This window comes from Cryptomeria japonica, chromosome 9 (assembly GCF_030272615.1).
Source record: "Cryptomeria japonica chromosome 9, Sugi_1.0, whole genome shotgun sequence".
Classification (NCBI taxonomy): Eukaryota; Viridiplantae; Streptophyta; class Pinopsida; order Cupressales; family Cupressaceae; genus Cryptomeria; species Cryptomeria japonica.
Genome location: NC_081413.1, coordinates 1031458 through 1319815, shown reverse-complemented (window position 1 = coordinate 1319815; position 288358 = coordinate 1031458). Strand labels below are relative to the sequence as shown.

The 288358-nt window shown below is 37.3% G+C and overlaps 1 protein-coding gene and 2 long non-coding RNA genes across 4 annotated transcripts; 1 reads left to right on the top strand and 2 right to left on the bottom strand.

Annotated features, from left to right (window-relative positions):
* Positions 1 to 13143: 13143 nt before the first annotated feature.
* LOC131059753 (uncharacterized) lies at positions 13144 to 13708 on the bottom strand. The gene is made up of 3 exons (XR_009110240.2): positions 13636 to 13708; positions 13431 to 13544; positions 13144 to 13316 (listed from the first exon to the last, which is right to left on the bottom strand). It is a non-coding gene; the product is annotated as an uncharacterized LOC131059753 (long non-coding RNA).
* A 59359-nt stretch (positions 13709 to 73067) lies between these two features.
* Positions 73068 to 213689, top strand: LOC131059705 (probable LRR receptor-like serine/threonine-protein kinase At1g56140). Of its 2 annotated transcripts, XM_057992725.2 has the most exons (24): positions 73068 to 73267; positions 73367 to 73541; positions 73627 to 73698; positions 73808 to 73879; positions 73986 to 74057; positions 74150 to 74221; positions 97498 to 97569; positions 97683 to 97754; positions 97858 to 97929; positions 98151 to 98222; positions 98365 to 98436; positions 130804 to 130875; positions 130999 to 131064; positions 191469 to 191534; positions 191819 to 191863; positions 192010 to 192062; positions 195249 to 195634; positions 210761 to 210956; positions 211112 to 211279; positions 211441 to 211559; positions 211677 to 211887; positions 212009 to 212246; positions 212617 to 212767; positions 212940 to 213689. In XM_057992725.2, the coding sequence occupies exons 1-24, from the start codon at positions 73144 to 73146 to the stop codon at positions 213261 to 213263; spliced, it is 3042 nt and encodes a 1013-aa protein (XP_057848708.1). In that variant the 5' UTR covers positions 73068 to 73143; the 3' UTR covers positions 213264 to 213689. The 2 variants fall into 2 exon arrangements, with proteins under 2 accessions (XP_057848708.1, XP_057848714.1); XM_057992731.2 differs by lacking the exons at positions 73068 to 73267; positions 73367 to 73541; positions 73627 to 73698; ... (1 more) ...; positions 73986 to 74057; positions 74150 to 74221 and adding an exon at positions 78463 to 78656.
* LOC131059718 (uncharacterized) lies at positions 117110 to 198582 on the bottom strand. Its single transcript, XR_009110226.2, has 4 exons — positions 198457 to 198582; positions 177347 to 177468; positions 177033 to 177118; positions 117110 to 117668 (listed from the first exon to the last, which is right to left on the bottom strand). It is a non-coding gene; the product is annotated as an uncharacterized LOC131059718 (long non-coding RNA).
* Positions 213690 to 288358: the final 74669 nt, after the last annotated feature.

The window sequence follows — 288358 nt, the reverse complement described above, 5'->3', positions numbered from 1 at the left end:
CATATCATTTAGTTGCATTTGCTTGCATTAATATCATCATATCTTTATTGCATTAATCTTTACCCATTCCTTAGTGTGCATTTTATATCATTTAGTTTCATTTACTTGCATTAGTATCATTATATCATTTCATTATTCCACTCATGACATTTAAAAAGATTAATTGTCCTTATTTTGCATTTACTACCATGATTAGCCATTACTAAGCATTCATTTATCTTTCCATTAGTTAAAAAGTGCATTCATTCATCCATTTTAAATGTTTTATTATACTCATTTTATTTCACTTAGAATTCATTTAGATTGCATTCATTATCCCTTTTTAATTGCATTAGGGTGCAGTTATTTATTTATCATAAGTTGCATTATCATCACGTTATCATTTTACTTCATCATATTTAGGCATTTAGAATCATCAAAACCATTTGTTTCAAACATTGGTTCATACATTATAAACACATACATTCATTTAGAAATCATCATTTAAACATTTGTACTTTACATTTGTTCATCCATGTTACATTCATTTTAAACCATCTAGATGCATATCCATAAATAAATCATTCATTCAAAGCATTACATTCACCTCATTGCATATCATTATCTCATCCTTGTATTAATATAAAGTACAAGATACTATCTATCCCATCTATATCATTATATCATTATGCATACATCATCATCATGGCATTACACACATAAAACAATACATCAAACAAATCATGCACATATAAGCCTGGATGCACATATTAGTATCCACCATCATAAATCATCATAAAGCATGCATGTAAACAACATATAGGAATCATCTCATTAATGCATACATATACACGTATCCATCTAAGCATAAACTCATAAATCATCATCCTGCATAAACATCCATACATATCAAAAAAACATAACCAAAAATGGGATCTCCTCATATATATATCATCTCATGTATCAGAGTACAATGAAGTCCAAAACATTGGCTACCAAGAGCCATCCAAGGGACAGTCCAAACATAACAATATCAAAATATGCAAAAATGCTCTCTCAAATGCCACTCTGACCAGATGCTGCACCACTATCACCACCTACCCCCCCACTAGTCCCTGCACCACCCGATCTGTCTCTCCATGGAGGATCCATCAAACCCCCACTAGCTCCCGCATTCCCTGATCTGCCTCTCCGTAGAGGACCCATCACTCCCCCATTGTTCTGCATCCTCTGAGATCGCTCTGAACTGGTCTACCGCATCTGGGAATAGCTTAGTGCTTGCTGACTAGCTGGCACCACCTGCTCATATAATCCCCGCCAATACTCTATCTTAGCCTGCACCCATCCAAACTATCTCATCACCTCCCCCGTAGGACCCTGTGCTCCTACTCCAACCCAGACTCTCTCTTGCAGCTCCGTTAATCTCTCCACCACACTATCCCTCTCCTACAGTACTATAGTTAGCTCTGACTCCCATGCAAATAGCTACACATCTCTAGCTACAACCTCCGCCTCCAAATCCTCCACTCGTGTCTCAGCTAGTGTAAGATGAGACTGCAAATGTACTATCAGCCCCTCCCACATATCTCCATTGAATCCTTCCCCTATATCCATAGGTGCCTCACCTGTATCTCCCTCTCCAGTGGATCTCTCCCCTCTATCCATCGGTATCTCCCTCTCCATACCTTAGCCACCTAATCTGACTCCCCCTAGCATCAATGGTCCGTATGATATCCATAGTGGCAATCCGCCTCTCCCTCTCCACTGGACCCGAAAGCCTAAACCACCTCCTCCTCCACCTCCACCATCCCCCCTCCTCCTCCATCACCTCCTCCCCTATCTCCACCATCCCCTCTCCCTCATCTAGCAACTATCGGTCCTCGACCTCCTCTCCTCCTCCGTCTCCATCCCCTATCATCCTCAAAATCAGGAATTAGCTCTGTCGGATTTGATATTCGAGGAATCAGATGAGCTGCCATATACTACATATACTCTTCTGACACCCTTGCATCCACCACCCTCGACCGTATATCCCATGGTCTCACCTGCAGCATCCAAAACTCTACCAGTGCCTAATCATATGGAAGTATTGGCCCCATGCATATCTCTCTCAGACCACCCTGGCATACTCTCCTGATCCCCTAGGTAATCCATGTTGTCATCCAAACTGTCTCATCACTCTGCCCGACACCTGTCTCTACATCATAGGATGTCCTCCCAATGAGGAATTGGGTCATGAATACATACGACAAGGCCTCCGCATCATCCTCCTAGCGCTCACACTCCAGATAGGGTCTCCAAATCACTACATCAAGATCATCCAATGCCCACCGCCACCACTCTAACTTTCCCAAGTGGGGCTGACTCATCAAACCACTATACATAAAAACATAGGGCTGGTCGACTGCTCAAAATCTTAGACTCACTAGTCGGGTCACCGGTAAGTGCTCCCATGCCCAAATATGTAGCAGTGTCACTCCACTACTAATGAGCCCCTCTCGCGGTACACTACCTCATGTAGCTCCTAACATAGGTGCGCCAGCATGCACAGTCCCCAGGCAAATCGGGTCCCCTCGGTAATCATAAGCTCAATCACCTGCCCCCAACCAATGGCCAACCCATGTGATCATCTATCTGGACATAGTAGCCCCCCCACAATACCTAACAAAACTACTGGTAATGGCTCATAAAAGGCCATGATATCCTCCTAGGCTATCGAACCGTCATCAATGAACACATCCTCATTGAAGAATCTCTGACACGCTAGAGTCCCCCATGATCTATCATATATGACCAGCTCCCTCCGAATATGAATATGTAAGATGCACCACACATCCTCTAGTGTCACAGTCATCTCCCCTTGTGCTAAGTGAAACGTGCATGTCTCACTGTGCCAACGCTCTGCCAATGCTGTAATCAAACTGTGATTCATCCGAATCACGGGCATGTGCATCACATCATACATCCTAGTCGCTGCAATGCAATCAATCTCGGCCTCTGTCAGCTGATCATGTAGCCCTTGTGTAGTGGGATGTTTCTTGTGCAACTTTAAGATGCATAGATCCTCCTGCACACGTGCATCAACCATCATCATCAGTTGTTTTGTTTCAAACTTTCTTAAAGTTTAAACCTAAACTATCAATAGATACTTTGATCAAGTATCTTCGGGTCTCAATAGGTAAGCAATCATGGCACACCTAGACTTCAAATAGGCATTTATTCTAATGACCTAAGTCTCATCAGGGCTGCTATGGTTCAAAACAACTCCCACCTCACATCGCCATCCATCCATCATTGGCATCCGACGATTTTTGTTCACACAAACTGGGGCATCTATTATCTTATCACAAAAGTGCTATCTTTCAAACAATAGCGCTAATACCCTAACAATAGTGCTAAATCTCCAACAAAAGTGCTTAATCAACCATGCAAAAGCGCTCAACCTACAAAAGCACTACAACACCTATGCAATAGCGCTGCTTAAAAACAAAAGCACTCAATTGACCCCTTAATAGCGCTGAACAAACAATAGCGCTCAAACCTGCCTACAATAGCGCTAATTTTTTTCAAAAGCGCTCAAACAATAGCACAATAGCGCCATTGCAGCACAAAAGCACTAATTAATTGGACAACAGCGTCAAAACATAGTTTCAGCGCTATTGTCCTGACTCAACTTGGACTCAGCAAAAAACATATAAAAAATGCATAAAATTCAAAAATTCAAATTTGCATACCGCTGGTCCGTAGTCGTCTGGCTGCTGGAATCGACGGACTCACTCAAATCGGTGCTCTGCAATTGGTACCGGCATCCTGACTACTGCGTGCTCCTCCAAAGTGTCACTATCAGAGCTATAGTTTCACTATGGTCGCGGAAATAAATGACCTTGTTTTCACCCCTTTCTCCCCGTATAAACCCTTTGTTGTAACCTAAATTCTCCCCCGCTCAACGTCGTGGTCCCCGTGAACTTGTCGAGCCTCCCATTTCTTTATTTTATCTCCGATTTCTTCTATTTTTCACCAACGTTGCAAACTTCTTCTCTTCTATCACCCTACCAAAAAAAAAATTTCACGAGATATCACCCGTTTTTTCAAAATTTTAAGTCCATCTCTCGAGGGGACATACCACCCATTAAATTAATATTTTATGGGGCATTTTCTTCACACCTATTTTTTTCTTTTATTTTATGGGGCATTTTCTTCACACCTATTTTTTTCTTTCTTTGAAACTACACGATAAACCGCATCGTCTCAAAAAGGGGCAAATGTAGTCACATAAATTTGTCCAGTTTAATTAAATGAATATTTGTTATTTATTTAATTAAAAATCCACTAGCCATCAGTTAATTAAATTAATATTTAATTAATTCATCTTCAAACGTTCTTCTATTAATTAAATAAATTATTCAATTTATTTTAATTAATTCACTATACCAAACTCACAATCAATTAAATAAATAAAATCTATTTATTTAATTAAAATCCCCCTTTTCTTTTTTTAGATAAATTAACATTTATTTAAGTCATTAAAGCCCCCCTCCCACACTTGCATTTTCCTACAAATGCAACTTGCACACACAAAATTGAAATAAATTAATTTTATTTTAATTAAAATCCTATTTTCCCTCACCCACCAAATCCACTTGCACTCCTAAACCCCCTTCTAGATTCTTCTAAACCCTTTCTAATTAACCTAATCCATCCCCTAATTATTGTCACATTCCTAAGCAACTTTAAGTCACTTCTCAAATACTCCAAAGTCTTTGAAAAGCATTTAATGCTTTGTGTGTTCAACAAATTAACTTCCAAAGTCTTCCAAGCCATTAATGGCTCTTACATGACCATTAATGGCTCTTACATAACCATTTATGGTTAATTCAACTATGACTCATGTGTCTCCTCAAGCATTTATTGCTCTGACCATGGTTATCTCTTTTGTCTTTGCATAAGAGTTTATCCATTGGATAAAAGCTTTATTCTTTGAATAAATAATTTATTCACTCAACCCAACCTTGACCTTAACCCCCAAGTTGACTCCCAAGTCATGTCAAGCATTTAATGTTTATTCCCTCTCCTCTCAACCTATCTCATATTGACACTTGTCATCCTAGGATTGGATTGAAAGCCATCACATGGATTGAATATTATTCAATCTTGACCCTTGTTGAGATTATTCAATCTCAACCATCCATTGCTCCATTTTTCCTATGAATAGAGCTCATTTCTTCATAATCCAGAAAACTTGTATGCATTTAATCTATAGGCATTTCTAGATAGCATTTAGCATAAATCACTAATATCTTATCATTTTGGTTTAAAATAAATCATTTTAATATCAATAGCATCTAGTATTAGTTTTTTATTCACATTTAAAGCAAATACTTCAATCTCAAACGTCCATAAACATCTATAGTGCAAAAAGTTGTTGAGAGCTACATTAGTTTGGAACTTGGAGAGGAGAGGAACAAAGGAGAACGAGCTAAGAGCATGTTAGGAGGCATTTGGATATGCCTTGTTATATTTGTTTCATTTGTTAAATATGTTAGCATGATCTTACTATCTCTTTTGATATGCCTGCTTAGGTTAATCTTTGGTTGAATAACACTAACATTAATCATGTTTCTTGTTGTCTGTATCTATTATACTACCACAGGTTTTAATCTAACCTTCCCTTTTTTGCAGAGCATCAATAGGAAAAATGGAGCAATGGATGGTTCAGATTGAGTAATCTCAACAAGGGTCAAGATTGAATGATATTCAATCCATGTGATGACTTTCAATCCAATCCCAAGATGACAAGTGTCAGTATGAGATAGGTTGAGAGGAGAGGGAATAAGCATTAAATGTTTGTCATGACCTGGGAGTCAACTTGGGGGTTAAGGTCAAGGTTGGGTTGAGTGAATAAATTCTTTATTCAAAGAATAAAGATTTTATCCAATGGACAAACTCTTGTGCAAAGGCAAAAGGGATAACCATGGTCAAAGCAATAAATGCTTGAGGAGACCCATGAGTGCAAGTTGAATTAACCATAAATGGTTATGTAAGAGCCATTAATGGTCATGTAAGAGCCATAAGTGGTTTGGAAGACTTTGGAAGTTAATTTGTTGAACACTCAAAGCATTAAATGCTTTTCAAAGACTTTGAAGTCTTTGAGAAGTGACTCCAAGTTGCTTAGGAATGTGACAATAATTAGGGGATGGATTAGGCTAATTAGGAAGGGTTTAGAAGAATCTAGAAGGGGGTTTAGGAGTGCAAGTAGATTTGGTGGGTGAGGAAAAATAGGATTTTAATTAAAATAAAAATTCATTTATTTTAATTTGTGTGTGCAAGTTGCATTTGTAGGAAAATGCAAGTGGGGGGGGGGGGTTTAATGATTTAAATAAATGTTAATTTATTTAAAAGAGGTAAATGGGATTTTATTAAATAAATAGATTTTATTCATTTAATTGATTGTGAATTTGGTATAATGAATTAATTAAAATAAATTGAATAATTTATTCAATTAATAGGAGAATGTTTGAAGATGAATTAATTAAATATTAATTTAATTAACTGATGGCTAGTGGATTTTTAATCAAATAAATAGCAAATATTCATTTAATTAAACTGGACAAATTTATGTGACTACAATCTCAAATAAATATTCTCACATTTTTGCAGTCACGTCAAATAAATATTCTCACATTTTGCAGTCATATCAAATAAATAAGAGTTCTTTAAAAGATGTGTGTATAGATATTTTATTAATGATAATTAAACTTTAATCTCTTTCTCTCTCCCTCTTTCCCCCCTTTTCCATCCTCTCTCTCTCCCTCTCTCCCTTTTTCATCCTCTCTCTCGCTCTCCCTCTCTCCCTTTTCCATCATCTCTCTCTCTCAGTTTGCTAGTCTGCTAAACATTTTTAAGGCCTAGCAGTGCATACAGGATCTTTATACGTTTAAAGCGCATATGGGGTACCGAAAATATTAACATTGGTCTGCAAACATTTTTTAGGGCCTAGTAGTGCGTACGGGGTTACTAAAAAGACCGCGTACGTGATACTAGGACATATACTTTTAGTTGCCAAACTGCCTCAACGACCTCAAAAGAAGTTTTTGAGGTCGTTGAAGGCCCCACTGCAACTATGTCTATGCTTCTATGACTGTTTATACATAGAAGTAAGTGAATTTTTTTGTTTTTGCATGATTTCAAATGATTGAATTGTTATTCTTATTAGTTTTGTCAATGCTATTATGATTGTTTAATAGTTTTGATTCAAAAAAACAATGATAATTCTCAAATTTATGGTTATTTGATTGTTTATGAACTTTTGTTTGCATATATATGTAATATGATTCTATTTAGGACAACCGATATCAATCATGGGAAAGAACAAGCGAGGAACAATGGAACAATGAGAGGCTGAAAAGGAAAGACAAAGGCAACATATCAAGAAATTACGCGACATAAGAACAATGGGACAAGAAGGTATGTCATCCTCAATGTCTCAATTGGATTTACCAAACAAACATAATGCACCTAATGCAATTGAAGAAGAGACATTTGATTTACCGTATGAACCTAATGCAATTGAAGAAGAGATCACATTGAATAATCAATTAAATGATGAACATACACCTGCTCTATTTGATGAATTGAATGTACCCAATGCATGCAATGCACCGATGTTAACACCTCCTAGCATCACTCGTAAGAAACCAAAGTATCTAATTGACATTAATGAGAATATATTGAAGCCAATACCCGATAAAATGAATGAATGAACTTGTAGGAGAATGGTTAAAAGAATATGGCAAAACTATTTTAAAAACTTAAATCAAACTGCAAGATGTCAATTAATTGTTCAAATGATTAAAAATTTGAATTTTAGAGAGACAATGAAAATTCTAGGCCTAATATCATCTGAAAGCAACAACAAAAGAACTATTGTGAGAAATCTAGTGCATATCAAGCTATTGGTTCAAAATCACATACTAAATATTCTAATGTTACTCGACATGTCATTACATCAACCATAATGAGAAAGAAAATAAAAAAGATTGTTTGATAAGCAAAACAAGTAAGTCATTAAACTTTAGTAGAACAACATTATGTAAAGCATTACAAAGATGGAAAAAATAGAAGAACTAACAATAATTCTCTTTGGGCATTCTCAAGTAGACTACCATGCAAAGACAAGGTTGTTGTTGATGCACTAAGAACATTAATTGAAATTTTTTGGCATGACAACACAAGATTTTCACCCAACCAAAGAGATGTTGTTAGAAGGCGAATCGGGTCTACAAATCGTGAGCCACATGCCAAACACTATTTGGATATGACTCAAAGAAAATTTTATGAAAGATTCCTTGAAAAGTTTCCTCAAATAAGAATTTGTCAAATATTTTTTGAAATGGGAAAACCTTTTTATATTAAGATTAATCATGTACGCACCATGTGTTGTTGTAGGATGCATATTGAATTTTCCATGCATGATGATATTTTTTGTCATATCTGTTCTACTTTACACATAATGATGTTTTGTAGGAATAAAATATACAAGCACCTCCTAAGTCGGCAAGAGAATTTATTTCAAGTGTGCTATGTAATAGACATGATGGTTGCATTTATTATAATATGCCTTGTTTGGAAGGTTCTTGTGCTACATGTGGTTGTTTGCAACATTTACCAAGATGTGTACATTTGGAGAGCACACATGAAATTGATAGGAAACTAGTTTCTTTTGTAAAATACAAGACACTCACATATGGAGTTAAAAATGGAAAAGATTAGAAGAGATTTGAGTTAGTGAAAAATGATATATGTGTAGTTGAATTTATGAAAATGTTTCAAGAGAAACTAGTTTATGAGTACATAATGCATACACATAGAGCTCGATGGTTAGATAAAAAATTCAAGTTATATAAGGACACATTTCCTCTTGGCACCATTATCTCTATCATTGATTTTGCTAAAAATTATACACTACAACCTCAAAATGAAGTGCAATCTATGTATTATCATTCTACACAAGTTTCTTTTTTTGTACACATAACATTCATGCATGCAGATGATAGCATAGAGGAAGATAGAAAGGTTGTAACAGAGTATCACTTCTACATAAGTGATGATCTTACTCATTCATCGGAGTTTGTACAAGGATGCTTTAAATTTTTCTATGATAATTTAAAGGAAAGAAACATACAATACAACTGACACTTAATATGGTCATATAATTGCACCGCAAAATTCAAGAATGTAAGGATGTTTTATTGGTTGACAAGGATGCATATGACAAGTGGTGTGCAACATTTTTGGAATTTCACTGAGGCTGGACATGGTAAGGGAGAGCACGATGGTGCAGGAGCATGTGTAAAAAGAGCCCTAGCTAGAGAAGAATTGAAGTACAAAGGTGGTGCTGAGTTGATTGATGCAGAAATAATTGTGCGATGGTGTAACTCTATGATGGGTCCAAGTAATCTATGTACATCAATGGTTCGTATATATTATTGGTTGATCACTGAATCTAACATTGAAAACTATCTAGATTGTTCTACAGTTGCGGGATCAAGTGACATGCACTCATATATGAGTTCAAATGCAAGTTCACTAGTAATTTATATGAGACAAATGATATGCTTTTGCTCTTCGTGCATGTATTTTTTGTGGGAAGAATGTGAATCACAAGAGTGGGTTGACAAATGGTCTTGTAGACTGTTGGTTCCCATTGATACATATCAAATTCCCAAAGCACTACAATTGATCCAAGTGGAAACATCAGTGGATTTTGACCATGTATCCGACCTGGTGGATTCAGATGATTTTTTGAGTTAATTTTTTTGCAAGTATTTTTTTTGGTTCATTTTGTTGTACATCACACTTTATTTTTGGTATTAATTATCACTTTATAAAATGCAGGTCATGTGTATGCAATTATTGCAGAAGAGAACAATGAAGAAGGAACAAATTACTCTTTATGTCATTGTGTTGAGCCTAAAAGAAAATTGACAACCACAATCATTGACGGAGAGGGTATTGAGTACCCAATAGGGTTTGTTTTCATGACAGGAACATGGCTTAGGAGATACCCTATCAAAAAATTTGATGTTTGGTTGTTTGAGGACTTTGAAACACATAGACATATTCTTCATTTCTCTAACCTTGTTGCTGCAACAAATATTCATTTGATGAAGTATCGTGGTAGACCTCATAACAATATTTTATGGAAAGTTCATGAATCTGACCATGAGGCAATACTTGACACAATACGAGTTAGAGCTAATCCTGAAGGCTCACTTGATTGATTATACGGTTCAGAGTAGAATGATTTTGAGAATTTTGTATATATCATCGATGAATTTTCTATATTCATTTTTTGTATATATAAATTCCCATTAGCTGATTTGTACATGTTTAGGGCATAATTTTGTATATTAAAATGGCCCTGAGCTGATTTGTACATATTTAGATGCCAAATTTTGTATATTAAAATGGCAATGAGCTGAATCGCACATATTTAAATGCCAAATTTTATATAAAAGCCCATGAGATGATTTGTAACACATTTTTTTGTATATTTAAATAGCCAAGAGTTGATTTGTCCATAGTTAGAGGTAATTTTTTGAATAATATTTGACAATGTTTTGTGACTATGTTTTGAGTTTATGTGATGTGATAAGGTCAATCATGACCATTCTTGATGAGGTCAATCATGAGCATTCTTGACTCTTGTATAATCATGGAGAATTATTTAAGTCATTATTTGGTCATGGGAGTCATAGATTGAGTCTAGATACAATTTGAGCAAAAATTGTCATTATTGTCAAAAACGTTGTCAAGCAACTTCTACATCGCATCGGTAGGGTATGGCTCTCGACGTTCCGATGCATTGGGAGGCACAATGGGAGAATTCCTAGCGTAAAACTACCCACCCAGACGTTCTTATGATGTTGTTTTGTGCCCATGATGAATGGGATCAAATATAGCCTATCTTGCAACTTAGCATTGCATGCCACTGACGGTTTTTGTAGCAAGTGAAAAAATGCTACCATTTGAAAATGGCTTCGAGTCATCAGAAACTAAGATAGGTAATTATAGAGAAGTCTCACATGAACCTATAGGTTCAAACAAATTGATCATATGCATCCTGGATTGCAAGAAATAGTCCATCAAAGTTTGACAATTTTTTGGACTCAGGGCACTTGAGAGATCGCATCAGTAGGGTATGGCTCTCGACGTTCCGACGCTTTGGGAGGAACAACAGGAGCATGCCTAGCATAAAATTTCCCACCCGAACATGCTCGTGATGTTGGTTTGTTCCCATGATGAATGGGATCAAATCTAGCCTATCTTGCAACTTTGCATTGCATGCCACTGATGGTTTTTATAGCAGGTTAAAAAATGCTACCATTTGAAAATAGCTCTGAGTTGTCAGAAACCAAGATAGGTCATTGTAGAGGAGCCTCACATGACCCTATAGGTTCAAATAGATCGATCATATGCATCTTGTATTGCGAGAAATATTCTGTCAAATTTTGACAATTTTTTGGACTCAAGGCACTTGGGAGATCGCATCGGTAGGGTATGGCTCTCGACGTTCCAACGCTTTGGGAGGAACAACAGGAGCATGCCTAGCATAAACCTACCCACTTGGACATGCTCGTGATGTTGGTTTGTGCCCACAATGAACGAGATCAAATCTAGCCTATCGTGCAACTTTGCATTGCATGCCTCTGACGGTTTTTGCAGTAGGTGAAAAAATGCTACCATTTGAAAATGGCTCTGAGTCATTAGAAACCGAGATAGATCATTGTAGAAGAGCCTCATGTGACCCTATAGGTTCAAACAAATCGATCATATGCATCCTGTATTGTAAGAAATAGTCCGTTAGAGTTTGACATTTTTTTGGACTCAGGGCACTTGAGAGATCGCGCTAGTAGGGTATGGCTCTCGATGTTCCAGCACATTAGGAGGCACAATAGGAGAATGCCTAGTGTAAACCTACCCACCCAGACACTCTCATGATGTTGGTTTGTTCTCATGATGAACGAGATCAAATCTAGCCTATCTTGCAACTTTGCATTGCATGCCACTAACGGTTTTTGTAGCAGGTGAAAAAATGCTACCATTTGAAAATGGCTTTGATTCATCAGAAACCGAGATAGGTCATTGTAGAGGAGCCTCACATGACCCTATAGGTTCAAATAGATCGATCATATGCATCCTAGATTACGAGAAAAAATCCATCAAAGTTTGACAATTTTTTGGACTCGGGGCACTTGAGAGATCACGCCGACAGGGTATGTCTCTCGATGTTCCAGTGCTTTGGGAGGTACGATAGGAGCATTCCTAGTATAAACCTAACCACCTGGACGCACTCATGATGTTGGTTTATGCACACGGAAAATAGAATCAATTCTAGCCTATCTTGCAACTTTGACAACTCTAACAACTTTGACAACAAGTGAACAACTTTGACAACAACTGAGCAACTTTTACATCTTTTATCCAAATGACCCCAAACTTTCACAAATGGCTTCAAATGATCATTAATGGTTCCAAATTACCTTATTTAGATAAAACAATGGTAAAACAAGACGAGAAACAAAATTTGACCATTGCGAGCATGAGGGTGCTCTCTCACCACACACATTGGCAAATATAAATGAAAGGAATCAAAAGCATCCACTAATCATTACCATGTATCAAATATGACCATTACCATTGAATTTCATTTTCATTGAAACAAAGAGTTTTGTAGGGTTAATTCAACATTTTAGAAAGTTAATCAAATCATAGTCCACAATTTTAATGTTTTATATCATAGATTTTTGTTGTTTATATTCATATTGTTGATTACATAGGCAAATATTCATTTACCTTTATAAAAGAGCGGCCACCAAATACAACGAATACACAATAATGAACTCAATCCAAGGAGTTTTGTAGGGTTAATTCAACATTTTAGAAAATTTATCAAATCATATTCCACGATTGCAATATTTTATATCATATATTTTTGTTGTTTATATGCATATTGTTGATTGCATAGGCAAATAATCATTTAACTTGATAAAAGGGTAGCCGCCAAATACAACGAATACATAATAATAAACTCAATACATATTTATTGAATCAAATATCAACATTTATATATATCAAAAATGGCATGTATGCCAAGTCAATACAAGTATTACAAAAATATGGCATATGCCATGTCCAAATCGATATACAATAAAAATTTAGAATATACCTACATGTATTGGTCATTCAGTGACCACAACTAACACTATATGATCCTATATTTGTGGTGGATCATCAAAATTGAGCCTCTACGATGCAATACGTGGCTTTGTTGATGGCTGCAAAACCACAATTCAAAAGCCAAATTAAATTCTTTTGTAGAAAATAGTTCACAATTATCAACATAACTATGCATTTAACTATAATTTCTTTGCAATAGAAATGTGGATTACCTCATCTACTAATCTAGGATCTACTATCTTCTATGTCGTCTCCTTGTCAGCCTTAGGAGTTCTCTTGAATACCTTCTTCAAAGGCTCCAAGCTATGGTCGAACCGCGAAGGGGGCTATTGTCGATTAAGTATAATTAATACAATGTACTAACATATATACATCAAAACCACTAAAACATCTATAATATAGAGAACAAAAGTGTACCAGAGCCTGAGATGCTTCTCCAATAGACTGAGAAGGGCTCACCATTGATGGATCAGTTGTCACTATTACCTATACAAAAAATGATCAAATATTAAATACAATTAATATAATGATAAGTATTGTAGGTTAAAAATAATTAATGTAATTTATCAAACAAAAGTGTATCGGAGCTTGAGATGCTTCTCCAGTACACAGAGGAGGGCAAGCCATTGATGAAGCAGCTATGGATATTTCATGTATGAAAAAATGTCAAGATTATAATTTATCACAAGTTCACATGTACACGTGCGTATAATCATCAAATCAAGAAAATAAAGTAGAGATACATACCTCTGCCCTCTCTCGGTCCTCGGGCATATTAGGTGCATTCAACATATCTACATAGCTCAATGGTCGTTGTACATATAAAATAGACAAAAAGCACTAATCAATCTACAAATCCCAACTAAGAGGATTTCAACCTTTTCAAATAACTGTACAACTAAAAATGTGTTCAATTACCTTCTTCCCACATTTTGGCATCCTTGAGTATATCTTTTGCTGAGGATGAGGCCTCAACACAGAGGGGGTACCCTTAAAAAAAAATTAACATGAGATATTAGTATAGATAATATTAAACATAATTTAACAAATCTAAAATGAAATGACTTGCATATTCCATCAAAAGAATACGTAAAATAAGGTGTACAGAATATGATACCATATAGCCTTGTAGGCCAAAATCGATGGCTGAGAGCATGACATCATCAATCTGGGACATTTGGTCCCCTGATAACGCCTACAATAAAAAAATTGTCAAGCATTAAAGAGAGTTAGTATATCTTGTAATTTTTTTGAATTCAAAGTGTACTATTTTACTTTAACATGTTACAAAATTTATACCTTAGACGTCGAAGTTGCTGCTGTAGTAACTACAAGAGGAATATCAGATACCGCTATTGCATCCTAAAATGCATATTATTTGTATCAATTTAAATTGATCTATAAATAAAAATTCATTTATAATTACAAATTTTAAGTGACTGATAAATAAAATGCTATGAATTCAAATCAACACACCTGTGTTTGCAGATGACTGCCAAACAACATGTCGATCAACTCATCCGTCAGTGCCACATCCTCAGTCGTGTGGGTCTGACATCTACTCCTGAAAATCATGCACGAATGGGATGTGGATCCATCTGCAGTCGCCTTGTCATCCATCCCTGTGCATAGCCATGAGAAAGTGGCACACACATGTTGAATGGGCTCACTAGCGCCAACTACAACAACTAATGGCTCATCATCCGGTACAAGAGGGTGTGCTAACTGTGTCCCATACTGGATGATCGCATCAATCAATGTTGTGGCTTCCTGAAGAGTGTGTAGCTCCATTGACTCTTTCAAGTCTACTAGGACAATCAAATGCACCTTGGGTTTGGGTGCTAGGGGGTGACGAATCTCTTGGGCTAATCGCCTACGGGCTCCAGGTCTATCTTGGGCAGAGCCGCCACCTCTACCATGGAACTCTCTCATGTCAAAATAATTAGGTAGCACTTTGAGGACAAACTCACAGTATACTTTCCTCAAAAAATACAATGGCACCTCAAAATTATTACAAGGTGGTTCGTCAAAGACCATCCACCACCTCTGCCAAAAAAGATTCTTCATCTGCACATTGGTACACCAATGTATGGGAAACATCTTTGTATTAAGAGGTAACGACTGACCAGTTCTAGGATCAATAAAAAGGGCACATATTTATTGTTTACTAATGTTTTGGTTTTTCACTCCCTCATATGATAACCCACTAGCATAAAATTGATGACACCTATCCCCATAGTTTTCCCATTTTGTAATTTGAGTGGAAACTACAGTGGAACCACTAGCTAATGTTTCTAGGCTAGTGGCGAGGGGTTTATGATGCTCCAACTCAGATGTTTTCAATTTATTAATCAGTCTATTTATTATAGTTGTGTTTTTTCCTAACTAATTAAGAAATTACTCTTGTGTATCAGGTGTATGCTCAAAAGGAGGAGCTGGAGGTGTATTTTGTGAGTTTTGTTCGGGGTTTTGAGGAGGTGCATCTTGTTGTTGTTGTTGTTGAGTTTTAGAATCTGGTTTGTGTAACAAAAAACTAAAAAAATCTAATCAAAATAAACTAATTTAAATTCAAAACGTAAAAAAAATTGAACAAATGCGAAAGAAAAACAAAAATCAAGTAAAACCAAGCTACAAGAAGGTTGAAAGAAACATTCATTACAAAACCAAAGCCACTAGAAGGCTCAAAAGGACATTCATTACATAAAATGAAGAACTTTATTTTTACTGTAAACATAAGTATCTCATTGAAATTGTAACACTTTCTATTTTATTTGTTAAAGTTGAACCATGACCTTCATATTCTGCTTGCTTAAGACCTAGTATTGTGAAAACAAAAAAGCCACCTAAAGAAAGATGCCAAAGTAAAGCCTTATGGTGTCAATTGTTTGATGATAGTTTTTAGAAAACACTTCAATACATCTAGATGCATTAAAATTATTTGTCTAATAGAATTAGCAATAACATTGTTTTACATTCCAAAACCAAAACCTATTTCTTTCCTCTTAAGCTCATGATAGAAAATAGAAGAAAAATTTATAAACACAGTTGTCCATTGCTTCTTATTAAGTGTGCAGTCCCAAAAGATATGTTTCATGTTCTCAACACAAGAAATAAGGCACTTAGCTAGTTGTACTATCATACATTTCAATCTAGCCTCGATAGGTAGCTTGCAATGTAAAAATTTTGAAGCCAACACTTGATTATCAAAATCAACTTTTGACTTCCATAGTTTTGCACACATTTTGATAAAAAAATTGGAGCTAAATTTGCATTCCCATTTATGGTTAAGAGGAGGAGTGAGTGAAAACCAAGGAAGCAATTGTAAATAAACCTTCTTTAGAGGAAAATAATTGAAGGGGCTCAATGACAACCATCTCCAATCCTTTAAAAAATTATATTCTCTAGAAGTGCAAAATTTCATAGAAATATCAAGTGGAACTAAAGACTACACTTTAAAAAAAATAAAAAAAAAAAAATTGTTTATATTTATCTTTTAACCCATAGTGATCTTTGATATATTGCCAAGAAGCCCAATCAAACAAATCAAAATTTCAGACATCTTTGAATTGATGAATTCCTTTTTTAAATAGATAATGTAGTCACACAAATCTGTCCATTTTAATTAAATGAATATTTCGTATTTATTTAATTAAAAATCCACTAGCCATCAATTAATTAAATTAATATTTAATTAATTCATCCCCAAACATTCTTCTATTAATTAAATAAATTATTCAATTTATTTTAATTAATTCATTAAATCCAATTCCAATCAATTAAATAAATAAAATCTATTTATTTAAATAAAATCCCCCTTTTCCTCTTTTAAATAAATTAAATAAAACATTTATTTAAATCATTATCCCCACCCCACTTGCATTTTCCTACAAATGCAACTTGCACACATTTATTGAAATAAATGAATTTTTATTTTAAATAAAATCCTATTTTCCCTCACCCACCAAATCCACTTGCAAAATCTAATCCCCTTCTAGATTCTTCTAACCCCTTCCTAATTAGCCTAATCCATTCTCTAATTATTGTCACATTCCTAAGCAAAATGGAGTCACTTCTCAAAGCCTAAAAGTCTTTGATAACCATTAAAGGCTTTCAACCTTCAACCACTTAATTCCTCAAAGTCTTTGATAGCCATTAAAGGCTTCCAACTTTCAACCACTTAATCCCCAAAGTCTCCAATAACCATTAATGGTTAACCCAAACCCTTCCACATGGTTAAAACATTTGTTTTGACTCAACCTCTACCCAACCCAAGGGTCTCATCAAGCCTTTAATGCTTTGACCATGATTGTCTCTTAATCATTTGCACAAAGGTTTATCCTTGGATTAACTCCTAATCCAGTGGGTAGTCTTAATTTAGGCTTGACCCTTAGCCTTTAGATAACCATGAAGTCTTCTCAGGCCTTTAATGCCTCCAACCCCTTTTCTCAACTCAACCCTATGTTGACACTTGTCACCATTTCATTGGTGCAAATTGTGCACATGGATTCCCAACTTCCAAGCTTGACCCTTGATTAAACCTTTCAATTCTGGCCATCCATTGCTCCATTTTTCCTATAAATAGAGCCCATTCCTTCATAATCCAAATCCTGAAAACTTGTATGCATCCAAGCTATAGACATTTTAGAGAGCATTTTAGCATAAGCAATCTAACATCTTGTCTTTTTGGTTAAAATATATCATTTTAGCATTAGTATTAGCTTTTTATTTCACATTTAGAGCTATACTACAATCTCAATCCTCCATAAGCATCCATAGTGCAAAAAGCTGCTGAGAGCTACACTATTTTGGAACTTGGAGAGGAGAGGAACAAGGGAGAAGAAGCTAAGGCCATGCTAAGAGGCAGTTGGAGATGCCTCATAATCTTTGTTTTGTTCATTAGATAAATTAGCATGCTTTTTAGTGTCTATTTTGGTATGCCTTCATTAGATTAGTTTTTGATTGACTAACACTAATGGTTTTTGTGTCTTTGGTGTTGTTTATCATTTGCTAACCTTGTGCCATTTAGGAGGGCATCAGATAATAAGCATGCTTTGGGAAGAAAATAGTTAGAGGTTGATGATAATAATTAATAAGTTTAAATTCCACCAAATTGAAGTTGAGGTAAAATCGAAACCATGTTGCAAAGTAGCATTGCTCCATTTTAAAAATTAACATACTTGTTGCCAAGCATTCCAATTGGATTGAAGAGGAAATGAAGTTTTCATTTTAAAGAATGGGGACATTAATATTTTATCCATCTGCTTAACAACTTTCTAGTTCTTCTTGATAGAAGCTTCCATGATTCAATGGCAAACTAAAATTTTCCATGGTTCATCTCCATTAGTAGCCCTTATAATCCATTTTGCAATAATGCAAAGCTCTTGAGTTTTGGTGTCTATGAGTCCAAGGCCTCCTTTAGCTCTTGACTTTAGAATGCAATGGGACTAAGAAGAGGCAAGGAAACCAACATTACCATCTGATGAGTCACCTTTTTGGTCATTATATATGAACATTATATTAAGTTAGATTTGTCATTTCATGACTTAGACATTACGGTTGTGATAGATATAAGCCTTTTTATGTTCAATCTATGAACTTTTTTATCTATTGAACAACCTTATAAATGATATATTATTTCATATTAATGATAAGGGATGCTTGATTAAATAATGATTAAAGGTGATATTATTGTTATATTGCTATGATTTGATACTAAATGTTAAGTATAGATGTCAAGCTAATAAGATGAGAGGGGGGGGGGGGGGGGTAAATCATACAAACTTAATCTTCCATAAAATCAACAGATTCAATCTCAGTAGCTTTAACAAATATAAGTAACCAAAACTATAAAACATGCAAACTCATAAACAGATAACATCACAACACATTTAACACCAGATTTAACGTGGAAACCCAAATAGGGAAAAACCACTGTGGGATTTCGGACCCACTAAGAAATATACTCTTCTAGAGTATGCTCGGTTAAAAGCAAATCCTGTTAAAGATTACAAAACACATTGCTAGATGTGACCTGGTTAAGGGATTTCCCTCAGATCTGTTAGGATCTTCACCTTGTTAGAAGTGACCATGTTAAAGGATTTCAAACACTCAATCTGAATGTCACCTTGCTAGAGGGTTTTACAAATAAGACTGTTAAGTCCACTCAGTTAAGAGATTTTCTGTCACTTTACAAAATAACAGTAATAAAAATATATCTGCAACTTCACATCTAAAATGCTAAAGCAGATTCTTATTTGCTCAATACAATCTAGTCATAGGACTTATCTTGTCCCTCTGCTGGGCTCTATACTCTGTTAATCAAACAAGTCTTCAAGCTTTTGTGCTCGGTAATCACTATGTAGCATCCTTGTGCTTACACTTGCCCGCATACATTGTTTATCAACAATTCCTTATTTATAAACAATTTTGCTAACCGCTGCATCTCCTTGATCACATTTCCCATGATCAATCATAGCCATCAGATCTTCAAAACTTGACCAGGTTCAATGTATCAATCGATCTAAAAATGTTTTACCTCACCTTGGAACTTGCATACATTTCTTGGAACTTGTGCTAGGGTATTGCGGTTCAATCTGAGCTGTAGATCTTCCTGCCAATCTTCCATTGCCATAGATTCTTAACAAACTTCATGCATGGCTTACCAATCATTTAATCAACTCCAACTCATCAGCTTCTTTCATTAAATAATGCTTTTAATCAATCAACACATTCTGTTACAGCTCGGTTGCAACTCGATAAATACTAAAGTTTACTCAGTAGACATTTCGCCTTCATTAACCGATAGCGATAACCTTAGGGATTACCGACTAGGTTCCTTAGGGTTTACCGACTAGGTTCTTTGCTCAGTAACATAGTATAGTATTAACCTTACAATCAATAACATATGTAGGATATCAAAACAATCTAAACATCATGATCTCATCATTGTCTAACTCGATAATAGTTGCCCATTGAATAACTTATTTCTCCCCTTATTCATCACATTCTTTCTGTGTCTTTTACTGACATTTTTATACTCATCAAATCATACTTCTTAAGATATGACAACATCATACTGAATTGGAAAATCAATTTCTTGACATCAATGACAAAATAATAATATTAATATAGTGAACATCCTTAATCAGTTATATCCATAATCATCAACAACCTTCTTAATATCCTTATTGAAATGCCAACAATCTCTTATTGTAATTGGAATGCCAACAATCTCCCCCTTTGTCTGTTATAATGCCAACAATTATGCAAAGGTATGTTGTGTGTGTTAACCTCTGTGTATACAGTTGGAGAAGGGACTAAGTCAATAAAGGACATATGTTGTTGTTTCGAATAATTGCAGTCATAATCAAATAGGATTGTTGAACCAGTCAAGCCAATAGCTGATGACTGTAAAAAAACTCCTAGTTGTGGTTGATGCAGCTATTTGTTTTTGAACATGTGCTAGATTGTCAAGGAAATCTAGAGGGAACCTTGGCCTATATTTGTGCATGAGTCTACATCCTAGAATAATTCATCTTTCTATCATTTTATTTCTAATAAAAGTTGTCCTCCTAGTTTATTGGGTGTGGATTCACTATGTAGTAAGTTAGTTGTAGAATATCTTATAAATCCATCGGTTAAGGATGGAGTATGTGATGTAATTTTGTCTCTCTTAAGCGTTAAGTGTACTTTATTTCAAATTCAAAAGAATAAAGAAATTTTAGTTTTGCCATTTTGTTGTCAAGAGTATCAATGTGTTTATGATGTTGCTATAACTTTTAGATCTGGTTAAGATTTTGGAAGCTCATCCAAGGGGGCTCACTTGGAGAGCATCCACATCCATTTAATTTCATGATCTACTGAGTGAGTTCATTAGAAAGCTTATATTTGTTGATTAAAATCTTTCAGTTGATTGTCATGTAGCCACAAAAACTCCATTCTATGTCTGTTCCTATAGCCAAAGGAAAGTGGAGTTTAAGATCACCAATTGGTTAGTTTATTTTCTGTATGAACTTATAAGTTTCATATGTGGTAGGTTAGATTGATTTTAGTAGAAGTAACACTAGAATTCAATGTGTTTAGTTAATTCCTTATTCAATTGTTTCAAGCTAAAGTTAGTGTCCCTTATGAGTTTCTTAGTGCACATATAGTGCAGACCTATTTCAAGTATATGTTCTTGGGTTGACAAGTGAATGAGCTTCCATTTATGAATTGGTAACCAAGAGATGCAGAGAGTTGAACCATTAGGTCAAGGAAATGTGTCTTAATTACTAGGACATTATTAGGAATCAACATTTTTGGTGCCTTTCCTGAGGATGGTGTCAAACTAAGAACTTATTAGGAATATAGGATTTAGAATTTCTAGACTTCTAGTTAGAAAGTTCAGTCACTTTTTGGAATCATTTAGGAAAAAGTATGCACGTCTATGACCCATTAATTTGTGTAGGAATATTGGTAATTGAGATAAAACTGCATGCATAGGGAATGAAGGAGGTATGTGATGCAGAGGGTTCAGGGGTCAAGATAATTTAGGCAAATATGCTTGCTAAAATTTTCAATCTTCTTGATTCTACCAAGTGTTCCAAAGGCACCTTAATGGTTCTAAAGGGCAAATTCAAACTAACACTTATCAAAGACTCCCAAAGCTTCCAAACACCTAATCTAACCTATTATGATGAGATTCAACTGATTCCAAAGTCTCAACCATCCACTAGGCACTCAAACCGTCCTAGGCCTCTACTAGACCTACCAGCCCCAATTAGGCCTCCTAAGATTGTTTTAATTAGTTTTCTCCAAAAATTTTCAAACCACCCTCCAAACAAATTACCTTTTCAGACACCCATTTTAGTGTAATACAACATATCAGAGGCTTAGGTATTGTTGTTTTGGACCCAACCTATTGTCTTGAGACTATGGACTGATTTTAGGTAAAAATTACCCCACTTTTACAAAGGAAGTATGAAAAATACTTATCCCCCAACCTTAAAACTCTCACAAATAGTGTAATATAACTCAAACCAAAGGAAAATTAGGTTTATTTGGTTCTATGAACTTGTTTGATATGAAAACCCCAAAACCCTCACCAACTTGCTCCAAAACCAAGGGTTTACTGGTTAATGACTCTCCCAATGCTCCTAAAACTTGTTCAAGGTTCCTGCACCTTCTCCTAGGTCATATGAGACAACTCAAATCATTAAAGTACCCCCTTATTAAGGTAGAACTCCTACTGCTATAGGCTTGGCATGAAAATTAATCACTCTTCTTCATACAACTTGCGATGATCACTTGCAAATCCACTCTTCCTGCAAGTCAATTTATTAGGATAATATTGTACATATTATATAGAGCCCATTCTATGAGAATAAAGGTCTTACATTCATAGAATGGCCCTAGAATGCATTTTAGGCCTTGAAACCAAAGACAAAACTCAAAGATGAAAGGTACAGTCCACAATAAATGGCAAAGTTTGATCAAATCTTATACCAAAGCATTCAAAAAACCTCTACCATAGATCAATAAACACCTATTGCTTCCACCATACAAATCAAACACTTCCAATCAATGAATCATCAACAAATCAAAGGAAATGCAAGAAAATAACTGTTTTGATTCACTTTGTTGTTTTGTTTGTACAGTAGTCATACTGTTCATCAACCCCAATACAAAATAACTTCAAAGGATTTATAGAAACTTCTCCTAACCACCCCAACTAGTCTCCATTCAGTTTGGAATGATTAAAATGCTAAACAACTCCTAAACCACCTTTCCCACCTAAAGACCTATTTGACCGTTGTGATTCAAAATTTGAATTCTCAACCTTTGATTTTATTGATTCCTACTAACCTAAAACTCTCCCAACAATTATATTTAATCTAGATAGGATAAATATATCATTATTGACTCTTTATACCTATTAGAACTCATTGTGGTACTATTGACCGATGTTACAAAGATTTGGTCCTAGGATCCTTATCAGGACCCTTAGGACATTTAACCATTACATCATTCATATTGCCTCCAAATGCCATGATTGGCTTCAACACATGCCAATTGACTTTTTGTGCTTCATAACTCCTTACTTGCATCTCCAATGGCTTCATGGTCTTGATTGCTTGCTTGGGTGCCCCTGCACCATACTCCCCACGAAACAAAAAAACTCTTGTCCCAAGAGTGACCAGTCCTATTCCAACCATCAAAAAATATTGTCTTCTGATTTTTGACAGGGTAAATGTATTCTCCAAGTGTTATATTCCTCCTACTACAACCTGCATTCATCTTATCAAAAACATTAGTATCAAAAAACATATTCTTGGGTCCTTGTCTAGAATCTTGTTCCTGCAACTCTCCTTGCCTCCCCATGTCATAGTTCTGATTTGTTTTCATCTGCAAACTCAGAGGTTTAACTACATTTCTCTGCTCTACCATAGGGCAATCAATGTCCCCAAACTTTATACTCTTGAAGTCCCAACCTTGCTACTCCTTAGGACTGTTGTTTTGCTGCAACTTTGTTTGATCCATCCAACCAGTATCCTTTTTCTCATTACCCTGCATGCACATCCTGATTTTGTCCCCAAAACAAATAACATTGTGTTGATTCTTCTCCTTACAAGGAAAGGGTATTAAACTATATCTCTTGTTATCCTTATGCACCAAGTATACATTTGTATATCCATCATGGATAGTTCTCCTTAAATGTTGCCATGGTCTACCCAATATTATATGCCCACAAGTCATTGGTATAACATCACACAAAACATGATCATGATATAGACCAATTGAGAAATCTGCCCTTTGACTAATCATTACATGCTGCTCTTGATTAACCCAAGTGGCATTATAAGGATTAGGATGATCAAATGTCTTCAATCCCAATTTGTGCACCATATCATAAGAAACAAGATTATCATGTGAACCTGAATCAATAATCATCTTACATATCTTACCTTTGCTCAAACATTGTGTTTTAAAAATCGATACCAGATTTGATGCTTGATTCTGCAACTTGCCTTTGCTAGCCATGAGGAAATCTCCATCCAGCACTAGACCTACTTGCAATGGTCGCTTGTCTTCTTTATTTTCTTTTCATATGTCAAATGTACTCTTTTATCCTTTCCTCTATCAGCTTCATCCCATTTAGGACATTTGAAAGAGGGATTCCCAACATCATTACAATGGTAACACCTGCCTGTGAATACATGCAATCCTCTTCCACTACCAAATCTGCCTCCTCCTCTATAGATGTAACTACCTATTTGCTCTGATGTAGAATCTTTATCCTTGCTATCTTGTCCTTGTGAATCATTTGCAAACCTACCCCCTCTTCCTCTCATGGATCCTCTACCTCTATTGCTACCTCCTTGTCTTTCTTTTTTTCTCTTCAACTTCTCTGCAACCCTTATTGCAAGTTGAAAACAATCTCCCAACGTTTGTGGAATACTCAATCCAATCTCATCCTACAAATTGTACCTTAACCCATTCAAATACTTAACTACCTTTTCCTCTTCATCCTCTACTCCTCCCCTAATGCTCAATTTGTGAAATTGCTCTGTGTATGTCATCACATCCATGTCTCTTTGTTTTAAGTTTTGTCTCATCCTCTTTGTTGGTATAGCAAAATCAGATGGTAGAAATTGTACTTTCATCATTGCTTTCATTCTCTCCCAACTTGTAATCTTGTTCAATCCTCTTGTTGTCCTCTCAGCCTGCATACCACTCCACCATGTCAATGTGGTTCCTCTCAATTTTGCCTTTGCAAATCTCACCTTCTTATCATCATTAGTATCTTCCAACTCAAAGTAGTTTTCTAGGGCCTCTATCCACCCTAGCACTTCCTCACTGTCCATCCTTCCTTGGTATACAGGTAAATCAACATGATCTTTTATTCCACCACATTGGACTACCTTCAGGAACCTTACCAACCTCCTCTCTTCAGGGTCTACCACCTCTTCCCTATGCTCTTCATGTTCACCACCTTCATTGTGTGCTTCAAGATTCTCATTGTTTTCCTCCATCCTAGGTTGTTCCCTTTCCTTCTCTAGAGCTTCAATCCTTTCTAATAGTTGCACTCTCTCCCTTATTTATTGTCTATCCTCTCTTTCCCTTGTTACTTTGAACTCCCTCTTTTCCCTCTTCTCTCTTTCAAAGACTTCTCTCAACTCCTCTATCTCCCTAGCCATTTGATTCTTAGGTGCCATCTTATCAAAACCTTACCTCAAAGATCTACTCATTGCTCTGATACCACTATGGTGTAGAGGGTTAAGGGGTCAAGATGATTTAGGCAAATATGCTTGCTAAAAGTTTCAATCTTCTTGATTCTACTAAGTGTTCCAAAGGCACCTTAATGGTTCTAAAGGGCAAATTTCAAACTAACACTTATCAAAGACTCCCAAGCCTTCCAAAAACCTACTCCAACCTATTATGATGAGATTCAACTGATTCCAAAGTCTCAACCATCCACTAGGCACTCAAACCCTCCTAGGCCTCTACTAGACCTACTAGCCCCAATTAGGCCTCCCGAGACTATTTTAATTAGTTTTCTCCAAAATTTTCCAAATCACCCTAAAAAAAATTACCTTTTCAGACACCCATTTCAGTTTACTACAACATATCAGAGGCTCAGGTATTGTTGTTTTGGACCCAACCTGTTGTCTTGAGACTGTGGACTGATTTTAGGTGCAAATTACCCCACTTTTACAAAGGAAGTATGAAAAATACTTATCCCCCAACCTTAAAACTCTCAAAAGTAGTATAATATGACTCAAATCAAAGGAAAATCAGGTTTATTTGTTTCTATGAAGTTTTTTACTATGAAAACCCCAAAACCCTCACCAACTTGCTCCAAAACCAAGGGTTTACTAGTTAATGACTCTCCCAATGCTCCTGAAATGTGTTCAAGGTTCCTACACATTCTCCTAGGTCATATGAGAAACCTAAAATCATTAAAATTTCCCCTTATTAAGGTAGAACTCCTGCTGCTATAGGCTTGGCATGAAAATTAATCACTCTTCTTCATACAACTCGCGGTGATCACTTGCAAATCCACTCTTCCTGCAAGTCAATTGATTAGGATCATATTGTACATATTAGATAGAGACCATTCTATGAGAATCAGGGTTTTACATTCATAGAATGGCCCTAGAATGCATTTTAGGCCTTCAAACCAAAGACAAAACTCAGAGATGAAAGGTATGGTCCACAATAAATGGAAAAGTTTGATCAAATCTTATACCAAAGCATTCAAAAAAACTCTACCACAGATCAATAAACACCTATTTATTCCACCATGCAAATCAAACACTTCCAATCAATGAATCATCGACAAATCAAAGGAAATGCAAGAAAATAACTATTTTTATTCACTTTGTTGTTTTGTCTGTACAGTAGTCGTACTATTCATCAACCCCAATACAAAATAACTTCAAAGGCTTTATAGAAACTTCTCCTAACGAACCCAACCGGTCTCCATTCAATTTGGAATGATTAAAATGCTAAACAACTCCTAAACCACCTTTCCCGCCTAAAGACCTATTTGACCGTTGTGATTCAAAATTTGAATTCTCAACCTTTGATTTTATTGATTCCTACTAATCTAAAACTCTCCCAACAATTATATTTGATCGAGTTAGAATAAATATATCATTATTGACTCTCTATACCTATTATAACTCATTTGGGTACTATTGATCCATGTTACAAAGATTTGGTCCTAGGAGCCTTATCAGGACCCTTAGGACATTTAACCATTACATCATTCATATTGCCTCCAAATGCCATGATTGGATTCAACACATGCCAATTGACTTTTTGTGGTTCATAAATCCTTCCCTACATCTCCAAAGGCTTCATGGTCCTGATTGCTTATGAGTTTCTTAGTGCACATATAGTGCAAACCCGTTTCAAGTATATGTTCTTGGGTTGACAAGTGAATGAGCTTCCATTAATGAATTAGTAACCAAGAGATGCAGAGAGTTGAACCATTAGGTTAAGGAAATGTGTCTTAATTACAAGGACATTATTAGGAACCAACATTTTTGGCGTTGTTGCCGAGGATGGTGTCAAACTAAAAACTTATTAGGAATATAGGATTTAGAATTTCTAGACTTCTAGTTAGAAAGTTTAGTCACTTTTTGGAATCATTTAGGAAAATGTATACACATCTATGACCCATCAATTTGTGTAGGAATATTGGTAATTGAGATAACATTGCATACACAGGGAATGAAGAAGGGATGCTAGAGGAAGATTCCTTCCTTCTCGGTCTAATCTTGAAGGTGAACTAGATGTATCAAGGCTTAATCCTTATGAAGCCTCAGAAATAAACACTTTTGCTGAAATCTTTGTGAATCATAATCTTTCCTCATTTGAACTTGTGGAAGGCGACCTTAATTTCTTACTTGAACCCCCTAAGGAAAAAATTCAATCTCTAGGTGTTTGTCAAGGTTCAATAGAAACTTCTGGTGGAGGTGGTAATGCACCACCCCCTCATCCTACTTTTGAATTCCCTATCTCTGATCAACATGACAATGTGAACCTTAAAAATGTTCCATCCTCCTCTGTTCCCAAATTCTATGGCCTGGTCCAAGAAGACCCATACACCTTCCTATTTGAATTTTATATCCTTTGCAAAAGTTATGATTATAGCACTGATGCCCAAAAATGCAAGTTGTTCCCTACTACATTGAAAGAAGCTTCTCTTAGGTGGTTTATGAGCTTAGGTAGGGATACAATAATTACTTGGGATGAAATGAAGACAAAATTCCTAGAGAAATATAAGGACTATTATAGAGGAATTGATCAACATGGTGATGACATCTTGAGGATGGCACAAAAGGAGGATGAAAGTCTGGAGGATTATCTTGAAAGGTTCATGTTAAGTGTCAAAAAGTCCAAGCACAACACTTTGAGTGATGAATCACTAAAATTGATTTTTCTGAGAGGAATCAATGAGGACTACTTAGAAGCTCTTGATCTTATGTGAAGAGATATCACTCAAGCTGAATGGGATAAAATTAGGACTATTTATCAGAGGTACTCTAGAGCTTCCATTAAGAAGGGTAAACATTATAGAACCAGAGCTTCGTCAACAAAAGTAGCTTCAACAGTTTTTAGGATGGAAATAACTCATTTGCTGAAAGATTTCAAAGAAGATATTATCAATAATTTGGAAACATAGTTGGATACATATAATACTAGCCTCATTGCAAGTAGAAGAAGAAGGATTGCAAATGTAAACAAATTTCAACCTTTGAGAGCAAGCTTGAGTATCCAGAATTTCAACTAATAGAGGATGAGGAAGGACAAGTCTTCTTTGTGGCACAAAGGAGACCATAGGAACCTAGGCAAGGTATGCCTCAAGATCCTCTTTCTTTCAAGCTTCCTTATGTAAATCCTAATGTCAATAATTGGCAATTTCAAAATCCTCCCAATTGGTTAAATTATGGGCAAAATTATTGGGGAAACTAACAACCTTCATGGCCAAGTTACCAAAATATAAACACACAACCTCCTGAAGGGAACTGGTAGTCATTACCTCAATGGAGAGGAGGGAAGCAATGACCAAACCAATCCATTGGCTAGATGCAGCCACCTGTCCCTCCACCTCAGCAAGCTCTATTGCCACAAGATAGCCCAAATGCAAGTACTCCTAGACCCACTCAATTACCAACACAACTTGCACCAAATCATAATACTAAATCGCAACAACATGCATTTTCTATTGATCCTATCCAATACCCTACCTATGTTGTGAATATTAGTAATATGCAATTACGCTTTGGAAAGAATTGACCCCCCATTCTCCTATTATCATTGAACTTTCCTCAGAATAGGAGGATCAAATAGAAATTTTTTACCCTCAAGCCATCAAGTCAAATCCAGTAAGCCAACTTGAGCCAACACAAACAATTAAGCAAGAGCCTAAAGAAGTACCAAACTTTGATTTTCTAGATCAACTCAAACATGTTTGTGTCAAAATACCCTTATTTTAGGCCATCAACGATGTACCTATTTACAATAAATTCATAAGGGAAATGTGGCTAAAGAAACCAGGTAGTAAAAGAAAAGACCCCAAGGCTTTTCATGTAATGGTCCAATTAGTAGATATTATGTCGGGAAAAGTGGTAATTCCTAAGTATTTTGACCTAGGTAGTCCAGTAGTACAAGTAACCATTAATGGGGTTTTGGTTATAAATGTTTTTATAGACTTGGGGAATGCGTCACAAACTTAAGGCATACACCTACTGTATTGCAATTGGCTGATAATTCAACAGTTACCCCAGATGGAGTTGTTGAAGACCTTGTTGTCACCTTGGATTCTTGGGAGTATCCAACAAATTTCATGACTCTATCACCTAAAGCTACTTTAGGGGTATATCCGGTTATATTGGTGAGACCATGGTTGGCTACTGCAGATGCCCATATAGGTTGTAGGTCTGGGGATATTACCATTTCAAATGGTGATACCACTAAGAGACTAATCCTTTTTCCACCAGCTAAGCTTAATGAAGAAAACGATACTCCAATTTGGCCTGATTTGGATGATGATGTTGAGGAGGTTAATCATATTCAGCCATTAAAGATGATTGATACAAGTTCTATCTTTCAATTGCAAGATGAGGATGAAATTTTATCCCAAATTATTCAGAATAATCAGGAGTTGGGAGCTGAAACAGACTTGCAAATGCTATTACCATCATCCTCTACTCATGAATTTCAGAGCCAGTCATAACTATTACATACCTTGCTACCATCTAAAGTCAAGATCCCAACTATTAGTCCAACATCTATGATAGAACTAATTGAGAAATTAGAGGTTTCTCTAGGAAGATTCCTAAATATCAACAATAAATTGACAGGGTCACAACATGAATCTTTGACAACCCTTCTAAAAGCCCACCAACATGTATTTGCTTGGGATTATCATGACATGAAGGGATTGAATCCTATGCTCTGTACACATAGATTTACATCAATAAGGATAGCATACTAATTCAACAACCTCAGAGGAGAGTGAACCCTACAATAAGAGAAATTGTTAAACAAGAATTGCAGAAATTGTTGGATGCGGGATTCATCTATTCTATCTCTGATAGCCAGTGGGTATCTCCTTTGGTCATTGTACCAAAGAAAGGAGGAAAGTGGAGAGTGTGCATTGATTATAGAGAACTAAATGTAGCCACTAAGAATGATCACTTCCCTTTACCTTTTGTTGACTAGGTATTAGATAATCTAGCAGGGAAGCAATATTTCTCCTTTCTGGATGGGTTTAGTGGATATAACTAGGTTAGAATTGCTCCTAAAGATCAAGAGAAAACTACCTTCACCTGCCCTTGGGGTACGTATGCTTATTCAATTCTTCCTTTTGGACTATGCAATGCACCTACAACATTTCAAAGAGCAGTTATTAACATTTTCTTTGATATTTGTCATAACTATATGGAAATCTATATGAATGATTTCACAACCTATGGAAATGCATTTGATGAAGCCATATCCAATTTGGAAAAAGTCTTACAAAGGTGTGAAGACCATCATTTATCCTTAAACAATGAGAAGTGTTTCATAATGATGACAAAAGGTATAGTTTTAGGTCATCACATATCTCAATCAGGCATCAAAGTGGACCCTACTAAAATAAAAGTCATAAAAAATCTAGCACTACCTACAAAGAAAAAAGATGTAAGGAGCTTCTTGGGGCATACAGGCTATTACAGGAGATTTATCCAAGACTTTAGCAAAATAGTTGGCCCAGTTTATGGCTTATTAACTAAAGATGTTGAATTCAACTAAACGGATTCTTGTGATCAAGCATTCTCTGCACTCAAAGATGCTTTAACTAAAATAATTGTTTTGCAAGGACCTAACTAGGTGTTGGCATATGATGAAGCAGTGATAATGTATGTTATCATTGATGTCAATAAGTGCTCAAGCAGGTGTACCGATATGCACCGATATGAAGATTAGAAGCAGTTATGGTCAACTAGGATGAAGTGGACTGGTGTCGGGGTTCACTAAGTATGACTACCCGTTGGTAGTCTCTGTTCAACTCTAGGGTTTCCGATTTGGCTTGTGCGGTGCAACCGATGGTGTTTTATGAATGATAAGGATAAGGATTAGGATGCCACATCAACTGTGTGCACGTGAAGGATTTTCTTGAGGATCTTACGTGTGAAGAAGATCGAATGCATTGAATGCCTACCTCGAGAATACACGATTTTTTGAGCGGTGTGTGAAGATCGCGTGATGGGTTACTGTTTTCCAGATGCAGTGAAGATTGGACGATGCCGAATGACTTGAGATCTGTTTCAAACCATTTCATTCTATGCAATGGATTTAATGGTCAGGATTGGATTGCTTGAAATTGTAAACCTAAAATATTTAGGGTTTAGGGTTTATGCTACTGACCTAATTATTGTCTATAAGGTCGATGAGTTTTCTTATTTTTTGGGTTGGCAAAAGTTGTGTTTGTGTCCGCATGTTTTGATACTTGCCATACCAGAGTGAGGAATCTGCAGAGTGTGATTGCAGAAGAAAGGAACTGAAAAAGATTTGCCTTAGCAAGGAGTGTTGTTATCAGATCGGAGTTTTACCCGTTGTCTTCTAACCATTTCAATAGAAGGTAAATCCCTTGACCGGGTAGCTTTAACAGGCTTTGTTGTAAATCCTCTAACCAAGTGCCTCAAGTTAATTGAGTTATTTAAATCCTCCAACGAGGTAACTCTTAACAAGGTTTCAACCTTTAACAAGGTATATAGCCATCCCTTAACCGAGTGATCCCTAACAGGATCGGTTCCTAACAAAACCTTTATTGTAAAAGTCTTTAACCAGAATAGGCTTCTAACAGAGCAAACTTCAAAAGAGTTCACAAAAAAGCTTGTGGGTATTTATCCCCACTATGGTTTTTCCCGCTTGGGTTTCCATGTGAAAAAACTATGTGTTATGGGTTGTGAGTTTTTCATGTGATGATTGTGTGTTTCTGATTAAGTTAGATACGCATGCAGTGTTAAATGGTTGTGGTATTGTTGATAAAACTCATGCATGATTATATCGGTGAAGTAGTCATCAAGATTTAAGATCTGTTAAATGTTGTTTGAAGTACTTTTGTTTAACCGATTTAGCCATCTGAAGTATCTATGTTTAACCAGTATAGCCATGGTTAAGTTCAGTGGTGAAGACAACTAGACAACTGTTTTAATATGATCAAGTGTTGAGAAGTTTTTGTGTGTACTGATTCACCCCCCCCCCCCTCTCAGTACCAGTTAGGACCCTAGTAGCTCATCATTATTCATCACTAGGAACTTCCATTTCATGTCCACACAGATGCTTCTAACTATGAAGTTGGGTAAGTCTTAGGTCAAAAAGAAGGATTCATTGAGCATGCCATATGCTTTATTAGTAAAAACATGTAGGGAGCCGAATTGAACTACATAGTGACAGAAAAAGAAATGTTAGCAATGGTCTATGTCCTAAATAAATTCAAGCATTATATCACTAGCTATCTAATGTTAGTTCATACTGACCATGCAGCCATCAAATATCTCATGGACAAACCTCTAGTTGCAGGCAGGTTAACCACGTGGTTGTTACTTCTACAAGATTTTGATATCACCATAGTAGGCAAACCAGGAAAGACCAACGCAGTAGTAGATTTTTTTTCAAGGCTTACCACATTTAGAAATGAACTTGTCATTGATGACTCATTTCCTGATGAGCACCTGTTTGCCATCAGTACTTATACCCCATGGTATGCAGACATAGCCAACTATTTGGTTTTAGGAAAAATTCCTTCACACTTCTCCCCCAAGGAGAAAAGCATACTGGTTAAAAGAGTTTTCCATATTCTTGGATTGCAAGATGTCTATACTACATTGGACTAGATCATGTGATATGTAGGTGTGTTAGAAAAGATGAAGCATATGATATTTTGCATGCCTGTCATGATAAACCATGTGGTGGACATTTTGCTGCAAAAAGGACATCCATGAAGATACTAAATATTGGGTATTATTGGCCAATGCTTCACAAGAATTCCATCAAGTATACAAGTGTGACAGGTGTGAACGAATGGAGAGGCCAACTAACTCTGATGAGATGCCTCTGTAGTCACAAGTAGTTGTCACTCCATTTGATAAATCGAGAATGGACTTTATTGGTCCTATTGATCCGCCTTCCAATGGTACATATTACATCCTTGTTTGTACTAATTATGCTACCAAATGGGTAGAGGTTAAAGCTATGAACATGATAGGGATAATAAGGTAGCAGGGTTCCTTTATGAAGAAATTTTTACTAGATATGGTGTTCCTAGGGAATTGGTCACTTATCAGGGACCACAATTCACTTCCACTTTAATAAAAAACCTAATGAATGAACATAAAATCCACCATAAGAAATCCATTCCATACCATCCCTAAGACAATGGCTAGGCAAAGGTCACAAACAGGGAAATTGAGACCATTCTTACAAAAATTGTAGCTCTTCATAAGAAGGATTGGACATCTAGGTTACCTGAGGCAGTCTGGGCTTACAAAATCACATGGAAGACAACCACTAGCTTTACACCCTTTGAAATTCTTTATGGTAAAACCACAGTTCTTCCAATTGAATTTGAATACAAGACTCTACGGATAACTCTTGATCTAGATATAGACATTTCTAAGGCTCAACAGGAGCGTATCATGCAACTTAATACCCTTGATGAATACAAACAACAAGCTCTTCATCACAAAGAGCTCATTCAGCAACAACGTGTTAAATGGCATGACATGCATATCAGGAACAAGAAATTTGCCCCTAGAGATTAGGCATTGTTATATGACTCTAAATATCAAGATAACCAGGGAAAGTTGTAGACATGGTGGATGAGACCATATGAGATAGTTGAAGTCTTTGACAATGGTATTGTGCGACTCACTACAATAGATCCAGTCCATTTTTAATTGTTGGTAAATGGCCATTGGATTTTCCTTTATCATTAGCAAAGTTCTAAACAAGAGTTTCTACATCAATTCATAGCTAATTCAAATTTCAAATGTGCTTTAGCGACATTTGGTGGGCTTCCTAGTTTGCCACGTGCTGAATAAAGTTTTACCTTTTTCTCTTCCTAATTAAGTTTTCATGAACACATGAAAACACTTTCTTTCATCTTTTGTCGTCATTCCACCTCATCTTCATCTTTCGATTTTCATCCGTACCCATATTTCTTCATTTCTTTAAGTCAGTTACTACATTGCACACTTTTGGTTACTCACATCAACACTGATAATTATTGCTTCTTAAGCTTCAATACTACATGTACGTATGCATATCTTTGTAATTATTACTTTTAATCGCATTCAGTTTTAGCTATTCCCTGTTATCATTTACTCCCAGCCTATTTATTTATGCATATCCCTTCCCATGTGTGGACCCATGTGACATTTTTGGTTGGGGAGAGGGGTTATTATATTACAAATAGAAAAAAAAGCTTTATGAAGGTATACATATGACAATTCACATATTCAATTTGCATATTGCATGCAAGAGTTTTTGATAAATTATCCTAAGCCTAGAGTCATGTTTTCCTTTCAAAATATCCTTCTTGCCACCCAGTTGTCTTTAGTTCATGCGCATGATGAATAAAATGTTATAATTAATTCCAAAAAATGTGAAAGTTGTGAGTAACAAGTTAGGAAGTTGATAAGCTTCAGAAGGAAGTTGCTATGTGTTGAGAAAGTATCCGAGTTTGTAGAGATGGGTGGACCACCTATTAGGCATGAGCCTATGGACCATGATCTTCTTCTTACAGATACAAAATGTGAACCTATTTTTTGAGCAAGCGAATGGTTATATTATTTTCTAAAGCTTAACAGTCTTGACAATGCCATTGCCTATGAATTCGCCTCTACATTCCAGCAAGGGGAAGCCATGGTACGAGGAATCGAGGTGGTAGCTACTAAGGAATGGATAGCAGTGGTAACTAGGTTACTTGCACTGTTGGAGAAAAGTGTTTAGACACTTTTGATGCAAGGTGTAGACACTTAAAAATAATTATTTTAATTATTCCTCACATAATTAATTAATTAATTATGTTAATTCAAATTCCTCTCAATATTAATTAAATATAATTAATATTGTCACTATAGCATATGATTGGTTTATTTATAAATCAATCCCTTTCTTTATTCTTCTAAAAAAATCAAATCCTCATAAATCTTCCTCTTAGCTAATTAATTTTAATTAATTAGTTAACCTACATGATTCCTACAAATCATCTTCTTAATTCATTCTTCTAGAAACTCTCTAAACTCACTTAACATTATTCTTCTAATTTTTTATTCCCTCCACTTATTCTCTCTCCTGGTCAAATTCTCCTACAAATATTAATCCCACCTAACATTTCCTCTAATCCCCCTCCTAATGAGTCATTAATGGCTAATCATCGTGTTTAGCCACAAAGTCAACTCTTTGTCCTTTTCATCCAACCACTACCTTTAAATGTTTTTTTCCTAGGTGAATGTAAGATTTTCAAAATCACACATTCCTCTAGGCATCCCCTCTCCCAAGGAATTTTTAATTCCTTTTTATTCCTCCAATCCCCATGATATCCTTTTTTGGAGAATTTTTAATTCCTCCAATGCATCTTGTGGAGTGTGGAGATACGAAATGCCTTTAAGGCATATTTCTTGGTCTCCACACCCTCTCTTGGACCTTGTGTGAGCTTACAAGTAAATCCTAGCCTTTTATCTCGAATTCATCCTAGTCATCTGTTTTCCTCTCCTCTTCCTATAAAATAGGGCTCCATCCCTTCATTCAAAACATCTTGAAATCCAGTAAGTTTATGCTACCCTTTTGAGTCCAGGAAATCATCTTGGCAACTTGATCATCTCATCGTTATCATTTTTCAAATCCATTCCATTTGTGCACAACATTGGAGAGCCATCCACATCCAACAATCAAAGGAGCACATCAAGTGGAGCATTATCAAGGGGCGTCTTCACTTCATCAATCACAATCCGAAGGAGAAGGTAAAATAGCAAGGTGAAATAGTCTTTTAATGATATTTTAGCATTCTGCATGTTTATTTCGTTATGTTTTGATCATTTGACTTTCAAATCTATTTTTCCCTTTTCATTTTGCCATGCCCGGTGGGACCCACGTCCCTAAGAACTAATGTTTTTTTTTAGGTTTTTGTGAGTTGTGAGACGTAAGTTCCAGAATAGAGCGACTGTAGAAAAAAAATTCTTTTTTGCGGGTTCCAGAATAGTGGCTCTATATTTCTGCGCAATAGCTTCTTTTCTGTTTCTGTTTCGTTTTTTTTTCTGTTCTTTTTCTGTTTCAGTTTCAGCATGATAGCTCTACGATTAGCACGAGCATTTTTGTGGAAATTTGAATTCCTGTTATCCGATCTATTATTTGCTCTATTATCTACTCTGTTTAATTATAGTCTATGTGAAAGTAGGAGAGTATGCTCTTGTCTATATAGACAATAAGAAATCTAGACCTTTCACTTTTCTATTCTGTTTAGCGCGACTGTATGCTTTGACTGCGAGAAAGTGTGAAAATGGGAGAGTATGCTCTTGTCTATCTAGACAATCAGAAATCCGGACTTTTGACACTTTTCTATCTGTTTAGTGCTATTGTCTGCTCTGTTAATCTGTCTTAAATTTTTAGGCGCTAACTGTAGTCTACATTTCTTTTTTTTTTCATTTCCTATTATCTGCTCTGTTTAAAGATAATATGTCTGACCGTAGGAAAGTGTGAAAGTAGGAGATTATGCTCTTGTCTATCTAGACAATCAGAAATCCGGACCTTTGACATTTTTTTTATTCTGTTAAATTTAGGGTTTCGGCTCTGTTAAATCTAGGGTTTCTGTCTGCTCTGTTAAATCTAAGGTTTTAAAGAGTAAATTTTTTTTGTTTTTTTGCCATATCTTCTTTATCTCGACTCTATTTTCCTCCAAACTTCACCAGATTCTCCGCATTGCCATTTTCCACATTTCCTTCCTTGGAGGCTTTATCCCAAAAATCCACTTTTTGAAGCCTAAATCCCATATTTCTCTATTTTTAGAGTTTGCCATAACTTCTTCCCCTTTTATCCAATCACCTCCAAATTTTTCCCATTTTATCCATCTCCAACTTTTGCTTCTTTGCCCCTCTTTGACAAATTTTCCCATTCCTTCATCTCTCCTCTAAAATCCCCATTTTTTGCTTGCCTATCCCTTGGAAAGTGGCAAAAACCTAGTCAAACCCTATTTACCCATCAAAGCTTTCTTCAAATCCACATTTGTCATTAGTAAAAAAGTTTTTATTCATGTTTTTCTGTTCATTCCCAAAAAATTTAAAAAAAATTAATATTTTTGTCATTTTGTTGTTTTTTGCAGGACGCTTGTTGAAGACTCTATTTTTCCAAATTACTAATCAAGTTGTTTTGCAGGACGTTTGTTGAAGACTCTATTATTCCAAACTACTAATCAAGTGGTTTTGCAGGTTGCCTAGCTGATTCAACCAAATATTGTGCATTTATTTAAATTAGGCACCTAGGTATTAATTAAAATGGAATGAACCATTGTCTTATGTGTCTTTAAGAAAAGCATAAAGGTAGGAAAGTATGCTCTCGTCTTACTAGACGATCAGAAATCTAGACCCTCCAACCTTTTCTTGTTTGATTGTGTGTTTACCTCTAGCGGGCCTGCCCTCCCAACTTGCTCTTTGAGAAGGTAAGAGGGGAACGACCCAAGTGAGTACACCCGGACCTGAGGTTCCCAACTCACTATAATAAATAGGCCATTGACTACAAAAAGGTTAATGGTTGGGGCTATATGAGAGTTCACTCTCACATTGGGTGCTTAGTAGGATCCTAGAGATCTCAATCACGCTTGCGTAACTACTAAGTTCTTAGTGCTTCATTGGGCTATAGGCCTCAATTGCGCTTGCGCAACTTTGAAGGGTAGCTCCTAATGGGAAGACTTACTAAACACCTTGTTCATAGTGGCCAAAAACCTTCTAGTCATTGGTGCAAGAGGTCGGACCTCTGAAGCGGCCCATATTCTTACGACCCTTAGTAGAGACGCAAAGTTCGCCATGAGGAGTTTTCATGGGAATTGATGTTTGGCTGCCCTGAGAAGTGAGTGTCATGGAGGAGAGCCAGTGGGGTCAAGCATCTAAGTGTCCGCTTTGGGTAAGCATAGATGGGAAACCAATTGGGATTCAATGACTATTGTCCTTGTCAGCCTTAAGAATGTTGTATATGAGCATGAGTGTCTTTGAGATAATATGCATTTGATCATTGTGTTTGCTTTGTTTGATACATACTTGCCAAGAGAAGACTAAAAACACATCACTATCCCCAAACACTTTGCAAAAACATTTGTCAAGACAAACAATTGTCCAAGTCATTACCCACACAAAGTCCAAAATTGCGTCAAAACTCTATTCGTCCCATTTTTCATAAGCCCAAGAGAGAAGCTAAGAGTTTATCCTCTACATAAACATTCAAGTTTGTTCTTTGAAACACCTATTATCATCCAAATCAGGGTGGTCATATCCCTTCATACAACTTGCCATTCAAATTGATCCTCCATTAAGTCGTATTCATGTCAAAGACAACCTAGTTATCAAGTTTCTTCTAAACCATCACTACCATACCTTCTTCATCAATCATCCTCAAATTTCTTAAATCCTTTCATCCTCAATTTTCTTAAATCCTTTCATCACAAATTTCTCAAGTCCTTTCATCACAAATTTCTTAAATCCTTTCATCACAAATTTCTCAAGTCTTTTCATCTTGAAATTTCTCAAATCCTTTCATCACAAATTTCTCAAGTCCTTTCATCACAAATTTCTTAAATCCTTTCATCACAAATTTCTCAAGTCTTTTCATCCTGAAATTTCTCAAATCCTTTCATCACAAATTTCTCAAGTCTTTTCATCCTCAAATTTCTTAAATCCTTTCATCACAAATTTCTTAAGTCCTTTCATCCTCAAATTTCTTAAATCCTTTCATCACAAATTTCTTAAATCCTTTCATCACAAATTTCCTAAGTCCTTTAATCACATTTTTTATAAGTCTTTTCATCACAAATATCATATTTGGTCGCAACTCGATCCCAAAAGAAAAAGATGGTTGAACAACAATATGGCATGCTAGACATTGGTGTCCTATATGAAGATCCCACACAAGATCATACACAAAGTGGGCAACCTAGCAATCAAGATCAAAGTCAAAATCTTGACATGGTTAACCAAGATGAACTTTGTCCGGAAGTGCAAACTTTCCTGGCGGATTTTTATAACCAAGAGATGATGGAAAAGTTTATTAAACACAATTCTATTGCACTTCTGAAAACTCTCCTTGAACATGGAGCTCAACTTCTGCCTAAATTTAATAGATCCACTCTCACCCAACAACCACAAGGAGACCTCGCTCCCACACAAAGTGATGTACCTACTATTCAAACTCAATCAATTGCAGCCCCATCAATCATCCAGGCTCAATCAATGCCACCCACGGTACCTCTCACCGTGGTCTCCACCCCACCTTCTTCCTCCTTACCATCCATACCACTATCAAATCCGATCTCATCCATTCTCCAACAAACTTCTCTACCACCTCCTTCTATTCAACCACAAATTTCTATTCCACAAACTTCCCTTCCTCCCAACAATGTCGCAAATTTTATCTGGGCCGTATTCAATCCCGTCACAACAGTTGGCGGACCGCAACCAACTGTCCCTCAAACCCCAATGACATCGGTCATCACATCCCACATTCCCACCTCCTCACCATATCAATATATTGGTGGTGGTGCACCTTCTTTGGTTCATCCAATTCTTGGGGTAAATACAATTCATTAATATCAAAGTCCACAACAAGACCTCATCAAGGAAATTCAAGACATGAAGAATATCATCAAGGACATGAAACAAAGGACTAATAAAAGAAAAACTTACTCATTCGAAGAGTTTTGCCCTTGTCCTTACGACCCGTCTACATCAGTTGCACTATATCCCCCGGGATTTGAGATCCTTAAATTCACTAAGTATGAAGGCAAAGGAGATCCTCGCGACCATGTCCGAGAGTTCCACATCTTATGCCAAGAAGTCTCCTATAGTGACCTTTATCTTCGTAGACTCTTTCCCAAGAGTCTCACGGAAGATGCCTTGGCATGGTTCTCATCTTTACCACGAGGTTCCATTGTCTCTTTTCTAGACTTGGTAGAAAAATTTCTGGCCCACTATGCATACAATATGGGTAATGATGTATCTATGATGGACTTATGTAATACAAAACAAAGGCTCGGAGAAACCTTCGCCAATTTCCTACAAAGATGACGACATCTTATCAAAAAATTCCAGTGGGACATGTCAGAACAACATTGAATTGAGCTATTCCAAAATAACTTGGTGCCTAATCTTTCAAGACCTTTAATATCTCAATGTATCAAATCCTTCCAAAAATTGACAGATAAGGGCCTCGCCCTCGAACGTGTCTTGTTGGAGGAAGGAACCTTGAAACATTACCAGAAATCAACACAAAGTTCTTCCTCTTATTATAACGACAAGCCAAAATTCTGGTCCAAAAATAAAAATGGGGTCAATGATGGTATAACTGATGCAAAGCGGGTCCAAACCGTGGTCGCTCCTCCAAAATCCACCACCAACAATCATCAATTTGACAACCAAAATCAATCCCAGAAACCTCACAACAATGTCTCAATCTAGGGATGACCACCCCGATCGAATAACAGGACTCCAAGAGATTTCACTCCTCTGGCTGAGCCTATTGAAGTGGTGTTTCAAAAACTTGTCCAAGCAGGTATAGTGGTTTTTCCAATTACTCGCCCATTTGACCCCAATCAACCTAAATTGAGATGGTCTAATGAAAATGAGTATTGTGAATACCATCGTATCAAGGGACATGATACACGAAAGTGTATGAAACTGAAGATCTACATACAAGATCTCATTAATAGAGGTGAGATTGAAGTAGCAAATGCAAAACCTGGTAATAACAATGACAAACTCAAAATGTACTAGGAACCCTTCCCGAAGCATGATAAAGGAAAAGGCTCATCATCTAACGCAATGGGTTATGACTACGCTAATAACGTAACCGGTTTTGATTTTTTGGTAGGTCGCATTGAACCTGCAGACAATAATGTCAATGTCATAACCATCTAAGGAGTCAATTTTCCTTCTTCCCAAAGCAGACCAAATCTTGCTAAGATAGTCATTCAAGGTGCCACGCCTTCCACCTCCCATTTCCAGAATGACTGCAATGCAACTACATGCTGAGGAAGAGTCACCATCTAAGGAGTTCCTCCCCCACCAAACCCCCCACCCATGTCTTCCACCCGTCGATATGACCTTCTTGATCAACTTGGGAAGACACTCGTGCAGATCTCCATTTTGAAACTTCTCAAGACCTCCTCGGTCCATAAAGAAATTTTGGAACAAGCCCTTCTCCAATCATGTGTTCCAGATAACATCAACGTCACCCAATTCCAAGCCCTCATTAGAAACCTTGCTGCCCAGCAGCACATTGTATTTAACTCCAAAGATGCTCCCGTAGATGAAGACCATAACAAACCTTTGCACATCGAAGCTCTTATCCACAAGCACAAGGTCAAACATATCCTAATAGATGGTGGATCCAGGCTTAATCTATGTACATACAAATTAATAAAACAATTGGGACTTTATGAGGATCTGATAGACACATCAGGAAGGATCACAATAAAGGCATATGATGATGCAGAAAGAATTTCAAAGGGCGTGGTCACCTTACCTCTTCATGTGGGCCCCATTACAATTGAAACCCCTTGCCAAGTACTAGATCTTGACCTCCCCTACAACATTCTCCTTGGGAGGCCATGGATTCATTCCTTGCAAGCCGTACCCTCCACCTATCACCAATGCATCAAATTCCCCTATAACGGAAGAGAGATCACTATCAAAGGTGATCCCCAACCTTTTCAATATTGCAAACTATTAGAGGGGAAGCATCCGTATCATTGCCCACTAAATAGAACCTCGCCAACACCTCCATCTAACACATCAAATGTTGCCTCCACATCATCCCAACCAGATAATCAAATCAAGATCTTGGACAGTGGCTGTGGAGAATACAAATTGGAGGATGTCTTATTAATAGGCAACCTCCCACTCTCTCCTAAGTCATTTGGCAAACCAAAAGAGATAAAAAAGGACCCAAAACCAATCATGCAATGCCAAAACACCACCTTCCAGCAATGGGGCCCACTTGATAACGAGAGCCTCAAAGCGGATATCTCTTCATAGCTGTACCGGGAAGAAGATGAAGATCCAACAAGAATATCCAAAGAAGTGTACCCAAAAGCATCTGTCGTAGTTTTAAAAATGGGTTACAAAGGACACGGCCTGGGACCAGAAGAGAAAGGAAGAAAAACACCCATAAATCCTATCTCCTACAGATACAATAGAGGCTTGGGTTACACCTCGGTGCCTAAGATTACTATCGTTGGTGCCCCTTCTAGTCCTTCTTCGGATATCAAAAGCACTGACGAAGAGGAATTCCACGAAATGCCTTATGAATATGAGAAAGACATCTTCTTGGACGCTTACATCAATACCATCACCCCCGTAACCCCTCCCACTTCACATGAGCTACATCTTGTCGATCCTGAACTCATTGATTGGGGCCAATGAGACAAACCCACTTTAGATATCTGTGCCAACGATAATGCTCTCATTACTCTCCTAACAACGCAAAATATGGAAGATTGTAGTAGAATCAAGGGTATTCAACTACACAAAAACGGATACTTTGGTAGTCAAGTCAATGCCCTTAGCCACAAAAAAGATAATAAAAGAAAATGATATGATTCCCTAGGTGAAAACCTTCCTAAGGCGCCTTTGGATGAACAAGAAATAAAAACAAAGGGCGTATCTGAAAGTGAAAACCTGGAAAAGGCACTTGACGATGAGGGATTTGACCTCCCTACCATTAGTTACCTTCCACAGGACAAATCAAATTTGTTGATAGAAGAAACAGATAGCATCAACATGGGCACCAAGGTCATTCTGAAAAATGTGCTCATTGCCAAATCCCTCACAAAAATCAAGAAACAAGACTTCATCAACTTCCTTACAGAGGTAAAAATCAATTTTGCATGGTCCTATTCCGATATGCCAGGGTTGGACCCTGCCTTGGTGGTTCACAATCTCGCCGTTCGCCCAGACGCAAAACCTGTAAAACAAAAATTGCGCAAAATGCACCCACATATTGCACTCTTGGTCAAGGCGAAACTCCAAAAGTTGTTAGATGCAGAATTTATCAAACCAATAGATTATGCTGAATGGGTCTCCAACATTGTACCTGTCGAAAAACCTGCTAGGGGCATCCGCATCTGCACAGATTTCTGAGATCTAAATATAGCTTGTCCTAAAGATGATTTCCTGCACCCCAATATAGACATGATTGTGGACCTTACAGCAGGACATGAAATGTTATCGCTAATGGATGGGTTTTCTGGATACAACCAAATCAGGATAGCATATGAGGATCAACAAAAAACTACATTCACAATACCATGGGGGACTTTCTGTTATCAGGTCATGCCTTTTGGTCTCAAAAATTCCGGAGCTACATACCAATGTGCAATGACAACAATTTTTCATGACCTCTTACACAAAATTATGAAGGACTATGTGGATGATCTGGTAGGCAAATCTAAGATAAGACAAGAACACATCTCCATTCTAAAATAGATCTTCGAAAGATTGAAAAAATACAAGCTACACCTAAATCCCAAAAAGTGTGTGTTTGGCGTCACATTGGAAAAACTACTGGGATTCATTGTTTCCCGCAGACACATCGAGGTTGATCCCACAAAGGTAAACGCTATTATGGAAATGCCTCCACCAAAAACTCTCAAACAACTGTGCAGTCTCCAGGGAAAACTCTAGTCTGTCAGGCATTTCATTTCACAGCTAGCAGACAAGTGCCATCCACTTGCACACCTGTTGCGTAAAGACACAAAATTTAAATGGGATTGCCTATGTCAAAAGGCCTTTGAGAAATGAAAAGAATATCTAGCATCACCTCCCGTATTGATTCCTCCTACACCTGGAAAACCCCTTATTTTGTATATATGTGCTACTGCAGTGGCATTGGGGGCATTATTGGCACAAAAAGATGATCAAGGGAAGGAACATGCCATTTACTACCTCAGTCGGACATTGGTAGGATATGAACTCAATTACACCCCCATTGAAAGAGCATGTTTGGCATTAGCGTTCAGCACAGAGAAACTACGACACTATATGCTAAATAATAAGACAAAATTAATTGCTAAAATTGATCCACTTAAATATCTCTTGTCCAAAGCTACTCTCACTGGCAGAACCGTCAATGGGTCATGCTCTTAAGCGAGTTTGACATTGAATATGTGGATAGAAAGGCAATCAAGGGACAAGTCATTGCAAATCAGTTGGCTGAAGCTCCACTTCCAGGCAACCATCCTCTTCTCACAGAATTACCAGATGAGTTCATTATGACTATTACCACATCCTCCACATGGAAATTGTAATTTGATGGCTCCTACACTCAAAATGGATCGGGGGCAGGAATATTATTGGTCACACCTCAAAGAGATGGCATCCCCAAATCATACAAGATAGCCTTTGCATGTACCAATAACATAGCAGAATACGAGGCCCTCATCACAGGTTTACACTTGGCTATCCATTGGAAAATAAAGGAATTACAAGTCTATGGAGATTCCCCACTCATCATAAAACAAGTCAATGATGAATACTAGAAAAAAGATGATAAACTCCTTCCCTACCATACCATGGTTGAAGATCTTAAGCAGAATTACAAACAACAGGGCTGCAAATGCAATGGCCACCATTGGCTTCCTCCTTCAAATGATATTTTAGCATTCTGCATGTTTATTTCATTATGTTTTGATCATTTTACCTTCAAATCTGTTTTCCCCTCTTCACAAGGTCAATAAGGGTTGAATTCACACTCCCTGGAGATCCTCCATTGATGGTTAGCAGGCAGGGCACAAGTAGAATTTATTTGCCAGAAGAATGGGCCCCTAGAGCAGTATACATTATCAAGTATCTTACTTGTGAGGGTCAGAAATCTCTGTTGCATGTTGTACATTTTAAACTCCTCTCTCATCTTTGCCATGACAGACACATGAATATCCCAAGTGTTTTGTACCACATGATGAAGAAGATGGTTGTAGAAACACAAAAAGGTAGTGAAAATTCAATGTCCCGCCATTGTTTGATTAATTTATTAGCAGAGAGGAAGTGTCCAAGAAATGAATCTTGCATTATCATGGGGTAGTTTTCTCAGGGGTAAAAGAATTCATAATGTAGGGCTTGAGTCTCGACCCACTGCTCCTAGAAGGAAATAGTCAAAAAAATCAGTCGTAGGAGCCTCCTCTTCAAGAAACCATGATGAACAATCTTTTCCTGAAGAAGGAAGTATAAACCTTGAAAATGCAAAAGAAACACAAACCCTAGCTCTTTCACCCCCTTCTAAAAAACAGAAAAAGGAGTCTATAAAAGACAAAGAACCATTAAAGAAAATAGTTAGTCCTCAGGAGGAAACTTCTAGGAGAAGGGTGATGTTGAAAAGAATAGTCCACGGGAGCTTAAAGTAAAGAAAACAAAACCCTCGCCAACAGTTCCTCTTATAGCCACAACAAAAATAATGTTACCCAAAACCTATGATTTTCCTTTGAGACATAGTAACCAGAATTTAGTCAAAGGAAAAGGAAAAGAAAAGTTAATTCCATAGCAGGTGGTCATAGAAAGTGAAACTGAGTCAGATAATAACTCTATAGGAGAATTGGTAGATGATGTATAATAAATCATCATCTAGAGTTAAAACTCCTTCTCCTTTTCTAGATAATTCCCCACCAGAAAATATAGGCAAGGAGGAGGAAGAGGGGATAAATCTATCTATTCACCTAAATGCGCCAGTACAAGGTATTAGTCAATCAAGAGCCAAAGGGATGGTTGGTTTAGATAAGATTCCAAAAGCTACAGAGAAAATAATTTTTGCAACTCAAGCAGGAATAAGGATGCACTTGCCAATCCCTCCATCATTCATGTGGCTAGAATTGTTGTTTGAAATGCACCAAACCATTCAAGAGGAATGAGAAGTTTGGAGAAGAGAAAAGGAAAAATTTTACAAAATGAAATCAGTTAAAAGGATATGTTGGCTTGATGATGATTTTAATATATTCATCACTTGTTGTCATTGATGAAACACTCTCACACACATATATGATTACATTGACTATCAGTGTAACTTCAATTGGTTTACACTACCAACCACTATGTTTAAAGTTCATCTCTAACCGGTACTTTGTATCAACCGGTATGCGCATAAGAGATAATCTGTGACTACACTAAGCCGGCATCCAAATGAAAATGAAGATGAAGATGGAGATCAAGTAGAAGATTCCAGGACAATGGTTCACTAGTTTTATTCCAACCGGTATTGACTATTCTAACCGGTATCTAATTTTGTGATGAGTTACCTACACCGTTTTCTTAGCAGTCATTTTTGTGATGAGTTACCTGCACCATTTTCTTAGTGGTCATTTTTGTGATGAGTTATGTTTACTTGTCTAGATACATTGCACCTAGAAAATTGTGTTGTGATTTCCTTACGCCAACGTAAGATTTGTATGTCTATTTAAAGACATCTTAGTGAATCATTTGTAACTGATAATAGATAGAGAGTTGTTATGTGAAAACTAAGAAAAAGCTTTTGTTGAAGAGCGATAAGTGTTAATATGAAGAGCAGTGTTGAATGTACTTAGAAGGATCTGATCAAGCAAGTTTTGTGCTACTCAAAATAGATCAAACCATTCTTGTTGTTCTCTAACCATTACAACAGAATCAAATCCCTTAACCGGGTAAGCTCTAACAAGCTTCATTGTATAAATCCTCTAACAAGGTGATCCATTAGTTTGGATTCTCAAATCCTACAGCGAGGTTACTCCTAACAGGGTAGTACTCTTAACATGGTATAAGCTTCTAATTAAGCTTGGGATCTCTAACAAGATTCGCTCCTAACAGAGCTCTTTGTAAGACCTTAACATGTCAGTTATCTATTACTGCAGATAGTTGACTTGTGAGTTCCATCTCACCGTGGTTTTTACCTATTTGGGTTTTCCATGTATAAACACTTGTGTTATGGTGGATGCTTTACTTTTTGTGGACATTGTTATATCATTTTGGATAGCATGTATTTTGTCTAAATGTCTGGTTAAGTTCATCTACCGATTAGTGTTTAAAGTTGTGTTTGTTTTGGTGTCACTGAATCACCCCCCCCCACCCCCCTTCTTAGTGCTTTTCAAGTCCATCAATTGGTATTAGAGCCTAACTTATTTGAAGCCTAACCGCTTAGAAGGGAATCTTGAAACTACCATGGGGGATAGAAGCTACTTCGAGATAGCTAGAGAGATAGAAGCTAGTAGAAATGAAGTTGAATCCCTTAGGGGCAAGTGGAAAGCTTCTCAAGTCAAGAGGAGAGAGCTATCTGAAAAACTATTAGAAATATCTGACAATAGTTCTTCAGATGAACCTAATATTGATGCTTTAGCAGAAGAAGTTGAGAAGTTGCAGGGTGAGAAACTGAATCTAAGGAGAGAGCTAGAAGGTCTCACTATCTGCATGAGTCAGGAACTGGAAGCCAAAAGCACTGCTGAAGATCTTATCAAGGAAAGAGATCAAGAGATTTTAAAGATCAAATGGGAAAGAGACACTATACATGAGGACTTGATTGTTGAAACAGAAGAAAAGGAAAACCTAAAGCTAGATCTTGAGTTGGCACCATCTCTAAAAGAGAACCTGTCTAAGCATAATGAAGATCTTGTCAAAAAGCTTACTGAAGCCAATGAGAAATTGGAGAAGTTCACCAAAAGTTCTACCATGCTGGAAGAACAAATTCAATCACAGAGAATGAAGGGTGATATCTTTGGACTTGGTTTTTATACAACCGAAAAAGGTGAATCCTCTAGTACAAAGAGAAACTATTCAAAGAACAAAACTGCTTCTAAAGTCAATAAGACTACTGGTAAGAAGGGTTTTAAACTTGTCTGCTTTGTTTTCCATAAGCTTGGTCATATTGCAAATGTCTGTAGAAACAAACCTAATAGAAATGCAAGTTACAATACTAATGTTAGGTATGTGTCTAGAAAGTTTGAAGGTCATTGCTACACTTGTGGAATGTATGGGCATAGACACATTGAGTGCAGATATGGTGCAAACAATCTTGTACCACACATGCATCCTAGACCAAATGGTGACCGGATAAGGAATTTTGATAATCAGGTGAACAGGAACTGGCGAAGATCCTATGACAACCGGTTTAATCCATTCAAAATGAAAAAGGTAACAAATGTTGTTTGTACCTTTTGCAATAACTTTGGTCATGTGGCAATGAACTACAGAAGAAGAATAGGAAGAGGAAATGCAGGACCTTGGAGATCATCTGGTATGGTCTATTATCATTGCAACAAACCGGGGCACTTGGCAAAGTTCTGCAAAGCAAGAAACAGCAAACCGATCAACTCTTTCAAGGATCAGAAAGGCAAGCAGAAAGTTGATGTCAAAGAAACAAGAGAAGATATGAACCAAACTTGGAAGAAGAAAAGCAAAGAATTCCCTGTAGAGGAAACCATTCCTTCACCCAGTGAGGAGAATCCAACACCGGTGACTTAAGCCTGTCTTACACGGCTAAGGTGAGTGTAACGGTAAAACCCTTTTGTAAAATGAGTGGGAAAGAATTTTAAATTTTAGTGACTTTTTGTTGACGTATTATCAACCGGTATTTCACTTGAGCGACAAAATTAGGGTTTGTAACCTAAAAGTGTGAGCATTTATTATGGTTGGTAAAAAGGATAAAAATAAGTTTTACCTTATCATTTTTACCCTAACTCTTTCGAAAAAGGAAAATTGAAGCAATTGCAGAGCAGAACAAGATTGTCTTGGTGTAAATTGGCGAATTGCTTTGTGATTAGAGAAATCAAGTTGCAGAGAAGCGAACGGGTGTGCATTTGAACAGTTCAACCGGGAAACGGAGTGACGGGCAAGATACAAGGTATTTCTTTGTATACTGCTTCGAAACTTGTTTATCTAGAATGACATCTACTTCTAAGTCTATAGAGAAGTTGATGATCACTGCTGAGCTTGAGGAAGCTCTAAAGGCAGATCAAATTATGTCTTATAATGCAATGTCGCAAGTCCCAAGCGGTGTCGTGGTCAAAGGTGACTTTTCCAGCTATATAGATTGCAAAATAGAAGATTTAGGAACTCTACACGTCTATACTTAGCTGAAATCACTCTGTGATAAGGACGAAAAGATTGAAACTAAATATGCTAGGGTTTTTGAAAAAGGGTTTCATAATGCTGCCTACTTTCTTGAAGATTTTGAGGATGATCACATAAGAATAATTTTGAGTCGAGTCCATGGAAAGAATATGTATCTGGAGAGGACTCACACAATAACCAAGGAAGCTATTAGGGTTGTAACAGGTTATTTCTCAACTGGTGAAATTCCTGTGTTGAGGAGAATTTCAAAAGATACTGTCAACAAGTTAACCAATTCTACATCTAATGGCCATGCTTTTTCTATCAACAATATTAGAGACTCTGCGGTGAAACTTGCTGCAATGGTGACAGGCTACCGGGTATTTTACTCCAGTAGACTTAACAGTGTCCATCTGCAGCAATTCATACAACACATAGAATGATTGTTGATAATGCAGACTATGATATTTGTGAAGCCATCAGAAACCAATTATTTCAAAATTTGAAATCCATTAAGAAGGACAACACTCAGAAGTTCAAATATGGTTAGCCATTAGCTGGTTATTTTTCTATTTTCAGAACTTCCTACTGGGTATAGGTGACATTGAATGGTCCAAAGAACAACCAGTCAATGCATAGATCAAGAACAACATTAAGGTTGTGAAGAATACTTTTTCAGCTGTCGTGAACAAGTACTTTAATGAAGTCCAGAAGAAGATGAGATTGAGAATGAGGTTACCTAAAGATGTGATAAAACACTTTGAAAAAGACATAATCTTCATGGTTACCACTGACTTTTGCTTGATGCAAGCAATTGAACCTAGAGAGAAAGAGATGGAAGATATGAGCTACGAGGTTACTCATGACTTACTAGTTGGCTATGCTAATACTCTGTTAGCATCGCCTAAAGATAAAAAGAAGGCAAGATTGGACATTGTGGCAGTTCAAGTTGCACCAACGAAAACCGGTACTCCACCTGTAGCTAAAGTGAAAGGAAAGCAAAAGAAGTATGATGAAAAATCTCCTGTGAAAAAGACCACAAAGGTGACTTGGAATGTCCTAACCAAGAAGGAACCAACACCTAAAGTATGTGTAAATAAGGAGAGTGCACCAAAGAAGAGAAATTGGAAATTGATTTTGCAACCAGAATCTGAGGGTACAGATTTTGAAGAAGAACCAAAGAAAGAAAAAGCAACTGACAGAACTCCTAAAAATGTAAAGGTAGTGCCAAAGGCAACTACACCCATTGATATTGCTACCTACAAACCTGACATTGTTTTTGAAAGAACAATGAAGTCATTAGGGAGAAATAGGTTTGATAATGTCAAAGAACATTTTGATTCTTTTACTGAAGATGAGAAGAAGAAAGTAATCCAACAGGTAATAACTTTGTTGAGTCACTACAATAGATTTCCGCATGACCTGGAAAAAGATATTTCAATCTCTTTGTATAATACTCTGTTAGATAAATGGGAGGAAGCAATTCAATTAGAAAAGAAGATTATGGATGAAATATTTGTGCAATATTTTCCCACATTATCATCAAATGGAATTAGTGCTTTAGTGGAGCAATACAAAGTATATTTTGATTTTAAAGTGAGAAGATTGAAGCTTCTTAATGCAAAAAGGTCAGTTGTTGAGTCTAAGACACATCAGCTAGCATGTTTAATCAAAAAGAGGGAAGAAGCCATCCACTCTAGCAGTAAGGATGATACTACAGAAGATGTTCCTCAACCAGAAATGGATGAAGAGGAAATTGTTCAAGCTGATGTAGTCTATTCAACCAAGAAGAAGGATGATTCCATTATTCTTGTTGATGAAGATATTCAAGACATAGTAGACCTATTTGGAGACATCACTGCACCAGATATGGATCCTCCTACAATCATAGAAGTACAAGTTACATCAGGTGATCAACCGAGTAATCAACTAAAAGTGGTCATTGAACTGGCAACTGAACAACTGGAGAAACCCCAATCTCCACCGGTCATTGAGATTACTCAAAAGTAGTCTACTAAGGAAGCTATTACTCAACAAACAAAAGATACAATAGAGAAAAACATAGAAAGAGCTATCATTAAGAGTATACCCCCTGAACCAGCAAAGCAAGAACTACTTGATGATGATGATGAAGACTCTTTAAGTATTTCAGGACCTATTGACATGAATACCTTGAGTGCATCAGAAATGATGAATATTGCTCATGTTATGCAATCTCATGCACACAAGAAGAGATTGAAAGAGCAAAGAATTGAGGCAGAGACAATCCAGAATGTTGTAGAAATTTTGTCTGGTTTACTACCGGAAACCTCTATCGTACATCTTCCCACTCCTATCAGCAAACTTGGTTAGCTAGTTGCAGATGCATATGATAAAATCAAATCGCTTGAAGATGTTGCTCAAATATCTTCTGAGAAGAGCCACAAGAAGGCATATGGAGATAAACTGGCTAAGCACATTGAAAATAGCAAAATGGCTTTATCTCATAATGGCAGTTTGTTAAAGAAAGCTATTGAATCTAGAGGAAAGTATCTTGCCTCTACCTCCAATATTACTTTCTTTTATTCTAATATTTCTAAGAATCAAGTTGAAACTGAGCAGGAAATAGAAAGGTTATGCAAGGCATACGTCCCACTCTAGGACTCCATTCATGCCTTTAACCGGTCTATAGATGAACTGCATGACAGACTGAACAAGAATGATAATGAGAGAGCTAAGAGATTCCAATCTCTAAGAGAGCTCAAGAGTTAGCTCACCTCATAGGTTGACATTCTTTAGAAAGCCTACTCCAGTGTAGAAGCTATTCTTGCTACTCCTAAAACCTACATGCTAGACTCAGTGGAAGAATTCTATTCCCAATTGTTGTCTACCTATGAGTATATGGATAACATACTGGAATCATGGAAAAATTCTCTATTCCAAATGAAGCAGAACTTCAATTATATTTTCATGAGAATAGCCAATGCAAGAACTTAGTAACTAAAACCTCTGATTTTCCTTTCAGGCATAGTAACCAAAATTTAGTCAAAGCTAAAGGAAAAGTAAAGTTAATTCCATAGCAGGTGGTCATAGAAAGTGAAACTGGGTCAGATAATAACTCTATAGGATAATTGGTAAAGATGTTGTACAATAAATCATCATCTAGAGTTCAAACTCCTTCGCCTTTTTTAGATAATTCCCCAACAGAAAATATAGGCAAGGAAGAGGAAGAGGGGATAAATCTGTCAGTTGACCTAAATGCGCCAGTATAAGGTATTAGTCAATCATGAGCTGAAGGGATGGTTAGTTTAGATAAGCTTGCAGAAGCTACAAAGCAAATAACTTCTGCAAGTCAAGTGGGAATAAGGATGCACTTGCCAATCCCTCCATCATTCATGTGGCTAGAATTGTTGTTTCAAATACACCAAACCATTCGAGAGGAATGAGAAGTTTGGAGAAGAGAAAAGGAAAAATTATACAGAATGAAATCATTAAAAATGATATGTTGGCTTGATGATGATTGTAATGTATTCATCACTTGTTGTCATTGATGAAACACTCCCACACACATATATGATTACATTGACTATTGGTGTAACTTCAATTGGTTTACACTACCAACTGATATGTTTAAAGTTCATCTCTAACCGGTACTTTGTGTCAATTGGTATGCGCATAAGAGATAACCTGTGACTACACTAAGTCGACATCAAAATGAAAATGAAGATGAAGATGGAGATCAAGCAGAAGATTCCAGGACAACGATTCACTAGTTTTATTCCAATCGGTATTGACTGTTCTAACCGGTATCTGATTTTGTGATGAGTTACCTACACCACTTTCTTAGCGGTCATTTTTGTGATGAGTTACCTGCACCATTTTCTTAGCGGTCATTTTTGTGATGAGTTATGTTTACTTGTCTAGATACACTACACCTAGGAAATTGTGTTGTGATTTCCTTAGGCCGACATAAGATTTGTATGTCTATTTAAAGACATCTTAGTGAATCATTTGTAACTGATAATAGATAGAGAGTTGTTATGTGAAAACTGAGAAAAAACTTTTGTTGAAGAGCAATAAGTGTTAATATGAAGAGCAGTGTTGAATGTACTTAGAAGGATCTGATCAAGCAAGTTTTGTGCTACTCAGAACAGATCAAACCATTCTTGTTGTTCTTTAACCATTACAACAGAATCAAATCCCTTAACTGGGTAAGCTCTAACAAGCTTCATTGTACAAATCCTCTAACAAGGTGATCCATTAGTTTGGATTCTCAAATCCTCCAGCGAGGTTACTCCTAACAGGGTAGTACTCTTAACAGGGTATAAGCTTCTAATCAAGCTTGGGATCTCTAACAAGATTCACTCCTAACAGAGCTCTTTGTAAGACCTTAACCGATCAGTTATCTATTACTGTAGATAGTTAACTTGTGAGTTCCATCTCACTGTGGTTTTTACCTATTTGGGTTTTCCATGTATAAACACTTGTGTTATGGTGGATGCTTTACTTTTTGTGGACATTGTTATATCATTTTGGAGAGCATGTATTTTGTCTAAATGCTTGGTTAAGTTCATCTACCGGTTAGTGTTTAAAGTAGTGTTTGTTTTGGTGTCACTGATTCATCCCCCCCTCTCAGTGCTTTTCAAGTCCATCAGGATAAAGAAATTCTGAAACTAAAAACCAGTATGGGAGTGGTCATGGAATTAGTTCCCCAAATTGTGCAATGCTGACCTCTACCCAGAGTGTATTCTCTACATCTAAAAGAATTATATCTTTCATATTAGTTATCAAGAGAATTTTTTGGTTTATGTCCCTTTCAGTTAACTCCAATAGAATTTTTATGTGCATATGAGACTTTAGGTTCTGTTGACAAAAAAATGCTTTGTGAATTATATTTGCATTATGTTGTTCCAGTTGCAATCATTGGAACCCTTTGTTATATATTGGTGATGTTCAGTTCAAGGCATTTATGTCTTATATACAAAATCAAAATAATTAGTGACAACAATTTAGGAAATATAGAGATCTAGAGTTAACTACCCCATTGGAATTGAGAGTTGAGACATCTGACTCATATAATGTATTGTGCCAGTGGAATCAGATTTTAAGTGACAACAAAAACAGGGACATTGTTTTGGCAAAAGGGGAATAGGTGTACCAAGAATATGAAGCAATGGCTACTACTTTCGCACGCATTTTGGATATCTTGCTCAACGATGGAATGGGTTGCCAAATGATTTAAAGCAATGAGAACCACACTCTTTGCAAAAATACTATGCAATGTTGAAAACAGAAGTAAGGTATATTCAGTTGGGTAGGTCATTATAGGAGAGGTGGATTCCTCTTACATTTCACACTCCACTTTTACTGTACCTTGATCTAGATTGGAAGAATCTCTAGTCATCTGACAAAGAAGCTGAGGATTCTCGATGGAAAAAAATAGAAAAGAACTAGGGTTTTTATTGGGATCCGTTTGTTCAAGCTACAAGGGAGACAAAAGTAACAGATTTTAGAGCCGAGACATTCAAGGAGTATGCCAATGCTTGAGGACAAGCATTAGTTAGGTTGGGGGGAATGATGAGTCACCTTTTTGGTCATTATATATGAACTTTATATTAAGTTCTAGATTTGTCATTTTATGACTCAGACATTACAATTGTGATAGATATAAGCCATTTTATGTTCAATCTATGAACTTTGTTATCTATTGAGCAACCTTATAAATGATATACTAAATCCATATTAATGATAATGGAATGCTTAATTGAATGATGATTAAAGGTGATATTATGCAAAGGTGTGTTGTGCATGTTAACCTCCATGTATGCAGCTGGAGGAGGGACTAAGTCAATAAGGACATCTCTTGTTGTTTTGAACAATTGTAGTCATAATCAAATAGGACTGCTGAACCGGTGAAGCCAATAGCTGATGACTATGAAAAAACTCCTAGTTGCGATTGATGTAGTTATTTGTTTTTGAACATGTGTTGGATTGTCGAGGAAATCTTGAGGGAACCTTGGCCTATGTTTGTGCATGAGACTAAGTCCTAGAATGATTCATCTTTCTATGCTTTTATTTCTAATAAAAGTTGTCATCCTAGTTTATATGGAGTGGATCGGCTATGTAGTAAGTTAGTTGTAGAATCTCTTATAAATCCATCGGTTAAGGATGGAGTATGTAATGTAATTTTGTCTCTCTTAAGCATTAAGTGTCCTTTGTTTCATAGTCAGAAGAATAAAGAAATTTCAGTTCTGCCATTTTGTTGTCAAGAGTATCAATGTGTTTATGATGTTGTTGTAACTTTTAGATCTGGTTAAGATTTTGGAAGCTCATCCAAGGGGGCCCACTTGGAGAGCATCCACGTCCATTTACTTTCATGCTTTATTGAGTGAGTTCATTAGCAAGCTTATATTTGTTGATAAAAATCTTTCAGTTGATTGTCCTGTAGCCACATAAACTCCATTATGTGTCTATTCTTGTAGTCAAAGGAAAGAAGAGTTTAAGATCACCAGCTGGTTAGTTTATTTTCTACATGAAGTTATAAGTTTCATATGTGGCAAGTTAGATTGATATCAGTAGAAATAACACTAGAATTCAATGTGTTATGTTAATTCCTTATTCAATTGTTTCAAGATAAAGTTACTGTTCCTTATGAGTTTCTTCTAGTGCTAAGGTCTTATAATGCTAAGGTCTTAGAATAAGATCAATGCTACTGATATTCTAAAATGTCATTTTTGCAAAATCGTGAACCCTTATTACAATGTGCCCATAGGCTTTTATAGAGAAAATCTCTTTGATTTGAAAAGGTAATTGCAACAAATAGGCTTCTGCATACCTGTCACGTGTCCATCGCCATCATGGAGGTTCTTGTAACCATCGTGAGCTTGATGATCTCTACATCATTATTTTCGTTCCATGCACGTGGCATGGACGCCACCTGAATCATCTATTACTTTCGTTGCAACTGCTTTGGCATGGGCTTTTCATTTTGTTTGCATTCGTGCTCTCTAGTTTTGCCACATGATGCCTCATGCGGCCTTTCACCTTCAAAAGAAACAATGACACACTTTTGAAATCTACCTAGGCTTAAAACATACCTAGGCTCGCACCTTGTCAACACGTCGCATGTTAGTGAAACTTTTAGAGCCTTCTTTTTCTTTTTCTTTTGAAAATCGCATGGTGCTAACACATTACACGCTCATGCGTTTTTGTGAGAATAAGGGGCTATGGTTTAACTTGAAGCTACCTCGCTATGACATGCGATGATCCCAACTTGGCGGGGTCATAAATCCCTGCTCAATGCTTGAAATTCGAAACTGCTTGCATTGTTGGAAAGGTCTTCAAAGGATGTAATTACAATCCCTTAATACTATGCCTTTGACTATCGAGTTAAGTGATTGACAACAGTCTCTACCCTGGATTTTTCTCCAAAAGCCTACAAAAATGCAAATTACTAAAACATAGAAAAATATCGAAAAAAATGGATTTTTGATTTTTCTCATCTTTGATTGCTCCATCACCTCTACATTGTTGTAGATCTACTTCGAACTAATTTTGACATGTTTCCATCAATGCTTGAGTATAAACCTACAAAACACATAGATTTTATCTACAATAACTATTCACCTTCAATAATAAACCAAAACTCATTGACTATATATATAAAGGGTTTTATGTCAAACCTAGATTCATTTAGCTTCTTGATAAGAGAGCACGATTCATATGATGAACCTATTTAGCTAAGAGACAATAGACACTTGATTTGTTGGTGAAGTTAAATGAATACAAAAAATCAAATCTTGTTGAATATAAGACCCTAACATTATGACTTCAATATTAGACTTTAGAAATAATCAAACAAACATTTCTAATTTTATAAATTTATTGTACTGATGTGTCATACCTATCACTATGACGCCTCCATTACAAGAGCATCTTTGAATTTTGTGATGCTTCATTTTGTAAACTACCGCTGCCTACCATACAGCTACGTTTCATTCTTGGCTTTAGTCAATACCACCAAAAAGTCAACTGACAAAGCTTACACCGCCCGTTACTAAATTTGGTCAGATTAGTTATTCAGCATTAAAAATCACAGTCGTATGGCGCCGAAATGAAAATTTCATACGCCATTGACTGCAACATTTCAATATGTCTCTATAAAGGAAACTAATGTTTGATGGTCAGTCCAAAACCGTCGATTCATTAGTTTTTGTCGTCTTCTGACTTTTTCCCGTCTGAAAGATCTGTGTGGTGCTGGAATTCGTATTCTCAACAATGTTCTGGTTCACTTGATGTGTTTTATGGGCCGCAGAGGTTTGCCTGTGCGAAGAATCAGAATCGAGGGTTCTATAGCTTGGTAATAATTATTACTATAGCCTCCTCATTTTCGCTTCCTGACGATTTTGTTTAGTCCACAGCATATTAATCTCCCTTACTGCACAGCGTAAAGGAACACAACGAAAACGGGTGGGCAGGCTAATAGCATCTTGGGAGATATTTTCATGACGTATACAGCATTATGACCACCTTCGCATCATCTGGGTCATATATCTATAAGTGAATGGTCGTTAAAAGGGTTTTGCTATTCTCGGATTGAATTTCAAGATTTTTCACCCGTTGAAAGCCACTATTAACAAATTTCATTTCAATCTAAATGTCGCTATGATTAAGGATATTTTGGTAAACGATGGTGGGCATTTTGATGTAGGTAGGTGGAATGTGAACTGATTTCCAAATGGAAGGACGCCATCGTTGGACAGTACTGAGCGAAAGGCAGTGAAGATTTTTCCTGCCTCGCTTTTTGATTTTTTTTCTACCGAATCCAATTCAAATACGGCAGTTCATCGTAAGATTCTTAGGGACTTGGTCACGATTTCAGGATCATTGAATGAGATTTTACTAACGTTTTAATTATGAATGAAAGAGGCGTTTGCGCATACATCATCTTGTATATGGAAAGGGAATGGGATCTTTCCAAGGCCTTAAATTAAGTATTTTCATCTTCTCTAATGAGCTAGGAAAGCCAATTTGAAGCCGTCATAGCCCACTCCAAACACAGCGTTTTCCCATGCGTTCATTGCCCACACCATGAATGCTATATTTTCTCTAATGATCCCACTATCATAGTGCACGCAAATATGATGAGATAAGTCCCTTTTGAATCGGGAAATAAGATTTTCTTTTGGTTCTAATAAATTTCTGAAGTCGAGTGTGTAAGAATTTTTTATTAAGAAATCATTATCTAGAAATTTTTTAAAACTATTATTCTATAAAAAATAACAATTAAGAGAAAAATCTTGATATAATTTAAAAAGTATAACTCCAAATATTAATACAAAAATTCTTAATTTAGAAATCTATTAGAATCAATAGTAGGATGCAATAGGTAAGAGATGCTCTCCTAGATGGAAACCTCCTTCGCAAGGGCACTTTAAACTGAATTTTGATGGAGCCTCTTGTGGTAACCCTGGACCTACTTGGGTAGGCATGGTAATTTATGGTCACAATGCAAATTTTATTCGAGCTAAGTGTCATGCTATTGGTTTTAAAACTAACAATTGTGCAGAATTTCATGCTTTGTCTTTTGGATTGGATATGGCAATCTCTTTGGAAATTAAAGACTTAATAATTGAAGGTGAATCTATGGTGATTATTCAATGTGTTATGAAAAAGAAATCAAATTATTGGAATTTGCAGTATATACGTGATCCCATTTTACAAAAATTAGAATTGTTTGAATCTTTCTTGATATTCCATTATTATAGAGAAGTTAATAAGATTGTGGATTATTTGGCAAATTTAGCCATTGATAGCAATGCTAATTAGTGAGAGGTGGGTTTTGAGGAAATTCCTTCTAGGGTATGGGAAAGTTTGCAGCAATAGTTATGTGATTTTCTTGAGTAATGTTGATGTAAAATTTTATGATGATAATTATTCCCACTTTCCCCTTTCATTTCAAGTATTCATGCTAGGATGCTCTTTGAATCCTGTGTAAAAAGTAAAAAATATTAATAAAAAAGTTTAGTGGAATAATCCACTTTTATTGAAAAAAAAATAAAAATAGTCTGAACTGTTGAAATCTCATAAATTTAAAGATATCTGTATTTAAAGAGTCACGTTTACAAAAGCATTGGAATTTAAAATATTTTGTTTGAACTTTGAAGAGTTCATAGTATAAAAAACTCCTTTCATTGACTCCACCTACAAGTTTCTTTTACTTAGTTCGGGACCCCACCCCCACCAAAATATTAAAAAGCAAAAAGAATTTATAAACATGGCGAAAGCATTGCCACAGACTGTGGTACTCTGTAACCATTGCAGTCGCGTAATTATTCATTTCAGTTAGAATTTTGAAGCTTCTGTCATGGGCAGCCACACGAAATACAATTCACAGGTCCCTCCTGCAATTTTTTTCTGCCTTGTTGTCTACTGCTGATGCTCTTTTCTACAACTCAGTGATGTTGTTGCAACCAATGATCCGAAAGAGGGTGAAGCCTCCCTTTAAATTGGTTTCTCAAACTAAATTGACAGGGATTCATTACAGAATAAATAATGTGTTTTAGCTTGTTTGTTCATGGTGTTTATAGTTGAGGTACTCAAAGTAATTGCCAGCAAAATGAAGATTTTAAAATGGGACTTTAGTTTGGATCTGTGCAACAATGACGATCCAAACTGGTACACTCTTGACGACGCACTCGGGCTGCGTGGGGTCATGTGCAACTGTGATTTTGAGAAAAATACCACGGGCCATGCCGTTAAGCTGTAAGAACCTCTCTCGCCTTTAAAATCTGTGATTTGGCTCCTGTAAACCAACCATCGGCTGGGCAGTTTGAAGGTGGCACTAAGATGAGACAAGGCAGATAGAGATCCTCTCAAGGTGCAGATTGGAGGATAGAAAGCTTATTAGACATTTCTTGGAGTGATAAAAAATGCAAATGTAGACATATAAATCTGATCACTTTCTTAAATGAATATTTAATATTTATTTTAATCCCATTTTTCTTATTAATTAAATTTTATTTAATTAATTTCTTCACATCCATTTATTTGATTAAATGAATTACTCAATTTATTTAATTAAGTTCACCTAAACCTTTTCTAGCTTTTAATTAAATAAATCACTTGATTTAATTTAATCCCTCTTTCTCCCTTTTACATTTAATTAAATCAATTCTTGCAATTTATTTATTTAAATCCCCCACTTGTATTTATGCAAGTTGCATCTATTTTGTTGAAATAAAGTAATTTTATTTTAAAATCCTCCTCCATCCACTTGCATTTTCCTACATGTCCCACTTGCCTCCTAAACCCCTTCTAAATTCTTCTAAAAACCTTCCAATTTAGCCTAATTCATCTCCTAATTATTGTCACATTCCTAAGCAAAAAGAAGTCACTTCTCAAAGCCTCCAAATTCTTTGAAATGCATTAAAGGCTTTATGTCTTCAACAGGTTAACCCTCAAAGTCCTCCTAACCATTAATGGTTAACTCAGCCTTCGTGCATGGTTAGGGACTTTCCTCTAACTTAACCCTCATCTAACACAAGGGTCTCATCAAGCATTCATGGCTTTAACCTTGGTTATCCTATTAACCCTTGCACAAGAGTTTACCCCTTGGGTAAAAGCTTTATCCAATGGATAACCCTAACCTAACGTTAATCCTCACCTCCTAGGGTAACCTTCATGTCTTCTCAAGCATTTAATGCTTCTTACATCTCCTCTCAAGCAACCTTTTGTTGACAATTGTCACCATTTCATTGGTGAGAATTGTAAACATGGATTGATTAACTTTCAAACCCGACCCTTGTTAAGATAATCCAATCTTGACCATCCATTGCCCTATTTTCCCTATAAATAGAGCTCTCATTCCTCATTTTCATAATCTCCAAGTTTTCATGCATCTACATTATAGCCTAAATTATTAAACATTTAGTCTCTCTTTGCTAAATCATCATAATAGCATTTAGAAGCATTTTAAATACATCATAGAATATTCATGCTATGATAGTATATCATTTGCTAGGATAATTTGCTAATCTTTTATCATATCATCATCTTTATGCTAGCTTAATCATCATAGTTTCAATATTATACATCTTAGAATGCATTCAGGCATATAAATCAAACATCATTCATTCTTGGAGTTGTCATTCCTAAGTCACTATGCTCAATGATCTGAGAGCAAAACATTGACTTTAGGGATTCTGTAAGATAGAAAACAATGGGACACCCCTTGGGAAGTTGAATTGATTGAATCAGTTCATATACTTGCACCAAGAGTCTTATTGGTGTGTGGGTAGTCTGGATTTGAGTTATTCGTTTTCGTCACCACATTTCCCCACATACAACTACTTATCAAATGGTTTTCAAGATTCATTTGAAGTAAAAACATGTGTTCTTATCAGATGGTAGATATGGATGAGCTTTCACTTTGACAAATTTTTCCAAAATGTATGATTCAAAAGTATCTTAAATAATAACTAGGAATAGTGGAGTCCATTTTTGTGTTAGAGGTTTTGTTCAGTTTATATTGAACCCATTAAGCAGATTATAAACATTTGTAGTCATAAGGAAAAAGCAAAAGTTACAAAAAATTTGAAATCTGCACTATCAGCAAAAGTCAACTCGATGGTAACACTTAAGACAAGTAGAAGCATGTGATCGGGATAGAATAAACTGATAAAGTCCATCAGTAGAACACACATAAGCGACAATGGTGAAATCGTGTCTTATCGATAGCTGATGAGGCTATCGGTAAGACTATTCCCGATGAGAATGTTGGCAAACCTTATGCTGAGGAGACATAACGTTTCGAGAGGAGCTACGCCGAGGGAAAAGACAATGGGAAAATTATGTCCATCGCCTTAACACATTTTAAGCTATCCCGATGTCCGATGAGACTAGTAGGATAACTCGCCCGATCAGCAGGAGGAGAGGCCATCGACTTATGTTATCCTGATGAGTAAGAAGAAATCAGGAGGCTGTGAAAATCATCGGATCGACATATGCCGATCAACAAGTAATCTCAATGTATTGAAGAAAGGGATAGAGTTATGCTGATGGCACCAAAATAAAATTACATCGGGAGACCTATGCCTATGAGTCGCTGTCAAATCAAATTTCAAAACTGAAGCATAGGACTCTTATTAAATGCTTGCATCGAGTTCACAATCAACCAATTTATGGGATGCTAATCATTGTGAGTTTGGCATTGAATACATTTGTTATATAATTGAAGTTGCCTCACATAAATATCACACAGTGAAGGGAATTGGCAGAATAGAGACTTCTAATTCATAAAGGGTAGAGTGAGAAATTACAGTTGCAGAAGTGGAGGTGTCTAGTTCTACAGGCAAAAAGAGATCAGCCAAGAGTTCGAAGTCAGGAGCCAAGAAATACAAAATAGGAGAAGATGCCCCTGTTAGAAAATTGAACCAGGATATGATTGATCAAATACAAGCGCCTGACCCTAAGTCTAGAAGATCGAAACAACATCTACCTGGCCGAGATCAATTGGAAGATAGATACAAGGATGTCGGGGATGTTTGGACTAGGGTAAGGGGGTATGAATTTTTTTTATTCCATTAATTGAGGAAAAATAGGGAGGTGACGCTCTGTAACCCTTGGGTTACAAATCTGGGTAAGCTAATTGTTCCTAATGTTTTTGTAAATTTGAAATTTTGAGAGATTCTAGTGAGAAATTATAATTCTATAGGTAGATACATTCAAACTCCAAATTGAGAAGCCTTCATAAGGTTTTCAGTAAAAACTATAAATGAAGTGCTCAACCTAGATTCTAGTTTTGATAAACCTCTATCTTTTGGGGAATTGGAAGAGGAACATCAAAGAATGGACACTACATACCTTGGGTGGAAACTAGCTATCCATAAAGAAGAAGTGGGAGAACTTACAAAACAGGATGGGCCACCATTTAACATTGATTTGTTCAGACATGACCTTTAGTACACCTATATGTCTTATGGGCAGTTAGGAGGTGTTGAGGTTCCATACGTCACAATTATTGGGCCATTAGTTTTAGCTTCAGACATTCAAATGTATGAACCCATGCTATTTGATTATGCGTCATATTTGGTGGAGAGATTGCATGAAGGTTTTTTGAACCTCAGGGATAATAATTGCCCTAATTTTAAGTTTTACTCATTATTGATGCATTTAATCTTATTCTATGGACGTTTTAGGGGTATGTGGCCTGAGGAATTGAGGCTTAATGTTAGAAACATGCAAGGGGAGGAGAAACCTATTCAATTATGGACTTCTATTTGGGATGCTTGTTACACAACATCAAATTATATCAAATTTGAGGAATGTATGGATTTCCTTGTGATGGATCAATCTCAGATGATATTAAAAGATTTTTAAGACCTAAAGATTTTGATGACAGAAAGATAGTGAATCATAACTGGAGAGATTGGTATGTCCATAAGGGCTTCACATGTTTTAGGATATATGGGTTTGAAGGAACTCCCTATATGTTGCCAAAATGTGTTCCCGACCGAATAGCATACTTGGAGATTATCAGACAATTGAGTGTCTCAAATGCTAAAAACTTTGGGGATCTGCGTAAATAGACTTTCTTGCCAGGTACTCTCAGCTTTGGAGATTTCACAATTGTTTCAACAAAAGCCTATGATGTAATTGACAAAAAATTAATGGAAGAATTTAATTTATTCAAGCAATTTGCAAGAAAAAATTAATATATCCACTATTGCAAGAAAAGACAAAATCTAGGCAATTATTTGCATGTGAGTCTAGAAGCGGGAGATATATTTAGGAACATGGAAGGTGTAGAGGCTCAAGAAGTGATTGATAACCTAAGCAAACAATTAGAAAAGACAGAGGTTAATGGAGATGGAGTTAGAAGAAGAAATGTCAGAAAATGAACCAGAAGACACCGGAGCCATTTCTAGGTCATAGTCAAAAGATGTGGAAGAAGAGTTCAATGAAGATGATCAAATTTTAACTAAAATGGAAATTTATAAAGATGCAAGATTGGATGCTTTTGTGGCAGATGATGTATTTGTTAAATCCAAGTCTTTTCTTTATAATTTCAAAGGCAAAAGGTTGAGGGAGTCTATCCCAAATGTGGCACCTAAAAATGAGGCAAAATTATTGAAGAAACTAAAACAAAATATAGAAGTAGAATTGGTGACAATGACTCCACAACGAGGGAGACAATTACTGATAGAGGCCAGAGTAATTATTTTTCCAAGATGGGACCTGAGTGTCTCTTTTATTTTTAATATTTTATTGCACTCTGATAATAAGGAATTCAAACTGGATATTCAGGGAGTTAATGAAATTTTTATTGGGTCAAGGTTTGATCTAAATGAGGAAGAACTAATGCTATGGGCACTATATCGACCAAACAAGAGACCAACAATCATTAACGTGGATAGGGATTTTGGACATATGATGAAATTAAAGGTGGGAAAAATTGATCCTATTGTCTCAGCAAATAGAGGAGTAGATATTTCCAAATTCAATAGGGCACAAACGGTTAGAGTGGTAAGGGAAAGGAATCAATATAAAGCTATGTATGAGGAGGCCATCAGAAGAAGTGGACAGTTTGAACCCATGTTGCTTTCTCCTGAAAATTCAAAATGGAAGAAGAAATGTGAGGAATTGCAACAGGAAAATCAAAGAATTCTCAAACATATGCAAAGTGTAAGAATTGATACTACTTCTTTCTTATTGAATAGAAGATTTGAAAAGCTGCAGGGTCACTTGGAAGACTTTTGGGTTGTGTTTTAGAAAAAACGTGGACAATGTAGTATCACATAAGAGGATAAAAAACAAATTGGGGGTCAAGCTGCATGAGAAGAATTTGGAGGGAGCAGATGCCAAAGAGATTGAGAAAATTGAAAGGCTACTTGCAAAGCATGATAAATTCGATACAAAATTACAAAAAAAATATGATGAGTGTAAAGATGTAATCCAACATGGTGTTCGTATGTTAGTTGAACAAAAAGGTGAAATTAAGGATAAGGATAAATGGATTGCTGAATGGTAGAGTCTCCTCATTGTTTCCCTTGATGTTGCTCGGACAGATGGAATAGAGTTAAAGGAAACCACTGCACAGATGGAGCAGTTTGTCACATTGGAGATTATGGTTAGGGATGTGATTTATGATGCGGATACCTATAAGTCGGAAAAGTATTTGGAGCATATTAAGAACTGTGGAGGAGTGCTTGGCAATTAGCTTTTGTTCCGAATGTTTCAAATTGTTGTCTTTTAAAGTCTTATGTAATATGTTTGTTATGTTACTAGTTGTGTTAGGGCCAGTTAGTTGGTTTTTTTAGATAAGATATTAGTTAGTGTAATTTTGAATGAAGGGGTATGCCCTTTCATTTTGAAACTGAATCCTCATCTGTATGTATAGAGGATCTTTTGATGAAATGAGAGATAGATTCGGAGATGCAATTATATACAATACTCTCAGGGTTTATTTTTTGGAAATGCCAAGCTAGTGAAAATACATTGTGCTATATGTAATCAATTGCTTATCTTATGTTTATTTCAATACAAAGATCATGTGTTTTTCATCTCTAATGGTATTTATCTTTTCGATTGTTTGATTAGTTCCCTGTGATAAATCTATTCATTTAGATTGTTTCAATGTGCTATCCTATCTTATTATAGTTTGAGTTAAGTTTCAGTTTGATTATCAGTTTGAAGGATTGGATGTCAAGCTTCATTCTGTCTTATTGGTATTTTAGAGCAAAGTTAAATTCAGTAAGACTAACTGCAACATTATGTCAGGGGTGAATGCACTGGTCTACTATTGTGTGAAGATAATTTAATCAGGTGTTTTTAGAGTAATCTCAATTAAAAAATCATACTTATGATAAAGTAACCTTTTATTTAAAGCATTCATTTACAAGCAAGCAATTCAAAGTTTTCAGTAATTATTTAATTGAAGTGACAATCTCAAGAATCATTTGCCTTCTAATAAACATAAACCTTGGAAACATTCAATTCCAATCAGGCATACTTGACAACAATGGGATTAATACCCATCAAAAGTCTCTTCTCAATCTTCAAAACACCCTTACAAGACAACAACTTAATAGACACCAACCATACTTTGAGGAAGACAAACATGAAAAAAGGTTGCCCTTACCTTGTAATGAAGCCAATCACTCCGGTCAGTCTCTTGATATCATTGTTATAGACATCCTCCGATTTATAGAAAGATCCAACGATTCAAATGAAAATTATGATAATTTTTCCAAAATTGCTACATGATACAAGAAAGACAATATTAAGATAAACTATACATGATACACATTATGAAGAAAAATAGTCAAAATTCTTGATAGCATCAAATGAAATATAGTGTTTGATTAGATTCTACTTTCTTTAAAGTTCTATACAATACCCATATTTCTATTAACCCATAACAAAATATGCAACTAACAAATAAAATGAGATAAATTATTCATATTTCAAGCCTCCAACTCAAAACAATTCTGCATGATAGAACCAATATCCATTAGGACTCATTTCACCTTTTGTTTTATGATGATGAATTCAATGTGTAGGGAAAAATTTATGGGATTGTGAGGCGTGTTGTGGCTCTTGGTCGGTATCTTCTGAATCCATAGGCCATGGCTGCAACATTATGTGGTCCTTCCTGGCAAAGAGATATTATCATTGAAACTTCATTCACTGGAACATTTCCTTAGTCCAGATGACAAGCATGAAGTTGTCGAACATGTAATGGTTACAACAACCAACCAAGTTGGTGTTGACATAAACCTAGCAGCATCACATGAATGGATGTTTTCTCCTCTGCAATTTGTAGCTGGCCTTAGACCTAGAAAAGTTGCTTCTATACAAAGGGCTATTATGAGGGTTGGAAGGGTTTACAGTAGCAAAGAATTGTTGACCCCTCTAGAAGCTACGAAGTGACTTGTCTTTATAAATGTTGTTGGTTTTTTAAGTGTTAGAGGGACCAAACAAGCAACTTCTGGGAACCATGTTATGGATCCATTGGATGATACTAGAATTCATCTAGAGTCATATGAACTAGCCAAGAAAATGGCTGAGGACGTATACTGTGAAGATGTAGGACAACATATAGATGAGATGGATGAGGAAACACAAGAAATGGCAGTTGAACATGTCAAAAAATATCCCATGTGTTAAAGGCCCTTGATATTGATGAATATGTTAGAAGTGTGGAACAACGAACATCCAATAAAAAGCAGGAAACTCTTGCTGACATAAAGATTGAATTGGTACATGGACTTAAGGATTGGTGAACACCATATAAAGAGCCATCCCAGGATGAGGAATTTTATCTACTAAATGGAGAAAATGAAGAGACCCTTTCAGTGGGGAAAATTGTACAAGCAACTGCCCTTAGAGTCTTAAATAATCGTATAAAAGTTGCTTCCATATAAAGGGCTATTTTGAGGGTTGGAAGGGTTTACAATCACAAAGAATTGTTGACCCCTCTAGAAGCTATGAAGCGACTTGTCTTTATAATTGGCAACCGCAAAATGGAGAGGTTAAGGAGGTTGAGGATCCATATTTTGCCAAAGCAGATACCATTAAACAAAGTGAACAAGAGAATGCACAAAAAGCAAAGAAACTTGCCAAAAAATCTTGATGACAAGAACAAAAGGACCAACCTCTTGTGCAGTTGTTTTCGAGCATCTATTTGCAACAATTATGCCCTAATAATTGCTCTAATTTTAAGTTTTACTCATTATTGATGCATTTAATCTTATCCTATGGATGTTTTAGGGGTATGTGGCCCGAGGAATTGAGGCTTAATGTTAGAAACAACCAAGGGGAGGAGCAACCTATTCAATTATGGACATCTGTTTGGGATTCTCCTTACACAAGATCAAATTATATCAAATTTGAGGAATGGATAGTAAAGCCAATTTATCGGATGTGTGGATTTCCTTGTGATGGATCAATCTTAGATGATATTAAAGATTTTTAAGACCTAAAGATTTTGATGACTGAAAGATAGTGAATTAACTGGGGAGATTGGTATGTTGAGCGACTTGTCTTTATAACTGGCATCCGCAGAATGGAGAGGTTAAGGAGGTTGAGGATCCATATTTTGCCAAAGTCGATACCATTATACAAAGTAAACAAGAGAATGCAAGGAAAGTAAAGGAACTTGCAAAAAAATCTTGATGACAAGAACGAAAGGACCAACCTCTTGTACAGTTGCTGTCAAGCATCTATGTGCAGCAATTGTGCCCGCTTCCTCCCAATTTTCACATCTTGAGCCCACGTATAATGATGGCGCATGATTATGTTTTTTTTTAGAAATACCATGTGTTCGTCGGAATTTCAATGTGAAATATGAAATCTGCACTATCGGCAAAAAGTCAACTCGATGGTAACACACAAGTAGAAGCATGTGATCAGGATAGAATACATCGATGAAGTCCATCGACAAAACGCACACTAGCGACAATGGAAAAATCTTGTATTGCCAATAATCGATGATGCTATCGGTAAGACTTATCCTGCTGGACATTGGCAAAATCAAAATGCATCAACAAATGTTACGGCGATAAAGGGTCAAAGCTTATGTTGAGGAGACATAACGTATCGGGAGGAGCTACTCCAAGGGAAAAGACATCGGGGAAATTATGCCCATCGCTTGAACACATTTTAAGCTATCCCGATGCCCGATGAGACTAGCATGATAACTCTCACCAATCAGTAGGAAGAGAGGTCAACGTCTTATGTTATCCCGATGAGTAAGAAGAAATCAAGAGGCTGTGAAAATCATCGGACCAACATATGTCGATCAACAGGTAAAATCCGTGTTCGTCAAGATGCCGACGTGAAATTTCAAAAAGTCCGAATTCTGATGAACATGGGGTATACTTAATAGAAAACAAAATTAATCCGACAAAGTAAAAGAAATCCCATAGCCTATTGAAAATGTTCATCGGTTTTTCGTTTGAATTCCAACATGAAATTTTAAGACGTCGGAATTTCGACTTACACGAGGTAATTTTTGAAAAAAAAAAATTCGACAAAACAAAAGAAATCCCATAGCTCTTCGGAAAACCACTCCAAATGTACTAGTGAACTCAGTTCAGCCGAACTCTTGGCGCCATCTAAGCACCACGACCGCACCATTGGGGGCCCCGCGACGAGAAAATGATCTGGTTGAACTTAGTTCGGTCGAACTCAGTTGGGCTAAACTAAGTTCGGCCAAGTTGTGCTAGTTAGCCCAAAGGGTGACACAACATTATGCTTTTTCCCTAGCCCCCTACTATCTAGCTAGACAAAGAATGTTAGACCAGAGCGCTAGAACAAGAAAGAAAGGAAGTTCTTGCATCCCCAAGCTAAACAACAACCAAACTAGACAGAATTGCTCACATGGGCATAGGTGGAACAAAGCTCTCTTTCGAAGAATCGAGAACTATGCCCCCCCTCTATTTGAAGGGATAGCCCCCAATTCAATGCGCCCCAATAATATTCATTCATCATTTTGAAAGGCTACACAAACTACTGAGAAGTTCATCCTGTTGCACTGCCATTTGAACAACCAACGCAACAGCTGGATAATAACTAATTATCCTCTCAATTTTAATTCTCTTCTCAAGAATCCCTCGAGCACTCCGTAAAGTAGAACCATATGTAGAGTAGAACAAGCATACCTCAATGATGACAAGAAGAGCCTTGAATTATGGTGCAATGTTGAACATAAAGTTGGTGTTTTGAGTAAACCATTCAATATATCCTTCATTTCCTATATAAACGAAGATTAAGGAATTGGATGAAGCACCAACCCAGTGATTTAAGTTGATGAGATACTTTTGTTGAAATGTGACATAGCTTTGAGGTGTGAAATTGAAATGGTCCAAAGTTTGTGTGAAGTATTTGATATCATATTGTGCAAATGAGGAAGAATTAGAGTGGCATGCATGAGTGTTCTGTCCTATGAGTATGTGAGTATAAGGAAGCAACACGCACAAAATGAAGTCCAACCAATACAAGAAACGTACAAAATAGTCGACACCCTTCATGTTCACAGGCACAGTCATAAAAAGCATGACCTTTTGTTTATTTTTTGGAAATTCATGCAAGATGGTGGAAGCATAGTTTACACACGTGGAAATATTTTTATGAATGCATGCAAAATATGAAGGAAGAGACTAGGTACGTGCCTTACATTGCATAAAGACACATTATTGAAAACAGAGAATATTATTTTTTATTTTCAATTCACGATGAAAAAAAAAATGTCAATATTATTTGAATATATAATGAGTTTAATCTTTAATAAATATTTCGATGAATATAACAATATGATTAAATCTATAAGTAACATAGAAATAAATCAAAATGATTTTTTCACGAAATAAGGCAACTAAAGAAGCAAATTGAATTTGATAAGAACTATTTGTGTCTATGTCTACTATACATTGTAACTTGCAACTACGCTGCAACATCACATACAAACATCAATGATAAAATGTGTAACTTCCAAATTTAAACCTCATGCATATAGTTTAGAGATTGTGTTGTTTATAACATCGCATACTGCTAGCCATTGCCTTAATACTTTTGAAAATTAGATCTGAATACTAATCACATTGCTTTTTAGCAAAATCCTATTGACTCGCCTTTGTTTAGAAAAACCGTGCAACTGCTAGTATAAATTTATTGTACTGATGTGTCATACCTATCACTATGACGCCTCCACTACGAGAGCATATTTGAATTTTGTGATGCTTCATTTTTGTATTTGAAAATTACCAGTCTACCGTACAGCCATGTTTCACGATCTTGGCTTGAGTCAATAACATCAAAAAGTCAACTGACAAAACTTACACCGCCAGTTGCTAACTTTGGCCAAATTAGTTATTCAGCATTAAAAATCACAGTCGTATGGCACCGAAAGGAAACTTGCATACGCCATTGACTGCAACATTTCAATATCTCTGCAAAGGAAACTAATGTTTGATGGTCAGTCCAAAACCGTCGATTCATTATTTTTTTGTCCTCTTCGGACTTTTCCCGTCTGAAAGATCTTTGTAATGCTGGAATTCGTATTCTCTACAATTTTTTGGTTCGCTTGATTTGTTTTATGGGCCGCAGAGGTTTGCCTATGCGAAGAATCAGAATCGAGGGTTCTAACGCTTGGTAATAATTACTGCTGTAAATGTTTCTGGATTAATTATACTGTGTATAAAAGTTCACTCAGTGTAATCCAGAAACATTTACAATATTCATCATTGCTCTTAATAATTACTGTATACTCCTCATTTTCGCTTCCTGACCATTTGTTTAGTCCACAGCCATTAGCGTAGTAATCTCCCTTACTGCACAACTTAAAGGAACACACCGAAAACGGCTGGGCAGGCTTGTAGCACCTTGGGAGAGATTGTCATGAAGTATACTGCGTTTTGATCACGTTCGGATCATCTGGGTCATGTATCTATAGAGTGAATTGTAGTTAAGAGTCTTGCTATTTTTGGATTGAATTTCAAGTTTTTTCACCCGATGAAAGCCATGATTATCAAATTTCATTTCAATCTAAATGTCGCTGTTATTAAGGATATTTGGTAAACACTGGTGGGCATTTTGAATTAGGTATGTGGATTGAGAACTGTTCCAAATGGAATGACGTTGTCGTTGGACAGTACTGAGCGGAAGGCAGTGAAGATTCTTCCTGCCTTGCTTTTTGAAAATTTCTCTACCAAATCCAATTCAAATACGGCAGTTCATGGTAGGATCATTGAATGAGATTTGACTTTTCATTATAACTCGTTTCTATTTTATACGGATTTCACATGGTAAATTCAGAATAAAAGTGATTTGAAACAAAGTCGTGCCCAAAAAATTGACTAATTTGATCCGCGTGCACCGCCCTGTGGGAGCGTTTTATTTGACTTTAGTGATAACGTTTTAATTATGAAAGAGGTGTTTGGGCGTACATATTCATCTTGTGCAAGGCCATAACTATGAAAAATCTTAAGTAAATTTAAGTATTCAATTTGAAGCCGTCATAGTCCACTCCAAACATAACGTTTTCCCACGCGTTGATTTAGGATAGGGATTTCCTAAGTGGCCGTGGTCACACTATTATAGTACACGCAAATATGATAGTTAAGTACACTCTCAATCAGAAAATAAGATTTTTCTAGATTATAATAGATTTTTGAATTCAATTGTCTAATATAAAAAAAAAACCGTTGAAAGAGAAAAAACTTGATGATAGTTTACGAATTACCCGAAATACTAGTACAATTTTTTTTTACAGAATTGAATCTAAAAATCTATTAGAATCCACAACATGTGCAAATCTCATAAATTTAAAAATTTCTGTTTGTACGGTGGCTGAGCGAGTACGTATGACCGGAGGTTAAAGTTCTTTCAAACATCACGTTTACAATAGCAACGGAATTTAAAATATTTTGTTTGAAATTTGAAGAGTTCATAGTATAAACACTACTTTCATTGAGTCCACCTAAAGATTTCTTTTACTTTTAGTTGGGGACCCCATCCCCGCCAAAATATTAAAAAACAAAAAGAATTTATAAACATGGCAAAAGCATTGCCACAGACTGTGGTACTTTGTAACCATTGCAGTCGCGTAATTATTCATTTCAGTTAGAATTTTGAAGCTTCTGTCATGGGCAACCACACGAAATACAATTTACAGGTCCCTTCTGCATTTTTTTTCTGCCTTGTTGTCTACTGCTGCTGCTCTTTTCCACAACTCAGTGATGCTGCTGCAACCACTGATCCGAAAGAAGGTGAAGCCTCCCTTTAAATTGTTTTGTCAAACTAAATTGACAGGGATTCATTACAGAATAAATAATGTGTTTTAACTTGTTTGTTCATGGTGTTTATAGTTGAGGCACTCAAAGTAATTGCCAGCAAAATGAAGATTTCGAAATGGGACTTTAGTTTGGATCCGTGCAAAAATGACGATTCAAACTGGTATACTCTTGACGACGCACTCGGGCCGCGTGGGGTCATGTGCAACTGTGAATTTGAGAAAAATACCACTTGCCATGCCGTTAAGCTGTAGGCACCTCTCGCCTTTAAAATCATGTTAGTTTATTCATTAGAGTTATGTAACGAGATACACATTTTTCTTGATATATTGCAGAATAGTGGTGTATGAAGAACTGCAAGGGATTATTCCCCCTGAATTGGCTAATCTTACCTACTTGCAAAGCATGTAAGTACTACTTAAAGATTTTCAAACGTTTGTCCTTCCTGTCAAGTTAAATCAACTGGATTTTGTAAAACAAGGTGTAATTTACTGAATTTTAGTAACTTTTAAATAGCGACCTGAGATTCAATTATCTGAGTGGATCTATTCCTGCAACTATAGGCTCATTATCGCGCCTTGAATATATGTAAGCGAGCAAGAGCCTTTTCCCATATAAATTGTGCATTATTATTTTTTTGTTCAAGATGTTTTAGGTGTCAATAATTTAAGTTGTGATTTGCATGTTATAACAGGTCGCTTGGGCAAAATCGTTTAACTGGTCAAATTCCGAAGGAATTGGGGAACCTTACTAAGCTGATATCTCTGTAATCTTACCATCTATCGCTTAGATTGAATTTAGTCGCATATTAATATTGATTTCGATGAAATAAATGTGTTTTGTGTGTATCCGGTGCAGGAGTTTTGAGATGAATAGCTTATCTGGAACGCTGCCGCCAGAGCTTGGGAATTTGACAAATCTGGAACGATTGTAAGTTCATGTTTGTGCTATCCTTGATGGACTCCGAACTTTTTAGTTTTTTTTGTATTTGGACTCTGCTATCCATCCCGGCCTCTAATTTTTGTTTATTTTCACTATTAATTTTGAACTGTATGCATTTTTAACTCAAAGTCTAAATTTTGTTTATTAGATCTATGAGCAGGCTTAAGGGAGCCAGACTCTATTAAAAATTAAAAATGGCTGCTCTTCTAGAGGGTCAGGTCTGTAATAAATTTATATTAACTACGATGAGTCTGATTACATCTTTTAGTCTATATGTAGTCTATATTAACAGAACTGTAAACTATTATTTTCTTTTATTGAATGATGAAATCAAAATACACAAGGGTGAAAGAGCACCAGGCTAAAGCAAAGAAATCAAAATACATACAATTGAAAGAGCAAAATGCTAAAACGTTGCTGCTGAAGAAATAGCTACAGCAGGTATCAGACTAAAACAGTAATAACTAAAACAATAATGACTGCTGTAGAAACAGCTTCAGTAGGCAAATACATAGCTCAAATACATAGGAAATCCTTGAAAGCCAACTCCACTAAAATGCCAAGCATAACAGTTACGTGAGGTCTCATGAAAGTAAGAGTATAACCACACAAAATAACCTTTTTGATACCAAAAAATTTGGAGTCTATAGCAGCAGCAATTGTAAAGAAATCACAGAAATCAGCAAAGAAGACTCTTAGCTGTCTTTATAAATTTCCTCCCAGCTGGGGCAGGCACCACAAACCAATATTCGTCAATAACAATGAACAACTGAAGGAAAAAACCGCTGTCATTATTGTCCTCCATTGTCATTAGATCAAGATTGTCTGCCAAAAGTTGCTGAGTGGAGCTTAAGAGCCTGTAGAGTGCACTTTGAGATACAAAGTTCTGAGACGAAACAGAATTTGAAAGCATGTCATTAGCCTCTGCATGAGATTTCTACCACAAAAACCCAGCGTCGTCAAATGAGAGCAATCCTCGTCCGTAGGCAGAAGGAAGTACATAATGGTGCATATCTTTCCATGCCCAAGAAGAAATTCCATTAGGTTTCTGCAGATTGTTTTCAAACTTTTTAATTTGCTATTGAATCTCATTCAGACTTTTAAAAAGATCTGGGCTCAAACTAGGCGTAGTCCGTAAAACCCAGATGTGGATGGAAAGGTCCAAACACACCATGTGAATTTAAATGTGCAAGGGGAGAAAGGAATGAGAGAAAACATCCAGGCAACGAAACCTCCAGTCTTACCGTAGACATAGTATTACTTCGACTTCCTCCTCATTAGTCTTCGAACTCGGTTGGAGTGCAAAAGACTAGTCAACAGTATCTTCATTGGAGACCCCTGTAATGGATTTAAGGAATTCCACAACGCGCGCGATGGTGCTGCTCAGCCACAGTTTCCCCCATAGCTTCAATCATGAATGGCACAAGGGGCATTGTAGTTGGGGTTCACAACAGGCCAAACCCCAGGTCCACTTAGAAAACCAAGCCCCACAACAGCCTGCTCTACAACAGATTTCAGACCCACATGCCATTTAGGTTTAATGAGAACCTCGACAATCTTCTTCACAGCGTCTTTAGCTTCTCCTAGATCTTAGCATGATTACCACAAACTGACAGGCAACAATAGAATTGACTCTATACCTGTTTCAACCTTCATGAAAGCTTTTCCTAATGCCATCTTTATCAATTCGAGAACCATGGAGAAATTTAATGAGAAACTCGACCATCTTCTTCACAGCGTCTTTAGTTTCTCCTAGGTGTTGCATGATTACCACAAACTGACAGGCAACAATAGAATCGACTCTATACCTGTTTCAACCTTCATGAAAGCTTTTCCTAATGCCATCTTTATCAATTGAAGAACTATGGAGAAATCAGTTTTAAATATCTTTTTCATTTGTAATTGCTATTGAGTTGGTCTAGTGGTGAAACACTTATTTGCCTCAAGACATATATGACTTACTTTCAAGTTAGCTAACTACTTCTTCACAAAATACTATTAAATTTCCATTTATTAAATTTCTTCCACCCTAAATACATCTATCAACTATTATTTTCTTAATCCTAAGCTTTAAACTTTCTTGAATCTTTCCTTCATTATTTGTTTGAATAGGGAGAGGGATGCACACCTTGCCTATTTTATCACATTTGTGATTTTTAAATATATATCTACTCTCGGATTGTCCCAAAATATCTTTGAAAGCCCTACTAAAATTCATCTTTATCAATCTTTCCTCTAAAAGAGTCCAAATAGCTCCCAACCTCTCAATAGAGCTAGGATTAACCCTAAAAGCTCATGTACTTATTTTTAAGGTGGGACTATGAACTTTGTTTATGTTGCTATTTAATATGTAGTAAAAGAGTTTTATGTTTTCATTTATAAATTCTTTTAATTAAATTTGAAAGGTTGTCATTGGATTTTGGATTAAATTTTCGCTAATATTAATATATTTAAATTTAAATTTTTAAATTTAATTAAAAAAATTATTGATAGTTATTGGTATTAGTATATTTTAAGTTGGATTTTGGTTTTTAATAAGTAGATTTTAGATTAAGTTTTGTCTTTTAATGTTGGATTTTAGATTGGATTTTAAGTTTTTATTAATTTTAAATTTATTTTTGAACTCAAAGAGCTATTTTTTGAAGGAGGTTATAGATTATATAATTTGGTGCACCCCTTGTTACCATGAAGATGAGTAGAATTAGGTATGGGTTCCAACTTACCATTATATTCATTTTTAGTTTCTTCAATCTCCTTTTTGGTTTGTCTTCTCTTTAGTGGGATGGTAAGAGTAAGTCAAGATATTTTTTTCATCCTAGTTCTATAGTTGGATCTCTTGTTGAATTTTCTCAACCAATCAAAATCAGTTAGTTGGCTCTGGTTCAAAGCTCATACCATCCTACTGACCCATGTTATAATTTTTGAGCTATTCACACCTCTTGCTACTCTAACTTGCTTTGTTATGACTGCTACTTGTGCCTCTCCTCTCTCCTCCTTTGTATGTTGATGGAATTGTTGGATGGACTATGATCCTATCCATGGTTTCAATTGATTAATATAATAGACCTCAACCTTGATATGGATATGGTTCAAACTTGGAGGCTTTGAATAAATTATGGATGTTAGGGAATAAAGGCCATTGCATGTCCTAAAGGTCCATACTTAGCCTAATGAATAAGACAACTTCCATGTCCACTAAAAGGCGAAAGTTAGAGGTAGTGTGGAAAAAATAGATCAACTATGTGACTTTTGTCTTCTCCTTCCTCTTTCCCAAATGTTCTCTGCCTCTTGTTAGGGAATGGTGTTTGGATGTATTTAAAGGCTCATGACTAATAATGCAAAGAACATTACAAACAGTAATGTTGGCCTAATTCATTATTAAAATGATTTGAAAGTGGACAATATTTTTGTTTTACTTGAAAATTGAGATTTTTTTTTCATTATCCGCTAATCTTATTATGTAAGCTTGGGAAAAAAGTCATGGTCATGCCAAAAAATGACTAATTTAATCTGTGAGTATTGTTGAGTGGGAGCATTTTAGTAGATTTTAGTGATAATATAATCATTTTGTCGAAGTATTGCTTAATTATGAAAGAGACATTTGGGTGCACATATACATCTTGTATATGGATAGAGAATGAGATCTCACCAAATCCATAATTATGAAAATTCTTAATTAAATTTAAGTATTTTAGTCTCCTCTAGGGAAGTGTTCTTGTAGCCGTTATAACTAACTCTGTATACCCACATATTCTAAATGATACATTGGAGTTTGACTATTTTTTTGGTTGTCTTTGCATGCGACTTAACTGCTTATAGCTATTTTTTTAGCTTCTCGATAGTAACAATGCATCTTATGGGATCCATTATGCACACAAGGGTCAAAAAGTACACATTTCAAAGTGTTCCCTGGTATTTACTTAAAGATGCCCTAATAACTGTACATTAGAAATTGACGATACTTATGCATAAAAGCTCTACTATGAATAACATAAAAGTGCATAAATGAGCTCATTATGATCCAAAAATGCTAAAATAAAAGATGACTATTAATACATGTGAAATATATTGATGAGTTTTTAATTAACGTTTGTTTACATTAGCAACGGAATTTAATATATTGTTTAACTTTGAAGAGTTTATATTATAAAAAACTGCTTTTTTTTGAACTTTTAGTTCCGGACACCAGCTCACCCCACCGAAACATAAAGAATTTATACATTTCCACAGAGTATGGCATTCTGTAACCGTTGTAGTCGCGTAATTATTCATTTCAGCTTGAATTTTGAAGCTTCTGTCATGAGCAGCCACACGAAATGTAATTCTCAGGTCCCCTCTGCAATTTTCTTCTGCCTTATTGTCTACCGCTGCCGCTCTTTACCCCAAATCAGTGAAGCTGCTGCAACCGCTGATCCGAAAGAAGGTGAAACCTTATTTTAAATTGGTTACTCAATCTAATGTAGTAGGGACTCATTACAGGATAAATAATTTATTTTAGCTTGTTTGTTTGTGGTGTTTATAGTTGAGACATCATTTGCCTTTAAAATTACAGGTGTATTTTTAACAAAATCAGAAGATACCTTTTCGATTTGTTCTAGTTTTCTTTTATTCGTGGTGTTTGGTTTTACATCTTGCTGTTTGGGAGACTCCACATTCTTTCCCGATCATGTCATTAACCTAGCTTTGACAAAGTGTTTTGCTGTTTATGAATATTTTCCTTGTTCTGCTCTAGTTGCATAGGATTATTTTCATCTTTTCTTGGCCTTTTGTTTGCTAGATGACCCTTATTCAAGGGTTGCATTGGCAGTCTTGGCAAGTTGGCATTGGAATCTTCAAGGATGGCCAAAGTATTCCTGGTTGTGTCTGTAATACGAGGGTTCAACGTTACAATAGAGGAATAGAAAAAGGGTGAGATATTGTTGGGAAATGCAGAGGCAAGAAGGAATATTAGAGTATTTGCGTACGAAACATTAGATTGCTGAATAGAGTATAGCTGGAAACATGGTAAGTGTACTCACAGGGAGAAAGAAAAAAAAATATAATTCATCAGGTTAATGGGTGAAAGTTTTGTTTGATAGAGTTGAATCATGTGAGGAAGCTGCCAGCCATAGAAAGTGTCTTGTAGTCATTGAAGCATTTGTATTTTGAAAGTATGTTGTAATGATAAAAAAGGTTAATAATAGCTTTCATTCAATCTTGTCGACTCCATATTGCAAAAGTTTCTGTTAATATGAATTTGTCTGCTAATTTAGGTAGTTTTAAAATAAACCACCTAGGCTAGACTGCATTACTTTTTAATTTCTTGCAATAGCCAGTAGGGGTTCTCATCCCCAACCAAAGCTAGTGTTGGCTTTTGAAAATTTGTTCGTCTTCATGCCCTTCTTACGCTATGTTTATGCCCTTGATCAATTTGTAATGCATTCTCCTTTGTGGTGGCGAAACTCCTAGCAATCACCTTTAGTTTGGTTGTTGGCCCCGATTTAGTTGTTATCCCCCCAATCATAGCTCTTTGTGGCAGCCTACTCTCATGCTTACTAGTAGCATTCTCTAGAATGCATGCTTTGCTAGCCCTCAATTCCCACACATAGTCATATGCGTACCATTGCCATGCATTGCTCTGTCCTAGTGGTCAATTCTTTTCTGCCCTAGCATGGGTTTAGCCATTGTGTGCTCTATTGTTGCATGGATTCCTTGATGGGCTTGGCTCTTTTGTGGCATGTGTTCATTGGTTGATGTAGAGTCTTGTATGACAACTTGGCTCTATGATGATGCCATATATCTATCTCATGTGGCATCAATAATGGTAGGATCTATCTTTTGTATCCATGGGTATATTGTTCTAGGGTGAATTGCATGGATTTCTCTATGAACGTTGACTCATGATGTGTCACCTTGATGGTGGTGGTAGACCAAATATTATCATGGTGGCTATTCATGGTATGGTGGCAATATACCATTGATTCTTGTGGTGCTTACATGTAATTATGGTGGCCTCATGACATGTGGTCATGGCAACAAGACCTTTTAATGACACCTTTGCTCCAATGAATTGTGGTTGCATGGTGTATTTTACTTGGTAGTGGCCAAACGACCCTTGATAAGCAATTCATAAAGTGTACTGCTTTGTTTATGGGCCGAGAGCTAGTCTTTTGGGGCATTGGCCCACCATGCGGATAGTGGAGATCATCTTGATGTCTGAATGTGCTAATACCCACGCCAATGTGCTATTTAAGTCAATTGTGCTTGTCATATCTATGGATTCTAAATAATTTCATTTATTTGATCCTTGGTTGTGTGATCAAGCTTGTTAGTGAGTTGTGAGGGTGTTGCAAGTGGATGAAGAGACTTGCTAAACACTTGAAGGTCATTTACTATATGAAATAGGGTATCTCTTTCGTTTTGGCAAGTGGTTTCATTGTTGCTGCTTGTTGGCATTTATTTCTTCACATGGACTAGGTAAGTGTGAGGTGTAGTGTGAGACCAAGATGAAATTTAGAAGTACCTAACAATGTTGCAAGTGTTCCCTCTAGATGTTTTCCTTACTCTTTTATCTCTTATTCAGGTTCACATTCTTCAATTTCTAGCTTTGGTTCTTCCTCCTTTGATTCTTCATCAAGAATTACATTCTATATAATGTATTCAACCTTTTCCCAAGCATCAATGCCCAGATTCCCATTGTTTTTCTACATGAAAAACATAATTTGTTTTGATGGGGCCCAGTTTTGGTCACCTCAACAAACTGCTCTTTTGTGGTAATGTTTTTTGGTGAGGAAACCCTTTTTGAAAAGGTTTCTTTTATTGCCCTTTGATTCTAATTTCAAAGTTCTTTTAATAGCCTCGTGAAGGGTCAATGGGTCAATTGCCTTAAGCAAACCCCTAAGATATCCAATTAACCTTACAATGAAAAGGAAAATTAATCTTCTTTTAAAACATCAGGCACCATATTGATAATATTTGGAATTCTTCCACGTATTTCTCCGTTGATTTCTCTTGCTTTAACTGGCCAACTCTCGAAAATGAACTTTAGGATCCTTTCCATAAAACAGAAACCTTTCAATCAACTTTTTGCAAAATTCATCATATGTGCCAATCAAACTATTACTTTGGTTAACCAATCCATGGTACCGCCATTCGTGCAAGTGTCAAGCCCCTGCCACACTAGGCTTAGCAGCCTTAATAAAAACAAGTTGCAGCTTTTATTAATAGTAAACCTGGGTGACAATATATTAGCCATTCAAGGGACAACCTTAAAAATAATTCTAGGCAAACAATGCAAGGGGCTGACTTTATAAATAAGTCTAGGCAAAACAATAAAAAATAATAATAGTTGCTCAATGTGAGGAGCTGACTTAGTTACAAAGGAAAGGGGTAATTACCATTTCTGTTTAGCAAATTCCTTTGAGTAAAATTAATTATCAGTTATCCCTAGCAGCGACCTTTATTATCCTTAACAATTGGCAGTGATTGCAAGGTGAAAGGGCAATGGTTGCACAAGTTGTATTTTTTCACAACTAAGAGTTGTGACCCTTCCTACATTGGAGGATATAAAAGGAGGAAGCCTCATTTGGGGAAGGCATCGAATGATCAAAGAACAAGTATAAAAGGAATTAAGGAATCAAAACTGAACTGAGAGCAGAAATAAATATTTAATAGCAGCAAATAGATTAAAGGATAAATTTTGTGAATAGAGTAAATTATATGCTTCTCTTTATTATAGATATGTGATAATTGATTCATATAATAATCCATTTTAAATTAAGAGAAACGGATTGCAAATAGGAAGGATGGCCAGCCTTTCAAGTTCACAAGAGGTGAAGGAAGACTGACCTTCATGCTCTTATCAAGTACACCACCTCGAGATTGGATGGTGACAACCTTCCATGCTTGTGGGCTAGGAGGTAGAATGGAAGACCGGCCTTCCATGCTCTTGGGCTTGATCAAGGAGGATGACCAGCCTCCAAGGTGAATTGAGCAGATGGAAGGGTGATCCACCTTCCATTCTTTCGCACTACAAGGGCAACCATGAAATAGCCCCCTTAGTTTTTTCTGTTTTTGAACACAACACTAGCACCCATTAGCGTTAGCAATAAGCAAAGTAAACCATCTCGACCACCTGAGCAATTGGAGGATAAGTTATAACAGGGAAAGAGCACTACATTTGGCAGTATGACCAGCCACTTCCACTTGTTCAGTGGGTAACAAGATTAGCTTCAAAATCTGAAAATTAAAGAATGCTGTTTAGTACTACTAAATTAGTGAATTACAATAAGGTTAACATAGAAGCATCATGAGAAAACACTGCTGCTATGATTCAAGAAGTTAGAAAAACAAATCCAAACTCATTGCTGATAAATTATGATGATAATCAGGAGTTTAGAACAGCGATACCCAATATGATATGCAACAGCTGCAAACTGATTTTTTTCAACCAGCAATCCAAGAAAGCTTCAAATGATCATATCTCCCTTGATTCTTCTTTGAAATAGCTCAAATGGAAAGCAAAGACACCATAAAGGCTAGGTGCCCAACCTCCATCCAATCTCAAGTTCCAACCAGCAACTATGGAGATGGCACAAATCCCAATGCAGACCAAGCAAGATGGCACGACCAGCTAAAAGGTATGACCAGCAGAAAAAATCAATGTCCTCATCAAAATCATGAAACCTTGGTCATAGGAGCACCTAAATCTTTGGAAAAGAATGAGCCAGTACTCACAAAAATCAAACCAAACCTCCAAACAGTATGAATACAAACTTGAATCAGCAACTAGGGTTTTTACACTCCAAAAGCAAACACCACTCGCACACCAACTAGAAAACATCAAATCCACTCAAAATTGAATTCTCCATTGGAATACCCTGGCAACCTCTAGATGAAGCTGCACCACAATCAGCTAGGAGTTATTTTTTCAAACTTGAAACTGGAAGAAGCTAGGAGGCACACAACCCCGAAGCAAGAGTCTCTGAAAATATTTCAGCAGCACTTCGTTATCAAAATATTAGCATACTGTTGTGACCATTTCACACATCACCCCATAAGAATGGGGACCCCCTCTTTTTCGCTTTTGTTTTGCCTATTCTTCTCTCTGCTTTTAGGGTTTTGAGTGAGTGAGTCGTCTGTCTGAGCTAAGGCTAAACCCTAGCGGTTCCTTTTGAACGTTATTCAAGCTAAGCCCAGTCAAAATTTGAAAGTTATTAAGCATCCTCCCGAGGATTGAGATTGTTGAAGTAAGGTGAGCCTGTCAGGAAAGTCAAATAGGTCTCAGGTTAGGTCTTATCAGGGTTTTTTTTTTTTAAGGAAAAATTCAAATTTTGTCGAAGTGTTAGCATTTTTGAAGAAGAAATTGTGTTTTTGCCTAGGTAAATTTTGATCAAATTTTGGAGGCAAGATGATGCCTGAAACTAACTGGTTCCTGGCCTTGAAGATGATCTAACTCTGCCTTGTGAAATGATTGGAGACTTAAATTTTGAATATTTTAGCCAGAAAGGATAAAATTGCTCTTGTCCCTCACCCAAGGAATAGGGCGAAAATGTTATTTGTTGCATATTTGTCACTGACTTTTCTATTTTGTTTTGTGCAGGGTCTCTAGGAGAGATAATTGGACGTATTTTGATGCTTTTGAAGGTTTGGAGGCATGGAAATGAAGAATTTTGAAGGATAAAGAGAAAAATCGCTCCTGTCCCTCTCCAAGGGACCAGGGCGAAATTTTGAATTCCCTCATCTTGCAGTGAAAATAGGCCAAGTATGAATGGAAAGCAAGTGATTTTCTCCACCCGCCTGAAGGAGTTTTAGCCTGGAAAGGTGAAGGATTAGGTTTGAATCTTCAAAAGCGCTCCTGTCCCTCTCTGAAGGACCAGGGCGAAAAGGCTTAACACAGTTACTCCTGACCTTGTTTGATCAAATTGAAACATCAAAGGCATGGTGAAGGACAAAATGAACGTGATAGAGCATCCAGACTTGATTAAAGACAATGAAATGATGGAGTTTTTGCCTAGAGGGGTAAAAGTGCTCCTGTCCCTCACTGGAGGACCGGAACTCGAATTTCAAATTTGCACTATTTTTGCAAAGATCAAAATGATTTTATGATTTGAAGAGATCAAGGGAAGCATGTTTTGTCCATTGAATATAATTTGAATGGTCAATAAACGAGGAAATCAACCCAAATGACAAAAAGTGCTCCTATCCCTCACTGAAGGACCATGGTGTTTTTTCAAAATTCTCCTTTTTGTTTAAGATTTTGAGATAAAACTTGACTTGGATAGGAGGGAGCAATGATGTCTTATGCCTTAGATACGATTGAGGGTTTAAAAGAACAAAGAAATCAACTCAAATGACAAAAGGCGCTCCTGTCCCTCACCAAGGAACCAGAGCGATTTTCTAAAAAGTGCAAATTTCTTGCAAAAACAAGGCAAGTGTCATGATTGAAATGAATGGAAGAAGGCATGATTGGCCCATTGAAGAAAATTTAAAAGGCTAGCAAAGGAAAGACAAGCTTGAATTTACAAAAGCGCTCCTGTCCCTATCCAAGGGACCAGGGCAAAAAACCTAAAATCTAGCCTTTCTCGCCAATTTTGGACAAATCTAGGCCAAGGCGCAAGTTTGCAAGGATGTTTAAAATGCTTCAAGGTGGAACTGAGATGCAAGAGTTACAAATTTTGATGACAATTGGTAAAAGCGCTCCTGTCCCTCTCCAAGGGACCAGGGCGAAATTTCCAAATGTGCCCGTTTGCCTTACACTTTGAGATGCTATTTTTGTTTCCGAGACTCAAGAAGGAGTGGGGAATGCTGTTCTACGCCTTGACGGTAATTTGAAGTTGATGTGATCAAGAATTTGTGCAATGGACTCAAAAGCGCTACTGTCCCTCACTGAAGGACCAGGGCAATTTTTAGGAAATCAACAATTTCCCTTCGAGATTATGCTAAGACAAGGTTGTGCAAGATGGGAAGGATCTTCTAAAGCATGGCAAACAAAGATTTGACTTCAAAATTTAAGAATCCTAGCCTAAAATACAAAAAGCGCTCCTGTCCTTCACTAGAGGACCAGGGCGAAAATCTTTAGAACATCAATTTTGCCTTGCAAAGAACGAGTTAAGCATGCATAGAATGAACGAAGGAGATCATTGCTTACCCTACAACGAGAATTGGCAATTAAAAGATGAAGATTGAGGACAAAGGGAAAAGGCGCTTCTGTCCCTCTCCAAGGGACTAGGGCGAAAATGTCCTAAGGCACGTTCCTTCTAGAGATCAAGTAAATTAAACTCAAGACTCCTATTGAAAATGCCATTTCAAAATGCCTAGATGAAGTTTTGAACGTGAAAACGAGGAATGCAAGGCTTAAAATACAAGGCGCTCCTGTCCCTCTCCAAGGGACCAGAGCGAAGTTATTAGCATTCATTATTTTTTACCATACTTGGGCGTTAATATCTTCCAAATCGTATTAAATGCTAGAATTGCCAAACTTCGAAATATTTGAAAAAGAAAAAAATTAATTAAATTGGCATTTAATAAAAGACGCATTGGTTTTTAATAATTAATTTTGAGCCTTAGAAAATCGTTTTTTTATTATTGAGGCATTTAAAATTAATTTTTATTAAATTAAAATTAAAAGATGGAGCGCTTGGAGGTTTATTTTCATTCATTTTATCAAGTTGGCCCCTCCTTTTGCAATTTTATTTATTTTTTTTGGCCTATTTTGCCAAGTCGGCCTATGGAGAAGTGAAATGGTGAGCGCTCTATATATTTGGGGTGTGTTTTTCATTATTCAAATCATTCACCCATTACTTCAAGTGCGATTTGGAAAGCAAGGGGAAGTGCGAAAGCTGGTCCATTTGGAGCGAATTTATCCTAGGCATTGAAGACTAGAGGTGGTGGAGTTGATGCTTGTGAAGACTAAAGGAGGCGCATTTTGCTAAAGGGAGGACTTCGATCTACATTTTGCCTAGCAAATTCTCATATTTTTGCATCATTTCTTAGAATTAATTCTCAAGTGGAGGTATGGCATAATCACCTTGACACCATTATTGAAGATTTGAATTTTGCACTTTGTTTTGAAAATCCTAAGGTTAATGTAGTTGATTAGGAAATGATAACTCAAGATTTATCATGAAGTTTCCTAATTAAAATCTTGAATCTTCCTTTCTACTCTATATTTCTACGCTTCAAAATACGTTACTCATTATGAAATGTTGTGTAGGTGTCAAGATGGCGACTCCAAAGGCAGGAGCATCCACTAGTCGTCCAGCTCTCATGAAGGAAGATCAGAGGAATGAAGAATTGGAGACCAAGATCGTGTCCAAGTGGAGCAACATCGGAGATACCAACTTGGGGAACTTCAGTATCAAGAAGTTTGGAGAGGTCCCTTACATTGGAAAGCCATCACCTGTCGCAAAGAGAATAATTGAAAGTGGCATCATCAAGGCGGCCGGTTTCCCTCCAGCAGTCCAGTGCCATGAGCTGATGATCGAGTGTGCCCGCCATTATGACTCGCAATCAAGATCGATCGTGTCCAAGGAAGGAAACACTTTGGCTTACCTATCAGAGGAGGCTATAAGTGAAGCTTTTCATCTTCCAGAGCATAAAGATATGATTTACAAAAGCCTAGAAGGAGCCAGATCAATGTATGAAGATGATCCAGACACTTGCTTGAATATCATCAATAAGAACTGGTTACTCAAAAGTCGTCCTCGCCTGAGCAAGATTCCCAACACACCACATAGGATCGACTTCCAGGAGGAGTACAGAGATTTGATAACTTTGCTCAATCGAGTTACAGGGGCTCGTCAAGCCTTCTACTTTGAGAAATGGATGTTCTACTTCATTCAGGTGATAGTTCAAGGAAAAGGAACGATTCATTGGGCTAGAATTATTAGCCATTGCTTGGATGTGCAGTTAAGAAGACTAAAGCCTACCAAGTCATTCCACATGAGCTCATACGTCATATATGCCTTGATCAGGAGTTTCGAATATGCAGGACTACCTCACAGAGGAGTGATCAGAAGAGGACCCGGAGAAGTGAGAGTTTGTGACTCTTATGTTCATTTGCATCATCCACCTGGAAGTGACTACAAGTTAGTCAATGACACCTTCACGATGAACATCACTAGGATCTTGCAAGGCGGGATTCACAATCGACTATCTCTGGATGCACAAGAGCTTGTAAAGAGGTATGGTGCTTGGTTCATCTAGTTTCAAAAGTTTACATATATCAGAGTTCATGGGTGTCCTTCACCTCCCTACATGTTGCCGAGGTATCCGACAGACAGGATAGTGCTACTCGAGGTGACTAGGCAGTTGGCAGACTATACGAAGGCATTCAGACACATGCATAGAAATGGAATTCCCGTGCCCATCATATTGGGGAACTCAGTTGAGGTATGTCGCAATGCTTTAGCTTTAGATGGTGCGGAGAAGGAATTGGCCTCATATTCATTCACGTTCTTTGCCTTAAGGGAGAATTTTGATCCTTATGGGTATATAGAAGAGACATATGGTAGGAAGTATAGACACGAATTTCAGGTAGAGGACTTTTGGATGAATCTCTCAAGTGACTTGGAAGTGAAAAGAAAGATGCATTCTAGATTACCTTTAGATTTCATTAGGAAATGCAAAGTCTACAGAGTGGCCGATCAAGCTCAGGATAGTGGCAGACATCTTCAGTCATCCTATGACAAAGAAGACAAAACAGTGAAGATAGATTGGAACGAGCCTGAGATTTCAGACTTGAGAGCTTTGATGGCCCCAGTTTTGTCATGTACTCGCAAATGGGTGGATGTACAACATCAAAAGTTAAGAGAGCAGAACGTACCAATGACTTTTACTTTGGAGGAAAGACCAGAAGAGGGAGGAACAAGCGCAAGTGAAGGCAATTCTCATCCTAGAGGCCCGAAGAGGAAAGAAAGATTCGAGAAAAGGGAACCCTCCAAGAAGAAACAAGAGGCCAATCGAGATCGCTCATCAGGTACATCATCCCGACATGAAAAATGGACAAGTCAAGTTGAAGGACAAGAGAAGATGGTGCCTGAGGTTGATGAATCTATGGAGTCATCTCCCCAAGTCAATGAGCTACATGAAGAAAAGAATGATGATGAAGTGACATCTCCTCTCCGAGAAGATGAACCATTGCTTAAGGAAATACAAGTTAGAGAAACAAAATCGGCCATTCCAGACTGGTTGAAAGAGAGACTGACAAGGGTGATTATGGTTGAGGATGAAGAGGATGTGATTGACTTAGAGAGCCTTATAGGAAATTCTCAAGAAGCAACGGAGAAGAAGAAGGCCACCAAGATGCCCAAAATGATCAGAGATGAGACAGGGTCCAGGAAGTTGCAGATAGCTACACCAGTGATGGACAAGTATGAAGGTGAAATCCTTGCAGAAGAGTATGATGTAGAAATGTTTGAGCTTGGTCCACTCACTGCTGAACAAGCACTGGATGAGGCAACCGATTCGTTTGAAGTACTTAAAGACAAGCTTAAGGAAGAAATGGAAAAGAATAGGAAGCTTGAGAGAGAGGTCGGTGCTTGGAGAGGTTACTTTAACCATCTCAATCAGCCTTTGGGACGTCAGGATCCAGCAGTGTCTCCTGTGCAGGCACTTCCCCTTGAATCAGTTGGCGAGGCAGAAAGAGTCAAGAGCTTGGTTCAGCTTATGAGCTCTTGGATTGACAAATCCCACATAGTAGCCGTTGAATTTGCAACAAGAATGATGCAGACAATCCACCGAGCTATCCAGGTCCTTGAGATCATCCACAACCTAATGATAACAGTAGCCGCTTTCGCTCACACTAGAGATGTTATCATTCCTGTTCTGCAAGTGATTAGGCAAACACCAAGGAAGATCCTAGCACAAGAAAGGATAATGGATGGAGGAGCTCATAATTTACTTCAGTGGTCAACTCTACTCCAGATGAAAGAGGTTCTTTTCGAGCACATCAGCACCAAATGCAATCAAGTTGAGGGCGTCATCCATCCAATTTAGGACAAGGTGTTTGAGGTGTTGTGTACCATTCTTGGCAGGAGGATCGAAGTTGAGACAGATGTGGACCTTCAAGAGTTGGAAGAAAGAGTTAAGGTCATCTTTTGCAAAGATGAGAATGTCATCACAGATGAGCAGCGAGATGTAATGTTTACTACTATGCTCCTGATTGAGAAGATCAAAGAACTCGAACCTGAATGGGATACGGCTCTTCTCAAGGCCTTTGATCAGGTTATCCATTTGGAGGAACGAATGAGGAATCTTCTCGAGATTCCTATTGCTGAGATTGAAGGAATTGTGTCCAGATTCGTTGCATATGCTAAGAAAGAGCATTGGAAAGGGAATAAGGTTCTAGAAGAGAGGTTGTTATGAATGATGTGGCATCTTAATTATCATTGGTCTATGTTCCCTCGATTTTTGTGCCAATTAAATATTTGGCTATGCATTTAATAATGTTCAACTAAAAAGGGGACTTTTTGTAACAAACCCTAATTAGGGTTTAGGTGTCAAAATCTCAGCCGTTGATCTTCTTTTGATCTGGGCCGTTTATTGTAATTGAGGATGCTATATATACCCTCACTCATTTTCATTTTGTCATTAGATATTAGAAATTAGCAGTTAGAAATTAGAAGATTAGAGCTTTTGGAGAGAAGAAAGTTATTTTGTAGCAAGATTGAGCATTGAAGAGAGAATTTCAAGCAATTGTTGTCTATTTTGGCTTTGAGATCAATAAAATATTGAAGTTATGGTGTTTTATTGCAATTCTTGTGGCTATTTTTATGGTTGTTTACTTTCTTGAATCATTCTCAGTCAAAGTAGTATTTAAGTTTGAGGGACTAAGTGTTGGGCTTGATCTTTGGTGGTATTTGTAATTCTTGATGATTTGAAAATCATTAAACACCTTTGAAGATCGCATCAATTTCAGTAGAGTTGTAATTGCTTGGCAATACTGAGATTGGTAGAATCTTACCAAGTCTAGCCTACATTGAGTCATTCTTAGGATTATGTTAGAATTCATCTCTTGCAAACCCTATCTTTTGATCTTTTTTGAGAACCCGTTAGTTTTAGGAAAATTCTGTTCCTGCAGTTCGAAAACGTAAGGCCCCTTGAAGAAACAGCATTCACAACGACCACTGGTGCTTATCCACACATAGAGATCCTACAACGAAGAACATTGAAGTCACCCTGATTGATCCTTTTTCGCGATATCTTCAGCATTCAGAGGCTTTACTCAAGAGAGGATAAGGTACCCTTGGGTATTTTATTCTGTGTTTGATTGTGTACAAAATACACGTCAACACATACCCAAATGGGCCTCTCATACTTGCTTTTATAGCTTTTTCTCAAGAATCAACCCTCTTCTCCAAGTCATGTGGGATTAAAAATTTTACTTTATTTTATTTCCCTTTTCATGTGCACTAATAACTTCATAAAAATATTAATATTTCCCAACTTGGGCACCCTCATGAGAACATCTTTTAAAAACAACTTAAAGTCATTGAGCCTAGGCGTGGGGATCAAAAAGCAACTTGGAATTATAAAATTATTTTAGATATTACCTTCCAAAAATGGACTCCAAGAGAACCGAATGAGCCACCCCTCAAACCGGACTGCTAGAAATAGAAACCGAGTGTTATATTGTACTACTAAACATAGTACTTACTAAAAATCTACGTTACTTGAGGATGCGTCCCCGGTATTTTTTTCAGTCATCCTTGTCCTGGGGATAGGGGACTCAAAGGGACGTCCCCATAAATTCTGCATATAGAGAATGAATTTTGACAATGAATTCTATAAGCAATTTGACTTTGACTCTCAATTTAACACAAATTTGCCATAAGAACTCTGCTGGTTCTTATATGTTAAGGTTCTATAATGTATATGTAAATTTTTTATCTATGTTTTCATATGAATATTTTAAATTTTCCTATATATTTTAATTTTCCCTTTTTTTATATAGCCATCCCCTTTGCCGTCCTCTAGCCGTCCCCAAAATTGACAAAATAAATCATCATCCTAGAAATGTGTACCCCTGTCCCTTGCCATCCTTGTCTCAAAAACTCAGGGTAACGTAGCTAAAAATAGGAATTGATTCCAAACACCTATTAAGCACAATCCGGGTAGTTGTCAAAATTTACTAAAAATAATAAATTCATAAATCTCCTTTGATGGAAATTCATGTCATACCACTTTGATTCTCTTGAGAAACCCAGAAAAACCCAGAAGGCAAACTTCCAAACTCTTGCAAACACCCCTCTAAAATCCACTCGGAAAGAAATCCCTTCTGATGGAAATGCATGTCATACCACTCTGAAACTCTCGAGAAACCCAAAAAAACTGAGGCAAACTTCCAAACTCTTGCAAACACCTTTCTGAAATCCACTGAGAAGATGGATACCCTAATTTAGTCTCTGATTAGCCTATGGGTTTCCAGAATAGGCTAAAGATCCAACGGTTTAGAGCTGAGAAGGGGACATTACTAACCGACCTTGAGATTGCAGTTTTCAAATGTTTCAAGTTTCAATGAATTCCGAATGAGATTATCATAGAAATCCACATTGGAATGGCTATTGCCTTAATTAGATTTTAATACAAATAATGTTTATATGATATCATGATGCATACTAATGCTTAGTGAAAATAGATGTTATCTTGCTTATGGTTTAATGTCAATTTCTAGTGACTAATATTGTGTCTAGGACCTAAACCAAGAATTATCTTAAAGGGCATTTCAATTGGTAAATTTATTTTCTAAAATGTATTACATTTCTTATTTTTAATTGAAATTGTAGTTTTAGGGTAAAATATAGGAATATCCTAAAGGGGACATTATTGCGAGCCATCCAAGTGTAAGGTGACATTTTTGATAGCATCATTGTCCTTCATAGGTTCAACAATAGGTATGTGTAACTTTTGCACCCATGCACAAGTAGTACACATATTTGAACCATCAAATGTAGAGTGTCAACTTCCCTAAAATTTGTTGGTCATATTCCAACTTTTGGTAGAATATTGTTTCTTTTCATAGTTATGCAATTAGTAAGAGTCATTAGTTCTTAATTTTTTAGAAGGAGCTCTTGATATTTTGCATACATGGTGTAGATATCATTTTACATTGGGCTTTGTGGTTCCCTCACAAGAACTTATTTTCTTTGAATGAAAGGAGGACAAAGAGGTCTATCCATAGACCCACCCATGGTTCTCTCTGTGTAACTTTTCTGCTTATTAATATTTCTCTTATTGGCTTCAAAAGGATATTCTTTAGTATTTAGCATGTTGGAATTTTTTGGTTTTTTTTGGTTGTCATGCATCATATGTAACATTTATCCCCATCATATCCATCATAAGATCAAACATTCTTTCAAACTTTCTTTAATATCTTTTGAAGTTTTATTCTCTTTCTATATTTGCTTCTTCTGCCTCAAGTTCCAAAAGAGTTTCTATTTCTTTGTTCATGGGCAATTGAGGTTGATTTTTTCTAAGTTCTCTTGGCTGATACATGCTGGTTTTGTCACTCAACATGGATAGGAAGAATTTCTCACAATTTGGCAAGATCCTGCTTTGATACCATTGTAATATTGTGTTTAATTTTTATTTTTTTTAATAACTCAGAGGGAATATTTCATAATATCTAATCAAGTTTAATTTTTTAATTTCTATAGAATGATATATTTGCAGAAAGTGACCCTAAGTTGCTGGTTCAGATGTGGTTTTAGGTTTGGGGGTTCGAGAACCCGGTTTGCCGGTACGGCAAAATTTTGAAAAGAGGTTTGGGTTTGTTGGTAGAAAAACAATGTAAAGTACGGCAAAATTTATTTATTTATGCAACCTAGAAGCATGAATTAAGATTAGAATGTCACATAGCATCATATAAACAACAAAACTACCTTAAACTTATAATCATAGCATCATATACATCAAGTTCAATATCAAAATAATGATATCGAGTTCAAGTATAGGATTGACTTGTGTTGACGATTCCTAAGCCTCGTGTTACAGCCTTTTCTATGGTTATTTGGCACTACCATTCTGATTTGAATGTTCTTCACCCTAGTGTTGTTCTTTGATCATTGTACCAGCAGATCTGATGCCCATTCATATTGATTAATAATGCTCCAGTTTGGGATCTTGAGGATATGTTGAAGCCCTTGATGGTACTCTTTTTGGTATATGGTAAGGCAAAAACAAAAACATGTTATTTGCTTTTGGAGGAATGAGGGTATACGAGATTAACTTGTAAACCCTGTGGTAAGGAGCAATAAGGTTGTTTTTATATAAAGGTGCATGTTTATGGTACCCAACACCTTGATTGAACTAGGTGGTGTTTTCTAACTTGAAAATGGGTACTTTGCACTTGAACATGATTATAAATGTATCCTTCATGATCCAATCCTCACCACAAATTTAATGTTATCAGTCAAGTTAGAGACATATTTGTAAGATTTTGTGGTACCGGTAGATTTCAAGTGGTAGTTTGCAAAATAAAAAAAAGTTTTTGGGCACCTAGGCATCCTAGTTTGCCCTGTAGTTTGCCCTGCATTCACCCCAAATGAACTGGCTCGCCCGAGCATGAACCTTGGCTGGACCCATAGGCAAACCAGACTAGGATCCATACCCGAACCGAACTGGACCAGTACCGGGCCCTCAAACCAGTGAACCCTGCAACTTAGGCAGGAACCTATACAATTCCAATTGATATTTTTGATAATTAAATGAATTTGCACAACCGTGATCTCCATGTGAAATCACTCTTAAGGAATTGTGGGTTTTCATTCTCCAATGGCAGACCTAGAGGGGTTTCATCCTCAAGTTAATTGAATTGTAGTTCCATATTCCTAGAAGAGTAGAAATCAGATAATAAAATGTTTCTAAATGATGCTACTTTTCTTTCCTTGGTCTCTCTTAAATACCTTTCTTCTCTGACTGCCACAACTTTTCTCATACCCTTTTGTTCTTGTTGATTTTCCAAGGTTTTATTGGATGTATATATCTGATTCAATCTGATACTTGCATTCTTGGAATTCTATGTGTTCTCAAATTGAATAACATTATACTATATATATTCCTTTGGAGAGGCATGTCCTTGAACGGACATGTCTCTCCTTTAACTATAATAATTTAATCAATATTATAATGTTTCATCAATCAATTATTAATTTAGAATAATATAATAGATTAATATTGAATATTAAATTTTATATGATTAATAATAATATAATAATATAACATAATAATATATTATTATTAATCAACATATATTATATGTATTCTAAATGATCATTCGACTGAAGCTACAAACATTAACACTCCCTCTTAGCTAGGGAGGATGATCAGACAGAATGTGTAGTGATCTCCCATGTCAACACTTATGGCCCTCACCATAGCTACACAAAACATAATTAACACTCCCTCTTAGCTAGGGAAGATAAAATCAATGCAAATGCATTAAGTCTAGATTAATTATGGAAAAGAGAAAATATTATCTCACTATGATATCAGGAAGTATGGTATAAACAAGAATATCAAGGCACATGATATTCGCCATAACTCAAAAATATCATCTCATGATATTGGGAGTATTTGCATCAACCATATGATGCTCATCACAGGGGAGTATTTGCATCAACCATAGTCTCAAGGTGTGAATTTGCCTCCGTCGGCGATTCTATTCACAAGCTCTTACGTGGATTGCCTCTGTCGGCGATTCTATCCATAAGCTCTTGTGTGGATTACCTCAGTCGGTGATTCTATCCATGAGCTCTCATGTGGATTGCCTCAGTCGACGATTCTATCCATGAGCTCTCACGTGGATTGCCTCAGTCGGCGATTCTATCCACAAGCTCTTATGTGGATTGCCTCAATCGGCGATTCTATCCATGAGCTCTCACGTGGATTGCCTCAGTCGGCGATTCTATCCACAAGCTCCTAAGTGGATTGCCTCAGTCAGCGATTCTATCCATGAGCTCTCACGTGGATTGCCTCAGTTGACGATTCTATCCACAAGCTCTTAAGTGGATTGCCTCAATCGACGATTCTATCCACAAGCTCTTACGTGGATTGCCTCAGTCGGTGATTCTATCCATGAGCTCTCACGTGGATTGCCTCAGTCGACAATTCTATCCATGAGCTCTTAAATGGATTGCCTCAATCGGCGATTCTATCCATGAGCTCTCACATGGATTGCCTCAGTCGGCGATTCTATCCATGAGCTCTCACGTGGATTGCCTCAGTCGGCGATTCTATCCACAAACTCTTACGTGGATTGCTTCAGTCGGCGATTCTATCCACAAGCTCAAGTTATTGTAAGATCGTCACCTTCCAATAACCTCAAAAATACAAGTGGAAATCATTTGGAAGTCGTCACTTCCTTATGATTTACATAGGGCCCATAAGGCATTAAATGATTTCATTAGTATAATAATCAATTGAATCAAGTTTTACCTCATAAGTGTTTCATCTTCAATAGTGAAAATCCCTCTCAATCACTATGATCGAAATTGTCACAAGTTGACTGAACCATCTGCTCCCTCTGAAGCACAAGTTCTTGTATCAAACTCTTGTCCTCTTTTGAAATATCAGACTCCCTCTGCATCTGGTCTCAATCATCAATTCATTTATAAGCATCAATTTATTTCTCCCTTTAACTCAATTTTATTGTGCTTTCGTCCTGAAGGTATGTCAGAGAGAGAATGCAAATAGCTCATAAACTAAATTATCTCGAATAGAAATACCAATGATAGAAGCATAAAAGATTTTACTAGCCAATATTATAGCATTAACTACAAACTCAATAATTCATGCGCCTTAATAAAACATGGAATACTTGTCTTAAGTTTAAAACATTTCCTTTCATAAGGTGAGCCCATATAAGAAATATCACCATGAATCATCTCTCATCATAATTCCCTTTGAATGATGTAGAACATTTTCATAATTTTGATCAACACTTTCATTATGATCTGCCACACACAGTCGTTAATAACTTTTGCAATTTACCAAATTTATCCAATCTCTTCGGTGAGATGTTAGAAAATCTAATTACAAACATTTCCTCCAAGTTATAGCCAAATCCAACGGTTAAAACAAAAGTTATGACATTTTTCCCAAAACTGCTAACCCTAGGTAGGGTTTCAAGTGACCTGCACCAAAGTCGTCATATTTTGCACAAAACTGAATCAAATTTGATGAGATAAACATATTTGAAAACTAGGAACACAGATCTTTCCATCCATATATTATAGTCTTCATTTTGAGGCCAACCAAGGGCCGTACAATGGCATATTTCAGACTGAAAATTCTAGAAAAAACTGAATTCTCCAACCCTCTCCAACCTCCAAATTAAACTTCACAGGCCTGAGCTTTGATACTATGTTGATTTTCCCAGGTTTTATTGGATGTATTTTAATGTATATATCTAATTCAATTTGATACTTGCATTCTTGGAATTCTATGTGTTCTCAAATTGAATAACATTATACTATATATATTCCTTTGGAGAGGCATGTCCTTGAACGGACATGTCTCTCCTTTAACTATAATAATTTAATCAATATTATAATGTTTCATCAATCAATTATTAATTTAGAATAATATAATAGATTAATATTGAATATTAAATTTTATATGATTAATAATAATATAATAATATAACATAATAATATATTATTATTAATCAACATATATTATATGTATTCTAAATGATCATTTGACTGAAGCTACAAACATTAACAGTTCTTTATTTATTGTTTCATTTATAATATTAATTAATTCTTTTATTGGAGCCAGCTGCTTTGGATTTTCTGCAATTCCTTCTACCTTGTAATTACGTTTTGCTTTCTTATGATAGGATAAATGCTGCGATTAACATTTTGTTTTTGTCTTTCTAGTTGATTTGTTTTTGCCTTATTCAACACTCCTCATCCCCTTTCAGAGCTACCAAAATCAGTAGTGGTTAAAAAGTAAATTTTCCTTGTCCTGTAGAAGTCGCTCACAGCTGCATCCCTTTCAAACTGCCTTAATAAATTTAATATTTCTGAATATTCTAATCTGTGTATACTTTTGAAGCGGGGACATTACAATTAGTCCTGTGGACATTGTGGCCTTGTTTCTAATGGTTGGTAGCAGAGCCTTAGCAGACATATGGGTGGATCAGATGCCATCTAAATTAATGTGAATTGTTGATGATTGTATCCTTGGTATCTATTTCATAGAATTTTCATCACTTCAGAATCAATATTGATACAGTGCCGCCATATATACAATAAAATGATAGAATTATATTTTCATGGCAGTTATATGCGAAGCAATCAAATCAGTGGAACAATACCTACAACGTTTTCCAAGTTAAAGAAGCTGCAAGTATTGTAAGTAGCTTAACATTATATGTTCTGCATATTCTTCTGTATTCAAGTTCTGAAGTTGTCAAATCTGGTAGCAACATCATTCATGTCTCCGGAAACAATGTTTTTGTATGCAGTTGGGCATCTAGCAACAACTTCACCGGAAAACTTCCAGATCTCATTGGAAACTGGACCCAACTTGAGGACTTGTGAGATTACTGATTCTTGAACTATTGCTTGTATTTGTTTTTAATTGTATAAACACATGTTTCTTTTTCCTTTTTCCATGTGTGTAATGTGTTTCTTTTTCAGGAAACTGGAAGGCACTTCTTTTGAAGGGCCAATTCCTTCAACCCTATCAAATTTGACTAAATTGACTAGCCTGTAAGCTGAAGGACCTTTCGTCTCGCCTACTCAATTCTGAATACATAAATTGCTTTTTGGACGTGACTAACTAAAAATCACAAGTGAAAACAGTTTTTTCCTGTCATCCTAATTTTGCTAGTTGCTTTTTCATAGGTTTTTAATTTTTTGGAGAAAATTTTCATTTTTACCGGATGTGCATTTAATATCTTGGATGGCATGTTTTCATTCTGATTAAACAGCATCATATGTGATCTGCCTAATGGTGGCACATCCCTTCCAGTCTTACCAAACCTGAAGAATCTCAAAACATTGTGAGTGAAAAGATAAAAGTGTTTTTTATGTGTATGGGAATATGGTCCCGAAGCTTAATGCTTGATGTGAATTTGTTTCTAAATTTGATTTTGATTTAACTTATTTCACTTATTCTACAATGCTCTTCACTAATCTTGGCAGATTTTTAAGAAACAATAATATCTCTGGTCAAATTCCCGAATACATTGGAAAATTGGACGAACTACAGATGCTGTAAGTTATTCTTGAAAGCTTATGGGTGTTATAATTAGGAAATTAAAGCTTATGGGTGTTACATAACTAAGAATTTGTGTTAAGGGAGAAATCCTTTTGTGGAAGCTCTCTGATTTTAGTTCAACACTTGTCAGAAGAGGTCTCTGTCCACTTTGCTACTGTAAAAAAACCACCTAGGGTCTGATCCAACTTCACTGACCTTCCCAGATTGTTTTGATAGAATTCAGATCACAGATTCTATGAATGATACACTTTGCATGATTTATAATTAAGAGACATTCATGAAATGCTTATAAACAAACTTGGCCTTTTAGACTATTTGCCAGCATCCAAAACTGTTTTATTCTAACCTATTCCCTCTGAGAATTATGTCAAACAGTTAGCTCGCAGGTTTGTATGTAGAGTCTGATGAACAGTTTCAGTTTGAAGTGAGAGCGGATGTTAATGTCAATGTGAATCTTGATTCGGAATTACAGAAATAAATATGTAAAGTTAATAATTTTAAGTGGCCATTAATACAAACAACGTTCTAGCAATAAGGGTGGAAATATCAGAAATATATATATCATGCACCTTGTATTTGCCGAGGTTCCATTAAGGTTCTAGATATCTGAAAGTCTCCAACATAACAGTCTAAAACCCTTAGAAGCTGGTAAGCCAATAATTGTAAAGGTTCGATCCCTTCCTCCTGGGTACTAAAGCTGCAACATTCCCTTACTGTAGAAGACCATACCCAACTCCATTACCATCGGCAATAAAGTTGAATGTAATGGAGTTTGAGCCATAATACAAGCCGCAACTTCCCACTGAACATACGCCAAAAGTATAGATGCCACACTCAGCAACAATTCCTCATGCCAATGGAGGATAGCTCACATACCACCCATGCGATCAAGGGGAAGGGGATGCATGGGAAAGAGAGAATATGTGGAAGCCAAGATTAGCTTATAATAATCACCAAATCAAGAGAGTCAATTTTATTATGTAACAAATGTTATGCAAGTCGCTTCTCAAGCCAAACCTTAGTCTCTATATTCACGGGCAGACATTAATATCTTCCATACACAAGAAACAGCATCCAGCTAAACATTTCATTCTCAGCAGTAACTATCCTCCTCAAATCCCCATTTATCCCACGTAAGTACTGAAGTGTAATTTTAAATGGTGACGATTTTCAATGCGTATCCTGGGAAGATTACTAGACAAATCGTTCCATGCAGTATTCTTGACTTCTAGAATAAAGTGACATATGATTCCCACGATTACTTGGAATTTTTGTTCAGCTGCTCATTCTATTTAATCTTCCACTAACCCTCATACAATCGCCACAACAAGTGGTTATGTTCGCTCAACAATATCCATGTAATCACAATTGCCCCTTATAGTAAATAATCGATATTCATGTAATGACAATCGCCACTTGTAGTAAAAGAATCGAGAACCTTATGCAAATATACCATCTGCTGACCATATTTGAACGGTTTATTAAAGTCACCAATAACACTTTAATTCAACAATATAGTATATCTTGTTCACCCAACTTTAATAATTTAATTCTCTTACAGTAAAATATACATTCACCTGCGATGATGTTTCATTTTGAAAGTCACCTGTCAAATAACCCTTATTCCCAAAATAATAAAATACCTCTGTAAAAATCTTTAACCTACTTATTTGTCTCCCATGAAGATTGTTCTATAATCACACAACTTACTAGAATTTTTTAATAATAAATATTAAAATTAAATAATTTAATTTTTAAGTCATAAAGTGATTTTACTAATATTTTACTTTTTTAACTCTACAAATCACTTTATATAAAATAATAATTAAGTTGCCGAAATGGTTACGGGAACGGGTATGTGGGTACAAAATGTGCGTATGGCAGAATTCTTTTTGGGGGCTGGGAACGTACAATCGTACAATTTAAAATAAATAAATGTATGTATGTATAGCTAAAAAATAGAATTAAGTTTAGAATGTCATATACGGATACATATGCTAAACAAAACCATTATAAATTTCAAATTTTGAAACATAAAATACTAATTTAAATTCAGTTTTGAATATGAAAAAGATCAAACTAGAATCACTAAACATTTCAGAAACATTTCAACATCTAAAAACACAAACCCTGGATGCACCCACAGGAAATTCGTTCCAGAATCCAATGTTGGTACGTTTTGTACCCAGAATCGCCCAAAAAATCCCATGATTCAGCAACTTATATAATTAATTAAATATTAACTGCCTTTAAATAACTTAAGACAAAATAATAATTTAATTAATTAATTATTTATTTTCTTCCAGCAAAAATGGGACATTACAGCTACGCAAAAAAAAAGGATAGATAAGATAACTTAAGCATACATACGAAAGAGATGTATCAGCGTTAGAACTAAGCATTTAAGAAGTTTTGGTGGCATCCCACAGGTTCACAAATTGGGGCTGACTTCTCATGTGCCCTGCAGTATAATTTTAAATAGTGTATACCATAGTTTTAAAACTCTCGGACTCGCCTCGGACTCGCCACGGACTCGCGAGTCCTTTGGCGCCGTGAGTCGACTCGCCTAGGACTCGCGGGGCGAGTCCAAGCGAGTCCCTGCGAAAGACTCGCGAGTCTTTCGCTCGGACTCGCGAGTCTTTCACAGGGACTTGCGGGCCCAGAAAAACGTGCCCGTGAGGGTTAAAAACGAGTTTTTTTTTTAATTTTTTGACTTCATTTTGGTTTTTTTTTCGCTGGAGCAGGTTAGAAGGGTTTGGAGGAGTAGAGGGAAGAAGGAAAAATCAGCAAGAGAGATCTAGGTAAGGATTTTTCTCTTTCTTTTTTTTTTTTCATTTGAATCATTTCATTGTTTTGAAACTGAAAAAAATCTTGAAAAACAAGGGGATATGCTGCCAAATTTTTTTCTATTTTCTTTCCTAAGTTATTTCCTCTTTTTTTTTTCTTGTTTTTGAATGCTATTTTTCCCAAATGATTCATTGTCATTTTTTTTGTTGATTTTCCATAAAACTCTGCTGTTTTTTTTTTTTCATGTTAAATCAGCAATGGCAAGTTCAACTCCAAGGGCAACCCCAAGGTCAGGAAGACAAAGAGATAAAGCTTGGAAATATGGGATTGCAGGAAGCAAAAAGGGGGAGGTCACTTGCACCGAATGCACAAGATGGATGACTGGTGGAATCAATAGATTAAAATACCACCTTGCACAAATACCTGGATATGGTGTGGAGGCATGCCCCAAATCAACTCCTGAAATTATTAGAGAGATGAAGGCCATTCTTGCTGAGAATGATATGCATAAGGAAGAAAGGCAAAAAACAAGAGAAGCCATGGCAGCTGCAATGAATCCCACATTGTCCACTTCGGGTCCCATTGGTCACAGTCGGGGTCGTCAGTCACTTTCATCTTTTGGTGACAATGAGGGTGAGGCTAGTGGCACTCCTGTTAGATCAGACCCTAATTTTTTTGTACCACGCAATGTTCCAGGTGCACAACCTTCACTTGAAGGTACAGGATGGAATAGAGAGAAGCATGAACAAGCACGGATAGCAGCTTCAAACTTTTGGTTTTACAATAATCTATCTTTCAATGCAGCAAACAATGTGTGTTGGGAAAGTTTTGTTAATGCATGTACAGTGGCGGGTAAGGGGTTTAAGGCCCCAACAGGTCATGACTTCAATGGGCCATTGCTAGAGAAAGCTGTGAAAAATACAGAAGGTGTGGTTGATGATCAGAAAAGGTATTGGAAGAGAAAAGGATGCAGCATTTTATCTGATGGATGGACAGATGGACGGAATAGGACTCTTCTCAACTTCTTGGTGGCTTCAAATGGTGCAATGGTATTCATAAAATCTGTTGATGCCTCAAATGAAATAAAAAATGTAGAGACTTTGTGTAATTTGTTGGATGGTGTGGTTCGGGAAGTTGGAGTTGAGAATGTTGTCCAAATTATTACGGACAACGCAGCTGCATATGTATCTGCAGGTAGAATGCTTATGCAGAGGCATCCTTCGATTACATGGAGTCCTTGTGCTCCACATTGCTTGGACTTGGTGCTAGAGGACATTGGGAAGATTGGATGGGTGAAGAAGGTGGTTGAAGATGCAAAAAGTGTCACCAAATTCATCTACAACCATACTTGGGTGCTTGCTTTGATGAGAAAACACACAAATGGCAAGGACCTTGTGCGACCTGGAGTGACACGATTTGCTAGCCACTTCATCACTTTGTAGAGCATTCTTAGTGCCATTCCTCATCTTAAGTAGATGTTTGTGTCAGATGCTTGGTTGGGGTCTGCATACTCCAAAAGACCTAAAGCAGAGAAGATTGTGACCATTGTTTTTGATGAAGGGTTCAATAAAAGTGGAGAGGAGTTGACTGCGGTAAGTAACAAACACAAAAGTAAAGTTTATACAATCTTGTCTATTTGCTGATTTTATTTTTTAGGGGTTGATTTTGTACTAATTTAAAATTTGTTTTAATTTTTTTAGGTGACAGAACCTTTGGTGAGGGTTCTTTGTATGGTGGATGGAGAGGGCATGCCAATGGGTTTCATTTATGAGGCCATGGATAGGGCCAAAGAGGCCATTTCACATTACTATTGTGGAAATGCAAGAAAATGTGAAATCTTTTGGCGCATCATTGATCGTAGGTGGACAAACCAACTCCACCAACCGATACATGCCTTCGCCTACTTTTTGAACCCAAAATTCTACTTCTCTGATTCATTTAGGGCTGATGAGGAGGTCATGGCAGGTGTTATTACATGCATTGATAAGATGACACCTGATCCTGAGTTGAGAGACAAGGTTCTTGATGAGTTGGAGGTGAGATTTGACATTTGCAATTGCTCTATCTTTATTTATGAATTCGGAAATGTTCATTATTGAATTTGAGTTTGACACTTTGACTATCTAGTATCTATTTCTGAATTTGGAAATGTTCATTCCATTGTTCAAGATCTACAAAAGTGCAGAGGGGAGACTCTTCTCATCACAACTAGCAATTGATAGGAGAGGAAAACAACAACCAGGTAAAACATTTAGTAACTTAGTTCAATAGTGCAAGAAAAAACCTACAAACTTGATTGTTACATTTTTTTCTCAATTCTAATATTTCTAAATGTTTTTTGTAGATTTATGGTGGGAGAATTATGGTGCCGGCACGCCTAATCTTCAAAAGATAGCTATCCGTGTTTTGTCTCAGCCATGCAGTGCTTCTGGGTGTGAACGAAATTGGAGTGTCTTTGAAAGCATTCACACAAAGAAGAGAAATAGATTGTCACAAAAGTGGCTCAATGATCTAGTATTTGTTCGGTACAACCTTCGCCTTCGAGTTAGACAGGTGGAGGGTGTTTCACATGAGGCCATTGACTTGGATGAAATTGATCCATATGGTGATTGGACCATGAATGAACAAAATGATGGTGATGATGTCCTCCTTACCGAAGAAGAAATTGCAGAAATAGAGAGAGGAGCAGCACAAGATGCAGAAGGAGCAAGATTGGATGAAGATGAGGACGAAGATGAGGATGATGATGAGGACTATGACTTTGAAGAAGAATCATCTCACCATTTAGATACCACAACACCCACTGCTACTACTTCTAGCTCAAGGCCTGAAAAATTGAGCTATATTAGGAAAAATACAAAGAGGAAGATGTAGTCTTCTCTTTGGTTTGTTCATTCACATTGTTGTATTTCACATTTGCAGTTGGACTTGGACATATCATTATATGTAATTTTGTGAACATTTATATACTTATGCTGCCATTATAGTATTATACATTTTAGAGTTGAAAGTTGAAACTTGAATATGCTGCCATGAATGATGAAATTTCAAATATTGCGTGTTTGTACTTTGTAGATCATATGGCATGTGTAATGTTTCAATTATGGCACTTATGTTCTCTAAATGCATTAATTTCTTTATGTTTTTTTGTAAAACTACGGTTTTTTATTTTGCCGAGTCTTTGCCGAGTCTTTCGCGAGTCTTTCATGAGTCCGAGTCCGAGTCCAAAATTTTGGTTTGCCGAGTCCGAGGCGAGTCCGAGATTTTCAACTATGGTGTATACTATCTGATACATGTCATATGTACTTGTATCAAAAGTGTTATATTTATTAGATTATAATTTCAAACAGTTACATAACTCATCATTAACATCTTACATTACTTTACTGACCTGCCAATATCAATATATATGTCTTGAGTCTTGCTAATATTAAATTTAACCCTCTTGCCAAATGCACTGAAAATTTTATCATTACCAATCTTAACATGTGCATGAAGGAGAAAGGTAATATTTTGAAATGTTTCTAGATTGTCCAACTGAAATTTGTTCACATATACTGTAATGTCCTCTTTTGTAGAGTAGCCTTAAATGACCTTTTAGCCTATTTAATTCCCGTAGAGGGGCTTTCTTAGGGAATATTTTAATTAATTATTTAAATTTGTCTAATAAAGTAATTTTCCATATGATTTTATCTTAATTAATCAAAAAATAGGTGACTAAATGATTTAAAAGGACAAATACTATGCGGTCACTTTATAAAGTGCTTTATGGATTTATTTTAAGTTGGGAAATTAAAAAGGTACTTTCGGGAAGGTTCTACGGGAATTTTTAAAATGTCTATTGGAAGCTCATTTACATATGTTGGATTTTATTTTCTTTGTGGAGACTTGGAGTTTTCAATGAGAGCAAAGCCCTAGGATGAAAACCCTAAGGGATTGGTTTTGGTGGAGAGACATCTACCCTAGCCAATTTGTAGGTGGAATCACACAGGTTTCATGTGGGTGTGAAAATAGTGAATGGGTAATTTTTCGGAGGTTTGTAGGTAAACAAAAAATTAGTATTCTTCAATTATTGGACAAAAGTTTATTTCATCGGTTAGATTTTAGGAGCCATTTATAGAGGATATCAAAGGATGCTATGTTGAGACATGGACCAGCTAGGACTCGAACCTACGACCTTCCATATGCTGTTGGAGTGCTCTACCACTGAGCTACTGGCCCCTCTTGGACCATTCCATTGTTGGTCTGGGTGTGGCTTATTTCCAACACCAACACCCCCCCTTAAGCCACAACTCTCATGTGCTTGGGGCTCCTAGCCTGGACCTGGACCTGGCTTTGATACCATGTTGAGACATGGACCAACTAGGACTCGAACCTAGGACCTTCCATATGCTGCTGGAGTGCTCTACCACCGAGCTACTGGCCCCTCTTGGACCAGTCCATCGTCGGTCCGGGTGTGGCTTATTTCCAACACCAACAGCTACCTTTGAATGTATTAGGGAAAGAACAAAAAAAAAATGTTATTTCTTTGTTGGGTGATAGTATTAAACGTTGTTTAGGCAACTGGAGATTGTCATTGCTGGATGTGGGGGAGGGCATTTTCACAAGATTGAGGCGTAGAATATTTACGTTGCTGGGTGCTTAGATATATATTGCTTGGCCTGATAGTTTTGAGCAGTACAAGGGTGACTGGAAAGAGATTATGCTGGTTGATGCTCCTAGTTTGAGTGTGGTGTGAAGTTTGAAGTCATCAACAGATTTGGGGCAGGCATAGCAATCTCGAAGCATACCTACAGCTAGCGTGAACTTATGAAGAGATTCCAAATGAATTAGCGAGCTTGGTGTGGAGTTTGAAGGACCCACACATGATGTGCAGGGATGTCTAAGTAGAAGCAATTCGATGATCACTTTTTGATGAAATGTTCCTATCATTAATGAATGTTGAATGAGAATGGATGGTGAAAACTTGTTCCAAATATTCCAATAAAACTTAGCTAGCATTAGAAAACATAAAACTCCACATATTTCAATGCATACAAGATGTTTGACAAAATACCTATGTTAATAATTTCAAAAAATTGAGAATTTTTTGGCCAGGGAAACAGGTTTAGATCATTGCAGTGGTATCAGAGTTGTGTATCTTGCTAGCTAGTAGGGATTTGTGCAAATTTTTGATAGCAGAAATTTCTTTCGCAGGTGGGAGGGTCTCACAAGTATTATTTTAGATAGAGGCCAGATGATCTGCTAGAACAGCCAGAGACTGAAGATTTATTTGCTAATAGAACTGTGTGTTAGATGGGTGACAGGGATGATCAACAAAATCCTAGTTTAATGCAAATTTTAAAATGCTTGGCTAGAGGACAACAACAATTGGTTCAATTGATGACTCATACAATGCAAAATAATAATGTCAATCAAAACAATGCAGGTAATAATGGCAACGTCGGAAACAATTGTGACCATGGAGAACATAATACTAACATTCCAGCCAATAACAAATCCAACGTAACTAGTAGAACAACACAAAGATCTCTAATGCTTGATTTCTTAGAAGCTCTGCCAAGAGGACAACCAATATAGCAGGAAGGTGGTGAATGTTGGGTAAATTATTTGAGGGAGTACTAATCATTAAGTGACAAATTTCATGCAGCCATGTTCTTATGTAATGGGCCCCCTTGTTTGGCACTAAATTTATGTCCTTTTTACTTAGTGTAATTTTGTCAAACAGTTGGCTTGCAAGCTGACTACTGGATTTTTTTGGTTCTTGATTTGCAATAGGATAAATTGGATAAATTGATATTTATTGTAAAGCTTTCAAAGTTTATTCAATATAAAAAAACAACCAGACATATCAAATACCAAAAACAAGAAGATTAATGCTGATGGTATTTATTTAATTCCAACCCCAAGCATACAAATCAGATTTGAAGAATATTACAGACCATATGATAATAAAAAAATTCAAACCTGAACTCCACAAGTATAGAACCTGCTGAAAACACTGTTCACACACTGTAGCTGCACTATTCATGGCACTATTCACATTACCATTCACGTTACTATTCACGGCACTGTTCACGCACTGCTCACAGCAACTCATATATCTTCACTATCACCTTCAAACTGCTCCAAAATCTTCTTAAATCTGCCTTGTGAAAATCTAATGAACCCAATGTGTTTCCTAAATGAAAACACCATAAATTCTCCTGACTGTATCTCACAACAGTGAGAAGAATGTTGACCAAGAGGGATTTCGTCCTCCAAGCCCAACGAATCAGATTTCTCAAGAAATCCAACAACAAGATATTAAATCTTCTCCAAGCATACCCCAAAAGAGAGCTCTCAACCTCAATTTATATCTTCTTCCTGGATGCAAACACTTCATTTCCTCAATGTGGGATAATACATTTTAGAATAAAATATTATTTCCCACAATGTACACATTAAAGGGAACTTTTAATATTTTAAACATTACTTTATATTCCCAACCTTATAATATAATGATAAAGTTAAATATTTAATTTAACTTTACACTTTATCGTTAAATATTAAAACATTGTTGATAATCCCTTTAAATCATTGTCGCCTTCAAATATTTTTTACTGATAATTATGCCAACCAGGGAAACACTAAAAATTTCAAGTCACTGCTTGGAGACTAACTTACTATAAATAGTAAGTGTCTACAAACCCTGTCAAAGCAGCATTGATTGGTCTGAAATTGAAAATACCTAGGCCAAAACACCTCAGGATCCCACCAATGTCCTTGTTAGCCTTCGGGACCATGTCAGAATAGGCTAACGACACCCCATATCATGTTACGCTAAAAAGGGGACATTACAGTTTGCCCCCCTTGAAATTGCTTGTCCTCAAGCAAATTCGGTCCTGAATGTTGCAATACCTGCTCATTCTCCCATGTAGCATCCTCATCTGGCAGGTCTCTCCATTTCACCAAGTATTCCTTAACGATTCTGTTCCTGAGTGTCCTTTCCCTGACATCTAGAATAGCTGCAGGGATCAACACTAGTCTCCCTTCCTCATCTAACGGAGGTAAATCTGCTGAAGGCACCACACCCTGACCAATGGCTTTCTTAAGCCTCGATACATGGAACACATTATGCACACGGCTACCCTCTGGAAGCTCTATCTTGTAGGCAACCTCACCTACCCTGCGAATGACTCTATAGGGGCCATAAAACCGGGGTCTCAACTTCTCTGCTCCGCTCTTCTTGAGCAATGACTGTCTATATGGTTGTAACCTCAAATACACCATGTCACCAACCTCAAAACTGCGCTCCACCCTGTGTTGATCAGCATACAACTTTTGCTGATTCTGTGCCTGCTGTATATTCTCCTTGAGCGCCCTTAGGATGTCCTGACTATCCTGCAATGAGTCTCGGGCTTTGGGTACTCTGCTATCCCCCAAGACTATGTCAACAAAGCTCGGCGCCTCGTAGCCATAAAGTGCCATGAAGGGTGTCATCCTGATAGACATATGATATGTTGTGTTGTAACAATATTCTCCCATGTGTAACCATCTCACTCAGGCCCTCTGTTGTGCAGTCACATAATTTCGCAGATAACCCTCAACCCACTTATTCACAATCTCTGTCTGACCATCCATCTGTGGATGATAACTAGTGCTAGGTGTGAGCTCCGTACCATACAACCGAAAGAGCTCCTGCCAAAAAGCACTCAAAAATCTGCTATTCCGATCACTCACAATAAACCTGGGCAACCCATGCAATCTGAATATCTCCTTGTAAAAGAGGTCTGCCACCTGCGCTGCTGTGTAAGTAGATGGTACAGCGAAGAAATGGGCAAACTTTGTCAAGTGGTCTACCACAACATATATACAATCTCGCCCTTGCACTCTAGGTAGTCCAGTGATGAAGTCCATGGATATGCTTTCCCACTTCCTATCTGGAATGGGCAAAGGCTGAAGCAACCCTGCAGGGAAAGTGTGCTCTCCCTTATTTTGCTGACATACTGCACACTCCTTCACATATCTCTGCACATCATCCTTAAGTCCCCTGCAAGTAAACCTTTCACGGATCTGCTTGTAAGTTTTGAAGATCCCAGGATGTCCAGCTGTAGGCGCATCATGGAACGCCCTTAAAATTTCCCCCTTGAACAGTGATGTAGGAATCAAATAAATCCTATCCTGAAATTTGATCAACCCATCCAACACCATATACCTATCATCCTGTATGGTACCTGCAACTATCCCAGAAGCCCAAGTATCCCCTGCATACTCTGCTATAATCCGATCTCTCCAATCCCCTGAAATCTCAACTAGAGTGCAAACATGCGGTCTCCTGCATAAAGCATCGGCCACCACATTCTTCTTCCCTTTGACAAACTCTATGTCAAAATCATAAGCCTGCAATTTAGTGATCCATTTTTGCTGCCTATCATTAAGATCACGCTGGCTCATGAAATATTTTATGCTATTGTGATCAGTTTTGATCACAAACCGTCCACCTACTAAGTATGATTGGAATTTGGCCAATGCATGCATTATGGCCAACATCTCCCTGTCATAGATAGAATAGCTCCTCTCAACACCTCGGAGCTTCCTACTCTCGAATGCAATGGGATGTTTCTCCTGCATCAATACTGCCCCTATCCCATCACCCGAAGCATCACACTGAAGTTCAAATGGCTTCGTGAAATCTGGTAGAGCTAAAACCGGACAAGATGACATCACTTGTTTGAAGTGGTCAAAACATCGCTGCGCTGCTTCTGTCCATACGAAGGCTCCCTTTTTAGTGAGGTCTGTCAAAGGTGTTGCAGTCTGTGAAAACCCCTTAACAAACCTCCTGTAAAACCTGCATAAACCAAAGAACCCCTTAAGCTGTGTGAGGTTCGTGGGAGTAGGCCAATCTACTATAGCTCTAATCTTTTCGGGATCAACCCGAACACCATCTGTACTAATGATATGCCCAAGGTAGAGAAGCTCGGTCATGCCAAACTCGCATTTCGATTCCTTGGCATACAATGACTCCCTCTCTAGAATGAACAACACCTCCTCAAGATGCTGCAGATGCTCTTCCCAAGTCCTACTGAAGATCAAGATGTCATCAAAGAAAATCAAGACGAATCTTCTCAGCTGTCCCCGGAATGCCTGATTCATACAACTCTGAAAAGTAGCAGGTGCATTGGTTAGCCCAAATGGCATAACCAGAAACTCAAAGTGACCATAATGACACCGGAAAGCAGTTTTCTCAATGTCGTCTACCCTCAGCCTGATCTAATGGTATCCAGACCGTAAGTCTATTTTGGTGAAAAAGCATGCTCCATGCAATTCATCAATCAACTCATCAATCCGAGGAATGGGATATCTGTTTTTTATTGTTTTCTTATTCAATGCCCTATAATCGATGCACATGCGCATTGTCCCATCCTTCTTCTTTACCAGAACTACAACTGAAGCAAAGGGGCTTTTGCTAGGCCTGATGTGCCCCATTTCCAACAACTCCTTAATTGCCTTCTCTATCTCATCTTTATGTTTCTTAGGATGACGATAGGGAGTGATCATCACTGGTTTGGCTCCCTCCTCGAGCTCAATAACATGCTTTGCACCCCTGTCAGGAGGAACCCCATGAGGAATATCACTGAATACCTTGGCATGTCTGTCAAGAATCTCCTGTATATCTGGTGGATGACTCTTCACCCGAGGCTCCGGTGAAGATGGCATAACTAAGCACTCTGTTGCCCATTCTATGTCATTATGTCAAAAAAGTCTCTCCATTCTCCTCAAAGAGACTACCTTGCCACTCCCATCTGAAAGTCCCCTGAGTACAACAGTCCTACCCTCATGTTGAAACCTCATTTCCAACTTTGCTAGGTTGAAAGTGAACTCAACCAGCGATGCCATCCATGTCACACCGAGGATGACGTCGTAATCTCCCATGTTCACAACATAGAAATCATCCTCCAACTCATAGCCATCTCCAAATCTAATGTGAAGATTTGAAACCTTTTGAGTACATAATAGCTTTTGGCCATTAGCCACCATGACTCTAAAACCATCATGCTCCTTTGTCTGTAAGCCTCTCCTGGCTACCAACTGTGTATCTTTAAAGTTATGTGTAGCCCCAGTGTCGATAAGAGAGATCACCTTCTGTCCTTGGATGGTACCTCTCACCTTAAAGGTGATTGCCTTCTGAGCCCTTGTTAACTGTGCCAATGATCTATCATCCCTAGTAGTGCTGCTCCTCTCTGTAGTACTACTCATTTGAATCAGTGTTGATCCTCCCCTTCTGTTGGTGACTCCTCGGCTGAGAAGTACGCCATCTGTTTGGCCTTGGCCTTGAGAGGACATTTGTGAGATAAATCCCACGGCTCTCTACACTGGAAGCACAACTTCTTCTTTCGAAGGTCATTAAGTGTCTCATTGTCTAATCTCTTAGACTCTTCTTTGGGCTGGGGATTCTTCTTATCTTTATCCTTCTTGAAGTGGGAATCTTTGGACTGAAATCTACTTCTTTGTGAAGATGGTGCCAAGTCCCTAGCTTTCTTAATGGCCTCCAAGAGAGAGGGTGGATCATGTCCCTTAACCCAACCACAAAGTGGCTCAGCTAATCCGTCAACAAAGAGTACCACCAATCTCCTAGCTGATATGTTAGTAACAAGGACTGATAAACGCTGGAACTCAGCTATATATGTCTCCATTGGACCCCATTGTTTGAGTTGAGCTAATTCCTTGAAGTGTAATTCAGGATCCTTAGTGTCAAACCTCTCAATCAGCCTCTCAGTAAACTCCACATATGATGTAATCTGGTTGTGTCCCAAAGTCACCATGCCGTTATGCCACCACTTGTGTGCAATACCATCCAAGTGTATAGCAGCATACTTAATGGCCTCCTCCTCAGGCATAGGATTCATCTGCAAATAAGTATCCACTTTTTGCACCCAAGCACGTGCTGTAGTTTTCCCTGTAGCATCAAAATATGTTAGGGAGAGTTTCCCTACTTTCTTCCTCAACTCAAAATTTTGATTTCTATCACCAACTCTAGGCATGTGTCTCATTCTCACGTCCATATAATCCCTGAGTGTTATGGCTGCTTGGAGGTCTGGAACTCGCTGTTCGAGCTGGGCGTGCAACATGTTTGAAGTTATCAGCTTCATTACCATTCTGTCCCCCATTATTTCCATTATGATTGCCATTATTATTGTTGCCTTGAGCTGCGTTATTGTCATTATTACCATTGTTGTTGCCATTATTAGCACCTCTCTGATTCACATTGAGGCCCATTTGTCTAGCCATCATTTGCAACATCATGTCCATTCTCTGAGTTGTCTGCTGCTGAACCTGCATGAATTGGTTCATCACATTGAAGAACCTCTCTTCATTTGGGTCCCCTCTTTCACCCATGTTTTGTTCGAAGAAAATCTCTTCCGATTCCGTGTGACTATCCTCAATGTCAATTTGAATGGAAGAACTGGATTGTTCACTCTGACTATTCGGATTTCTATTTCGTCTGTCCCTGGTATTGCGAAAATTATAATGCCCCTGTCGCATGCTCAATCATACATTCTGGACCTGTTTTATTTCTGCAATATGTTTTGAAAGGTTCCCACAAGATGGCAGAATCTTCTGCTTTGATACCACTGTAATGGGCACCCCCTGTTCGGCACTAAATTTATGCCCTTTTTACTTAGTGTAATTTTGTCAAACAGTTGGCTTGCAAGCTGACTACTGGATTTTTTTGGTTCTTGATTTGCAATAGGATAAATTGGATAAATTGATATTTATTGTAAAGCTTTCAAAGTTTATTCAATATAAAAAAACAACCAGACATATCAAATACCAAAAACAAGAAGATTAATGCTGATGGTATTTATTTAATTCGAATCCCAAGCATACAAATCAGATCTGAAGAATATTATAGACCATATGATAATAAACAAATTCAAACCTGAACTCCACAAGTATAGAACTTGCTGAAAACACTGTTCACACACTGTAGCTGCACCATTCATGGCATTGTTCACATTACCGTTCACGACACTGTTCACATTACTGTTCACGGCACTGTTCCAGCACTGTTCACGCACTGTTCACGTTACTGTTCATGGCACTATTCACGGCACTGCTCACAGCAACTCATATATCTTCACTATCACCTTCAAACTGCTCCAAAATCTTCTTAAATCTGCCCTGTGAAAATCTAATGAACCCAGTGTGTTTCCTAAATGAAAACACCATAAATTCTCCTGACTGTATCTCACAACAGCGAGAAGAATGTTGACCAAGAGGGATTTCGTCCTCCAAGCCCAACGAATCAGATTTCTCAAGAAATCCAACAACAAGATATTAAATCTTCTCCAAGCATACCCCAAAAGAGAGCTCTCAACCTCAATTTATATCTTCTTCCTGGATGCAAACACTTCATTTCCTCAATGTGGGATAATACATTTTAGAATAAAATATTATTTCCCACAATGTACACATTAAAGGGAACTTTTAATATTTTAAACATTACTTTATATTCCCAACCTTATAATATAACAATAAAGTTAAATATTTAATTTAACTTTACACTTTATCATTAAATATTAAAACATTGTTGATAATCCCTTTAAATCATTGTCGCCTTCAAATATTTTTTACTGATAATTATGCCAACCAGGGAAACACTAAAAATTTCAAGTCACTGCTTGGAGACTAACTTACTATAAATAGTAAGTGTCTAGAAACCCTGTCAGAGCAGGACCGATTGGCCTGAAACTGAAAACACCTAGGCCAAAACACCTCAGGATCCCACCAATGCCCTTGTTAGCCTTCGGGACCGTGTCAGAATAGGCTAACGACACCCCATATCATGTTGTGCTAAAAAGGGGACATTACATCTTAGCAGATTTTTTCCAGGTGAAGTAGAAGAATAGACCCAGAGGAGATAAAGGACAAGGACCTAACAAGGATTCGTAGAGTATAGTTGGAAATTTGCCCATTCCTAGTTATGATGGTTCAAACAATTGCATTGCAAGTTTGTGGGTGTAGAAATTAGACATATTTCTAGCTTAAGCACATGTTAGAGACAAAAGCCATTGACTATGCCACACTTCATTTGGATGGGGAACCTCATGAGTGGTAGTACGATGGTTTCGTGACCTTGGGACATGACACTATCACCTCTTATGCAGATTTCATGTAGAGATTGATTGATAGGTTTGATAAAAAGGATCTAGAGCTGCACTTAAAAGACTTGGCACAATTAATATAGGTGGGTTCAATTGACTCCTATGTATCTGAATTCCAGAAACTCTCAATTATGGTTACTGATATTTCTGAACATAAGTTGATTGTTCTATTTGTGGAAGGTTGATGAAGCCACTTTGGGGATGGGTCAAAGAATTTGATCCAAGTACCTTGCAAGATGCTATCAAGAGGGCTGGAAACATGGAAAGTTTGATGCCTAGAAACAAATTCCAGCCCAAAAATTTCCACCCAAAAAAGATAAAAAGCCTTTTCAGAAAGAGTGGTGAAAAAAGAACAATGTGGATGATGAAGTCAAATATGAACTTCACAAGAAAGAGCTTTGCTTCTCTTGCAAAGAATCATCGGAATTTGGTCATAGGTTTTTGGGAAAAGGGAAAGTAAACACATAGAGATGGTCTCAGATGGTGAAGAGGAGGTAGAGGGAACCACAAGTAGTGAGTTGGGGGATTCATCTGTCTTCACAAGTGGATGTGGATGAGCATTCATTAGAGGGGGTGAAAGGAGGAACCATTACTACTATCTCTAGTACTCCTAGGTACAATTCGTTTAGGGTAAGAGGAGCCTTACAAGGGCAACGAGTAGCAATTTAGTAGCAATTTTGGTTGATAGTGGGGCAACCCAAACAATTTCATAGATGAGGCCTTGGTGGCCAAGAGGGATCTACAAGTAAAGGACTTTGAGGGTTTCAATGTGATGGTAGCAAATGGCTTTACCATGGCTTGTACCAAATGGATTTTGCAATTGAGCATAACCTTGGCTAACTACATAGTGATAGATGATTTCTATGTAGTGGGCATTGGGGAGACCAATGTGGTCTTAAGCATCTAGTGGTTACATTCATTAGAAAAGTACTTGAATTTTTAGACCATGAAGTTGAAGTTCAAATTGGATGGAAAGTAAGTGGTTTTAAGAGGTATGTCAAATGGTGTACCCAAAATTGTGACAACTAAGAGAATGTAGAGCATCTTTAGACATGGTGATGTACCTTAGGTAGTTCAATGTTTCGTTTTTTCCAAGGATACCTCAAAGAGAGAGAATACATTTCATATAGACATCCAATCTATTTTAGACAAGCACACCATGGTCTTTGGTGATATTCCTGTAGACAAACCTCCAAAGAGAGGATTTGAGCATGTGATTGAGTTGGAGGGAGTGAAACTAGTGATTACCACTCCCTACCAACATTCCAGGAGGCATAAGGAGGAGATAAAGAAGGCTATCAAAGAACTTTTGGATATAGAACATATCAAACCTAGTTCAAGTCCCTTTGTTTCATTAGTGGTGTTGGTGAAGAAGGATGGGATAATGAGGATGTGCATAGACTATTGGGATCTCAATGAGAAAACTATCAAGAAATGGTATCTTATTCCTAGAATTGGTAAGCTCATAGATGAACTTCATGGGGCAATCTACTTCTTGAAAATTGATCTTCATTCTGGTTATCATCAGATCAGAGTGAGGGAAGAAGACATACGTAAGATAGCCTTTAGGTGACATTATTGACATTATGAGATTTTGGTCATGCCTTTTGGTTGACCAAGCTCTTGCCATGTTACAGTCATGTATGAATCACATATTTAACAGGCAGTTGCAAAAATTTGTATTGCTATTCTTCAATAGTATCTTAATCTATAGTAAAACATGGGAGGACCACCTTCGGCAACTTGATGAGGTATTAGGTATCATGGACTCACAATCTCTATTTGCCAAGATATCCAAATGTGAATTTGGAATGACAAAAGTTATCATATTTGGGACATGAGATTGGAGCTGAAGTGGGGTTAAGGTGGACCAAGAAAAGATTCAGGTTATCATTCATTGGCCTCCACCAAAAACTATTATGCATTTGAGGGAATTCCTTGGGTTGTGCAGCTAGTATAGAATATGTGTGAAGGGATTCTCACAATGTACAACAATTCTTACAAATTTGACAAAGAAGGGGGCTTTTACTTAGTTAATACCAGCAAAGTAATGAACACTTGTTTAGTTTTGACACTTCCAGACTTCTTCCACCCTTTTGTGCTTGAATGTGATGCCTTAGGAGAGAGATTGGAGCAATGCTTATGACAGTAGTAACTTAGGGAGGTTGAGAGACATTATTCCACTTATGATAAAGAGAAGTGCGCGATAATGCTCGACCTGGCCAAATTTAGACAATATCTTGTGGGAGGAAAATCTGTGGTGAGGACAAACCATAACAACCTAAAGTACTTTGTTGAGTAGAAGGATCTCAATGAGAGACAATAGAAGTGGGTGAGCAAGCTACAGGCATATGATTTTGGTATCGAAATGTTAAGGGAAAGTAAAATGCAGTAGCAGATGCTTTGTCCAAGAGGCCACCTTTATGTGCTTTGCATGTGTAAGAATCCCTTACGGATTTATACCCAACTGTTTTTGCAATCTAACTCTTTTGAGTAATTTTGACAAACAATTTGCTTGAATGCACAGTTCTAGATTTGGATTAGTAATGGAATCTGCTTAATATGTATACGAAAAAGTCTTTTGCTCAGAAGTTAAGATAATATGCATCGAATGGTCAATAAAGTTTACATTTCTTTCCAAAATATTTATTGACTAAAATCAAAGAGTTTACATTCAAATTTGCAATGACTAGAATCAACTTTCTAGAACAGAGATATACTTTCTGACCTTGCATATATTTATCAGATGAGATTGACAACGCAACACATAAAATTTACCCTGTAGTCTTTGAAATGTAAAGTAAATTGAAGATGTATTGATGTAGTATCATGAGAAGAGATATATCTGACCTTCAGTAAACACCTTGTTTAGAAATAGAATGGATTTCTTTGACAACAGAAATTGATTTGAAGTTCCAATTAACCCCATGGCTTTGATGAAGAGCCACACATAGCTTAATGAAAGTTCAGTATGAAGCAAATAGATGTGGTGGCTATAGGAAGAAGTCTTTCCTTCTGTTTGGCCAGGTGGTATGTCTGAGAATACAATGGTAGGTGACCAAGAAAATGCGCAATCTGCAACCCAACCCCTATTCCTTTACCACTGTGTTCCAAAAGAGAGTGTGTTTTTCATCACAGTGACTTCAACATTGCCCATGATTTGACCCAGCAACCCTTCATCTGAAGAATAGAGGGAAATGTGATGTCCAAGGGCATCATATAATCTGATCTGAGCTTGATATAACCCCACGAACTGGCTCCTTTCCTTAACATTCTTCACTAAAAATGGTGCCCTGCAAATATTCACAGCAAAGGGAAAAGCCCATGACTTTTCCAAGTATCATTTACACGCCCATTGAAATTATTCATGACTTCCTTATTTCCAAATGCCTAAAATAATAATCCTTTCATGTCTCATAAGAATATAGATCAATGAACTTTAAAGGGGTGTCCAAGTTATGAAAATATTAAGTCGACTCCTTTACTAATTAAATCGATCCAAACAGCTAATCTTCATATTAAAGCCCACACCAAAAATAATTGAAATAATAACTGAAAATTTGCTTAGCAAAGGATATAGAAATAACTTCCTTTGTTAATTTCATCAATGATAAACACTAAAATTTGTCACTAGAAGTGACCTCACAAATTCGATACTTATCTATAAAACCTTTGTGAATTCCTTTCTGAAACCTCCAACAATCTAATTAATGTAGTACAATTGTGAATCCGGGAATGAATCCACCTCAGAAATGGAATTGGATTTTTTTTGTCCAATCCTCCATAACCCAGTAGTCTCCATGCTAGGGCTACTGAACTGAAAGCCACTGAACTGAAAGCCAGAAGCTTTCAGATCTATACGAGAGAAATAATAAACCAAGAATGATGCAGATGAGCCCCAAACTGCCTTATTAGAACCCTCTGAGGAAGCTTCCAAAAGACCTTTCAAATTCCCCTCTCTTTTTAATATTGAACTTTAGCAAAAGGAAGTAATAAAGTGCCCTCTTAGAATTTACCATTGACATAAAATATGTCACTTTATGACCTTAATAAATAATTAAAACAATTCATCATTATTACCTGACAACATAATTTTAATCATTCCTTTATATTCGAAGGCCAAATAAAAGGGGACATTATAGCATGAGATTTCTGCAGGTTGGAAGTCTCATCTTCTAGTTGAGTACTCCAAAAACATTTAGGCCTGTGAGATCATAGATAGGAAGGTACAAGACTATCGATATATGGTCATTGATGACATCATCTACTATAAGGATTGAATTTATTTGGTGCCAAAATCAAGATTGAAGGATAAGATCCTTAAAGCCATTCATGATACTCCCCTTGTATGACATCCAAGATACTTCAAGACCTACAAGTAGTTCAAAGAGAGATTTTCTTGGAAGGGTCTAAAGGATGATGTTTTGTGATATGTGAGGGAGTGTATTACTTGTCCATAGAACAAGTTAGAACATTCTTTGTCAGCGAGGTTGTTGCAGACATTGCCTATTGCCAATAGAAGTGGGGCAGTTTATGTATGGACTTCATCACTGATTTTCCTAGGGTTCAGGTCAAAGACTATATCTTTGTAGTGGTTGACAGATCAACAAAGTATGCCCATTTCTTTGCCATCTCTACTGAGTATTTAGCTGTACAGGTTGCATAATTGTTCTTTAGAGAAATCTTTAGGCTGCATTGGTTACCAAGGAACATAGTTAGTGATCGAGATAGGAGATTTATTAGCATGTTTTGGAAGGAAGTCTTTAGATTGAAAGGTACAAAGTTAACTCCCAGCACTAGTTGCCACCCTCAAACGGATGGTCACAAAGATTTTTAATAAATGGGTGGAAGGATACTTGCGCAATTATGTTTTGGACAACAAAGAGCTTGGGTTAAGTGGTTGCATTTAGGGGAATATTGTTACAATAAATATTGTTACAATACTTCTTACCACATGTCCATTAGCATGTCATCTTTTAGAGCATTGTACGGTTATGACACTGACATTTGTGGATTTGGTTATTACTGACAGTAGGGTGCCGAAGGCTCATGATTGGGTGAAGGAGAGTCAAGATATCCTTATTTGACTTAAGGATAATATTCAACAAGCACAAAATTAATAGAAAATCTATGTAGATAGGCAAAGGACAGAAAGAACATATAGGATAGGCGACTTGGTGTTCCTAAGGCTGAAACCGTATAGACTGTATTCTTTGAAGAAGAGTGGTGCAAAAACGCTGAAATCTAGGTATTATGGTCATTACAGAGTTAGGACAGTAGAAGTTGCTTATGAGTTGGGGAGTTGCCTGAGGATTGTAGAATTCATGTGTTCCACGTATCGTGCCTCAAGAAGGCGTTGAAACACATCACATCGTCTTTCGAGATACCACCTTTGGATGAGGGGAAATTGATTTTAGAGCTCAAGACCATATTGGAGGTTAAGGAGAAGTGGTGTCAAAATAGGGTTATTAGAGAATATTTGGTTCAATGAAGCACTTAACGCCAAATGAATGCCACTTGGGAGGTTTACCAAACTCTGTAGCATTTGAATCTTAAATTGCTTAAGGAAAATCAATCTGAAGAAGGTAGGGTTGTAATTCCCCTTCCATGGAGTAGCCAAAAATGACTCTTGTAGATTTTTGAATTCTCATAGGCTAATATTGGGCTTTGTTAGGGAATGATTTAATTAATTAATTATTAAATTAAATATTTTAATTAATGTAAAAAAATGTGACAAGTGATTTAAAAGGACAAACATTAAAGTCACTTTATAAAGTTTTTTATTTTAAGGTGAGAAATCAAAAGGTACCTTTGGGAAATTATAAAGGGTGTATTGGAAACTTATTTGCATATGTTAGATTCTATTTTCTTTGTGAAGACTTGGAGCTTTCAATGAGAGCAAAAACCTAGAATGAAAACTCTAAGGAATTGGTTTCAATGGTGAGGCATCTATCCTAACCTATTTGTAGGTGAGATCACATAGGTTGCACATAGGTGCAAAGTGATGGAAGATTGGATAATTTTTTAGAGGTTTGCAAGCAAATGAAAAGTTATTATTCTTTGATTATCGGAAGAAATTTTATTTTATTAGTTGGATTTCAAGAGCCATTTATTGAGGATATCAAGGGATGCCACATTTTGAATGCATCATTGAAAGAATCAAAAGAATATTATCTCTGCTGAGCAATAGTATTAACCCTTGTTTAGGCAACCTGAGATTATCATTGTTGGACGTGGCTGGTATTTTCACAAGATTGAGGTATGGAATATTTACTTTGCTGGGCGCTTAGATATATATTTCTGTGCACAATAGTTTTGAGTAGTACAAAGGCAATTTGAAAGGGATTATGTTGGTCAATGCTTCTAGTTTGAGTGTGTTTGAAGTCTTTACGAGCAGATTTTGAGTAGGTGTAGCAATATAGAGGCATACCTACAGTTGGTGCGAACTTATGAAGGGATTCTAATTGCCTTAGATAGCTTGGTGTTGGATTTGAAGGCCCCTTACATGGTGTGCAAGGACATCTAAGTAGAAGGAGTTTGATGTCATGATCACTTACATTTTGCAAGAGGATAACTACTTGATGCGAACTGTAAAATTCCCTAGCTAGGATTTGATTGCAGTCAGTTGTATAACCAGGATATAACAGAAGATTGTTTGTACAACACAGCCAATGGTGGAAATAAACATCTTATACAGTATTTTCTTTATTTGGAGTCTTCCTTATTTGTTCAACGCACAGTGGCTCTAATTCTATTTTAGTAATCATTGATAAATATAGCAAACTAGAACAATCATTATTCACAGACATTGATATCAATTTATTCCATCAGAGAACAGGGAAGAGAATTCTTTTCATGATGCACCTGGTTGGGCAGTTGTGACTGCCGGTTTAGACTTCACGTTGATGCCAGAATTGTTGTTGAATGTTTACCCAAGGTTCTTCATAACTCTTCAATGGTAAGCCAGAAGGAAACACTTCCGGTTGCAGCCAATTTACCTGAGCGTGTACTGCCTGAACAAGCATATGCGTCAAGTCTGAGACTCTGCATTTTCACGGTATGCAAACACTATGAGATCCTCCACGCGATGTCAATATCCGTCACACCGCGGCAATAACAAACTCTTCTCTCCACGATAACTGCCGACACCACACCATTTGCAGTAAGGGCAATCTTGATGTCACAACCCGATATCAGGTTACAAAGGCACGCATAGATGATGTACGTTGATGCCATGTTTCGGGTTGCAGAGGCACTGAATGATAGTGTGTGTGACGCTGTGAATGATTCTCCATGCTTCCCCTGTTCGTATTTGCAGTAATACGCATACCCGTGTCATACACCAAGGATCTCCGTTGAACTTCACTCCGCTTCAATCAATAATGATTCTTGTCTAGAATCGTGTGACCAATAGGCCAGTCGATGACTGACGAAAGGCAATTTAACTTTGAGATGTGTATTAACAAACACAAGATTCAAATCTTTCCTTCCAGGCATCCTCGTTCCATCCAACGCTATCGTTTTATTTACCAAATAAGTTGGTTTTATTTCCCGTAGGAAACTAAATAATAGTTAAGAACTATTAAGTAAATAATTACGGTGTTTATTATAATGCTTTAATAATAAGAACATGCTTTAATAATATTAATTATTTATATTAATGAATGGAATATTAATATAAAATAATTAATATTGTTTCAAATTTAATGTCTGGCAACTTATTTATTAGGGGACATTACACGAACTTATGAAGGGATTCCAATTGAGTTAGATATCTTGGTATTGGATTTGAAGGCCCCTTATGTGGTGTGCAAGGACCTCTAAGTAGAAGGAGTTTGATGGCATGATCACTTACATTTTGCAAGAGGATAACTATTTGATGAAATGTTCTTGTCATTAATGAGAATGGATGGTGAAAACTTGTTCCAAATCTTTCAATAAAACTTACCCAACAATAGCAAACAGAAAAATCCCCATATTTCAATACATACAAAATGTTCAACAAAATGGCTATGTAATAATTTAAATAAATAAGGAAGTTTTTGGCAAGGGAAATTGGGTCAAATCATTACACATATCTCGACTTTTTATTAAGGCACACAATTCTTTGATTTTTGTACCTTTCATCTCACTTTCTGGGGCTCCTTATGAGTACTTCTGTTTAATCCCCAGGAAGACACCTCTCAACTATAGGATCACTATTATAGTTCATTTGTTTTCTTTAAATGTGAGGAAATGGACCATGTCTTTCACACAAGTCTGCATAGTTTACGGTGTGCACTATCACTGACATGTATAGGCAACCAACTTCAAAAATAAATGCAAGAAAAATAAAGTTCAATGTTTGATATGACATTTTTCCTTTCCGCAATCCAATCATCACACGTAAGAGGAGGCATAAATAGAAATAGAGCTAGTCACTTCCCAAGAGGAGGAAGATTTACAAATCACTATGATGGAGGAATGAGCAAAGAACTTGACATTTCATGACAAAGCACATAGACATCTAATACCATTTTATCAATCACATGGTAGAGGATGGGAGGGTGATATTGGAGAAAGATAACACACCAAAATTTGTAGATTCATTGATAAAGCCAATCAAGACAAAGAAGTTTAGGTGGCGCAATATGTTTATAGACCTCTCATTCCTTCGTTGGCAATGTCGGTATCTTCTTTTCTTTTACAAGGTGTTTGACAGGTGGGAGAATGTTAGGAAAGGATTTTCAAACTTGCATTCTAATACTAGGAACAAAAAAATATAATTTTCGGCTAAAGAGGTTGATTTTGGCTTTGAAAAATGTTGAAATAAGATTTTAATGGAGCAAGATAGTTATGAAAAGTGGATCTTTTCATGATTGTCAATTTGAAAAAAAAGAGTTGTCAATCAGCTTCTCAGATAAAAAATTATAGCCTCCAAAAGTTGGATCTCCCTTATTGAGAATGTAAAAGCACTTATGCTGCATAAGTGAATACTGAATAATAATAGGGAGTTATGTTGAGGAATAGCGTCAGTCAGTAATCTGATCTGACTGAGTCATCTAAACAAATTAGTTTAATAATTAATATACATTGTATCTGAATCGACTATTACATGATTCGATTCTTTTAGATAATTAACATCTATCGATTTATATATTAATCGATTATATGTAATGCCCAAGTGTGAATCAATTCCTTGATAATTTGTGTTAACTAATTAATCTTTGACTTGTTAACTCATGAACTGATTCAATGACTAAAACGTTTTGTTTTTAACTTGCTGTTAAACGTGTTTTGTTTAATCGACTTTGGAAGAGTCGTGATGACGAGGGCGAGTTGTGTTGGTTGGATTAGCTTCTATGCTACGTATATATGTTCAACCTCTCCCTCAACCTTGTTATCGATACAGCAGCAGATATAAGTATTACAATTTGGTCTTACATTCTATATATTTGAACTATTCAAAATCAATAGCAGTCCATGATCCTGCCTTCATAGTTATTAATCAAATTGGATTCTCTCTTTTGTGTCGTGATTCATCTGCCTACTGTAGATCATCATTGAGGAAGATTAAACTTATATATATTTGAACTGTATAGGTTCTATCCTGAGAGTAAAACCTGTTTAATAGGCAATTAAAATTGAAATTATAATCTGATCACCAAAACTTAACAATTTATACTTGTTGACCAACTTATGATGCATATTATGACACCTCATAAGGCATTTTAAATGGAGCCAAATAGAGAGCCCAAGTTTGTGACTGAATTGTGATGATAGATGAAAGGATTCTGCTATTTTCAATTCTTAGACTCAACTTGGGTTTGGGGTGTTTTGACTAGGGATTGGGCATCACATTGTGGATAACTTTAGCTTATGGGTTTCTAATTATCATTTTATGGTTTCATATATATCTTCTCCTATTTATTGGGTGCATGAGATGGAGGTTTCATGTTGAGTTTTATAGGTATCATTATGTTAGTAGAATCGCTGTAGAACTCTTGTTTATAATACTCCTATAGAGGCTTATACTCTTTAAGTATTCATTGCGGAATAAGACATTGAGTTGCTTTGGAGAGGGATTTTTCCTCCTAAAAGGGTTTTCCCCATGCAAACGACAATCTTATGGTATATTACTTTTGTGTTTATTTTCTTGTAACTGTATGATCAATTTAATTGTTGTACGTATAAATTCTCATAGATTAGTCTAGGAAGCGTATTCTGCACCTTTACTTTCACTTCATTCAAACCCACAAAAGGGTATCTTTGAATTTAAAAAAAATGTTATTTACAAGAGTAAAAGTGATAGTAACACTAATCTTGCAAATGATTTATTCTTTTGTAAATTGATGCTAAAGTGATGCTACGTATGGATCTAGTGTACAGTTCCCACTAGAAATGTTGTGGTGTAGAATGGAATGAATCTAGCTAGAACACAATTTCAATCCAAACTGACTTTAAATATTGTCAATATACATGTTTAAATCAGTCATTAAAAAGGAATTTATGGCAATTGATTTGGGACTCACAAGATATTTTATTGGTATCAAGGTTAATAAGATAATGGTAGTTTTATGTGTCAAGCTAAATATAGAAGATATTTCAAAAAGGTTGGAATGCTGAATTGTAAACCGACACCAACACTTCTGGATTTAGGTTTGTAATTAGCAAGGAAGGCAGCAGCAGTTGTGTAGAGCCAACTTTCCACAAAAGGTTGGTTGGGAGCTTAATGTATTTCACAGCTAGAAGGTCTGATACTCTGATCTAATGTTTGATGTAAGTCTAATTTTTAGATTTATGAAGATGCCGAAAGACACACACATGCAGTCAGTAAGAGGATTCTGTGATATGTGGCTGGCACAAAAAATCGTAGGATTTTATATTTACTAACTAATTATCTCAAGTTGATATGATACATGGATAGTGATTGGTCTGGAAATATGAATCACAAGAAGAGCACATTCAGATATATGTTTCATTTTGAATCTAGTGCAGTGTCATTGGCTTTGAAGAAACGATTTATTGCCACTCATTGTATAGCTGAAATAGATTATGTGGCAGCCACATCAGCACCATTTTAGGTAGTATGGATGAGCAGAGTTTTATGTGAGTTAAATTGGGAGATCCACAGATATATTTTGTGACAATGATTCAGTCATTGTTTGAAAATGATGTTTTCCATGGCAAGAGCAAACACATTTATTTCATTTGCTGTGTGTAAGAATATTAACACAAGAATAATAATGCTAAAGGATAGCACAATGACACAAAAGTCAATATCATAGAATAAACTTTATTCTAATCAAGGAAATAAAGGAAGCACCAAAATACCTAATAGGCTTATGCTTATAATATCATAGAATAAACTTTATTCTAATCAAGGAAATAAAGGAAGCACCAAAATACCTAATAGGCTTATGCTTATATAGAGCAATGGAGTGCCTAAAAGGTGGTAACTGATTAAGGCTCAGCACCTATAATAGATGGAGCTAACTGAAGCTAGCATGCCTAATAGGTGAAGCTAGATAGTGATAGGAGTGTAACTCCACTAGGACTAGATAAGTGACAATCAGGTGCACAAGTAATGGGCACGTAACTGATTGTTTCATTAACTAGATAAGTGGAAATCGAGAGCAAAAGACATTTGTTTCATTAACTAGATAAGTGGAAATCAAGAGCAAAAGACATGGGTAGTGTTGATGTGTTTTTTATGACAACGCCTAACACAGAATAAAGTTTTGCAACAGTCACTTTACTCTCTCTTGATCAAAGTACGATTGTATGCTAAGACTGCAGGAAGTTTAGACAATCGACTCCAAGGTTCCTATATGCAACGGATGTGACTCAATTGGCTGATGTGATTACTAGGAATGCAAGGGGCCTTACATTTGAATCATCCTTTCACTTCTTTGCTGTGGCTGGAACTTCATCATTGGATATAGCAATTTTGCGATGCTTCTGCTTCAAGTGAACTGGAATGAACTGAAATTAAAGGGGAAAGGGCTAGAGGATCTAAATCTACTCCTAAGGGAAGTGATATCAACAGTTGATGCTTTGGTGGACAAATTCCAAATAAACCAAGCTCTTCTTTGCCAAGCTTAACTACAACTCTGCAAGAATCGGTCCAATCTTCTGAGGATGTTGGAGGATTTTCACATTGAGAAAGTGCATTTGAATACCCAACATGGTGCAATCCAAACGACTATTCACAATCAAACTTAGCACAAATTGGGGTTCAAACTAACTTTACACTACAACTTACAATCAGCAAGATGCAAAAAGTATGAATCATGGAAATTCATCGAACACCATTACATTCTCCATTGAAATCGAAGCACTACTACTTCTACTCTAAGTGAGGTAGGTGAAACCATGCAAGCTTTGAAAAATAACTTAAGTGGACACCATCAGAGAACATCGTTTCACTATTATTATTATTATCTCAAAACTTATCGCAACAATTTTATACAAGTCTCCCTCTTTTATAAATGAGGGGGGTCACCCCTTTATATAGGCTTCATGCCTTGAGGACACATGCAAACCCTAATTAGGGTTTTCCCAAAAAATTCCCCACACATGATGCAACAAGGTGGGAATCAGCAATTAATGACCCATCATGCCCATATACAATTAATTTACGTGCCCAAAATGGCATCCATTGTGCATTAAATGCACCACTTCTTTCAAATTCACCCAATATGTAATAAATGCTCCATCTCCTGAATACGATAGTTACATGCGAAAGATGCTCCACCACTGCATGGTCAAATATTCCAGCAATTAATTCGCCACTATGCCATCGCGCGATGACTGCATGCAAAAAAGATGCTCCATTGACTCAACATGGAGAGAGAAAACTTCAAGAGAAAAAAATGATTCATGAAGATTTTTCTTGAAGTTTTTCGAACTTTCCTTGCTTTGGAGGAGACTTTTAATGATTTTCCACCATCTCCTATTTTTTAGGAACTTTCCAAAAATAGGGTTCAAGGTTCCAGGAGAGAAAATTTTGTCACGAATCCAAATCTGAAAGAATTATGAAATTTGGATGTAATTTGATGCCCAAAAACGGATTTTTCAAATTTTTTCCTGGGGGGAAATTTCTTGTTTAGTTCATCCTTGGTTCCTTCCTTGCCTTAGAAAATTTATTTTTAATTCATCCTTGGGTGTGATTTCTTCCTTGCTTGGAATTTCGTCCCGAAGGAAGGAATTTCCAACACTTAGTCAATTTTTCACCTTTCTTGGAATTTTGTCCCGAAGGATGGAATTTCCAACACTTAGCCAAATTTTCACCTTTTCCAAGAATTTTGTCATGAAAGAAGGAATTTCCATCAGTTAGTCAAATTTTCACCTTTTCTAGAATTCTATCTTGAAGGAAGGAATTTCCAACACTTAGCCAATTTTTTCACTTTCTTGGAATTCTTCACCTTGGGCGCATTTCTTCCTCGAGGAAGGAATATTTTGAATTCTTGAAGTTTTCTTTCTGAACCTTGATTTTCACATTCTGCTTCCAACCTCAGACATGTTTCGGAACTAGAGAAGAAATTTTGGAAATTTGGTCCTTGAGGAAGGAATGTTTTTGTGCTTTTTGAGTTCATCTTGTCCACATGGAGCTTTTTGACCAATTTTTCATGTCTCCTATTTTTTAAGAACTTTCCTAAAATTTAGGTCTTGGGTCTAGGAGAGTAAATTCTCGTACGAATCCAATTGCAAAAATTTTGAATTTCGGATGAGATTTGGTGTCGAAAAATGGATTTTTGAAAAACAATTCCAGGGGGATTTCTTGCTTCATTCCATTCCTGATCTTCAAATTCCCCTTTGCCTTGGAAATTTTTTAACCTTAGGCATGGAATCCACTAAGTGGAGAAATCTCATCATTTCCATGCCTCTTTCATTTTAACATTTTCTCGTTGACTTGGGCACTATTTTCCTCTTGTGGTGGAATTTTTTATTCTTCTTGGTTTTCCACGTCCCCTCTCCTTTAGCGCCCTAACTCAAAATTTTCCATTGGGCAAGGAATTTCACTTTTTTCACATTTTCCATGCCATGGGAATTTTGGCGCCCTACTCCATCCTTGGGCGGAATTTTGCACGTGTCAAGGAATTCACAAATTTTTTGACTTTCTATGAGCACTCCATTTTTGCACCCTACTCTTTGCCTGGGTGATGTTTTGCTTTGGGGAGGGATTTCTTCATTTTTCACGAATTCCATGATGACCCCATTTTAGTGCCCACCAGATTGACTTGGGCATAGAATTCACTAAGTGATGGATTTTTACAATTTCAACTCCGACGAAGGAATTTCCAGACTTTATCAATTTCAATCATTTCCAGATTTGGATGACGTGCGGATTTTGAAGAGGTTTTCTAGACTTTAGTGATTTTCAAGCTTTCCATTCCTGGAATGAATGTCCATACTTAGCTATTTTTGGGTCAATTTAGCCTACTTTTCCAGTTCTCCGAATATAGAAATGATCGTGCATGTTTGGTCTTCAGTGTCTGCTTGCAAGGACCTACCACAAATAATCTTTCCAAAAATAGAAACTTTTTCAAAATGTCAGCTTTAGAGCAAAATAAGAAGGGACACTTTCTAAAAATATAAACTTACTAAAAATAGTAAGCTTGATTTTTGGTGAAATGAAGACATTTGGGAGGCAGTGAAATCCCTAAAAAATAAGAACTTTCTAAAAATAGAAAGTTGCTCATAATTCGCTCAAATTTCATGTGCCAGATCCTTAGAGGGTCTTGACTCCATTGCAACTTTCAGTTTTCAAAAACCCTAAGAGGAATCCCCCAAAATCTAAGATTGAAGGAAAAAACCCTAAAACTGATAAAACAAGCCCTAGACTTAGCCAAAATTGCTCAAACGAAAAGAAGGCTTGATCAAATTGACCCCACTCACTTGCAAACTCAGAGAGACTGACAAGATTGCCACAAGAAGACCCAAAAACGAAAACCCAAAAGACCGATAGGGCCTAAAAAGTAGGGGGGTCCCCTTTTGCAATGGGGCGATGTGTGAAAACATCACAATAGGTAGTAATCGATTGACACAACTATTTTAGTGAACTTATTCTAACTAGATGTATATAAATCAATATACTAATAAACTAAATGCAAAAATAAATTATGTTTCAACAGTAAGCAATAGGGAAATCAATCTTAAGTTTTGCTGATTAGAGGAGCAATTCATAATATTTTCACAAAGGCATTGCCAAAAAAAATTGTGTGAAATATTGAGGCTTTCTTTTGGTGTATGTCACAAGGCTTCGTAATTGGCTGTGGGCCATGTGCCATGGGGGGTTTGATGGATCAACTAGTAAGGAAGCTTTCATCAATCCAAAATATGAGGGAAGATTCACATATATCACAACTCTCTAAGTATAGCCTTGGTTTTATATCCTATATAAATGATACACTTACATAGAAACAACAACGTGGCATTCCATGTCATCAGTTACAAGTACATATTTAGTAGTAGTCATATAAGTCTTTGGTTGTGTATTTTAATACTTAAATTCTTTGCATTAGCTATGATGCTTGAACTTTGTAGGAAAGAATTTGTTATTTAAGACAAACATGAGAGACTTAAGCAAGAGCTTGTATATATTTTATTTTTCAAGAGAGAGCATAAAGTTCCTAGTTTCCTTATTGGATCAATTATATGTTTGTTAGGTTAATAGATGTCTTGTTGTTTTTGTGAATGTTTGTATTGCATGTTATAATAGTGCATGGATTCAAAGAGGGGAGTAAAAGATCAACGTGTTGAGTACAATGGAAGTATTATGAGTGTGAAACAGTTTAGTATTGTTTGACAAATAATTAATTTGAAATCATTGGACTCCCTCTCACCTCTCAAGGATAATGTTCCTTATTTTGAAAAATAGTCAATTTGACAAAATTGAATCCTACTGATTTCTTATGGATTTGGCATAAGAGGATCCGTAAATAAGAGAGGACTGCAATTAAAAAGGTTATTTTTTGTGACACGTGATAACAATTTTGACTAAGTGGTCACAATGCTTCTCAGTATTTATATTTTGTAAAGACAAAAATGTTCTGTGATTGTGCATGGAATTTATATCGGTAAGAGTAACCAAGATCTTGTGCTACTAATGAACATATGAACTTAATGATTGAGAATTTTTCAAGGATTCTTGGTACATTGATCATATTACATTTCACATTAAATAGAAACACTTATTGTGTAGTTGGTATCTAAATGTTTAGAATAGTTTTATATTACTTAATCAAAATGGGTTTGAAATGGAACCAAAGAAATTTAAAAAATAAAGACAGGAAAATGCAAATGCTTGTGTATATGCTTTCTCTAAAATGTGTGCAATGGATTTGTTGAGATACAATATATCTTTTGCCAAAACACTTGGATAATTTCAAGTCTTGAAATTGTCTAGAAATTAAAATGCTTTTGAATGGCAAATATATTTAACAGGGATTTGAGCTTTAACAATTTGAGAGGACAAATACCAGATTCCTTGAGAAATTTGAGCTCTTTGAAGTACTTGTAAGTATCACGTGCATGACAGTTATTTCAAAATAAGGTCTTTGTAAAGTTTACGATTTATTACATTGTTTCAGTTATATACAAACATTATAATGATTCTCTTTTTGTGAACAATGCATTCAGGTTTCTTGGTAGCAATAATTTAACGGGACCACTCCCTTCATGGTTGAATGTAGCTGGTAGGAAAATGTAAGTAATATTTTTTATAGACCTGCAAGTGTTGGTGCGTGTTTAAGAAATTCCTTACATGAATTAGTAACAAAGCACAACCTTGTAAACATGATGTTGTTATGATAAGAGGCAACTATAAAATGAATGAATTATGTATTACTTTCTTTTCTCAAGGATATGGATAAGCTCATTGTCTCTTTGATTCATTCCGTGGTAACAAGATTATACATATGGCTTTGTTGTTCAATTAGTCGTGTACCCAAAACTAAATTTACCAATAAAAACTTTTTATACCAAAATTAAGAAATTTAGGATCAAATTATATTAGATGCAGGGGAAAATTTACACATCTATTGTATACTTTTACATAACTTAGGCTTGAAGTGAAGACACTCCCTATGTAAATTGAGGTGCCTCCATATGAAGTTTCTTACAATGATAAACCCTTGGAGAACCAAAGTCCATATTATATCAAGGAAAAACATGTAAGCATTACTATATTTGTGCATTCACATTATTTCAATGATGGAGGTGTATACATGAAAATATAATCTTGAAATTTACTTTTATGACAAATTGTGAAATATATTTAATTGAACTTATGATTCCTCTCATCAACAAGAATTTTGGGATCCAAAATAAAGTTTATCTTATTGATCAACCAATTTACTTATGTCTGTTAGGGGAAGACTGTTGAGACATGGACCAGCTAGGACTCGAACCTAGGACCTTCCATACGCTATTGGATTGCTCTACCATTGAGCTACTGGCCCCTCTTGGACCAATCCATCGTCTGTCCGGGTGTGGCTTATTTCCAACACCAACACCCCCCCTTAAGCCACACCTCTCGTGTGCTTGGGGCTCCTAGCCTGGACTTAGCTTTGATACCATGTTGAGACATGGACCAGCTAGGACTCGAACCTAGGACCTTCCTTACACTGCTGGAGTGCTCTACCACTGAGCTACTGGCCCCTCTTGGACCAGTCCATCGTCGGTCCGGGTGTGGCTTATTTCCAACACCAACAAAGAGCACCAATAGATAACACAGTTCCAATAACCGTCACCTTATTGTCATGTTGACCCCCCAATAGCCGTCACAGTGAAAACACCATTAATAAATTTGTTTTGTACCAATAGCCAATCATTTTTTGTAATTTTTTGTTCATAATTGGCCCATTTGTGCACCACTATTTGGACATTTGTCAACAAGTACTAGCAATTTTGAGTTGACCATTATTGGAACATCTTTAGTTAGGGTTCAGGCGACACTTTGAAATGTGTACTTTTTGACCTTTGTGTGCATAACTGATTCCACAACGTGCATCGTTACTACCCAGAAGCCAGATCAATAGCTATAAGTAGTTAAGTCGCAAACAAAGACAACTAAAAAAAAAATCAAAATCCGATGTGCCGTTTAAGATCTGTGGGTGTGCGAAGTTAGCTATGACGGCTATTGGTGCTCTTCCCCTAGTGATGAGATCAATAATATTGAAACTCACCAAGTTTTAGAGGAATAAGAAAAGATGTACCTATGGTATTGAAAATTAAGGCAATCTTATCACTATTTTTGAGAGGTTGTGTTCTTTTCCAATTAGGACATTATAGATTAAACACTATATGTTGGTGCAACTATAACTAGAGTTTGACAAGGGTTGCAGCGCCTTAATACATGGCTATTTGTTGTTTGTAATGGTTTGTTTCTTGTTATAGGCAAAGTTGCATGGACACGGATACAGATATGGTATTGGATATGGATACGGCCATTTTTTAAGACCCCCAATATGGATACGGCTGGATATGACATTCATATAAAGCACATAAACATATATTTAACACAATTTTCTAAGTTATTAGAGGAGATTTTCATTACTTCAAAAGCAATACAGACATATAATTGCTACATAAATAATTATAAGTTGATTTATCAATTTACAATATGCAAAAATAGTAGAGTTGCATTGGAAGATAACCCAAAAAATGGGTCACTGAAATAGAAAAACATTTCATTTGTCTTTCTCATTTGGTGTAGTTTTTGTTTATACCATTTTTTTAAAAATGCATGAATAAGGTTTTTAAAAATTAAATTTAGGAAGATTTATGTCAAATTTTAAAAAAGATCAAATCACAATGTTAGGCATGGTTGGAAAATCAAGGTTTTTTGGGCACGCATGGGTATAGTCACAAATGCATATTTGGGATGTATCAAATATGTATCCATTTTGGATATGGGGGTATGCGCGCCGAGGGAGGGACAAAGGAGTTTTCGGCTACTCTGGTTATAGGTGAATATTTGGAAGTTTGAAGAGGGATTGTTAAGTAGATGTAGTTCTTGCCTATCACGCCTTTGCTGTCACTTTTTGTTAGCTGGTTTTAATTTTGATTTTGTATTCAATAGAACACCAGTCACTACTTTGACCTCCCATTAGTAATAGGAAGTAAAGTAGGACTATTGTATTGACAAAGTCAGAAAGCACAAAAAAATTTAGATGGTGCTATGAGTCTATGGGCCTAGCAATAAGTTGATAATTTTTGTACTCTTTGCTCTTACAAGGTGTTCGACGAGTGGGAGAATATTAGGAAAGGTTTCTCAACCTTGCTACCAATGTTTAGAATGTAAAAGGTGCATAGTTCTAGATTGTTTGATAGAATTCCCAAAGACGCCCAACATGTAGATCTTTGCAAGCTACACAGTTTGAAGAAGGAACCCAAATGGCTTCTCAAATCAAAAGTAATGGCCTTCAGACATTGGGCCTTCCACATTGGGAATGTGAAAATATTTATGAAATATAAAAGAGCTGTAGGAGGGTGTTACACTTGTTGACCAACTTATGATGTGTTTTATGACATGTCATAAGACATCTTTGTATGGATAAATGGATTCAAAATGGAGGGCCTAAGTTGGTGAGTGGATTAAGATGAGCTTATGGTAGGTGGAAGGAATATGTTATTTTTAGCCCATGGATTCATGTTGGGATTTGGGTGTTGGATTTCTAACTAGGGATTCATGCATCACATTTTGGGTGGTTTTGCTTATTGTTTCTTAATGATCATTTGATGGTTTTATGTATTGATTGTTTTATTTATTGGGTGCTTGGGATGGAGGTTTTGGTTGTGAGTATTGTAGGTATTGTGATGTTTCCAAAACTACTCCAAATCTTCGGCTCAAATACCTTTGTAAAGGTTAACACTCCACAAGTCTCTTGTGGCCTTTTATTATTGAGTAATATGTTGAGTTGCTATGGAGTGTGGGGTTTTCCTCCTAAAATGGTTTCCACACGTAAGTCACTCTATTATGGTATATTGGTTTTGTGTTTATTATTTTAATGCTTGCACATAGCTCCTCTCATGAACTACCTTATGAATTGTATTTGTAATGCCCCCTTATGTATATTCTTAGGAAATTAGAGAACAATTGTCTTGCAAATCAATTGCAAGAGACTTCTTTCTATAAATTCTCCAATAACACTTAAAATGATAATGACTGAAGGAAGAATAATAGTCTATGATACCACTTCTAAAAGATATGTCCTTAAGTCATACAACTGATATCATTTATAATATGATGATATAGGATATATGAGAACAATACCATTGCTATTTCTGATGTCAACACTTGATATATGAAAGATGACTTTGATATATATATCTGCACTTAGTGCAATGTAAATCAATGTTAAGATTATCTCTGCAGTCTCTGATATAATTGATGACAATTGGGCAAGGACGATCTTAATATCCAATCTATGCTTCTACTAAACATTATGTATGCCAATGGCACTTGCTCATGGAAATCCAATAAGGATATAAATAAAATAATAAGTAATCCAATGATTCTTGGAAAGGATATTGGAGTCCCTTAAATACCTTATGAGGTCTAATGGATGCATCCTTCCATTTTATCCTTTGGTCACATCGTTTGTTAAGGATTAATTAATCTTTCTCAAGATTGCACCTTTCCATTTTTATGAGCTTTTGTTACTTATCTGTTTAGTCCTTAATGTGAGGTTGGTAAACTCACGGATAAAACAAGGATATCCCACATGTACCAACTATTCATGTAACATAACATTCAAATATCAAAGCATGAGTAACAATAACATAATAGCTATACCAGAAGAATGATATCTTTATTGAATTCTCAAGAATATGTCAGTACAATACTCCCCTTGGTGGTGTTGACGTGTATTTTGTACACCATCATACACAGAATAAAATACCAATAGGCATCTTATCCTCTCTTGAGAAAATAGTCTCTAACTGCTGAAGATTCGCGTAAAGGATCAGTTAGGTAGACTCCAAGGTTCTTTTAGTGGGGTCTCCACGTGTGGACAAGCTTTTTTAGTGGTATGATGTGATTTGCTGTTTCCTCCAAGGGGTCTTACGCTTTCGAAACTCGAAGATTTTACTAAACTAAAGGAACTTTCAAAAAAAAAGCAAAAGGATAGGGTTTAAGAGGTCTAATCTAGCCTAACCCTATGAATGACTTAGCATGGACGAGATTTGGCAAGACTCAACCAACTTCAATTTTGCCATAAGATAACAACTCAATTGAAATTAGTGCGATCTTCTAAGGTAATATAATGGTATTCAATGCATCAAAGACCAAGGACACTACTACGAAGGTACATATCCAAGACACAATGATAATTGAAGATTAAGGACTCAAAGTGTTCTCCAGTCGACCACGCAAGGCGTTCCTACAATCAGCAAGAAGCTAGTGGTTTGGATTGCGAATCCTACCAAATATCAAATCTCACACTTACTCTTTCAAATTAACAATCTACTTCGATTGAGCATGATTCAAGTATGCCAAACAACCATGAAGATAACTCAAGAAATTTGCAACAAAACACCATAACTTCAATATTTTATTGATTTCCAAGTCATCATGTACAACAATTGCTTGGAGTTCTCTCTTCAAGACTCAATCTTGCTACAAAATAAAATTGCTTCTAGCTTTAATCTCTCTTCTCTATTACATCAACTATCACTCTCTTTAATGAAATGAAAAATGGGGGTATATATAGCATCCCCAGTTACAATGAAAGGTCCAGATTGAAAGTAAATCAACGGACAAGATCATGACACCTAAACCCTAATTAGGGTTTGTTACAAATGACCTCCTTTTTACTAAACAATATTAAATGCATAACCAAATATTAAATTCGGCACAAAAACCTAGGAGGTATCAACCAATGAGAAATAAGATGTCATGTCATCTGTAACAACCTTTCATCTAGAATCTTATTCCCTTTCCAATTCTCTTTCTTAGCATATGCAATGAATTTTGTCACGATTCCTTCGATTTCTGTGATTGGAATCTCGGGAAGATTCTTGATACTCTCTTCTAAGTGGATAACCTGATCGAATGCATCTAGAAGAGCTGCGTCCCAAGTAGATTCAAGTTCCTTCGTTCTATCAATCAGGAGCATGGTGGCATACATCTGATCATACTGCTCATCTGTAACATCTGCGTCCTTGCAAAAGATGATCTTGATTCTATCCTCAAATTCCTGCATATCCACATCTGTCTCGACCTCGATCCTTCTGCCAAGAATGGTACGAAGTACCTCAAATACTCTGTCCTGGATCGGATTGATCACATCCTCAACTTGACCACATCTAACATTGATGTCCTCGAAGAGAACACTCTTTATATGGAGTAAGGTTGACCACTGAAACAAACTGTGAGAATCACCTTCCAAGATCCTCTCTTGCGCTAAAATTCTTCTGGATGTATGTCTTATTACTTTCAAGACAGGGATGACAACGTCCTTGGTATGGGCAAATGCAGCTACTGTTGCCATCAATCTGTGTATAATCTCAAGAACTTGGATAGCCTGATGAATGATCTTCGTCATCCTTGTAACAAACTCTATGGCCACTGTATGAGATCTATCCATCCAACTACGTGTACGCTGGAACAGGTTCCTGAATCTTTCTGCTTCATTGATCGATTGAAGGGGCAATTCCTGCACTGGTGATCTAACTGGATCCTGACGTCCCAAAGGCTCGTTGATGTGACTGAAATATGTCCGCCATGCACCTCTCTCTCTCTCAAGCTTTCTATTCTTTTCCACTTCTTCTCTAAGCTTGTCTTTCAATGCTTCAAATGTGTCGGTAGCATCATCCATTGTCTGCTCTGCTGTGGACGGTCCTAACTCAATAGTCTGTATATGATAGTCCTCTGCTAGGATCTCACCCTCATATTTATCTGCTGCCGGTGTAGCTATCTGCAGTTTTCTGAATCCAGTCTCATCTCGAATCATCTTGGACATCTTCGTAGCCTTCTTCTTCTCTGTTATCACATGTGAACGTCCAACAAGGCTCTCTAAATCAATTGCACTGTCTTCGTCCTCAACTACGATCACCTTAGTCAATCTTTCTTTCAACCAATCTGGGATATTCGATCTTGTCTCTTGAACTTGAATTTCTTTATGTACTATTTCTTCTTGTCTGGGAGGAGATGTCATTTCATTATCTTCTTCTAAATCATAGTCTTGGAGAGATCCATCTGATGAAACATGCTGTGCCTGTCCTTCCTCCTGCCCGTCATTCTGTACCATCGACTCCATGGACTCTTCCACTCGAATTGTTCTATCCTCTAGTTTGGAAGAAGTACCTGGTGTTTGATCTTTGTTGGCACCTTGCTTTTTCTTGGAAGGCTCTTTCTTTTCTGATCTTTCCTTTCTCTTCGAACCTCTCGGATGGAGATTGCCCTCACTGGCACATCGAAGGTTACCTTCACCTGAATTCCTAGGATTAGGATTGCCTTCACTTACGCTAGCTCCACCTTCGGCTGGTTTCTCTTCCAAAGTAAAAGACATAGCTATGCCTTGTTCTCTCAACTTCTGATGCTGAACGTCTACCCATCTGCGAGTACAAGACAAAACTGGTGCCATCAAATCATCTAAATCCACGGCCTCAGGCTCATTCCAATCCAACCTTATTCTTTTGCTTTCTCTATCATAGGAAGACTGGATGTGCCTGCCATTGTCCTGAGCTTGGTCAGCCACTCTGTAAATCCTGCATTTCCTGATGAAATCTAAAGGCAATCTAGAATGTAACTTTCGTTTCACTTCAAGATCATCTAGGAGGTTCATCATAAAATCTTCAATCTGGTGCTCATGCTTAAATCTTCTACCGACCGTCTCCTCTAAATGTCCATGTGGATCAAAACTCTCTCTCCAAGCAAAAGATGAAAAAGAATGCAAGGCTAACTCCTTCTCTGCGTCATCCATGGCTAAGACATTAGGACATACCTCAACTGAATTACCCAAAATAATAGGTACCTGGACTCCATTCTGATGTTTGTGTCTGAATGCCTTCACATACGCTGCCAACTGCCTTGTTACTTCAAGTAACACAATTCTGTCTGTCGGATATCTCGGCAACATGTATGGAGGTAAAGGACATCCATGCACTCTAATGTAAGTGAACTTGGGAAACTGAATGAACCAAGCACCGTACCTCTTGATGAACTCCTGGGCATCCTGAGATAATCTGTTGTGAATTCCACCTTGCAACGTCCTTGTGATGTTCATCGTGAAAGTATCATTGACTAACTCGTAGTTCTTCCCTGGCGGATGATGCAAGTAAGTATAGGATTCACAAGCTCTGACCTCGCCGGGTCCTCTTCCAATCACTCCTCTGTGAGGTAGTCCTGCGTACTCAACACTCCTGATCAAAGCATAGATGACGTATGAACTCATGTGGAAGGACTTAGTAGCCCTGAGTCTCCTCAACTGTACGTCTAAGCAATGGCTAATTATCCTAGCCCAATGTATTGTACCCTTTCCTTGAACAATCACCTGGATGAAGTAAAACATCCACTTCTCAAAATAGAAGGCATGAGGTGCTCCTGTAACTCTGTTGAGCATGGTAATCAAATCTCTGTACTCCTCCTGGAAATCAATCCGATGCGGTGTGTTCGGTACCTTGCTTAGACGGGGACGACTCTTAAGTAGCCAGTTCTTATTGATTATGCTTAGGCAAGCATCTGGATCATCATCGTACACTGATCTGGCTCCTTCAATGCTCTTGTATATCATGTCCCTGTGCTCTGGAAGATGGAAGGCTTCACTTATGGCTTCCTCTGAAAGGTACGCCAAAGTGTTTCCCTCATTGGACACAATTGTCCTGGACTGTGGATTGTAGTGACGGGCACACTCGATCATCAACTCGTGGCACTGAATAGCTGGAGGAAAACCGGCCGCCTTAATGATGCCACTCTCTATTATTCTCCGGGCGACAGGTGATGGCTTGCCGATGTAAGGGACCTCTCGGAACTTCTTCGTGCTAAAGTTCCCCAAGTTGGTATCTCCAATGTTGCTCCACTTTGACATGATCTTGGTCTCCACTTCTTCGGTCTTCTGATCTTCTTTCATGAGAGCTGAGCGGCTGGTGGATGCTCCCGCCTTTGGGGTCGCCATACCTACACAACATTTCATTATAAGAACTTGATTTTGCAATGAATAACATAAATAAGAGAGAGAAGTTTTTAGGAAACGCCATGATAAGTCTCTAGAGTTATCATTTCCTAAAAAAAAACGATTGAGCTAAGAGATTCAAAATTCAAAACTTCAAAAATTAAAATATGACGACGAAAGAATAAAGCAATAATAATTAAATCGCCATACCTCAACAGAGAGCTAACTCTAGAATGCGAAAAAGGAAAAGATCGCCTAGGCAAAATTGAGGTAAAAATAGATCTTCAATGTGGTCTCCTCAAAAAATCAACTTCGCCACCTTTTGGATTTCAACATGATCTTCAATTATCGCCTTTGTCAATTCGCTCAAATGGATCTTCAAGTTCGCACAAACAAATCTCCAAGTCTCGCACCTTCGACGTGGTCTTCAATCCTTAGCAAATTCGCTCCAATGAAGTCTTCAAGATATCGCACCACCCTTTGATGTTAGCGGCACCTTTGGTTTTCAACGTAATTCGCACTCTACACTTCAAGCACCCTTCGCACCTTCTTTGCTAATAAACTCCAAATCGCACTTCCCCTTGTCTTCCTTAATTCGCATGTAGAAAGATAAAATGATGATGTGAAAATGATAATTTCACTCCCCTTATATAGCGCTCACATCTCCATTCACCCCCTAGGCCGACTTGAGGATATAAAACAATTTCAAACGATTTTTAAATGATTTTTAATAAAATAAGAAGGCCGACCTCCTTAAATGAGCGCTTGAAATCGATTTTTATATTAATTAATTAATTAATTATTAATGCCTTACGTTTTTTATTTGCAAATTTCGATTTTAATAAAGGCAAAATAATTAATAAAAGATCAACGCCATATTAAATGCTAATTAAATTAGGATTTTCAATTTTTTATCGAACTTAGCATTTAAGGAAATTTGAATTTGTTTATTTGGCGCCAAAATTGGAAAACAAAGGGACGTACCTCATCACTCTGGTCCCTTGGAGAGGGACAGGAGCGATCCATGATTTTGTCTTGATTTTTGCATTTTTTTACGTCCAACTCCTTCATGTCCACGTTCAACATTGATCATTTTGATGGTCCTTCGAATTTGATTGCCTTGCATGCGTTCATGGGTCCCTTTTGGATGTTCATCGCCCTGGTCCTTGTCCAAAGGACAGGAGCGATCTTCTAACTTCCACGTTCAATATGCATCTTCTATCTTCGATCTTCATTGTAGGGCGAATAACACCTATGCTTGTTCCTTTTGCGTTTGTTTCATTTGTTTGCACGAAGTGTTTGGACGCTTTGAGGGATCATCGCCCTTGTCCCTTGGAGAGGGACAGGAGCGATCCATGTTTTTCTCCTTAACCTTTGCAAGTTTGCACTTCGATCTTCATTGTAGTGTCTTCTAAATGTCGTCCCTTACCTCGCTTAACCTCGTCTTGCTTCGTTTTTGAAAGAATATGAGCGCTTTTGGTGATATCGCCTTGGTCCTTGTCCAAAGGACAGGAGCGATGTGAGCTTTTACCTTGATTGGCAATGTTTGGACGTTCAACACTCTTGCGAATTATCTTCAAACGATGCCTTGGACCATATGCTATCTTATGACGTCCTGACTTAGCTTGAACTTGAAGCAAAACGAGGAATCCAAAGCAAATCGCCCTGGTCCCTTGGAGAGGGACAGGAGCGATATAGTCTCCATGCTCAAAATAATGATCATTTTACGTTCAAAACCCTTGTATATCATCTTTTTATCATACCATGGACCCTCTAAAACATTGCAACATCTTGCCCTTACGTAAAAACTTGCATGAAATGGCCAATGCATCTAACATCGCCCTGGTCCCTTGGAGAGGGACAGGAGCGAACTAGGTCCTAGGGTGCAAATCTCTTCATTATAACGACCTTTGAAAGTTTGTGCTTGCTAAAACGCCTTGAAATGTCCCTCGCCACCTTGTCTTGACTTGGATCGACCTTGAACTTGCATAGGAAGTAACATCACCATTGTATCGCCCTGGTCCCTTGGAGAAGGACAGGAGCGATCCTCCTTTTGTAGCCTTTACCTCACTTGGCCAGGTTCCAAGTTTATATTCAACGGACTCGTCCTTCTTCACTCCATTCGTCCATGCCTTGACATCATCTGTAACTTTGCAAGAAAAGCAATTATGGCAAAAATCGCTCTGGTCCCTTCCTGAGGGACAGGAGCGAGCTAGGCAGTTAGGACCCTAGTGGACGTCCAAAAAATCTTCAATTTATATTCAACGCGTCCATCTCATGTTTTCTTTTGCCTTTGTACGTAAACTTGCCTTGATTTTAGCTCGGATCTTGCCTAATGAAGGAAATCGCTCTGGTCCCTGGGAGAGGGACGAGAGCTACAAGGTACCTCGCCCTGGTCCCTTGGAGAGGGACAGGAGCGATATTAGCATTCTAGGTCATTCTCCTTCATTTTTGTATCTCAAATTATATTCATTTGGCAAAGCATCTTCCTTTGGACCTTTTCAAATTGTTAAGTCATCGAAATCTTGCGAGGACAAGGCGAAATTTGATTTGTAGCTCCGGTCCTTCACTGAGGGATAGGAGCGATTTTTCTCCTGGAGGCATTTCTGTGCTCATGAAAATCTTCAATTTATATTCAATGGAAAGATCTCGCCTCTCTCTATCATTTCCAATTCGTAATTCATCTTGACCCTGCAGGAATAGTGAGATATTTGAAAATGAGCTCCCGTCCTTCACTGAGGGACAGGAGCGATTTTGCTCCTACAGGCCAAAATAACATGATTTTTCACATTTTAACACTTCACGAGGCGAAAACAAATCAATTCCAATGCCCAGGATAAAAAATAAAAAAGGTCAAAATTTGGTCAAAATATTCAATCGGACAAAAATTCATATTTCGCTTTCAACACTTAGACAAATTAAAGCTCTGCATCAACATTCCAATTGAAAATTAGACCATTTTGGCAAATTCATTGCATTCAAAATTTGCATTCTAGAAAAGGAACTCAAAAAACTCTCAAAAGCGACTGGATCCTGGCCTGAAAAGACAAAATTTAAAACCCTAAGGCTTGACCCTAAATCCAGACGACTAACTGACTAACAAAATCCTAAAAAACGAAAGCAAAAACGAGCGAAAAACAAGCAAAAGATTGGGTCCCCATTTGTGATGGGGCGATGTGTGAAATGGTCACAACAGGTGGTGGTCGAAGAAGAAGGTTGTTGGCCTGTGTGAAGTTTGAGGTTCTTTTCTGCCAACAACTGCCATTCCTGTGCCTTCTTTACCATGTGTGCGGCCTCCAACAGTTTTTTGTCCTTCTGTTCCATCTGTAGAGTAAGCTCAGCCACTTGTGCTGTCAGTACCCGTACCTCCTTCTGCATGTTGCAACGAGCCTTGTAAGTAGTCACCTTCGTTTCTAGCTCAACCCTCAGGTTCTTCTCTACTATGGCTAGCTACGCATGCTTCTCCCCTTTCTTCTCCAATTTTGCTACATACAGCCGCTGGGCCTGCTGCTCTATCTGACTCTGTTGCATTTGTAGGTACACATCTCGGAAGGATCCTTCCATACTACGCAAGGTGGCACCCAAGGTGCCCACTCCTTCCACCAGTCGCATGCACGTCCATTCCTGTACCATCTCTGACGTACTACTGTCTAGCTACCTGTTGTGACCATTTCACACATCGCCCCATTAGGATGGGGACCCCCTCTTTTTCGCTTGGTTTTGCCTGCTTCTTCTCTCTGCTTTTAGGGTTTTGAGTAAGTGAGTGAGTCGTCTGGACTAGGGTTAAGCCTTAGGAGTTTCCTTTTGATATTTTCAAGCCGAGTCCAGTCTAATTTTGAAAGATTATTAAGCATCCTCACGGAGATTGCAATTGTGAAATACGATGAGCCTGTCAGGAAGTCAAGAATGTCTCGGGATGGGTCCAGTCAGGATCTAGAGAGCAAATTCAAGTTAGGTCTAAGTGTTAGCATTTTAATGATTAAATTATACATTTTGTCTGGGCAAACTTTAACCAAATTTTGGAAGCAAGGTAATCGATTCCTGGCCTTGGAGACGACCTAACCCTGCATGATGAAGTGATCTGAAGACCTAAATTTTTGATATTTTGGCTTATAAGGGAAAAATCACTCTTGTCCCTCTCTCAGGGACCAGGGCGAAAGTGATATTTGGTGCATCTTGGTTATTGACTTGTTTTAATTGTTTTGTGCAGGGTCGCCAAGGGATGCAATTGGACGTAAATTGAAGATTTTGAAGATTTTGAAGACTCAAAAATGACAAGTTTTTAAAGTTTAAGACCAAATCGCTCCTGTCCTTCACTGAAGGACCAAGGCGAAATGGCTTACTTAGATCATTTTTGGCCTTGGTTGATCGAACTGAAGCATCAAAGATGCAATGAAGGATGAAATGAGCATGAAGGAGTATCCAGACTTGGTCGTTGGCAATGAAAGATTGAACTTTTGGCCTAGCAAGACAAGTTCGCTCCTGTCCCCCACCTAGGGACCAGAGCGATTTTCTTCAAACACACCTTCTTGGACATTTTTTTGGATTTGGGCTTTTGTTCATAGCTTGCAAAATGATGGTATCTTCCCCAGCAAAGGAAATTTGAGATGAAAATTGTAAAGATTTGGCCTTGAGGACAAAAGGCGCTCCTGTCCCTCATTGAAGGACCGGAGCTTGAATTCCAAATTTGCATTATCCTTACAAGATTTAAGTGATTTCGCGATTTGAGGAGGACAAGGAAAGTATGTTTTGCTCGTTGAATGTAACTTGAATGGACCACGAAGGAGAAAATCGACCCAAGATACAATAGGCGCTCCTGTCCCTTACCCAGGGACCAGAGCGATTTTTAAAGGAAGCTCCTGTCCCTCTCCAAGGGACTAGAGCGATTTTCCCTCAAGACAAGTTCCTGGCCAAGGTAAAGCACGTTTCAAGTTTGACATGAATGAAGGGAGGCGTGATCAATCCATTGAAGATAATTTCGGAAAGATAGCAAAGCGTAAGTGAGCTCAAAATTGCTTAGGTGCTCCTGTCCCTCTCCCAGGGACCAGGGCGAAAAACACATCATCAAGTCTTTCCTTCCAAATTTAGATGAATCCAGGCCAAGGCACAAGATGGCGATGATTTTTGGAATGCTTCAAGGAAGAACAAAGTTGCAAAGACCGCAAAAACTTGATGAAATTGGCTAAGGCGCTCCTGCCCCTCACCAAGGGACCAGAGCGAAATATTCAAGTATGCCTAATTTTAAAATGCCACTTTCGTTTCCAACACTCAAGATGGAGTAAGCAATGACGTTTTGTGCCTTGAAGATAATTAGATATTGATATGATTAAGGATTTGTGCCAAGAACTAAAAGGCGCTCTTGTCCTTCACTCAAGGACCAAGGCTATTTTTATAAAAACAACTATTCCCTTCCAAAACCACGTCAAGGCAAGGTTATGCAAAGTCAAAAATGTCCTTCGAAGGACGATGAACAAGGAATTAACCTCAAGAGTCGACAATTTTAAGCCCAAAGGCAAAAAATCGCTCGTCCTTCACTGAAGGACCAGGGCGAATATCCTTGGAAGAGCTCATTTTGTCTTGGAGAAACGAGTTAGGCATGCATAGAACAAACAAGGAAGATCATTGATTGCCCTGCAACATGAATTGGCGATTGGAAAAGGCAAGGACCAAGGACAAAAGGTGTGATCGCTCCTATCCCTCACCAAGGGACTAGGGCGAAAATGTTTTAAGATACACTCCTTCCAAAGATGGAATAAATCAAACTCAAGATTCCAAGCGAAAAGGCCATTTTGGACGTCCAAGATAAGATTTTGAACGTGAAAAGCGAGAAATACAAGGCTAAAAATACATGGGCGCTCCTGTCCCTCACCCAGGGACTAGAGCGATGTTGTTGATGTCCCTTATTCCTCCCATGCTTAGGCGCCAATATTTTTCAAATTGTATTAAATGCTAAATTCGCTAAAACTTTGAAATATTTTAATTAAATTGGCATTTAATAAGAACGCATGGGCATTTAATAATTAATTTAAGCCTTTAAAAAAATCAAAATTTTTAATTGCAAAGGCATTTAAATTAATTAGTATTCAATTAAAATAAAGAAGAGAGCGCTTGGGGTATTATTTTAATGTTTTTTTTTGCAAGGTCGACCTCCTCTTTTATTAAATTTTATTTATTTTTGCCTATTTTCCAAGTCGGCCTATGGGCAATTGCAATGGTGAGCGCCTATATAAGAGAGGTATTTTGAAGCATTTTAACCCATCATTCAATCATTTGTTCAAATGCGATTTGGAGAACCAAGGAGGAGTGCGAAATCTGGTCTAGGAGGGAGTGCGAACTTTGTTGGAGGCTAGAAGTGGAGCGAATTTTCCTCAAGGCGTTGAAGGCTAGAGGTGGTGAAGTTGATAAAGGAAGCACATTTTGAAGACTTCGATCTCCCTTTTTTCCTAGCGAATTTGCCTAAATTTTGCATCATTTCTTAGAGTTAGTTCTCAAGAGAGGTATGGCAAGATCTCCCTTGTTCAAATTTTGAAATTTTGAATTTCCAATTGCATAGTCATATCTAGGAAATGATAATTCAAAGATTTATCATGAAGTTTCCTAAATATTTAAATTGCAAGATATATTTCTCATTATGAAATGTTGTGTAGGTATCAAGATGGCGACCCCAAAGGCAGGAGCATCCACTAGTCGTCCAGCTCTCATGAAGGAAGATCAGAAGAATGAAGAATTGGAGACCAAGATCGTGTCGAAGTGGAGCAACATTGGAGATACCAACTTGGGAAACTTCAGTGTGAAGAAGTTTCGGGACGTCCCTTACATTGGAAAGCCATCACCTGTTGCAAAGAGAATAATTGAAAGTGGCATCATCAAGGCGGCTGGTTTCCCTCCAGCAGTCCAGTGCCATGAATTGATGATCGAGTGTGCTCGCCATTATGACCCACAATCAAGATCGATCGTGTCTAAGGAGGGAAACACTTTGGCTTACCTTTCAGAGGAGGCTATAAGTGAGGCTCTCCATCTTCCAGAGCATAGAGATATGATTTATAAAAGCTTAGAAGGAGCCAGGTCCATGTACGAAGATGATCCAGACACTTGCTTGAGCATCATCAATAAGAATTGGTTACTCAAAAGTCGTCCTCGCCTGAGCAAGATTCCAAACACACCACATAGGATCGACTTCCAGGAGGAGTATAGAGATTTGATAACATTACTCAATCGAGTTACATGGGCTCCTCAAGCCTTCTATTTTGAGAAGTGGATGTTCTACTTCATCCAAGTGATAGTTCAAGGAAAAGGAACAATTCATTGGGCTAGAATGATTAGCCATTGCTTGGACATGCAGTTAAGAAGATTGAAGGCTACCAAGTCATTCCACATGAGCTCATACATCATATATGCCTTGATCAGGAGTTTTGAATATGCAGGACTACCTCACAGAGGAGTGATCAGAAGAGGGCCCGGAGAAGTCAGAGTTTGTGATTCCTATGTCCATTTGCATCATCCGCCTGGAAGTGACTACAAGTTAGTCAATGATACCTTCACGATGAACATCACTAGGACATTGCAAGGTGGGATTCACAATCGGCTATCTCAAGACGCACAAGAGCTTGTAAAGAGGTATGGTGCATGGTTCATCAAATTCCAGAAGTTTACATATATCAGAGTTCATGGATGTCCTTCACCTCCCTACATGTTGCCGAGATATCCGACAGACAAGATAGTGCTACTTGAGGTGACTAGACAGTTGGCAGCTTATGCAAAGGCATTCAGACACAGGCATGGAAATGGAATTCCTGTGCCGATCATACTAGGAAATTCAGTCGAGGTATGTCCTAATGCTCTAGCCATGGATGATACAGAGAGGGAATTGGCCTTATATTCATTTTCATTCTTTGCCTTGAGAGAGAGTTTTGATCCTTATGGGTATATAGAGGAGACAGTCGGTAGAAAATACAAGCATGAATTTCAGGTAGAGGACTTTTGGATGAATCTCTCAGATGATTTTGAAGTAAAAAGAAAGATGCATTCCAGATTGCCTTTGGATTTCATCAGGAGATGCAAGGTTTACAGAGTGGCCGATCAAGCTCAGGATAGTGGCAGACATCTCCAATCATCTTATGACCGAGAAAACAAAGCAGTGAGGATAGATTGGAATGAACCTGAGGTTTTGGATCTAGATGCTTTGATGGCTCCAGTTTTGTCTTGTACTCGCAGATGGGTTGATGTGCAACATCAAAAGTTGAGAGAGCAGAACATATCTATGACTTTTACTTTGGAGGAAAGATCAGCAGAAGGAGGAGCAAGCGCAAGTGAAGGCCATCCTCATCCTAGAAGCACAAGCGAAGGCAATCCTCACCCCAGAAGCGTAAGTGAAGGTAATCCTCATCCTAGAGTCTCAAAGAGGAAAGAGAGACCTGAGAAAAGGGAATCTTCCAAGAAGAAGCAAGAGGCCAATCGAGATCGCTCATCCAACACATCTTCTCGACAAGAGAAAAGGACACTTGAAATGGAGGAATCTATGGAATCAATGGTACAGAACGATAAACATGAAGAAGGACAGGCACTTCAATGTTCATCAAGTCGATCTCTCCAAGTCAATGAGCTACATGAAGACAAGAATGATGACGAAGTGACATCTCCTCTCCGAAAAGAAGAGACATTGCCTAAAGAAATACAAGTTAGGGAGACGAGGTCTGCCATTCCAGATTGGTTAAAGGAGAGACTAACAAGGGTGATTGTGATTGAGGACGAAGATAATGTGATTGATTTAGAAAGCCTTGTTGGAAATTCTCAGGAAGTGACAGAAAAGAAGAAGGCCACTAAGATGTCTAAGATGATCAGAGATGAGACAGGATCCAAGAAATTGCAGATAGCTACACCAACGGTGGACAAGTATGAAGGTGAGATCCTCGCAGAGGAATATGATGTAGAAATATTTGAACTTGGTCCACTCACCGCTGAGCAAACATTGGATGAGGCAACCGATTCGTTTGAGGCACTAAAAGACAAGCTTAGGGAAGAAATGGAGAAAAATAGAAAGCTTGAGAGAGAGGTCAGTGCATGGAGAGGCTACTTTAGCCATCTCAATCAACCTCTGGGACGTCAGGATCCAGCAGTATCTCCTGTGCAGGCACTTCCCCTTGAATCAGTTGGTGAGGCAGAGAGAGTCAAGAGCTTGGTCCAGCTTATGAGCTCTTGGATTGACAAATCCCATACAGTTGCTATTGAATTTGCAACAAGAATGATGCAGACCATCCACCGAGCTATCCAGGTTCTTGAGATCATCCACAACCTAATGATAACTGTAGCCGCCTTTGCCCATACTAGAGATGTTATCATTCCTGTTCTACAAGTAATTAGACAAACATCAAGGAAAATCCTAGCACAAGAAAAGATAATGGATGGAGGATCTCATAATTTACTCCAGTGGTCAACTTTACTCCAAATGAAGGAAGTTCTTTTCGAAGACATCAGTACCAAATTCAATCATGTTGAAGAGGTCATCCATCAGATCCAGGACAGGGTGTTCGAAGTGTTATGTTCTATTCTTGGCAGGAGGATCGAGGTTGAGACAGATGTGGATCTTCAAGAATTAGAAGAAAGAGTCAAGGTCATCTTTTGCAAAGATGAGAATGTTATCACAGATGAGCAACGGGATCAAATGTTTGCTACCATGCTCCTGATTGAGAAGATCAAAGACCTTGAACCTGAATGGGATGCAACTCTTCTCAAGGCTTTCGATCAGGTCATCCACTTGGAGGAATGAATGAGGAATTTTCCCGAGATTCCAATTGCTGAGATTGAAGGAATCGTGTCTAGATTCATTGCATATGCTAAAAAGGAGCATTGGAAAGGGAATAAGGTTCTAGAAGAGAGGTTGTTATAGATGACATGGCACCTTAATTATCATTGGTCTATGTTTCCTAGATTTTTGTGCCAAATTAAATATTTGGCTATGCATTTAATATTGTTCAATAAAAGGGGAACTTTTGTAATAAAACCCTAATTAGGGTTTAGGTGTCAGAATCTCAGCCGTTGATCTTCTTTTGATCTGGGTCGTTCATTGTAATTGAGGATACTATATATACCCTCACTCATTTTCATTTTGTAATAGTTAGCAATAAGAAGTAATTAGAAGATTAGAGCTTTTGGAGAGAAGAAAGTTATTTTGTAGCAAGATTGAGCATTGAAGAAGGAATTTCAAGCAATTGTTGTTTATGATGGCTTTGGGATCAATAAAATATTGAAGTTATGGTGTTTTATTGCAATTCTTGTGGCTATCTTCATGGTTGTTTACTTTCTTGAATCATTCTCAGTCAAAGTAATATTTAAATTTGAAGGACTAAGTGTTGGGCTTGATCTTTGGTGAGATTCACATTCCAAACCACTAGCTTCTTACTGATTGTAGGAACTCCTTGTGTGGTCAACTGGAGAGACTTGAATTACTTAAACCTTCAATCGTCATTGAGCTTTGGATATGTGCCTTTGTGGTAGTGTCTATGATCCTTGATGAATTGAAAGATCATTTGTTACCTTAGAAGATCGCATCAATTTCAGTTGAGTTGTTATTTCATGGCAATATTGAAATTGGTAGAATCTTACCAATCTAGCCTACATTGGGTCATTCTTAGGATTAGACTAGAATCTATCTCTTGCAAACCTTACCTTTTGATCTTTTTTGGAATTCATTAGTATTAGGAAATTCTGTCCTTTGGATACGTAAGGCTCCTTGATGAAACAGCATTCACAACGACCATTGGTGCTTATCCACACATAGAGACCCTACATAAAAGAACATTGGAGTCACCCTGATTGATCCTTTTTTGCGACATCTTCAGCAATCAGAGGCTTTATTCAAGAGAGGATAAGGTACCCTTGGGTATTTTATTCTGTGTATGATTGTGTACGAAATACATGTCAACACCACCCCTAATGCTCGAAGTGGCGCGCAAACTCGTCTGCACATCCAGAAGTCATGAAGTGGCGCAACTTCTCAGCGTCGACAAAGCTGCCAAGATCCATCTGCCCAGTCAACTGTGCCATTCCACGAGCTATATTTGAAATCCCTTGTAGCTCCCCAAAGAATCGCCGAAGCGACCCTGTTGGATCGCTAGGGTCTGGTGGAGTGAGGTGAAGTCCTGCCAGTAGTCCTTCCCACCCGTTTTCCCCAACATTGATGATCTTCGAGCTCTGCCCACCACTTCCTGGTGCTCTATTCTTATGCCCAACAGACATCCTCTCATCCTGATCTGTGATAGGGGTAGTCCTATCTTGTGTCTGGTTCGGTCCAATGGCCTAGCGTGTGGTGAAGGCGAGGGGGGAGGGTGAGGTGTGAGTGCAAACTGCCCCAGCCACCCATCCAACGATGCATCTATATCCTCATCCGTCAGTGTCTCCAGTACTACCAAATCCTCCAGATCATCTTCCGTCATCGGTACATCCCCCGACTCATCTTTCTTTGCTGGTACCGTACTAGTACATGTCGTACAAGCACTCGTACATGGTGGTACCATACTAGTACCTGTCGTACTAGTACCGATTTCTTGTATGACTACCTCTTCTTCCCTTGGTATGGTCGTGTCTTGAGCCATTTTATTCAAACTATGTTGTATGGCCTCCTCTGCCACCGTACGGTCTACCATACTGGTACGTTCTGCGGCTGGTGTAACTTGTGACTCGAGTACAACTAAATTGATTTGTAGCAGTGACACTTGCCGTTGTGTCTGTGGTTCCCCTTCATTAATTTTCCGGAACAACACCCCTACTGGTCGTACGTCCTCGATTGGACTGGCTACTGTAAGTGCTTCTTGTGGTACCAAGTGTGCTGAAGAGGATAATTTTGGGGGTGTAAATTTCACCCACGTGCTTTTCCACTGTGCTCGTAGCCCTCCATGCTGCTCTTCCTCTTCCTCCTCCTTCTGTCGCTGCGATTCCGTTTCCCCTTCATCCTCTCCTGTCGTGTGTGGTGCCATATGAAACCCCTCATGACCACTCTCTTGCTCCTTAATTTCTTCGGCCTCCTCAGAATCCTTGGTACTGCTGTCATCTTCAACCTCTACGGACACGTCCAACTTCGTCCTCCTCTTTGCCAGCTGCGCGGCATCACCAAGCGTGTCCAGGTGGGCATAATAGTACATGGTCAGCTTATTAGGTTCCACCCTTCCACGTGGTTCGAAAGTCACTCACATCTCTAGTGGTACTTGCAGGCGTACGACATCTAGGAATCGACTGATGGCGTAGTGGCACATGTAAAATGTCTTGTGTTCCAGCTCGAGAAAATCATGAATCCTTTCTGCCAAAACCTGCCCCCAATTGTACACTTTGCCACACTTAATCCCATTCATTAACCCTATCATCCAGATGGCTATGTCGAATGCACGGCTGGCCTCTGTGAGCCGATTTTTTACCAAGTCCATCAACATTCTCCATTCTCCTGGTGCGATAAAAGCACGCTTCAATCCCCTACTGTCAGACCAGGCGCTCTTCCATTGCTCTTCTGTGAGGTCATCTCTGCATACCAAGTCCAACAACCACTTCTTTTTCTCCTTGGTGAGCTTCTTGGACGGTTTCATAGCAAATGCCCCCTTCTCGGGTATACCAAATACCCTCCTGAAATCTTCCGCCTTGAAGGAAACTCGTACCATGCAGCCCTGGAACTGAATGATGGAAGCCCTTTCCTGGCGGTTGTATCCAAATACCATAGTCCGTAGCACCGACTCAAAATCCTTGATGTTGAATGTCGGCATTTGAATGGCATGGTCTACCTATGCTTTCCTGTGGGAGTCCTTTATCACATGGTCTGGAGAGGTTTCCTCCCACCAAGTACGACATTCACTGCTAGTCACGCTCTCAAAGGCTACATTCTCTGTAGTGATTCCCTCTGGATTCTTCTGCACTTTTGGCCTGATTTTGGCCTTCCTGCTGCTGGTTGGGTCTGTAGCGGTCATGGTTGCACTGCAATTGCTTTGCCTTGTTTTCCTGTCTTTGTCTTGTCCTTGATTGTTATTATAACGGTTTTCAAGTGTGTCCCACCAATTTGTACGAACCATTGGACCAGCTACTGCCTCTACACTGTACGGATTAGTTCATGCACTTCCGTTTCCTGGCCGTACGACCTCTTCAACCTGCGCCAACTTTGCACTCAGCTCTACACGAATGGCACAAATTTCTACACAGATACCCTCAACCGCATTTTGAACCATCACGGAAAGCAAGCTATCTTTGAGAATTTGTTTTTCCCCTGAGCCATCATCATGCATCTCAAAAAGAGGATTATGAATGCAAACTCCACATCCATGTCAAAAAAGGGGATTATCCAAAATTTGAAAATCATCATTACCTCCTTGTTGTAACTTGGTGATAGGCACATGATTGAATACTCCTTGCACCATTTGGCATGTAACATTATGTCATTCCTCTCAATAGCACCATTTTACCATCACTTTGGAATTTCAGCGCCATAGATTTGAGGTTTAGGGTAACCTTACCAAGAGATTGAAACCATTGCATACCTAGAACAACCTCTATGCCTCCTATGTTCACCACGTAAGAATCACGATTGTCTTTGTAGTGGTTCAAAAATAACCTCAATTGAGGAATCTTCCCATGCTTGGCATAGTGTGTCCATTTGCTTCCATGACTCTAAAGCCACCAAACCTCGTAGTTTTTAGCCCTCTTTGTGCTACTATGTCTTCAGTAATGAAATTATGTGTGGCACTTGTCAATAAAAGCAACAATTTGCTGCCCTTTTTGTTGGCATTGTGTTGTCATTGATGTCAATTGGTATAGGCATTGTGGTCATTGCAGTCAACCAGTGTTCCTGTCATTGATGTCAACCGGTTTTGAGATCAGTAGAGTCATCGGTATACAAGTTTATGTTGCAGAGAAGAAACCGGTGAGTAGACATTATGGCAATGTCAACTGGTGTCTGATGTGTTGACATTGACCGGTGAGTGATGTGTTGGCATTGTGCTATTGCCAACTGGTACGCTTGTGACCAATAAGAAAGTAGGGTGAGATAATGAAGTGTCTACAGGCAACCGATATGCAGATTTATGACAATCAATAGGACTCCCACCATATATAGATGTTGCCACCAGATGATGATGCCAACACAGGTTAAGTAGAAGATTGACAAAGTTAGTTCTGCAACAAGATAGTAAGGAAGGTCAACCGATTGTCACTCAGTGATTGGCAGATTAAGTGCAAATATCCATCTACTTCTATCGGGAAGTAGTAATACTTAGCTTATCTCCCAACATGCATGGAATGCACTATAACTCTCAGAGATAAGACAGTTAGAGAAGATAAAGGCAGATGATTGAAGGCACACACCGGATGACCAAAGTGGAACATGAGCAAGACTCCAGTGTATGAAATAAGAGATATGCACTAGATGAACTTGTGAAGACATGATAAGCCATCGGGACAGATAAGGAAGGATAAGAAATGATGAGCAATTGAGATGTGAACCAGTCAGATGAAGAACAAGGTAGGTGTGTCCACCGGTAAGCAAGCAAAGGACAACAGAGAAGAACATAACCACCGACATGCAAAGAGGAGTGCAATCCACTGGTAAGCATGACAATTGGGATGCACATTGATGGTATGGAGTCATCAAGGATGTTACTGGTATGTAGACAAATGTATTGTTAATCGGTAAGCGAGCTAAGAGACAAAGAAAAGAGTTGTTAATCAGTTGAAGATGTGCATGATGACTTGCCCTGGATGCCTGCTACTGATTAACAAGGTTGATGACCGGTCAATATGATCCATCGACAGAATAAAGAAGGTGATGGCATGAAAACTAACCGGTAAGGTGAGATATACAGGCAGGGTTAGAGAACCGGTAGGTAAACACCAGTAATGTAGGCTTGTCGGTGACTGGATCAAAATTGACACACTAAGTTGAGTTGGATGTCGACAGAGAGGCCACATGGAGTCGAGGTGGCAAACATGCATGAAGAGGCAAATGAACCATGCAACCGCGAGGTAGTTGGTGACTGGTTTGGCATTAAATGTAGACCCTGTAAATCAAGGGTCGATGGTAGAAGGTTTGCGGCTCGAGGCAGGTCGAACAAAGGAGATCTATGGTGTGCACTGAACGATGTAGGATGTTCAGGTGCGGATTGAAGTAGGTGAAGCAAACCACCAGACCATTTATGGTGATTGACCAAGCGATAAGCCGATAGATAGGATGCAGGTTGCCATGTTTAGCAAACACATATTGAATGGATGTGTAATGGCGGAGTTGCATGGTTGATGGCAAGTTGTCCATCACTAGAACAAGATTTGATTGTATTTGGTATGCCTCGTGATCGGTGGAGGAAACCCTAAGGCGCAAAGTTTGAACTGACTTTTTGGTGGGAAGGCACAAATATAAATATGCGGACCTGTTGTGACGTTTTCACACATCGCCCCATTGCAAATGGGGACCCCCTCTATTTTGCTCGTTTTTGCTCGCCTTTCGCTTTGTTTTTTTTAGGGTTTTGGTAGTTTGTCAGTTGTCTGGATTAGGGTCAAGCCTTAGGGTTTTCCCATTTTGACGTTTTCAGGCCAGAGTCCAGTCAGTCTTGAGAGTTTTTTTGAGCTTCCTCTCGTAGGATGCAATTTTGAATAAAGTGAATTCGCCAGAGGCTAAGTGACTTGGTCTAGTTTCAATTGGAATTTTGAATGCAGAGTCCGAATTTGTCTAAGTATTGATGATGAAATTTTTGATTTTGTCCGATTGAGTAATTTTGACCAAATTTTGAAAATTTTGATGATTGATCCCGGGCATTAGAAATGACTTGTTTTTGCCTTGTGAAGTGATTAAACTCGTAAAATCTTGATATTTTGACTTGTAGAAGCAAAATCGCTCCTGTCCCTCAGTGAAGGACCGGAGCTCGTTTTTCAAAATTTTACTGTCTCTGCAGGATCAAGACAAATTTCGAATTGGAAGTGATAAAGGGAGGCATGATCTTTCCGTTGAATATAATTTGAAGAATTTCATGAACACGGAAATGCTCCAGGAGTAAAAATCGCTCCTGTCCCTCAGTGAAGGACCGGAGCTCAAAATCGAACATTGCCTTGTCCTTGCAGGATTTGAACAACTTGATGATTTGAAGAGATCAAAGGAGATATGTTTTATCAGTTGAATATAACTTGAAGTGCCTTCGTGAAGGAAAATGGACCAAAAATGCAAAATCGCTCTTGTCCCTCAGTCAGGGACCAGGGCGAAATTCAGTGTTAGCTCCCGTCCCTCTCCCAGGGACCAGAGCGAAATTCCTCATGAGGCATGTTTTGGGCAAAAAAGCAAGCAAGCTTTGAGTTTGACGCAAGAAAGGAGGATGAAATGAACCCGTTGAAGACAAATTGAAGATTACAAGACATCAATAGGAGACTCATATTGGCCTAGGCGCTCCTGTCCCTCAGTCAGGGACCAGAGCGATTTTTGCCTTAGGCCAAATTTTTGCCAAGTTAGAACGAGATCCAGGCCAAAGATGAATGAAAGGGTGTACAACGAGACCATTGAAGATAAATTTTGAAGTTAGCAAAGTATGATGGAGCCTACAAATGAAAATTCGCTCCTGTCCTTCAGTCAGGGACCAGGGCGAAATGGTGATTATCTTGCCTTCATCCCAAGTTCAAGTCACTCCAAGTCAAGGTGTAAGGTGGTAAGGACATTTTGAGGTGTCTCGATGAAGAACGAAGTTACAAAGACTGCCAAAGACGAAAGATTTGCACTAAAATGCCTAAGTTCGCTCCTGTCCCTCTCCCAGGGACCAGAGCGAAATGTTCAAATGAGGCCAAATTTAAGTTGCCACTCACATTTCAAATGTTCGAAAGGGATTGAAGAACAGCATTTTGAGTCTTGAAGATAATTACAAGTTAAGAAGTAGAAAGAATTGCACTATAACTTCAAGTTCGCTCCTGTCCCTCAGTCAAGGACCAGGGCGATATTTACCATATTGGCCAGTTCATCCAAAAATCACACTAAGTCGAGGTCGTGCAAGGTTGCAAAGGGTCAAAGTGTTCTTGAGAAGATGGTATACGAGGAAGTTAAACATTAAAGGGTGACCAAATTGAGCTAAGAAGCTAAATCGCTCCTGTCCTTTAGTCAAGGACCAGGGTGATTTTCACAAAATCACTCATTATCCTTCAAGATCACATCAAGCTAGGTTACACAAGGTCGAAGATATCGTTTGGAAGGCAATGAACAAGAAGCAAAGGTTGAAAGATAGCAAATGTGGGCTAGAGCATAAAGTTCGCTCCTGTCCCTCACCAAGGGACCAGGGCGAAAACCATTTAAACATCCAATATGCCTTGTTAACGACAAGTAGAATAAGCACGGAACGAAGGGATAATGTCCTCGCTTGCCACATGATGAAGATTGGAGATCGAAGCAACAAAGGTCAAGGAGAAAACATTAAGTTCACTCCTGTCCTTCACCAAGGGACCAGGGCGATATCCACCTTAGAGGGCACTCATTCACACAATCAAGACGATCAAGCTTGAGGTTTTTGACAAACATGCCAGTTTCAACGTGAAGATGGAGGTTTTGAACATAAAAGGCAAGAGAATCAAGATCAAGGTGATAATTCGCTCTTGTCCCTCAGTCAGGGACCAGAGCGATAGGTTTGTATCTTTCCACCTTTTCAAAATTTTTGGCGCTAAAACATTCTTTGGATTTTATTTTAAATGCTAAAGATCAATAAATTTGAAAATTTAATTAAATAGCATTTAAAATTTTCGCATGAGCATTTATTAATTAATTTTTGCCTTTTAAAAAATTGAATTTATTAAAAAATATAGGCATTAAATTAATTAATTTAAAAGTGGAGCGCTTGGGGTTTATTTGTTTTTACAAAGGTCAGTCTTGGTTTTTATTTAGAAATTGTTTTAAATTACCTTATTTTGGCAAAGTCGGCCTAGAAATAAATGAGAGGAGAGCGCCTATAAAGGAAGGTGAAAATTTTCATTTTCACATCATCATTCAAACTTCATTCACATGCGATTTAGAGGTGTGCGAATTGTATTCAAAGGAGAAGTGCGAATTTAGCAATGGAAAGTACGAAGCATTATCAAAGGAGTGTGAGTTTCAAGTGAGGCGAATTTGCTATCATCAAGACATTGAAGACCCTCCCAAAGGTGGCGAATTGCTAAAGTGGACGTTCATTTGAAGAGAGACCACGTTGATGCTTCAAGCATTGATTTTTACCTAGACGATTCCCTTTATTTTGCATTTTAGAGTTAAACTCTCAAGTGAAGTATGGTGATGTGATTCCTTGTTTTAATTTTGATCGTCATAGCTTCAAATTTTGAATTTTGAAATTTTGAATTCCAATAGCTCAATTGTTTTTAAGAAATGATAATTCAAGGACTTATCATGAAGTTTCCTAAAATTAATTTAATCTATGCTATACATTGCAAAATCTATTACTAATTTTGAAATGTTGTGTAGGTATCAAGATGGCGACTCCAAGCTCGAAAGATCTACAAGTCGGAGGACTCTTCTCAAGGAAAATCAAGCCAGATCAAGAACGATCAAGCAAGGACAAGGACGACCTTCTTCGCTCCAGCCTAGCATCATCAAGGATGGCTTTCTTCGATCAAGCATCGACAAGGGCGACCTCTTCCAGTCCAGTATTCCAAGGCGAGGTACATCAATCATCCTGCACATCAAGGACACAAGGAGTTAGAACAAGGGTTCGTTGAAGAAGCAAATAGTTCCAGATGAATTAATTAAAGCTAGCTTCTCAACAACATCAAGTTGAATATTTACCAAATTACAAGTGTCGGACGAGGTGGCATCCTAGTCATCACTTCTCCAGTCAGTGTGGTCCATTTCAGCACGTCCAGATTCAATGTACCTAACTCATGGAAGGTGGCACAAACTCCGATGTACCTACCCCAACTATCCATTGGTGGAATTTCCTAGAGAGGACATGTGTCCAAGCAATACAATTATTTCATTGGTCGAGCATTAAATGTTATGTAATGGTTGTAACAAACCCTAATTAGGGTTTTCATTGTAAAATCTTGGCCATTGATCTCGAATTGATCTAAGCCATCAAATTGTATTGTGGGCACTATAAATACCCTGGCATTTCATTTTGTAAAGGCAGTTAGAGAGTAGAAAATAGTTGGAAGCAGTTAGTAGATAGAGAGTAGTTAGCCAGTTGATAGAATAGTAATTAGAGTAGAGTAGAGAGAGAAGGCAAAGATTGTTGCCAAGAGGTTGTTGTAAAAGACTTGTAACTTCATTGAAGAAATGGTGAAATTTATGGGTCGATTCGACAATTTGCATGGTCTTTATACTTCTCATATTTGATTTCATGTTATTAGATGAGTGGAAGAAATATGCTTGATTGATGGTGAAATTCGCATATCCATACTACTAGCAGTTTGTTGATTGCAGACTTGCCTTGTGTAGTCAACTGGAATCGTTCAGCTTAAGCTTAACTTCAATTGTCGCTTCTTCATTGATATGCATCAACCTGATGGTGTCTATGCCTGCAGTGATGATTTGAACATCATAAAGCTTCCCTTCGAAGATCGCACTAGCCTTGTGGAGATGGTCCTGTGATGTCAAAACAAGACCTAGTTAGAGTTTCATCAAAGATCAATCATTGCTCCTACATTCTTAGTTTTAGGATTAGATCCTCTCTTCGCCCTCATCTTTTTTTCCATTTTTTCAAATCTAAGGCAGTAAGAGCCTGTGTTCCAGCAAAGCAGATCAGAAGTTCAATCATCAAATGTAAGTCCCCTTGTGATTCCAGCAAATCACATCATACCACAGCGAGCTTATCCACACGTAGAGACCCTACACACAAGAACCTTGAAGTTTCTCCGATTGATCCTTTTCGCGATATCTTCAGCATTCGGAAACTTTATTCAAGAGAGGATAAGGTACCCTTGGGTATTTTATTCTGTGTTAGGCTGTGTACAAAATACACGTCAACAAGACCAAAGACCAAAATGGGTGATGCCACTGGATGCCAAGAAAGGAGAAGAAATAGTTTATTAGTGCATTTGTCAGTCAGGGTGAAAACTACAGAAGTTTACAGTGACTGAGTAAAGGAGAGGTTTCACCAGCAAGAGGGGTGAACAAAGGTTTTACTGGTAAGGGTAAAGTAACCGGTAAGCTGCAAAAGAGGGTAACTACGAAAGTAAACCAGTAGTGTAAGAGCTAGCAAAATGGCAACACAAAGTGAAGCAATTGTGAGTGTGTGGCAGAGAAGATCCGACAGGTAGAGAACATAGAAGGGTTAAACCGGTAAGCAAAGTAACCGGTAGCAGGCATATGGTCTAACTGTTCATCCAACCAGAAGAGTTAGAACTGGTGAGTTAGCAACAACAAGCAAAAGAGAGTTGAGAGACAAAAGAGGTCAGACAAGAAAGAGGCAGTGTGACAGGAAGTGGATTGAACCGGTAAGGGCGAGGAGCGAAACCAGTAGAGAGACTATTTGCAAAGGTTACAAAACTCATTTGTAACCGAGCTATTACTATTGTATTGTTTTCGATATCATGCACTGTACTCACTGAGTTGGTGCTCGGTGTAGGGGTTGGTGCCCCAAATCAACAGTGGTTGGTGCTCCTTGGGTTGGTGCCCTATATGTTGTAATCAGTGTTTATTGTGAGGCTAGATTGGAGCAGTAGACTACAACAACATTTCTCACTGAGGTTTTTCCCATATTGGGTTTTCCTCGTACATCCGATGTTATGTGACATGCCTTTTGTGTGTGCTTGCATTTTGGTCTTCCCCTATCTCACCGGTACATTCACTTAGTGTCGAAACAACCAACCGGTATTCTAAGTCATTGCATTCGGCAAATTTGATCCATGAGATTCGAAATTCAACGAACTATAAAAACCCTAATAAATTCGTTTAAGTTTGTCTTAAATTCGTACGGTAGATGGGTTAGGGTTTTTAATAAAAAATGTATTTTAAAAATTGTAAGCTTCCTTCACGGGTCTATTTTTTCGCAAACATCTAGTGTTGGAGAAGCTACAGGCATTAACAAAGGTGTCCAACACGACCAAGCAACGTCTTGCAAATCTGAATGGAGGTGACGCCCTCCAAGTTCAACGCCCAACACGACCAAGCGACGCCCTGCAAGTTCGACACTAAAAACCCGATGCCCTACAATTCCAACGTGAAAAACCCAATGCCCTTCAAGCTTGGCATCACCCAGCAAGTTTGATGTCGTCACAAGTCGCGTGAATAGAATTTCATTGTTTAAGTTTTTATGTTCATTTAAAGTACTTCCTTTACATTTTTCTTTTGTTGTTTTAATTCTATTAACATTTAAAAGATATGTTCTCACAACTTCTATTTTTAATTTTAAAAGACTTAGATGTGAATAATATTATTTACGTTAAATTTTTATAAAAAAATAATATTTAGCTATAATAAATTTAAATTTAGCATCTTTCTTCTTTAAAAAATAATAGTTAAACTAATTTAATAGTTTATTGGATATATTATTTATATATAAAAAGTATATAAGCCGAAATTAATGTTGAATTTTATACATTTCGAATTTTTTCCTTGTCGAACTTCATTTGAATTTCAAAGCTGTCAAACTTCGAATTCGAATTCGAACCTAGTGACTTAGCCGGTTTCACTTTAGGATTAAAAGGGTTAAGATTGGAAACCACTGATTCACCCCCCTCTTAGTGGCATCTTGTGTTCTACACTTTCAATATGCCTCTAACTTTGAATGAATCATTCTTTTCAAGGCTAGAGAGTCTAGCAAGTACACCTTCACTTCCCTTCTTTTCTTTAGACTCTAGCTGATTTTTCTTCCTCACTTCCCTTGTTTCTGTTTTCTGGTCTGAAGTTTCTGATTCTGATTTATCATCTGAATATGCCCCTAGTTGATGGTTTTTCCCCTTTTCACACACTTATGACATGGGGACCATGGTTCCTTGCATGTTTTTTTCCTTAGGTTTTTTTTGAGTTCATCTTCCACCCTTTTTGAGGACTCTTTGGGCTGAATGTTTTCCTTGTTATCATGTTTTTCACCCTTTTCATCCTGGAGGTCCTTTTGATGAGAGCTTGTTTTTTGGGATAGCGAGCTCCACGCTCCTAGCCTTCCTCATAGCCCCCTACAAACTAAGTGGATCAAAGGCCTTAACCCATTCTCTAATGGGTTCCATTAGTCTTTTATTAGAAAGGTGTAATGAACCTTTGCTGTACCTGCCTTGCCTTCCTAATAATTAGGGTCTAATCTATCCACCGAAGGTTGGATTTAGGGCCGCAAAAGGAAATTACTGTTTCCTGCAACATTTAGATATTTTATTTTATATGTCAGCAATAATATTAGATCAGTGGCATAATTATTGTAGCACAGAATACATACACGACCCATTCTAGATTTTGAGGATTTTCCAGGTTGGCTGGGCTACCCATCCAGACCCATCCGGTCTCTTAGGGCTAATAGGGCCACTTGAGGATGGGCCTAGCATACCCCTGGCTTGCACTCATTATCTTGAATGTACTAACAAATAGCGGATATCAAGAAGATAACAAATGCATACAGAAAACATAGATTCATGACTATATTACTTGGTTAACATTTATCCATTATATATAAATTTGTAGGGATTAATTCATTATATTTGTGCATAGTTGCAAAAACATGACTATCATTAATTAGTATTCCTTTTCTTTACTTATTAGTTGTGTCTGAGAATGAATGAATTATTTTTATTCTTCTATTTGTCACTAAAGTGTATTTTAATGCAGCATACTAAACCTGATATTGCAGGTTACCTATCTGGCGTGAAGATTAAGTTCATTTTACCCTTTTGTACCTTACAAATATGCTTAGTTCATTTGGCAAGACATTTTTAGGCATGGAACCGATTTAGCAATTAATCTAGGCCACTAGTTAAATTATATTCATTACTGTTATATGAGGAATGAAAGCAGATTTAATACAACTTGCACAAAGAAATACTTCATCATTTCGATAGTTAAGCGGATTGGCATGGGGACATACCAACCTGCTGCGATGGGGAGGGATGCCTACACGGGAATATGACAGTCCTCCCCCCTTACATTGCTTGTCGTCAAGCGATGTGGAGATTTGGGTGGTTGAAGATCTCTTCACCCTCCCAGGTTGCAACCTCCTCTGGCAACCCTTTCCATGAGGTCAAGTATTCTACAATTTTTTTACTCTTTATTCTCCTTTCTCTTACGTCTAAAAGGGATTCCGGCTCCAGTGTTAATTTTCCCTCGTCATCTAACAGAGGTAACTCCTTGCATGGAGATATCTATTGCCCTAATGCTCTTTTTAATCTAGACACATGGAATACATTGTGGATGCGGCTGCCTGGAGGAAGCTTAAGTTCATATGCTACCTCTCCTACCTTCCTTGATATTGGGTAGGGTTCGGAGAACCATGGCTTCAGCTTCTCTGCCCCATGAGATTTCAGCGAAGACTGTTTGTAAGGCTGCAACCGTAGGAAGACTAAGTCTCCTATCCCAATGATCTTTCAATATGATTACGATCAGCGTATATCTTTTGCTGATTTTGGGCTTGATGTATGTGATCTTTTAGAGCCCTTAGGATGTCCATGCTTTCCTGAATAAAATCCCTGGCTCGTGGTACTTGACTTTCTGAAGTAATTAGTGATCCAAAAGAGCTGGGTTCATAACCATAAAGTGCTTTGAATGGGCTCATTTGGATCGACATATGATGTGTAGTGTATAACAGTATTCTCCTAAATGTAACCATTTGATCCAAGCTTTTTGCTGCCCAGTGACATAATTTCTTAGATATCATTCAATCCATTTGTTGATGATTTCAATTTGTCCATCGGTTTGGGGATGATAGCTAGTGCTTAGAGTGAGACTAGTCCCTGCCATCCTGAAGATTTCTTGCCAAAATTGCCCCATAAACCGGCTGTCTCGGTCACTTATGATATTTTGGGGAAGTCGTTTGATGACTCCCTTAAAAAACACTTCTGCTACTTGAGATGCTTGGAATTTGTTTGTTATAGCAAGAAGTGTGCATATTTGGTGAGACGGTCTACGACCACATATATACAATCTTTTCCTTCGGCCATGGGTAGGCCGGTGATAAAATCCATTGAAATGCTTTCCCACTTCTGTTCGGGAATGGGCAATGGATTTAGCAACCCGGCTGGGTGGTTGAGTTCTGCTTTGTTCTTCTGGCATTGTGTACATTCTTGTACGTATTTTTGAACTTCCTTCCTAAGTCCTTTCCAAGAATACTGTTCTCTGATTTGTTTATATGTCTTATAGAACCCTGGGTGTCCTGCCAATGGATTATCATGGTACTCTTTAACTATTACTTCCTTAAGTTTAGAGTTTGGCACCAAGTACAACCTGTCCTTATATAGGATAAGCTCCTCCACAACTTTGTATTCTGCATGACTTGATGGGTCCCTCAAGATCTTGCTAGCAAAAGGGTCTTTGGCGTATTTTGCCAAAAGATCATATTTCCAATCAGCATTTATAGAAGTTATGGTATTTATTTGTGGCTTCCTTGATAAGGCATCTGTTACCACATTGGTTGTTCCTTTAACGTATTCACTATCAAAGTCATAAGTTTGTATCTTGCTGACCCATTTTTGTTGCCTATCATTTAGATCCCTTTGGTTTAAAAAGAATCTTAGGCTATTATGATTTGTCTTTACATGGAATTTGGTGCAAACCAAGTATTGGCGGAATTTGGCTAGGGCATGCATGATGGCTAATATCTCTTTATCATAGACGGGGTAATGCTTTTCTGTTTCTGTCAACTTATGGGTTTTGAAGGCTATGGGGTGTTTGTTTTGCATGAGGACAGCTCCAATCCCTTCTTCGGAGGCATCACATTGTAGTTCAAAAGGAAGGGAAAAATCAGGTATAGCTAGGACGGGGCATGAGCTCATAGCCTTCTTCAGACTTTCAAAAGCTCTTTGGGCTGCTTCGCTCCAAGCGAAAGCCCCTTTCTTAGTTAGATCGGTGAGAGGGGCTGCCACTTTGGAGAAACCCTGTACAAACCTTCTGTAGTAATTGCATAACCCCAAGAACCCCCTTAATTGTGTGAGGGACTTAGGTCTAGGCCATTCTCTGATATTGGCTATCTTCTCCTCATCTATGCTAACCCCCTCTGCATTAATCTTATGCCCTACATATAGGATTTCCTCCATTCCAAACTCACATTTGGATGCAGCATAAAATGACTCTTGCTCTAGGATCCTCAATGTGTCCTCAATGTGTTTGAGGTGCTCCTCCCAAGTTTTGCTATAGATCAAAATGTCGTCAAAAAAAACTTGTAGAAATTGCCTTAGTTGCTTGCAGAAAGTATGATTCATACATGACTGAAATGTTGCTGGTGCATTGGTTAGACCGAAAGTTAGAACCAAGAATTCAAAATGTCCATAGTGACACCGAAAAGCTGTTTTGTGGATGTCCTCTTCCCTCATCGTGATTTGATGATATCTTGATTGAAGGTCGATCTTGGAGAAATATTTGGCTCCGTGTAGTTCATCAATCAACTCATCTATCCTTGGGATTGGGTACCTATTTTTGATGGTTTTCATATTCAGTGCTTTGTAGTCAATACACATTATTAGAGTGCCATCTTTCTGTTTAACAAGTACCACTGATGATGCGAAAGGGCTGGAACTAGGTTGGATGTGTCCCATAGCAAGTAGTTCCTTAATGGTTTTCTCAATTTCTTCCTTATATTTGTGAGGGTGGCAATAAGGGGTAGTGATGACTGGTTTTGCCCCCTCTTCCAATTCTATAGTGTGTTCAAACCCCTGTTTGGGAGGCAAACCTTGGGGAATTTCCCCAAACACCCCTTTATATTTCTCCATGATGGGTTTGATGTCCATATGCGTGGATTTCTCATGAGTATTGCTCTTATCTAGTATCATGCATTGGGCCACCCATTCTCCTCGTCCTTCAAAAATTTGCTCCAATTTCTTACAAGAAACCACTTTAGGGCTACCATCAGGTAAACCCTTGAGAGTAACTTCCTTCCTTTCATTCTGAAATCTGATTATTTGGTTTGGGAGATCAAACATGAAACATCCCAGTGAATAAATCCATGGAGTCCCCAATATGATATCTGTGTCCAATGGTAGCACATAGAGATCTTCCCAATGGTAGCACATAGAGATCTTCCCTTACCAAATGGCTACCTATTATGAACTCCAACTTAGGTACCAACTTAGTGCATTGGACCCTTGCCCCTGTGGCTGTTGTTGCTTCGAACCCCTTAAAAGTCTGTGTGGGTAATTTATGTTGCTTGACAACCCTTTCATCGATGAAGTTATGGGAGGCTCCGCTGTCCACAAGTGTGACTACTTTCTTCCCTTTAGGTGAACTCTTGATTCTAAACAGGTTGTGTTTAGCAACATGGGTGAGTGGCAACTATGGCTTGATCTTCCTCCCCCAGTCTCATCCTTTTGCTAGGTGGCTCTTCCTCATCCTCATATGGTGAGGCTTCTATTTTGTGAGCCCGGCCTTGACATTTATGGCTCCTTCATAGGGTTTTAGGCATGTGAAACAAAGTCCCTTCTTTTTAAGGTCCTTCGAGGCTGAACACATATGTCCCTTTTCTCTCTTTCCCTTGCAATAGGTGCAAGACCTTACAATCCCTTCTTGATTGTGTTTATTGTTCTTGGGTGGAGGTTTGGAGGAGTTGCCAAAGGCTTTGGTCTTGTCCTTGGGTGAGCTTTCTTCAAATTTCATAGCTTTTTGTATAGCCTCATCTAATGTTTGGGGTTCATGGGCACTTACTCTGCTTTTGATTGGTCCCCTCAGGCCTTCTATGAATAGGTAAGTAAGCCTTTCTTGTGTTAGACCTGGTACCATCACTGCTAATTTCTGGAATTCTGTGGCATAGTTTTCAATAGTTCCCTGCTGCCTTAGTTGGGTGAGCTTTCGAAAGTACCACTCAGGATGCTTTTGGTCAAATCTTTTTATGAGCTTTTGGGTGAACTCCTCATGTGTTTATAAGTTGATGTCCTTGAGTGATGAGGCCATAGTGCCACCTCTCATGGGCAACTCCAGATAGATGAAGTATAGAAAATTTAGTGGCATTGGATTGAGTCATGGGGTTGAGGGATAAATAGGTATCCAATTTTTGGATCCATGACCTAGCCGATACCTTTCCTTCCCCATCATAGTTGGGGATAGTCACCTTACTGAGCTTGTTTTGAAGCTCTTTGTGGGTTGGAGGATGTCTTTCGTTACGGCCAAGTTTCTTTAGTTTGGCATCACAATAGTCTTTGAAGGTTACAAGATCTTGTAGTTCGGGATCCAACCCGCGGTAGTCTGCAAGGATTTGGTCTACATTTCCCATGGGTCTGTCATGGTTATCATCACTTATTGGCGCTTCCTCAAGTAGGAATGAAGGTCGAGTGGGCCTCGAGCGTGTCCTTTGACGGGGTGGGGTGGTGGTTTTCAGAATGATTGGATTGAGCTTCTTTGGTGTTATGGTTGCTTATGTTTTGGAGGGCCTGAAGGACTAGTTGGTTATTCCTCTCATTCTGTTCAATGAAGGCTTGCATGGTTCTTTCAGTTTGTTCCCTTAGTGCTTGAGTAGTTTGCTCCATGAAGGTCCTAAGTTCATTACTAGCTTGTTCACTCATGTTGTTGGCTCCTTTTTTTCTCTCTCTTTCTAAGGCCCTACAGGATCTTTGGCTTTGTTGCATCAACTATTTCCACAGGGTGGCAGGAAGGAGGCTTTGATACCACTATAATGAACCTTTGCTGTACCTGCCTCGCCTTCCTGATAATTAGGGCCTGATCTATCCACCGAAGGTTGGATTTAGGGCCACAAAAGGAAATTACGGTTTACTGCAACATTTAGATATTTTATTTTATATGTCAGCAATAATATTAGATTACTGGCATAATTATTGCAGCACAAAATACATACACGACCCATTCTAGATTTTGAGGATTTTCCAAGTTGGCTGGGCTACCCATCCAGACCCATCCTGTCTCTTAGGGCTAATAGGGCCACTTGAGGATGGGCCTAGCATACCCCTGGCTTGCACTCATTATCTTGAATGTACTAACAAATAGAGGATATCAAGAAGATAACAAATGCATACAGAAAACATAGATTCATGACTATATTACTTGGTTAACATTTATTTATTATATATAAATTTGTAAGGATTAATTCATTATATTTGCGCCTAGTTGCAGAATCATGGCTATCATTAATTAGTATTCCTTTTCTTTACTTATTAGTTGTGTCTGAGAATGAATGAATTATTTTTATTCTTCTATTTGTCACTAAAGTGTAGTTTAATGCAGCATACTAAACCTAATATTGCAGGTTACCTATCTGGCGTGAAGATTAAGTTCATTTTACCCTTTTGTACATTACAAGTGTGCTTAGTTCATTTGGCAAGACATTTTTAGGCATGGAACCAATTTAGCAATTAATCTAGGCCACTAGTTAAATTATATTCATTATTGTTATATGAGGAATGAAAGCAGATTTAATACAACTTGCACAAAGACATATTTCATCATTTCGACATTTAAGCGGATTGGCCTGGGGACATACCAGCCTGCTGGCGATGGGGAGGGATGCTTACTTGGTGCTGGTCCTTCATCGTTGGGAAGAACCAGCACCTAGCCCTTTCACATCGTCTGCTGATTGATGCATTCCCAGGGCAGTCCTCATGGTTGTCTAGGCATCATAAATTATGAAAACTAAAATAAATATTATTACTGAGTAATGAAGTTACCTGCTAGATGCTTCTCCTTGCCCTTCTCTCCTTGTCACCTCCTCTCCCGTGTTTCCTTGGGGTGCGGGTTTATACCTCTTTGAAACCACGCAATTCCCCTTGAAACATGGCGTCTATTCCAAAGGTGGCTTGGGAATGGACGCATCCTTTCATTACTCCCACTAGTTAAAATAAAACATATTTTAAGCGGTAAAAATAATTTATGTATTGAAAATATATATATTTATGTACATGTATTGTTTAATGTTTCTAATCATTGCCTGTTGTCTACACGAGAATATGACAAAAGGACTATCAACCTCCTCACTATGATATCCAAAACCATAACTGATAATCTCTGAAACTCTGAAATACGGGCATCCATAATACCATGTTGCTTGAGCTATGCTAGCTCCCTGAAATGCAGCTTTGAGTCCTTTTTGTCAAACCTCTCAATGAGCTTATTGGTAAACTCATCATATGTAGTGATTGATTCGCGATCCAAAGTGATAAGGCCATGGTAACACCACTCATGTGTGATACCATCCAAGTGTAGAGTGGCAAATTGCCTCATCTTCGACCATATGCCTAAGAGACAAGTAATTTTCAAACTTTTGAACCCATACTCTAGCTGTGCATTTATCACTACCATCAAAGTGAGCAAGTGTAACCTTGCCCAAGGCATGTTGTAAGTCTCTCTGTAGTGTTGGTCCTCTTTGATCAGCTCTTCCTCGTCACTTCTTCTTTTGTTAAATGAACTCATTGAATGTCAAAAGATTTTTGATCCCCTCAGGAAGGGTATCATACTTTGCAAAGGCACGCCTCAACTCTATCACCAATGGAAGTAGAATCTCTTGGGCAACCTGTAACTCCTCTGTCTATATAAAGGTAAGTTGTAGGGCCTAGGCACTAAACTTGACCCTGCCACTATAGGCTGCCTCTCATTGTTACCCTATTGGTTAGAAGAACTGTTTTCCCCACTATATGTTTGGTTGTCACGTGAATGGTTTTGATTGCTGCATGCATTGTTTTGATTGCCTTGTGAATTGTCTTCTGTCATATGTGGTATATTCTGACTCAACTTGCCGAAAAGTTGTGACATTATATCCATCATTGTATCAGATTTTCTCCCAATCCTAGAGTTGAGGCTAATAGAACTTGTTGGCCATTTTCCCCTTTTTGACATGGCTCCTATAGAGATTTCACTATCTTTATGTGGGTAGTGATGTATCCCAGGGATACCTGAAATTGTCTCGCCTTCTAGAACCCGATGGGGGCTGCCAATGAGGTCTCCATGGTTCCCTATTAAGATACCTCTATTCTCTTTTACTCAGAGAAGCAAATGTGTTTTAATATTGAAGAATATCATAGGTTGGCAGGAATGATCTTATCTAATACCACTGTAATATTCAGCGTTGATTTTTGTTTTTGGTGTCTTTGCTGATGTAGAGTTTTAACATGCAATGTTTGTCAATACAAAGGAAATGCAAGCAATAAACTGATTTGTAATGCCAATAAATCTATGGAAAGCAACTTAAACATCATCCAAACTTTAACAATATCCTCAAGGGGCTTTTGAGTTGGAATTTTTTCGAAATATCTGGGAGCGTGTGTGGAGGGGAGGCTAGGGTTTCAGAGGGAGGCTCAGATGCAGAGGAGGATGGGGACGATGACGATGATCCTTCCCCGAGAGCGCTTTCGTCCCCATTTTTGTTAGTCTTTTTTGGAGTCTTAGCCTTTTGGCTAAGTGGAGAAATAAGGAGAAATTAATTAAATTAATTTCTTATGAAGTCATTAAATAAATTAAAAATTAAAAAGTGACTTTATATTTAATTAATTTAATTAAATAGTGACTAAAGTATAAAGTTAAAATAATTAAAGTCACTTAAATAATAATAAATAATAAAGTGTACCTACCCTCTTCTAGAAGGAATCTCATGATGGGTTATGAAAAGGATAAATAGAAGAGGGTGATTGTTGAACAGGGAGATTGGAGATTTGGATATGAAGAAATGACTGATGCATGGCATTGGTTGAATCTCTGAGGATGCAAACCTTTAGTAGATTGAGGAAGGGCTGGACCAAACCCTAGCTTCTTCTTGGGAGTGGGAGATACACAGTTTTCCACATTCGTGCATAACGTGTTGATGATGGTTGGGAAGGACAAATCAGTCCTTTCACTTGACCTTAAGGAGATTTTATATCGGTTATAACATCTGGTGTATTGCTTCAGATTTCATTAACCACGACTTTGACATTTGATGGATTGGTGAATGCACATCTTTCTATTGGACACCAGCGATATGGCCTAAGAAGGAAGGCAATGCCATTAAGGAGATTTTGAGGTGAGATTGAAGTATATTGCAGACTGATCTCAGTGTTAAGCCGAGCCTCCAAACCCTCGATTTGGTTTGTTACTCATCATTGATGCATCAAATCACAGGTTAGAAGGCAGCGTTCTCACTTAGGGAGCAAGCCGATCCTTTTAAAGCAGTTTGGAATGAACTTTTGGTGTCAATTAAGCCCCTTCCCAGTGGTCTGATCAGACAGACCTGTGCACAGCAGAAACCCATTGATTTGGGTGAAATTACTTGACATGAGCCTTGAGACATCTTCATTGGTAAGGCACTTTAATTAGGAGGTGAGACCGATCAGCTTGGGTGAAGTTAGAAGCTTATTTGCTGCCATTCACATCGACATTCAGTCTTCCATTACCCTTCGACTTGCACTTATCCATTCAATTTGGTCTCCAAATTATGTATTGAGGGTGGCGCTATACTTGAGCAACCAAGGCAATCATTCTTGGTGAAAATTCGAGGAGATATCAGCTGTCAAATACTGTGATCTCAGACCTGTGGTATGCAGCAGTAAGGGCGGACTATGAAGGGGGTTCGATTTGGTCTTTGGAGAGTATTTTGACATCACTTCTTACTTATTCCTATAAGGAAATTTGGCCAGGTTCTCTCTTCAAACTTTGATTGTAAATTTTCAGTATGGATGTATAAGTTTAGCTGCAGATTTGGAGTCCTCAGAAGTCTGAAATGACAGTCCATGTATTCATTTATCAGCTGCCTATAGTTTGTCATTATGCTGTCATATGAAATGTAATTTGATTTATTATATGAATAAGAAGACCGTTTGGAGTTTGCATAATACTCTATTGTCTTTTCGGAGGATGCATACCAACTGTTTGACATAATGCCAGCTAGTTGTTAGATGTCTGATCTGAGTGATAGAGTATCATACTATGGTTATATATGCTTGCACGACTGTCATAGTTTATTAAGTAAATCATATGTAGTTGTTCTTTCAAGATAAATGTGTGTTTGTTGAAGTCTACATTAATCTGAAAACTACTGAGACAGCAGTCTGCATAAGACGCAACATTAACAAACATCATAACACTCATATTTGACAGCAAATATTCCTTGTCATCAGTCACTATTTGAATAGCGGATATTACAGTGGTATCAGAGCGATTTCCTGCCATCCTGTTGGGGGAGTACAAAGGGGAAGATGGATTTCGACAAATCCACTATTGATTTGATAAGGAACTTGCAAACTTTGATGAATGATCCGGAAACAAAACAGGGATTTCTAAGAAGGTTTGGGAAATCGAAAAGGGAGAAAATTTCTCAACCTACAAGTGATCATGGGAAAGCATTCAGACAAGAGTATAGTAGAAGCAGGAATGAAATGAGAAGACAAGGTCTACGTTTCTCTTGTAGAGGTCCTTGGGAGCTAAATCACAAATGTATGGATGAGAGGATGGTTAAAGAAAATGAAGTTCTTGTGTCTTCAATTGATGGGGAAATGTTTGAAAATAACGATGTAATAGTAGCCACTTATATGATGCCAATTAATGACGATTCTTCCAAAGGAAGCAAAGAAGAGAAGGGTAACATTCTGATTTTGGACAGCAGCTGTTTACCTCTTCATTCTTATGAGATTGCTACTCATATAGATGGAGGAAATTGTGAAGACAAGTCACCAAGTGTTAGCTCACCAAATGCTAGTGTTGAGGGTGAAAATTCCAAGAGAGATGTACTTGTGAAGCTTGAAGAATATGGCAGGTGTATTGATGACAGCAGACACATTTCTTCAGTTCATTATGAGAATGATGATACCTTGGAATCATCTATAGATGATACTCAAGAATTAGGAGTTAGAGATGAGCTCGAAGGGATGAATTCAGATCATGAGCATTCTGATTTTCTATATCAGACTTGGGAAGATATGGAAATTGACCCTCTTCTTAGTGGAGCAGCCACTTGTGTTTTGACTACAACTGATGGGGGAGACACTTTGCAATGGCATGATATCATCACCGATTTGTTTGAGGACTACAGCATTATGTTCCATGATATTCATGAGTTTACAACCCTTACACATGCAAGAGTTTGTGAAGATGAGCCTACCTACAAGTGTTGAGCATGAAGAAGAAGTGCTTGTAAAAGTTGAAGGCATGACACAAATGCATGACAACAATGCTGATTGTTATAACAACATTGTTATAACTCTTCATCCTTGGGGTAATGCAGCTCATAATCATGGAGAAGATAATGACATAGAGTTCCCTAGTGTTGGCATTCAAGTTTGGGAAGGCAATCGTGAGACATGGGTTGATGATATAAATAGTAAGAGGTATGATTTTGTGCATCATAGCATAGAAGACATTAAAAGGACTCAAAGCATGTGTGATGTGTGGTTAAGAAAAGCTAGGCAAGCTAAGTTGCTAGCTGTCCATACAAGGCAACACCTACAAACAGGCAAGGAATGCTGCAACCATATAGAACATGAGCATAGTGACTTTATGAGATCAGCCACACATGAATTACTTTGGGGTGATAATGAAGAGACCTACATTACAAATTTAAAGTGTGCACCTATTTCTTATGATATGGCAGCTATCTATTTGCTGATTAGTGATTTTATCTTTATTGATTCTTCATGGGTTTGTGGCTGTCATGTTTTGTTTTCCCGTGTGCTTTCAAATTTGGCATGGTCTACATCAGCTATTTAGTGGCACAAAGGTGTGAGGGAACAAACCCCTTCGATGGGCAATGAGTATGAGATGGACTCCTTAGGTTTACGTTGCTTTCTAAGATGGAAGATTCATGATGATTTGAGGAGTCATTTCATCATCATCACATGTGGTAGGATTGATGGATTAGTTTGGGATCCGGGTATTGTTAGGGCTAAGGCTTGCACTCCTATGGCACATGATGAGGTGCTCGAAATGATTCAGCAGATACAGTTGGTGTTACAGGAGCTTTGGTCTGTTGATAGGGACATTACACAGTTTTTCATTTGGGATCTAGGAGGTGTTATTCTACAGGATGTTTTCGTTGAGTAGTGGAGATTGCTTGGGGTCAAGCAATTTCAGGAGGGGCGGATTGTAATGTCCCCATTTTTGTTAGTCTTTTATGGAATTTTAGCCTTTTTGGCTAAGTGGAGAAATAAGGAGAAATTACTTTCTTATAGAGTCATTAAATAAATTAAAAATTAAAAAGTGACTTTATATTTAATTAAATAGTGACTAAAGTATAAAATTAAAATAATTAAAGTCACTTAAATAATAATAAATAATAAAGTGTACCTACCCTCTTCTAGAAGGAATCTCATGATGGGTTATGAAAAGGATAAATAGAAGAGGGTTATTGTTGAACAGGGAGATTGGAGATTTGGATATGAAGAAATGACTGATGCATGGCATTGGTTGAATCTTTGAGGACGCAAACCTTCAATAGATTGAAGAAGGGCTGGACGAAACCCTAGCTTCTTCTTGGGAGTGGGAGATACTCAGTTTTCCACATTTGTGCATAATGAGTTGATGACCGTTGGGAAGGACAAATCAGTCCTTTCACTTGACCTTAAGGAGATTTTATATCGGTTATAATAGCTGGTGTATTGCTTCAGATTTCATTAACCACGACTTTGACATTTGATGGATTGGTGAATGGACATCTTTCTATTGGAGACCAGCGATATGGCCTAAGAAGGAAGGCAATGCCATTAAGGAGATTTTGAGGTGAGATTGAAGTATATTGCAGACTGATCTCAGTGTTAAGCCGAGCCTCCAAACCCTCGATTTGGTTTGTTACTCATCATTGATGCATCAAATCACAGGTTAGAAGGCAGCGTTCTCACTTAGGGAGCAAGGTGATCTTTTTAAAGCAGTTTGGAATGAACTTATGGTGTCAATTAAGCCCCTTAACAGTGGTCTGATCAGACAGACCTGTACACAGCAGAAACCCATCGATTTGGGTGAAATTACTTGACATGAGCCTTGAGACATCTTCATTGGTAAGGCACTTAAATTAGGAGGTGAGACCAATCAGCTTGGGTGAAGTTAGAAGCTTATTTGCTGCCATTCACATCAACATTCAGTCTTCCATTACCCTTCGACTTGAACTTATCCATTCAATTTGGTCTCCAAATTATGTATTGAGGGTGATGCTATACTTGAGCAACCAAGGCAATGATTCTTGGTGAAACTTCGAGCAGATATCAGCTGTCAAATACCGTGATCTCAGACCTGTGGTATGCAGCATTAAGGGCGGACTTTGAAGGGGGTTCGATTTGGCCTTTGGAGAGTATTTTGACATCACTTCTTACTTATTCCTATAAGACGATTTGGCCAGGTTCTCTCTTTAAACTTTCATTGTAAATTTTCAGTCTGGATGTATAAGTTTAGCTGCAGATTTGGAGTCCTCAGAAGTCTGAAATGACAGTCCATGTATTCATTTATCAGCTGCCTATAGTTTGTCATTAGGCTGTCATGTGAAATGTAATTTGATTTATTATATGAATAAGAAGACCGTTTGGAGTTTGCATTATACTCTATTGTCTTTTCGGAGGATGCATACCAACTGCTTGACATAATGCCAGCTAGCTGTTAGATGTCTGATCTGAGTGATAGAGTATCATACTATGGTTATATGTGCTTGCATGACTGTCATATAGTTTATTAAGGAAATCATATGTAGTTGTTCTTTCAAGATAAATGTGTGTTTGCTGAAGTCTACATTAATCTGAAAACTACTGAGACAGCAGTCCGTATAACACGCAACATTAGCAAACATCATAACACTCAGATTTGACAGCAAATATTCCTTGTCATCAGTGACTATTTGAACAGGGGATATTACATCTTTTCTGATGTAGAGTTTTAACATGCAATGTTTGTCAATACAAAGGAAATGGAAGCAATAAACTGATTTGTAATGCTAGTACATCTATGGAAAGCAACTTAAACATCATCCGGACTTTAACAATATCCTCAAGGGGCTTTTGAGTTGGAATTTTTTCAAAATGGTCAGGAGCGTGTGTGGAGGGGAGGCTAGTGTTTTAGAGGGAGGCTCCCATGTAGGGGAGGATGGGGACGATGAAGATGATTCTTGCCCGAGAGCGCTTTCTATGGCATGGGTGGCTCCCTAGAGTGGGTGTTGGGGCAGAGCTTGGTTTTTGGTTGCGGAAACTGAGGTGTCAGGTGAGGGGGTTGAGGATTTTGCGTTTGAAGGCCTAGGGGTTTTTGGGAGTGGTCATTGGTCCTACCTCACTGCCTTGCTCGTTGGTGCTATGGTGCCTGTGATTCCCTATTAAGCCATTGCTTCAGTGAGGGTTTTGCTTATGGTTGCAATTTGCCTCGAATCTTTTTTGGGTTTGCTTGTTGTGCCTCTTGACCTTGAGATCTCTTCGGTTTCCAAGAGGGTTTTTCTTTTGCTTGCTCTGTGGACCCTGTGCTTCTCTGATTCTATCTTTTCCATGAGGGTTTCTATTGCTGCTCTGGCTCTCATCTTACTCTCCTTCTTAGCCTATTCTATTGAGGTGAATGGCTCTTCTATTGAGGGGAAGAGTGGTTGGTTGGATGATGTTGGATAGAGTTTTTTGGGGGCTCTTGTTGCCTTGCGTTTGGAGGTTAGATGTTTGACTGCTCTCATCTCCTTGTTGTTAGGTCTCTATCACTTTTCTTCTATGGAGGTGGAGGCTATGTTGAAGTTAGCTTTCTAGGAGCATGACTAATTTGTGCCTTGTTTCCTTGTTAAAGTTTTGAGAGCCTTTCTAAAACCCAATATTCTAGCTAAATGGTGTTGTTTTGATCTTTTGTCTTTGGATCTTGTGGGATTGAACAGTGTTTGGTGTGTTCAGCCGGTGGCTTGTTTCTCTTCAGCTCCTATTGAGGTGTTTCCTTTTCCTATTGAGGTGGAGAGGAGTTGTGCTGGAAGGGAGCTAACTTTTAGTTGGATTGTCTTTGCTGGCTTCAACTTAATGGTTTTGGGAGCCATTTCAAAACCCAATATAAAGGTTTGGGGAGCCTTTCAAAATTCCCTAGTTCTAGATTGTTCCTTTATGCTTTTCTTCAAGGCTTTGGTTGTTTTGGTGTTGGGATCTTTGATAGCATTTGTTTAGGTTATGGTTGCCTAGAAAAACCCTTGGTATTTGTTGCAAGTTAAGGGAACCTTGATAAAACCCTTGGATTTTCTTGTTTTGACATCTTATGGTGTTGTCTGAGTATGGCTTCGTCCTACTTTTTTCAGCTAGTCTTTCAATGATTTTAGTTTGTTGTTGAGGTTGAGGTTGGGCAGCTGATTTCCTATGTTGTTTCTTTTGACAACTTTCTTCTTTGGGTTTCAGAATCTTGCAAAATCCGAGGGTTTCAGGTCCCTTCAAAACTTGTTGTAAGGGGTTTCAGGTCCCCTCAAAATTTGTTTAATCCTTAATAAAAAACTTAAATGTCATCCAAACTCGAATACATGAGCTATATGTACTGCTGTTTATAAAATCTGAATTCTCTGTCATTCAACTTGGCATTACAAACAAATAAACACGTGACAAGATAGTCTAAGCATGAAATACCTTCAGGAAAGTAAGTCTTCTTGATGTCTTTGGTCTGATACGCCTTCAGATCACCTTCAAAATGCTCATACCAAGAGGCTACAGGTCTGCCATGAAGTTTCAGATATATCACCATTCATAAAGTAAATAACCAAGCCTCATAATACTCAAAAACTGTATCTCAAAAGTCTGCTACAAGAAGATGGGAGCAAGAAAAGCATAAGGGCAATTCACCAATATATAGATAGACATCTCACTTGATCAGCAATTGAACTAAGCTCTCATAGTGCTGCTCAGAAGAACTAGATGCCACATTAAAATGAAGATTTGCTGACCTCAAATAAGCGGAAACCACCACCTCTAACTCCCATGTGCCAAAGTGAAGATGGGCTCTACTTCCTAGGAGGGGCAACTTCAACTATAAAATCATTTCTCCACCAAAATGAGCATATTACACCTTGAAATAGGGCACCCAGTTGCAAAGAAGTCAATAAACAAATAGTTAGAATGATATCCGATTCACCCACTAAGTTATGAGCAAAAATATGAATTCCAGTATCATTGAGAATGAAGACCAACACTGAGAAATCTCATTCAAACACACCAAAATACTTCGAAAACCTTCATTATCTTCAAACCCAAAACACTAAACTGTAAGAAAAAACACTAAAAAAGTCTATTTGTGAGCCACAACCACCTAGGGTGGTTATTTCACCACCAAAACCAGCACCATTGAAGAGTGTTTTTGTCCTCAACCAGCAAGAAAAGAACTCTTTGAGTTCATTATAATAGCATCTCCTAAATTTGTCAATTTTAGAATGTGCAAATGAGAGCACAACTCATATTTATAGAGTGGAGTGAAAAGTTAGGGCAACACCAATTTGAAATGATAATCATAGTTTGAGGACTCAGACTTGGACTCGACGTAGATTGGGCAGCCCAAAATAGGGCTCGGCAAAAAAACTTGGCTCAAACTCAAGACTCAGCAAAAAAACTCAGCTAGGGCTCGACAAAGAAGGAAACCATAGTTTGAGAAAACAAAGAAGAAATTAAATGATTTTTAGAACATATGAGCCTAATTTGATTACCAATTTATCATAATTTAAACATTACACATGTTATGTGATCTTCAAACACTTGATATTTGAAAGTTCATCATTCAAATTTCATAATTCCATACATCAAATGTATAAATGTTTATATATAATGATATATCAACATGAGGAAAACAACCAAATACAATCTACATCTTTTTCTTTCCTCTCCTATTGTAACTCAATTTTTCAGACCTCAAACTAGAAGGTGCTATTGCTATGGTATCTAAATGATGATGAATTGTTTCTTGATCTTCAAAATATTCTTTGTCCTCTTCCATTGCATCCAATTTTGTTGGGGGTTTGGGAGTGGAGACCCTAATGGGTTTGAGGGACAACAATGATAAGCTGCACAAAGTGTTAGATATGAGAAAAACCCAATGATAGAAGGGGTACGGGAAAACGCAAGTGCATTTCCTTGCGGCCTAGAAATGGGGGTTTGGGGGCTATGCTTGCAATTTTTTTTTGTTTTTGGATGATTAAAAATGGACGAGTTTGAGCCAAAATATGAAGAATGGACAAGAAAGTGCACAAAGAAGTGAAAAAAAAAAAAAAAAAGTTAAAATAAAAAACCAATTTTTATGTTTGTTGGGTGTGTATATTCCAGGATTCTCATAATTCCCTCCCTAGGACTTGGTGAGTTTGTGCTTGGACTTACCAAGACATGGCTCATGAGTCCATGGCTATGGGACTTGTGAGTCTCCCAAGCTTTGGAAGAGTCTACAATCTATAATTAAAATATTTTTCGTCACTTATCTTTTTAAAAACATTTTAATCTTCCTCTCACCTTGGTGTCCACTTTTGGGGCCACTTAATAACATTTTATCAACTTAGGTCTTGCCCCCTTTCCTAGGTGTCACTTTTAGGGCCACTTAAATAACACTTTATCACTTAAGTTATAAAACAAACTTACCTTTTAATAACACTTAAGTGAAAAGCATAAAATATTCTTCTTCTAACCTTAGGAAACTCACCAAGGCATTGAAATCGAAAACACTTCACTCTGAAGATGAGAGGAATTGAAGCTCAAACAAAGCATCCAAAATAGCACCTATTAAAAATAGCATATGATAAAAATAGAAACATTGGCAAAACACATTGAAATCATCAGCTCAATCTCTTCATAGAATAGTGAGTCCCCTAACCAACTCCACTTAGCATACAAGATCCTAGAGAATAGGCTAATGGGAAGGCAAATTGACTAGGAGGAAAAAGAGGACATTACATAGGGAGAAAGAAGAAGCTATTGAAAAAAGTATAGTTATTATTAAACACAGAGGAGGGGCAATAAAGCTTTACATATAAGCCAAATAAGAAAATATCTAGATGTAATATAAGGACCATAAATCACATTGTATGTTGTAAATCTTCATATGTCTATCTACAACTAGTTGGACACTATGCACCAAATAGCTCTAATTACTATACGCCCATGCTAAAAAGGGAATAGATTGTATATCCACCCTCCAATATATATTTCCCTTTGTGATATAATCCCCTTGCCCATGCCTTGAACAAATAGTATGCTCGTGTCATTCCCCATTTTTATGACCTTTACACTTACAACCATACAATCCTATTATTTTTACTTTCATAAGACCTTGGCACTTTGTTGATGTGTTTTTTATGCACATGCGAACACAGAATAAAATACCTAGGGTATTGTTGGTGTCTGTTTTATCATCTACCAAACATTAGGATAGGATACCCGAAGGTATTCTATCCTCTCCTGAAAAATCACCACTGATTCCAAGGTCTATATGTGCGAACAAGCGACTTTAGTGGAATAGCTTCTTGGGTAGTGTATGCTGAAATTTTCAAGGGGGACTTGCGTTTGACAAGTATTTTTTTTTTTTGAACTGTTGGACTTAGATGGATTTAGCAATTTAGGCTCTTCTTTTTTTTGGATTTTCTAGGATTTAGACTTTCAAAAGAAAGGGAAAAAGAGGTAGGGTTTAGGAAGGCTAATCTAATCCTACCAATTTCGGAGATGGTATCAATTGGGTGCTTTTGAGAAACCAAACCTTACTTCGCCACACTAGGGACAACTACACAAGGCCGGTGCAATCTTCAATGGGTTGTGCTTATGATCGAGATGTTGGGATGCACAGGGGATGGGCTCAGACTAACTTTGCACAATAGAATGGAAATCATCCATTTACCAAAAGTATGAGCGGAAATACACCATCAATTGATACTTATCAAATCCTTCATTCAAATTAACAACAATGACAACAAATCTAGATTAATTTTAACTAAGTGTTGAGGCAATTGAAACCATGCAAATCATTCAAATAATAGAGATTACAAAGCAGCGCACATGCAATATATTATCCGGAAATGACCTTAAGCAACAATACATCAAAAACCTCACCCTTTTCAAATGAGAGGAGGCAACCTTATATAGTTTCTCAAAACTAAATGAATGGCTGAGATCAAACAATGATCAAGGGCCAAGATTGAAAGTCCTAAACCCTAATTAGGGTTTCCCGAAATACTATTAGTTCAAGCAAATGAAAGAGTGACAAGTGGCACAACTGCTAATCCTACTGAGGTGAGTGGCCACTTTCCTCTTTTAGAGATTCAACGTATCTGAACACCATGAGCTTGACCTCCTCCATGGTGACACTTGGCAAACCGCCAATCTGGAAGTCGATGAGATCCACATCGTCGGTGCATGTGGCAAGGATGCCTTCCCACTCCACTGCTTGGGTGAGGAAGTTGTCATCGATGGAGAGGAATTTTGCAATCTTCGAAAGATCGCCTTTGTTAATCATCCCTGAATCTCGAAAGAAGCTTGCCTGAATCCTGGCTCTCAGGTTCTTTGCTTGTAAATGCTTCTCCCTTAGGCTTTCCTTTTGCCAAATCTCTGACGCCACACGGAATACCTTGCCCAGGATCTCTCTAACCCTCGCCTCTATCTCAAAACACTTGGTCTCGGATTTCTTTAGAACATCAATCCAAGTGACCAGAGCATAGTAGCACGTGCCGAAGTCGTATCTGTCTCCTGTCTGTATGATGCCCGCATCCACTAAGCTCTTCTTTGATATGCCTCGGATAACCTTCAGGTGAGGGAGTATTTCATTCTGAATTTCATCCACTTCTTCCCAATTGGATGCTAGATCCTGGATACGATCAATCAACAAAGAAGTTGCCTCATGTGCTGATACTAAGTTTTCTACCATGGTATCAGCACGTTTCACAGCGTCTGAAATCCACTCCTTTTCTTGAGTGTATGATCCCTTCATATCATCATAGTCCTTCATGGATCCCTGCTGAAGAGGTTGTGGTGGAGTAGCCGGGACTTCATGGTTGAGTGGGCTGGTAAGATGGAGAACATACTTCTTCCACTGCTGGTTCTCTTCTTCCACTTTCTTCCTCTTTTCTTTTTCATGAGCCAGCCTCGTCTTTAGAACGTTGCAGGAGTCATCAAAATATTGGATCTCCTAGTCCTGGGTAGGCTTACCCATCTCTATGGTGGTAATCTTGTAATCATCTGTGGTGACATTGTCCCTAGTCTTCCCTTCTTTGGGCACTACTATTTGGACTGTCCTGAATCCGGCACCGTCTCTCTGAATCGGGGAAAACTTCTTGGCTGGTTTGGGCGGTTTAGTTATAGTGGGTTCATTCACCTTCTCCAGGAATGCTGGGGTGACCTCCTTGATTGAGTGAGCCTTCTTGGGAACCTTGGCCTTTATCCTTGCTCTCAGCCAATCAGGAATGGTTGATTGTTCTACAGTGTTCCAATCAAACTCATCATCTGCTTCTCCTGGGTTCGCTGGTATGCCATCCAAGAAGATTGTAGGGGCTTCAATTTGTCCCCTATCTGGAGTTCGGAAGACCTTCTCCACCACTTCCTCAATTGGCTGGGAAAGCACTCTTACTTCATCATCAATCACACAGATGTTCATCTCTTGCTCCCCAATTGTACTCTGATCAGGCGCAATGGAAGCAACACTTAGGATGGAGTGACTTTCGTTGGATTCTCTTCTCTCACCTACAACCCTTTTCCCTGTGACCTTTGTGGAGCTTCCACCCAACTCCTTTCTCTTTCGAGATCCAACACTTTCTGGATTCCGAGCATCACCGGCGGAGGTACAAGGATGGACGGGCAGAGTATCATCTACTCCCATTAATTCATAAGTTAGAACCACGCCTTTGGCCTTCAATTGTTTTGTCTTTTCAGACGCCCACCACCTTGAGTACTCAACCACTGGCCTCATGAGGTTTGCTAGATCTGATTTTTCTCCCTCTGTCCAATCTATGGAGACTAAGGGTTCATTCTTCATCTTCTCAAAACCCGGCTGTTGAAGTTCTAGGCTTTCTTCTACCTGATCGGCAACTTTGAATACTTCCGTTGCTCTCACCATACTCAAAGGAATTCTTAACTAGAACCTCTTCCGGATCTCAAAACTATTGGCTGCATTAGCCCAGTAGCCTTCTAGATCCAGTTTGTGCTCGAACGTTGTCCCTTCGATCTTCTTTATCCTATGGAATGGATCGAAATCTTTTCTTGCCTTGTATTGGTAGAAGGGATACTAGGCCAGTTCTTTCTCAGCAGTAGCTGCAGCCTGTGATGATGGACATGTTTCCAGCCCATTACCAATTGTAAGTGAGGATGTCCCTGCCTTCTTCTGCTTATCCCTTTGAATCACTATATACTCCTCCAATTGTCTCACAACCTCGAGCAACACCACTCGGTTGGTAGGGTAAGCTGGAAGCTTGTATGGGGCCCAGAGAATCCCTGAATTCGGAGGTAAGTGAACTTTGGATATTGGATGTACCAACACCTGAACCGACCGATGAAGTCCATAGACTCTTGAGAGAGCCTCTGGTGCAGGCCACCTTGAAGGGTCCGGGTAATGTGCATCAAGAAGGTATCATTCACCCTTTTGAAATGGAACTTCTCCTCCATATGGAGCTGGGGATAGCAATCATATACCGGAAATTGGTTCTCCTTGTTCCCAACTTCTCCTCTACAAGTGAGACCTCTGTACCTGTAGGTCCTGGCTAAAGAATAAAACAAGTAAGAACTCATGAAGAAAGTCCTATTCGCCTCCAGATTCCTTAGCTGGTTGTCTAGGTTGTCGTTGATCATATGGGCCCAGTCTATCATTTTTACTCCATTGATTATTTCATTAATGAAATAATACATCCAGGGTTCGAATGGAGCTCCCTAAGGATTTCCTATTATTCTATTGAGCAAGACAATCATGTCCCCAATGTCCTCCTTGAAGTATGCCCACACTAGGCTCTTTCTCTAGAGTTTGGAGGCGCCCTTCCTCGGCTTGTCTAGCCAGGAATGGTTAACTATGGCATCATATTCCTCCAGGTGGTCGTGGTACAGACTGTCAGCTTCGTCCTTTGTCATATATACTGCGTTGTGGCACTCGGGGATCTTGAAGGCCTCTCTGATGGCCTAATCGCTGACATTCGCCAACACTCTTCCATCAGGTGCAACAATATCCTTATTGATGGGGTCGTAGTGTTTGGCACATTCAACTACTAGTTCATTGCACTGCATGGTGGGGAGGAAGCTGGCAGCGTGCACGATACCACTTTTCATCATTTTTCGCGCAATGGTGGTAGGCACAAGGTTGTCCAGACCAAACATTCGCTTCTTAAACTCCCTCAGGTTGATGTGTCCGAGGTTGGTGTCGCTGATGTTCTTCCACTTGGAAGTCATTCTCGACTCTGGAGGAGCATCTTTGTCTACCTGGAATTTCATAATGTCTAGGGCGTGCAGGCAAACGATGGAAATTTTAAAGTCAGAAAATGATTTGCAAAGTTTTGAAAATAACGGGGCTGCGAAATGGCTAAGTGTTAGAAAATTTTCCATTTTTTTTTTTTTGTTCTCATACTTAGCCACAAAAATTGAACACCTTAAAACCTTCAGTCTTAAAGTTGGTTGTGGTTACCACCAAGTGTCAAAACTTTCAAAAGTATATTGTGGTTACCGCCAAGTGTCAAAACTTTCAAAAAATTTCATACTTAGTCAAAAAAAGTTGATTTTCTTCCTCCAAAATTTTCGAAAAAAAAAAAATCATTTATTAAATTTTGGAAAATATTCAAAAAATTCACAATTTTAATTTCACCTCTGACTTGGATAGGAGTAAGGCTAGACTTTTCTCCAAAATATTCAGAAAATTCAGAAAAGATGCCTTTCTCCAGAAATCTGTAAGCTTTCTGCCAAAAAATATTATCCCACTTCCAACAATATCTAGAATTTTCTCCAGATGATCTTCAAACTGACATACTTTACTAAGCTCTCCTTAGTAATTTTGAACTTCTTGGTGTAATAATGAATTTGATAATGAAGTATTTGTAGACAAGGTTAAGCAAAACCCCTAAAATCATCCAACTCATACTTCTAATTCTAAAAAAAAACTTTTCATTTTGATTTAAGTTTGAAGATATTCATCAATCCTCCAATATTCCCTTTCAAAAAAAACTTTCCATTTTGAATTAATATCTCAATAATTTTTTAATATTCTCAAAAAAAACTTTCCATTTTGGATTTATTTTGAGGATTTTTTTTTTTATTTAGATATTTCTTCATTTTGGATTTAATTTTGAAATCCCAATGGGTTTAGTGACATCATTGGCATGTGTAGGTGGATTTTTCGAATTTTGAATTTCCATTTTCAAGTTTTGGCGCACTTTGCCAACCTCTCCAAGGTATGGCGGACTTTGGCTAGAACTCCTTCATGGCCTCCATTAAAGTGAAAATTTTGCTAAGGCATTGGGGCGGACTTTGACCCTTGCTCCCACATGGCCTCCTTTACCTTGGCGGACTTTGGTGTTGACTCCTCCATGGCCTCTCTAGGTGGGGCGGACTTTGGAGTAAGCATCTTCAAGGTCTTCATCATCCTGGCGGACTTTGGCTATGACACCCATGGCCTCCAAACTCATGGCGGACTTTGGGCTTAGCACCCATGTGACCCCCCAAACTTTGGCGGACTTGGGAGAGTGCTCCTCCTTGGGCGGACTTTGGTGTTAGCTCCTTCATGGCCCCTCTAGCCTTGGCGGACTTTGAGGTGTGCCCCTCCATCACTTGGGCGGACTTTAGGCATCCCTCTTCTTGCTTTGGCGGACTTTGGAAGGCTCTCCACATTGGGCGGACTTTGGAAGGCTCCCCTCATAGCTCTCTTCAAGGCAAAATTTTGGCTAAGGCATGGGGCGGACTTTGAAGGTACCCTCTCATGACTCTCCCAAGGCATGGCAGACTTTGGCGTTAGCTCCTCTTGCTTGGGCGGACTTTGGTGGTGTCCCCTACATGGCTCCCTAAACTATGGCGGACTTTGGTGGACGCTCCTTCGCCTTGACCCTCTTAACCTTGGCGGACTTGGCTCTTCCATCTCTCCATATGCTTGGGCAGACTTTGAAGGTGTCTCCCACATGACCTACATGACAGTGGCGGACTTTGGAGAGTACTCCTACATGGTTGGGCGGACTTTGGTGGTGTCTCCCACATGACCTCCAATGCATACATGGCGGACTTTGATGGTTGCTCCATGCAAGGCGGTCTTCAACACATCCCCTCATGGGCGGACTTTAGTGTGCTGGCCATCACAGCCTCTTCAACACATGGCGGACTTCTGGATAGCCTCATTTGTACCTACAAAACCTTTCGTTAGCCAGACTTAGAAGATTTTCAGAGGAACTTCAAAATTTCACAGCTTAATCTAATTTAACTGAATTAACTTGAAATTTGAAGTCCATGCTTAGGTGGATCATCTGAAGCAGCAAAAAGCCTAAAATCTAGGGATTTAGCTTTTTAGATCGAAACTTAGAATTTTCAAGTTTCGGTCGAAGCAGGGTAGTGGTACAAGTGTAAACCCTAGGTTTGCATCCCGAAAAAGCAAAAAGCCTAAAATCTAGGGATTTAGCTTTTTTAGGTCAAAACTTGGAATTTTCGATTTCTGGTCGAAGCTGGTCAGTAGTACAAGTGTAAACCCTAGGTTTGCATCCCAAAAAAGAAAAAAGCCTAAAATCTAGAGATTCAGCTTTTTTAGGTCAAAACTTGGAATTTTCGAGTTTCGGTCAAAGCTGGTCAGGAGTACAAGTGTAAACCCTAGGTTTGCATCCCGAAAAAGCAAAAAGCAGACATCCCTAAAAAAATAGGAAAAACTTTCTAAAAATAGCCATACCGGGGATCGGGCTAAAAATGCCAAAAACGAAACTTCCTAAAAAATAGGAAAAAGCAAACTTTCTAAAAATAGAAAGTTGTCCAAATTCGTCCAAATTGATTGCGATCTTCGTCCTTTGGCCTTTCTAAGCGCTCTGGTGGTGTTCACACTTCGGAATCACATAACTTGCAAAAGCTAACTTTCAATCGTCAGGGCTTGGAATGCTCTGAATTGGACAAGGCTTGGTGAAACTGCAGCAAAAGGTCACAGGATGCTAACAAAACCCTAGAAAGAAGGAAAATCAGAGGGTCCCCAGTAGCAATGGGGCGATGTGTGGAAAAGGTCACAACAGGTACATTATCCTCTCTTGAGTAAAGTTTCCCGACTGCCGAAGATATCGCCAAAAGATCAGTTGAGGCAACTCCAAGGTTCTATTATGTAGGATTTCTACTCGTGGATACGCTCTTCGTGGTATGATGTGATTTTGTTGGAATCACAAGGGGACTTACACTCTATGACTTGAACGTTTGATTTGCTGGAATCACAAGTCCTATTTACTAACTGGAAGACAAACAAATGGCAAAAGATGCAGGGATCAGGAAGTCTACTCTACTACCTAGAATGTGAGAAGATGGATGAATGACGAGGTGGAGTCCTACTGGGCTGAGTCTCACCATCAGGCTTGAACAATCTGACATCAACTCAGTGCGATCTTCCAAGGGATGCTTCCAATACGTTCAAATCGTACATCATCAGACACTGATCACCATTCAAGATAATGCATGAACAATAGACGTGTAATGACTAAAGATTAAGCTCATTTTATACTAGTTGACCACGCCGAGCGCACTTACAATCAGTAAGAGGCTAGTGGTATGGACTAGACGGATTCCACACAGGTGCATTCAACAACTTCTTTCATTCAATTTAATTATCTATCATCTAAAATGAAGATTCAACAAGAGACCATGCATATTGCAACGAAACAACACACTTCACCATAACTTCAATGAACATAGAGTTTGTTTACAATCACTGGCAACAATTCCTTGCCTTGTCCTCCTACTTTACTCTAATTGCTATTCTATCAGTTGACTATTCACCATTAGCTAATGATTCACCCACTATCAACTATTGACTAACTATTAGCCTTTACAAATGAGGAGCCAGGGCTTATATAGTGCCCACAATATAATTCAATGGCTCAGATCAATTTGAGATGAATGGCTGAGATTTTACAATAAAAACCCTAATTAGGGTTTGTTACAACAAACTCAATTCTGACCAATGAAATAATTGCATTATTTGGACACATGTCTTCTCTGGAATATTCGACCAATGGATAACTAGGGTAGGTACATCGAACTTTGTGCCATCCCCAATGAGTCAGGTACATTGAATCTGGGCATGCTGAGGTGGACCAATCCGATTGGAGGAGTGATGACTGGGATGCCACCTTGTTTGACACTTGTAACTTGGTAGATGCTCAATTTGATGATGCTGAGAAGATAATTTTAATTAACTCTTCTTGAAACTATCTGCTTCTCCAATGGACCCTTGCGTTAACCTCCTTTGTCTTTGATGTGCAGGATGGATGGTGTACCTTTCCTTCAAATGTTGGACTGGAAGAGGTCGTCCTTGATGATGCTGGGCTGGAAGTGGTCGTCCTCGATGATTTTGGACTGGAAGTGGTCATCCTTGCTCGAGCTTGGTCTTGAGGAGGTCGTCCTTGATCTGGCTTGGTCTTCTTTCATCTGCAAGACAAACCATAAGATGATTAAGGACACATAATATATTTATTCTAACATAGCATTTTATACCTTAAATCATCAACAAGAAGACATCAAAATGAGGTTTGTTCAAGATTCTTTCCAAGGACAGGCCCTATAAGAATTTCGCCCTGAACCCTCTGGAAGGGTCAGGAGTGAAATTTGCTATTTTGCCTAATTTAGACTTCTCTTCAACATTATCACACAATTAGCTCTTTGCCTGGCCCAAACAAGGTAAAAATAGGAGTTTCAAAAGATTTTGCCCTGGACCCTCTGGAAGGGTCAGGAGCGAATTTTCTTGGTTAGGCCTCAATTACCCCATTTTTTCACTCCAAAATCCTTCGGAAGGTGAGCATATGCTTGTTTTAGTCCAACAAAGTCTATAGATCCATCCTTTTTGCTTCTCACATGGGTAAATTAGGTGATAATGGGAATTTTGCTCTGGACCCTTTGGAAGGGTCAGGAGCGAAATTCTAGTTTTAGGCTTAATTTTACACTTCCTTTACCTCAATTCATCTTGCAAGGCTTAAATAACCTACCTCTAGTCTTTTCATGCCTTAGGAATCAAAATAAAGGGGGGGTAAATGAGGATTTCGCTCTGAACCCTTTGGAAGGGTCAGGAGTGAAATCCATGTTCTGAGTTGATTTCCACCATTTCTCAAGGAAAGAACACATAAATCTACCTTTCAACACGCCTCAGAAGTCAATAAACTTGGTCAATTCAAAGAGCAAAGTGGAGAAAAAGGAATTTCACTTTGGACCCTTTGGAAGGGTCAGGAGCGAAAATCATCCTTGGGCTCAAATTCTGACTTCATTTTCACATTTCCTCATTCAAACAAGCATTTTTACCTTCATTCAAGCCTGGGAATGCGTTAGTTCTAGGTTTTGGTCAAAGTAGAATGTCTTATGGAGAATTTCACTCTGGACCCTTTGGAAGGGTCAGGAGCGAAATTTGACATTTTGGTCTCTCCATCAGGATCATTTTATGGAATATAACATTTCAGTATAAGTTATATTCCATATATACTGTCAGGATGTTTGAGAGTGGTTTCGGACCTCCAGGAGTTATATTGCAAAATTTAGTTTTTGGAGGATTCTTCTGTTTTCCAGACTTAGTCAAATTTCAGGATCAGGAAGACATTCCAGACTTAGCCAAATTTCAGGGCTTTTGAAGATCGAGGTGACATTCCAGACTTCATCATTCACCAACTTGACCTAGCTCAGACCTTTAAGGATGATACTCACTCACCAAGCAAGACACAATTAGCAACAAGAGCAAAACCAGGGCCTAAGGAAGACTCTCAAAGAAACCCTAATTCTGGGGCCCCATGGACTCACCCTGGCTCAAGCAAAGCCTGCTATCCAGTGATCCCCCTGACAACACTCATCACGCAAAGGCTAACAGACAAAACCCTAAAAGACCTAGAAAGCAAACCCTAGAAAGCCAAAAAAATAGGGGTCCCCATTTGCAATGGGGCGATGTGTGAATATGTCACAACACACTTATAATTTATTCAATTCTTCTATTTATTCAATAGTATCCCCTATTCCTTAGTTTATTGTTGTTCTAATATAATCAATTATTTTTCTCGTCAACTATTTTCTCCCTACATTGTATGTCCTTATCAATGGATATTTGGTCATATGGTTTGACTTGTACTTTATTTTCCTTATACAATCAGTTGAAGTCTTATTTTTTCACCATTTTTTATTCTACATTTTCTTTTTACCCTCGCATCTCGAGCAAGCGGTTTTTTGAAAAGAAGAAAAAAATTAGTGGTTTTTTCAAAACCATGTTGGGTATTGGTTTTGTGCAGACAAGCTTGAAGTGCATCACTATTTTGCAACTTGAGAAGTTCATAAAAGTATTTTCAGGAAGCGTGTGTTGCAATTTCCACCACAATCACTTCATCAATAGTCCCTCCACTAGGAATATTTTCCATCCTCACTTTTCTTATTTTTCTCATGTATTTGGGTGTAATGTCCCCATTCTTTTGACAGGCCAGTGCCAGTCAAATTCTAGCCACCCTCACCCCCTAGGCTAGAATTAACCAATTAATAAAGGGGATAAATAAATAATCGATGACTTGCCCCAAAAAGCTAATGTTTGGAGATCAGATATTAGAACTCATCGATATAACTTAAGTTGGGGCCATTTTAAGTTATTAAGTTGTGACTCCTAGGCGAATCATTATGGGGGGTCAATTTAATAATTTACACAACATTGAAAATTGTACCTAAGTCATTTAAGGAGGCTTCTAGATAGATCGATGCCTTTTGCTGAAGCTATTATTTAAGGAGAGGTGGATGTTTAAAAGCAGGAATCTGCTCTGCCTTCTATTATTGATTTATGAGCTCTGCAAGCAGCATATACAGGACGAAAACCCTGTCATCTGCAGCCTGGACAAAACCCCAGGTTTGATTGGTCATTAGCATCCCTATTGCTGTGACAGAACGACTCCTACCATGTGTTTCAGGACTTCAAGCTCAGTCTACAGCCAGCATGCGTGGGGTTTTTAGATCAGTGGACAACAATTCTGCTATCCTGTAGCAGTGAATTACCAGTCTGATTTTGTGTTCAGAAATCGCAGCATCCATCCATAATAATTATCATGTCATGCATAAGGGTTTGGATGCCATACACAGCTAAGGCGATATATAAATCAGCATCAGATAGAGGTAGCGCTCCTATTAGTTAACTTGCTGTGGTATGTCAAAAATAATGTTAACCAGAAGATGAATGGAAATAGTGTTTGGAAATAATGATAGCTGCAATAATATGAAAAGATCTCATTCTGTGAAATTGTTCTTATCATAATAAGTATTTCTGGGTATTACATGTGTTGTTTGCTAAAAATTATTTAATCAAATCAAAACAAACATTTGTCCTTTGAAAATTTCAAGTAAGAATATTTCATTGGGTTGTATGGAAAGGGATTCTGAATAGTTTTAGGGGGAGCATAATTTAGACAATTATATTAATATTGTCATTGTCTTTATTATTGTATGAAATATGTTGTTATCAATGTTATCACTAGGTAGTTTTGTAATGACTCTGGTTATTATGTTTAGTTGTTAATAGTTGTCTATAATCAACAACCATTGGGTATTCTTGTCACATGAATAGCGTGATGTATGTTGGGGTAAAGGCACTTGTATTAGGTCCTCCCAGTGCTACTTAGTTATGTACTAAGCACTATCTAATGATAATGCAAAGCTGATATGATTCATATATTTTGGAGTATTATATGCATTGGTTATTTTCTACTTTTTATTAATAGTCCAGTCTTAAGTTTATAAAGGGCATTAATATTTTATGAGGTTAGGGATGCATTATGCTCTCTCTTATTGTAATATTAAACATGCATTCAGACACTGATTCATATATGACATTTGGTCATCTCTAAGCATGGCCAATGCTTGTTTCTTTTAATTGATTGATTTATGTGATTCAATTTTTTCCAGAGATTTGTCATACAACAACTTCTCAGGGCTGATTCCAACATGGTATAACGACTATAATCTAACCATGTAAGAACTTATATCCACTTATAGAAATGTTCTTCTTGAGTTTTCAAAAAAAAGATTGAATTACATTCATCTTGAATTTATATATGATTATTAGAAGGAACCAGAGAAAGAAAGGCTCCCAAGTTCTCTTTTCTGTTCTCTAGTTGCATCTATGCTTCTTTAGTTTCTCTTCTAGCTTAGGAAAAACACAATTTCTTTGTGTTTTAAATTCTAGAAAGCATCTCTTGATTCTCATATGCACAAACTTACATTATTAACACATCTATTTGTTATTCAACTTACAGAAACTTGATTGGAAATTTCTTGGAGAGCAATGCAACAAATCAAAGGTATATTGCTGATGCATCTATTTAGTTTAGGTTCATGAATTTCATTCTATATTTAACCCTATTTGAGAATTTTCAACTGTATATCTATTCTGCTATGATTTACTAGAAAAAATATTAAGAAAATTTCTTGTTTGTCTTTCATGTAGCTCATTGGCTTGTCTCCAACGAAGCTTTCCATGTCACAAAGGAAAACCAAAGAGTAAGTATTTTGCGCAATAAATTTCTAAATAGGTATTTCTATACATCCTCGTGTCATGCACTAGTGAAAAGGGACAAATATATAGAATGCATTTCATTTAGTCCAAACCACTTATATAGTAATTTATAAGTTTCACTATTAATTCTCATTCTTACCAATTATATTAGAAGGTAAAGTTAACAATCTTATCTGCATGTAAAATTATCTTTAATGCATAATTTCTTTTCGCTTATTAATAACTTTAATTAGATTAATAAAAATATAAAGCATATATAGTTTAATGGTTGTTTTTTATTAGATGTTTAGTTGTAGTGGGATTTTGATCTGTGTATATTTGAGTCATTTCTTATATGACCAACTTTTGTAAGTAGCTATTTTAATGAACTCTTATTTAAGTTGGCAATAATTATAAGGGCAAGGGAACCTACAAAAAAAAAACTCTTTTGAGCATTTATCAGTATGAGTGACAAGTAGTGATTAGAATTAAAAAAATTCAGTGCTTCGGGCTTTTCACTCTCTAGACTGTTTCCTAATTATTAAAGTTTTGAGTGCATGCAATGCCTTATGAGCTGCCCTTGTCTCACAATTATTATCATTTTAGGATCAACCAAATCTTCATGATACCTATTATTTTGTTGAGTAGTTGGAACTCCTGTAATGATATTTAACAAGTTTATTTATCTTTGGAGTTTTGATCCCTTTATAATTGAGTCATCTATATGATGACCAATTTCTATTAGTAGTTACTTTAATGATCTTTCTTGCATTTATGTTGGCAATGATAACAAGGCAAGGAGACCCACAGAAAATATAGACACCTTCAAGCACATGTTAATAGGATCCACCTCTAATTATAAATGACTAGGCTGGTCTAAATACCTAATACAATAAAAGGTATTGGGTCAGTGGGTTGATTCCAAATTGATAATAATTCTGAGACAAGTGTAGTGTATACATGCACTAAAAGACTTTCCATTTAGGAAAGTGACTACAGTGTAAGTGATTGATTACGTTTATTGTCCTCCCTTTAACTAACAAACGCTTAAAATTGCTTGTGGGATAAGTGGTTCTGTTGCTATGTAATTATGCTGAAGGTTAGCCAAGCTGAGATTTCAATAAAATGATTGAATTCGAATTGTATGTCCATTTGATTGTCAAAAGAAGTTTGACCTGAAAATTGACGTTCATTTGACTGTCATATGAGAGTTTTCTTCTTGTTTGAAAGAGATGTAAAAAATGTTATATCTTTTGTAAATAGTCGATTTTGGAGCCATTTTTTTTATTGTGAAGATTTTCTCAGCCTGAATGATTTGTGCAGCTAGATTTTGGCCATCTATCACCAATCAATGGTAAATTTACAAGAAAAGGTAATTAATTCATTAATTAATGTAATGCGTGACAAATCCAAGATCGATATCTACCAACATCATATATATATAGACACACACACACACACACACACACACACATACATATACATACACACATACATACACGCACACGCACACACACACACATATAGGCATACACATACACACACACACACATATATACAAGATATTTATACTAGTTATTACCAACATTTATGAAACACATGTATTAATATAATAAATAATCGTCAAGATGTTGAGAGATATTGATCTTGGACTTTTCACACATTACACTGATTAATGAATTAATTACCTTGTCTGTGAATTTACCATTGATCAGTGATAGATGGCCAAGATCCTGTAATAGTTACTCATGAAAATCATCTTAAACTGACTTATAAACTCACACGTGAAAGTGAAAAGTAAAAAATAGTGAAGTCCTTGTTATTGATGAAGTTGTAATTTACAATGACCTTGTTATTGGTGGATACCTTGCGCCTTCTCATTGATGGATGCCTTTTGATGGACAATTTCTTGTAATGATGGATGCCTTGTTGATGGATTCCTTCTAATTGGCAGATGCCTTCCTATCAACAAATGCCTTTCCTATGGATGGATGCCTTGCGACGGTGCCTCACCTATACCAGAGTTTGTGTGCTAGGATGACAATTCCTCTACTTTGATGGAATGTTTTTCACTATTACTTGATCCCATCGTTTCTACTGCTGATTTTTTCTTCCCATTTCCACTGATTGTCCTGCTCTGGGAAATTATTTGCTACTTTCTTTTTTAATTTTCGATCAACCTTTCTCATGCATTGTGGTTATTCTAGATGGATATAATGGTAAATAATAAGTGGATACTAAAACACAAAAAATGGTGTTTAAATAGTACTAGTATTGATTAGTTTTTGATACACAAAAGAGGATATAACACAACCGTTTCCGGATAAGTGCATCATAATAGAATTGACAGGAAGAAAGTTGGCCAATATCCTTATTTTTACATCATTGCTGGATGACATGTCACTACTTTTCTATAGGAAAGAGAAGCCCTAAGTATGAATAACTTTGAATTGTTTCAATTAGAACAGGATATTTATAATCTTGATGATATCAGGTCAAATCTACACACCAGAAACTGCTAATAATTCCAGTAATGTGGTTGCATAGATCAAGCTCCACAAATCACGCAAACAACAGTTTTGGTTAATTGTGGGATGCAAGGTAGATATTATACAAACTAAATTTGAGAACAAGCCTGCAAACTTCCAAATATGTGAGGGTTACATAATCCACGCTAAATTTTATGAAAAAGATTTATATTTACTTTAATCTTATGAAACTCTTCCTTTTGTGTCCATGATTATGTGTTCAAACAGAGTTTCCAAGGTTTTATTTATTATCATGTTAGTCTTCAGAAATCACATTGATTAGATTATAGAATGCTATTTCATCTTTTTGTTGGGTGAACTTGACATAATTGTTTATCTATCAAACAACCACTCGTAACTAGGGTCAATAAATCTATCATATGTACATGAATAATTAGTAAGTTGCCAATGTCATCTACAACAGGAGTTTGAAGGAGCATTGTTTGTTTCAAAATGTAAGTCTCCTAGAAAATTACAATACACAATATTATGCCACATTTTATTAGTTTCTTTTCAGTAGCAGTTAAAATATAAGGCAGATCATTGAATTATATCTTGTATTCTTGAATCGTGTAATTTTTTCAGCTCAAATAATGATAACTGGATTATTGATTGGTGCCTCTGTCCATTATATAATCTGACTCTTGATCTCTTTCCTGACAGTTTCTTCCTTGGCCATCAATTGTGGAGGTCCAAAGTGGATTGATTCTTCAACAAGAGTAACTTTTGAGAGTGATAATGAAGTACTAAGTTCAGCATCATTCTACATGAATTCTGCAGCAGGCTGGGGAGTTAGTTCTGTAGGATTTTTTGTAAATGACTCAGGTTTAAGCATTGAAAGAAGCGATCAATATAACTACACAGCAAATGACAATCAGAACATATCAATATATCAAACTGCACGTCTTTCTCCCCTTTCCCTGAGATACTATGGACTAGGTCTTGAGAATGGCGTGTACAATGTGGAACTCCACTTTGATGAAATCCAGATTCCAAGTGGACAAGTCTGGCGGAGTCTTGGATCGCGTTTCTTTGATGTCTTTGTACAGGTATTTCTCAACAAACCTTAGGGACACAGGAATATATATATATAAAATCTTATTGTCAGGTACCTCAATAGTAAATACTATATTAAGGCTGTTAATGCATCTTTAAAGTAACAATTATTCTTTTCCCATGAACAGTAAAAGCATTTTGTTTTCTTTTTGGTACTTAAGGAATTTATCACTTCTGACTTATCGTAAAAGAAACAAGCAGAAAGGGATGAAAGCAAAATACTAGCCATATTTATAACTATCATATTGGACACAAATCTTGAGAAAGTTTGCTAAAACCATATGGACAGAAAAAGATAAACTCTATGCCCTAAGGGATCAAAAAACACTAAAACTAGATCATTAGATGGAAACAAACAAGTAAAGGCATGAGTACAACCAAGGCAATAAAAGGACGATTGTTCTAATCGTCACCTCAACCAATTCCTTCAGCAAGAGGATCTGCATCATTAGATAAGGTATCACATATATCTCATGGATTATTTCACTCTAAATAATGTGGGGTTACTGTGTCTTGCCTTTAGTTATTGAAGATAAACTTGTCTTGCTTTGGACCTCCATACAGAACAAGAGAAATTCCTTCAGTCATGCTCTTTGTCTTGGCATGCAGTGTCTTGCCAAGGGGAGCTGGGGGAATTGAGGGTCTTTTCCTCATGTACTTTTTGGTAATATACACAAGACAAGGCAATCCACTTAGCACGCAAACATCTGAAAAAATCTGTTAGCACGGGGGAGGAATGGTGAATGTAATCCCAAGCACCTAAAAAAACATCTGTTAGTATGCGGGAGGAATTGTGAATGCAATCTTCCACCATTGGCTTCTCGGTTTCTAATCTCTCTCGCCATTGAAAAATATTTTGGAGGATGTAATTCCTTATAGGTCACCATTATCTCACTATTCTAGGATTAACCCAATTACAACCCAATCCTGTATTGGTGCACAGTAACTGGTTTAAACTATATGTAGTTTTTATTTTCTTAATACTCACATCTCCCAGAAGTTACCTAGAATTTTGCAAATGTTCCAAGAAAGTATTCCCCCCCCTTCCAGGAAATTCATGTTATAGTGGTTTTGGAATGGTATGATAGACGATTGATTATTGGATTTGCATGACTGTGTTGGCTCTCAAAAGTTCAAAACTGCAAACCCATTTTTCTGGAGAAGGCACTCACTAGTTATGCATCAGGGGACAAGACCCTGTAAAAAGGGTGGTAGAAACTCATTAACACTAGAATGATATACATTGTTGAAGCAATGGGTTTTAAGTGTGGCTAGGACTACTATATGATCAATCCTCTAATAGTATGGTTTTGAGAGTGATCTCTTGTGATATGCCAAAGGTTGTAGAGATGGATAAAGCATGACGGAAAATCAAAATATGTTAAAACTGAAATGAAAGGAGTTTTAATGAACACGAGGATTCTAGGATAGTAAGGAAATTGTTGTAGACTGATGCCTTGATCTTGTTAGGCAAGTCATCATTGAAATACAAAGCTAAAACATTAAAATTGGACCTGCAATTATCAACCATAAGCTAGGCTTTATAACTAATACTTGTACACTCCCAAGAATCTATAATCAGACAAAGTAGATCCACATAGCATATTGAAAGGAAGGGTTTGGGTGCACCTTGAACCATTTTACAAGTCTTTGCATAGATTAAATAATCAACAAACTACTATTTTAGCAAATGGAACCTCGTAGATGGAGGCCTCATGCTACTTCCTAAGAAGATTCAACCAATCCAGAGACCCCTTGTACAAACATAAACCTGGATTATATTCCTTTTCCACAACCTTACAGTATGTGAAAACATGAGAGACAGAAGAAAAAAAGAGAGTTAATGCTGAAGGATTATTTTGAAAAAAACGATAAGAGGATTTACAGTATGGCAGAACCTTTAAGCTAACAACCAGGCCATCAACTGAATATGGCATTGAGATACGCTTATGTAGGCTTTACAATTCAATGTTCAAATTTCAAAACAGTCCACAGGTGTAGAAAACTTAGTGAAGTCAAGCAATATCAGCACTTAATCCACTTGTCATAACCATGAAACACTTCCAGGCTAAGTCACAGGATACGGTGATTTTCATGGATGAGGTTCAAATTTAATCGAATTTCAAACTTCTATAAAAAAAATCGAATTTAATTGAGTTTTCTCTATAAAGCACTGCTATCCGCCTCTAAACACAACTCAGCTGGTCGTGGGTATTCTTTTTATATGCTTTGTATTTATTGGGTCATGGGTGTCTGCAACTGCTGGGTCGCCCTCGGATTTTCTCCAACAAGGGTCGCTATTCTGATAATTTATTAGAAGTATACATATATTTAAAAATAAACAAAATTATAGAAGGCAAATTTTATCCGAATTTTTTTTTGAATTTTTCCCTTGTCGAATTTCATCTGAATTTCATGGCTGTCGAATTCGAATTCGGATTCGAACCTTGTGACTTAGCTTCCAGGCAGAAGATATGCATTTACATTGATGGAGAGATCAATCTAGGATCATGTTCTAGTACCTTAGGTAAGGGAGAGAACATTCATTAGATCAACAAGTCAAACATATTTAGAAATCAAGTCTGTGGAGGTGTGGGATAAACCCATGAAGTCATAAAAGAAATTAATGCACCCATGTACATTAAGCCTACAGTATAATCTTAGTGAAGCAACAATCGTAAAAAAATCGCGATTATCATGATTAAACCATCCGATTAATCGGGTATAAAAAATCGCACCATAAAAAGCCCTAAAATTGACACTAAAACCAAAAAAAAACCTGCGTAGCGGCTCACGCGACATATTATTTTCACACCTGATCAAGAAACGACCAAAAATCGCGTGAAAGGAAGGTGAAACGAGTTGCAGGTTGCAAATTTGGCAATAGTTTGGCGAATTTAGCATCAAATATCTACGAATACCGGTATAAATCGTCGTATTATTAACCATATTATATTTGCGAATACCGGCATATGTTTATAACTTTATTATTAACCATAGAAGCAATAGGTATGCAATAGGTATTTATTAATCGTTAAATAATAACTATAATATATCGATACAGTATAATATTGATATAAAGTTATAATCACTATTTAGGTATTTAACATTAATAACTAATCGATACATAATAAATATGTTTATTATTATTTATTAATGTTACTATCGATTAGTTACATTTCATTAAATTTATTATGTATTTGTATATTCAGAAAAAAGTATTTGTGGTCAAGTAAATTCTTAAAAAATGTAAATTTTATTGTTTATTGTATTTTTATGAAATTGTTTTTTATTGTTAAAATGATATTTTATTAGAATAAAATATTATATCATTAAATTTTAAAATTGCAATTATATATATATATATATATATATATATATATATATATATATTAGAATATTAAAATTAAATAATATAATAATACAATATGTTATATGAAAATATATTTAATCAATATTCAGCCTTGTAAAATAAAATTTAAAATTTATTTAATATTTCTTATTACAGTAATTTTTGGTAAATAAATTTTTTTGGTCTATTTTATTTGCCTATAATATTTCTATGCTATGGAAATGCCCTTAAATATTAAAAAAAAAGTAGTTTTTTATTGTTTTTCTACAATTTTTTTACGTTTTTTATAAATCCAATTTTTTCCCGATTTTTCCCTTATTAATTCTCCAAACAATTAATGCTTCTATGAATTCTAAACCATTCATGCAATCTTGGGCTCACAATACATCTCACCCATGCCTGGTCCATATGAAGGAATAAGTGTCTACAGGGAGAAATGGTGAAACCATGTAATGTCCCCATTTTTGGTCATTCCAACATCTTTGTTAGCTCTAAATTTCTTGGAGAGCACCAACCTTTTTGGAATGGAGTTCAGTTATTGGCATTGTGTTCAAGAAATCAAGATGAGTCCATTGATGCTTCTTGGAGGTTGTTTCGCCATTTCAGGTGCATTCCAAACTTGTTGGAGGAATATTCTATTTATAGAAAGTATCAATTTTTATTAAGTTGGATCTCTAGTGATCTTCCAAGTATGTTGGCACATTTAGAATTCATCTTTGGCTATTTTTGTATTTTCCACAACTTTGGCTGGAAATGCAGAAAATAACAGAAAATAATTTAATAATTAAATTATTAAATGTTAAGTTGTCAAAAACTGATAGAAACTCCTAGAACCTCTCCCTAAATACATCATTGCAGGCGAAACATTATGGGAGCACTTTTCCACCCTACCATGAATTAGTTACACTTCCCCAAAATCTTTCATAAGGATTCCCGGCCCAGCACGAGGAAGACTAGCTAACTAGTACTGGCAAGAGTAATGGAATTGTGTGGCATTGTAAACGCAACATAATTACTTGTCTAATCATAGTCAATTCAATGATTCAGGATCCATATCAAACATAGTAACTTATCATGAGTTCCAGATCATATAAAAATTACCAGCGAATGAGTATATGAAATTTCTTTATTTATTATTTAATTAATAAAAATAAATCAATAATATTATATTGTAAGCATTAAATTATATTACAACTTGAATAAATATAAACAGCAACGACTAAAAAAGAGTTCGAGCAAAACAAATACATATCGGGAGGAAGCTTTGACGTAGCATCCATGTCCTCCAAACCATATATATATATATATATATATATATATATATATCAGCAAAAGAATTATGTCTAAGTATTGTTGCATCTGAAAGATTGGGAAAAAGGGTGTTTATCAACCGATAGAGCTGAGATTATTAACTAGCATCAAACCATGCCATGGAAGAGTAGACGGGGGTTGAAAAAATAGCAAATACAATAACCGGTGCCTATAACAATTATCTTTAAGATATCGGTCCTCTTATGATACAGGTCGATCAAGGATATTAATGGAACTGCTGGAGATTATAGTCAATAATACAAGCTTTTGACATCAATCGTCAATTGACAACACCGACTTAGACAATGAGGATTAATCATGGAAGCAACGTATAATACAAGTAATGCCATCAAACAATCCTTATGTCGTGAGAGGGCACAATAAGGCTATCGTTGAGTATCTCTAATAACAGCGATTAGTCATAAAGACTATCGATTAAGAAATCACTAGTATAGAATGAATCCGATGCTATGAAAGGATGCGATATGCTTGTAGAGGGATATAGTTAAAAAGGGATGTGTCTCTTAAATTGCTACCCTTTCATTGTGTAAAGTACTTAAGGGAGTTTGAGCTCAGTAAAGAGGGGATAGATGGGGAACAACAGAATAGATTGGGAACTATCATACCTAGTATGTGCTCATAAAAGGAGGTCAGATTGCATCCCTGTTGATCACCATCAATTAGATCAGACCAGAATTGTTATTAGGTTACAGGCAGTAACATCCTTGTTCTTGGGGGTATGTATTGGGGTGTGCTTAATACGTATGCTTGATATATGAAGCCTGATAAGATTTATGCAGAATTTAATAGTAATATTCATATAGACGGCATTAAGTATTTATGTTTTAGGCAGAGGTGGAATTAGTGATTTATAAAAAAGGTAATTAGTATATGTATTAATAATTGGTAATTAATAAATATATAAATGATTATAATATAATGTATTTATTTGTTTATATAAGTCAGAATAAGGATATATATATAATGCTACGAAACCCGGGTACGCGTCCCCTACCTGAAAACCCCCATCCCAGTCCCGGGGACGTTTCGGGGACTTGGGGACGGCCAGGGGACGTCCCCCCCCGTCCCCAAATTGTCAAAATTTTGAGGGGACGTCCCCGAAACGGGGGGACGGCTTCCCTAGCTGTGGGGGACGTCCGTACGTCCCGGGGACGGCTGGGGACGGATTGGGGACGTCCCAGCCGTCCCGGGGATGGCCAGACGTCCCCCACATCTAGGGCTAGGGAAAAATATTAAAATAAAAAATGTCGTATTTTCAATTTTTTTTAATGATGTTTTTTGCGTAATTGAGGGAGTGAAATATCTCATGAAGGGTTTTTTGCCAATAGAAAAATAACACCCGATGCCCCTCGACCCCGCCCTGTATCGCGACAGGGAGCGCGCAAGGGGCGCTGCCCCTTGACCCCGCAAGGGGCGATGCCCCTTGACCCCAAGTTGGGGGCGCTGCCCCTTGACCCCGCAAGGGGCGATGCCCCTTGACCCCAAGTTGGGGGCGCTGCCCCCAAACCCCCGTCAAAAAATATAGGGGGGAACTGCGCTGATGGAAGTAGTGAAAATTTAACCTCTGAGTCTGATTAGGCTCCATTATGTATTTTATTTCTTTAATATCTATTATGATATGCATATTGACAATGTGAATGAATTGAAATTCTGAATTATGAGTGCATATTGAGTATTGAGTCTATTGATAATGTTGTATGTTCGATGTTTGCATTCTAAAATGTTTTCATAGTATCATACACATGCTATATCCATGTTTTCATATGAATATAATGTATAGATGCATGCTTTATCCATGTTTTCATATGAACATTTAGAATTTTCCTATATATTTTAAATTTTCCCTATATTTTATACAGCCGTCCCCTTTGCCGTCCCCCACGTCCCCAAATTTGGGAAAAAAATTTGCCGTCCCAGAAACTCGTCCCCCCGTCCCCCCGTCCCGGAAACTTGGGGTAACATAGATATAATGTAATAATATATGAATGATGTAATATTAATAAGTATACATATACATATACATATGTATGTGTGTGTAATATAATGTCGTAATCAGACAAATAAAAATATTAGATTGTAAATCAGAAAGAACTCATAAGTTAATAAACAGTAAAAAGAATATTGTTTGGGTATAATCCTCGCTACTGCTGTCAATATTCACAAGGTTGGGAATTGAGATGTTTCAAAGAGGGGCGGTCTAAATCTAATTAATTAATCCCAAGACAGGTAAGGGCTTGGATCTATAAATTTATTATGGATGTATGATAGATGAACAAATTATTTACTAATAGTTAATTGATTGAGCAGTGGAATATCACTGATTAGATTCTGGTTAAGGTGTAAATGTCTCATAATATATTTAGTTTGAGTCATAAGTATATAAAAATTGACTAATTATGATTAAAGCTTGTCTAAACCTAGTAGGGGACATTACAGCATAAGAGCATAAAGGGGCATGTTTCTATCCATTTTCTTCGATGCATCATTATGAATCGAATGCAAGGTTCTCACATTCTCCTACTTTGAGAACGTGAGCAAATGACATTATGCAAGATTAACACACTATCATACATATAATAAGTAGTCTATTCATTAAAGTGCGAGTTAAACTTCTAGTATGAATATTCGTAAATCACATATTTCTAATGCAATGAAAACTGAATTCACTTCTTGATAGGCATACAGACTTATAATAGATTTATTGGAGATTCCATTAATTAATGATTTTGCAATATTTATAAAGAAGATATAACACATTATCGTATCAATAGATACATATAAACAAGAGCATATATGCGTATACATTCTATTGCAAAACTATAACTATAATATGAATAAGTCATCATCACTTGCACACAATTCTATGGAAAACTATTTCATTTCCTAGTTTTAAATCCTAGCTTTATTTCCAAGATTTCTCCAAATTGTCACAAAGGTAAACTAAAAGGGTATAGCTTATATAGAAATATAAGTTATATTAACTTTAGTCTAGTAACGGATTTTAAAACTATTATCTATCATCTTTAGATAAAATATTACATAAGGATATGATTCAGTATCCTTTTATAGTATATGGATTATACTCACCTATGCCTTTCATTACCCTAGAATTCTTCTCAAGGCTATCTTCTACATGATTGATTATGAGATAATCACTAAGAATTTATCATTACCTAAGTGTTGTACGTATGCTTAAAATCAGATAATAATTCTTACTATTGTGTTAAAACTTTGATGCTAAGGCCTTTTAATGATTTTCTTAACATCACTTGAATAATAAAATAAAAATATCACAACTAAACTATTTATAACAGCAATATTACTTTTACAATATTTGTAAGTTATGCTTATTATTGAAATAATTGGCCTCCAAGCTATAATGAGACATAGCAAAATAGTTAATGGTAATTAAATAAATAAATTATTAATAAAAAGTCAATTTTATAAATAGTTGGGATGTGACAGTCAACATCACAACCATCAACCATCCCCCTCTACCATGCCTTGCACCATTCTTATTCAATGTAGATTGTCTCCTGTTGTTGTATAGCATCGGTCGGATCCTATAGGGCTGACTTATCATCAAATACGTGAATGGCCTAATCGGCCTTACACATTTAATACGTAGTTCGAATCCTATATTGCCGACCTTTGATTTATACTGGCATATTAATAAAGCGATTTATTAATATATAACTAATATCGAACTCGCCTTAATGAAGTGACGTGTTGGTTAAGCATTGAGGAAAGACGTGATGTTTGGGAAGAGCCAACTTTGAAGAAGTCGTGTTGTTCGATATTGATATATCGTTCAATCCACCTCACATTCCAACATGGCGATTTAACATACACAATTAGCAGATCATACACTATAAGCAGATTGAAGCAAATTGAATTGGCAGACCAAATACATTCTTTAGTGGATCGGATTCATCCCACAATAGATTGACCTCCTTCATCTGTAGATTAAGTAATACATTCAAGTTAGATCAAAGATCATCATTCATCCTTCTATAGCTTCAAGAAGTGAAGCAACCTTGTAAAATCATATCCTTATTTGATAAATATAATCAGAGACATTCACTGCTAGGTTTTTCACCTTCTAGAGGAAGGTTTTCCCAGCATATATTGTGTGCATTTATGTTTAATTTACTGTCTATCTAATCTGATCATAAAAATTCAACATGGTATCAGAGCCACGGTGAAAGAAGATTGTGATCAGATTCCCTACAACTTCTAAGTATTCTCTTCTCTCTCTCTCTGTCGAGCAGTATCTCTAAGTCTCGAAAATGGTGAACGGTCTTAAAGTCGAAGATAGGCTTGAAGGCGCATCTAACTTCACCTCATGGAAGTTTAGAGTGCTCATTGCACTTGAAGAAAATGATCTTCTTCAATTCCTCGAGGAAAAAGAATTATCTGAACCTGAAGATCATGATGAGAAGCTTCAATTCAAGAAAAATGCCATCAAAGCGAAGAAGATATTAATCGACTCTGTGAGGGATCACTTGGTGCCTCTCATATCCAAGATGACAACTGCGAGAGATATGTTCAAAACCTTGGAAGATTTATATGAGACTAACAATGTGAGTAGGGCTCTTGCCCTGAGCCAACAACTCCACCAAGTGAAGATGACAAAAGGAGATTCAGTCATCACCTACTTCATGAAAATCAACTAAGCCCAATTGGGGATCAAGTGATTGATAAAGACCTTGTCATGCTAGCCTTGAATGGACTACCTCGTTTATGGGAGCCATTTATCCAAAGCATAAGTGGAAGATCCAAATTACCTAAATTTGATAGACTCCGTGCAGATTGTATTCAAGAAGAATCAAGATAGACCGCTAGAGGAATTATGAAGAGTTCTCAAAATGAAGATACTCATGTTCTTGCCACTCAATTCACCAAGAAACGTAAGTATTGGAAGAAGGGCAACTTAAAAAACAATAGAGATTTCAAATCAGATTCTGCACTTGATTCTAGGAAGAGGAAGAAAGATCTCTCTTGCATTCAATGTTTTAGATGTGACAAGTTTGGTCATTTTGCAAAGGATTGTTTGACAAGACCTAATCATCAAGGATTAAACATCAATGAAGTCTCATCTCAGAAGGAGGTTGAAGATAACTCCAATAGTTTTCTTTTCATATCAGCATTATCAAGCAATATTCCTACGGACAGTGATACATGGTTAATTGATAGTGGAGCCTCTCGACATATCACCGGTTATCGGGAGCACCTTTCTGATCTAGTGGAGAAAGAGTCACATCTCCAAGTTATTATTGGGGATGATGTACGCTATGCTGTAAGAGGAGTTGGTGCTATATCTCTAAACCTTGAATCTAGAGTTTCTCTACACCTAAGTGATGTATTGTTTGTGCAAAGGATCAAGAGAAACCTTGTGTCTATTTCAGCCTTGGAGGATAAGGGCTATCAAATTGCATTTTCTGAAGGAAGAGTTCTTGCTTGGCCTAAGAACTCCAGCATCAAGACTGCTTGTGTGATCGGAAATCGGCATGAGAGTTTATACAAACTCTCCACTCTCCTTGTTTAAGCTCTTATCCATGATTCTTCCAGTTCTAGCGAACTCTGGCACATAAGACTTGGACATCTTCACTTCAAGGCTCTTCCATCATTGGAGAAGATGGTAAAAGGTATTCCTAAACTTATTCATGTAAATGATGGTACTTGTAAATGTTGTGCTATGGGCAAAAATATTAAAAGTCCTTTTCATAGCAGTGAAAGTAGGTCTAAAGAAATGCTAGATCTTGTACATTCAAATTTATGTGGTCCAATGTCAATTCCATCCCTAAGTGGATGTTTGTATTATGTAACTTTTATAGATGAGTACTCTAGGAAGACTTGGATTTATTTCTTAAGGTCTAAAGAGTCTGATGAAGTCCTAGGTAGGTTTAAAGAGTTTAAAGCTCTTCTAGAAAATTTATTTGGAGAGAAAATTAAAATTTTAAGGTCTGATAATGGAGGTGAGTACACCTTAGGTAACTTTGGTGATTTTTGTATTGAGGCAGGGATCAAGAGGGAATTCTGTGTTCCTTACAACCCTCAACAAAATGGGGTTGCTGAAAGGAAGAAAAGATCTATTGTTGAAGCTAAAAAAGCTATGATTTATGATCAAGACCTTCAGTTTTTTCTATAGGCGGAAGCCTCTAGAACAGTAGTGTATGTTCAGAATAGATGTCCTTATCAGATATTACAAAATATGACTCCTAAAGAACCCTTTTTAGATATCAAGCTTGATATCAGCCGCCTGAGAATATTTGGTTGGCCTGTGTATGTTCATATTCCCAAGGACAAGAGAACCAAGTTGGAACCTTCTGGCAAGAGAGGAATATTTGTGGGCTATAGTGAAACCTCCAAAGCCTATTGTATTTACATTCTTGGTCAGAAATAGAAGTTAGCAGGGATGTCATGATTGAGGAAGATGTTGCATTCAGGAAATCAAAGGGCTCATGCATGGAGATAGATGATGAGACCCCTCAAGACATGGATGTTGATCATGCTCTTGAGATTCAGAGGGAGACTACAAAATCTGATATGAATAATGACCCAATTGAACCGTTGGATCCCACTGATGGGCCTAGAGATATTGTTGTGTCTCGAAAGAGACCTCTTTGGGCGTGAAACACTATGCAGGAAGCAGAACAGTTTGCCGCTCCTAGAGGCACATTCAGAGAAAGCAAAAGACCACAAAGATTTTTTGGTTATGTTGCATTAATGTGTAATCTTATTGAATCTGAACCTTCTAGTGTAGAGGAAGCCGCAAAAGAACAAGTTTGGAAAGATGCAATGGATGAGGAGTATCAATCCATTCTCAAGAACAATGTGTGGGATATTGTGCCTAGACCAAAAGGGAAGTCTATTGTATCTTCCAAGTGGTTGTACAAGATAAAACATGTAGCTGATGGCAGCATTGAAAAGTACAAGGCTAGATTTGTGGCTCGTGGCTTCTCTCAACAAGGGGGAATAGACTACGAAGAAACATTTGCTCCTGTTGCTTGCTATACTTCCATTAGAACCATCATTGCAATTGCAGCAACTAAGGGATGGAAGTTGCATCAGATGGATGTGAAGACTGCCTTTCTCAATGGTGTGATTGAAAAAGTCTACATCGAGCAACCTGAGGGGTTCGTGATTCATGGGAAAGAGTCTCATGTGTGTAGATTGAAGAAAGCCCTATATGGTCTTAAATAGGCTCCTTGGGCTTGGTATGAAAGAATTGACAGATACTTAGTGGGTTTGGGTTTCTACAAGAATGATGCTGATCCAAACCTTTACTTCAAGGTATTCAATGGTGATATGTTGATCTTGGTACCTTATGTTGATGACCTATTTGTTACCGGAGAAGATCATCTCATTGATAGATGTAAGGAGTTGACTTCCGAAATCGAGATGAAGGACTTAGGACGCATGCACTTCTTTTTCTAGGGTTGGAAGTTTGGCAGAGGCCCAATGGGATTATCCTAAGTCAAGGAAAATACACCATCGATATCTTGAAGAGATTTGGAATGACAGATTGTAAATCTATGTCCACACCAATGGAAACTAACTTGAAGAAATTGAGTGAAGTTGCAGCTAGTTTAGATCTTGTGGAGCCTACTATGTACAGGCAATTGATTGGGTCCTTGATGTATCTAGTTAACACGAGACTAGATATTTGCTATACAGTGAGTGCACTTAGCCAGTTCATGAGTGAACCTAAACATATACATCTAGTTGCAGCCAAGCATATCTTGAGATACTTGCATGGCACAATTGGATATGGTTTGAAATACTCTTCCAGTGTGGACCTGATTTTTGAAGGATATTCTGATTTTGATTGGGCAGGGAGTGTTACTGATCGGAAGAGCACCTCTGGTTATTGTTTTAGCTTGGGATCTGCTATGATTTCCTGGTGTAGCAGGAAGCAGTCTTCAGTAGCTCTGAGCACTGCAGAGGAAGAATACATTGCAGCATGTGTGGCAACTCGCGAAGCAGTTTGACTTCATAAGCTCCTTGCAGGATTGTTTGGACAATCATTGGAGCCTACTACCATACATTGTGATAACCAAAGTCGTGTGAAGCTTTTAGTCAATCCAGTATTTCATGACAAAAAGAAGCATGTAGAGATTAAGTACTGCTATATCAGAGATAGGTACAAAGGAATGTTGTTCAGTTGAGATACATTTGTACTGAGGAACATACGGCTGACATTTTCACCAAGCCTCTTGCGAAAGTGAAATTTGTGCATTTTCAAGACAAGCTTGGAATTGTGGAGAATGAAGCCCTTGCTGAGAGGGAGTCTCAGCATTAGTGATTACTTGATATGTATTATAATGCATTCTTCTCTGTGAGAAAGGTTTGAGGTGCAAGCCCTTGTCATGCATTCTTCTCTGTGAGAGAAGTTTTTGAGGTATTAGCCCTTGTTATGCATTCTTCTCTGTGAGACAAGTTTGAGGTATTAGCCCTTGTTATGCATTCTTCTCTGTGAGAGAAGTTTGAGGTATCACCCCTTGTGCATTCTTCTCCGTGAGAGAAGTTTGAGGTATCACCCCTTGTTCCACCCTCTGCGAGTAGGTATGGTGGATTTCATGATTTGGCATTTGTGCTTACTCACCTTCTGGGAGTAGCCATGGTGGATGTCATTACGTGACTCAGATATCAAGAAGGATTCCTCCCTAGCTAAGAGGGGGTGTTGTTGTATAGCATCGGTCGGATCCTACGGGGCCGACTTGTCATCAAATATGTGAATGGTCTAATCGGCCTTACACATTTAATACATAGTTCGAATCCTATAATGCCGACCTTTGATTTATACTGGCAGATTAATAAAGCGGTTTATTAATATATAACTAATATCGAACTCGCCTTAAGTGACGTGTTGGTTAAGCATTGAGGAAAGACGTGATGTTTGGGAAGAGCCGACTTTGAAGAAGTCGTGTTGTTCAATATTGATATATAGTTTGATCCACCTCACATTCCAACATGGTGATTTAACATACACAATTAGCAGATCATATACTATAAGCAGATTGAAGCAGATCAAATTGGCAGACCAAATACATTCTTCAGTGGATCGGATCCATCCTACAGCAGATTGACCTCCTTCATCTGCAGATTACGTAATACATTCAAGTCAGATCGAAGATCATCATTCATCCTTCTGCAGTCCGAGAATCCTACAGGAGTTCGGATTATACACAGCAGTCCAGAGTGATCGACTTATTCACATAGCTTCAAGAAGTGAAGCAACCTTGTAAAATCATATCCTTATTTGATAAATATAATCAGAGACATTCACTGCTGGGTTTTTCACCTTCTAGAGGAAGGTTTTCCCAGGATATATTCTGTGCATTTATGTTTGATTTACTGTCTATCTAATCTGATCATAAAAATTCAACATCTCCTACTATGGAATGGAAGAAATTCCACCATTAATGCCTTCCCCACCTTGTTGGGTCGTCGGCAAAATGCCATGAGCCTTGGTAATATTTCCTTGTTCGTTTTTTTTCTCAGGCTTTTGTTTTTATATTATTTTGATTGTTATTTTCCTTTTATGATCGACCACCAACCAAAGACATTACTAACAATTGATGGGAAATTCATTCTTAGATAGTTTATTTAAAAGTCCACAACTCCGTATATCAACAATACACCTGTAAATTAATTGATAGTTTGTTTTCTAGATCGAAATGTTTAAGGTGCTCCTATTTATTTGTTTCTACAAATAATCAGAGTTATTTGAAAAAGGGGGCTAGGAGTGATGGTAAATGAAAATATTTGATATATAGAGGAAAGAGGGGTTGTAATTGACATGCAATGAATGGGAAAGAATCATCTGGATGTGTCTTATGGTTTCCTTGTCCATATTTTAACACGGGCCCCTACATGATTTTGGTCTTTTGAGTCCTTCCTTGGGTGCACCTTGATGTTTATTGCAAATTCCTCTAACATATCATATGGCTCATTAATTTGAGACTCAAGCAGCTCTTTATCCATACCCATCTTCAAATAATTAAAAAATAACTGCAAAACTAAATGATTTATTTATATAGGCTATTATAAATATTTGTTACGTAATTTTTTTTTAAAACCCACTGTGCTTAATGAAGGCCACGCATCAAACCCTATAATAATGTCAGATAAATTTAAAATTGATGAATTGGGAATGGGAATATATAAAGAAGAAGATGCATTACCATCGTCTTTCTGAATGGAATGACATGCAATATTAATTGTCGTTAAGCAAGTAGATAGTATCACCATAGTTTTGTGATGTTGCATCATGTTTACTGATTATGGTTTATTTTCTGAGGGCCTTGCACATTGCAGTCGTGATTTTTGAGGGTTGAGCAGATATTGGAATCGTTATATTACTGACACTAAGATTTCGTCATTTCAACCATTTACATATCTTTCACTCTTGTAACACTTTTTTATGCAGGGAACTCGAAAGTTACGAGATTTCAATATCAAGGAGACCGCTGGAGACTCGAATGTGGCAATTAAAGAGACCTATAATGTCAGTGTGACTGAAAACGTCCTTGATGTGCATCTTTTTTGGGCTGGAAAGGGAACTTTTGGCATCCCATCTGACTGGACGCGTGGACCTTTAGTGTCAGCAATTAGGGTTACTCCTGGTAAGATAGTATGTTGCCCTTAAAAGAATATGTAATTATCCAGTATTTAATCTTAGGACATTCACTATGGAGATGAACAATTTTCTAATTTTAATTTAAGAGAATCATTCTGGAATTTGTCAGTTCAGAAATTATTTTCCCATGCCTTGTTGCAGGATTCAAGGCAACTATTGGCATTGAAAGTTCCAGTAACAACAACCGAAGAACCACTGGAATTATTATTGGAGTTATTGTTGGGGTTGGCGTTCTACTATGCTTATTCTTAGTGCTTGTAAGAAAAAGGAGAAGGAATAGAAAATTTTCTTCAGGCTATGACAGCGAAGGTGATAATACATGTTGCTAAGCCTGGGACTGAACTCCATGCATTTTTTACGTCATCTCCATAATATTTTCTCTTTTAGATCAGCTTTCTTGTAAGTGAAAATGGTATTAGGAAATATATTGCCATGAAGATTTACAAATTTTATTTTGTTTGTTTGTCCAGATTTCAAGAATATGGCTGGAAAAGCTCATCTTTTCAGTTTATCAGAAATGAAAATAGCTACAAAAGATTTTGATATTGAAAACAAAATAGGAGAGGGCGGGTTTGGGGCGGTTTACAAGGTGAATGAAAATGCAACCTTATTTATATTTAGAGCATGACCTTTGCTTTTCGAGAAAGTGAATGAATCAAATATCAAATTGAATTGCTCATTTAACAATATATGATTTTAATTGTAGGGTGTGCTGCAAAATGGAAATCTTGTGGCAGTAAAGAAGCTGTCCTCCACGTCTGGTCAAGGAAAACGGGAATTTCTAAATGAGGTGGCCACGATATCTGCTGTGCAACACCGGAATCTCGTCAAACTCTGTGGGTGTTGTATTGAAGACGAACAGCGACTCCTGGTCTTTGAATATATGCCTAACAACAGTCTAGGGCAAGCTTTATTTGGTATGGCCTTATATATATTCCTTTAACATGCTAACTAGAACTCGAAGAATCCACTTTGTTTTTTGAAAATCATTTAAATTACAATTGATATTAATTATTATTGCTTTTTTATAAACCTCAGGTTCTAATCGATCTAAGCTAAGCCTTGATTGGCCTATACGGTTTAACATTTGCCTTGAAGTTGCACGTGGGTTGGCATATCTTCATGAAGAATCGAGAATTAGAATTATACATCGAGACATCAAACCAAATAATATCCTTCTAGATGAATATCTAAATCCAAAAATAGCTGATTTTGGATTGGCGAGGCTCTATGATGCTGCGAAAAGTCACATCAGTACTAGAGTGGCAGGAACAATGTAAGATTTCTGTCCTATTAATACTTACAGAGGGAGTTTCCCGGTGGTGGTTAATATTTCACTAAATTGAAAATTTTATGTCAGCAGAAAGGTTGATAACGTTGAGATTGAGAAATTATTCTTTTCCAGTAATAATAATTGTAGGACTCAAGATAGCAAAATAAATTCAACATGTGGCTGTAGCACAGTTCACATGTTTCTTAATTTTACCAAGCAGATACTGGCCAGATTCAGTCAAAGCAGGTTATTTTGATTTCAATGTTCTAATGAAAACACCCTAATGCAGAATGCTAACAAGGTTTAAAATAAAAATAAGGGCTGACACCGTACTTTGGATGTATACTTAATCTTAAATTCATACTGCTTTCAGCGGATATCTAGCTCCAGAGTATGCTTTGCGTGGACATCTCACGGAGAAAGCTGACGTTTTTAGCTTTGGAGTAGTTGCTCTGGAAGTTGCTAGCAACAGAAGTCATGAAGACAGGAACTTGCCAGATGAGATGGTCTATCTTCTCGATTTGGTAGCAATGTTCTCTTCTAAATTTTTAACAGAATTGATTTGTTCTGTTGACTTTATCAAATTAAAATCATTTGACCCTTTACCAAAATTCAGCAGATATTTGAAAAGTAATCGTTATTTAACATGTACTCTTCGTAAGCAATGTCTAATATTACCTGTCAATGAACTTGCAGGCCTGGCAATTGTACGAGGAGGGGAGACTTCTAGATTTGGTTGATACCAGCGTTCTTTCCACTTACTCCGCCGAAGAAGTTATTAGAGTGATTCACGTGGCTCTTTTATGTACACAGGCAACTCCCACGCAACGACCTTCAATGTCACAGGTTGTTGCCATGCTTGGAGGGGCAATGGAAATTAATCCACCACAATGTCGCCCTGGATATATCAAAGACTGGCAGCTTACAGGACAGAATGGCAACACTACAAGCAGGGGAGATGGCAAATCGTGGACATGGAGCATGAGCCTGACAATGGAAGGTAGATCAGAAAACTTGTAACATAAATAAAATTCAACAACCCTAATCTGCATCTCTGTAGTTGGCTTTGGAGTAGCTTTTTAAAGTCTGGAAGTTTGATCTTCTGTTACTTGGTAGTTATGTTGCAGTTAGTCCAGGTAACCAATGAACCTGCTCCATGCCATGTTGTGATGATATTATTTTAGAGATGACTCCATGCATATGAAAAAAACCACCTTTAGCTGTGAGTACCTTGATGATGCCTATAAATTATGGCACAATGAAGATATGTGTACTTGTCACAGGCATATACGAAGAGCCCAACTACCTCTTTCATAGCTAAGATATATTAGCGATGTAGCTTGAGACGGAGGTCCAAGAAGAGAATAAGATTTTTTAAATTGTATGCAACAACTCATCATATCTATTTTTCGTATGATGGCACGTATTAAATTTGATTACGGTTCATTTCAATTCTATTCTTTTCTTTGTGAGACAAAAGAAAACATTTTTTTTCTCATTTAAATAAGATAACAACAAATAACAATAAGTCTTTACTACATGGATCTTTTTGGTAGATTAGATTATTCTGATTTTCAAAAGGAAAAGATTCCTTCTTCATATTAGAAATGGAAAAAAAGTAAAAAGTTTAATCTATAATAGATTAGTAAAAAACTAGGGCCTCAAGAACTTAACTCAATTGAGTATGTACCAATAGGGGAGAGACCACAATACATGCTCACCCTAACTTATGAGGTCCATGTGGACCCCCCACAACCTTTTTATCTTGCCCTCCAACTGGAATGCTGATTGGACAAATTGGTCATATAATATTTTTTCCATTTCTAATGTGTCTGTCGTATGTTCCAACCCTATTTGTCTACCATGTCAAAAAATGCCCCAAATTGTGCGTTGTCCGAAACATGCGCTGGCTCACCTAGTCAGCCTACACCTAAAATATTCTATATCTAATAGGGTGGTTGCCTCGAATCCGAGCACATGGCCACCTTATCGACCAGCTTGCTTGTTTTTACTACTTGCCCCCACCCTACACTCTTTCTTTACCTCACATTAACTCTGTGTCACTTCACCTTACTGCAACATTGAATCCATCTGCTTTACGCCTTTCTTTCCCAACTTTTTTTTTGTTTTTCGTGCTTCTTCTCGACTCTTCGACAGTTTGCAAACGAGAATGTGTTCACCCAACCATTGGAAGATGCTCACCTTGGCACCCGCTCTGTATTATGGAAGAGTGTTGGCCACTAGTCTCCCTCCATGTTTGTCGAAGTGTTTTGCTCCACTGAACGACGTTTCTTTCGCATTGTTTTTGACTGAAAAGGTAACCAAGCACAAGTGCTTTCCCTTAAACATTTAACTTGCAAGTGCGTGGTTACTTCCCTTTTTCCACCTTGTAGGTAGTCGCAAAGTGGATTCGATGCTGCCATCTTGCTCGGAGGGAAAATTTTGAGTCATCGTTTTCGACCCAGGTGAGGAATACTCCTCACTAAGGCTTCCATCGTTCGATTTTTTTAAATACTATTGTGTTATTTCATTTTGTGCTTCTTTTAAATGTTTAATGTCTGTGTTTTACGTGCTCTAGGGTTTCAGATCATTGTAAAGATGCTTTGTGCTATGAAAACGTGTTCTATTTTTTCTCGTTCTTCGTTTGTGGTTTTGTAAGGCAACTGTGATCAAAATGTGCTATATATATGTGGGCTCTTCGTTTGTATATTGTTTTGATGCATAATGTTGCTCTATTCGACCGTAGTGACGATTAATCCTCACTATGGCCTTTGAATAGCATTATTCATTTCATATGGTTTTTTAATTTACTATCCAATGTAGATTTCAATAGTTTTTAAGTTGTAATGTGCTCTATATTTTTGGGTTCTTTGTATGTTATATGTTATGATGCATGATGGTTAACCTTTTTTTGTTTCCTTGGTCATTGTTCGATATTGGTTGATTGTTTTGTGAGGGTTTGTGTTTTTTAACACTAAAATATGTGTTCATCAACACAAATATTTCCAAAAGGGAAATATGGTCTTCGGTTAAACCTCCTATTGGGTTTTCCAAATATAAAAAAATGGATGAATATGTTTCTGTTACTATGCAAAGTGGATTTTATTTAATACCTTCTAAAAACACAGGCTACTTTTGATTTGTAGAATTTGTGTGGCATAATTTCAAAGGCCTATTTTACATGATGCAGGGTAATTTATGTTGTATTGGTTGATGAATTTGAAATGCAGTTTAATCTATTATTAGCGGTAAATTTATAATTATACCATCTATATATAGAGACAGTTATAAGGGTTCATTGTTATGGTTAACTATTGTAGTATATGAGAATTACTACTAATAGTTAGCATAAGTATAATAAGGGTTAATTGTTATGGTTAATTGGTGTAGTAATATGAGAATTACTATCAACATTTTACATAAACATAATAAGGGTTAATTGTTTTTTATTAAAAAAATGACAACTAGGGCGTCGACCCTTTACATAGTCAGTGACTATCAATAATACATTTGCAACAACAAAATCTTACAATTCAACAACAATCCATACCCAACTCAGGGAGGGGTAGCGACACACGCACCACGAGGGGTTTGGGGAGCAGGAAAAATTTCCCCCTTTGCCTGCGACAAACAACAGTCTATGCAATACTGTCCTTGGGACCATCAAGAGAGTGATCAAGTGGTAAGGTCCCTGCTTGGATACCATCAAAAGGTTTGAGAGAGTACAACAACAAGGCAACAACCGGTTGCTCTAGAACAACAACACAAAACTATTGTAGAGGAGTGACTTCAAGAGCAGAAGCAGAAGGTGTGGAACAGGTTTGCAAGTCGAAGGTGACATGAGTTGAATCCAAAGTTGGAGCCATAGGAGTTGGGACTTCACGAACATCAGCAACATTGTCCTCCTGAGATGAATCAATTGAAATAGAGTCAGAAGCATTGATTGTCAGATGATCTTCAGTAGCGTCTTTCTACCAAGTAGCAACACCTCTACGATGAGAGAGAGAGAGAACAATTTGAAGCTAAGTGACCTGTTGAGAAGCACCTTCGGCAACGAAAGGGGAGGCCCTCATAATCTAGCGGTGAGTCCAAGGCCTATCCCCAACCATAAGAACCACATCCTTAGTAAGGGGCAGAGATATGTCGACATCAATTAATAGATGGGAAAAGGTAGAATGACCCATGGAGTACATGGTGTCATCAACTTTCAAGAAGTTGCCAATAGAATTACTAATGGTCTCGAAACAAGAAGGCTCCCAAAAATGGAGGGGAAGATTGGGTAAACGGACCCAAAGTATACAAATAGTCAAAGATTCAGTAAGGGGGTTGAAGGAAGGAGTCTAGGGTTTGAGAGAGAGAGAGAGAGAGAGAGAGAGAGAGAGAGAGAGAGAGATTTGTTAGAATATTTAATCTTTACTCAGCTTAGGTTTATTTGTATTTAGTTTAGGATATTCCTTTGGAATCCCTACATGCAATATGTCCTCTAGTTCATGTGTGAGGACAAGTCGTTTCTTTTATTTTCCTTTATTAAAGAATATTAGTTTATCCTCCTTAAGAGGATGTTGACACATTGCACACACATATTATGAATGATGACATTCATAGATTTGGGAGTTACTTTGTATCTCCTCTTCTCTTAAATAGCATCTCCTCTTATTTTTCACTTTTGATATCATTGTATTGAGTCTCTCTCTCTCTCTCTCTCTCTCTGGCCTTTTCCTTCATTCATAATACATAAGGGGTTTTTATTTGTTTTTCCCCTTTCAAAAGCTCTTGTGTCTCCTTTTCAAGTTTTGGGTGATTGCTCTCAAGTTGTTCTCTACTTTGGTAACATTACTTTAATCAACACACTTACTTGGATTTATTTTTCATTTTCTTGCTCTTGTATTTTCTTTCATGGTATCAGAGCAAGTTACTAATCCTTGTTTAAGTTGGAGTTGATGAAGGTTGCCATTATTCATTTTGGAGCTCACCTTTTTTGGAGGCACTCTTTGAGAGAAGAGTAGAAGTTTATTTTCTAACCTATTTTGTGGAGGTTTTGATTTTAGTTTTTTAATTAGTTTTTTATGCAAGCTTAATCCATTTAGATTCTAGTTTAAAATTTATTTTTTAGTTTTGGAAGGCTTGCTGCCAAAACTTTGTTCTAACCTCTTTATTTTCCATCATTCTTTAATTTATCTGCTTTGGAAGGCTTGCCGCCAAAAATGTTTTTCCTTTTAGTTTAAGTTTTCGTTTTGGAAGGCTTGTTGCCAAGACATTCTCTATTTATTTACAGGTTCACACATTTCTTATGTTTGTAGATTTCTGTTAAAAACTGGCTTCATATCTCTAATATCAATCTTTGTTTTATCTTTGTGTTTATATCTCCTTTGTATTGGTTTTTTTGTCAAAACCGTTCAAGCTTTCCAGGTCTACATGGAGTAGCATCATCCTGTTGTTCAAACTTTTATTTATCTCTTTGTGCTCCTCTTTTCTTCCACGCTACCAGCATAGGCCAATGCATTTGGCTTGTGATTTCTCAATTTTGTTTGGTTTTTGTTACTTTTTCATGTTCTACTGATATCTGAGCCTAAGCTCACTTTAATCTCTCTTTTCCTTGCATGTGTTGGGTGCTCTTATAACCGTTTTTTTCTACGACATTTGGTTTGTACATGATTCTCTATTAATATCGATTTGTGGCAACCGTTGTCTTTCTTGGTGGAGGTTCTGTCTGGAATGTTTAGCTTACTTGTAAGCCTTTGATTTTGCAACACTTTTTTCTGTCGCTCCCTATTTGTGTAACGCCCCTGCTCTCATTTCATTATGACTTTGTATTTTTCAATAACCATAGCCTCCCACTACTAATACTAGACTTTGTTCTAGTTTTAAATCTTTCGTAAGTTTTTTTTATATGATTAGTATTACTTTAAAACTTTGATATCTTTAAAAAAGTTAAAGAATCATTTCTATGTTTCATGTAAAAGAGTTTAAAGTTTTCTTAAAATTCTTCTCGTATTAAAAGGTTTAAAAAGTCCATATTCATAAGTTTTAATAAAGTTTTTAAAAAAAGTTTATAGAATTTAATAAAACTTTACTATTAAGTCTTTAAATAAAAAATTTCAACCTTTTACTATATTAATATAAATTTATTTATTTTTATATAAAAGCTTTTTGTCATTTAAAATTTTAAGTTATAAATCATTTTTTTTTATTAAAGCTTTGACAATAACATTTCTTGATAATATTTTTTTTTTAAGTTTTTGAAAGTTTTAATCAGGGAGGTTATTTTTTCGTATTTTAATCAATGGGGGTAATTTTTTTTTTACAACTAATCATTATTTGTTCACTATTATTTTGCTATCATGCCTACTTTAATTCTAGAAATTAAATTAAATAGTTCTAATTATCATTCATGGAAAACACATATTTCCTTTATTTTTCGCTTCAAACACCTTTTGGATGTTGCAACTGACAAAAGTTTAGAGCCCGCTACAACTACTCCTCAAGACAACCAAGACGGATGGAAGACTCAAAATGAGAAAGCACTTGGTTTAATTGGTATTTTGACGGTTCCTAAATTGTATGTTCTTATTGGAAATTGTACAAAAGTGTATGAAGTTTGGGACATTTTAAAAACAACTTATGATAGTTCAAATGAATCTTACAAAATTCTGCTTCAAGATCAACTCGAAGAAATCAGGTATACGGATTTTAAATCCATGGATGAATTCTTATTAAAGTTTGATTCTATTAATAGTCAATTACCTGGTTTAGGAGTTAAACTAGCCGATATACGTTTAATTTATCTTATTCTTAAAAAATTTCTTCCTCGTCAATTTCAACAATCTATTACTAATATTCATGCTCAACTTGCTATTCCTAGTTTAGCTAATCAATTAACTTATGATATTTTTTTGTAATTTATTACGTCAAGAGGAAGCTAAATTAATTTAGTTTGGTACCCTTAAAAGTAATGAACATGCTTTTATGTCTAAAAATCAAAATCATAATAATAATGTTGGATTCAATAATAATAATTATAATCATAAAAAATCATTATTCTAATCATAAATTTAATTCCAAATCCTATAATAACAATTCTAATAATAGTCAAAAGAATAATTATTTTAAGAGGCCCTATTGTATGTATTGTGGTAAAGATGGTCATGTAACTAATAATTGTTTTAAGAAACAAAATGGTAAAAAATCAATGAACCAAAATAATCAAAATAATCAACAACATAAACCTAATTATACGAAAGATAATCATAATGGTAATTCCTCTCATTATGCATTTACTTGTAGTTACAATGCTTCAAAGCCTCTTGAATGGATTATTGATTCTGGTGCATCTCAACATGTTACTTCTCATAAATGCATCCTGATACTTCAAATATTTCTGTTCAACTTGCTAACAATTATACTTGTAAATTAGAAGCTATTGGTGATGTCAATGTTCCTAATGGTAAATTACACGATGTTCTTTATGTTCCTGAATTAAAATCAAATTTTCTTTTTGTTGCTAAGCTTTGCCAAGATTATAAGATTGAATTCTATAAGGATATGTGTTATATCATTGATCCAAAGCATAACCAAGTTATTGTTAATGCTAAAATGGTCAATGATAACTTATTCAAATTTTATGAATTTTCTCATTCAAAGCATTCTTTTCTTACTACCATACACACAAACACCCTCACCCCAGTACGAAACTTCCAACACACATTTTGGCCTGGGCGCGCTTCCTATGAAATGTTTGGCATGAAAGACTTGGCCACATAAATTCTAATAATATTGCCTTGATGCAAAAAACAAATATGGTAGATGGAGCATTGTTCCTTCTAAGATTGTATGCACATGTTGCATGAGTGGTAAGATGCATAGGGAGCCCTTTCCTCATGGTCAATCATGGTGGGCAAATCATAAATTGCACCTCATTTATAATGGCCTTTTGGGACCCATGGAGAATACCTTCATCCAAGGATCAAGGTATGTACTTACATTTGTTGATGATTTTTCAAAGAGAATTTGGATCTATTTCTTTCATAGTAAGGATCACGTTCTTGATGTTTTTACTGAATTTCATATGTTTGTTGAAAGACAATCTAGTTTTAAGATTAAAATCCTTAGAATTGATAATGGTAAGGAATATGTTAATAATGCATTTAATGGTTATTTGAAATCTTCTGGTATTAAACATGAGCTTACTATTCCCTATACACCTCAACAAAATGGTGTAGCGAAAATGAAGCATAAAAACATTGTTGAAATGGCTAGATGTTTATTGCATGTTATGAATACACATTATAAATTTTGGGCTGAAGCTATGGCTTGTGCTACTTATCTCATTAATAAAGCACCTACCAAATCCTTATAGGATATAACTCCTGAAGAAGTTTGGTTCGATAGAAAGCCAAATTTAAAGCATTTAAGAATATTTGGTTCAATTGCTTATATTCATAAACCTAAAAAAAAGAGACACAAATTAGATTCTAAATATTCTCCTTATATATTTGTTGGTTATGATAAACACTCTAAAGCATATAGAGTTTACAATCCTATCACTAACAAAGTTAAAGTTGCTAGAGATGTTTATATCACTGAAAATGTTATTCATGATTGTTCTAATGTGCAAGATAATGAATTTGTTGAAAGTAAGGTTGTGGTTGTGGAGGACACACCTCCTTCTCTAAACCCTACTCCTTCTCTCAACCCTACTCCTAATGCATCTATTTCTAAAAGTGATAGTGATGATGATCATGATAACTCTACTCCTAATGATTCTTCTTCTAGTGATGATTCTATTACTTCTAAAAGGAAGTCTAAATGGTTTAAGACTTTGATTCAAAAAATTGATGATTGTTTAACTAGAATGGATAAACTTAAGGCTAAAAGAATAAATTATTGCAATTATGTTTTAATGTCTACTATTATAAATTTAAATGATCATAATTCTTTTGAGCAAGCTAAAAATCAACCTCATTGGCAAAAAGCTATGCAAGAAGAATATGATACTTTGCTTGCTAATCAAATTTGGGATTTAGTTCCTTTACCTCAAGGTAAAAATCTTGTTTCTTGTAAGTGGTTATATAAAACTAAATTGAGTGCAAATAATGAAGTTACCAAGTTTAAAGCTAGATTAGTTGCTAGAGGTTTTTCTCAAATTGAAGGCATAGATTATAATGAAACTTTTTCTTATGTTGCTAAAATGTCTACTATTAAGCTTGTTCTTGCTTTAGTTTCTCATATGAATTGGCCTATTCATCAAATATATGTTAAAAGTGCTTTTATAAATGGTGATTTACATGAGAAAATTTATATGTCTCAACCTTGTGGTTTAGTTAAGGAAGGTAATGAACGTTTAGTTTGTAAGTTAAATAAATCAATTTATGGTTTGAAATAATCTTTTAGAGAATGGTATTCTAAGATAAACACATTCTTTATTTCTCAAGGTTTTATTAGAAGTAAAAATGATCTAAATTTATATATTAAACATAGTGAAGATGACATTGTGATTCTTATTTTATATGTAGATGATTTTGTAGTCACAAAAATCTATCCATTTTAATTAAATGAATCTTTACTATTTATTTGATTAATAAATCCACTAGCCAATGGTTAATTAAATTAACATTTAATTAATTCATCTTCAATCATTCTCCCATTAATTAAATAAATTATTCAATTTATTTTAATTAATTCATTACACCAAATTCACAATCAATTAAATGAATAAATCCTATTTATTTAATTTTCCTCCCTTTCTTCTTTTAAATAAATAAATAAAATATTTATTTAAATCATTAAATCTCCCCACTTGCATTCTCCTACAAATGCAAGTTGCAATCACAAATTGAAATAAATTAATTTTATTTTAATTTAAATCCTATTTTCTCTCACCCACCAAATCCACTTGCAATCCTAAATCCTCTTCTAGACCCTTCTAACCACTTTCTAATAATTCCTAATTAGCCTAATCCATCTCCTAAATATTGTCACATTCCCAAGCAACTTGAAGTCACCTCTCAAAACCTCCATAGTCTTTGAAAAGTATTTAATACTTTATGTGTTCAACAAGCTAACCCCTAAAGTCTTCCAAACCACTAATGGCTCTTACATGACCATTAATGGCTCCTACATAACCATTTATGGTTAAATCCACTTGCTCCCATGGTTAGAGACTTTACCTCTAACTCAACCCTCATTTAACCCATGGGTCTCTTTAAGCATTTATTGCTTTGACCATGGTTATCCTCACTAACTCTTGCACAAGAGTTTATCCATTGGATAAAGAAATTATTTATTGGATAATGGTTTTATTCTTTCAACTCAACATTAACCTTACCTCCCAAGTTAACCCTCCAGTCATGTCAAACATTTAATGCTTATTCCCTCTCCTCTCAACCCATCTCTTGTTGACATTTGTCATCTTGGAATTGGGTTGAAATTCCTCAGATGGATCTTAAGCCCTTCAATCTTGACCCTTGTTGAGATTACTCAATCTCAATCCTCCATTGCTCCATTTTCCCTATAAATAGAGCTCATTTCTTCATAATCCAGATCCTGAAAACTTGTATGCATCTAACTTATAGTGAATTTTAGAGAGCATTTAACATAATCATTTCACATTGTCATTTTGGGCTAAAATTAATATTAGATAATTAGATAATATATCATTTTAGTTTGTTTTACAGTTGCATTTTGCATAGTTTAAAGCATTCACAATCTTGAACCTCTCTAAGACATCTTGAATAGTGCAAAAATCTATTGAGAGCTACACTCATTTGGAAACTTGGAGAGGAGAGGAACAAGGGAGGAAAAACTACAAGCATGGTGGAAGACATTTGGAGATTCCTTGTTGCATTTGTTTTTTTTGTTAAATGTTCTATTTTTCTTTTAGTGTCTCTCTTGATATGCTTGCTTAGGATAGTGTTTGATCTTTGATTTTCTAACACTAACACTTGTTTCTTCTTGTTTATTGGTGTTTGTTATCCTAACAATTTTTTTTGCAGAGCATCATTTGGTGAGCCTGATGTGAATTGAACACGCAACCTCCCGATATCATTTTTCAAAAACTACTAACTTTTTGCATGTTTTAATTGACACACACTTCGCACTTTAGCACCTTCGTTCATGCTTCATCACCTTCAAAAGTTGGTATTTTAGTGCTATTGTTCCTAATAATAATGCCATTGTCTCTCAACTGGTGCTCTCATCTTTCTTTTAGCGTTATTGACCATTAAATAGCGCTATTGTTTCTTCTTTTAGTGTTTTTAACTCGTTGTTTGACAGAATTAATTATGTCAAACAAAGTTCTTTTAGTGCTTTTGTTTCTTTTTTTAGCGTGTTTGTGTTTCTTTTAGCGCTCTCGATTGTTATTTAGCACTTTCGTATTAAATAACGCTTCTGTTTTCACACAGAGTAGTGCTATTGTAACAAAGAGTTGTAAAAAAGGGCTTTTTGTAACCAAAAAATTAGAATTTAGGCTTGTAGAAGTCCACCAAAACTCCATAATCATTTTTACTAACTGTTTATCTCTTTGTGTACGTTTTTAAATTTAGTAAATTTACTTTTTTTACTAACTTTTTCAAAGTTGGCTTAAAAATGAATTCACTTTTTATTTTAGTTTAAATAAACTTCACATTTGTTTTTGGGTATAAAAAGAATCAGATATTTTGTTTGCGCTCATAAAAAGAATCTCATTTGTCAAGGTAAAAAGAACCACAATTTCAAAACCCAACAAATTTCTTTTTTTACAAGATAGGAACAAAATATTTATTTTGGTGCTTAAAATCAACAAACACAAATTTCATTTCTTGCATCAAATTAAAGAAATCACAATCCACACTTTGTTTTGGGCAAAGCTTGAAAAGAACAAGCCATTTTTCTTTCAAGTTCAAAGCGATTTTAATTCAAGCAAAAACATGTTCTCAATTCAGTTGATCAGGATTTCAAATTCTTAGACTACAAAACATTTTGCCTTTGAAGTTAAAAAGAACACCATGATTGTTGGAGCAACATCTTCAAATAGTTAGATCACATTGCAATGAAAATTAATTAAAAAGAACAAGTGTTTGCAGTGATTGGCACGCTTGTGCAAATTTTTGTCAAGTGGTCCTACTTCTAACACACACTATCCTCTCCCTTGGCTTTCGTGGTCCTAGGTGCAAGAGAAAAGTGTTAGTAATACTCAATTTTTTTTCTTTTTAATAGAAGTTTGCCAAGAGACATATCACTGTTGGGAATGACCTCACGCGGTAAATTTTTCGAGCCGCTATAGAAATCAAGTGTGAGTGAAAGTTGTAGCCTTGGGTATAGTTGTTCCTACAGTGTAACTTGCCGAAAGGACATATGGGCCCCACTAAGAGTGACAAGGCTCTTAAGTGAGTCATTGCAGAATGAACTGATGTCCAAAAACATCAAAAAATACTGGATGCCTTTTTATATAGAAACCCAACCATTCTATGGATTGAGAATATTTGTGATAAATTCAGTGCAAGAGAATAGATGGTTTTGCTCTCAAGATACTCAACATACATATTTCCTTGAGTAGAAACATGGTTTTTTGAAAGGCTACTTGTAGCTTGATAAAAGTGGTGACTCCCCCATCATAGGGATCATCTATTTGTTATGCTCGCGCAAGACTTAGTATATGACATCCTTACTTGCTACAATGGGATTCATAAGGTATGTAGTACCAAAATTGAAGAAATATAAAGCTGTGGGCTGAAATTATCGCAACTGACCATTTGAACTTAGGGATAAAATGTGTTTGATGTGTCTTCATTTTGTGTCAAACCAGTGATAAATTGAGCCGACTTTACGCTTTTGAAAAAACATATAGAAAAATATTTGAAAAGGGGTCAAAAAGTTCAAAGATTGGATTGATTTAAACACACACTTATTTGTGCCTCTTGAGGCAACATTATTGTGTTTGTGTGCTTGCTCTATTTTCTTGTCATAGAAAATCAAAACCAACTAAAAAAAACCAAGTATTCATCCAACACCAATTTTCAAAACCAAACATTTGGCAAAAATCAAAACAAAGTACAAACAAAATATCAAACTATATGACCATCCCATTGGCATATGTGCAAGAGTATGATGACATGATGATATTGTATGTTGTCATTGATGTCAATATGCTGAGAAGTGAACTGGTATATTGAAGCTAAGCAACTGACAAAGAGAACCGATATGGTGTTGTGAAGCGGTATGGCAATATGTTGAGGAGTGAATCGATATATTGAAGTTAAGCAACTGGCAAAGTGAACTGGTATGGTGTTGTAAACTGGTATATGTGCAATAGGTGAAGCGGTATGTTTGTCCAAGTGAACCGGTATGTTGAAATGTGAACTGGTACATGGAATGTGGTAGGACTACCAGTTGGTAGTCTTAGCTTCAGGGTTTTTGGTTGAAGTGTTCCAAGCCTATGTGATTCAACTGATGACATCGTGTGATGAGTTAGCATTGTAATGAAAATTAGATCGTGTTTCCATGTCAGCCTTGTGCGCATGAAGGATCTTGCATGAAGGAGATTGATCCTATCTACCTCGGGAATGTGTGAAGTCCATGTAAACGGTGGAGAACGCGTGATGGGTTATTGCTTCCATGAAGTGGTGAAGAACGAATGATGGAGAATGTCTTGAGATCTGTTCAAGACCGTTGTATTCAAATGAAAAGTGTTCAATGGTCAGGATTGAATCAATCAATTGCTTAACCTAAATGTTTAGGGTTTAGGGTTTATGCTATCGACCTATCTATTTCCTATAAGGTCGATGTTGTGTTTCATATTGAGATTGTTGGAAAATGTTGTGTGTGTATCTAAGTGCAGAGATACGTGATTCTTGCTAGACCAGATAAGAGGATTGATACCTGCATAGTGTGTGCACAGAAGGAAGGAACTAAAGTGGATCTGCATTGGCATTGAGTGCTATTACCATATCACTGTAATACCTGTTGATCTTTAACTACTTTAACAGTTGGAAAATCCCTTAACCGGGTAGCTTTAACCAGCTTGTTGTAAATCCTTTAATAGGGTGACTCAAAGCCATTGAGTTCATAAAATCCTCTAACAAGGTAACCTCTAACAGGGTTTAACCCTTAACCAGGTATTCTAGCCATCCCTTAACCGGGTGATCCCTAAGAGGATCGGTTCCTAACAAAACCTGTTGTAACAGTCTTTAACCGAACTAGGCTCCTAATAGATTGGACTTCTAAAGAATTCAAAAACAACTTGTGGGTATTCATCCCAAATGTGGTTTTTCCCAGTTGGGTTTCCACGTGAAAAATATGTGTGTTATGTGTGATGCCTCTTTCATGTGATGCTTTGTTATTTTCTGTCAAGTAGTGAATCATGTTATGCTAGTAAATTATTGTATCTCTGATGATAGATTATCTGTTTATGCATAAGATAAAGTGGAAATGAGGGAGTAGGTTGTATGGAAAGCTAAGTCTTGCTGGTTTATGTCTTTCCCAGTAGTATTGTGTTTAACTGGTAGTAATCTGGTTCAGACCGATGTTAGTGATTGTCAATCAAATTCACTATTTGCAGTCAAACCGGTTCAAGAAAAGTTTTTGTGCATCTACTGATTCACCCCCCCTCTCAGTACCGGTTTGGTACTCACCGTTCATCATTGAGTTATCAATTGGTATTAGAGCATCTTCCAGGTCCTCTATGTTGTAAGCTTAAACGCTTTAGGCAAAGATCCTACACTAATGATAAATAGAGAAGGTCCAAAGTTTAATAGAGATAATTTTAAAATATGGAAGGATAGAATGAAGATATACATTAGAAGCATGGGTGCTCAACACTGGAGCTATGTTGAGAATGCTTATGTAATCCCTACCAGTATTCTCACTGATGATCAAAAGAGAGAGATTCAAGAGAATGGGCAAGTCATGGAAGCCCTAATCAACAGTTTATTTGACATTGAGTTTATTGATGTTCAGGATAAAGTGAATCCCGAAGAAGTATGGGATGCCCTTGAAATATCTATGGTGGTGATGAGCATGTGAAACAAGCTAAGGAAGAGAGCCTTAGGGGAAAGTTTGAAGACATGCGAATGGTTTAAGGAGAGACCATTCAACAATATGGAATAAGAATCAAAACTGTTGTTGGAGACATCAAGAGTGCAGGTAGTAAAATGGAAGATTCCATTGTTGTTAGCAAAGTTTTGAGATCCTTATTACCGGTCTATGCAACAAGGGTTGCTGCTATTCAGGAGTTGAGGTCTATAGATAAGACAAAGGTATCCTTGGACTCCATCATTGCAAAGCTAACAGCTTATGAGCTAAATAATTATGATGGCAGTATTTAGAAGACTGAATTAGCCTTCAGAGCATCTGCTGCACTATCTAGAAAAGGAAAAGAAGCTAGTAGCAGTTGTGAACAAAGACAAAGTAGAGAAATGGATGATGAGGAGATTCTAATGGAATTTGAAGCTCTTCTTGCCAAGAGACTTCCCAAGGGAACCAGTAAATACAGAGGTAAGCTCCTTTTGAAATGCTTTTCTTGTAACCAGATAAGACATGTTGCTGTAAACTGCCCTAATGGTGATAACAAGGACAAACCAGAAAGGTTCAAGAAGTTCAAAGGAGGAAACCAGAGAAACTGTTTTGTAGCAGTTGATGAAGGTGTTACTAATGAGAAATCAGAAGATGAAGAAAATGAAGATATTGTGTTTGTTGCAGTCAAGGAAGATGTGTCAGACAAGAAGGCTCTTGTCTCCCACTTTGATAATCCCAATAAGTGGATTATTGACAGTGGCTGCTCTCATCATATAACTGGTGACCAGAGTAAGTTTCTATCTTTGGAAGAGTATGATGGTGGTGTTTTCTATTTTGGTAATGATGCACCTTGTATGGTCAAAGGAAGAGGGTCTATCTCTCTGAATGGAAAGATTAGTGCTGACAATGTGTATTGGGTGGAAGGTCTAAGACACAATCTTTTGAGTGTTGCCCAACTGAATGATAGTGGACTCACTTAGGAATTTAAAAATGGAATGTGCAAAATCAAAGGAAAGAATGGTGAACTGATTGCCACTGGTAAGAAGACCAAAGGTAACCTATTTTAGCTGAATGCAAATATCAGTACATGTCTTATGGCTAAGTTTGATGATAGCTGGATATGGCATAGGAGACTCTGCCATGTAAACTTTGATAACATTGTGAAGGCTAGTAAGACCAAGGCAGTTAGAGGATTACCTGTGTTGAGAAAACCGGAAAATCCTCTATGCAAAGAGTGTCAACTGGAGAAAATGTCTTCCTCAACCTTCAAAGGAAAATCTTTCATTGCAGACAATTTACTTGATCTTGTGCATACTGATTTGTGTGGTCCTATGAAAACTAGGAGTGTGCAAGGAGATAGGTATTTTATGATTCTAACAGATGATTCCTCAAGAATGATGTGGGTCACATTCTTGAAGGACAAGTCTGAAGCCTTTGGAAAGTTCAAAGCTTTCAGAGCACTGGTAGAAAAGGAAAGTGGTAGAAGAATCTAATGCCTTAGAACTGATCAAGGAGGGGAATTCACTTCTGATGAATTCAACAAATATTGTGAAGAGAATGGCATCAAGAGGCAACTGTCTGCCCCCCGGACTCCATAGTAGAATGGCTTAGCAGAGAGAAACAACCAGACTGTGGTTGAAGCAGCTAGAACTATGTTGATTCAAGGAAAAGTTTCTCACACCTTTTGGAGAGAAGCGGTGAGCACTGCAATCTACACAATGAACTAGGTACTCATCAAAAAAGGTAAGGATAAGACTCCTTATGAGTACTGGACCGGTAAGACACCACTGGTAAGCTACTTTAGAATGTTTGGTAGCAAATGTTATATCAAGAGGAGTGAACATCAAAGCAAGTTCAATGCAAAATGTGATGAAGGAATATTCCTAGGATATTCCACCAAAAGTAAAGCTCTCAAATGTTTCAACAATAGGATTCAAAGAATTGTTGAAAGCATCAATGTTAGGGTTGATGAAAACTCTGAGAAACCTGAGGAAACTGACAGTGAGCAAGTAGGAGATGAACCAGTAGTAACCTTCTGTGAACCGGTTGCAAATCAGCCCAGTATCAGTAATTGTGCTCCTACACCGATAGATGTTGATGCTAATGAAGATAAGGATGATGAAGAAAATCAAGAGGAAGTTGTTAAGAACATACCTAGGTATGTCAAACTCAATCATGATCCAAAGAAAATCATAGGAGACAAGGGTGCAGGAATCCTTACAAGAAGAAAGGTCAGAGAAAACTCATGTATGATCTTTGAATTTGAGCCTAAATCATTCAAAGAGGCACATAAAGATGAAGATTGGGTCAAGGCAATGGAATAGGAACTTGATCAGATAGAAAAGAATGGTACATGGTCCTTGGTACCCAGACCAGAGCATAAAAATGTCATTAGTACCAAATGGGTTTTCAAAAATAAGCTGAATGAAGATGGGACAGTGATAAGAAACAAAGCCAGACTAGTGTGTAAGAGGTATGTTCAAGAAGAAGGAGAAGACTATGGAGAAACCTTTGCTCCAGTAGCCAGATTGGAAGGAGTTCATATGCTTCTTGCATATGCATCTTTTAAAGGATTCAAGGTATACCAAATGGATGTAAAATCTACATTCCCAAATGGAATACTTGAAGAGGAGATGTATATAGAGCAACCAGATGGGTTTTCCCTATCAGAAGACAGTGACATAGTGTGTAGGCTACATAAAGCCTTGTATGGACTAAAGCAGGCACCTAGAGCATGGTATGAACGCTTGCACTCCCATCTTGTGAAGATTGGATTTGAAAGAACAAGTGAAGATAGCAATATCTAGTTTGAATTAGAAGGAGATCAGATTCTTATCTGTGAAGTATTTGTTGATGACATCATCTTTGGAGGAGATGACAAGATGAGTCATGATTTTGTAGATGAGATGAAAAAGGTGTTTGAGATATCACTTATAGGGGAGATTAAGTTCTTCATTGGACTACAAATTCAACAAATGAAAGATCGAATCTTTATCACTCAGTCCAAGTATGTCAAAGAAGTGTTGAAGACTTTTGGCATGAAAGACAGCAAATTGGTTGGTACACCGATGGTGACCGGTTGCAAATTTTCAAAAGAGGATGACTCAACGGTGGTAAATGAGAAGGAATACCGATCAATGATTGGTAAGTTGCATTATGTAGTGCATAGCAGACCAAACATTGCACATGTAGTGGACATTACTGCTCGGTTCCAGAAAAGCCCAAGAGAATCCCACCTGATAGCAGTCAAGCAGATTCTTAGATATTTGAAGGGAAGTATATAGTATGGATTGTGGTATCCATACAACAATGACTTCAGTCTCAAAGTGTTTACCGATGCCGATTGGGCTGGTAATGTGGATGACGAGAAGAGGACAACCGGTGGTGCATTCTTCCTCGGTGGTAGACTAGTCTCATGGATGAGTAAAAAGAAGAGTTGTATCTCTTAGTCTACAACAGAAGTGGAGTATGTTGCAACTTTTATGAACTACAACCAGACTATTTGGATGAAGCATGTATTGAATGGCTTCAAAGTTACTGTATCTGAATCGGTAAGTATATTTTGTGACAACATAAGTGCAATTAACATCTCCAAGAATCTGGTTTTGCATGCTAGAACCAAGCACTTTGAGCTCAAGTATCATTTCTTGAGGGAGAAGGTTCAGAACAAGGAGGTTGTATTGGGACATGTTTCCAGTAAGGAGCAGTTACTAGATATATTCACCAAGCCTCTACCAAAGGCTTCATTTACCTATTTGAGAGGTGAATTAGGGGTGCTACCCCTTCAAGAGGTGAACTAAAAGTATGTGCTCCACATCAATCAGTTATTGCAGTGTCCAATCTTTTTCAGGATTGATGTGTTGAAGGATGCTACTCCTCAGGGGGAGCAACATAGTGGAAGAGGAAAGCTTGTGCCTCCACTTTGGCAATGTTGTCAAAGGGGGAGAAGATGTGAAGTAGAGAAGATATCCACAACAATAGGGAGAAGATATCTGCAACAATAGGGAGAATATGTGATGCTGAGTGATATCTTTGTATATTGCCATCAATGCCAAAGGGGGAGATTGTTGGCATATGTGCAAGAGTATGATGACATGATGATATTGTATATTGTCATTGATGTCAATATGCTGAGAAGTGAACTAGTATATTGAAGCTAAGCAACTGGCAAAGAGAACCGGTATGGTGTTGTGAAGAAGTATGGCAATATGTTGAGGAGTGAACCAATATATTGAAGTTAAGCAACTGGAAAAGTGAACCTGTATGGTGTTGTAAACCAGTATATGTGCAATAGGTGAAGCGGTATGTTTGTCCAAGTGAACCGGTATGTTAAAATGTGAACTAGTACATGGAATGTGGTAAGACTACTGGTTGGTAGTCTTAGCTTCAAGGTTTCTGGTTGAAGTGTTCCAAGCCTGTGTGATTCAACCGATGACATCGTGTGATGAGTTAACATTGTAATGAAGATCAAATCATGTTGCCACATTAGCCTTGTACACGTGAAGGATCTTGCATGAAGGAGATTGATCCTATCTACCTCAAGAATATGCAAAGTCCCTGTAAACGGTGGAGAACGCGTGATGGGTTATCACCTCCATGAAGCAATGAAGAACAAACGATGGAGAATGTCTTGAGATCTGTTCAAGACCGTTGTATTCAAATACAAAGTGTTCAATGGTCAGGATTGAACCGATCAATTGCTTAACCTAAATGTTTAGGGTTTAGGGTTTATGCTGTCGACCTATCTATTTCCTATAAGGTCGATGTTGTGTTTCATGTTGAGATTGCTGGCAAATGTTGTGTGTGTATCTAAGTGTAGAGATACGTGATTCTTGCCAGACCAGATAAGAGGATTGATACCTGCATAGTGTGTGTGTAGAAGGAAGGAACTAAAGTGGATCTGCATTGGCATTGAGTGCTATTACCAGATCATTGTAATACCTGTTGATCTTTAACTACTTCAATAGTTGGAAAATCCCTTAACCAGGTAGCTTTAACCAGCTTGCTGTAAATCCTTTAATAGGGTGACTCAAAGCCATTGAGTTCATAAAATCCTTTAACAGGTAGCTTTAACCAGCTTGCTGTAAATCCTTTAATAGGGCAACTCAAAGCCATTGAGTTCATAAAATCCTTTAACAAGGTAACCTCTAACAGGGTTTAACCCTTAACCAAGTATTCTAGCCATCCCTTAACCAGGTGATCCCTAACAGGATCGGTTCCTAATAGAACCTGTTGTAACAGTCTTTAACCGGACTAGGCTCCTAATAGAGCGGACTTCTAAAGAGTTCAAAAACAACTTGTGGGTATTCATCCCAAATGTGGTTTTTCCCAATTGGGTTTCCATGTGAAAAATATGTGTGTCATGTGTGATGCCTCTTTCATGTGATGCTTTGTTATTTTTTTGTCAAGCGGTGAATCATGTTATGCTAGTAAATTATTGTATCTTTGATGATAGATTATCTATTTATGCATAAGGATAAAGTGGAAATGAGGGAGTAGGTTGTATGGAAAGCTAAGTGTTGCTGGTTTATGTCTTTCCCAGTAGCATTGTGTTTAATTGGTAGTAATCTAGTTCAGACCGGTGTTAGTGATTGTCAGTCAAGTTCACTGTTTGTAGTCAAACTGGTTCAGGAAGAGTTTTTGTGTGTGTACTGATTCACCCCCCCTCTCAATACCGGTTTGGTACTCACCGTTCATCATTGAGTTATCACATCCTTCACATTTTGAGAAGGAAGAATTTTTATCAACATATCAATCTGAAGAAAAGACCATTGATCTCAAAGGCTTTCATCAAAAGAAGGAAATTTTTCTATCTCAATAGACAAATTTTTGTCTCACATAGAGCCTTCGTATGTCACATGCGTCTATATCTTCAGGGAAAATCCAACGAGTTTGATCAAGAGTCTTTGAACCGCAGAGCTTTTACTCAATATAGAGCTTTGAGTTATCATAAAAACAAAGGAGGCAAAATCAATCATGCTTTCTTTCCAGACATCTGTAGAACATATAACATAGCTCGGGAAGAACTGCCAACCCCCAAAAGAGAAGAGTAAGAATTTATCCCCTTTACAACACAAAGTTTTTATTGAAGTTAACATTCCATCCATTCTCACATTCATACATCATCAATCCATTCCAACTCTCGAAACATAAAGAGGTCTTGTCCTAAGTTCTTTTTTAGGTATTGCTTCAATCAAAACAACACATCACTCTTTAGAGTGTCTCTACATCTAAGATAAACTCATCCTAAGAGGCATTTCTATGCAAGTTAAAACTAGTCTATGAGTGCATCCTCTCATTACTAGGTAGCTTGGTGTGTAACACATCTCAGACTTTGCTATACCTTATCATCTCAATCATTGTCAACAAACACAACATGCAATTCATAGAAGAACTTTGGTAACATCAACCTTTAGGGTTAGAGATCTGTATGCTAAACACTTCACCAAACATTTATCTCTCATTCCATCACAAACTCATAATCATTTTCACCAAACTTCAAACAACAACTTTCAAAAATGGCTCAAACTAGATCAAGGGCTAGACAACTAGAAATCGAAGAGGAAGAGGAGGAAAATCTCAATGAATTCCAAGAAGCCCTTGGAGGAAACACAAATGTTGAAAATCCTAGTACTCCCACTCCTGAAGCAATAGAGAGGGCACAACACAACCCGCTCTTCAATCGACTTTTCGATGAAATCCTCAAAAACAACGTTGATGCTCACTTTTTGAGACTTTCTCAAGAGGGAGGCAAACTACCCTCTAATTTTGATACTGCACAATTATGGCAAGTATCAGGACACCATATTCGTAATGAGGGTGGAAGAGGTTGAGATAACTTCAGATATCACCTTAATCAATAAAATCCCCCACCTCCTCCTCCTCCTAATGACATTGACATGTTGAGGCAATAAGTCAAGAATCTATCCCAACAACTCCATTGTGGTGTGAAAACTATACGGTTTTCACTTAATGATATTTGTCCCTATCCCTTTGACAGGAATCTACATATGCCACCTTTTCCACAAGGGTTTGAAACACCTAAGTTTGAAAAGTATCAGGGAAAAGGAGACCCTCAAGATCATGTTAGGGAATTTCACTTAGCTTGCCTAGAAATGGCATATGAAGACACATATCTAATGCGCCTCTTTCCTAGGAGTTTGGGGGAAACAAGCACACAATGGTTTTCCAGACTAATAGGTGGCATTAGGAAATTTGAAGAACTGGTCTAGAAGTTCATTGCACATTATTCACTCAACATAGAACACAATGCCGCCATGGAAGATCTTTGTAACACCAAGCAAAAACCAGGGGAGCTATTTTCTGCTTTCCTACAATGGTGGAGACAACTATCTAGTAGACGTTCTCTTCGTCTACTTGAATGAGAGTTAGTGGAAATATTTATTTCCAACTTGAACGATGAAATGCAATTCCACCTAGACATGAAAGGCACAGAATCCTTTACTGACATGATCACCCAAGGGTTAAAATGTGAACAAACCCTCATTAAAAAAGGGCTTATCAAGATATACAATGAACCAAAAGATGGCCCTCACCTGCGCTTTAACAGTGATAAATCCAACTTTTGGAATAAAAACAAAAAACATCATCCATGACGGGGTTGTGGATGCAAGGACTATAAAGAGTTCACAACCTGTGGTCCGATTTGTGGGGGAAAATCCCCCTCCTACGAAAAATATGATTGCTCCTCCACAAAATCAAGGATGCAATGCACCGCAAGAGGAACTGGGACAACGACAACAAAATTATAAACCAAAATGTACACACTCCCTTAGGGGAATCTATTGAAACAGTTTTATGTCAATTAGTCTCTTCAAATCTGGTGACCTTACCAAAGACATCTAATTATGAACCTCAAGTCAAACCTCAATGGTGGAGGGATAATGAATATTGTGAATTCCATCAAGGGAAAGCAAATAAAATAGGTAACTGTCATAGATTGAAAGATCTTGTTCAAGATCTTATTGATTGAGGAGAGAGTGAAATTGAAGGACATGACCCAAAAACATCAAATAATGATCATCTCATGTTTAAGAACCCGCTTCCATCACAAGATCAAAGGGGTCCTTCCACTTCAGGACAAAGCATAGATACCAATGATTATACACCAGCTGCCTATAATTACATTATGAATCACCTATATGATGCCAATGAACAAATTGCAACCATTACCATCAAAGATCCAAGCCCTACCTACAATGTTGTTACGCATCATAGCAAGATCACCATTAAAGAAGCTCCATAAGGTACAACCTCTATCCCAAAGAAGTATAACTGTAACGTCCTAAAATTGTGACACTTGCAATTTCGACTGCATTTGGGTCTTCACGATGGTGACGCAACACTGAACCTGAATGGAGACCCCGAAACTTGTTCATGACACCGAAAACTGCATTTTTCTGCACCTTGGCATGATCCCTCCTTGCACCCTGCTATCCTAGGAGGTGGGACCATGGTGCCCAGCGCCCTGGTCCCTGGCCCTATTTTGGGCCCAGTCTCTTTTGGGCCTCGGGTCTTTATGTTTGCAATTCGGGAAATAATGTTTCCTGGTCGGCCTAAGGTCGGAAAAATTAGTCTATCAGCAAGTATATAAACTACATTTCCTCTCCCATTTTGAGGAGGAAGGGCATATGTGTGCAAGACGTGGAAGCGATATTAAAACACTCAAACATTCAAGCATTCAAGCATTCAAGAATTCCTTCAGGCAATTGAGCATTCTAAGTCTCCATTCAAGGCTAAGTGTTGCATTCAAGACAAGGATTCAACCATTGAAGAGGAGATCAATTACAACTTACAACATACAACAACATTTACACCTTTGCATGTAAGAATACAAACATTCTTACAACAAGGTATCAGTACTTGTTTACATTACAATCATTTACATTTATAGCATTCTCATTTCTTGGTTAATTCCAAAACTGGGGTTTGACCTAAGGGAAAACCCCTAATCCCTAACCCCCCAATCGTCCTCTCTTTTTTGTGTGTAGGTTGCAAGTACGTGGTTGTAATTGAAGATCTGGAATCCTTGTGCAGAGACGAACAGATCCCCCTTCGTTTCGCGGATTTTTCGGAGGACCGTGTGCACGTCGGGCGCCATCGTCCCATCAACTTTCGCTCAAATTTGTAGGACAACATCATCTCAACATTTTACTGCTAATTCCAGGTTCACAGCCTCATCCTATATTCCTATCTCTATTTATAAGTGGATCTTTCTCACTTTACATGCATTCCTAGCTCAATCCTTCTATCTACATTCTTTACAAAAGAAGGTAGCCTTGCTGTCACAACCCTTGAAACTCATTTAGAATCCAATCTTGCATTGTGTGGGATTGGATCTTGTGGGTTTCAACCCCTCTTTTGAATGTAAAGTCTCCCCTAAGTGAAAACCGTCAACCCTAGTGACCTCCTTTCTCTCTCCTTGGAGTGGTGGGGGGAACACTTAGGGTTCGATCACGATTTTCCGCTTTACCTTTTGACACACATTATAGAATACGAAAGAGCCTAGAGGTATCACACAATTGGCTACTTCTTTTTGTGAAAGAGAGAGCCACAGGCTACCTATTAGGATTTCTATTCCTTTGTTGTAATTGAAAGATAAAATGATGCAAGTTCAAGTCCTAATCCCAAAATGCAAGTATGAACTAATAACAAGATTGCAAAATTGAGATTAAACAATGAAAAGCCGTAAACACAAGGACAAAACAAGAATGCAGATGCATACCCAGAGTCAAAATCTAAGTGAAAATGTTCGAGACGGGGGCGCGGGCGCCACTGTCCTGATTCTATCCCGGAAACTGCTCCTGAAACTGCTGTTTTGCAACTTGGAAAACTGCCGGAAATGCCAAAAAATGCTGTCTATCAGGAGGACTAGGGCACCCAGCACCTCTATCCCAGGGACCAGGGCACCTAGCGCCCCTGTCTTGGCAGGACTAGGGCACCCCACGCCCCTGTCCTAGTCTTTTGCCCTGCAACTTGGTGGGAAGGTCGGTCTCAGTCTGCTTCTCCCGGATCTGCAACCTGCGGCGTCGTCCGAATCCTGAAACCTGCACTTATATCTGAAAAGGGTATGGTGGGTGGCTATATAGGGTTTTGCCTTAGTCAAACCCCCTCTTTGGTGATTTCCACCTCCACGAATAGCCAAGTTGTATTGTAAAAAGTATTGTGTGTGCAGACCTTGTGTGTGTGCAAGATCCTAAAATGCAAGCAAACTAGAGCAACCTATAAAGTAAACCCTAATTGCTTGTAAATGACAATTTAAATGTATATTGAAGCTTATGCAAAGACATGAAAACAACATGAAATCATACCTAATCCCAAGGGAGGGGTACAAGCCAATCTTCAGTCGGCAATCCCCTATTGCTCTTCAATGTCTTCCAAGCCCCAAATGGATGAATGAAATTGATAAATGCTTGATAGATGGATGTTGAATGTTGTTGAAGTCTTCAAAGATCTTCTCTTTCGCTGCATATGAGGTTCCTAAAAACAAAATTCGGATCCCTTCCAATGAAGAAAGAGAGCTCTTATATATGAAACCCTAGGTCATAATTTCATCTTTTGGCCGACCTAGAGATTGAATCTCGTGCCAATTTCTTGGGGTTAAGCTTTATTTTATGATTGGATTGTGCTCCTAAAATTTTGGGAAAAATGTCCGGGACCATGTGCACTCCGGGCGCCACGATCCCGATGACTTTTCACCAAATTTTTAGGGCCGTCGGATATGATGATTTTAGAGAGAATCCCGAAGTTACAGGTGACTTCGAGATGTTTTGACCCCCAAAATCAAGCCCCCAAGTTCAAAATAGGACTTAATTAGGGTTTTTGATTGAATGATGTATTGGAGGAATAAAATAAAAAGGGCACGCTTTAACGAAAGGGCCCAACTTTTATGATGTGGAAGATGATGAAATAGAACCTTAGACCTAATTAATTTGATTAATTAAGTGCTAAAGGAGAGATGCAATGCAAAATGTAAAATGCACCAAGGCGGGTGCTAAACTAGGTGTGAAATTGTACCACCCTAGCAAGTGCGTACAACTTATGACGCTACAATAACGTTATGGAACAATTAGAAAAGATGCCCACACTTATATCCATCTTATAGATTTTGTGCCTATCCCCATCTCATAAAACAATCTTGGATCAAGCTCTCCAAGAGGCGCCAGTCCTTGCCAATCTAAATACAGATCAATTTCAAGCTATGGTTTGTAATGTGAGGTCATCACCATGTCTCACTTTCTTTGAAAGTGACAATACATCCTTCCAACAACCTCATAATGCCTCACTCCATATTGAAGGATTTATCAACCAACATAGGATCAAGTGAGTCTTGATCGACAATGGAGTAGGCCTAAATATCTATACATTACAATTGGTCACAACACAGGGATATGCAGTTGAATCAGTGGACCCCCACAAAAAGATAACCATAAAAGCCTATGGTGATGCGAAGAGTTCTTCAAAAGGAGTAGTTGTGTTACCAATCCAAGTGGGCCCAGTGGTGAAGTACATCATATGTCAAGTTTTGGACCTTCCTCTATCATATAATTTGTTGTTAGGAAGACCTTGGATACATGTCATGTAAGTCGTTCACCTATCACCAGTGTATCAAGTTTCCTCATAACGGTGTAGAAATTACAATCCTGGGTGATGCAAATCCATTTGCATATTGTAACAACATCAACCATCAACCAAAGATTACCATTCCCAACAATAGAGAAGCTATCCCATCCACATCATATGTAAGTCCAACCTCTCTTTCTAGTTCAAACACCACTATACCAAAGCAAGAGAAGCTAAAGATGAAAATGGCAGAGGAAGGTCCTGGGGAGTAAAATCTAAGACAACTCTTTTGTGTTGGGTAACTACCCACTTCTCCTAGAACTCATGGTAAGCCTCAAAGGTTACTTCAAACACCATTGGTCAAGCCAGCATGCACTTTAGTGCCTTGTATCCTTGTAAAGAATTAGAAAGAGGAGACCAGAGATGAGGACTTAGTAGAATGGATCTATAAAGACCCTATCACCATAGAAATCCCACAAGCTAAGCTTCCCATAGATCAATATGGCAAAGGACTTACCATTATCCAAAGAATAGGCTATGGTGGTCAGAGTGATTTGGGACCTCACAAGCAAGGACAACAAGAGTTATTGCAGCTTGAATTAAAGCCTAAAGATAACACTGGATTAGGCTTTCAAAAGGAGACTCTTCCTAAGCTCAGATTCAAAGGGAAACCCAACAAACCTCTATATTAGCCTAATACTCTAAAGAGGCCACCTTTGATTATATCAACAACACCAAGAAACACACCAATTTCCCCAATGAGGTTGAGAATCCCAGCAATACCATCCACAACACCAATCATCCCATCCATCAAACCAGCAACCCCATCAACAACAAAAACCACATCAACAACACCATTAGCAGTATCAGAACCCCCAACAACATCAACAACATTGATAATTCCATCAAAAGAAACAGATTCAACAATACCGATACTCCTAGTATGGGATTAACTGATCCCAATAATCCTCCTCGCAACACCAACCATTCCATCTCCAAAGGTACATCAATCGATTACACCTGCAGTGTTTAACTCAAAATATATCTTGGTTTGAAATAGTAATCGGATGTTGGAAAGAGACTTAGAGACTAACTCACATGAGTGGAAATTTGATTCAGTACATCTCAATACTTCAAATGAGGAAGACGCATCACCACCTCCACCTCCACCTCACAAAGAAATCCCTATTTACGAAGAAGCACATATTAAAACCTCTTGGGTTCCTGAACTGGAAACATCTTCCACAGACCCTACATCACATCCTACACCTGATTCTGATAGGGAGACTACCATCAATGACCTTCACCACAATGTCTTAAACCTCACTAATACATCTTATGAAATTAACCTGATCGATGAGGTAATACCCATTATCCATCCTGAACTCATCGAATGGAACCAACCAAATCCTCCATGCCTTGACCAATTCCAAAACGATGAGGCAATCATTGAATTTTTTGAACTACGGGATAACATACCAAGTGGGGACCAAAAAGATGGATTTGCCATTGAACTTAATAGCGCAACCTACTTCGGGGCAGATGCCAAACCTTTCAGCTGCAATAGTATTACAATAAAACATGGATCTTCCAATGAAAACCACACCGTGGCACGGTTTGATCCCAAAAAAGTAAAAAGAAAGAGCATATCCAATGGTGAAAACCTCTTTGAGGCACCTACAGATGAAAGGTTTGACATCCTCCCCTCCAGTGCAAATTAGGAATGATCAACGATCCTTATTGAGGAAACAAAAGAATTCAATGTGGGGACCCCTGAAACTCGTCACCAAATACATCTGACATCCCTTTTAACTCCAAAGGAACAACCTAAGTTTGTATAATTCTTCTAGAAGTGTCAGATCAACTTCGCATGGTCATATGTAGACATGCCTGGTCTAGATCCTGATTTAGTCATGCATCACCTCACTATGGCAGAAGGAGATAAACCAGTAAAATAGAAGCTTCAGAAGATGCACCCCTAGATTGCGGTACTATTCAAATCAGAACTTAACAAATTCTTGGATGTTAGTTTTATTAGACCAATTGATTATGCAGATTGGATATCCAACATTTTACCTATCAGAAAACCAAATGGGGGCATTTGTATCTGTACTAACTTCAGAGATCTAAACAAGGCATGTTCTAAAGATGACTTCCCCCTACCAAACATTTACATGATCATAGACCTAACAATAGAACATGTCATGCTTTCTCTTATGGATGACTTTTTAGGGTACAACCAAATAAAGATCACACCAGAGGATCAACATAAGAAAACCTTCACATGTCCATGGGAAACATATTGTTGGAATGTAATGCCTTTTGGTATAAAGATTGCAGGGGCAACCTATCAATGAGTAATGACCACCATCTTTCATGATATGATGCATACCATGATGGAGGATTATGCTGATGACTTACTGGCAAAATCATTAACTAGAGAAGGTCATCTAGAAATATTAGAGAAAATCTTTGACAGACTGGATCAATATCATGTTCGACTCAATCCAAAGAAATGTGTCTTTGGAGTAACCTTAGGGAAGCTTCTAGGATATATTGTCTCAAGAAAAGACATTGAGGTCGACCCAACAAAATTCAAAGCAATCATATATATGCCACATCCAAAGAGTGTCAGTCAGGTAAGGACATTACAAGGGCAGCTTCAATCCATCCGAAGATTCATTGCACAACTAGCAGATAAGTGCCATCCTTTTACAGATATGTTACAAAAAAAATCCACTTTCAATGGGATGCCAGATGCCAGCAAGCATTCCAGATGCTTAAGGACTATCTCATGTATACACCATTGTTGATCCCAATAGATCCAAGTAGACCTCTATTTCTCTATATTTCAGCAACAAATACGACATTAGGAGTACTACTAGCACAAAACAATGCAGAAGGGGAAGAGTGTATTGTTTACTACATCTCTCGCACACTAGTTGGCTATGAACTCAATTACACACCTATTGAGTGAGCTTTCTTAGCACTAATCTTGGGAGCCACTAAACTAAGCCACTACCTATTAACACATAAAGTACAACTCATTGCAAAGATCGATCCACTAAAGTACTTACTCAACAAAGCAACATTGACAGGTTGCTTGGCCAAATGGGTGATGATTCTAATTGAATTTGACATTGAGTATGTGGATCGTAAGGCTATCAAAGGGCAAGTTATTGCAGATCAGTTGGCCGATGCACCCCTCATAGGTGATCATCCTCTTATTTTCAATTTTCCAGATGAAAAGATATTCATGATCAAAGCAACACTTCCACGGAAACTATACTTTGATGGTTCATATACTAGGCATGGCTCAGGGGCATGCATTCTATTTATCATGCCTCAAGGTGATAGCATCCCGAAGTCTTATAGGTTAACTTTTCCATGTACAAACAACATAGCAGAATATCAGGCCTTGATCACAGGACTCAGACTAGCCATACAATGGAAACTGAAAGAGCTACAGATATATGATGACTCCCAATTGGTCATCCAACAAGTCACAGATGAATATCAGACCAAGGATGATAAACTTATGTCGTACAAGCAAATGATGGACAGTTTAAAAGCATCATTTACGACTATCACCTTTGAGAAGATACCTAGAGATCATAATTGAGCTGCTGACACCATGGATGCCATTTCATCTCTCCTAGATCTTCCACAAAATTCAACACGCTACGAGTTCTTGGTAGAACAACTTTGGATTCCCGCTTATGATATCCCCGAATTCGAGATGATATGTCACCTTGTCAGTTTTGAATCCCTATGGTATGGTGAGTTCTACACCTACCTCCATGATCACACACTTCCTCCTAACCAATCGAATAACCAACACAAAAACTTCATTCATAAGTTGTACATAGCATCCAGCTCCAATACATACATAAGCTGTACATAGCATCCAACTCCAATCAATATCAAAAAGAACACCAAAAACATTTAGATGCAATTCCTGAATAAAATACAAAAAAATCAAAATAGTAAAGAAAAATCATACATCCAAACGGTGAACAACCACTCCGGTGGCACCTTGGGTAAGTAAGATGGTGGAAACCTGGCAAACAAACACCACTCATAAAGGCTATGGCTCCATTGTCTTTTAGAATTGTTGCGATCACATTCATTATAGCTACTCATCCATTAGTCAAACCATGGCTTGTTATTGATTTGCAATTAAGGATAGTACTTCATGGATCCCGCTTTTTCATAGTCATGTCTAAACTAGGGGCAATGCCCTTAAACTATTAATGGAAGTGGATTCTGCATTACTTGTGATTAAATGAGTTATTCATTCAAAACTGTCTCACAAAATCCAAAAAATTCAAAACTGTCTCAGAAAATCCAAAAACATTCAAAACAACTCACAAAATCCAAAAACATCATAAAAACATCTGAAATCAGCCAAAAACATGACAATGCATAATATCTATTGTACATACGCATCACAACAAACATCAAACAAACATTTTCATTTGATGTTGCACCCCCATCATTGCTTGATCCACTACTACCCCCTGCAACACCAAAACTATCTCGCCGTGGAGGACCCATCACAACACCACTTCTCTACATCCTCTCAAACTGCTTTGATCTCACTCGACGCATCTGTGAATAACTTAGTGCCTGTTGACTGGATGGCACCACTTGCTCATATAAACCTCGCCAATAGTCAACCTCTTCACCTACCCACCGTAGCTCCCTTGCCAAAGAATCAATCGACGGTGTTAGGGTTTCAAGCAGATCCGAAGCAAATATGAACTAACAATTATATGCAGATTTAAATATAAAAGATAAAGAAATAAAATAGGACACAGATAACACAGAGATTTAACGTGGTTCACCCAGAATGGGTTACTTCCACCATACATAGTCGATCAACCTTATCATGCCTTAAGCATCCCAGCCACTTATAACATGCATTTTTAGGGCAAAACAAAGTCGGCCTTTTTAGGGTTTTTTTACAATGTCGGTTTTCATCAACGAAAAATAGCAAAAAAAAATTTCTCGGGGGCTATCGCCCCTGAACCCCTGCCCAAGGCCTTGCCTGGCCCCAGACCTCGACGAGGATACGTGCTGAGTGTACAATACTTTGATGATCAGTCACCACATTTTAACAATCTCCCACTTGGAGACTAATTAGGCTCCACACCGAACAATCTCCCACTTGGAGACTGATACTACACGACACCACTATACATGCAACATCCGCTGGATAAAACACTAGGACTCGACTGGTATAAATTCTACAATTATCAATCAAGAAGACCAACAAAAATTGATAAAGAAATCAACTTCTCCTATGGAACTACCTTCGTGAACATATCGACAGGATTCTCACTTGTGTGAATCTTCTCAAGCCGTAACTGACCCTCCTCCAAAATAGTCCGGATGAAGTGGTACCTGAGCTGAATGTGCTTTGTCCTTGAATGAAAAGCAGAGTTCTTCGCAAGATGAATGGCACTCTGGCTATCAGTATACAATGGGCGATCCACCTGTGTCTGACCCAATTCCTCCAGAAAACATTGTAACCAAATCATCTCCTTGTTGACTTTTGTAGCAGCAACATACTCAGCTTCAGTGGTTGAAAGTGCAACAACCTTTTGCAGCCTAGAAACCCAACTGACTTTAGTTCCCCCTATAGTAAAAACATACCTTGTAGTACTCCTTCGTGAATCAATATCACCCACTAGATCAGAGTCAACAAATCCACTCAGAGCAGCATTAGATCCTTTGAAACATAATGCCTTCGTAGTAGTTCCTTTCAAATACCAAAGAATCCATTTCACAGCATTCCAATGTTCCATACTCGGATTACACATAAACCTACTCACAACTCCCACTGCATGTGCAATATCTGGCCTTGTCCATACCATTGCATATATCAGACTACCAACAATTGATGAATACGGGATGTTAGACATTTTATTAACCTCTTCCTATGCCTTTGGGCACATCTCCTTAGTCAATTTGAAATGACTAGCCAAAGGTGTACTAACTGTTTTTGCATCCTGCATGTTAAATCTTTTCAACACCTTCTTTATATACTCACTTTGGGACAAATTCAAGGTTCTATTTTTCCTATACTGTGTAATCCTCATACCGAGAGTTTGCTTAGTTGCACCCAAATCCTTCATAGCAAATGACCTGGCTAATTTCTATTTAAAATCATTTATATGTTGCATGTTAGACCCAGCAACAAGCATCTCATCAACATAAAGAAATAGGATAATATAACTGCCATTATCAAATCTCTTAAAATATACACAATGATCAGAATGACATCTATGATAACCATGTTCAGCCATGAAACTATCAAATTTTAAATACCATTGTCGGGGTGCTTGCTTTAGGCCATACAGACTTTTCTTCAACCTGCACACCAAGTTCTCCTTACCTTTGACCTCATATCCCTGTGGTTGCAACATGTAAATTTCCTCCTCCAAATCTCCATGGAGAAAAGCTATTTTGACATCTAATTGTTCAAGATGTAAATCATCTGCAGCCACAAGACTAAGTACAGTTCTAATTGAAGTCATTTTTACAATTGCAAAAAATATTTCATCATAATCTATACCCTTTTTTTGTGCAAAACCTTTTACCACAAGTCTGGCCTTATATCTTTTCTGATCTCCTTCCTCCTTCTTCAACTGATAAACCCATTTGTTAGGCAAGGCTCTTTTTTCTGCAAGTAAAGGGACTAAGTCCCAAGTCTTATTTTTCATCAAGGAGTCCATCTCCTCTTTTATGCCTAGCTCCCACTGTTGTTTGGCATCTACCTGCATTACTTCTTCATATTCTTCTGGTTCACCAGAATTCGTTAATAAAATAGAATACAAAGAAGGAGAAAATATTTCAGGGGGTCTACTTGTCCTCGTAGAACGTCTAACACTTGCAGGAGTTTGTGGGACAATTTGTTGTTGCTGAGCATCGGGTACCTGTGGCATTTCATTTTCAGGAATCTCATCCAACACCACATATTCTTGTTTGTCCTGTTCATGCTTCTTTTCCTGCATTTGTTCTTTATACATAACCTTCTCATTGAATATAACATCTCTGCTTCTAATTATTTTCTTATTTTCAAAATCCCATAACCGATAGCCATATTCATCTATCCCATATCCAATGAAGGTACATTTCTGAGATTTAGCATCAAGCTTGGTTCTATTTTCTTTATCAACATGGACAAAAGCTTCGCAACCAAAAGTTTTTAGAAAAGAATAATTTACCTTTTTACCAGTCCATGCCTCCTCTGGAATACCACCATCCAAAGGGGTTGAAGGTCCTCTATTTATCAAATAGACAGTAGTATGTACAACATATGCCCAAAAATGTAAGGGCAATCCAGCATGCAATCTCATGCTCCTCGCACGTTCCATGATAGTCCTATTCATTCTCTCTGACACACCATTTTCTTGTGGAGTTCCTAGAACTATCTCCTACTTTCAAATCCCATTTAAGGAGCAGTAATCTTCAAATGCTTTGTTGCAATACTCACCTCCATTATACGATCTGAGACACTTCAACTTTTTTCCTGTCTCATTCTCAACCAAAGCTTTCCATTTCTTAAAAGTTTCAAAAAAAATCTGATTTTTGTTTTAGGAAATATACCCATGTTTTTCTGGTTTAGTCATCAATAAAAATAACTTAATAACAAGAGCCACCAAGAGATGATACCTGAGTCAGTCCCCATACATCTGAATGTACAAGCTCTAACTTCTCACTCTTCTTCTCTTTCCCAACCTTGAGAAATTTGACTCTTTTCTGTTTACCATAAACATTGTTTTTGCAAAACTCTAAATGAATCTTCTTTAGTCCTGGCAATAGATTTTTGGAGTGAAGGGTTTTCATCCCTTTTTCACTCATGTGCCCAAGCCTATGGTGCCACATTATCGAATCTGTTCTTGCAACATTTATTGTTGTTGTCCCTGCAGTAACTTTATCTGTAGCAGCTAGGGTAGAGTAAGTGTTACCTATACATAGATATAATGTGCCTACCTCGGCACCTTTAGCTATTACTAATGATCCTTTAGCGACCTTCAACATATTATCTGAGAGGGTAACTATGCAACCTTCACTACCTAGTTGCCCTGCATAAATAAAATTTCTTCTTAAATTAGGAACATGTCTTACCTCCTACAGAAACCAGTCATTTCCATTCTGCAACTTGATCTTTATCTTTCCTTTTCCAACAATTTGACAGGGCTCATCATCACCCAAACATACCTGTCCAAAATCACCTTGAACATAATCTAGAAAATATTTTCTATGGGGTGTAGCATGAAATGAAGCCCCAGAATCTATTATCCAGGAATCATTAACATTATCCAACCATAAGATTAAAGCATCTTGTAAAGTATTACTTGCAATATTAGCTTCCTTACTGTCATTTTCATTTTTGTCTCCTTCTTTGTTTTTTCGAGACCAACAGTCTTTCTTTAGATGACCAGGCTTTCCGTAGTACCAGCAATCTTTCTTTCCTCTAGATTGAGAGTGTCCTTTCTTTGAATTCCCTTGTGACTTCTCATTCCAAGGGCCTTTTCCTCTTTCCTTTGATCTTCCTTTGTTCTCCACATTCAAAACACTACTCGATGATGTTGGAGTCTCACCTGTGCTTTTCCTTCACATTTCCTCGCTTAGGATAACACCAACAATATCATCAAATACCAAAGTATTTTTACTAGAGACAGAGTTACTTACAGCCATAACCAAGCTATTCTAGCTTTCTAGCAAAGAACATAAAATTAAGAGAGCCCTAACCTCTTCTGCAAAGGTAATTGTATTAAATTCATTTAAGTTCTCCACTACAAATCCTCCCTCACTCATTTTCAAATTAAACAAACACTTCATAAGAAATACCTTATTCGAAGCTGAGGGTTTCTCATACAATTTAGCCAATGTTACCATCAAATCTACAGCCGTTTTTGCTTCTATTATATTGAATGCTATAGATGGTGCAAGGCACAATCGAATGGATTCCAGTGCCTTTCTATCTAAAATGTCCCACTCTTCATCTGCCATTGTGGTCGATTTCTTTTCCTTTCCTTCCAATGGCCACCACAAATCCTTTTGATACAGGTAATCCTCCATCTGCATTTTCCATAACTGATAATTCTGGCCATTAAACTTTTTGACCTTGAATTTGGAATCCTCCATTGCTCCCACTCAAATCTGAGAGTCCTACCAATTTACAGAATACCTTGCTCTGATACCAATTGTTAGGGTTTCAAGTAGATCCGAAGCAAATATGAACTAACAATTATATGCAGATTTAAATACAAAAGATAAAGAAATAAAATAGGACATAGATAACATAGTGATTTAACATGGGTCACCCAGAATGGGTTACGTCCACCATACACAGTTGTCCAATCTTTCTTATTATCCAACAAAAATAGTACATCAACCTTTCAATGCCTTAAGCATCCCAGCTACTTATAACATGCGTTTTTAGGGCAACAAACAAAGTCGACCTTTTTAATAGATGAACCATACGTGCTGAGTGTACAGTACTTTGATGATCAGTCACCACCTTTTAACAGATGAACCATATCTCTATACTCCCTCCAAGGCCCGAACTCTCTCCTGCAGCTGGATCATGCTACCAACTACCTCATCTCTCTCCCGCAACACTATAGTCAACTCTAACTCTAGTGCAAACAACTGAACATCTCTAGCTGCAACCTCTACCTCCATCTCCTCCATCCGTACCTTCGCTACTGTTAGTCATGTCTGCATATATACTAGTATATGCTCTCGCGCATCTCCCATCCCTGTCAGATACTCTCCTCCACTTGTATCTCCCTCTCCTCCACTAGTAGCTCCCTCTCCCATATCCATAGGTGCCTCTGCCATATCCCTACCACTTAATCTAACTCCTCCTTACATCAAAGGACCCTATGACAGTCGCAATGGCTTCTTGCCTCTCCCTCTCCGCTGTAACCATCCTCCTGCACCACCTCCACCTCCAAATCCACCACCACCACCCCCTGCACCTCCTCCTCCTCCTCCACCACCACCTCCCTCACCTACTCCTTCTCCTCCTCCTCTGTCAACTCTACCTTGTCCATCTACTACGAGTCCTCAACCTCCTCTCCTCCTCCATCTCTATGTCCTATCATCCTCAAAAGCTAGAATCGGCTCCACTGGATCTGATATACGTGGCATAGGATGTGTAGTAATATACTATGTGTACTCATCTGTAACCCCTGCATCTAAAACCCCAACCTCATATGCCATGGTCTCATCTATAAATTCTGAAACTCTGGTAAAGCTTGATCATACGGTAACACTCTCCCCCATTGGAATCTCTCTCGTACCAAACTTCAAACAACAACTTTCAAAAACGGCTCAAACCAGATCAAGGACTAGACAACTGGAAATCGAAGAGGAAGAGGAGGAAAATATCAATACATTCCAAGAAGCCCTTGGAGGAAACACAAATGATGAAAATATTAGTACTTCCACTACTGAAGCAATAGAGAGGGCACAACACAACCCCCTCTTCAATCGAATTTTTGATGAAATCCTCAAAAAGAACGTTGATGCTCACTTTTTGAGACTTCCTCAAGAGGTAACCAAACTACCCTTTGATTTTGATACTACATAATTACAGCAAGCATCAGAACACCATAGTCATAATGAGGGTGGAATAGGTCGAGATAACTTTAGATATGACCTTAATCAAGGAAATCCTCAACCTCCTCCTCCTCCTAATGACATGTTGAGGCAACAAGTCAAGAATCTATCCCAACAACTCCACAGTGGTGTGAAAACTACCCAGTTTTCACTTAATGATATTTGTCCCTATCCCTTTGATAGGAATATACAGATGCCACCTTTTCCATGAGGGTTTGCAATACCTAAGTTCAAAAAGTATCAGGGAAAAGGAGACCCTTGATATTTAATGCGCCTCTTTCCTCAGAGTTTGGGGGGAACAACCACACAATGGTTTTCCCGACTAATTGGCAACATTAGGAAATTCGAAGAACTGGTCCAGATGTTCATTGTACTTTATTCATACAACATAGAATGTGATGCCACCATGGTAGATCTTTGTAACACCAAACAAAAACCATGGGAGCTATTTTTAGCTTTCCTACAACGGTGGAGAGAACTATCTAGTAGACGGTCTCTTCATCTACCTGAACATCACATGACCTAATGCTCTAAAGAGGCCACCCTTGAATATATCAACAACACCAAGAACCACACCAACTGCCCCAATGAGGCCGAGAATCCCAGAAATACCATCCACAACACCAATCATCCCACCCATCAAACCAACAACCCCATCAACAATGACAATCACATCAACAACACCATTAGTAATACTAGAACCCCTAACAACATCGACAAGATTGATAATTCCATCAGAAGCAGCATATTCAACAATGCCAATACTCCTAGTATCAGATTCACTAATCCCTATAATCCTCCCAGTAGCACCAACCATTCCATCTCGAAAGGTACATCAGCCGATTACACCTGCAATGTTTAACTCAAAAGATATCTCGGTTTTGTATAGTAATCAGATGCTGGAAAGAGACTCAGAGACCAACTCACATGAGTGGGAATTTTATTCAGTACATCTCAATACTTCAGATGAGGAAGACGCATCACCACCTCCACCTCACAAACAAAATCCTTGTTTATAGAGAAGCACAAATTAAAACCTCTTGGGTTCCTAAATTGGAAACTTCTTCCACAAACCCTACGTCACATCCTACACCTGATTCTGACAGGGAGAGTACCATCAATGACCTTCACCACAACGTCTTAAACCTCATTGATACATATTATGAACTTAACCTGATCGATGAGGTAATGCCCATTATCCATCCTGAACTCACCGAATGGAACCAACCAAATCCTCCATTCCTTGACCAATTCCAAAATGATGAGGTGATCATTGACTTTTTGGAACTATGAGATAATATACCAAGCGGGAATCACAAAGGTGGATTCCCCATTGAACTTAATAGCACCACATACTTCGGGGCAGATGCCAAACCTTTCAATTGCAAAAATATTAAATTAAAACATGGATCTTCCAGTGAAAACCACACTGTGGCACTATTTGATACCAAAAAAGTAAAAAGAAAGAGCGTATCCAATGGTGAAAACCTCTTTGAGGTGCCTATGGATGAAAGGTTTGACATCCTCCCCTCCTGTGCAAATCAGGAACGATCAATGGTCCTTATTGAGGAAACAAAATAATTCAACGTGGAGACCCCTAAAACTCCTCACCAAATATATCTGGCATCTCTTTTAACTCCAGAGGAACAACCTAAGTTTGTAGAATTCTTCCAGAAGCGTCAGATAAACTTCATATGGTCATATGCAGACATGCCTGGTCTAGATCTCGATTTAGTCATGTATGAGCTCATCATGGCAGAAGGAGCTAAACTAGTAAAACAAAAGCTTTGCAAGATGCATCCCTAGATTGTAGTACTAGTCAAAGTAGAACTTAAGAAACTCTTGTATGTTAGTTTTATTAGACCAATTGATTATGCAGATTGGATATCCAACATTGTACCTGATGGAAAACCAAATGGGGGCATTGTATTTGTACTAACTTCAAAGATCTAAACAAGGCATGTTCTAAAGATGACTTCCCCCTACCAAACATTGACATGATTGTAGACCTAATAGCAGGACATGCCATGCTTTCTTTTATGTATGGCTTTTCAGGGTACAACCAGATAAAGATCGCACCAGAGGATCAATATAAGAAAACCTTCACATGTCCATGGGGAACATACTGTTGGAATGTAATGCCTTTTGGTCTAAAGAATGCAAGGGGGACCTATCAAAGAGAAATGACTACCATCTTTCATGATATGATGCATACCATAATGGAGGATTATATTGATGACTTACTGGCAAAATCATTAACCAGAGAAGGTCATCTAGAAATATTAGAGAAAATCTTTGACAGACTAGAATAATATCATGTTTGACTCAACCCAAAGAAATGTGTCTTTGGAGTAACCTCAAGGAAGCTTCTAGGATACATTGTCTCAAGCAAAATCATTTTGGTCAACCCAACAAAATTAAAAGCAATCATGGACATGCCACCTCCAAAGAACATTAGTCAACTAAGGACATTACAAGGGTGGCTTCAATCCATCTGAAGATTCATTGCACAACTAGCAGATAAGTGCCATCCTTTTACACATCTGTTATACAAAAACATCCACTTTCAATGGGATGCTAGATGTCAGCAAGCATTGCAAATGATTACGGACCATCTCATGAATACACCGTTGCTGATCCAAATAGATCCAAGTAGACCTCTATTTTTTCTATATTTTAACAACAAATACGACATTAGGAGTACTCTTGGCACAACATAATGCAAAAAGGAAAGAGTGTGTTGTTTACTATATCTCTCACACATTGGTTGGCTATGAACTCAATTACACACCTATTGAGTGAGCTTGCTTAGCAGTAATATTGGTAGCCACTAAACTGAGTCACTATGTGTTAACACATAAAGTAAAACTCATTGCAATGATTGATCCACTAAAGTACTTACTCAACAAAGAAGCATTGATAGGTCGCTTGGCCAAATGGGTGATGATTCTAAGTGAATTTGACATCTAGAATGTGGATCGTAAGGCTATCAAGGGGCAAGTTATTACAGGTCAGTTGGCCGATGCACCCCTCATTGGCGATCATCCTCTAATTTTCTATTTTCTAGATGAAGAGATATTCATGATCAAAGCAACACAACCATGGAAACTATACTTTGATGGTTCATATAATAGGCATGGCTTGGGGGCAAACATTCTGTTTATCATGCCTCAAGGTGATAGTATCCCAAAGTCTTACAAGTTAACTTTTCCATGTACAAAAAACATAACAAAATATGAGGCCTTGATCATAGGACTCAAACTACCCATACAATGGAAACTGAAAGAGCTACAGATATATGGCAACTCCCAATTGGTCATCAGACAAGTCACATACAAATATCAGACCAAGGATTATAAACTCATTTCATACAAGCAAATGGTGGACAGTTTAAAAGCATCATTTACGACTATCACCTTTGAGCAGATACCTAGAGATTAGAATCGAGCTGTTGATGCCATGGATACCATTGCATCTCACCTAGATCTTCCACAAAATTCAACACACTATGAGTTCTTGGTAGAACAACTTTGGATTCCTAATTATGATATCCCGGAATCTGAGATGGTATGTCCCCTTATCAGTTTTGAATCCCTATGGTATGGTGAGTTCTACACCTACCTCCGTGATCACACACTTCCTCCTAACCAATCGAATAACCACCATAAAACCTTCATTCACCAAAATGCTTGATATACCATCAATGTTGAAACTCTATGCCAAAATAGTCTTGATGGTACTCTCCTTTGATGTTTGGAATAGGATGAGATAACAAAGGCCTTGGAAGAGGTATATGAAGGAATTTGTGGGACTCACTCAAGTAGTCCTTCCTTAGCAAAGAAGATCATGCGCGCTCGATACTATTGGCCATCCATGGAAAAAGACTTGTACTCTTTTGTTAAAAATTGCATGAAATGCAAAGTTCATGGAGACCTGATACATGCACCAGCATAGGAATTGGAACCAATCATAACACCATGGCTCTTTTGTCAATGGGGACTTGACCTTGTGGGTAAAATCCATCCATCTTCATCTAATGACCACAAATTCATTATTACCAGCATCGAATACTTCACAAAGTGGATAGAAGGTGTTCAACTTACCTAAGTCATCGACAAGAAGACCGCCTCATTCATCCTTAATTACATCATTTTCTGGTATGTTATACCCATGTCCATCATCACAGATAATGGGCTTCCTTTCAAAAATCAGGATGTCTATGAACTCTATGAGAAGTTTCACATCCAAAACCGCTTTTCCACTACCTATTACCCACAAGGAAATGGTCAAGCCAAAGCATAAAACAAGAAAATATTATGAATCCTCAAGAAGACAGTCAATGATGTTGGTCGTGATTGGCATATTCAATTAAATCCAACACTATGGGTGTATCAAACTAGCATTCGAACCCCTACATACACAACTCCCTACTCATTGGTCTATGGCATAGAAGCCATCCTTCCTATTGAGGTCGAGATACCATCTCTACGGGTTTACTTGCATAATCTGATAGATGATGAAGCATACCGAGTCTCCCATCTTCAAGACTTGGAACTACTTGATGAAAGGTGACAAGTTGCATACAACCATCTCAAGGCCTATCACCAACGCATGAGCAGAAGCTATAATCACTGAGTTTGACCTCATGCATTTGATGTAGGTGATCTTATTCTTAGAGAGAATCCTCATAACCAACCAAATAGAGAACATTAGGGAAATTTTGAATCGAACTGGTTGGGTCCATATGTTATCACTATTGTATTTGGGTCTGGGGCATATCAGTTGGCTACTTCAGAAGGAGAACCGCTAGCAGATCCGATCAACAACATGCACCTCAAACGGTTCCATACATAAGCTGTACAGAGCATCCAGATCCAATACATATCAAAAAGAACACCAAAAACATTCAGATAAAAGTCCTGAAGAAAATACAAAAAAATCAAAATAGAAAAGAAAAATCATGCATCCAAATGGTGAACAACCACTCTGGTGGCACCTTGGGTAAGTACGATGGTGAAAACCAAACAAACAGGTGCCACTCATAAAGGCTATGAATCCATTGTCTTTTATACTTGTTGCGATCATATTCATTACATCCACTCATCCATTAGTCAAACCATGGCTTGTTATTGATCTGCAATCAAGGATAGTACTTCATGCATCCCACTTTTTCATAGTCATGTCTAAACTGGGGGCAATGCCCTTAAACAATTAATGGAAGTGGATTCTACATTACTTATGATTCATTGAGTTCTTCATTCAAAACTGTCTCACAAAATCAGAAAACATTCAAAACAACTCACAAAATCCAAAAACATGACAACGCATAACATCCGTTGTATATAATCATCGCAACAAACATCAAACGAACATTTTGAACTACTTAAACAATGATCACTTTTCAAATTAACCAAAAACATCAACACATATCTGTCTTAACAAGGATGCATCCTTCCTTACCACAACAAAGACATGATAACAATTTCTTTGACAAGAAATTTTTGTTTAAGCTATCAAATACTTGGTCAGTTTGATAAAGTTATTTATTCATTTATATCACATTCTTATGCTACTCCAGGATATCCACAAGTGATTAGAGTAGCCGGGATGGTTCCTACATATTGTTTGTTTACCTTTTTCTAATTATTCCAATGAAGTTTTGGGGCATGTAATAATGGTGTCTACGTGGGAAGTTCACTACGCTACATGATCTTATGCAAAATCAAGTCATAGATCACTATGGCTTACTGACTACAGTGTATACCTCAACCATATGAGCATTAAACATTATGGAGGGTTCATATTTTTTATCTATGTTGCTTGCTTACAGGTACAATTCTCCAAATTTGGTTCTTAACGCCTCATCCAAGATTGATACTACTATTTCTCAATGATGGAAAATAAAAGCACTATGGTTCATCATTCCATCTCATATGTTTATATTGCATTCTGTTGCATATCACCGATCCATTTGATATCACCCATCCATTTGATCATTCATTATTCATATTTATGGTTTGTATGCAAGTATGAACAAGTTAAAAAATGAGAAGTTATTTAATATAAATTCATCTTGGATACAATCATCATGGAGTTCTCTGATACATCATTAGTGCATAATACAATTTCTTGCCAACTTGCATTCATCTATCATAAACACATGATATCATCATTCCATTACATTTAGTCACATTTAAACGCATCTAGTTCATTATCATGTAGGTTCATTTCATCCATTTTAAATATTTATTTAAGTACATTTAATATCATTTCGTTGCATTCATTATCACTTACTTAGATTAGCATCCTTACATCATTCAAAATCATTTATCATCATTTGAGTTTGTTTACAATTAATTCATCTAGATTCATTTAGTTGCATTAATTTTGCATTTATCTATCTATTAGTTAAGTACATTCATCTATCCATCCAATATATTCTTATACTTATTTATTTTATTCTCATATTTAAAAGTTTCATCTAGATTCATTAAGATGCATTCATTATCCCTTTAATTGCATTAATGTGCAATTATTCATCATCCCTTAGTTGCAGTATCATTTCACTTATTCATATTTTAAGTCATTTAGAATCATAACATAAACATTTATCTCAACATTTGTTTATTCATTTTACAAGTGTATTCATTTAAGATCATCACATAAACATTTGAATCACCATTTGTTTATCCATTTTTGCATTCATTTTTAACCATCTATACATATTTACATAAACCATTCAATTCATTACATTTCAGCATATCAAACACAACTGCATATCAACATTTCATCAACATAAACAAAAGTGTTATCTATCTCATAGTCAACATCATTCCTTCATCATTTTGCATACATCATCATCATGGCATTACATACATAAAGTATTACAAAAATGCATCATACATATATTAACCTACATCCACATGTTAGCATCACATTCATAAACATGCATATAGACATCATAAAATCTTCATCACATGCATATAGAAATCATCTCATCATCATATACATCTAACAAGTAAAAACATCCATCTAAGCATAAATCATAAATCATCATCCTGCATAAACCCATACATATCATCAACATGCATATCATCACAAAATATGGGATCTCCTCATATATCACATCATACATCATCTCACAAAAACATACATGTATCAGAGTACAGTGATGCCAAAAATATCGGCTACCAAGAGCCATCCAAGTCACAGTCCAAAATGATAATGTAATAAAATACATAAATCTTTCTCAAATGGCACTCTGGCGAGATGTTGCACCCCCATCACTGCCTGCTCCGCCACTACCCCCTACACCACCTACACTATCTCGCCGTGGAGGACCCATCACACCACCAATTCTCTACATCCTCTGAGACTGCTCTTATCTCTCCTGACGCATCTGTGATTAACTTAGTGCTCGCTGACTGGATGGCACCACCTGCTCATATAAACCCCACTAATAGTCAACCTCTCCACCTGCCTATTGTAGCTCCATCGCCAATGAATCAATTGATGGACAATGTCACTGTACTCCCTCCAAGGCCCAAACTCTCTCATGCAGTTGGATTACCCTATCAACTACCTCATCTCTCTCCTACAACACTATAGTCAACTCTGACTCTCGTGCAAACAACTAAACATCTCTAGCTGCAACTTCTACCTCCATATCCTCCACCTGTGCCTCGATTGTTGTAAGTCGAGTCTGCATATATACTAGCATATGCTCTCGTGCATCTCCCATCCTCATCGGATACTCTCCTCCACCTATAGCTCCCTCTCCTCCACAAGTAGCTCCCTCTCCTATATCCATAGGGGCCTCCCCCATATCCTTGCCACCTAATCTGACTCCTCCCTACATCAAAGGACATTGTGACAGTCGCAATGGATGCCCGCCTCTCCCTCTCCACTGTAACTATCCTCCTCCACCACTTTCACCTCCAAATCCACCCCTACCTCCGAATCCACCACCACCCCCTCCACCTCTTCCTCCTCCTCCTTCTCCTCCTCCTCCTCCACCACCACCTCCCTCAAAACCTCCTCCTCCTCCTCCATCACCTCTACCTCATCCATCTACTACAAGTCCTCAACCTTCTCTCCTCCTCTATCTCTGTCTCGTATCATCCTCAAAAGTTGGAATCGACTCCATCAGATCTGATATACGTGGCATAGGATGTGTAGTAATATATTGTGTGTACTCATGTGTAACCCCTGCATATACAGCCTTCGACTTCATATGCCATGGTCTCTCTTGTAAAGTCTAAAAAATCTGCTAAAGCCTGATCATACAGTAACACTGACCCCCACTGGAATCTCTCTCATATCGCCCATGCATACTCCCCTAATCCACTCGACAATCCCTACCTCTGATCAAACTGCCTCATCACTCTGCCAGGTACCTATCTCTCCATATTGTAGGATGTCCTACCAATCAAGTACCATGTCATAAACACATAAGGCAAGGCCTCTGTATCATCATCCCAATGCATCTAAATCATCTAATGCCCACCGCCACCACTCTAACTTCCCCAGGTGGGGCTGACTCATCATACCTCCATACATGTACACATAGGGCTGATCTACTGCCCTAAATCTCAGACTAACAGGTCATGTCACAGGTAGGTGCTCCCATGCCCAGATACAAAAAAGAGTGATACCAACTCCTAGAGAACTCATCTCTTGGTACACCACCTCTTGCTGATCTCGATATAAATATGCCAGAATGCACGGTCCCCATGCAAAGTGGGTCCCCTCAGTCACCATCTGCTCTATAACTTGGCCCCAACCCATGACTAATCCATGTGATCGTCGATCAGGACATAGCAGGCCCCTAACAATCCCTGATAATACAGCTAGAAGTGGCTCATATAATGCAGCTATCTCCTCCCACGCTACCGAGCCATCATGAATAAAAAAACCCTCATCAAATATCTGCTACACAACTATTGTCCCCCATGCTCAGTCATATGCCACCAGATCCCCTCAAATAGAGATGTGCATGATTTGCCACACATCCTCTAGTGTCACGATCATCTCACCCATAGCCAGGTGGAATGTGTAAGTTTTTATGTGCCACCGCTCCACTAATGCTATCATCAGGTCGCGATTTGTCTGAATCACAGGCATGTACATCACATCATAAAGGCCTATCACCGTAATGCAATCAACCTCAGCCTCCGTCAACCAATCTCTCAAATGTTGCGTGGCTGGATGTCTCTCCCGCATCTATAAGATGATAAGATCATTCTACACATCACACACATCCACATCATCATCAGTTGTTTTGTTTCAAACTTTCTTAAGTTTAAACCTAGACTATCAACAAATACTCCGATCAAGTATCTTCGGGTCTCAACAAGCAAGCAATCATGGGAAACCTAGACTACAACAGACATTTATCATAATGACCTAGGCTCAACGGGGTTGCTATGGTTCAAAAGAACTAATGTATCCATCCATCCACCATCGGCATCAGGAGGTTATTTTTCCAACACTGGGGCATCTATTTTTCAGATAATAATGCTATTCTGCTAAGAATCGTGCTAAAACAACTACACACTGGCGCTAAAAACCAATAGCGCTAAACCCACTGCACAACAACGCCATTCTAGGACAATCGCATTACACAATTGACTCGATCACACTAAAACTACAATCACACTAAAATAACTACACGATTGTGCTAAACCTTGTGATAGCACTAAAACCACTATGCAATAGTGCTATAGCAGCACAAAAGTGCTAGTTTAGGTGACAACAATGCTATTGTCTTGACTCAACTTGGACACTTGAAAAAAGACAAAAATTGCATAAAAAGCAAAAAATTCAAATTGGCGTACCACTGGTTTGTAGTCATCTGGTCACTGGAATCGATGGACCTCCTCTAGTTGATGATCTGCTATCGGTACTAGCATCTTGACTGTTGCTCGCTCTTTCAACAAAGTCACTATTAGAGCTCTAAATCGCTATGGAATGGATGCAAATGACCCTGTTTTTACCCCTTCACCCTCAAATCTAATTTTACCCTTCTCATCGTTGTAGTCCCTGTGAACTTGTAGCGCCTCCCATTTCTTTGTGTTATCTTTTATTTCTTCTATTCTTTCACTATTATTGCTCAATTCGTCTATTCTAACTCCCCACCCAATCTCGTTCTTTTTTGAGAGATTGCTCGATTTTTCAAAAAAATTCGGCCCATCTCTCAAGGGGGCATACCACCCATTAAATTAACATTTATGGGGCATATTTCTTCACACCTATTTTTCTTTCTTTTAAACGACGCGATAAACCACATCGTCTCAAAGAGAGGCACAATGTAGTCACATAAATCTGTCCATTTTAATTAAATGTCTTTACTATTTATTTGATTAATAAATCCACTAGCCAACAGTTAATTAAATTAACATTTAATTAATTCATCATCAATCATTCTCTTATTAGTTAAATAAATTATTTAATTTATTTTAATTAATTCATTACACCAAATTCACAATCAATTAAATGAATAAATCCTATTTATTTAATTCCCCCCCCTTTCCTCTTTTAAATAAATAAATAAAACATTTATTTAAATCATTAAATCCCCCCCACTTGCATTCTTCTACAAATGCAAGTTGCAACCACAAGTTGAAATAAATTAATTTTATTTTAATTTAAATCCTATTTTCACTCACCCACCAAATCGACTTGCAATCCTAAATCCCCTTCTAGACCCTTCTAACCACTTTCTAATCATTCCTAATTAGCCTAATCCATCTCCTAAATACTATCACATTCCTAAGCAACTTGAAGTCACTTGTCAAAGCCTTCAAAGTCTTTGAAAAGCATTTAATACTTTATGTGTTCAACAAGCTAACCGCTAAAGTCTTCCAAACCAATAATGGCTCTTACATGACCATTAATGACTCTTACATAACCATTTATGGTTAAATCCACTTGCTCCCATGGTTAAAGACTTTACCTCTAACTCAACCCTCATTTAACCCATGGGTCTCTTTAAGCATTTATTGCTTTGACCATGGTTATCCTCACTAACTCTTGCACAAGAGTTTATCCACTGGATAACCACATTATTTATTGGATAATGGTTTTATTCTTTCAACTCAACATTAACCTTAACTCCCAAGCTAACCCACTAGTCATGTCAAGCATTTAATGCTTATTCCTCTCCTCTCAACCCATCTCTTGTTGACATTTGTCATCCTAGGATTGGGTTGAAAGTTCTCACATGGATCTTAAGCCCTTCAATCTTGACCCTTGTTGATATTACTCAATCTCAACCCTCCATTGCTCCATTTTACCTATAAATAGAGCTCATTTCTTCATAATCCAGATCCTGAAAACTTGTATGCATCTAACTTATAGTGAATTTTAGAGAGCATTTAGCATAATCATTTCCAGATTGTCATTTTGGGCTAAAATTAATATTACATAATTAGATAATATATCATTTTAGTTTGTTTTACACTTGGATTTTGCATAGTTTAAAGCATTCACAATCTTGAACCTCTATAAGACATCCATAATAGTGCAAAAAGCTACTAAGAGCTACACTCATTTGGGAACTTGGAGAGGAGAGGAACAAGAGAGGAAAAGATACAAGCATTGTGGAAGGCATTTGGAGATGCCTTGTTGCATTTGTTTTCTTTGTTAAATGTTCTATTTTTATTTTAGCGTCTCTCTTGATATGCTTGCTTAGGATAGTGTTTGATCTTTGATTTTCTAACACTAACACTTGTTTCTTCCTGTTTGTTATCCTAACAATCCTTTTTGCAGAGCATAAGATTTAATTCTAACTTAAAGTTCCAATAATTTGATTTCTGAAATTAAGTTTCAACTCAATCAAAAATTTCAAATGACTGATTTAGGACTTTTACATTATTTTTTGGGAATGCAAATTTGGAAAACAAGTAACGGTATTTTTCTATCTGAAAGTAAATATGCTCAAGATCTTTTAAACAAGTTTAAAATAAATGATGCCAATCATGTTTCTACTCCATGTGAATTAGACACAAAGTTAATGCTTGATATGAGTACTCCTTTAGTTGGTGCTACTTTATATAGACAATTAGGTGTAAGTTTAAATTATTTAACTCTTACTAGACCAAATATTGCTTATAGTGTGGGTTTGATAATATGGTGAAACTATAAGGATTCGATCAACTACTGAGAGGGGGCGGGCATGCTGAATCAGTAGATATAAAATATATTAAACTTTCACCAAACTTAATTCAAACTCAAAAACAAATTATTAAACTTAACCAATTTAGTCACTATATGAAAAACTGCAACTGCACTGTCAAACTTTACCGGTTGACCAAAATATCAATGATACAATGCAACAGATCTGAAACTCAAATATTATTTAACCAAAACATTAAATCACTTCACTAATATCATTAATAGCTCATTTCAGATCATTTCCGATCATCTAAATATATCTAAGTGGATTTACTAGTCATTCATATCAACCATCAAAAAATACATCCATAAAATCATTCACCACTTAACACAATGATTTTTCACATGGAAACCCAAATGGGAAAAACCATAGTGGGGATGAATACCCACAAGTATTTTGAACTCTTCTGAAGTTCACCCTGTTAGGAGCCAAGCCTTGTTTGAAGCTTTTACAAAAATTTCCTATTCAGAACGGATCTGGTTAAGGACCATCGGGTTAAGGAATTGACTACAATACCTTGTCAAAGGGAATCCCCTATTAGAGGTAACCTCGGTGAAGGATTTCAAATCCAACCTAATGGATCACCTTGTTAGATGATTTCAACAACAATCCTATTAAAGCTTATCCGATTAGAGGATTTAACTATTGTAATGGTTAGAGAACAACAGGTTCTTTGTTGATCTGGTAATAGCTCTACTTTTCTTAATCAAATCATTTTCTGCTTTAGATCTAGCCACACGAGAAAGGATTCACCCAATAGAAGGGGGAGGAGATTTGGGAATCACACCCTCACCATCATTCATGGCAGAAAAGGTGCCAATACTAGCGTTCAAAGAAATCGAGCCAACATCCAAACACTCAGTTGATGGAATAAAGGACCTAGCAAAATCCCCAGGAAGCACAACCCCATGCGAAGTAGAAACCCCATCACCTACATCGCCAATGACACCCGCAATAGTGAAACCATTAACACATGAAATAGAACCAGGGGGTGTGGGTGCAAAAGAGTCTGCAACCACACTAGGAACACCACTGATGCAAGGAGGAAGTGGGGGGAAATCAACAAAAGAGGCCACGCTAGGTGAGAAGGACCCACTAGCACCAACAACACTCACGTCCACCCTAGACATTGTCGCACAACCCATAGAAACAACATAAGGCACAACAGACAAGATGCAGACATGAGAAAAGACAGAGTTTCAGGCAGGAGTTGCCAAGGTAATGACTATGGTTAACTGTTGTAGTAATATGCTAATTAATATCAATAGTTTACATAAACATAATAAGGGTTAATTTTTATGGTTAATGTTGTCATTTTATGACATCCTTGGTCCATCAGTGAGAACCAATCAGAGATATGTTCCATGGATCAGCGCAGCCCCAGTTGATCAAGGAGAGAAGAATCATGAAGTGTGAAGTGTTGCCTTATCCGGAGGAAGTTCCTCCCTTGGCCTTTTCTTCTTCCCCAGATCTCCAAAACCCCAAGGTTCCAAAGTTCTTTTCTCTTTTCCCTTGTCTCTTTCCTTCTTTCTTTTCCAAAACTTCAGAACCTCGATTTATGAAGTTATTTGCCTTAGTTGCTTTTCTTCCTTCTCTGGAACTCTAGAACCCCGAGGTTCCGAAGGTCTTTCCCTAACTTAGGCCCTCCTCTCCTTAGCCTTTCTCTCTTTTTCCCCGGAACTCCAAAATCCCAAGGTTTCGAAGTTCCTTGTTCATTTTCTCCTTCCCTCTCCAGAACTCCAGAACCCTGAGGTTTTGAAGTTCCTAGCCTTCCTTTCCTTTGCCTCTTCTCTTAAGCATCTCCTTTCCTAGAACTCTGGAACCTCGAGGTTCCTAAGATCCCTTCCCTTGCCTTTCCTGGAACCTTGAGGTTCCGAAGTTCCCTTCCCTTTGCCTTTCCTGGAACCCTGAGGTTCCAAGGTTCTGAGGTTCCCTCCTCCCCATTCTTCCTTCTTCTCCCTGGAACTCTGGAACCTCGAGGTTCCAAAGTTCCTTCCCCTTTTGCCTTCTCTCTCTAGTTCCTCTGGAACCCTGAGGTTGTGAAGGATTTTTCCTTCTCTTCTTCTCTCTATCCTGGAACTCTAGAACCCTAAGGTTCCAAATTTCTTCCCTTGTCTTCCTCACTTCAGGAGTCCAAGCTTCTAAAGTCTCCAGGCTTCCTTCCGACTAGCAATACTTCCAGATGGCATGATCGACACTCAAGGATTTTAATGCTCTAACAACTTGGTGACTTGTACACTTTCTTTTGTGGAGCCACAAGGGTGCATTAAATGTTTTTGGCAGGATTTGTATCAAGGTACGAGGCCATGCTTGGTGACTTTTGTCACGACTAACTTTGGAAGGTTAGTCAATCCACCTTCTTTAGAATTATCTTTTGAGGTATGACTAGGTTTCTTGCATGTACAAGCCAAGTGCATGCACTTCCCTACACTTATAGATTGACATGCATGGGTCATGATCACCATTATAACCCATTTATCTATATAAAGTCGTTAAGCCTCATTGTAAAGGGTTCTCTCCCTACTGCCTTGAGCTTTCTTATGCTCTTCTCCTCTCTTGAAGACTTGTAATTATTTTTCCATTTCTGCAATTGTAAGATTCGCTTTTGGCCTTATGATTAATTGACAATCTCCATTCCTGCCTTCCTTCAACTTATGTATGATGTGTATGTGTTCTTACCTCCATTATAATTATATGTCTGTGGTTTCCTTTCACATGTATGCTATGTTAACTTGTTTTCTAAGTGTGATTTTGTAGGAATCCTTCTCCCCTCTTGACACTTGGAAAATTCTAACCTCCACACATGCATTTGGGTCACTCATGCAATTGAAGTTTGTGCATCTCTTGAAATTTTTAGTTGATTCCTTGTGCCATTTCAGGTGGGGGGAGGAACAATCTCTTCTTGGTGCATCATCTCCTTTTATTTCAAGCATTTGTTTCTTCCCTTTACCTCTGCAAATTTTTAGGATAGGCTTAGGAGTTAGTTTGAAGTGTTGAGTTGGTTCAACTTCTAGACCTATTTGAAGAAGGAAGTTTTCCTTCTCCGAAGATTCAACCCCTTGCGCAAGGTCGCACACTTTGAGGTTGTTTCCATGTTTCACAAGGTTGCTGAGTTGATAGCTTAGCAAGGGTGAAAGCTTTTGTGATAATTTTTTTTGGCACACCCGGTGGGACTTATTCAATTCACATGCTAAGGATTTAGTGCTATTCTTAGTGTTTTGGCCTTTAGAGGCATTCATCTCTCAAGAACTTGGTGACTCTGCTCAAGGACCAGTTCGTGCTCATACAAAGTTCATAACTCTGGGACCCCGGAACCCCCAGGTTCCCAAGTCATCATAACTCTTTTGGAAACCCGGAACCCCCAGGTTCCGAACTCCCAAACTTTGCAACTCTGGACCTTCAAGCTTCTGAGGTTGGTTTCGGCTTTCATGCCCAAAATTCATACAAGGGCATCTTCTAGGGGCAATTTTCAGTTCATAGAGCTCCCATCTGTAGCCTCTAGAGAGTGGAGAGGTAGACCTTCATTGTCACCAGTCAGGGGTGTCAAGGTTGTAAACACTCCATCTCCCAGGTCTCATTATACTCCTCCATTTGAAAGGCCATTACTATCAAGGGATCCCACCAATCATATCAATAGACCATTATTTCACATGGCAAGCAATCAAGTCTTTGTTACCTTCAATGGGGGAAGTCCTCTTATTTTGACTCAATGGAATGACATACCAGTGGTTGTGTTCAAGAGTATAGCATACTTCACTGGTGAAACAACTACTACACCCATTGAGCACATTCAAGACATTGCAAACATCTGATCCATCTATAATATCACTAAGGATGATGTTGTTGTCAGACTCTTAGTCATATCTTTGAAAGGTAAAGCTTTGCAGTGGTATAGAGGGTTGTCGTCTAGCTCCATTCACAATTGGGATGAATTGGGGGAGAGGTTGTGCAGCCATTTTGAAGACAAAAGTTATCACCTATCACTTGTGGAGCAGTTGACTATAATCAAGTTTAAAATATGCCACACATCCTCAAGTTTGATGGACGCCTCACCAATCGGTAGATGAAAATAACATGTCCTTGAATGTCACCGTTGAATCAAAGCAGTAATCATAGCCCTGTTGGTTGTAACCTCAAACAACTGTGCTATATAATACAATCCAACCTGTCGTAACAAAGTGGTATCCTCTAGATCCAACTCATGACGTCAATCAAGACCATTTAGCCTTGTCTACCTAGCAAGTAGTACTGGATAATGCGCATGCATTTGGAAAATATAAAAATGAATTAGCTACATCATCAAAACTGTTAGGACGCATAAAAAAAATGCCTTTATTATCATATTGAAATGATATTATCAACTATGAAGTAAGATTATCAAAAACGACATACTTATGCCAAATGCGAATCAAAAGTAACATATGCGACACAATATTATCAATTGCGAGGCAAAACTTTCAATTGCGATCCAATTTTGTCAAAGGCGATTTAGTATTATCAAATGTGGCATAAAACATCAAATGTGAAATGTTTACATCAATTGCGACATGATTAAATCAATTGCGGCAACATTGACAATCAATTGCGATATTAATGACAGATGACACACCAAAAAATGATTAATTTTTTTGCAAAATATAGACATAAACAAGCAGAAAAATCATGCAACTCACCATGCCACTAGTGTTGGGAGGTCTCTAATAAGACCACACTCGTTCAGATAAATGCAACCTTGCTCTGTGACTTGCCATTTCACTCCAAGGACGCCGAAAGAACTAAAATCTCTAAACAATTCTTTCAAAACAAAATAATGCAAATGAGCTTAAATCAATACCAATCTTCATTTTATAGGCTCAAAATTAGGGTTTCTCAACATAATGCCCATGGACCCCTCCAACTTCAATGCAGTTGTACACATAGCAAAAGAGATTGAAAACATTTCAGACTTCATATAATTACTATCTAGCACATTTATGAAAAACTTGTCTCCATTTCACATTTTCCCGACCACTTTTTCTAAGGGGGCATCATACCCTAAGTGTCACCGAGGCATACTGGGGCAATTTTTCTTTTTGTTTTCTCTGAAACAACATCATTTAGACATTGTCTCAAAGAGGGGCAAATGCAAACACCTAAAAATGTCTCATTAATTCTACACTAGTTATTCATCTATTTAATTAAGTAATTCTTTAATTCTTTGATTAAAATTAACTATTTCTTCTAATCATCGCCCTTCAACACTTCTAATTATTCTATTTCTATTCTCAAATCATTTTAATCAGCTAACCATATCTCAAATGTTAATTAAATAGCAATTATTTAATTAATTACAACCTTTTCCTCAGCTAAATAATATTTATTATTTAATTAATTCATCTCCTCAGTTTAAATAATTTCATTTAAATTATTTAAATTAATTAACTTATTATTCCAATTCCCCCAAATTATAATTTCACATAATTCCATCAATTTCATTTCATATTTCCCCAAATTCAAATTTCATATCATTTCAATTAATTTCATTTCTTCCATATTCACATTTTCCCAAATCTGAATTTCAGTTAATTTCATGTGTATTTCAGCATTCGAATGACCAAATTCAAATCCAAATTAAAAATGAAAATCAAATTCAACTTCAAATTCCTACAACACATGCTGAAATCAAAACTAACTAATCAAATCAGTTAACTCATCAATCATCCTTTTTAACTCAAAATCAACTTTTTCTAACTAGTCAATGAATTCAGTCTTCTAATCCATTAATTCAGTCATCTCCCTGGTCTATTCGATTCACTACTCAATCAAGTGAGTTTACTCTCCAATCTATTGAGTCTTGTCTCCAATCAATCCAGTTGACTATTCAATCAAATGAGTTAACAAATCAATCAATTGAGTTCACTGATCAATCTAATTCAGTTATCTATCAATCAACACTTGAGGAATTCTCACCTCTGTGTTGAAAATCTATAAATTCAGCCTCTTTTTTCAATTCAATCTAGAATCATAGTCTTCAATATTGTTGTCTATCTTATACAGGAAATCAAGTGCAATACTTGAGATCCACCTACATCAACAACAATGAAGAAGAGCAATGGAAGCCTCGCTATTTCAATTGAGGGAGTTTTAAATAGACCATTCTTTCAATTTAGTTGATATTGCATTATTTCATTGTAATTTAGGAGTAATCTTGATTAGATTAGAGTTGTGATTCGCTCTTTGATATCTGATTATGTAATTTATGCTTATTTACTGTCTGAAAACACTTAGTACTTTACATTTTCACTTATGTTGCATGAAAAAGAATAATGTTTTACATCATTACATCATAGGAAACCTTTACTTGTGTATTGAACGATCTTGCATTCTATCAATTCAACGATATTCAGTTATGTTGCACTATGTTACATGCTTTTGTATATTTAGTTGTGTTACATATTTGTTTATTAAGTTGATTTACATCCTCATGGTTTATTTACATGTTTCATATCATTCTTTTTCCTCAACATATGAGCATCTCAATTATATTGATTCTTAGTTTGAGACATTTTATAGACATGGCTCTGCAAATGCCTTGGGGAGTGGGATCAATATGTGTGCGGGGTCATAAATATGTCAAGTATAAATGAGTTCAATTACAGTTATAGGCATCCTAACAACACCTCTAACATTTTCTGATACTTATACAAAATCACATACCACACTGGTATTCGGTCTTAGCAATGAGGGCATGTTGCTATATGAATCCCTTTTGGTGTTGAATTGTGTTGCACTCAACCATTCAAAATGAATGGGCGAGTCCTGCAACACAAATCAACACTAAAAGACCTTCAAGGTTGTGTGTTCTCATTGCACTATTGATTCGTAGTGAAAGGGAGAGTGGTATCCAAGGCGAGCATGTTTTGATGGTTGGGTGAACACATCCTTCTCTGTAAACTCTTGAAGACTGGAGAAGAAGTGGGATAAAATGAAAGGAAAGTTAGGAAGGAAAGATACAAAAGTAGGTGCATTCAATGCCATCTTGATCGAGAAGGACAAGCTATGTCATGGCAGTAAGGTGAAGCGTTGCAAAGTTAATGTGAGTATGAGAAAGAATGTAGGGTGGTAAGGGGTAATAAAATCAGGGAAGTTGGTCAATAAGGTGTCCATGCATTATTGCAATGGTTTGTAAAGACAATAATACACTATTGGTAACACATAATTGCATGAGATGCAATATTGATGTTGCATTATTACACTATTATAGTAGTACATTATTGGTAGAACGTAATTGCATTAATGCATCATTCAAAACAATTTTTTGGCACTATTGCAGTATTGATAAGACAGGCTGAGATGACTGCAATTTAGATAGATTGAGAACACCATGCCTACACCTGAAATGCAAATATGTATGCCCATGGTAGATTTCTTATCGTTGATTTTGTTAACATGTTTAGTGTGACAAAGAAGTGAGAACACCAATTCAAACCATTTGCAGTGCCCATGGATTGAGAACATCATGCCTTCAGTGATGGGATGCCCATTTTCTTTTTAGGTGTCAAACATGGCTTTTTCAATCCATCTATAGGTTGTGTCATGGAATTTTTTAAGAATATGTTACTACATTATTGCAATATTAAAGTTACAATATTTCCCTATTCCAACATTGCAGCATTAGTAACACATATTTGCATGACATGCAATATTGAAGTTACATTATTGCACTATTGTAGTAGTGCACTATTGATAGCATATAATTTCCAAAATACAACATTCAAACCACATTATTTACACTATTTTAGTATAAGTAACTCGTAATTGCACTATTGAATTCAGTTGTACATATAGTCATTTTTGCATATACCAATAAAAACCAAAAAATTAAGGATGGATACATTATCTACTATCCACTGCATAAATCATTTGCACCAAAACAAAAAAAGTTGTGATAATTGCAGTTGATGCCACTCACATCAAGTAGTATAGGTCTTATAACCAACAAAAACAAAGATGGATCCATTGTCCATTGTCCACAATATATATCATGCAAACCAAATAGGAAAAGGAGTAGTAGGTGATGTAGGTTGGACCCTTGGGGATGCAATGGGAACCATTGTCTTAGCCCCTGATTTTGGTAGTTGAGTTCTATTCACTTGGCTCAGGGATGGACTGCCATATCCACTACTACTATGTTGACTTGGAGATGATGTGAAATATGCACTTCTCATAATTGGTGGTGGCTTGCTTACAACAAAACTCATAGGAGCAGATAAGTCAAGGGGTAATGAGCCAGTTGAAGAGTTTGTTGCATTTGTAAAGTTGGACAGGTTCATGTTAATCAAATCTCACAATATAGGATGGTTTTCAAGAAAGGAAGTGGTTGGAGTTGATGTACAAGTTAACCGCCTTTTCATTAACAAATCCCTTTCCTTATCATGGTTGGCCCTTTCTTTTGCCTCTTATTCCTTGAGTGCCTTGTCTTGCATTTTCCTAGCCTCCTTCTCCTGCTTTTATTTATCTCTTTGCTTATCATTTTCTTGACATGCAATTTCCATTTTGATCCTATCATGTTCCTTCTTTTCCTTTGCCAAAAGATTAGCTGCCTTATTCAACTTAGTTTGTTCTTTCTCTCGTATTTTGGTTTCCTCAATGTCTTTCTTCTTCTTCTCCTCTAGAATTTCAAGGTTCATGTAGTCATTTGATATGAGTTGTTGAAATTGGTGGCTCAACCGAATGTACCTTTATCAACCCCCATTTGATGCTTTTGGTTGATAGTGTGCACAAGAAGTTTTAAGAATTTGTCAATTAATGGTTCTAATTGAGAAGTTTGCGTGTCATTATCTTGGGATGCTATGCTAGCATCCACATCACTGGCACATACTTTTGTTTCTTGTTCACATTCTGCATCAAATGCACAATCAACATAGTAAAGCACCACCTCAGATGGTAGGGTTGGTGGTGGTGAGGGGAAACTAAAAGTCCCCTGCTCATCATCCTGGCCCTCAATGTCAATACCTAGGTTGATGACACCTTCTACCACCCAAGTAGGTGATATTATATTAGAGGGAAGACTAATACCATCCCCACTATTTTCCACTTGAATTTCCACCATTTGTTGAGGTGGTTCATTAGTGTCTATTTTTGCATTTGATTCAGAATGGGTGTTGTGAGCGATGTTTTCTACAACCTCTTCAGTTGACACAACAACACCTATTAGGATAAGCATGTTTTGCACTGTAGAAGCTTCCTCACCATCATTTAGTTTAAACATTGTGCTTAGTTGCATGTCCTCAATGAGTGAATGGGGATTAAGAGGCCATATCCCAGTCCTCTTGAATCTCTCTTTTAGAATCTCTCTTTTATGTTTGACACTATCAGTGCTTTTGACAATGATTTGCTGCCTAGCTCAATAGGTTCTACCCTCTAGATTTCCACATTGGGGTATATTGCTAGCCACGATTCCCATTCATGTCTTTAAAGGATAAAAGATGTTGACATCCAGGGGCTGAAGTCTATGAGATGTGTGAGCAGGCAATGTTATAGATCAATGCCTAGCATTCTATCCTGTTGGATTGTTGCAAGTGCAACATGACTACCATGACCATCGAATATGAGAAAGTGCTTGTTCATGGTTGAGACACCCCCTAGCATAGACTATTCAAAATGGTGAAGCCAATTGAGGAAGAGTTCCTTTATCATCCAAGCATGTGGCTGAGATTCCATGCAAGTGCATGGTTCACACTTAAACATGTAATTATGTAACTACCACTTCCCCCTAAACAAGTAGACTCCTGGTATGCTTTGGCCAACAACATTAACACAACATAGAATGGTGATCCATTCTTGACTCTTGGGAATGATGTACAATACGCTCCTACTTCCTCTTCTAGCCAGAACCCTCATAGCCCCATTTCTATCTGCTTGGATGCCTATTTCATCACAATTCCATATGTGACCAAGACCATATGGATTTGTAGAATAGGCTTTCAAGAGTGTCTCATAAAAAGAAGAGACAATAAAACTCTAAGGTTAAATGCCCTATCTTTTTCAAGACCTTTAGTAGTATGAAAAGTGAGTTCCAAATGCCTGCATTTAAAACTTGACCACAAAGAATTACCGGGAAGCATGTTCTTGAAAGGGTTGGGTCTAGTTTGGAAAATTTAAGTGACCTCTTCCTTCAAATTGACAGTCTCTAGTCCATTTCCAACTGATACCATCTCCTTCCACTATTCGACTATCATGTCCTTTTCATGAGGGGTGAGGATTGTTGGAGGACCTTTCTTGGAGGTGGTTATGAGACCACCCAACCATTTGGAGAGTGCAACCGTTGGGATGCCCCATTTTTTAGATGCTTCCCTGACAGACATGTCATTGTCCTCGACATCTTTTAGTTCCCCTTTCATCTCTTCTATAGACCATCGCTTGTATGGCAACATAAGTATGGGAGACCTCTAAGATGGAATATCCTCTCCCTGAGATGGAGTTGCCTCCTCATCTAGTGCTAGAGGTTGTAGAGTAGTCACAATTGGGTCAACATCTTCAGTGGATGAGGGGAACCAGACTCCTCTTTTATGTCTCAACCATCTTGTTGATGCTATTTTCTTTACAATAGGCTTCATCCTATGATCTCCCTTCTTCATCTGCATATAGGTCATAGAATCAGGATGTGGATGAAGGATGTGAATAAACTGTAGACACCTAAAATTATCCTGCCTAATTAAATAAATATTTTTTATTTATTTAATTATTTTATCCTAAGTCTTTTATTAATTAAATAAATATTTATTTATTTGATTAATTCATTAATGCTCTTCTAGCCTTTTTCTTATTTGAATAAAAGTATTTATTTATTTAATTAATTCATTAGCCTTTTCTACCCATGACACATGTCACTCATCTCTTATTTATTCTCTTACCTACCTCTTTTATGATTTTATTATTTCCTCTAGCTACCCTTTAATCCTAGCTAACCATTTATCTTTACACCTCTTCATCTTATCCCTCTATTTCCTAAAGTGTCTTCTATATAAGAGGATACTCTCCTTCATTATCAACCCTAATCGTTTAATTGTCTAATTGATCTTACGCAATCAAGCCTTCTTGCAACCAAGCTATCAACCACATTTCCATTTTTTGTTGAGCTCTTGTGCACGCATAAAATATGAGAGCAAATATATCAAGCAAGATCAATGGAGATAGGAAGAGATGGAGATTGAAACCCTACTAGACATGTGAATCATATATTTCATTTGTTTTGTTGATTTTCATGGTCTTAGGTATCTTAATTAGTGTATGGTGGATTGATTTCATTGTTAGGCTAGAATTTTGTGGTTGATCCTTGTTAGTATTTCAATATTGTTGTTTCCATTATCCACTTTTCACCATATACATAATCCATGATGATATAAACCAAATTGGTATTGGAAAGGAAAACAAACCATGAGGTTGTGAATTAGTAAGGGTTGTAAATATTATAAAGGAAATAGTAGAACACAAATGAAAATAGTGGAAATAATGTGTAAACATGATAACAATAAGGTATGAAATAGGCAAGGATTGTGTAAATTGGTAGATGAAACAATGGTACATGAAAGGAATGTGTATGAGAAAACATCAAAACTTGAAAATAGATATTGTTTTTTAAAATTATTAAAATGGTTTGTAAAAGTTGAAAACAGTAAGGGTTTCTACAAATTACATGCATAGGATTCGGTAGAAATGAGAACATAAAACAATAATGTCCAAACTTGAAAATAGAAAAATGTAAAATCACATACATAGGATTCAGTAAAATGAAAAAGTGAAGGTTAAATGCAATAAATATGCATTATTAAGACAATGAAGGTCATTAACTAGACCGTTGAAGGGAACAAAATGAATATATAAGTATTGGGTGAAGGGATATAAATAAAACATAATGATGCAAAACAGTAAGAGTAATCATAAAATGAACATGAAAAGAAATTGAAGGAAATAATGGAAAATGAAATGAACGTGTAGGAAAGAACATCTGTAACTTGAAAATGGATAGGATTTACATAAATGATTATAGGGGTTTGTAAAAACTAAAAGCAGTGAGGGTTTGTAAAACTAAAAAGCAAGTGACGAGGAAGGAAACAATATTTGTAACTTGAAAATGGATAGGGTTTACATAAATGAATATAAGGGTTTGTAAAAATTGAAAGCAACAAGGGTTTGTAAACAATGTGAGGGTTTGTAAAACTAAAAAGAAAATGAAGAGGAAGGAAACAATTGAACGTGAAATGAACATGAAAACATGATATTGTAAAAAAAAAAGTAAAGGATGAAGGGAACTAGATAGAACAAAATGAAATGAAGCAAAAACTCAACCATGACAATGTAAAATAGTAAGAGCATATATAAATTGGAAGAAAAGAAATAAGAGCATTTAAAATAGTAAGGGGGAAGATAGGGTTTAACAATAAGAGTGGTTATAAATTGGAAGAAAATACATAATTGGATGCTTGTTGTGTCTTCTTAGAATTCTTCGATGCCTTTTGTGTCATCTTTGTGACTCAAATGATATTATTTCATTTCTCTTTGTATGATTTAAACACAATACTTGTTTCTATAGCCTCTTTAATGTCTATATTCTTGCCATTTAAAATTTTGAATCTGGATTGCATTTGCATTGCCCATTTGATATCTCCATTTATGTCTAAGTTGATTGTTTTTTAATGGAAAATGGTGGCATTACACAATTTTGTTGTGGATGTAGGTGGGAGAGGTGGTGAAGTGATCAGTAGATGTGCGGTGAGGTGACTAGTTGGTGTGTTGGACATATGGACACATGGGATAGAGGGCCCACAAATGTGTTTCCTTGGACACCTTATCATAGGCATACATGGTCTTAGTTGTAGGGTGTAGTTATCAATGGTGGCCCTCTTTTGGGTTGAGGGTTGTTTACGTGGCAGTCTATTGTTGGGACTTTTGTTTGCAAGTACAATGACAGTCCTTAGATTAGCGTAAATCTTATCCTTACATTTTATGTGGGCACGCGTGAACAATTCGGTCATACTTGTTTGACTCCTATGTTTGATACAATGTTTTCATTCAATATTATAAAATTTTAATCAGAATATGGATAGCACATAAAGGACCCCACACATGTATTGGGGTCTATACCCTAGTTGTGAGGGTACTTGTCATAGTTTGATCCATTAATTGAAAATATTCTTGTTATTCTTTGGTATAAAGATATCAATAAATATTTTTAAAAGTATTAATCACAATATATTTTAATGTCAGTAAACACCAAAATGTGTATAACTACTCACCATTTCATAAAGATATATAAACAATAGTAGTCAAACTTTTCACATAAGAGAAAAGTCAATTTAATTTATTGTTAACAAAGATATGTATGTGTAATGTGGGGAAACAAGGTTCACTAACTTGTATGGGCAAACTAGGAAGCCTAAGACTATTTCCGCTTTACTTTTTTTGAGAGGGAGAATGATCCACTTGGCACATGATATTCTTAGACACAAGGTGAATTCAGTGATCCCTCATGGGAGTGTTGAAAGGTGACTCTGTAATTATTGGAGAAAAATGCAAGATGGAGTGAAACAATGACTTTTTGCATGCACAAGAAGATTGAAAAATGATAGATAGATTCTGGCAGAAGAAAGCAGTTTGAGACTAACCTATAAATGAATTTTAGGTAGAACTGGAGGGGTTGGGATACACAGGCCGACCCACTCCTAGGACTAGGGCGCCCCACACATTTTTCTCTCGACAATTTTAGCTTCGATGAATTGTAGATTGTAGATTTCCTTCTGTTCACTTTGTAACTTTTTCGTGCATCTTCCATTGGTTCTTGCACACAAAAAACAAAGGAAAATGTTGTGTAGAAAAGTGTTTGCATAAGTCAAACCTTGATTTAGGAGTTAACCTTGAAATTGAATTTAAATATACTTGAAAGGAAAGCATGTAGATGTGTAGAAGAGGCTAAATCTAAGAATAAAGATGTCCTATAACTTGATGATGCAAATGCTCTTTGCAGATTATCACAAATGTTGATGCAATAGCACAAGCCCATAAAAACCTAAAAGCAAATAATAAAAGACATACTTGCATAAATTTTGTTGAAGCTTGCCATAATGAAGATATGGTGGGATGAAATGCTTGGAATGCTTGAATGCAAAATTTAAGTTGAGAGATTGAATTGAATTGAGTTTCCCCTTAAAATGAGGGAGGATACCTCACTTATCTATCTCTCCCAAACATTTTAGGGTGTTAAACTCGAAGCTTGCCGACACGGATTTAAAATTTTCACTCAAACAAGTTGGACATTAAGTAGTTTGAATTTGGGTCAAAAATTAGGGAGCGAGGTGCCTTGATCAGCCCGCTCCTGAGAACAAGGTGCCCAAGGTACCTTGCTCCCTCCAATGTAGGCCCAAAATGGGAAGAATCCAGAATTTAATGCAAAATTGATCTGAGATAAAGGAGACTAGATGAGAGAGGTCATATATATACTAAAATAGGGCCTAGCTGAGAAATAAATTGCATAGGGAGGAAATTTAAGACACTACATTGAGCCCCCACTTTTGTGGGAGTATGAGCCTACAGACATTCTCATGGTAAATTAGAAGAAAGAGAAAGAGAGATAGACATGGGCAAGCCTAAAATGAGATAAGACATCACTAATTTCAAAGGAACAAGTGCCCAAACCAAGGATCTTAACTCATGCAATGATGTGCAAGGGAACACAAAAAAAAAAAAAAAGATACACAAAGGGGTTAGTACTAAAACAAAAGATCCCCAATAATCAAAATGTCTCAACCACTAATATCACCCTTGGAATACTATTGCAAGAGTTCAAATGGTCACTTGGAAGGAGCAAGAGCACACATCAAATATGGGACAAGATCCCATAGTCCAACCAACTATAAAAGTATACTATGGGATCATGGAGGAGAGAGAAGGGAAGTATGGATTCCATGGGCTAACAAGATGTGTTACGCTAGGTGATCCATGAAAGAGGAGGAAGAGTGGAAAATAGTCTAGCAAGTAGTGTTATGCTAGTTCCACTCATCCCAAGAGAGCCTCGTGCAAAGAGAGAGTTGAATAGTCTATCAAGTTGTGTTGTGCTAGTCATTTCATCCCAAGGATAACCAAGGAAATCATTGTATCCAAGGAAATTCGATAAAAAGGGTGCAAAAGCATGACCAAGGAAAGAATTGTATCCAAGGGAATTTGTTATAATGGTGCAAAAGGATGACCAAGGAAAGCATTCTATCTAAGGAAATTTCTTTAAAATGATGCAAAAGGATGACCAAGGAAAGCAGTGTATCCAAGGAAATCCACTAAATTGGTGCAAAAAGATGACCAAGGAAATCATTGTCTCCAAGGAAATCCCCAATATAATACATATGGAGGCCGCATATATGCTCCCCTCCTTAAGATGACAACATAGATCTATGGTGGCATCTTAAGGAAAAGAAAAACAAGGATGCACACCTTCAGTTACCAAGGAGATATCCTTAAACAACAATGTACTTGCAACCTTAGCCAAAGAGGCAAACTCTTGTGAGCCAAGGAAGAGATAATTTTGAGATATGTTGCAACAAGTGTAAAGAGATCTTTTTGAGAGATTTAGAAGGAGGAATATATCTTTACTCAAAGACATCTAGCTCCAAGAGGAGACCTCGAACAAAAATGACATCATTGACCAAAAGAAAGGAAGGATAACAAGAACTCACACCTTCCCCCCCATTTTTAGGTAAAGTGATTCTTGATGAAGGATGACACACTTTGGGACCTCAAGTAAGGGATTTGTTTATAACAGACATACACTATCAAGCAAGGAAGAGGTTGTACCCAAGGATACACATTTCTTGCATAAGAGAGAATCTTTGAGAAAACAAATAATTCCACACAAGAAAGGACATTGAATGATAAGTAAATATCACTCAACAAAGGAAAAGTGGGTCCCTAGAAAGGATAAGATTCTAAAGAGAGAATCTTTTCTCCAAGCATGAAGGACGAGGAAATTGAGCTATTATCTTACTCATAAAGTAAGATTGAATATGGAAGAATAGTACCAAGCATAACAAAGAGCCCCCCAAAAGGTAAAATACTAAGTGTAGACACCTAAAAATGGTCAACGCTTGCGGAATCATACTTTAACATTTGCGCATTGCCTCATTTTAGGTTTTTGCATCACATTAACATTTCTCCTATGATTTGCACTTGGTCTTTATCATTTGCGAACATTGAGTCATTCTTCTACATTCTTCATTCATCTCGCTCTCAAATTTGGTCTTGTCGACAACACTATCCAGTCATGATTTTGATCGATTTTATCTTGTTGCATCAATGTGCGTGCTAATTTGTCATCATTTTGGACATCGTCAATCCTAATTAGGGTTTTGTCCTCTTATCAATTTTGTCATCAATCCTTATCATTTTCAATCTTGTCATTTAAACGATCGATTTGTCATCGGTCGTTGTCATGTTCGATCTTGTCATTTTGCGATCGATTTGTCATTGATCGTGGTCATTTTAAATCCTGTCGTCTTGCAATCTATTTATCATCAACCCTTGTCATCTTGTTCGATCTTGTTATTTTTGCGAACGATTTGCCATCGATCATTGTCTGTCTCAATTATGTCAATTTGGATCAATTTGTCATTGTTCCTCGTCAATTGGCGCATTTATCAATCAAATCATTTATCACATTGGTCATTTATCGATTCAAAATCATGATCGACATTAATTATCTTCAATCAAGACCTAATTATCATTCTCGCAGACCTAATTCATCTTCTAGGGTTTCGTGATTTCATCATTTAACCTAATTTGTCATTTCTTCCTCTAGGATTAATAAATTACTTATTTATCCTAAGTCTTCTCATTACAATTAAATGTTCATTTAATTGGCTAATTATTCCTCTTTGTGAATTAATTAATAAATGAAAGATTATTAATTAATTTACCTAATTCTTAATTTCCTAATTCCTCTTTTTCTAATTTTCTAATTTTCTAATTCCTAATTTCAATTTCCTCCTATTTCTCTCCTAAATTCATGGAAATGACATGTCAATTTGTCATAAATTTGTCATAATTGACCATCAATCAATTTTTACATAGAAGTTGTCATAAATCATCAATCAACAAATTTTGCATAGAAAGTGCATAATTTGTCATAATTTGTCATAATTGACATAATTGATTTGCAATTTCCATTTGAATTGAATCATGCTAATCTTGTCATCTCTCCAATTCTTCTATAAATTGGATGATCTTCATCAATCAAAGCTAATTGGTAATCAGACTATTGAATTTCTAGTACTCTTGATCAATAATCTTGTCTACTTGCTTTCAATTATGTGTGTGCACTTGTAGGTGAGATCCACAATCCAACCATTTGAAGAGGAAAGAAGAACAATGGAGCCGCATGAAGGAGCATTCAAGTCTGCATCTGGTTTGCACAATCATTAGTATTGTATGCTTTTATTTCATGTCTCTATTGAGTGTTGTTTAGGATTAGATCATTACATTTTGTGTTTTTGTGATTGAGCTAATCATTAGTATGTTTATCTTGCTTGTGATGATTTCCGATTTCCTAACGTACACTAAGATTACAAGTGTGGACCAACATAATATAGGTGAAGGTAGTGCTAATGCATGAGATTTTGAATATCAACAAAAATATAATATCTGTTGTAACACAAATAAGACTATGGAATTAATTATTATGTGATCTTTGATTTTTTGGAAAATGACGGAAAGGAAAATAGATTTTAGTATCAATTTTTCTCAGACCTTGTACATGATATCCTTTCTTAAAAGCAATGCCAAATCCTACTTGATAATAGTCATTTATTTGAGAGTGTGGAAGGCTTTCACCTTGAGGTTTATGGAAAGACATTGTGTAAGGATGAGTACGAGAATTGATCTCAATAGGGAGGGTTGGAATCCAATCACTATTAGGTTGGGAAGAAGAAGGTCTATATCCATCTTTTCTTAATGTTATGTTAGGAGATAGATCATGAATAAAGTGCATAACATCACCTTGTTTTAGGATATTTTGATGAGGAAGATGAGATGTAGGAGAATAGGAAGGATCTAGAGTGATTGAAGTGCTTAAATTAACATTTTTCTAGCTTGACCCTCTTACACCAAGGTATCTTTGCGAGGAGAGGATCTATTAGGAGGATCATTACTTAAAGTATGGAATCTAGTCTCATTGACAAAAATATAACCTAAGGAATGTACAAGTGTTGTTCATTTCAATGTCAGCTCTAGGATTATCACTTTTTACAAAAGCTCTTATGTGTTCTACATAGGCTATGATTTTTCTTAATAATATCATCATAAAACAACATGCAACATGGATAAAATCTTTGAGAAATGATTTGCAAGTAGGAAATATCTTTAAAATTCTAATGATGCCATATGCAAGAGTACTATGAATTAAAATAAGAAACATGAAGTGAAATAAACTATTATCCAACACATGATTTCAATAAATGTAACTAAGAAGCAATGTAATCACACGTGAAATATCAAACCAATCATCTTTAGCAAATTCCATTATGAATAATGCAATACACCCAAATCAAACCTGAAAATCATAAGATAGAAGTACAAGACATGTCAGGTTAGCCATGTAATGTGGGGAAACAAAGTTCACTATCTTGTATGGGAAAATAAGAAGCTTAGGCCTATTTCTACTTTAATTACTTTGAGGGAATGATCCATTTTTCTCAAGATGTTCTTAGGCACAAGGTGAATTCAAGGGTTCCTCATCGGGGAGTTGAAAGGTGACACTACAACTATGGGAGAAGGATGTAATATGGAGTGAAACAATGACTTAATGTGCATGCACATGAAGACTATAAACTGACAAATAAATTCTAATAAAATATTTGGGCAAAGAAAACTGAGATTGACCCATAGATTGAATTTTAGGCAGTGGGGTGCCTAGGCCACCCTAATTCCAGGACTAGGGTGCCCCACACAACTCATTCCTAGTAGTTGCAACTTTGATGAATTGCAAACTGTAGATCTTCTTCTTTTTACTCTGTAACTTGCATCATGTGTCCACCACTTGTTCTTGCACACATAAAAGAAGGAAAATGTTGTGTAGGAAGGGGTTTTCCTATGTCAAACCCTGGTTTAGGAATTGACCTTGAATTTGAATTGAAATATTCTAGAAAGGAATGTGTAGTAGAGGCTAGATCTAAGAATAAAGTTGTTTTATACCTTGATGATGAAAATGCTCTTTCAAGATGGTCACAAATGTTGATGCAATAGCATGACTCGATAAAAACCTAAAATGAAATATAAAATACACGCTTTCATGAAGGTTGTTGAAGCTTTCCATAATAAAGGGTATGGTGGGATGAAATGCCTTAAATGCTTGAATGGGAAATTGTAGTTGAGAGCTTTAATTGAATTGAGTTGCCCCATAAAGTGATGAAAGGATACTTTTCTCTTATATCTCTCCCAAAACTTTCAAGGTGTTAAACTTGAAGCATGCTAACATGAGATTAAAATTCCCACTCAAACAAGTTGTCTATTAAGCAATTTGAATTTGGGCCCAAACATTGGGGAGTGGGCTGCCCTGATCGACCCATTCCTGGGAGCATGGCACCCAAGGTACGTTGCTTCCTCCAATGCAATCCCAAATTGGGACCTGAGATCAAAATGGGAAGGAGAAGCCACAATTTAATGAGTAATTGAACTAGGATGAATGGGATCGGATGCAGGAGACTATACATGCTAAAATAGGACCTAGGTGAGCAAGAAATTGCATAGGGATGCAATTTAAGATGCTACAATATCAAAATATTATGTACTTGTCCTCACATTTTCTTGTTATAGTAATTACATACTTGATACTTTAAAATACATAGAAGTGTACAACTACTCATCTTATATCAAAAGAAAGAAGACATAATATACAATTTCTAATATAAATACACAATTTTTTAGTTCTTTAACTTCCAATTCATACATAATTAATGCCTATTTTGAAGACTTGCATCACTAAATATTAAACTATCAACAAGTAAAATGTAAATTAAGGATCACAATTTGATGAAAAAATTGTATTAATAGTTCTCAAATATAAAACTTATGGTTAAACCTTGTGGAGATAATAATTTAAATTATTTTAAATATTAGGGGACCAATTCCTCAAATGTGCAAGGAAATCTAACTTAACTTTTCTACCTTATTCATTCAAACAAGTCATCTTCCTTGTAGCCTTGAGTGTTTGAAATTACTTCCAATGAAATGAACCATAAAAACTCATTATGAGCTCATTCAAATATATATTTGAGTTAGTCCATGGATTATAATAAAAAACCTATTGATGATAAAAAATTCAAGGTTGGGGATTGGTGCTAGTTTATGTTTTCTTTTGAAAGGAATTATAAGAACAAGAAATGAAATAAATCCAAGTAGTTTGTTGATTGAATACATATTACCATAATTAAGAACAAATTGATTTGAGCAATCACCAAAATAAGAGAGGAGACATAAGATCTTTTGAAAGGGGAAAGAGCAAAGAAAAAACTCCTTATTGATTATGTGTGTGTGTGTGTGAGAGAGAGAGAGAGAGAGAGAATTACAATAACATGAGTGAAGAAGCATCTCTCAATAGATTATTTAATAATAGTAATAAGATTCTAAAATTTATCTTCAAGACATCGTCATTATCATGTATTTATCTAACATTAATTGATTAAACAATGTAATATTAATTAATTGATTAAGCAATATAATATTAATTACTTAATTAAGCAATATAATTATTAACTGATTAATTAAGCAATATAATATTAATGTATTTATCTTTCATCTTGTGTTAATCTAATATTAATTAATTAAGCAATATATTTATCTAAGATTGATTGATTTAATCATTAATAATATTTAATAAGGCCACGCATTAGTATTAGTTAGCACGTCTGTGTTAACAATGTTATTTAAGAAACATGATATTGACTAAGGCTACAAACCTTAGTCAAAAGGCACCATTTGATATAAGGGCGAGACACGTCCTTTCCTACGCAACCCATCACACCAGCAACACACTTATTTAAGGGTCCAACAAAGCATTATGAGGAGGGCATAGAGAATAGGAGGAAAGAATACCACGATAGAAAATGAGACACACAAGGAAGTTTGATTGCCTTGGGAAGGTATTCACATGGTCACTCGAGGTAACTCTCTATCCGTAAGGGAGGCAACAAGTATGAACCCTTACACTGAAGATTCACACCATTAAGATAATAATTTTAGTTAAATTCAGAGTATTACTGTATGTTCACAGTATTAAGATAATAACTTTAATTAAATTCACAATATTACTATGTGTTCATTGTATTAAGTTAATAACTTTAATTAAATTCACAATGTTAGTGTATGTTCGCAACATTATAATGACAACTTTAATCACATTTACAATATCATTGTATGTTCACAACATTATAATAATAACTCTAATCGGCTTCACATAATCACAACAAATTAATATAAATATAACCTGATAAGATATGGAACTGAGCATACTCTAAACACTGGGAACAATTTATGAGAATATAGATAGAGAGTAATTAAATAATTCATTAAAATTTTAATTATAAAGCAATAAATCTCCCACTCTCAATCTTATTTGAATGTATATATATAATGCTGAATAGAGTAATTATCTTTAATACATTTAGGTAGCCAATTGTGAACATCTTCATGAGCAGGAAGGGAATATATAAGTAAGAGGTTAATACCTTGTGTGGGGCCAAAGTTCTTCCACCAAGACCAAGAGGGTCAAAGTCTTGCTCTTCGGCATAGATTGGACAAATTGAGGAGTCCACTATGATCTCCATGCCTCTCCTACCATAAAAAGGAATTCACTACAAGAGATGAGGCATGATAGGGAAACAAGGCAAGTACTAAGTAGTATACCTTGTGTGGGGCCAAAGTTTTGCCATCAAGGCCAACAAGGTCAAAGTCCTGCTCTTGGGCTTAGTAGAGGTTAACTTGGTCAAATCTACCATGTCTCGCCTCTAGACTCACACTACATTTCATAATAAAGAAATAATTTGTAAGATTAGATGTTTAATAAAACTACCAATTGCATTTTATTTATACACATATGAACATGTATACATGGATTGGTACTTTCCATATGATGTTTACAAAATTTAAGATTAAAACATGATAAAGAAATCAATGTTTGTAAGTTTCTTTCCTACCCTAATGTAATATATTTGTGAATGTAGACTTTCATTTAAAAGCAAACTTAGAAGGGGACATTACAAGAGATGAGGAGAGGAGTTACAAAGTAACTCCCATCTCTATGAATGCCACCATTCATGCTATGTGTGTGCAATGTGGCAAAATCATCTTAAGGAAAAGAAAATTAATATTCATTAATAAAGGATTTAAAGAAAAGAGTCATCCTCACACATGTGTGAGATGACATAAAAGACAAATAAAATGTAGGGATTCCAAACAAATATCCCAAACATGAAACAAAAATACAAATAAATAATTAACCTTTACCAAGTAAAGATTAATATTCTAACACCTCCCCTTAAGCTTTATTTGGGGAGTTTACATCAAACCCTTCAATGGGTTGTAAAACAAGATTTTTACAATGAAGTTGGAAATTCTCTTTGCATAGTGGCTTAGTGAGAATATAAACAACTTGATCTTGTCCTTTGCAATAGAGAAGAGAAACTTGCTTGTCTTCAATTTGTTCCCTAATGAAGTGATGTTGAAGAGAAATATACTTGGTTCTTGCATGGAAGATCATATTCTTTGCCAAGGCAATGACACTGTGATTGTCACAATACAAAGGTGTTGGATCTTCTTGAGGTATCCCCAAGTTTTCAAGTAATCTTTGTAACCAAAGAGATTCTTTAGATGCATTATTACAAGCTTTATACTCAACTTCTTTGGAACCAAGAGAAGTAGATTGTTGTCTTTTACTATTCCAAAAAATTGCACCTGAAACGACAAAGAAACAATATCCAAAAGTATATTTCTCATCATCGGGATCTCCCTTTTAGATTTGAATTAGTATATCCTTTTAAAAGAAAATCACAAATTGTATCATAAAATGAACCAACATTAATAGTACCTTTAACATACCTCAAAATTATTTTTTCAACTTTGAAATGAGTTTGTTGAGGTTTAGACATAGATCTAGAAACTAAACCAACACTATCAAAAATATTGGGCCTATTGGGATGTGAAATTTTTTGTTTCTTATGCCAAAGTTTTTGATTAAGGGAAAATAGGTTTTGAAGGGACCCTGAAACCCTTTACATCAATCTTTTACATCAGAATATAAAATAAATATAACATTGAAAGCCCAATAAGATAGAGCAACCAAAAAAACAGGGACTACTCTAAAATACAAGAGGTAACCCAAACAAATCAAACTAGGGATAGAACTTGATTTCTCAACAAAGAGGAGAGAACCACAACCAAAAACCAGAGTCTGCCCCGAAAGACAACATGTAACCCATCCAAAGACAGGGCAAGAAAAACTAGCCCAAGCAACCCACAACAAGGGCCCTCAAGATTTACAACTATCTTTGTGGAAACGTAGAGTCATTTCAAAGGAAGGCATGGACATCTTTGAATGTTTCTTATGCTAAAGTTGCTTAGGTTTATGGCTTTGATGTTATAAACATTCACTCTCAATCCCTAAACCCTAGCATTTGTGCCTATTTATTTTTTCTCTTTTGTTATAATTGATTGTTGACCTACTACAACCTATTTTTGGCTTCTTTAGTCACGACTTAAGCCTATTTATCTGTCATTTTGGTCAGCCCCATGCATTATCCATCATCTCATCGTGGTCTTAGTCCTTTTAACCTTGTCGTGCAAGTTCTTTATGATCAATGGTCATGATCCTCACACAGTTGCGTGATTAGTTAAATCTTTTTGCCCAACCTAAATTTGCAACCCTACCTACAGACGTGGCACAAGAGCTCCAATGTAGATGACTTGTTACACATGGACCAATTGGGTTGTAACATATTTTTCATTATGTGGAACGATAGGAGTATGGGCCTCACATGTCCACCATGTAGCCAAAATAACAAGCGCTCGTATCTGATAAGATCGACGACTCAGATTGATTGCGCAACTATGAAACTAGTGAAAGATGCCCATGAAACCTAGCTCCACAACCCCGAAAAGGCTTATAAATAGTGGCTATTTTATAAATATAAAATAAGGTTACACATCTTTTTTCCATTCATTATTGCTTAAAAGGAGAATTTGTTGTTGGAGCCACAACATTCAAAAATGAATCTTAATGACCACTTCATATCATCCCACCTACATACATGCCTGCAGTTGATAAGACAAATTTGTCATTATAACCTAGATTCTTGATTCAATTCATTTCACTTTGATGTCACTATTCTCTTGTGGTGTTCTGGTATGCTCTGTATAGCTTTAACAATTCAAATTTTCAAATTGCTAGGGTTTTTGCTTTAGGGTTTCTGCATAGTAATGATCACACTTGCTACATTCATTACTCTTTGTGCTTTATTTCAAGATTTTAGCCTTGTTAATTGTAGTATTGTCAAGTGCTACTATGGAGTCGTTTATGAAGAATTATTTTATGTAACCCTAACAAGTATCTATATCTGTTTATTTAAACCCATCTAAGAAGATGGTTGAATCCTCTAGCTAGGGCAAGAGGAAATTTTTAGAGGAGATAATTACACATCTCCTAGGATCAAAAGAGACTCAAAAGAGGTCTAAGCCAAGTTCTCAACTTGATGAGTTCATAATTGATCATACCAGTGGATGCGGGGACCCCATAATTGAACAATGGGGATTTAGCCTCTATAGAAGGGGCTATAATAAGAAGAAATAACGGTTTTCTGTGTCTAACATTTGGAACTACAATTTGACAAGATTGATTGTCCTGAATGTTTTGTAAACATTGATTTGGTTGCAACAATTGCTTACAATTACAAACTTGATGTGAGAGAAATTGTGGCCAAAGAAGGAGGAAGATTGGTGGCCATCACCAAGGAGGTCATTGATATGATCTTTATACTCAATGTCAATGTTTATTGGCCCATCAACCCAAAGGAGCTTGTAAAGGAATACAAGAACCATGAGAGATTATATAGGGACAAGATTCTAGCTTTTAGGCCTATACATTTGAAGAGGGATGAGAGAACATTGACTTCAAAGGATGTTGCACCTTGGAACATTAATTTGTTTGTTGGATACTTTAGACATACTTACTATGTTCTATGTCAAATTTATGGAGTTGATGCTCAGAGTATGATTCCTAATCAGATGCTTGTCTTGTGTATGGATATTCAAAATAGGGACATAAACAAACCTTTTAACTATGCCAATATATTGGCCGAAGGACTTCACAAATCCCTTTGTGACTTGAAGAAGGGGCCTTCATTTAATTTTAACTATTACTATATCTTGATGCACATTTTGATGTATAACCTAGGTTTCAAGGTTTGGTACTCTTACCTTAAAGTTGTACCAGTTCTAAGATGTGAATCACTCCCTATCCAATAATAGACATATTTGGGATATTCATTTGAATGAGTCTAGATATCTGTCTTTTGAAAATTATTTTGTAAGGAAATTGTTAAGTATCCTTTAGGGGGAGGTGAGATGGGGTCTAAGTAAGGAGGTAAAGGAGTTCATGAAGCCTAAGGACCTTTTTCCCACATTAGGGATTAGCCACAATTGGGGATCATGGTTTTACTTTAATGACCATACAGTTATCAGGGATTTTGGTAACCTTGTCACCCCTAGGCTCCTCCCTATAACAATACCAAACAAAGTTGCTTTTCTAGAAATCATGCAATAGTTGGTTGAAGTAGAGAAGTCTTTGATTGGGGGAGCTCATAAGAAGGGTTCACTTCTCCCATCTCAGGTCATTGTGGGAATGCATAATTTTACAAATAGAAAATCTTATGATATTTTGGATGCCATATTGAATAGATACAATCTTCCTCGAGTCAAATATAGATATTATGATTTTGAATGGTTTGTCTAGGGACTTGGGAAAGAAAAGACCCAAAGACATCAATGGGATGATGAGGAAGATCTCATAATAAATTCTAATAATTACAATGAAGTTTTGAAGATAAAAGAGAGATGGTACAAAATATAGTATGAGGAGAATAAGAAAAGAAGAGTTGATAGCTCATATTCCCCTACATGGGAGGAGATATTGATACTAGAAGCAAGGATGAGAAGATTTCTTTGTGCATATATAGATGTGGATTGGATGCATTTTTCCCATCAAATGCCTATGGTGGTAGAGCCCCAAGTTCAACAAGTTGGAGAGGATGAACCTAAGTCTCCTCAGTTTATTGGTTCTCCAATTGGCCCTGCTTCCCCTCCACTATCTCCTCCACCTGGTTTTGATGAGTCATCATCCATTCTTCCCATTGCTGAGACATCACAACCACCATATCAAGATCCCCTTCCACCACCTAAGTAACTTGTTGAGGCTGCCATGAACAAGCCTATGGTTGCATGTCCTCTTCCTCAAGTGGACGACCCCATCAAATTCCATAAAGTGCCAGAGTTGTAACTCCTCTATATACTTTATCTCTTGGTAGAGACATTCCTTTATATTCCTATAAATATTTTGACTTTCAAGGTGAGGAGCCTATTCCCCCAAATAGATTTAACACCAAACTTGTTGTGAGGATAGAGGACCCCTCTCAAGAATGGGCCCTTCATTCATTCAAGTTAG

Bases quoted from the DNA above. Each gene is read 5' to 3' on its own strand.
- LOC131059705 (XM_057992725.2), top strand. From the start codon at position 73,144: ATGGGCAACCACACGAAATACAATTTACAGGTCCCTTCTGCATTTTTT. The intron at 73,542-73,626 runs GTAGGCACCTCT...GATATATTGCAG, and splicing joins ACTTGCCATGCCGTTAAGCT to AATAGTGGTGTATGAAGAAC. The intron at 212,247-212,616 runs GTAAGATTTCTG...TACTGCTTTCAG, and splicing joins ACTAGAGTGGCAGGAACAAT to CGGATATCTAGCTCCAGAGT.